This window comes from Mastigoproctus giganteus, chromosome 4, assembly GCF_048544385.1.
Source record: "Mastigoproctus giganteus isolate SK-2022 chromosome 4, ASM4854438v1, whole genome shotgun sequence".
Taxonomy (NCBI): Eukaryota; Metazoa; Arthropoda; class Arachnida; order Uropygi; family Thelyphonidae; genus Mastigoproctus; species Mastigoproctus giganteus.
Window position 1 is genome coordinate 92,184,652 of NC_143578.1, and position 280,544 is coordinate 92,465,195.

At 37.7% G+C, this 280,544-nt stretch overlaps 1 protein-coding gene across 3 annotated transcripts; it reads right to left on the reverse strand.

Annotated features, from left to right (window-relative positions):
* Nucleotides 1-2,791: 2,791 nt before the first annotated feature.
* On the reverse strand, nt 2,792-224,931 carry LOC150086912 (protein FAM107B-like). Of its 3 annotated transcripts, none has more exons than XM_090372807.1 (5): nt 224,856-224,931; nt 90,448-90,511; nt 35,200-35,404; nt 24,092-24,245; nt 2,792-4,703 (listed from the first exon to the last, which is right to left on the reverse strand). In XM_090372807.1, exons 1-5 carry the CDS (start codon nt 224,904-224,906, stop codon nt 4,590-4,592), a joined length of 588 nt encoding a protein of 195 aa, XP_090228933.1. In that variant the 5' UTR covers nt 224,907-224,931; the 3' UTR covers nt 2,792-4,589. The 3 variants fall into 3 exon arrangements, with proteins under 3 accessions (XP_090228933.1, XP_090228932.1, XP_090228934.1); XM_090372806.1 differs by lacking the exon at nt 224,856-224,931 and adding an exon at nt 186,664-187,258; XM_090372808.1 differs by lacking the exons at nt 90,448-90,511; nt 224,856-224,931 and adding an exon at nt 44,959-45,123.
* Nucleotides 224,932-280,544: the final 55,613 nt, after the last annotated feature.

Below are 280,544 nucleotides of genomic sequence, written 5' to 3' on the forward strand. Positions count from 1 at the left end.
ACTTCAAAAACATTCAGAGAATCATCCACACCCAAACAGTGTAAGATCACACAATAGTGTACCATGATACATCACTCCATTACACAGCTTTCTCATATTCCAGAAACCAAGTATGATGAGTTGTGCACCACGCAAGTTGATACTGTGCATTTTCTGCTGTGATGTTTACCTTTGTATGTTACATTTCTACCATAAAATCAAGTTCTATGCAGTTCCCTGTGTATTTTCCTTGTAATAATATCAGTTTCTGCAGCTTCTCTGAACTCCTAGTTGACAGTATTCAATGAGGAATGATTGAATCTACATACATCTCTGAGAGCACCCTCCAGTCTCTTTCCATCAATTTTTGCAATATATTCAAACATTTTCTGGCTCTAGTAGTATAGGACATATTTGGTAATTCCATCAGCCACTTGATCTAGAATGTTATAGTTTTTCTGCAGTGGCACAAAACTACTGTGACATTCTAGAATAACTCTGATTGGAAGTCTGAGCTCATTTGTCTCAACCCATCTAATATATTTCACTGATTGTGTCTACTTCTAGCACTAAGTAGCTTTTATATTTATTGCTGATATGCTGACAGCAGGTATGGTTCATTTTTCCCAAGTCCTGTACAGAATATCCTTAGTAATATAGATGTTGATGGCAACCTATACACAAAGTAAAATTTGTTATATGGAAATAGCCATTCATTTCAAAATAAAACAAACACACCATTAATACTTAAGATACATAAAAAATTAAAGAATTAGCAATTATTAATTCATTCAATAAATAGCAGCAATAGGTTTACAATATAAATGGGGAGGAGAATAGATAAAAAGCATTCTTCAGAAGAGAGAAAGCTAACCACAGTTGTAAGTGAAGAAATCTAAACTTCTATTTCAGTCAGTTTTAAAATAAGGATAAGACTTTCGTTGCTAGCTTAGTTTTATTTATTTATTTATTTTGTATATTTATTCTTGATTAACATATACACAATGGGCTTCAATGTTCCAAGAATGAAAATACATCCTACTTATAAGAAAATATGCACTGAAGATACAATCAAACACTGTTAATAAAAATTTACACCCAAATGATAAGAATGTAATTAGCAATTTTAGTTTATGGGTAAGAGTTTAGATACCAACCTTATATTGGAAAGGCAACGTACTCTGCATTGGTACAGTAATGATTAAAAGTGTCCCCAAGGGGGAATGAGAACAGCACAAGAATATTTGGAAACAAGTAGTAATTTTCAAAAATTCTAAAGGATGTGATGTGCTTAGATATAATTGTTTGAGATGGTAATATTAAATACTTGTCAAATTGTCTGAAAAACTGAAATAGATAGGTTAATCATATTAGTATAAGGGTAAATCAAAAAGTAAAATGCAATTTTATTATTATTTTTTTTTATTAAATCAAGAAAAGGAAAATATGAAAAAAATTTAGTAATATTTTTAAGCCCGCAAACTTCTTAATACCATCCAACAAAAATGTTTTCAGTTGTTCGTGAAGCCCTTTCTGTACTACTTCTTTGACTTTTCAAAATTAATGATATGTAATGCTTCCTTCCTCTTCCTCCCGAGAGCTAAAAAGGTGATGGTATGAAGGGGTGAGGTCTGGACAATACAGCAGATGAATGAGACAGAGCAATATCATGCTGCAGAACACCTTTTGACAGTAAACACGAATTGCACCATTATTATTCCAGAATAGGTCCATTCAAATTCTAAAACAAAGTCAACATGATTCTGCAAGAAGAGGGCACACTTGAATTTTCAGGTTGTTGAGATTACACATTTCCATTCCATGCTTTGTTGCTTGCTTTCAAGTTTGTAGTAATGAACCCATGTTTCACCTCCCATTACAATATAAATGGGGAAGAGAATAGATAAAAGGCATTCTTTAGAAGATAAAAAGCTAACCTGTTGTCAATGAAGGAATCTAAACTTCTATTTCAGTCAGTTCCAAAATATGGATAAGACTTTCATTGCTAGCCCCTTCTGCTGTTGTAGAAATGCATCTCCTTCATCACAATATCCCATAAAAATTGCAGCCAAAGCTCAAAACACTTCTGTTTATGCTCATCAATGAGAACTTTGCAGACCTACCTCAAACTTTGTGAAAATTCAAAGTATCCAATATGATGCCTAACCTTCTGACAACAACAGAAACAGTAATCTATCTGTTTTTTTGAATAAGAGCATTAACTAACTTGATCAGCACCATTCACTGCTGAAATTGTCAGACACCTTGAAGATTTATATTAGCTCCATTTGTTTTGTCATTATTAAGCCTTTCCACCTTTTTTTGATTAATACACTTTCCTCCATATTGTGCTAACATTCTTCTCTGAATCTGGGAGGGTTTGACTCCCTCTTAACACAATCAAACACTTTCACAATCAGGCAATAAATTTTTGCTATTAAATGTAATTTAATAGCAGAACCAACACGATTACAGCTGTATAAAATAGATAGAGTACAGGCAACTGGCAACAAAGGTACCTTTTGTACCTTTCAGTGAAATAAACTGCTTCTTAATAATCAAAATAAAAATTACAAACTAAAATTGTCACAGTTTCACAAAAGTGTGTTTAAAGAATTTTACTGTATTACAACTTGTTTCTTGATCCTGTTAGTATGAAGAAAAGGAAGTCATAGAAAAAAGGTTGAGAACTGTGGTAAGTATTAGAGGTAATGTGGAAGGACAAAGCTAGCCTAGAAATTAAATATGAAGTAAGTTTCACATGGTAAAAGCAGGTGACGATGGCTATCTGAAAACAAGATATGACATCTAGTTGATTTCTTTCACAGTTTATTTTTCAAATAAACTTACACTATTAATAAAGTTATTACAGTAGATGACGTAAATACAGTCACCCTCAGAGAAATTAATCCAGAAGTGAAACTGGTTATTTCATGATATTGACCAAAGCATTAAATAGTACTCTAGTTATGTACACACAAATTATTAAAATTATGACAACAGTGAGCAAAATATTAATTATGAACACAGATTACTAAATGATTTACATGATGAAAAACTAATGTGTTTAAAGCATTTTACATCTCAGAAATCACGAAGAAGCAACTTGGTTCTCACTAGAATAAAATATGAATAGTGAAACAATTTCATCGAGGTTTGGTTAATGCTCTTTCAGCGGCATACTGCATCTCGTTTGGTCAAGGAATGATCTTAGACTTTGCCTTAAGGAGTCAGGCATAAAACATGTCTATTGAAAATAAGCTATAGAATAGCTGTATTCTGGTAGTATCAAAATGCAATTTAATTTTTGATTTTATGTAATAGATATAGTCATCTTGTATATTTCTATATTCATATATTTATAATGTATTCTTCACATTGCAAAAGGCACACTGTCCTCCTCTCCAGTGGTGCAGACATTTAAGTATACAACTCATCCATAAAAAATAAAAAAAAATTATGAAGATTACACTAATCAAGCTACGGGAAATTAGTATCTACAAAGAGTAATATATAAAGAAAGGATTTTTAAACTGTCATCATTAAAAGATATTTACAACTTTTTGCCAAACATACAGATCTACTGTTAATTGAAAATGCAGAGAATATATACCAAGGTATAAAAAAGCACACCTGGCAGTCTGGTACTTGTGAATAAGTTTAGATATTAGTATTTAAAGCTTGTAATAGAAGTCAACATTTTACTTGATATTAAAATGATGTACAATGAAGAATAATTTTTATTCAAAAATATAATTTTCATGTCTCATTCTATAATAATTTCAGAAACCTGAGAACAGAAGCAACCTCACAACTAGCAAGGTTGCTAAATGGTACCCAGTTACCACCACTATATAAAGAATTTTACAATAGTTAATTAAAACAATTATCATAACAAAATATCATGAAAAGTAAGCATTGATGCTTGTTTACATGCTGACAAAGCTTGTCATAAAACGTGACCAGTTAAACAATAGATGAATGGCATTGTCTAGTTTTTAAAAAATATAACCAGGCCTGCAAAAATTTACTTTAGAATATAATTTAGAAATTAAATTATGTAAGAGATGCTTAGTGATATGATAGTCATGATTTAATTTATAAAATCAACAAATTTACCATTGAAATCTTTTCAAAGTATGTATATTTTATCAGTTTATCATAAAAAATAACTACAGTTTATTCTTAACTAAAGTTTAAACACAGCAAATCTCATTTTATTTGAAATCTTTAACTTATTTGACAGAAATTCATATGGAAAACAACTAAATGCTACATCTGTACTCTCTCTGTATATATTAACAAATAAATTGAGGAAACAAATGCCATTCAGTATATTTTGCCCCCTCTAAAACACACACAAACACACACCCACCCACCCAATCCCTGTGGAAGTCAGTAATTTTTATATTTATGCAACTGACATTCCATGTGTAAGTTGCAATGATGTTCATTTGCTATCACAGTCTTAAGTTATGACTTGCAATTAAGGCAGTGCTATTTGGAGTTATTTCCAACATTTATTCCACTGTTGCTTCTTCATTTTCTTGTTAACAGGATTTACAATGATGATTTCTAAGCATTATGTACATTTGGTGGTCCCAACACTGCTATGATTTTGAATCCACCGGCATTGTCTGTTGTGCACATACTTTAGCATGGACACGTAAAAATTCTGGTTTACTAGCTTCTTCCTGTATTTTTGCTGCTTCCTTTTCTTCTTGCTATAAAATATAAAATTGACATGTTACACATTTAATAAATTAAAAAATAATATGCATTTGCTGATATAAAGCAAATTTCAAAACTAGAGTTACAAAGAAACCAAATAAAAGCTAAAAACCAAACCCAAGAAACTGATGATGTACTTCATTCAGATTAAATTTTTTCATGAAGATTTGACCTACTGTAAGATTTCAGACTACACATAAGATTAATCATTGAAAAACAAAGGAAGACTGTATTTGGTATGGTAGAATGAGATTTAACAAGATTATAATGGTAAGAATTAGAAGAAATGCAAGATGTTACATTAAGTCAGCTTTATCTTTAGATATGGATTCCACAGAACCATCAGTATGTAACAGAGGTGGAAATGTGGATAAACAAAAGTTGCAGATAATAATTTTGTCAAGAAACCAGAAATTGAAACTATCACTGGGCATGATGCAAATTTCCTACTGCTGGACTTCTTAAAATATAATTGATTTTTATCAATAACTTGCTAACAACTGATGTAAGCTTTAGGATAGAAAGAAAATTAAGCACAAGCAAATGTAACATACTTTATTGTTATACTGAACAGCCTCAGTACAGTTTCTAGAAACCCATGATTTAGATAAGCCTTTCTCAAACTGTTGTGTGGATTGCAGGAAGGGAGATGTAAAAACACTCCTGGGGGAGAGGTACAAATGTCTGAAATTTCTAACTATTTAAAAACTGCAAGAACAATTTTAAACTGAGGGGGGTGGTCTGAAGAAAATTAAGCTAAAAGGGGATTCTTATTTCACTACAGTTTTGAGAAACACTAGTTTAGATAAGGATGTGAGTTTGTGAAATGTGAAAAAGGATTTCATCATAATTATTTCAGTGACACAATCTGAGGTAGTGTTAGAATCAGAGGTTAAAAAAAAAAAACCCCAAGATTAAAAGTTTTACAGCTCGTCCCATTTTGCATTGCTAGTTGTCCTCTAGATGCCATGCAACAGCAAAGCAACTAGAGAACAACTAATGTTAACTATGTACGTTAAAGGGTTATTTGATATGACAAGATTAAGAATTTCGGTAGGAATACTAGATACATTCCTGCTAGCACCCTTCCTCAAAAAAAATAAAAAATAAATAATAATAGAAAGTTATTTTAATATATTTTATACTGATCAATGAATAGATAAAAAAATATAATTTGGAATTAATAAACCACAACTATATTCTAATAGTTTACAACAAAAAAGCAGAATGTTTTTTATTTTGTTTCTTACAATTTATAGCTGAAATCAAATTTTAGATTAAACTGTATATGGGCTGGTAACTTTTCAGTAAAGTTTATAGTAAAGTAAAAATGGGAATTATTTGCTTTTTTAATTTTTAAAATTTGAAAACTATTAAATTTCCAGATGCACCATCCTGTAAGTGAATAAATGTCATATATGCAGCAAGGTACAGTCCACCCCTTAAAACATGGAATGGCTTCAGCAGTATGCTTCCCCCACAAATACACACTACTCAAAGATATACCATACACACAGCTGGCAGAGCAGAGGCAGCAAGAATATTTGCTAGCTGGATGCATCCTCCTTGAAATATAAGGAATGTTGAATCTCAACACAGTACCTATGACAACTTCTGAAGACATGGCTCATACTGCTTCACAAAGAAATGGAGAAAGGTCAAACATGGTTTTTGATCACTTCTGGTCTCCTTTACACAAAGTAGTGTTATTTCATCAAGAAAAGATTATCTACTGCCTAGGAATTCCTAGTGTTAGAGGCTCAGCTATTCCTTTGCAGGGTGTGGACAAACTAACACTTGTTTATGTTGTTTCACATCTGGTTACCTCTGGTATACTAAGCTGTTGTTGTGGTTTTTAGGAGCATTAGCAACTAAGGCCATATTGCTCCGGGATATGCGGTGGTCATTCCCTGACCTTTCCGCATCTTCCGTATTTGGTGGTGACTGGCTCGAACCCCGGTCTAATAAAGAAGCATATGATACGCACTACTGCTCCTTCCCACCTGGCTACGGAGGCGCCCAGTATACTAAGCATTCATGTGAAATACTTGTATATAACCTGTTGTTAGATCACACTGCTTTCTTTTAACATTCACAAGACTGATTCAAATAAGTAAGGTGCACAAAAAAATAATAAACTGAATGAATTTCAACAAGACTCAAGCTTTTAAATTATCATTTAAAGAATTGTCAAGGAATAAATATTTAGCAAAAGTGTGTAGCGACATTATGGCTCGCATAATAATGTTATTTTCTCATAATCTGGAAGTGCTTAGGCACCCGAACTCCTTAATGCTAGCTTCTCTTATGTTTGTAAATAAATAGTCTCTTATGTTTGTATCTGTAATGTTCATTACAGACACAAACATAAGAGAAGCTATCTGTTATTCTCTTAAGTATAATGGGCATTCCACAATAAGATGTTTTACTATGAGGCAAATATGCCCAATCTGTAATCTGGAAGGTACGACTTTAGCATTAGTATTAGTAGAGGCATATGATGCAAGAAAGCAAGCTTATTCAGCATCAGCCAAAAAAAAAAAAAAAAAACCCACACCCCTCCCATTTCACCCCTCCGTTCGTTCGAAATACCTGTCCAGTTGAGCTTTAAATTTGTTTAGGCTATCAACTTCAACAACAAGTGATGGAAGTCGGTTCCACCAACCAACCACCCGCTGGCCAAAGGCAAATTTCCGCACATCTATCCGACATCCGTCCTTCCTCAATTTGAATTTATGCCCTCTGAGGTGATTATTCTGAGAAAGATGAAGAATCCCATTGGCATTGAGCATGCTCAAACCATTCAAAGCCTTATACACCTCTATCAGATCACCTCGCCGGTGCCTAGTCTCCAAACTCTGTAATTTGCAAAACTTAAGCCTTTCTTCGTAAGAGCAACCCTTTGTTCCATTCACTAATCTTGTTGCCCTTCTCTGTACCCGTTCCAGCAGCTCTACATCCTTCTTGAAATGAGGCCTCCAGACCTGTATACAGTACTCAAGATGTGGCCTAACCATTGCCTTATACAAGGGAATAATCACCTCCTTATCCCTGCTAGAAAAATTCCTGTATATCATTGACAAGACACCATGAGCTACTCTTGCAGCTCGTCTGCACTGCTCAGAGAACTTCATATCTGCCTGCACAATTACCCCCAGGTCCTTTTCATTCTCCACCACTGTCAGTGTAGTACCGCAGAGTTGATACGTTGCTCTGGGGTTACTGTTTCCCATATGTAGTACTTTACATTTGTCAATGTTAAACTTCATTTGCCACCTCTCAGCCCATCTGTTCAACCTTTCCAGATCCTGTTGCAGCAGCATAGCATCAGTAGTGTCCTTAACAACCCTGCCAACCTTTGTATCATCTGCAAACTTGGACATTAAACTTGATATCCCATCATCAATATCATTCATAAACACCGAAAACAACAACGGACCCAACACTGAACCCTGAGGAACTCCACTAATAACATTAGTCCACGTTGAGCAGTGTCCATTGATTACCACTCTCTGTCTTCTGCCACTCAACCATCCCCTTATCCATAGCAGCAATTTGCCTCCAATGCCACACTGCTCCAATTTGTGCAGCAGTCTTCCATGTGCAACAGTATCAAAAGCCTTTCTAAGATCCAAATATATAATATCAAAGTTATTCCCTGCATCCAGTTCTTTTGTGACTACATCATAGTATCCAATCAAATTGGTCAGGCAAAACCTGCCCTTAACAAAACCATGCTGCGTCTGAGCTATAACTGAATTCTTGTCTAGATGATCCTGAAGTGCTTCTTTAACCAGTGCCTCCATTAATTTACCTGGAACAGAAGTTAAACTAACAGGTCTATAATTACTTGTGTCAGCCTTTGATCCTCCTTTGTGAATTGGGGTTACATTTACACATCTCCAGTCTATGGGTACCTCCCCTGAGTCCAAAGAAGCTCTCATAATTATGGCTAGGGGTTTGCTTACTTCCTTTGCTGCCTCCTTTAATATAACTGGATAGATCCCATCCACCCCAGGTGCCTTTTTTATGTTTATCCTCAACAATCTCTCCTCCACTTTCCTCTCAGTTATTACAAAATCATCCAGCTCACTGCCAATGTTTACTTTACCTACATCATTCTCCTTCCTGAATAACTCCTCATGCGTGAATGTAGATGCAAAATACTCGTTTAGATTGTTAGCCACCTGAGCAGGATCCTCAACTGTTGAACCATCAATATCCAGTGGACCAATCTGATTCATCCCTTTCCTTCTTGAGTTTAAATATGTAAAGAACTCTTTTCTGTTTTTCTTTGCATCCTTTACCAAGGATTTTTTGTAGTCTGCCTTTGCCTGCCTAATCTCCTTTGTGACTTGGTTACAGACCACCTTATCTATCATAGGCTTCCATATCACCCATTAATTTGTATGTATCCCATGCATTTTTCTTCTCTGCCACATGTCTCATTAGTTCATCTGACAACCATTTAGGCCTAAACCTTGAACAATATTTCTTAGTTGGTATGTAAAGTCTGGTAGCCTCCAAGATTAGTTCCTTGAATGCTTCCCATTTTGAGTTTGCTGTTGGTAACATCATCAGTTGGTCCCACTGTATAGAATTTAAATACTGTCTCGGACCATCATAGTCGCCTTTACGAAAACAAAAACCCTTCCCTTTACCTCTGATGGTAGTTACCTCCTTGAGTAAATCCCACTTCAACACACTGTGATCACTGCCACCTAGTGGTTCATTTATCTGCAGATTCTTAATGCATGAAGAATCACTACTGATAATCAGATCAAGAGTATTGCTCCCTCTTGTTGCCTCACGAACATGCTGATGTAGAAAACAATCATCCAATAAATCCACAAAAGCCTTGCTAGTGTGCGAGTGTCCTTAACTTCCAGTCAATATCCCACAAATTCCAGTCAATATCTGGGAAATTAAAATCCCCCATTATAAGACTCTCTGATTTACTGGCCCACTCTATTTCCCTGTACAATATCTTATTATACTCATCAGAGTCATTAGGCCTAAAGCACACTCCTACTCTCAATTTTGATTTCCCTATGCTTATGTCACACCAAACTGACTCGACACTGCCCTGTCCATCGATGTCGACTGGCTTCACTTCCTTGGACTTTATGTGTTTCTTAACTAATAGCATAACCCCTCCTCCCCTCCTGTCCTGTCTATCCTTTCTATACACATTGTATTCCCCAAATTCCAGTTCCGCATTACTTATATCTGTGTGACACCACGTCTCTGATATCCCAACAATATCTGCCTTTGATGTTTTGAGCAATACCTCAAATTCATCAAATTTATTTACCAAACTTCTAGCATTGGTGTACACGCAGGTATACATGCACCTGTTTCTATTCTTAGCTACCCTAACACAACCCATGTGTTTACTTGTACCGCAATGACTCCCAGCAGTCTCTGAAATATCCTGCATCTTGTTTTTCAGGCTTCTGCTCATTTCAATAGAAGCAGTGCAAGAATCACTTCCACCTCTGCCAGTGGCTACTGTTAATCTATTAGTCCTTGTATCCCCCCCAACTAGCAGTTTTCCGACCCACCTAACACTGCCTCGACAGCATCAGCAAATATTCTTGCACCCTTTCTATTTAAGTGTATCCCATCCCCGTAGAAGCAATCTCTCCTGTTAACAAGTACAGTCCAGGCTGAAAAAAATTCTACCCCTTGAGCCTTGCACAATCCCTCCAGGGCCGAATTGATCGACAAGGCTCTCATCATATACTCCCTCCTATCATGTCTGGGCAGAATTGCAGACACTTTCAAATTCAACCCTAATTCACGGCTTTTTTTCAACAGTGACCTGTACTTGCTAAGTAATTCCGCCGGTCTCCTACTCTTAATATCATTAGTGCCAACGTGTACAACTATATCACCTTTTGTGCCCTTAAAAGATGATATCCGCTCTACAACGTCATCAACCTTTGCCCCTGGCAGACATACCCTGGTCCTATTCCACCTATCCTTTTTACAAAGCATGTTCCCCGTTTCCCTGACAATAGTCACCAACAACTACTAGTTCCTGTGGGACCAGCGCATTCTGCCTAGGGGGCTGCCTCTGTGTTGCCTGATGACCAAGTGCAAGCTCTGGCGTTGATGTTGGCGGCTGAGAGCTTGATGGGCCCCTCAAGCTATTTCCTTCGAGGGCATCCACCCTGTCCTTCAAGCTCTCATAAAGGCCCATAACAACGCTGAGTTGTCGCCTGATTTCCTTGCACTCCTTACATCGTGCACACACAAAGACATCCCCCTTGGCAGTATCATGTCCCGCACCCGACTGCTCCGCAAACATCAAGCAAACAGTGCATTTTAAAAGACTGTGATTCAGAGGGCAACTGCCCCCCCTCAGTTCTCCCCTGAACCACAGCACTCCCACTAGCTTGAGCCTTTTGCTTTGCTGCTCTGGTCAGAGTCATGATTCTGATTTAATTCAATAAAATTTCAAAACAAAAATTAAATCCTTAAGTTATATCCCAAAACAGTTATGTTATATTTTTTTTCTCGTTATCTAGTGTTTTCTACGAGTTCCCTTTATACAACTTCCGTATCACGTGTACCACTATAGTTATGTATTAATTATTTGTTACGATTAAGTCGTATATATATATATATATATATATATATATATATATATATATATATATAGAGTTAAAAATACAATTTAATTGACAATAAAGTTTATCAAGATTAATAGATTTACTGATTAATTGACAATATTATATTATGCACTATACTACACTAAGCTTATGCTATTGTGTAAAAATGGCGGGAATTCTCGAACGGTACTTCTACGGACTCGTAAGTATTGATTAGCTTCCAAATCTCGCTATCTCAATTTAGAATAAACTAAGGATCCTGACTAGGTCTATAATCTACTTATAGAAGATAATTTGATATAACAATTGGTTAATAAATCGACTAAATTTGGTTAAAAAAAAAGACCTCTCGTTCAATTTGTAACACGTGGATTTGATACCGTTACCGATACTAAGTAATACCTACAAAATCTCTGTCTAAGTTAAACTTTAAACTAAGTATCGTAACTAGGAATATAAAGCTACTCTAGAAAATAAGTTAATGTGACAATTTAAGCTAATAAATCAGAAAATAAATCAGGAAAAACTTCTCTGTTCCAAGAGCTTCAAGGAGCTTCTTCTTCCTTCCTTCCTACTCCCTATTAGACTTGACAGTCCCTGCTTGTTATCATTCTTAATCTGGAACAATTTATTGCTTTTGTGCTCCTGCCAAATGAATAACCATTTTTTTTTTTTTTACTGGTAGAGCTGGAGCTCTGGTGATATACGACTGATATTTTGGATAGCAAAGTCTACTTATTCGTTTTCTGCGATTCTAATATGCCCAGGTATCCAACAGAAGATTTATTTCTGCTTGTTTACATGAAATTGCACAACTATTTGAATCTTTTGCAGTAAGGAATGACTGGAAAGGAATTTACAGTGAAGAGTATATACTGCACTTAAAACATTACAGATAATGTAATGTTTTAAGTGCACTGATTCTGTAATGTTTTAATAACTTAAAACATTACAGAATCAGTACAGATAATGGCTTGATGGTATAATGACTGTTTTATATTCTCTAAAGCTACCAAGATGGTTGTTGTTATTTGATTTTTAGGAGCATTAGCAACTAAGGCCATATTGCTCCGGGAATATGTGGTGGTCATTCCCTGACCTTTCCGCATCCTCCGTATTTGGTGGTGACAGGCTCGAACCCCGGTCTAATCAAGAAGCATGTGTTACGCACTGCTGCTCCTTCCCATCTGGCTACGGAGGCGCCCCACCAAGATGGCATACAAATCTGCAAAGTAAGTACTGCACTTCAGAGGGAGCTGATTGGAGTTGTTCAGTAAAACTGCAGCTGCACTTACTATGTTGGCAGTCTTGGAACCATCAGTGCATATTTGGGTGAAACTGAAAAAAAAAATCATGAGTGAGCTGCATGGATTTGCTTAATGCTGAAAAGCTTGGAAGAGCAGCATTCTTTCTCCATTGTTGGAAATGGTTATCAGCTTGTACCAAGGATATTTTCCATGGTGGAGTAGCCATTCTGACATCTGGAATGATTTTATTCAAGCCTAGTCCAACATGCATTTAAGCTCTAACTTAATGCCACTCTGTTTATTCTACAATGGGCTATTTTGATATAGGTTATCCACTTTGGTGTGAACAGGTGATGCAGGATACTGCCAATTTTATCCACATAGCAGAGAATGTCAACAAAGTTGTAGTATATGTTTGTGTGCTTCTATATAAAGATTCTGAACTGGTGATGCACAAAACCCCCCAGTAAAATTTGGAGCATTGTGTTTGGGTAAGGCATATATAGAGACCCACAGTGCAGTGATGTAACAATCTACACCCCACGACATAGCAGAAATTACCAAAAGTAGATTTAATTTCTCAACATGCTTGATATGTTCCAGAAAATTTAGTTTTTTTTTTATCTAGTATTAGAGCAAGAAGTCGAATATTAATAACAGATGAGAAAACAAGTTGCAAGTCTGGATTCAAGTGCAAGTTATGTTTATACTGAAAACAGATAGCAATATATATATTTTTTTGCATTGAATCAGCAGCTATGTTATTCCAATGAACAAGCCTGATAATGGTGCTTTGACACTATTAGTCATGTTTCAAGAATGGTATGAGATGGCAAGATGATCAACATTCAGGTATGCTCCAACTGTATCAGGAATACATTTAGTTATTGGATTGATCCTAATGGAAAAGACTGTGTTGTTGCTGTTTTTGGTTTTTAGGAGCATTAGCAACTAAGGCCATATTGCTCCGTTAATATGCAGTGGTCATTTCTTGACCTTTCCACATCCTCCGTATTTGGTGGTCACTGGCTTGAACCCCAGTCTAATCAAGAAGTGTGTGCTACGCACTGCTGCTCCTGCCCACCTGGCTACAGAGGTGCCAAAAGACTGTCGTACTAAGCATAGAAAGTTGGAGAACTACTTGCACACGTGTTTGGGAGAGAGACGCAGCAAAGCATACCTGAAAAGAGCAATTCCTTAAGAAGTTAAGGACAAATTTTATAAGGCCAGATTCATGGAGATCATAAAGAATCCCATATTGCCAAGTTATGTCAAAAGCTTTTTAAATATAGAGATATATTAGTAAATGCTCATTCCTAAGAAATGCACTTCATATATTTGCCTCAGCTTTGATCATGAGATTGACTTGTTGACCTCGCTCCTCAAAAGCTGTGTTGATTTGGACTTATTTTTTTGAGCCTAAAAGAATCATGTCAATCCAATTATTCTTTCCAAGTTTTTCCTAAAAACTTGTTAGCACAGTAAATCAGTAATTTTTTTTTTTTTTGGATTGGTATGGACCTTCCTGGCTTCAGAAGAGCTAACACAATAACACTAGCTATAAGCGAGTGGTGGGGTAGTCCTCAAAAGACTATTAAACAATTGTAAAAGTGTAGTTAGAGAATCTTCACTCATATGATCAATCGTGGAATAATAAACCCCATGGCCTGCAGCACTATTTCTTGATCATGCAAACTCCAGGGGCTCACATCTGGTGAGTATGGGCTTGGCACACCCAGGGTCCCAAGCTGGATATCATCATTCTTCTATTTCTTGGTGCGCTCTCTCTCTCTCTCTCTCTCTGTGTAATTCAGAAATTTTTTTTTTTTTTTTGACTGGTGCAGCATAAGCCTCAGGCTTCCTTGCACCACCATACAGCTAATAATAATAATAAAAAATGCACTATGTTAATTTGATCATAAGAGATACATTAAATAGAATATTTGCATGTAATATTAAAATTCAAATTATATTCTTTCTGTATTTATGCTGAAATGCATTCAGCAGTTTCAAATGTTTGAAATGGTGGGAAGCATTTCAAACATTTCACCTAGAGAATTGGCAATTTCGAGAGGATCAAGGATTTCTTTCCCATTTAGATGTAGTATTGGAGTGTATTTAAAATTAATTCTTCATGTTATTCCAAACTGTTACAATGTCTGTAGATCTGTTTGTGATGTAAGCACATCAGGTCCATGCTTCTTTTTCATTCATTTGTCTTACATGATGAGCTTTAGTTCTTTCTTTCTTAAACTGTTTCAGATTAGCGATTAAGTTTTTGTAAAAAAAAAAAAAAAAAAAATTCCAGTATATATTCTTTTTTTTGCATTGCAATTGGCTTCCTTCCATTATATTTTGGCTGGCTGGACGAAGTGCTGGATGAAGGTATTCCGCACCCCCAGGCAGAATGATTTTTTGACACCCTTTACTAAGGATATTATTTTTTTGCTTCATTGTTCTCCTGTTTTTGGTTCTCTGGGCAAGGTCCCTGCTTGCCCATACCTTAATCCAGCATTGCGGATGGTTGGTTGTTTAAGGGTTCTTTTTTTTTTTTTTTTTTGGCACATTGACCATAGTGCACCAGTCAAGTCATATGAGTTGAGTGTGTGGACCTTAGTCATTTCAATTTTCTTGTATATATCTTGGTACATTGTAATTAAAGATATTCATGTTATTGTTTATATAGTGTTCATAACACAAAGATTAATTGCCTCTATAAAATTGAAGATAAGATTGGTAATGTTATCTCCATCACTGAGGAGGTCTGCAAGAGCATCACACTTTGGCATTTGGGTTTTGATAGATAATTCACGTATACAATTCTGCAGCTGCCATTACCTGTTTCAATATCAGTGGTCAATGGTGTGAGATGTGATAGCATGCATATTTAAATGTGCCACTTTTTGGCATTTCATCCAGTTAGCTTTATTAAATTTCCAGACTGTTCTTAGTTCAGTTTGAGAAGGAGAGTTTATACAGAGTCCACATATCACTGGAAAGTGGTCATTATTATAAGGGTTAACAGTAAATGTCCAGTCTAAGAGTGAAAATAAATTTGGAGAGCATATTGATAAAGTCAACTGCAGAAGATAACCTACAGAAGTGATGTGCATGCATGCGTGCATACATGCCATCGTTTAACAATTTTAAATTATGCTTTACAAGAAATTTTTCAATTGTCCTCATGTCAAGAAGGAACTTCATATGGATGATATGTGCAGATACCAACCTCTTTCTAGTGCTCTGGATGATTCCAATCAGCTAAAATACAGAAATGGGTTGGTTGTTGTTTTTTGGGAGCATTAGCAACTAAGGCCATATTGCTCCGGGATATGCGGTGGTCATTCCCTGACCAGAAAGGGGTTGGTAACTGAGCAATGAGATCGTCAAAATGAGCAACACTGTATGACTGACTGGATGGCAAGGTACAAAGAAACTACTGTTATTGCTATTCTAACCACAATATGAGCTGCAGCTGCTTCTAAGGGTGTGCAGGAGTAGTTCTGAAGTTTACTATTACTGATACTCCTCCATGAGCTATATTAGTGGTCAAAGTACTGGGAGTGCTGTGGCTCAGAGGAGAGCTGAAGGGGTGATTCTCCTATGAATCATGGCATAACGAAACATGCAACTTGTGCAATGCCTGCGGATCTACCTGGAACAGGACATGGAGCCAAGGGGAAATGACTGTGTGTGTTCAGCACAAAGACTATGAGGAAATTAGGTATGAGCTCAGTGTTCTTGGACATTTGATAGATTGAAGAAGAGGGATACCCTTAAAGGAATTAAAATGAGGGCCCATAAAGCTCTCAGCTGACCAACTCAACTCAGAGCCCTCACTTGTGCATCAGGCAATAGAGTGGCAATCCCAAAAGCAAAATAAGCTGGTCCCACAGGAGATAGTCATTGTCAGTGACTATATTTGTCAAGAAAACAGGATGTGTGAAATAGGACCAGGGTGTCTGCCAGGAGCAAAAGTAGATGATGCTGTAGAGCAGATAAGCTTTTAAGAGCACAAAAGGTTATATTGTTGTACAACGTGAGAATGATATTAAGAATAGGAGATCTGAGGACTCACAACAAGTACAGCACAATGTTGGGAAAAAGTTGCAAAGAGACTGCTTTTACAGGGATGAGATATGCTTACATAGAAGAGGTGAAAGAATATTTGACAATGCTATAGAGGTAGCATTAAGTGGTCAGAAAACTGATAGCATGTTGGGGGGGATACACAGACTAATATATTAGCTGCAGCTTGCAGGCAGAAGTGAACCTGTACTGCTTTTATTGGAACATGCAGCAGCCTGGAAAGCAAAGTCTCGGGGATTTCAAGTCCTGCTGTGCTGCAGCATGGAACAGGTGCATATACTTGCCTCTATACTAATGCTAGGAGCATAGTAAATAAATTTGTTGAAGTACCAATAAAGTCATCAAATGCAGACATTGTGAGGATATCAAAGACATGGTGTCACCCAGACATAAGAGATGTAAAATTTGAATATGGGAAGTACAATGTGTACAGAGAGGACATGGGGGGGGGTAAGGTTATGCTCTTATTTAAGCACATTAAATCTAAAGCAGTGTATCCAGTTGACATGGATGGCAATATGCAACATTGAGTCAGTTTGGTGTGATATAAGCACTGGGAAAACAAAAATGAGAGTAGGTGTGTGTTATAGGCCTATTGGCTGTGATGAGAATAACAAATGGCTATACAGAGAAACAGAGTAGGCCAGTAAATCAGAATGTCTTATAATGGGGAATTTTAACTTTCCAGATATTGACTGAAACTTGTGGGTTGGTTGCTCAAACACTAGCAAGACTTTTGTGAATTTATTGGATGACTGTTTTCTATTGCTGCATTTTAGAGAAGCAATAAGAGGACACAATACTCTTGATCTGTGTATTGGTAGCAATTCTTCATGCATTAAGAATCTGCAGGTAAAAGACCCTCTGGGTGGCAGCAATCACAGTGTGCTGATGTGGAATTTACTTAAAGATATAAGTATTGTCACATGTAAAGGGAATGGTTTTTTCAAGGGTGACTACAGTGGTCTCAGAGAGTTTTTAAATTCTATTTAAAACCATCTGATGTTACCAACAGCAAATTCTAAATGAGAATCATCATTTGGGAATGTAACTGTAGAAGCTACTAGGCTTTTCATACCAATTAAGAAATACTGCTCGGCTTTAGTCCTAAATGGGTATCAGCTAAACTGATGAGACTGATGGCAGAGAAGAAAAAGGCTTGGAATGCATATAAATTATCAGGCAACACAGAAGCTTATAAACTAGTCTGTAATCAAGCCACAAAGGAGGTTAGGCAAGCTAAGGAAGATTATGAGAAGTCTCCAGCAAAGATTTCTTTACTTATATTAACAACAGAAGGAAGAGATTGAATCACATTGGTTCACTTGATATTGATGGTTTAATTGTTAATCTTGCTCAGGTTGCTGACAAACTGAATAGGCATTTTGTATCTACATTCATGCATGAGCAGATCTTTAGGAAGGGGAATGGCAAAAGTTCAAAATCTATTAGAGCTAAATGATTCTGTGATAGCTGAGAGGAAAGTGGAAGAGAAATTATTGAAGCTTATCATAAAAGTGCCTGCAGTGGATGGGATCCACTGCAGGCACTAATATAATAAGGAATTATAATAAGGAAGGCAGCAAAGGAGGTAAGTAATAATTATGAGAATATGAGCAGTGTATCCAACTGCCATTCATGTCAACTGGATACACTGCTTTAGATTTAATGTGCTTCTTAAATAAGAGCATAACATATTATGGGAGTATTTTTGGATTCAGGAGAGGTCTCTGTGGGCTGGATATGTCTAAATGTATCCCCAATTCACAAAAGCAGATCAAAAGGTGGTATGAGTGATTAGACCTGTTAGCTAAACTTCTGTTCCAGGGAAAATAATGGAGTCACTGGTTAAAGAAGTAATGCATGACCATCTAGATGGGAATACAATTATACTGCAGTCATAGCATGGACGTTTACATTTAACATTGGCAAATGCTGGGTAATGTATACAGGTAGCAGTAATTCCAGATTAATGTACCAACTGTGTACCAACTAGTGGAAAATGAAAAAGACCCAGGAGTAATTGTGCAGTCAGATATGAAGTTCTCTGATCAATGCAGACAGGCTTCTAGTACAGCTTATGAAGTTTTGCCAATGATATACATAAACTTTATTATTAGGAATAAGGAAGAAGTGATTATCCCACTGTATAAGGTAGTGATTAGGCCACATCTTAAGTGCTGCATACAGGCCTGGAGGCCTCATTTTAAGAAGGATGTAGATCTGTTGGAACAGGTGAAAAGAAGAGCAAAAAAGATTGGTGGAGGGAATGAGAGGGTGGTCTTACCAAGACAGGCCTCAGTTCTGCAAACTGAAGCATCTCCAGATGCTTCAGTTTGAAGATCTCAGTTTAGATTGAGTAAGCTCGCTCAATGCAGATGGACATTCTTCTTCAGACTACACACATGATAGGGCACAAATTCAAACTGAGGAAGGATGGTTGCATGACAGATATGTGGAGGTTTCCTTCAGCTAGCTGGTGATTGATCATTGGAACAAACTTCTGCTGTTGCTGGGGAAGTTTGAATAAATTCAAGGAAGACCTAAACAAATTACTGGAGGGGGTGGACAGGCAACACTTTTTTTTTTTTTTTTTTTTTTGCTGATGCTATATAAGCTTGCTTTCTTATATTATATGCTACTACTACTGATAATAAAAACTGGTCTGCCAGTGTCTATATCATCCTCTGCATGAATTTCAAGAACTGGAGCAGTGGAGCACATTCACAAGTTTTTTTAATTAGTATTTTTAGTATCATACTTATGGGTTTTTGCTTATTGCCTCTTAGAGTTTTTGTTTTGTTCTAATGGTGGCATACTTTAGTTTTTTGGACATATTATTAATGGAGTATTTAAAGGATGAGTTGCATGCTATTGGGTAGATGGTTCTTTTAATGAAGAGAGGAATGATCTTGCCCAGTCAGCTATTGAAATGTTTGGGGGAACCAAGCAATTGCCCCCCCAAATTAAAAATATTCTAAATTTATATAGAATGCTTTTTTATGTATTTTTGAAATTTCTTTTCTCTCTGCCATTGGATACATTCCATTATGGCATATGATTTCCTAGACAGTTTGGGCAGCACTGTTTCAATAGTGCAGCCTGTATGGACATCTTTCAAACCACAGCAGGTGGTTACATCTCTGTAGACTGCTTACAAGTGGCCAAATTTTTGGCACTTAAAGCACAGGACTGGGTTGGGAATGTAATGTCAAAATTTGAAACTTAAATTGTATTTTGAATATCCAGCCATATACTTCTGCATTTGTATCTAAATATAAGAATAATTGTTTGAGTAGGATGAAATATTCCACCTTTCTTGATAATTATTCTTTTAGCATGTTTTACGTTTTAATTGCTTAGTTACTGAATGATTTCTTCTCGGATACATTAAGTAGATCCCACTCTGCTATTACCCTTTTAGAAGAGTTCAAGGTGACATGTGGGGTAACCTTTGTAGGAATTCCAATTTTCCAAATTGTTGATATTTTTAACAATCTTTCTGACACACTAAAAAAAAGCAAAAGTTGTGGCTTCTGCAGGATAGGCTATGGTTCTCTTTTTTCAACATTCAAGGAATGGTTTACCAGCATGTTGTGCCACATCATACGACTGTCATGGGACCTTACTACAGAACTGTACTGCACACTTTGTGGGATCACATTTGCTGCAAATGACCATAGGTGGGTGGATGCTGCATCACAAGAATGCAAGACCTCACACTGCTCATACTGTCAGAGTACTAAACCAGCATTAAATGTGTTCCTCATCCCCACTATAGCCCTGACCTTGCACCCTGCAATTTTATCATTTTTTTTTTTATTTCCAAAGTTAAAGAAAGAGCTATGAGGAAAACATTTCCAGTTGTCAGAAGAAGTTGTAAAGACATTGGAAGCAATTCTCAAGCACATGTCAAAAACTGCTTCTGCCATGTTTTTGAAGAATTGCAAAAATTCTAGAGCAAGTACATTTCATCAAATGGGGAATGCTTTGAAAAGGACCATCAAAATATGGAGGATTAATAAAGGTATGTTGTGAAAAAAAAAGTTATGATCATTCTTTATTAAACAGCCCTTGTAAAATAAAAATGAATTCTGGGGTGTATTCTATGTCAAAAAATAAGAGAATAGAAAAGAAGATAAAACATATACCTGATTATGAATATTTACAAAGTCATGGCTGTTTGAATTTAAAAATAGAAAAAAACCTATGGAGGTCTGAATGTGACAAAATAAAATATGTACTTAAATGAGCATTATACTAGACTTATATCTGCTTATTCTGTTTTGTTTTTTTTTTAATGCATTATTATTAATGAAATAAAATGAATCCAAAAATGGAGTTTGACTTTTTTTTTTTGACACAACTTTTTATCTAACTAACACAGAGAGAGAGAGAGAGAGAGAGAGAGAGAGAGAGAGAGAGAGAGAGAGAGAGAGAGAGACTCAAAAATACACATCATAACTTCAGGAATGAGTTCCTCATATGTAGACAAAAATATTTTATATCAACATAGTTCCAGAAATGCTTGGTTTGAGAGTTTTGAAGGTCTGTCTGACACTTAACTGTTCACATCACCTTATAGTAATTGTTCAAAATGTCCACCTTCTGCCTGAATACAGACCTCAACATCGATGTCTCATGGACTCACAAAGATGATGCCAAATTCCTGGCATGTTTCGTATTGTTTCACAACCTGCCATATAATTCGATTGCGGAGAGTTTCCACATCAGCTACCAGAGTCGAATACACCAATGACTTGAAATGGCCCAACAAGAAGAAATCTAGTGGGTTTAAATCAGGTGAGCATGGAGGCCAGGCAGCTGGTCCACCTCTACCTATCCACCAACAAGGAAACCTTCGGTTCAGGTAATTGCAGGCTAGGTGGCTGAACTGTGCGGGAGCGCTATTGTGCATGAAGTGTGCTTGTGGGAGATAAGACATTCCAGTTAATAACTCGGGAACCAAGCATTTCTGGAACTATATTGATATAAAATATTTTTATTGGCTACATATGAGGAACTCATTCCTGAAGTTATGCCATGTATTTTTGAGACACCCTGTGTGTGTGTGTGTGTGTGTGTGTGTGTGTGTGTGTGTGTGTGTGTGTGTGTGTGTGTGTGTGTGTGTGTATTTTTTTTTTTTTTTAATGAAACCCCAAGCAGGAGAGGTATTAGAACCTATGGTTCTTAATACTATGTATGGGCTGAAGGTTGAGAAGATGAAAGAATATACTTGTTGATATTAGACTTGAATTTCTGTAGTTTGTAATTTTCAGGAAATACATATGAAGGGAAGTTGTTCCAGAAAACAGAAGTTGAATGAATAAATGAGGAAGAAGAAAAGTTGGTTCTGTGAGTTTCAAGCTGGACAGTAAAAGGATGTTGATTGGTTGTCGCAAGTGTTCGGGCTGCTTTGGAAGAGAATGGGAATTATAGAAGCCAATTCAGAAGAAAAGTGTCCATGGAAGTATCTATAGAAAAGGCATGCAGCTGAACAAGAATGTCTATGAGACACAGAGACTCTGACAAATATCATGGTTTTGGATGTTTTAATTTCTGCACTTAAAACTTGAATTTTTTATATTCAAATTTTGTATAAAGTTTAAACTCAACCAGTTTCATTAAACATGCGTTTTCATTTTGACTGTAAAGATTACGTGTGCTGTCACACACACAATCATAAATTTATGTTCCACCTATATAATACACAGTGTTCAAAGAAAGTGCATCACCCCTTAAAACTGTAATTGTTGTCCGAATAATGAAAGTATATCGCAATATTTTTTACAGGTTGAATCAGATAAGATTGACACATGTAGGTGATGACGTAATATTGCATTAGCTGTTATTTTCAGCTATATAAGCACGCTCTGCAAGAGTTGCAGTCATTCCTTGCTTACTTGTGTCAGGATGGCGAGTAACGTGCAGTTGACGCCATGAAGAAAGAGTGCTATTGTTGCTTTACTTGAGGAAGGATGTTATTCCCATCATATTACTCATAGAGTGTCTTGTAATCAGTCGACAGTGAGTAGATTTCTTTCCAAACTCAAGAATACTGGTTCTTCTGATAGGAAAAAAAGAACTGGATGCAAACAAGTCTCTACACCAAAACAGGACCGTATTTTGAAGCGCTCATGCCCCAAAAACCATAAAGTTTCTTCGTCTGAGCTGAAAAGAGAATGGTAAGAACATACAGGAGTGGTAGCAAGTGCAGTAACAGTCAGAAGATGCTTCTTCAAAAATGAACTTTTAGCCCGCCGTTCTAAGAAGAAGCCCCTCACACAAAAAAATGAAAAAGGCCCGATTAATTTGTTGTAAGGAGCATGTCAAATGGACCACTAAGCAGTGGAAATCAGTTATTTTCTCAAATGAGAAGAAATGCAACCTGCATGGCTCTGATGGGAGACAAATGATTCGCTGTAGACTTGGTGAAGAATACCATCCAGACTATATGAAGTCTACAGTGAAATTCCCCACCAGCCAAATGATATGGGGTGCATTTCGTATCGCGAGTAGGTCACCTGCAGTTTATAAAAGGTTCCGTAAATGCCAATGGATACCTGGCTATATTGGAAGGCAAATTGCTGCCAACTATTAGAGACCATTTCAACCTGCCAAGTAACTGCATCTTTCAGGACGACTCTGCTCCTTGTCATTGGGCGAAACGTGTGAGTAGGCACTTCTGTAGTTACTTTAACTTCATTTCTGCATTAGATGTTTGATAATGTGTTTACATTTGTTACAGGTGAAAAAATGGTTAGAAGAACGGTCCATTATAACTCTTAGCTGGCCAGGAAACAGCCCAGACCTGAATCCTATAAGAACTGTTGGCATAGTGTGGAATCTGCAGTTGCCAGAAAGCAACCAAAGACCCTTCTTGAACTTCGGGAAGCCATAATTCGTGTTTGGAACCATGAACTATCAGTTGATTATCTTCAGAAATTGATCTTGTAAATGCCTCGACAGTATACTGCTGTCATTGGGGCCAGAGGCCGTTCAACTAAAGATTAGTTTGCACCTGGTGAACTTTTCATTTTGTTTTCCATTTAAAATGATAAACAGAAGCAAATTGAGGGCTTTGATAACATTTCATCCATAATTGTCATGTTTACCAAAACATGTTGTATAAAGGTTGCAAATGCTCATTTTGGAATATTTTGAGAGCACCTGTAAAATATTATTTAACTTTGCCTTAACTATTAATAAATATCTTTTGTTTATATTTCTGTTTGTGATGCTAGTCATTAATGTAACATACCATTGCGAAAAAGGGTTAGAAATGTGAAATTCCTAGGTGATGCACTTTCTTTGAACACCGGTGTATAGAAAATTTACCTATTTTGTATTAATCAGTTCAATAACAGAATGCATTCAATTTTTTCATGATTAAAAGTTTTTCATAATTAATAAGAAAATTCCACTAACTTGTTTTAGCTTGTTAGCCTGCTCTTCCAATTTCTTTTCTAAAGCACTCCGTTTATTCAACCTCTCTTCCTCCAACTCCTTCTTCTTTTGGTCCTCTTTAAATTTATCCATAACTTTCTTAAGCTCTGTCTTTTGTCCCAGCACATTCTTGCCTCTGTATAAAAACCAAATTATACTGATTATCCTACACAAAATGCAAAAGATGGCTTTGAGTTTTAAAATAAGGGTAGTTTGAAATTAAAATCTACTAGAAAAGTAATCTGAGTGGCCTTTATTCAACCTGGCAAGTTGACAGGTCAAACAGCATACTGTCCATTCATCACTGACGTGCAAGAATTTGATGACAAAAAAGAAATAATCTATATAATGTATGGTTACTTAACTAAAGTTTAGTTTAAGTTTCCAAATTGAATAGTTTAAATAGCATTTGACTGTTTTTTCTTTACACATGACTAAGTAATTAATCTAATTACATTAAATTTAAAAAAAAATAAATACTATCATATAATACATGCTAATTTAATCAATGGTTAGTTTACCATTGGTTTGAATGATATTATAGCATTTTGTCTTGGCTATATTTCTTTACATACTGTATTCAATTCAGTTATTCACAATGTCACAATTACAGAAGGGAATAAACTGTATGCATATTATTACTCCGCTTTGCATTTCAATATTACAAAACAGCCAATGAAAAATAAGCACTTTGTGTTAGGTAGTGGCTTACATTGTTTTTTCAAATTTTCTTGTTAATCATTTTTTTTCTCTTATACCATGTTAAAAATAAGATTAAATCTCTGTAGAACATGTGCTGGTAATGGAAAATCAGCAATGTGCAAAAGGAGAGGAAAAAATAAATAAATAAAATAGAGCAGCCTTGATGTTCCAGCACTAGGAGTACTGTGTGGTTAACCCATGACCTGCCTTAAATAAAACAAACCACATCACATGGTGTCTGACAGATGCCTTTTCCTTATAAGAATTTCATTTTTAGCTTTTTTTTTTTTTAAATTGAAAAAGGCATTTTAATTTGGATTTATAAAATTTATCCCACTTTTTGTTGTTTGAAATTTATAACTCTATGCATTTTTTCCACTCATATATTATACTTCCCCAAGCACTTCATCCAGTAAACTCCCTTAAAACACACACACACACTGAGCAAAGAGAACCAAATGTAACTTGCCACTTGTGCAGGTATACTATTCATAATTTATATTCTAAGCACCCTGAAAGATCAGGAAGACCAATTACAATTGCTGACAAGTGGCATTTGATAACTCTGCTGATTCGGAAAACAAAGTGCATTCACTTATGTAGTATCTGTCAGACACCAAACAATTAACCTCTTGTAAATCTAGTAAATTTAAACAAAAACAGAAAATACTGCATAATTGGAGAATATTGGCGAGAATAGTACATGAAAGGATTTAGTTTTATTCCGGGAGGGAGGGAGTACTGTGGCACATACTATGCAAGCATCCTAAGGTTAAAAGGCCATCCACAAAGTGAGCAGGCAGAGAGGAAACTGCATCCACCCAACAAGTAACAGCAAATGTGGAAAAATTCTTCAACCTGTGTCATAAATGATTATGAAATAAAACATCAAAGCTATGTACAGAAAGAGTTGAATAGCTTAAAGCTATGTACAAAAAAGACAATGCCCTAAAATTAGCCATATCTACTTCATTTACAGCACTATCTCACACACATTGTGGATATATATCTCGTCACTGGATTGTTCAAGCATTCATAGTGCCTACTTATCCAACGAGGAGACCCCAATCAGGGTCAAACCATGATTTGAATATCCCTTGGAGGAATGCTTTTTATTTAGAGTACTGCAATAGCAAAGCCAATAGCATTGTGGAGAAGTCCTCCACAATGAGATTGATGCACTAAGTAGCAAACCTAGAGCTATGTATAGAAAAAGAGGCTATGTCCAAAATGTACATTTCTTACCATTCCCTTATCTTTGAAAAGTATATTCCAGTATAGCAAGCTTACAGCTCTTTCACATTGTCAAACCTAATTTAATAAATTGAACAATATTTTTCACCTAACACTCCTTTGTTAACTTAAAATATTTAAATAAATAAGTAAATTTTAAGCAACTATATATTCTATATCATTAATCATTAAATTATTTCAATTTTATAAGAAAATCAAAACACCATAAGACATTTTTTCTGTGGAACCATCAGTACCTCTTTCTCATCCATATGTTTCTCATGGTAGCAAGAAGATAAAATTTAATGTCAAAGTATAACTAACACTTTCAGTTATACTTTGACATTGTTGATTTTGGTCCTTTCTTCTCCCCAATTTTTCTACATGTGGTGAGCAGTTACACATGAAGAAAAGATAAAAAATAGCCAGTTGTGTTAAGGGCTACTTAACTGAATTGTTAATTTAGAATCTTTATTATAGTTAAGAACACAGTTAACTCAAGATTAGACAAAAAAAAAAAAAAATTACAACCTTCAGGATATGACACAGCATGTGATAAGGACAGTAGATACACCAACCTATTCCTGTAGATCACAAGTCTTTCATAACTGTTTTCTAGTACTTATTATTCTAATCATGTAGTTAACTGAATTCTTAATGCTAATAGAATTATTCTACCCACTGAAAAAGATAGCAAAGAAACTACTGCCCCAAGTTGCTCTCTATATTTAGAAAAAAAGATTAGAAATTAATAAATAGCCCTATAGTCATGTTTGTCCCCCCCATTTTAAATTGTGATCCAAAATAAAAATGCCAAAATACTTTAGTACCATGTGTGGATTTGAAGGCTGAGAACACAGAAGATACTTCATATTGTACTTGAATTTCTGTAGATAATGTTGAGAAAATACATATGAAAGACATTTTCAAAGAAAAACAGTAGAAGAGGATAAGTGACAATGAGGAAAAGTTAGGATAGTGAGTAGCTGAAAAAAAAAAAAAAAAAAAAAAACTGTAAATGAATTTTCTCAATTTGAAGCTTTACTATTTCATTGTTCTCTGGAAATGAAGAATTATTTAAAAAGATTATTATTTTCATTGTTATCAGCCACTTCTCTGTGGTACATCAAATCTTGGCCTACTTTTGTGACTGTCTTCAAGTGTGAAGATTATCCTGACAAGTGGAAAACAAGTAAAAGCCACTTGTTACCACTTGTCTGTACAAGTTAAAGAAATTTATATTCTGATTGCGCATAGATTAGTAGTGGTTATGATCTTATTCAACTTCTTTATTTTAAAATATTAATTATTGTAAAGCCAAAGTATGGTATACATGCTATATACTAGAAGATGATGGCATGGAAGAGAGATGCAAATTAACACCAGAAAAGGTTCAATGAAATTTCAGGTTGTGCGAGATCATTTTAGTAATAACAAAATGACTAGAAATTAAACCAGCAGGAATTGTGAACATTAAAATCGCCAACAAAGTTACTTGAACATCAGGAAAGTTAAATGGAGAAAGCTGAATTCCAAAGAAAGTCAAAATGTTTTGAGCAATTTGTAAAACAGAGGCAACAAATGAATTTGATATAATGGGAATAAAGAAATTGTAAGCAAAGAAGATCCAAAAAGGAAATTTCAGATTGCAAAGTCACTGACAAAGGAATATCTGAATGAGTGTACAAATGCATACTGCCTTTAAAATGGAAGCCATCATAGTGCAAATAAGATAAATAGTCGTTAAAAATTTTGGGGGATTTAATTCTTTTTGCAACTAAATTTTCTCCATTAGTTTGGTTATTATGATGCATATAAAGTAAAAATTTGTAGGGAACATTATGAATTTATGAAATTTTTATATTATTATTCTTCATATTATTAGTAGTAGTAGTGGCATATTATGCAAGAAAGCAGGCTTATAAAGCAGTGGCAAAAAAAAAAAAAAAACTCGCATCACCTGTGCATCCCCCTCCAATAATTTATCTAGTTCTTTGAATTTATTCAAAACTACCCAGTTCCACAACAATAGATGGAAATTTGTTCCAACAATCAACCACCTGCTGGCTGAAGGCAAACCTCTGCATACCTGCCATGAAACCATCCTTCCTCAATTTGAATTTATGCCCCCCTTATATGTATAGTCTGAGCCAGAGTAAGAATGCTATCAGCATTCAGCTTACTCAATCCATTAAAAGCCTTAAACACCTCAATCAGATCACCTTGCAGGTGCCTAGTCTCCAGATGCTGCAATTTCCAGAACTGAAGCCTGGTTGGTAAGACCATCCTTTCATTACCTTCACCAATCTCATTGCTGTTCTCTGTGCCCATTCCAGCAGATTTATGTCCTTCCTAAAATGAGGCCTCCAGACCTGTATACAGTACTCGAGATATGGCCTAACCATTGCATTATACTGTACAATGGGATAATCAACTTATCCCTGCTAGCATAAGTTCCTATAAATATAGACCCATGGTTCTCAATTAGGGGTACTCCATTTTGGATGCAACACCTGAGGTACCAAGGGTCATCACATCCAAAATGGTAGATTTTTATGTGCTTACTTTTTAGTGAAATATTTATCAGCTAATTGCAAAATTTTACTGATTTTACCATGTATTTATTTCTGATGCCCTATTGTTTTGAGAAAAACAAATCAAAGACAAACTGTCCAACCTATCATAGTGCCAAAGTGGTCGTTATTTCTCCATAAATCACTTGTCACTTCGTGTATATGTTTGTCTAGTTTAGCCCTTAGCAGTTTTTGCTATCCTAAGTGTAACTTCTTTAGAGAAAAGAAAATCTTGAGAAAGAGGAGAGTGTAATCATGACCATCCGTCAAGTCTGTCTACAAGGAAATCAACTCCAGTTAAGAACCAAAAAAAATAAATAAATAAAATAAAACAATTAAGACAATATCAAAACGAATATTTGAAATAGGTTATTATTGTGGTGAGCAGAATTGTTATTAATAGCCATGTGATGCAAGGAAGCCTGCTGGTGCAGCATAAGGCTTATGCTGCACCAGCCAAAAAAAAAAAATTTCTGAATTACCCTGTGTGTGTGTGTGTGTGAGTGAGAGAGAGAGAGAGAGAGAGAGAGAGAGAGAGAGAGAGAGAGAGAGAGACAGAGAGAGATGATATCCAGCTCAGAACCCTGGGTGTACCAAGCCCATACTCACCAGATGTGAGCCCCTGGGGTTATGTGAAGAGAAACTCAGCAATAACTGTACAAAACCTTCACTGTTGACGAGACATTTTGAAAGAAATCAATAAGACTTGAACAGAAAATTCATTGCTTATTTTGACGAGAAAAAGTATTACATAAAACAGAATTTGTTGGTGAAATCTGTTTGTGAGTTTAAAAAATAATTATTAGAAGCCTCACTGAAAGTGAGTAGTGCATTGCCTTTCAAGAGGCCCACAATATTGGTGAAATTTTGATAATGCCATGCACTACTCACCTGTGCTAGACAATAATCAGACCCAATGAATCAGCAAAAATAAAACAGGTGCCACTCTCTAATGACTGTAAAAAGAAGAATTTTATTTTTGCTCATCTGATCTCAAATTCATTCGTAGATTTAAGCTGTCACCTTATTTTACTTTGCAACTGTTAGTATTTATTTGATACCTGTATAATGGTGAGCATAAAGACATTCTTATCTGTGACAATTTAAAAACCACTACAACAGGAGTTGATATTTTTTAAAAAATTGACAGCTTTTTCGTGCTCATGAACTCAACTAGATGTATACTGATGGTGCAAGGCTATGCAGGGTCCCATTTCAGGTGTTATTATTATTATTAATAGCCATATGGTGCAAGGAAGCCTGGAGCTTATGCTGCACCAGCAGAAAAAAAAAAATCTGAATTACCCAGAGAGAGAGAGAGAGAGAGAGAGAGAGTCAGAAGGGAATCAAGAAGGAGAAGAATGATGACATGAGAGTCAAGGCAGTAGCACGCTCTTCCTGTTCAAGTAGTCACTGTGTACTTCATAGAGAAAATTTAGTTGTGAAAAACATTCCTGCAAAACTGAAAGATATTTTTAAGACACTAACAGAAATCATCAATTATGGGAAATCTAGTGGTTTAAATATAAGGCTTTTCTGGCAGATTTGCAACGAAATATGCAGTGACTGCGACTGCTTACTTTTTTACACTGAAGCACATCGGCTGAATCGAAATGGAGTGCTGATGAGATTTTGAGTTATGCTCCAAAATTGTGATGTTTCTTACTGATCATAAAGCTGAAGTCACAAGAAAAACAACTGTAAATAAACTGCAGACATTTATCGACTTTATGTCTAGTGATTATAATTCAGAAGGGGTTGCATACTCTGCCAATATATCTGACAAACTGAACACACTGATTATATCACTTCAAGTTAAAAACATGACACTTTTCATGGCTAATGACAAATTCTCTGCATTCAAAGATAAATTTATTCTTTAGAGAAAGAGCTGAAGCAGGACAATATGATACCTTCTATACTTTTACTACATGTCTTATTGAAAAAAATCTCTGCAGAATTAGACTTACAGAAAGCAATAACTGACCACCTCACAGCTATCGATCTCTTTTGAAGAATATTCTCCCATCAATACAGACACTGAAAATTATAGGTGGATAGCTAACCCATTCTTGAAAAACCAAAACTTCTCTGTCCCATTGACAAAACAAAAACTGATAGATATATCTTGTAGCACATCACTCCAAGAAAATTTTAGTATTCCACTGTCTTTGTTCTGGGCTAGTTTGTTGAATTCTTTCCCTAATATAGCAGACAAAGCAGTTCATAAACTTTACAAACTGCTTTGTCTGCTATATTAGGGAAAGAATCCAACTTTGTATACTTTACCATTTGTGACTACTTTATGTGAATGTGGATCTGCCAAATACTGTGACACAAAATCAAAAAACAAAACACTTGATGCTTCAGCAGACACTTCTGAAGACATTGCATGTACACCAATGCTAGGAATTTGATTAATAAATTTGATGAATTTGAGGTATTGCTCAGAACATAGAAGGCAGATATTGTTGGGTATCAGAGATGTGGTGTCACACAGATATAAGGAATGCAGAGCTGGAATTTGGGGAGTACAATGTGTACAGGAAGGATAGACAAGATAGGAAGGGAGGAGGGGTTATACTATCAGGTTTGACACCTAATTTCAGCAAAATTGCTGAAAATCTGTCGCAGCATGTCTCATTAGATTCACTGGGCAAGTTTATTTTTTAATTTGGAGTCTTAATAATACAGTACTTACATTTTTTTTTTAAATTTAAAATTTTAAGAGTAGCAATTATTTTTTGGTTCCACTAAAATACAGTATGCATATGAAGGAAAAAAAAAAAAAAAAAAAAAAAAAAATCAAAACTCCCCTTTCTTAGCATTCCATGGCTGCACTAATCTTAGGAGAGTGCATGAGGACCTTGCCAAATTTCCAGGGTATACCTCACCAAAAAAATTGAGAACCACTGTCATAGACAAAGCTCTGTGAGCTGTCCAGGCAGCCTGTCTGCATTTTTTGGAAAATGCTTCATATCTCTGACTGCACAATTACTTCCAGATCTTTTTCATTTTCCTACTACCCTGAGTGTAATTCCACTCTCAGGGTAGTTGGAAAATGAAAAAGAATTACACTCAGGGTAGTAGAAAATGCTACACCCTCCTGAGCGTAGTATTACAATGTTGGTACATTAATCTAGGGCTACTGCTATCCACATGCAATACCTTACATTTGCCAATATTCAACTTCAGTTGCCATTTCTCAGCCCATCCACCTAATTTTTTTAGATGTTGTTGCAGTTGCTTACCCTGATTACTGCCATTAACCACTCTACAAACCTTTGTATCATCTGCAAACACAGACATTAAGCTGACATATCTTACTCAATAATGGTATCATCAATAGCAGTAATACAGTACATACTTCTTCTGTACCACCCTTTACATAAATATGCTCTAACTTCCATATCACATCTATCTGTGAACAAATGAGAAGTTACAACACATCACATACATTCCAAAATTGCACAGGATAAAAAATAAATAAGAGAATTCCTAGTTTTTTTTTTTAAAGAATTTTAGAGGGCATAAGTATAATTACATTATTCTGCAGATTTCAGTTATTTTGTTATTTTTTAGTATGATTTCAGCCCTAATCACATAGTGAACCAAATTCTATTTCCGACCTCTGGGATAAAAAAAAAAAAAAAAAAAACTATCACAATGCAAGATTTTCTAAACACACACTACATTTAACAAAAATTCCAAATTAATAAATCAGTTAGTAGCCCTTTAACACCGATCACGTTTTAAATCTAATCAGTTCAGTATGCTATGTTTACATAAATATGCGCTTTCACTCCTATATCAGAATAAACAAAAGTAAAATTTTCAGAATGGTCTGTACTTGTTAACAGGAGAGACTGCTTCTACAGTGATGGGATACACTTAAATAGAAAGGATGCAAGAATATTTGCTGATGCTATCGAGGCAGTGTTAGGTGGGTCGGAAAACTGCTAGCTTGGGGGGATACAAGGACTAATAGATTAACAGTAGCCACTGGCAGAGGTGAAAGTGATTCTTGCACTGCTTCTATTGGAATGAGCAGCAGCCTGGAAAACAAGATGCAGGGTATTTCAGAGATTGCTGGGAGTCATTGCTGTACAAGTAAACACATGGGTTGTATTAGGGTAGCTAAGAATAGGAACGGGTGCATGTATACTAGCATGTACACCAATGCTAGGAATTTGATTAATAAATTTGAGGTATTGCTCAGAACATCGAAGGCAGATATTGTTGGGTATCAGAGATGTGGTGTCACACAGATAAAGGAATGCAGAGCTGGAATTTGGGGAGTACAATGTGTACAGGAAGGATAGACAAGATAGGAAGGGAGGAGGGGTTATACTATTAGTTAAACACATAAAATCCAAGGAAATGAAGCCAGTCGACATCGCTGGATAGTGCAGTGTCGAGTCAGTTTGGTGTGACATAAGCATTGGGAGATCAAAATTGAGAGTAGGAGTGTGTTATAGGCCTAATGACTCTGATGAGTATAATAAGGAACTTTACAGGGAAATAGATTGGGCCAGTAAATCGAAGAGTCTTATAATGGGGGATTTTAATTTCCCACATATTGACTGGAATTTGTGGGTTGGTCACTCACACACTAGCAAGGCTTTTGTGGATTTATTGGATGATTGTTTTCTACATCAGCATGTTTGGGAGGCAACGAGGGAGTAATACTCTTGATCTGACTATCAGTAGTGATTCTTCATGCATTAAGAATCTGCAGATAAAGGAACCACTAGGTGGCAGTGATTACAGTGTGCTAAAGTGGGATTTACTCAGAGGTGACTACCATCAGGGGTAAAGGGAAGGGTTTTTGCTTTCGTAAAGGTGACTACAGTGGTCTGAGACAGTATTTAAGTTCTATATGGTGGGACCAACTGATGATGTTACCAACAGCAAATTCAAAATGGGAAGCATTCAAAGGAATTATCTTGGAAGTTACTAGGCTTTACATACCAACTAAGAAATACTGTTCAAGGTTTAGGCCTAAATGGATGTCAGATGAACTAATGAGACATGTGGCAGAGAAGAAAAATGCATGGGATACATATAAATTAATGGGCGACATGGAAGTCTATGATAGATATAGAACGGTCTGTAACCAAGTCACAAAGAAGATTAGGCAGATTATGAGAAATCCTTGGCAAAGGATGCAAAGAAAAACAACAAAGAGTTCTTTACCTATGTGTAAACTCTAGAAGGAAAGGGATCAATCAGATTGGTCCACTGGACATTGATGGTTCAAATGTTGATGATCCTGTTCAGGTGGCTAACAAACTAAATGAGTATTGTGCATCTACATTCACCCATGAGGAGTTATTCAGGGAGGGGAATGCCAGAGGTGAGTTAAACTCTGACAGTGAGCTGGATGATTTGGTAATAACTGAGAGGAAAGTGGAGGAGAAATTGTTGAAGATAAACATAAAAAAGGCACCCGGTGTGGTGGGATCTATCCAGTTATATTAAAGGAGGCAGCAGAGGAAGTAAGCAAACCCTTAGCCATAATTATGAGAGCTTCTTTGGACTCAGGGGAGGTATCCGCGGACTGGAGACGTGCAAATGCGACCCCAATTCACAAAGGAGGATCAAAGGGCAACACAAGTAATTATAGACCTGTTAGTTTAAGTTATGTTCCAGGAAAATTAATGGAAAGTTTAGCAGATGGGCAGAGAGGTGGCAAATGAAGTTTAACATTGACAAATGAAAAGTACTACATATGGGAAGTAGCAACCCCAGAGTGACGAACCAACTCTGTGGTACTGCACTGACAGCGGTAGAGAACGAAAAGGACCTGGGGGTAATTGTGCAGGCAGATACGAAGTTCTCTGAGCAGTGCAGACGAGCTGCAAGAGTAGCTCATGGTGTCTTGTCAATGATATACAGGAATTTTTCTAGCAGGGATAAGGTGGTGATTATCCCCTTATATAAGGCAATGGTCAGGCCACACCTTGAGTACTGTATACAGGTCTGGAGGCCTCATTTTAAAAGGATGTAGAGTTGTTGGAACGAGTACAGAGAAGGGCAACAAGATTAGTGAATGGAACAAAGGGTTGCTCTTACGAAGAAAGGCTTAAATTTTGCAAATTACAGTGTCTGGAGACTAGGCACCTGCGAGGTGATCTGATTGAAGTGTATAAAGCCTTGAATGGTTTGAGCATGCTCAATGCTGATGGAACTCTTCCTCTTGCTTCAAATAATCATTTGAGAGGGCATAAATTCAAATTGAGGAAAGACAAATGTAGGATAGATGTGCGGAAGTTTGCCTTTAGCCAGCGGGTGGTTGGTTGGCAGAACAGACTTCCATCCTTTGTTGTGGAAGTTGATAGCCGAAATAAATTTTAGGCTGAGCTGGACAGGTACTTGGAACGAATGGAGGGGTGAAATGAAAGTGTGTTTTTTTTTTTTTTGGCTGATGCTGCATAAGCATCAGCCATCTTGCATCATAATCCTCTACTAATGCTAATGCTAAAATATCTTGGCTTTGGCATATCTCTCAAAGTATTAATTCTGTTGTATTATTAAACAAAATTTTGATAACATACTATTTCATCTTTAAATTCTACCTACACTTTATTATTAAATATAAGCTCCCTATGTAGGTTCTGTCTCTCTGTTGACTCAAGGCAGGGATTTCCAAGCTTTTTGGGCAATATTAGGCCATCCTCTGAATACTGAGTACCATTTGATGATCCAGAAGAATTTGGACGGTGTGTCTGGAGACAATGATTATTTTCCGACTCAGAGTCACTATAATCAGGATCAGGAATCATGTCTAGGGATAAAAAAAAAAAAGATAATTAAGACAATTCTATTAATTTTATTTATTTACTAAAATTCTCAAAATACTTTTAAGACACCTAAAAAAAAAAAAAAAAAAAAAAAAAAATTGGCAATATACGTACAAACATATTTGAATATGTTTCAAGATTTACACCAAAAAATTACTGAGAAGGCTCAGGGGGGGATCAGAGATTATTTGATATGATTGTTAAAGAGTTGGGTGAAGCCCTTGCAGAAATCTTCCTAGGAGGTCTAGAATTTGTTCATCTGATATGCATACAGTAATATCCAAAGTTCTATGCTATGCCATGTTTTCATGCTTATGCATAATACCAGAATGTGGTCTTAGCAAATCACTGAAACTAAAGAAATCTAATGACTAATGGGATAACATGTAAGTTAGTGCAAAAGCATCATTTTTACATAGCTATCTACTAAAGTAGTTAAATTAATTAATTAAATTGGCATCGTTTTAGTTATATCTCATATTGTGAATGCCTTCACACTTTCAAAGCTTGTTGGCTTCTCTTCGGTGGATGGGCAGGTACCCTGGTGTTGCAATAGTGACAAACCAGTTATGAAGTATAACTTCACAATATGAGAGATGCCCGATGGTGTTCAGTGATATAGACTATAAAATATTTAAGGGCAAAGGCCTCATGCTACGAGGTAGAATGACTAACATATTGGTTAGTGCAAAAGCATCATTTTAACGTAGCCATCTACTAAAGTAGTTAAATTAATTAATTAAATTGGCATCGTTTTGGTTATATCTCATATTGTGAATGCCTTTGCCCTTAAATATTTTATAATCTATATCACTGCACACCATCAGGCATCTCTCATTTTGTGAAGTTATACTTCATAATTGGGTTGGGTGTCACTATTGCAACACCAGGGTACCTGCCCATCCACTGAAGAGAAGCCAACAAGCTTTGAAACAGTGCCGTCTGGGTGGTGATATCCGCTGAGAATAAATAACAGTAGTCTTCTCCACTGGTGAAGTGTTATTTATTCAAGGTAGTACAATACCATGGCAACTCGTTGTGAAATGCTTTTGCACTAACCTACATGTTAGTCATTCTACTTCGTAGCACGAGGCCTTTGCCCTTAAATATTTTATAGTCTGATGGGATAACTTAATATCTTAGACCTCGCAACCGAGTTACTCTTCGTTGTTAAATCTCAAATATGTATGTAGGACAAGTTATCACGTGCGAAACATCTTTTGTAACGATCTAAGAAGACAACTGTGTCTCATATAGTCTAGAGCTTTCTAAAGTGTGTGTCACTTCATGTCCCAAAGTATGTTGCCAAATTTTGGAATATATCAAGCACTGTTTTCTTTCTGATTTCCTTCTAGTCCATATGCTGAGGTAAGCGATTGATTAAAATCGCAATTATCGATTACTAATACACTAAATTGATGAATTATTTGATCATAGGCTTTTTATCCTGTGGCTGATGACCTCTGGACATGTTCTTTGTCTTTGAAGGATATTAACTGATATAACTGATTTCAAGTGGCTTTAGTCAAGCTTGTGCTCAGTACCACACACATCTGTTTCTTACTCTTAGCTACATGGAAGTTGCATACCATTTCACTTACCAATAATTTAAAGATTATAAAAACAAATAAAGGGCAAGGCATCTTATAATTATGAAATATTGAGTGAGGTGTTGAATTACTTTTGGCACATACAGTGTGCCAAGTTAAAAAAAAGTTTGGAAAGTATTTACATAATCAAAGTGACAGAACTTCTATTGGTATATGTTTACCAGGTGGCCAAAATTAAAATGTACAACTAATTACAAAAAAAAAAAAAAAAAAAACAAGTGAATTGAAAAAGAAAAAAAAAAAAAAAAAAAAAAAAAATTACTGCATCAAAACCAGATTTCCTTTACACTACTGCTTATTTGAAATACCACAAATGACTATAATCTCTTAACAGATAACTAATATGATCAGAGCTGAGTGATTGAGTCACTGAAGATCACAGCTTGACATTCATAAGAATGTTACACAAACTGTTATTGAAGTAACTGAGGCAGCAGCACAAGAGTCATCACACAACAAATGCATACATCTAAAACAATGACACAAACATCAATGAGTAAAATTTTAGGGAGTGTGTTACTAATACAAAAATACATCTAACAAATCCAAATATATGCATCACTTCTGTATTATAATTTTTATCATTTTATAAGATTAACAGTGATGAAATGTTCTGTAATTTGATGGAGGAACATTCAAGGTATTTTGGGACATTTACTTCTTTGGTCAATATGCCAGTTCATATGACTTTGTGTATCTGTACAAGTGTGTGTGTTAACAGAATTTGCTTGTTATATATGCTGAAAAACATAATTATCCTACAAACATATCTTGTTAACTGATACTAATGATATTTCTTGTCAGTAGTAACATAAATCATCTACACAGCCAATACATGCCTTCATTGCAATAACATGAATACCTAGAAAATACTAATACACAAAATGGTGTTCCATCTTATCAGACCCATTAAGAACTTGCTCAAGACATTTGCCAATGTCTTCTCACATATTCCATGTGTAAGGAGACATGGAATGAGTGTTTTTTGAAAAGTTACTTTTTTTAAAATGACTGCAGTAACTTTTTTTGTTCTTTTGGTAACTAACTAGTAAGCTCTTAAGTGCAAGTTTATCAGTTACAAGAGAGCAGAATATGGGAATGGTTATAAAATTAAAATACAAAAAATGAATGATTACTCTTATGAGGTATGATAATTTCAAGGGTGTGAACTTATCTATTCAATTCTTTCACCCCCCCCTCCACACACAATGCTCATGTTTTCATTTCTACTAGAATTAGCAGCTTTATTTACCATTGCCATCCAACCTCCTCCTTGAGGATTTGCACAAATAATGTAACAGTTTTTATTATTACATTTTTTTACAACAGAACAAAGCCTGTTGCATAACACTGGTGATGCCCTCTTTCCCATAATGTATTTGTAACATTTTATGCCCCTTTCTATGCATAATTTATGAATGGCCCCTAAATGCTCTCCAAAATCATCCAAGGTGCCCAATGTTGAATGTATTCTGCAAATGTATTAGTAAGTTTTCCCAAATTTTTTCTGTGTTCTCCATCTGATTCAAAATGGAATGAAGGGGTCACCTCGCAATTCATATATTATGTTTCTTTATATGCAAAATTTTGATCCTCCATTCAATATATATAGCATTTTTATTTATTATTCAAAAATTTATTAGTTTAAAGAATGCATTTTTTGTTCTTTTTAATTCTAGTCAGTGCAAGCCAATTTCTACTACAGGAAGTTTGGTTTTAGATAAGGCATTTCCTCAAGCTTACGTAGCATCATACGTCATAACCTGCATATCAGCAATTTATAGTACATCTTTATGCTGTCCTTAGATGGTGAAGTCTGTCTTCTGAAATGCACATTATTCTGGTTCTGAACCTAATACATACATAAATAAATTTGTCATTCAGATTCATGTGAATGTTGTTAACACATACACACAATTCTGAATATACCACTTTTATGTTGTATTTGTTTGACTTAGAAAGTCCTAAAAATGCATGTGCAACTTTAATAATTATGCTATATGAAGAGGAATAAAAGTTAAAGATACCGAATAATTAATCAGTCCACAATATCCAATACTGTATAATATACAAAATTTTCAGTGGATATCACCACCCAGACGATTGTTTCAAAGCTAGTGGGCTTCATCAGTGGGCGGGCAGGTACCCTGGTAATACAAAACATACCATCACAGTTGAAGTTATTTCCACAATATGAGAGATGCCAAATGGTGTAGGTAATAATAATGTATTAGAAAACAAAATGCACAAGACATAATTTCTTATGGGTTTAGGTAATTAACTATACAATATCTGTGTAGATACACCATAGTTTGCCCATAAATTTGAACCACGTATGTATTGTAAAGGCATCGTTTTAATTGTATCTCATGTTGTGGGTGCCTTCAATATACAAAATGGTACACTTCCTCTGAAGAGGAACTGCTACTTTATGGTAAATGGGTAAATATAATATTAAAATTAACCAGTGCTTACATGCAGGGGAGAATTGAAACAGCTGGCAGCAAGGTAAAATCATATATACATTTTTGTGCTTTTGACAGTCATTTGAACTCTATTCAATCAAGTTCACTTGAATCGTAATAGAAAAAAGATGTAGACACATTTTAATAAATTTTTGTGAACAGAATAGAGTGCAAAATTACAAAAAAAAAAAAAAAAAAAAAAAAACACACAAGAAACAAACACTTTTAGGGGTCAAAATGGCCACTGCAAGACTAACAATAATCTAATCTTAACTCAGTAACTGAGTGGGGCATTTTTCAAACTCAGTTTTATTCTATATTTTTTAAAACTTGTTCTAAAGCCACACCCTATCCACCCAGCAACAACTCTATAGAAAAGAATAAAAATGACCAGGGCAAACTAGCATCTGCTAATAGGTTAAGCTTACATGTCAGTTAAACTAAGACATATCCAACTACTCACTGAAATTTGATAATATTTACAATATATAAATAAATTATGAATGTTACAAAATGCATCTTTTTTTCCCTTCAAATTTCCTACTGTTATTTAATCATCAACCCAGATGGGTAAATTATGTAATGTAATACTCTGCAGATAGCATTAAGTTGGATTGTCTCACTAAAAGAACAATATCATATATAACCAAGGCTGTAGTGGAGGGTGTACCCTATGGATTTTTGTTAGGTGAATAATATATACCTTCTGATTTTTGAAAGACTTGAACAAACAAATATTATCAAAATATTTATTGAAAATTAAAAAATAAATTTATTAGAATTTGATTCTTAGACAATACTTATAGTTTTATTATTTTTAATAAAAAAGTAAATATGCCATATACACACACACACACACACCGTATACCCTATGGAATTCGATTAATAAGCCTGATATGCACAGTATACTTTGCTTTTTGTAACATTCATAGAGTATACCTTCTACTAACGTTACAACTATAGCACTAGATAACTTTTTTCAGGAAAAAGGGCATAACTGGTCATCCCCTGATATTCAAGACACACACACACACACACACACATGAACTGTTTCCTCATATTCACAAATATATTTCAGGTGAGCAATATTTGTAAAAATATGTCCTTAAACAGGAATAGGAAAAAGGGCAAAACTTACAATAAAAACCATAAAAGGTGCCTATCACAGCTTTTTGATATTTTAGCCCATTTATATATGGGAGAATACTTAAGCCATGCCAGGTGACCTATAACAGCTACTATTCCCAGCATTATGGAAATGAAAGGCAGCCTAACCTTATAAGTCCCAAAATATATATGCCTGGAAGCCTCATTTTAGGAAGGATATTGATCTGTTGGAGTGAATGAATGCAGAAAACAGCAACAAGATTTAGCATTAGTGAGAGGAGAATAAAAGGGTAGTCTTACCAAGACATTTTACCTAGAGTTCTGAAATTGCAGTCTGAAAATTACTCACCTGCAAAGAGATCTGAATGAGATGTTTAAGGCTTTGAACGGATTGAGTAAGATAATGTTCGTGGCATCCTTACTTTAGCTTAGGTAACACGAGGGGCACAAATTTAAACTGATAGACAACATATGTGCAAAAATTTTCTTTCAGTCAGAGGGTATTTTATTGTTGGAACAAACTATGTAAGTGGTGTGGAAATGGGTCGTTTGAATAAATTTAAAGGATCAGATAAATTATTAGAGGGGTATGGACAACTAATGTGGGAAGGTGTTTTTTTTGTTTTTTTTGTTTTTTTTTTGCTAATGTGTAAACTTGCTTCCTTGCATTATTTACCAATAATAAGTGTTGTGAGATTTCAGAAGAGACAGTATTTTGAAATTGAAAAGATTAAGTTTTTGTTTAACTTCACTCTGCAGGGCAGTCTGTCATTTTAGCCTTTTAGGCTGACAGTTTGATTGGCATGCCATTACTTTGCACATTAATCAAACATGCATCTATCACTTAGAGCAATACTGAAGCAAATATAACTACAAACCACAAGCTGCCGGTGAGAAAACATTAGCAGCACAATCGACAACCCATACAATTAACAATCCATATGGAGCACTAGATCCTTTCCAGATTCTCTGGAAAGGGTTTAAATAAACTGCAAACCATGTCAACAACTTTTTTCCTGCCTATATGCCAAACAACTGAATTCAGCTGTACAAAAATCTGTCTACTGATTATTTTGATGTGTAATAACACTGTTTGATATTCTTTTTAGCAGAATCAACCTGTGTAATCACTTTGAAGTTCAATCTCATCAGTTACATGTTTGTTATCAATATAATATCATTTAGTGAAATTTGCCTTAGGAATCACCAGCATTTTTTTTTGTTGTAAGCTAAAGCGTCCTCAATAGCAGCTCTTAGTCTACGTGATAAATTGCCATTCATTTGGAAAGGTCTGGATTTGATTTTCATTGACAACTGGAAGAATTAAGTTCTCTTGAACTGTACACTAATCAACACACAGATTATGAAATATCAAAAGACAACCTTAGAAATTCCCAACTGTCAATGGGAATCAAACCCAGATTTCCAGTCCAAACAAACGGCATGTGGCAACTTCCACAGGACTCTTTAGATTACAACAACAAAAATAGGCTGTAGTTAGCCAATCTCAGGCAGAGGGAGTAGGGTTCCCCCCCCATGAATCATTCCAGATTTCTCAGCCTGAATAACATGGAAATTAGATCGGATACAAGTCAAGCTCTAGTGCTGTTAAAATAATAATTTGAACCTAAAGAAAGAAAGAATTCAGTTTTCAGATTTTAGTGATCTGTAGAGATTAAGATATCTATCCTCCTACATCCTTGGCTAAAACTAAAAATCAAAAGCTGTAATCATTCACATATCATAATTTTAATAAGTTACTGAAGTAATATGATACCCATTGATACTTCAGTAGAAATCTGTAAAAATTCTTAAGAGAGATAGAGAGAAAGAGACCAGTTTCACATATAAATTGAAAGAGCATACTGCTTCACTGACATTTCATTACGTAATATTTTTAAAATGATATTAGTATCAAAGTGATGAATAGCCTCATTCAGAAAATGAGCAAACTAAAAAAAAAACCAACTTTCAATATGGTCAAAATTATAATCTTGCTATTTTTAGTTTATATTTTTTTACCACCCATAGATTTCTAGTAGGCTACTGATGTGATTTCTTAATCTTTTTAATTCATGCAATGTCATACCAACACCACTTGCACTGAAGGAGTCACGAACTTCTGGATATACAAGGCCCTGTTCAAGTTCAGGATGTTTCTCAGACTTCCATTGTGTGTGGAAATTTGGTAACCCTAATAATTACAGTTGACTAAGATAAGAATATTTTATAACGAATTCTTTAAATTCCAGTGAAACAAACAAAAGATATTTCAAAAGTGTGCGCACGAGATTGAAACCACTTACAAGATAAGCAGTTTTTTCTGACAACATATCTTCTTTGAAGCAGGTGCTTTCGAATTTCTGGATTTGTCAACTACAAGCCAAAAGATAAATGACAGAATATATAACAGAATAAAGGATTTTATCTGCCGAGGCCAAAACTCATCGGGAACCAAATAGCACCGGCGTCCGAAATAACCGAGGGTCATAGCATTTCAGTAACCTCTAACAATGCCAACGGATGGATTTAAAGGCCCGTTTTGCTGGTTTTGTATAAGATGCTAGCGAGGCACCCGTAACGTGAAGTCGTCCTTGAAGGGCTACGGAAAATAGAACTGTCTAATGCGGCCTGCGTGGTTTGATTCATGACTCTAAAAAATTTGTTTAATATGATTTCCAGAAACTTATTAGGCCAATCTATGTCTCAATTTTTCTTTTTAAAACGTGTATTATTATTAGCCATATAGCGTAAGGAAGCCTGAGGCTTATGCTGCACCAGCAAAAAAAAAAAAAAAAATTTCCAAGTTACCCTGAGAGAGAGAAGTAGAAAGGAATCACCAAGAAAGAGAAGAATGATGATATCCAGATCAGGACCCTGGGTGTGCCAAGCCCATACTCACCAGATGTGGGTCCCTGGAGTTTATGTCAAGAGACATCATTTACTTACGTATCGTCAGATAATCTCCAGTCTCTTTTAAGCAATTAGCAAAATTAGTAATTACTGGCATCTGGGATGCACGAGTGATATATATATATATATTTTTTTTTTTTTTGAGGGATCGATTAATTCTCTCCTTCCGCCAGCAAATCCTTCATACAAATTCTGTGACTAGCTAGTTATCGTGATTCTGGCTGAAGAATACTCAGCTATTTTCTACTGCACGTTTTCAAACAAGTATCGAGTTCAAATAAACAAAAACAAATGAGTAAAGTGTCAATTCAAATAAATTCTTAACGTCCACACCTGTTCCCGAATTGGACACGAACAAAGTTTCGTGTCCAATTTCGGTCATTAACAAAAGTTTTCCAGAATGCTTTTCAAATGTCAATCTTCGTAATTAATCGTAGCATCAGAATGTCAGAAGCAATGAGCAGTGGTGTATAATGTTGGCCAAACATTTTATAAAAAATATTTCTTTTTTGTTTTGTCGTCAAATATTAGTGTTCCGGTTGTAATGTTTTCAAATCCAGTGTAACACCATACGACAAACTCCTTACTCCAGCACTACTGAAAACAAATACCCTTCTAGCCTACTTGCTGTACAGGGGGTGAACCTTGTGTTAATAAACTGATAGTAAATTAAAAAAAAAAAAATTAAAACAAAAATTATTCGTATTATTTAATATTCTTTTTCTGGACTAGCAAACAAACAAAAAAAAAAGAAGTTATTCCAGCTATCTTGCGATACATATCTGAAGTTTATTGACAAAGACAAAAGTGACACTTGGTGATTATGTATCGAGGTTTGATATACATACAAGTGGCGCCGCTGAGATCACAATGCCAAGGTACAAAGATTTCATTTCTGTGCCAATTCCCTTATTTTTAAAGTAGAAAAATCTGATAAAAAAAAAAGTAATTTCTCTCTACATATACAGCTGTTTTCTGGATTAGTCGCAATTCTCTCTGTTCCCTTATTGCTACGCCTCTCTATACAAAATGCCTAAATATAAATTTGAAAAGGATTTTTTATTTCCCTTGAACATTACTTAACTGAACGCATGTATCATAGTAGATATTACGTCACGTAAAATATTTGATGGAACTTCAGGGCGTTTTACAATTCATTTTTTTTTTTTTTAATATCATAACGTTACTTACGACCACGTTTACCCTAACAAATTTATATTACAGCACAATGTCGTATAATAAATACATCGAAGTCTTCTAAAGATGACTTACAAACAACATGTAGAACGGCGGCACATTTTCCAATTTCTAACAACCACCTCGAATCTTCTTCTTTCTTATTAACAAATTTAATCTTGATTATTATCTTACATTTATACCCGTTTATAAAAACAACGAAAACAGGGTATATACAATGAAATTATAACAAAAAAAGGCACATACCTGAATCGATAGCACAAAGTGAAAGACACTGTGAATAATGTTCTTGCGGTATATTCATCACAGCTGCGTCATATTCATATACATTGCTTGGCAACGCCTACCTTTTCTTAAAACACCAATACCAATGTCTTTGTTTACTAGGAAAGTCTCACACACGCATTGAATTATTTTTTTTTTTTTAAACACCACACGACTAGCGGACAAATTTGTAAACAACCACCGACTCCGAGGCAGTATCGCTGCAATATAATAGCGAGGCGTCACGAGCGCGTGCTGCGGAGACAACCAACTCTCCACGAAAGTGCAACTTCCTACTATCCCATGAGTCAGCAACACTCCCCCACCCCATCAACTTCCGACGCGGTGTAATATCGAATGGCGTGGAGAAGTCCAGTTTTAATGGCGCCATAAATTTGTGTTCGTCATAAACTTTACTTGTTTGTTACTATGGCAACAAAACCGGAGGAATCAATGTTAAAAAATTAACTAACTGGTAGAACTATTATCTTATCTTTAATCACTCTGGTAAATCTCCGAGTTTCTTTTGAATTTGTAATTACACTGGGTGTCAAAGATTTCGACGATGTTGCTCAGTGTAAGAAAACTGCAGTTTAACTTTATTAGTGCCTTGTAGACTTTTCTACTTAACATTTTTAGCAGAATGTTGCCATCTGGATTCGGTATTGCGATGATATTTATGAAGTCGTAACTAACATGCACTATTAATTTATTAACTACTGTATTTACGTTAGCATAACTTGTTATCATAAGTTATGCTAGTGTACAGACCATAAATTTTCGCTTATTATGAAATGCTTCGCCCACATAAAATTAGCATAATACAGTACTGTACTCTGTCACACTAGAACTTTTAAAATAGTTCTGATTAATAGAACTAATAACTTTAAAAAAAAGGAAGAAACTGCGACCAAGACAATCTCGCAGTGACGTAACTAGTGGGGATAATCCTTTTCCCATCGCTTTAAATTTGAAGGGAGTCGTTGTTTAATAAAAAATAACTTGAAAAATGTGAGACAAACAAATGTTATGTCAAATAAAATACTTTTTAGATAATGTGCACATGAACGCAAATTTAAGTACTAAATTCTCGATATAAAATGTACCGATATTTGAGATGGCAAATCCCCCCCACCCCCATACTGATACTCTAATCATGCCTATTCCTGATTAGAATATCAGTATGCATATGGTCGCCAACAAATAAAGAAAAGCCTTAGTATAATTAAATTTAGATTTCATTTTAAAAATATTAGTACAAGTGCCTATTATCTAAATAAATTACTATGAAACCCTAGAGATTATTCCCATAAGAATAGAAAATATTTTAAATGGTTATATTACAGATTATGGGTACACCTCCGGAGGAAGTGGCTTCTTTTGCTTGCATCCGTCCCGAATTACTGGTAAACTAACAACCTTTTTGCACTAGGCAAAAAAGAAAATCTATTAAAAACCCACACTTCTTTTGCTGGAATCCGTCCCGAATTTGGCCATGCCCGCAACGCTGTGGGCATACCCATAATCTGGATTCAGCCTTTTAATTTTTTTTTTTTTTTTGCTAATGCAGCAAAAGCCTGGTTACCATATAATATACCATAAGCCAATATTAATATTCATACTTATAATTTAAGTGGCATTATAATTAAATAAATTAAACAGTATTAAATTATAATATTAATTAATAGCTTAATTCATTGTTTAGTAGTGAAATTTAGTTATTTAATAATATTTTAATATTATTAAAAATAAAAGATACATTTCTGATATTTAGCCATAGATGCCAAAAATCCTATTTACTCCTTTGTGTTTTGTAATAATATAAATGGTGTCCTTTGACAGCATAATTTTCCTACATATTTTGAGTTCGTTCCAATTATGTCAGTAATAGGTATAAAATTAAACTTAGCACAAACATTCACAATCACGAGGGGGGGGGGCGTAAGAGTGTTACGTAACAGGTTTTTAATTAAATATGAATAATGCGATTTGAATTGGAATATTGCGTTACGTAATAATGAAGAGGAGGAGGAATCACAGATTAACAGCTGTTGTTACAGGGAGGGGTTAAAAATTTTTTTAAATTCGTGTTACGTAATTTGTGATAGCCCTTTGGTGTTATTATTGAGACACGTGCAGGTTGCTAAAATAGCACGTGGTTAAACAGCCTAGCATTAATTTCAACGGACGTGACAAAATGGGTTTTAATTTCGCATGGCTGCTGCTTACTCATAGTCCGTGAAGTGTATTACAGGCTCATGCTAATATGGAGACTGTCCATCACATGCAGAGACGTAACTAGAAATTTTGTTTCCCCCACCCATCATTTACGAGATGTTCGAATGTTCTTTTTTTTTCTTTTATTTTTTTAAGCATACGGAATACCAACCCCTGCTGTGGCAGACCAGTACTGTCTGGCCACTGTAATTATATGCTATTCTGATGAAGTTCCACTAGCAGATCTAGCAGGTTATTACCTTCACCTCACTGATCAATTTGGTGTCAATCAAACTCCGTGGTGCACATCTTTCGTTTGTTTCTACCGATCCTGATTGGCAGCTATTGTTAATTAAATTGAATGATTTTTATTGTTGTTTTAGCCGAACACAATCCCATGCTGACTTAATATTAATATTTGGATTTTTTGTTTCTCCACACAGTTACATTTTTCAGTGACTCTCAATTTAAATGGAAAATTTTTACGAAACGCTCATTAATAAAATATTAATTGTTGTTAGCCATGTGGTTCAAGGAAGCCTGAGGCTTTTGCTACACTAGCCAAAAAAAAAAAAAAAATAAAATAATAAAATAAATTGAGTTACCCTAAGAGAGAGAGAGAGAGAGAGAGAGAGAGTGTCAAAAGTAGAAGAGAATCGCCAAGAAAGAGAAGAATTATGATATCCAGCTCAGGACACTGGGTGTGCTAAGCCCCATACTCACCAGATGTGAGCCCCTGGGTTATATGAAACTTCCAGTTACGTTGCAAACTTGCCCTTGTATCTCATTGATGTTTATACGCAAGAATAATATTAACCTTCGATGTAAACCAAATATCAAACGTATAAGGCCGTGATGGCTAACATTTTCCAGCCAGCTTGGCAAAAATAGTTTTCGTTTGTAAGAGGAATATAGACTATAATTAGCAAATAGGTTTTTTTTTTTTTTTTTTTTATATATATTATAAAATGGCATAACGATACTTGAAAATTTATGAGAACTTTTTTGTTGCATAATTTTTCGCACAATTATACTCACGATTTACCCAGCTAGATAACTGACAGACTACAAAACAAATTTGTCTTCGAATAAAAAAAAAAGGCCAATTTTTCTATAATAAAAAATATTTACGCGTAGCCACGTGCCATAATGTTTTTCTATAAGCTCCACTCGTGCCATCTGTTATACAAATAACGTTGTTACCTTAGATTTTATGTGCAGATATGAACTGAAAAGATAAGAAATAATTTATCACCTTATTTACACTAATGATAAGGCGTGATCGCAAACTGCATATTTTCACGTCACCTGTATGGCATACAATATTCGAATTTATTTACTGCAAATGGGATAACCAACTGAGACACCAGAACCAGTGTTTGGCTTCCTAATCAAGCTTTCTTCAAGATGCAGCGCCATATGTAACGTGTGTGTAGACTGTACGTTCAGAGGCTGATATACATTTTGTGCAGGCTGAAAAACCAAGAATAACCAAAAGAAAAAAGATACTGCCTAGTCCCCTCGCCTGAGATTGCATAACTCAGCCTCGACTTAACTCTTTAGAATTACTCCAGTCTATCCCAACTGCTTCGTGACATGATTGGACGGTTTGCTGTCAATAAAAATTATACATTAATTGTTATATTTTCTTTCGTTTGTTTCTATTTATCGCAACTGTCCAATATCAATCTGAAGTCTTCTAAGACAGTATATATAGGTTTCGCTTAAGTTTAGTTTGGGTACTTACCCCATCTGTATACAAATGTTTAATACGCAGCTTCAAATCTTTTAGTTTTTAAAGAAATACTGATCTAAAATATATCGGAACTAAACTGAAAATTGATTCAAAATAATAATCTGCAATACAACTTCAATTTAAAATTTGATTGAGCAGCTTTTGTAATTTTCTTTATTTTCTTTAGAAAATATCTGTTACATCCAAACAAGGTTATTAAAAATACACACGTACAATAGTTACTTCGTATAGATTCATTGCAGAAACTTATGTTCACAGAACTCCTCTGACTGCGTGGTTGTCCCAGAGTATAAACAGAACTTTTTTTTTTCATTTTTTTTGGAAATTAAACTTATAAACGTATAAAATAATAATGATAAAACTTAATTAGAAAATACGGTACATTTAAATGTCCAGTATTTGGTCAATTTGTTGACCGGACAATAAGCTTAAATTCTGGATTGTCCAGGTAAAAACTGGACACTTGCCAACCCTTGTTGCAGTTCAGTTGAGTCAAAAGCATAAAAAAAATAAATAAAATAAATCAAAATTTGCTAACTTGCGTAATCAACAGTCTTTTGACAATCAATTAGCAGTGGTCTTGCTGAGATATCATTATGGATGTTTTGACATGGTAGCCTGGGACGGGTTACATGTAGGCGCCAGCTTTCAGGAGCATAAAAAACAGACCTATTCATGTTGGGATGGGGGGGGGGAAGCTACAAAACGAACACCTTAGAGAGAAGATATTTTTGAACAATTTGGTTTAGTTTTACTGATGCATCAGCAACTAAAGCTATACCACGCCAAGACCACTTTTGAACAATTGTAAACATGTTTATCCTAAACTGCAGAGGCTATTTTATGTAGGTATTTTATCTTCAATTCATCGTTATTTATATATAGCCATCGATCTGATATTTCAGGTACAGAGCCCTGCAGTAAAGCAAGTTGTATGGGAAAGCAGCTCTGCGAGACTTTTTCAAATGGCTCAAAAACGACACACTGTATGTATTATTTCCTTCTTACATAATGTAACCATAAATGTTCTCAATAACGTGAACTTTTATAGACGGAAAAAATAAAACCCCATCAGTGAAATCCAAGGACAACGTCATACTACGCGGGACAAAAGGAACCCGTCAAGGCCGAACGAATATGTAATAAGGTCGCTCTCTTCAAAATAGAGAACATCGGTAGCTGTTACAAAGGCAATAATTGAACGGTGCTTCGTCCTTGGAAGAATGATGGCGGCCTCCATCAAGAAACCGATAACACTGGCACCAATCTTCAGACTTTTTTAGATCGCTCCGTAACAGCACAAATAATAAAATAAAAATGACAGAAGGTACAGCTTTAACTGGGTATGCAAATATCAATATCCCTACGTGGAGCAGTATTTCAAAACAGTTTCGCCGCCGGGTGTTTCTTTAGGAGTCTGCAACGCACTTTTCGAATTTTTTAAAATAACCTATTTTAGCGAACTACTCGGCCATGCAACTAAATCAATAATTAACTGTCAGCTATTAACAGGTAAAAGATAGATAGATAGGAATAAATAATAAACAAGAAGTTAGAAGTAAAAACTAACGAAGCCTACTTTCCACTCTTTTTCGACAACGGTGAGTAAAAGAGGCTGTTTCAGTTTAGATTCAGGATGGCAGATAGAAATGAAAATATTCAGAGAAGGCTGTTATGCTCACCAGTGGCCTTGCGAATCAAGGAGCCCCCCAAAAAATATAAAATTTTAAAAATGTTAATAATAATAAGAGAAATAACATTTAAAAACAAAATATGCAAATATTATTTAACCGAAAATGTCACATATTAAGAAAACTGCATAAACTAAAATCGTAAATTAAAATACAGTAAATTAATATAAGAAAGAGACTACAATATAACTGTCAAAACTGACAGTCCGGATATTTACAGGGCAGCACTGGATTAATGATGTGCTTGAATTTATGAGGCTTACAGAAACTGTAAGATCAAACTCTGATCCGAGGACCAGTATGACGCGGGTTCCTCGACCAGACTTGAGGTTTGATCGAGAAATATCTGGTGCATGAATTCCTAATGGATTGGCAGGGAATATAAATCACTGGTGATCACACAGTATTCTTTGTCTGTACGCGCGATCCTGACCAGACTTCAGATCAACATCCAGATCCTCCACACGATACATCTGTTGTGAAAGAAAACGGTGGCGTACGTGAAGAGGTAACAGCTGCCTAGATGAGACACTGGGATTCTCCAGGTATAGCTATCTAAGGAAGAGAGGGAGAGAGGAGACTAGTCCAGCCAAAAGTTTAATTGTTAATTGGAGTTGCTTATCGTCAATAAGCCATGGGAGCTTCGGTATGTTGATAGTGTTCGCCATGGCTGTGGTCCGGAGCTGAGGCGTAACTTGAGCCTGTTGAAAAGTCCATTTAAGAAGAGGCGAACACTGGTTTCATTATTATTATTAATAGCCCTATGGTGCAGTATAAGCCTGAGGCTTATACTGCACCAGTCAAAAAAAAAAAAAAAAAAATTCCCGAGTTACCCTGAGAGAGAGAGAGAGAGAGGAAGGAATCACCAAGAAAGAGAAGAATGATGATATCCAGCTCAGGACCCTGGGTTTGCCAAGCCCATACTCACCAGATGTGAGCCCCTAGGGTTATGGAGGAGACTGTCCATGCCTCTATTTCTGCTGCAGTACAGTGCTGGGGAGGGAGTAGACAATGGTTTCAATATACCTGACCATGATAGATCTGTCGGTTACATACTAATAGTGCTGTTTTATAGAGTCGCTTAAGTCAGGCAACTTTTGTGAGAAGCTTGTCTATGTGATGATTAAAACGAATTTGGTTCAAACATGATCTCTTGGTTGATGTGACTGGGTGGGTTGGGAATCCTTTCCAGTGGTAGGACTGGATGATTGTTGAGTTCTGTTTTTGTGAGCAGTTTATGGTTTTTGACTTCTGTGGATTGATGTGCAGGCCAAATTTCTTTAGATAGGTGGACATTGATGACCGCAAAGCACTGACTTGCATAACTTGATGGGGGTTTGACTGACTCTGACTGGTGTGAGGATCTTTAAATCATCGACATGTCCTGGGTAACTAGTGGTGCAATGTAGGTGTTGTAGAGGAGAACCAGATAGACCTTGTCGAAGTCAAACCGAGATTTCTTTAGAGTACTGGATGTTACCGTGCGCATTTTAACTATACAATTATGAAGTAATTGAATAATTATGAAGTAATTATGAAGTAAGTCAGAAAAGCCAGAGTATCGCCCCCATTTGGTAGCGGTTTTCTAGCAGCTTGAATAGAGGTGAAACGTTCACAGCATCAAATTCCGATTCGATGTCCAGGTAGGTGATTTCCAGTTTCTTCTGTTTTCCAATGCTGTGAAGATTCTTGGTTGTATCTTGACTGTTGCTGAGTGAAACTCGGGTTTAAGTCGGGTACATTAGTTGCCAAGTTGGCTACTGTTGATCTATTTGGGTGTGCATAATGTATTTGGAGAGGTTTGTTTGTTTAATTAATCGTTAAAGACTGTAAAGCATTAGTATATCGTGTCTGTGCATTGCGTGTATTCTGTGGTCGATTTACTCTATGTTGGACAAAAAAAAAAAAAAAAAATCAGAGAAAAAAAAACAAAACCATGCAACCATCACTTGAAACCGACTAATTCATAAAAGCCCATAAAAGTTCCTCGCGTCATTGACAAAATTCGAACCCAAACCTCTCCCGCCCGGTGTGTATGGAGGATGGTGATCATTTCCAATTACTATCCGAGAGGGTGATTTACTGTATAAAAAAAAAAAAAAAAATACTGCTATGGATCCTCACCGGATAGTATCTGTCTGGTGAGGACTCACAGCAATAATAATTTATACATCAATTTCAGAAGGGTTGACAAGTTAGATTGGCCTGTGGTGTTTCACTAGTAGTGGAATACGTACTTTTAGAACTGGTCTAATAAGGCACAGTATTCTTTCCACTGATGTGGGATTGAGAACACTGAATTAAAGAATCACCATAGGGTTTGTAAGATGTATTGACAAAGGCTCTTCAATAGGATATCATCAGATCCTGCTTTTTTATAATTATTCTATTTTTAATCTGTTTAACTTTTATTTTTATTAATTTTTTTAAATCCTATTTTTTAATTATTTTTCCTTATTTTAATTTTTTTCCAGCCTTTTGGGGAAGGATTGCTGGTGCCTCTGGCGTGGGCTACGGGATTGTGAGCACTCATAGGTTTGAGTACTTCACCTATGAGTGCAGAGTCTCTTTCGTCCTGTATTATTGGTAGGACAGTACTGTATGGTCGTGGCCCGCTTCCTCGTAGCGCGGAGTACTGGGAAGCAGCTTTGCTGATGATCGTGGCTTTCCAGTAGCGAAGTGGCCAGAAACAACACAAACTGCACGAACATAGCACTACACTCATTTCTGGCCATTTTTTTACAGTTATTTATCATCACAGTATACCACGACGGAGCTGAACGTTTAGGGTTGCCCTATCTAAGACTCAACACACATCAGGTCCTACCGTTGCTGTGTACACAGTACTCGCTGAAATTGAGTTTATTTCAGTAATCATTTGGTCTTTTGATAATGTTATAGTCATCAGTGGCACAATGGTTACTAAGTTTCGGAAGACAGGGCAACACAAAATCCTGTGGCAAAATCAAAGCTAGCACTGTAGATCTAGCTGCAATGGAAATCCAGAGGGAATATCTTTATATGAAGTTTTACCGATGCGAATGGCCCTGTGGGGGTCTGATTTAATCGCTTTGGACCTCAGACGGTTAAAAATCTGCACAAGCTTTCGAGTAAAGATCGCAAGTACAGTACTCTATCCACAGCATCCTGAAATCCTGAAAACGCTGAAGATAAGAGTACTTGGAGTCTTTATTTATTTGAAGAGTTAAACAATACTTGTACACAATCCGATACAGTATAATTCTGTTGTCAAAAATTACCGAAAATATCCAGGCTGTCAAGAATGCTTGTAAAGTCTCTTGATGAGGTGATGTTCTCGAGAAGAACTGCACACGTGTCAATTCGACTGTTCTTAGAATTTAAAAGAGCAAAGTGAAAATCCTACATCGGCTGTTGCCAAAAGCGGTCCGCCCTTAGTGTTTTTACCCCCCCCCCAACTTGCGTATCTACCCTTGGTTGTTGCATGCAACTCAGGAAGGTTCTTGTATGCAGTTCTGTACTCTCCTCAAAACAAAGGAAATTGAGAATATAATTGTATGGTAAACGAAGTCACATTCAAACTAAATATGCGTGCGAATCGTAACAACTGTTATTTGGTTAATAGAATTACCAGAGATTGTATTATGGTTCTGATGGACAAAGGAAAGGCAAAAAATGAAAGTTACTTAAAATATAAATCGATTATGTTTGAACATGCTAATGTTCACAATGATACACCACTGATTTTACTTCAGAAAAATGTTAATTTTCTAAAGATTACTGTGTGGGTGGGATCCTTCTGTAATCATGCTTTACAATTCCAGTAAGACAGTTAAGGGGCAAAGTTATCTTGAAATGCTAATCAAGAAACCATTTCTAATTACTCGTAGACAGTGGCATAACTAGGATTTTTGTGCTTATGCCCAAAATATCAGAAATATACTTTTGCTTTTAATTTTCTATTAAATTATTTAATAATAAAAGTGGAATTAAGTTGAATTATTAAAAGTAATAAATAACTTCAGTTAATTCTGAGTCTTTAGACTCGGCATATAGGTGAGCCAAAATATGGTAATATATAGTTAGGTTAGTGAGTACAAGAGGGAATTATGGAAGATTATAGTTGAGACGTGCGCAACTAAGTTGCATTGAGTAAAGATACAATGTGTTCAATAAATGTGTGTAGGCGGATACAGCTTTATCGTTTAGGATATGTGATCACAAATAACTGTGGCATTCGGAGTCGAATGTAATACGTATTGGTAATCATGTAGAGAGAGAGAGAGAGATAGAGAACTTGGAGTTTATGAACATATTGTAAATATTCATCCGTGTAGTGATAAGGATGGGGGCAACGACTTAGATCTTAAAGTCGACTGCGTAATCGCGTCATTCGACAGTGGCATACGCTAAAAATGGAGAGATAACGCATAGGCAGCATATCATGAATAATAATGGACAAGAAGAGAATCTTGTGGAATGCCAGAAGATACAGGGAAGGGGAAAAATGATTCTCCGACCGTGACCCTCCAAAATCGATCATAGAGAAACTGATCGATGAGCAGCTATGGAGGAAAAAAACTGCCGTATGCGTTAGGTTTTGCGAAAGCAAAACAGTGGACGGCATCGAAAATTTGAGACATGTCTAAAAATAAAGTCTATTTGATAACTTCTTATCTATTTGATTTTATAAAGTAAGCAAATACTGTGATTCCGCTCATAGAACTCTGGGGAAAGAAACCTATTTGTGACTGTTGATGTGGGCCGAGGTGTTTACGTTGCTTTCTTCCCTGTGACGCTTGTCGTTTGATCGAATGGATTCCATTCGCTGAACTGAGCAACACATCCCGATGTTTAAGACAGACTGCCTAATACATTTTCCTTACAATTATTAGTTGGCAGCAATACTTTATAGTAATATATGCCCTCACGGGTAACATAGTTGGTAGAATCGCCTTACTCCCCACATCGGGTGGAAAAGACATGGGTTCTGGTCCCGTCAATGATGTGAGGAATTTTTTTTTATTGGCCTTTTCCACAACGTGACTGAGTTAGCCGGTCTCAGGCGAGGGCAGCATGGTTTTTACTCCCGGAAAATCGGGTTTTTCAACCAGTAAACAGAAAATCAACCACAAATCACACGCAGTATATACGAAGCAATATGGCCTTAGTCACTGATGCTTCTAAAACACTACTACCTACCTAGTAATATACAGGATGTCTCAAAAATACACGGCATAACTTCAGGAATGAGTTCCTCATATGTAGACAATAAAAATATTTTATATCAACATAGTTTCAGAAATGCTTGGTTTCCGAGTTTTGAAGGTCTGTCTATGGCACTTAACTGTTCACATCACCTTATAGTAATTGTTCAAAATGTCCACCTTCTGCCTGAATACAGGCCACACATCGACGTCTCATGGACTCACGAAGACGATGCCAAATTCCTGGCATGTTTCGTATTGTCTCACACCCTGCCACAATTCGATTGCAAAGAGTTTCCACATCAGCTACCGGAGTCGAATACACCAATAACTTTAAATGGCCCCACAAGAAGAAATCTAGTGGGTTTAAATCAGTTGAGCGTGGAGGCCAGGCAGTTGGTCCACCCCCTCTACTTCAAGAATCGTAGATCTTGGTCGTCCTCTGTCGGCAGCACGAGGTGTAAAGGCCCCATGTTCACAAAGACGGCGATGGATACCTTTAAACGTTTTCCTGTCTGGACATCTTCGTTCTGGAAACCTTTCGTGGTACAAATGACGAGCCTCCAGAGCATTGCCGTCCGCCAAACCGTACATAAGGTGCATATCCACTTGCTCCTGAGCTGAATACATAGTCGGGATGGAAAATCACCAGATTCTGTCAGTGCCTTGTGATGAAGGAAATCACCTGCGGGAGGTAAGACATTCCCCTTAATACCTCGGGAACCAAGCATTTCCCGAACTACGTTGATATAAAATATTTTTATTGTCTACATATGAGGAACTCATTCCTGAAGTTATGCCGTGTATTTTTGAGACACCTTGTATAGTGATATGGTTAAATCCCAATTACCTGTAAGACTATATTTAAGAAGTACATCCTCATTCCTTTTCTTTGATAAAGGATGTTGATAATGAGCACTGCATGTGGGTTTTCTTCGGCTCAGGTACGAATGTTTCGAAAGATAAAATTTCAGTTCCTTGTAATGAAACTGAATTTTTCTTTACAATTCATCTGTAACCAGAATATGGCTGAGGATGATGGCGACGTTTTATCAGTGACTAACTTACGTGGTCGCGTAAATTGAGGGGGGGGGGGGGTCTATATTCAAAACTCGCCAAGTCAATTTCTTTTGTAATAGAGGACTTGACGAATTTTGAATCTCAACCAGTGTTGTACTTCTAGCTTTTGCACCTAAACTGAAATTTTACTGGACTTAAATTTTGCAGCTTCTTCAAGTAACATTTGATAGATTTTAACCAAAGATTCATGTGGCGCTCATGACTCAATTACAAAAGAAACGGACTTGGCGAGTTTTGTATCTAGACCCATCAATTAGCCACTGACAAAGGTTTTTGCCTTTATTCATATCTTGTGGCAATGATTCTTGTACAGGCCTACTGTGAAATTTTCATGTAATGTCCTCCACAAACAGTACTTGCAGATGAGACAACCTGACAACCTTTTGGTACTTGCGGTAGGAGATACTTGAACAGAACAAACTACAACAACTGTAGTTCGTCGAAATCTCCTTCCACCTCCTAATGCTTTCGGCATACTTGTTTCTTTTAAGTCTCTTCAGAGCAAAATTTTTACGGTCTGGTACTCGTCCAGTTGGAAATTTTTCAGCGTATCTACGAATAGCATTTGCAACAGAATTGTTATAAACTTCACCATATAAAATAATTAGCAGTTAACAACAAGGTCGTCGTGGGATGTGAAATTAAGTAACGGACATGCTGGCATTATAGTACGTACTGCGCCACACTGCTTGCTCACAACTGAGTACAGTAATTGATATGATTCACATAGTAGGACAACACTATTAGTGTCGGTATTGGCATCTATGTTTTGTACTGTTTAAAATGCTTGTTTCACAGTCATATTTTATGATATACTTCTTAAACGTAAAATTGGTAGTTTACGATTTATATTTAATATTTTTGAAATAAAGAACTTTTCAGACTTGTGTTTAGAACTTTTTTCCATTCGTATTTAGCTGAAGAATACGTGTCCACATTTATTGGTGCAGTTTTGTAACACGCTGTACATTCCATTATCAACACAAGGAAATTGAAGTGTAATCAGCGAATGTACTTGCATACCAGCAGAGTTCAAGAATTTTTTTTAAGAAATTAATATTAAATAGGTTGTATTTCTGAGCTCTGACTGATTTCAACTGAAAGTTTTCTTTTAATCGAAAATTTGTGATCTGTTGAGTTATGGAACAATTCAAAGATGTTTTCTCACGATAGCTAAAGCTCATTTTATTAAAGGAGCTAACATTTAAAATAAAGTTAAAACTATCCTCTAAAAAGAAATAAGATGGGTAACAATAAGTAATGACGAAGATAAGTTTTAATTTCACAAGAAACTATTTTAAAGTTTACATTTCCCTCCTGAGGCTGCTATAATGCAAAATACATTGTCTTGTACTGGTAATGCACTCAATCAACAAGTACAATGTAATTAGAACTATTTTTCCCTCTTATGCATGAATCTTTTTTTTTTTTTCTTGACAGCAATATGTAGAAACGGACTGTCAAAGACAATATACCTTTAAAATGAATTTGGTGCAAGAAATGTTTGATAGCAAACACAATTATAACTTGGGTAGTTTTCACACTAAAGTGGTTAGGGTTTTTTTTTATATATACAAATTTTAAAGTCTTTATCAGTTAAATAAGCAAAGTAACATCGTTCGAAAAAAATAAAAAATCTCAATATAGCTTTATATCGTTATCATGGAATAAAAAAGAAACAAGGAGTACTGCAGTGAGCATGATTGTACCCATGTAAAAAATGTCTCGATTTTCCCAATCTGAGGAAGTAAAAGAAACAAGGGTAATTAAATGGAAAAAAAAAAAAAAAAGTTGCGGGGTGAAACAGCCTCCTCTTTTTTGTGATTATACACATTTGTTGACAATGTGGCATACTTATGAATTTTTAGGTCAGTATTAGCTATAAAAATTTTGCCCACTTCCTGCACATTTTGCAATAAATAGGCTAATAATAGAACAGTCCGCATTAACGAGTGTTTAGTTTACCCGTGGTATCTGTAATATCGTTTAGTTCGGATTGTCGAAGCGCTATTTCACATCATTACTGTTTTACTCATGAATTTACTGAACACTGAAGATGCTTAAAAATTCGACTTGATGAGGTCAATGACTTATAAAGCGACCTTGAAGAGATAGTTTACCCTATTTCGATACAATATTTACTCGCTCATTTTTTCATCGCGACCTCCCTTTGCGTTCAGGCTGATCGTACACTCGACACAACCATTTATTGTTCATTAGGGACAACTCCATTAGTGTGTCGACGTGCAGCTGATCCATTACATAAGACTTAAAAGACGAAACGAAAGATAAGGAGCCCACATATGACATTAGCTCCACTTACAGAAGTTAGCTGCTCCAGAATGCTTTTATTAATAAAAGCATTCCCATTTTTCTTATATGATTAAGTTCTGTCTACTGGGTGGCTGCAGTAAAAGTGGCCTTTGTCTCAACTCACGAGAACTGGACGCTCTTCGACTACAAAATGAGAAGTGAAATTCGAGTAAAACGAAATGTTCATTTCTAGGGCACTATACTATTTTAGAAAAAGTTTAAATATATAATTATCTGTAAATATGCTTAGATTAGAATACTTGTATCTGAATTTGTGACAGAAGAAAAAAAAAGGACTAAAATATTTAAAAATATATTAATTATAATAATCAGTTTCATTGGTCATTAATAATACAATGTAGAAGTCAGAAGAATTAGCAATAGAATTATTTTTCAGCCTGCGTGCTTCAAATATGCTAAAACAAATAACTTTCGCATAATACAAGAAAAACTATTAAATTAATAAAATTAGTGAGTAGATTTTTATCGAGATTCTAACGAGTACTTGGTTTCTGCATAATTTTCTGCACAACTAAACTTATGCTTTTCACCACTAGGTGTAGCCATGAAACAATTTGACTTCAAATAAATAAAAATATACATTTTTTTTTATTTGAGGATAAATATTTATAAGTTCCAGTATATTCGGTATATTTTCTTGTGCGTGCTGCTCTTTACATTGGTTCGCCATCGCCGTTCTAGATAGAACAAATAAAGACCATTAGGTAAAATTAATTAAGGAAAAGAATTTGGAAAATCGGGACGAGTTCGATTAATTCTTTCCTCACATACAGATTTAATTTTTATTTTCCCAGTTATGGAGTTTGCTATAATATTTAAAATACAATTAAAATAGGTGTCTAACACATTACTGTAGGCAATATATTATATGACTGGTAATGAGGTTACACAAAATAAATTTCTATATTAATTATATTCTTCTGAGTTTATCTCCAATCTTAGACGCCTGCCATCTACAGATCGATGTTGGAGAGTTATTATAATTATTATTATTGGCCATATGGCGCAAGGAAGCCTGGGGCTTATGGTGCACCAGCCAAAAAAAAAAAAAAAAATCCCGAGTTACCCTGAGAGAGAGAGAGAGGGAGTCAAAAGTAGAAGGGAATCACCAAGAAAAGAGAAGAAGATATCCAGCTCAGGACTCTGGGTGTGTCAAGCCCATACTCACCAGATATGAGCCCCTGGGGTTAATTGATCGTGGTTCGAGTCTGCTAAATACACTTAAAGAGTATTCACTTACATGAGTACTCTTTAGGAGTATTTAGCAGACACGTAGCTTGAACTGCGCTGGTTAATAGTAATCGTTGTAGTTGTGAACTTCTTTCATACTATTTGGCCTCTTGAAGTATTAAAAGAATCTTTATTATACAGTAGCTTGTTGCAAAATCGGTCTTTAGCTAACATGCAACAGTGCTTGAGCGGAACCAGAAATACTCTATTGCAATCAGAGCATTTTATTTACGAGCAATTTAACATTTCTGCATATAGTCAAGGGTTTCTTGGATATTTGCCCTTGCATATTACACCGAATATTTTGTTCAATTCCACTGTATGTAATCAGACCTATAATCTTGACACTATACTTTAGCATAACGTGAACGAACAAGTGTTCTATATTTGAACTACTGATTCTCCTCTACAAATTAACCTCTTAACGTTATTTCTTAATAGTCTGCACGTAAAAAAAATTGTCGAAATGAAATTGCTGGTAATACCAACATTACAAGAAGACACAGTTCATTTCAATTGGCCATTTACAAACGTCTATCCAGCGATAACGTAAGTTGTAATATGTCCCCAAGCGTGTCTAAACATGTTGAACAATTATTCGTCAGCAGTTCAGAAGTTTAATTTTCATAATAATGACACGTTGAAGTGAGGCTGTATGTAACACGGATAGAACGAAATTTGAATATCATTTAATGATTTAGGAAAAGTTTGACTGTATGCACCTGACCTACTCAAAGTATATCTTCAGTAAATTATGTTCCAAAAGAAATGGAATTTTTTGAAACACAATTTACGGGATTTCACCAAAGAAATACCGAGAAAGTTTTCTTCTGACAAAACGTAACCTCTCAAATAATGTAAAATTGTTGCAGTCCTCAAGGCTGCATTCCATTCTTCGAGTAGCTCGAATTTTACATTATTTGAGAGGTTATGTTTTGTCAAAATACCAGCGCGATTGATATTTCTTAAAATGAGTAAAAATGGCTCGAGGGCTCTTTTGTTGGTAGGATTACCAACCTTACAGTGGAAGTGAAAAATATCTTTAATTGTGGGGAGCATTTCACTGAAAATGAAAAGTGAGAGGATTCCGACCTCATTTATATTTAACTAGTTTACTTTCCTGATGATCTTCGTATTCTACTCAAAAGACATCTTGCTGATCATTAAACAGTGGTAGTAATACATATAATTTTACCATATTTATTTATTTTTTTTTTGTTTTAGTTATTCAAGCAGGAAATCATTTCGGGATCTGACATTACGACAAAAAACATCGTTTTTCACAATTTTCGCGTGTCTTGTAGTCTGCACGATGCCAGCAAAAAAATGCTTTATGGGTACAGTACTAGCCTAAGCTATTTATTCACATCTCTCCCTGCCCCACCAGTACAGGCTCTTTAAATAAGGCAGCTGTTCCACACAACGGGCTACAAACACTACTGAAGTAACAGCTGGGCGATGGTCTCGTGCCACCTGGCCTTCCGCCTGTAACCCCAATTTGGTCTATCAGTAAAAGCTGGGATGCTACATATAACAATCCCCTGTAAAGAATGAAGAGTCAACCTCCCGGAAGTGGGAAACCAAATGCACAATGTACCCGAAAACGGCAATACGTGGGAGGATTGACAGTGGTGAAACTGCCATACCGCCAAGTTCACTAAGTGTGTGTGTGGGGGGGGGGGAAATAATTGGTTTGATATGGCTATTAGAACCTTCGAGAATCTCCCAGAGGGTTTCAGAATTTATAGTTTTGCTTCTGAGGACTGGTCAATTGTTTTGGATTTTGTAACAAGGCAACTAAGGCGTCAGTATATAATATCTATAAATTGGATATTATATACTGATATTCTATGGCCATTTCTGTCTGTTTTGCGATATGAAAACAAGTTGTTGGGAGGGGAAAAAAAAAATGTGCAAACCGCACCCAACCTTGCGGACTCTACACAAACGCCTTTACCACACAGTGCGGTATAAGGTATAAGGTATGTTAGTGTCTAACGGCTCCTGGGATTTCTCCCATCTCCGCGGGTGTGCATTGTATCGGGGCCAGCGATTTGAAGTGTGTGGGGGTCATGTGCTGTATATTGTGTTGTGCCCTTTGTTCCTCCGGTCTATTAGCCGCCGAGCCCCTAGTGGGACCCGACGTTACCACACCATGCCACGGGGAGGCTGACCGGGTGTACCACTGTAGCTAGAGTACTCTGGCGGGTCCTGCCACCTACTTTCCTGGGATTTCAGTGGCTAGGACCAGATTTGAGAATGAAATGATCGCTGTTTCTTGAGCAACGGTTGTAATTTTAATAGAGCGTAGGGTTGTTCGCTGATAACTTGTTCTAGGGCCAAATAGGTCGGGCAGTAATTTTGATGTTTTTAGATTTAGACCTGTGGGGAATGCGTGTGTGTGTATATATAAATATATGTATATACACACACACGCACACATATATATATATATATATATATATATATATATATAAACTAAATAAAAAAAAAAAAAAAAACCTTGTGCAAGAGAAAAGTAAGGGAGGAAGGCAGAAGACTGGAGGGTAGGAAACAGAAGAAAGGGGCCAATAGGGAAGATCGCCCCTGATGACAGTGTGGCATGCCCAGTGCCTCACCAGAGAGAGGAGTGAAAAAAAAATCATTCTGTAAGAGAAAAATAGGGGGGGGGGGGGGAGTAAAAGAACGGATGGCAGGAAACAGAAGAAAGAAGCCGAAAAAAAAAAATAAATAAAAAAAAAATTAAATAAATAAATAAAAAATGAGAGAGAGATATACTCCGCAAGTTCAGGGTAGGTACAGCTAGCACGGCCAGTTAGTTGGAGCCGACAACTTGCTGGAAATCCAGCAGTGTGAGTGCTGCTATGGTGGATGGATCATGTTCAGTAAGGTCTAGAGGCGCCTCCGTAGCCAGGTGGGAAGGAGCAGCAGTGCGTAGCACACGCTTCTTGATTAGACCGGGGTTCGAGCCCGTCACCACCAAATATGGAGAATGCGGAAAGGTCATGGAATGACCACCGTATATCCCGGAGCAATATGGCCTTAGTTGCTAATGCTCCTAAAAACCAAATAACAAACAGCAACAAACAGTAAGGTCTAGTTCAGGTGCCGTCATTGGGGCTCCATTTGGTGAGTCTGTGCCGCATCCAGACTGAAGGCTGGTCCAGTAGTCCATCAGAACGAACAGTGGGGATGGTCAAAACCGGGAGTCCAAGATTGATGGTCAAGTCCAGGGATCGATGCTAGGCCTCTTCTTGATGAAATGTGTCACATCTGGTCGAGAGAAGTTTGTCCAGAAATCAATGATGAGGAATTTGTCAAGGTATGTGCGGACCCTGTCTTTTATTGCACTGCTGGTCAAGTCTTGTGCAAGTTGGCCCAAGGCGTTAGCATCCATGGCTCAATGATGCGTAGCAACAATTGGCAGTCATGGTTGTTATGACCTATTGATTCGGATACTAAGGTGGTGGTAGCGCTTTCTGCCTGGTAAATAAGTCCATTGCAAATTGAGTCAGAGCTCGGTAAGTTTCTTCATTCTGTAGGGTGAGGTGTTCTTGATTTTGGTAGTTGAAGCGCAGTTTTGTTATTAGGATCCTCCTGAAGTCCTCGTAGATTTCACAGCTGTGGGCAAGGTGCTCCCACGTCTGATCCTCTCCACAGTGGCAGCGGGGTGAGTCTGAAATTCTGAAGTCATGTAGTTTTTTCTGGAAGGAGCCATGTCCAGTGAGGAGGTACACAGTGCGGTAATGACATTTGTTGCTAGCACAGTGATTATAACCATTACGCTAACTACGAAGGCAGTGGGAGGAGGATTTCAGTTAATTCGGCTTCGCTTATTGACTACTGTACTTTGATTTGCTACACTGTTTTGGATTCAGCATTGAAAACACATTTAGAAGCCAGAATGAAGAAATACAAAAAGAGCTGAAACAAAATCCCATCAAGGTACCAACAACAAGGAATATTCTTTAAACGGATCCATGTTTGTCATTAAATACACTCCTGGCCAAAAATTTTAAAACCTGCTGCAATTAGCGTCAACACTGTACGCTTTCTGGGGCTTCTTAGTCGATCTGGTCATGGGGAAGAAAAGTGGCTTTTACGATTTTCAAAAATATGTTATTGTTAAGAGCACTTTTAGCAGAAGCCACAATTAAGAAAACAAAGGAAATCACTGGTGCGTCGAAAGCAGCCATCTGAAAAGTATACAATAAGTGAAAGACTAAAGAGGAATGCAGCTCTAAAAGAAAGTCCGTACTCCAAGAACGGGACCGCAGGATTTTAAAATGAATTATACATCGGACGAGAAGATCCACTGTGCAGCAAATCACTGAGAAAAAAAAAAAAAAAAAAAAAAAATCAATTTAGGCAAAGAAAACCCATTTCCAACTGAACTATGCGGCGGAAGTTCAAGAATCTAAGATATGGTAGTTGTGCCTATAGGAAAGTCACTTTCTGTTAAAAAAAAAAAAAAAAAAATCGAAAGATTCTGCTGGAGTAGTGCAGCCAAACCCAAGCCTGGACTGTGGAAAAAGATCGTGCGGTGTGACGAGTCTCGATTTGCACTTGGTAGAGTGGCATGAACCTCATGAATACATGCATCTCATGTCTACCACTCAAGCGGCTGGAGGTGGCATAACAGTATGGGTATGTTCTATTGGTGCTGACTACATTCACTCATGCCGTTAGAAGGTCGTGTTACCACCACCAATGAATATCTTTCTGTCCTATCGGACCAACTTCATCCTGTAATGTTTCATTTTTATTTAGATTTGGGTGGGTTCTTTCAAGACAACACAACTATCCACCATGAAAAGTTGTATTTCAGTGGTTCTAGGAACATTCCCAAGATTTCCAGCATCTAATCTGGTAGTCTAATTCTCCAGATCTGAATCCAATTAAGAATGACTGGGATAAGTTGGAAAGGGCAGTCCTCTATCGACCATAATACAGCAGTTGACGAATGGAAAAGTAGTCAAATCTAGGAGTTGAATCTCTCTCAAACACCTAGTGAAATCCTTTCCAAGGCTGGTACGCGCTGTAATTAGAGCAAAAGGTGGCCTTACTAGATGTTGAATAGAGATTTCTAATTATTTGGCCAGTAAGTGTATAATCTGATTTTGTTAAGAGTGAATGCAAGTGTATCTGAATGTATCCACATTCAACTGTCGATTATTAGGAATACCTTACTGGATTAATTACCGCTGTATTTAATTAACGTCTTTTCTCAACTTTTCGACATTGTGTCAATCACAGAGGCTAAAGTTCAATGTTCCTCATTACTATCACTGTGACTAATCTGTGTATCATAACTTAAATGCTTACCCTGATACAGTAATACAAGCTGATCAAAGAAAAAAGTAGCAGTTTTTTCTAATTTCAGAAAAAATTTTGTTACTGCCCATCAACAATTTAAATCACATCCTAAAATATTTCAGGGATAATGTTTCATAAAATAATTAAACCTAAAGAAGTGTCGTGCTAACATTACTAACAAGGAGTTACATACATAAGTTCAAAGAATAGTTTGTTGGTTATCAGCGCTTTCTGCTGTTCAATGGGCAATGACCTGAAGCTCGACGGTTTCCAAGTTTCCTTGTTTATAATTTTATGCCGCTGGCTAGAAAGATGACAGTTAATCACCAGTACCACCGCCACTGAATAGGCAACTCTTTGTACACCAACTCCTTTTAACAGCACGTTTCACCAGTTACCTGTAACATTACCCGAAGTACTAGCATTGTGCAGGTTAGAAGCAGTGACCTTCAATGTAGGGAGAGAACAAATTGGAAAAACCATGATGGAACGAAAATTTGGTAAACGTTCTTTAAAAAAAAAAAAAAAAAGAACGTTGTCAACGCAACCGACTCCCTCAAAGAATTGGTCTTTTCTTAATTTAATGTCTTTATTGTCTATCATCAGTTGACTGGGCAGTACAAAAAGAACGTGGCCGAATTTAATGCAAAGGTTTCAATTTCTAAACCTAAGTGCATCTTAGGTTTAGAAATTGCTCGCATTCCATATTAATGCGAGCAAGTCATGTTCGCATTAATATGGAATAAATATTTCATAGTAAAACCAACAAAGTAATTTAAGAGAAAATTCTGTGTTTAAGTGTATGTTCCTCTTTTCCTAGGGTCTTAGAAATTTGCTACTTTTATCTGAGTATGTACAGGAAACCGCATATTGCGATCATAGCAGTTTAATGGCACGACATTTATAGCTTTCAAAGGGGGCGTGGAAATAGAACTCACTTCCCAGAAAGAGATTAAAGTGCGATACCGTAGTAGAAAATACTGCATTCCACAACTTTAACTCGCAGACCAAAGGAGTTGCACAACTGCTATAACACAGAGGTCCGGAACTAATAATTGACACTTAAATATTGAAAGCAAAAACTCCAATGAGATAGGAGTTGATTAATGCATTTTAGCACTCTTAACCCACATATGCAGATAGGATCTTATTAAATTTGAAGTCATTTATCAAAGTGGCCAAGTATACACCATATTGCAAACTGCAATTCATAACACTCTGGTTAAATGCATTTATAAACATCAGGTCACCACTCAAGCCTCGAATTCCAAGGACTGAAAATTTAATTTTTTGAAATTAGAATTAGATAAGTGGTTTTTTTTTCTCTCTCTCTCTCCAGAGTGTAAATAAATATCTAGAAATTTGTTAATTGTTGAAAAGGAGATCGTACTCACCAGAGCAAAGAATATAAGTTTTTTTTTTTTTTTTTTTTTTTCAGGTTTTACAATAAGAACAGCATTAATGAAGGGGAATTATTTTCTTTTACTGATATGCTTGTCCAGTAAGAAGGAACGCCCACATAATTATTATTTTAGGTGTGCTCTTCAGACCTGTATACATATTTCAAATGTAGCCTAATCGTCGTCTTGTATAGAGGGGGGTAATGACGTCCTCCCTACTAGCAAAGGCCCTATAAATCTCGGAAAGGGCACCATATGCCTTCCTAGCCGTCTGTTTACACTGCATGGAAAATTTCATGCCAAGATTGATCATAACACTAAAATCTTTTTTGTTTAAATCACTTTTAGTTCCTCTCCCTCTGGATTAAATCTGACTCCACAATTTCTGTTCCCCAATGCATTAGATGTGGACCCAATATTGAACCCCGAGGGATTCCACTCTTTACATGCCACAATTCGGTCTGAAAACTGACCATTTATTACAATTCTATCTTGTATATTTTAGCCAGCTTACTTCTTCCAGTAAGCAAGCCCGCTTCAAACACTATTAAAAGCTTTACTTATTTAACTTTACTAAAGTCTAGATATCTAATGTCAAAATTATTACCTGCATCCCACTAGTTAATGACTACATAATAGTAAATTTACCATACTGGTCTGGCATGGTTTGCCCTTAGCGAGCCCATACTGGGATTTATTCAAGATATTACTCTTGTCCAGATAGTCCTGAATCGCATCCTTAACTACAGATTTCACGATCTTCCATCAGAAATCAAACTCACTGATCTATGGTTTCCTAATGCCTCTTTAGTACCATCTTTGTGGAATGAGACGATATTTGGCACTTCTCCAGTCCAAGGCGAATCTTTTCAGAGTCTAATGAAGCTCTTATTAACATTCCCAAAAGGTTTCATGCACTCACATGCAACCTTTTTAATTAAGACTGAATATACATTATCCTCCCCTGAGTCATACGATCCTTTAAACTTGGCAGCTTTTCTAACAAACGATTCTGCGATCATTTATTTTACAGCAATCTGACTCCTTGACATTCTCCAAAAAGTTTGCTCTTACTTTCAAGTGTAAATACCGTTGAGAAGCATCTGTTTAACTTAGCTGTCATTTCTGCTGAGTTTCTGTGTACAATAAGTTAAGGGATCTCTAATCAGTCCTATTACAGATTCCTTAACCAGTTGCAGTAGATCTATAATAGGGATGATTATCAAATATTCCGCAGAAAAATTGATACTAATCCACTGGAAAAGCCTGGTCTTGATCCTCATATTCTCCTTATTCATATTCCCCCCGTGATTATTGCGTTTTATGAAATTACAAAAAAAAAAAAAAATTAAATATCCACTCTTAGAGAATATTATTACTAACGTTATGATTAGAAGTGTACACTTCTGCTGTTTGAACGAAGTTACAAAATTACCCTTTTGCGATGATCCTGTAAATATACAGTTGTAATTACCTATCCTGGAATTTCTAAGCTTTAAGTTGCTAGTTGTAAAAAGTATGAATACTTAATATTGATTGTAGCCTACATATACACTCCGTTTCTAATTTTAAGTCCATGCAACGTTGATGGAATTCTCTTTTGTACGAAATAAACAGAGGTCATAATGAGAGCGCTAGTCAAGAGGATTAAACAAGTCATGCCTCTCTGTATAAATTCTTTTTATAATTAGGCCTATGAAGTTAGCAATTAAATGATAAGAATCTTCAGATAATACTAACCGTATTGCTGTGAATTAATGAGAATTCCGTAGATTCGAATAGCCCATTGACTAAGGACATTATTTTCTTCAATTAGAGACTAATTTTGTTGAACTGCATTCCTGATAATTTTCTCAATTATTCTTAACTTCTTATTCAATTCGTTACGAACTTAAAGGGAAGATATTGCGTGTTGACAGAAAGACGACCCATTATGTTATTACAAAGAAGATTCTATCCAGGTTGGAGAAATTTAAGGCCAGCATTTCACAGGTGAGTAATAACTGGTTTTCAGCTTCGGCAGCGAGAAGTCAAGGACAGATAAACCTTCATCTGTAATGCGAGGTGCATGAATCGGGTTTCTGGAGCATGTTCATGGTCTTTCGGGATGGCTGCAATGCTCGAGGCAATTAAGTCTCCCACTAGCAATTAAGGTTCCAGGTTCCACCTGACTGTACAAGCAGCTTGCATCAACGTATGTTCATTTATTTATTATTATTTTTTTAAAATTTAAACCCTAAAACATGGATATCCAATTTCCAGAATGATGTTAGCGGTTCATATTTCAAAAGGTAAGTCTAAGTAAAAAAAAAAAAACTTTGACGTAAGTCGAAGTCAAAACTTTTAATCTGTACGAGATGCGATCATTTGGACATTTAAAAAAAATGAACAATAAAATGTGTAGCGTTAAGTTGAAAAGTGGAGCTTTTTTTTTTTTTAATTTGAGTTAATTATTCTCAGGCGAGGGTTACATAGCTCTTCAACCCCCCTCCCCCACTCTAAAATACCTTCGTTTTTCATCCAGCAAAAACAGCGAAAGAGACCATGGGATACACGCAATTTAAACGCAGGGCCAGATTTGAGCATAAGAAGTGAGAGTGAAGGGGACTCGCTATTCGATGGAGTAGGGATCTTTTCTTTTTTGCGAAGGTAAAAACGAACAAGTTCATATTTTAGAAATTTTTCAGATGCTGCAAGCCTTGTCTAACTCCATCCCTGTTTAAAGACACTATATACTTGACAGACACCCTCATGATCTTAATATTCTAAACCACAAACTCAACTCCCCCACCTGCGATCAGTTAATTACAGTTCTCATTGAAGAGATCGTTTAGAATTCCGATAAGGTTCGAGCTCAAACTAAATTTAAGCTTCTGTAAATGAAAGTACAGTACAAAACCTGTTGTGAATGAGTAACCCTCGGGTTTCTTAGAGGGGTATCTTTTAGACAGAAATTGGGAAGAGTTGGGTTGCTTTTGATATTAAAACGAAAAAGTATCTGTGCCACGAGGCATCAATGCATTCTGTCTGTAAATTGCACGTATTCTATAGAGTTTTTTGCTTGTTTTTGCTGGATGAAAACCCGACTTTCTACTAGAAAAAGCTATGCAACCCTTGCCCGAGACCAGCTAATTTGTCCACGATGTGCACATTGTGGGAGGAAGCCTACAATAGTCGCTCCTAGACGGAACTGGAACCCAGACTTCTTCCACATAGCGTGGAAAGACTACGCTACCTGCTAGGGCGTGGAAAGGATGTATGAGACAACGTACACTAACCAAACGTCATGTATTGTTTACTGGAAAACAGCAGTACTGTAAACGCAGGGCCAGATAACGGATAATAATTATCCGTTAACTATGCACATAGTGTTGTTCAGCATGGCCCATTAAAAAAAAAAAAACAACAACAACAAAAAAAAAAAAAACAACAACAACAAAAAAAAAAAAAACAACAACAACAAAAAAAAAAAAAACACTAAAGAAAAACTAGTTATCATTTGGCATCAGTTTATACAGATGCCTTGTACAGTAAGTCGCCAAAATCGCACGCATTTGTAAATTACTTTCGAAGTGCCCAACTTTGCATAGTGAACCACCCAAGCCGCGGAGTAAACGACCTGCGTGAGATTCTTCTCTTCAAACTTTCGAATGGCTACTAAGGACGAAACGCACTACGTACGATGTAGGAGTGCACGGGTCCAGCATCTAACCCACAAACGCATTTCCCGCTGGCACGCGTCGTTTCTTTCCCCACCAAAAGGTGAGAGCGAAGCCACGAGCTTACCATTCCCCCTCTTCTCCCCTCACTCTATTACCTTCCAAAGTCTTGCCCGCACGTGTTAGCACAATGGAGAAAAGCCGGCTGCTGCACAGAACGAAGGGAAGGAAAACATCGGGGGAACGAACTCATCTCTCCAAGATCTGAGAGAGAGAGAGAGAGAGAGAGAGAGAGAGAGAGAGCAACCAGCTGTGGCGGAGAGCAATGATAATACGGGAGTTGAAGACTCCTGCATTTTAATCCAGGGTTGGCAGTCTACCTGGTAAGTGGATTTTCAAGGTCAGTGCTGCGTACGCAACTTTGTTTTACTACTGCAAACGGCAGTTGACGTTGATGCATTTTCTGTAACCATGGCAACTCCGGATCACCAAGGACAGGACTGCTTCCATGCCAATAGCATAACAACCAATCTGAAGGAGGTGACTTCAAAACATTTGTGACCTTTAATACTGCAGGCGTTGGCATAATGCCAGCTTCAGGTCACACGAATCGAAAACCACACTTTCAAGTGCAGTAATGCAGCAACCTAAGTCATACAGTGTTATAGAGGATAAGTTTTCTTTGAAGCACAGAAAAAAAAAAAGTAATCTAAAATTTTAATATCACTTACACACCCAGAGTATAAAATTCTGTGCCTGAATTAAAGTCACGCGCTTAGAGTTCAGAAAGACACGAATTAATACTGATATATTTGCAATTTATTTTTATAAAAACATGCATTATTCCTCACTTTTTAATAGCCACAAGCATTTGTCCATCTTCTTCAGACGAAAACGGTTTATGGAATTCGCCGAGAATTATGGGTTGATTTTTCGAAAAACTAGCTTTCAGTATTGTCACTTGTTCTTAACAAGCGCACATCCATATTGAGGCACTGTTTACAGAGTAAACAATTCGCAATCGAGTACTAAAACACAGCTTTTCTAAAATACCGAAATGACATCTTAGTTTGGACAAATAAATATGTCACCTTTCACTTTTGCATCAGATAGTCTTGAAAAAAAGACTGTATATGCTTCAGGATCCAATGATTTAACAAATTGTTTGATCAGTCCCAGCTGTATGGAGTAATGGAAACAACACTTCGTTTCTTGAAACGAATTGTTTACTACATTTTGTAAGCCAGACTGCACGGCAATTCTAGCAGACCATTTTGCTAGAATTAAACTTACAGTAAGTACTGCCCTGCTGCTCCAGAGGCAGAAGAAAGTGATGGAACTTAGTAAAACCCCAGAATTTTTAAATCCTCACAGATATCTCATTTATACTTGTCATAAGAGTATTTTATCTTCTTTAACTTATGTTCACATTTCCCAGCCTTCTTTAACATGAAGAGAGTGTCATATGAATCGATGGGTATGTACATCGATTCATGTACAGTACGGGTATGTATAGTGTAAAAACGTGCATATGCGTTGTGTATTTTTCTCGGTGTGAAAATCTCAGTTGGGATCCAGTATATTACACACTCTTTTGAACGAGATGTTAGGAGCTCTGCACTGGATTTGGTCAGACTCGAGTCCTTCACTTCTTGCTGATTAGGGAAATATCGCGCTTGACCTGAACGAGATTCATCAACCAATCCTGAAGACTCTTCTCTGGAAGGTGGATTGGGAATATCCAGGTCTTCACATTGTATGGCACCGTAGCATTACCAATTTTGAGGATTGTATCTTGCAATACCCGATTTGCAAACATTTTAAACTTTGATATATAAGCATATCAAAATATGCCCTTGTCATGATGGTTTGTGAACTCGCTCCATATTCGAAGAAGTACCACGAAGCCATCCCTCTAATATTGACCCGCAAATACCACAACAGAGGTGAGGTATCCACAACTTGTCTTGATCACCCACAAGGCATTCCAAAATGGACTTTATATGGCTACAAAACTTGATGTCACCGACGATACTATACTTCACCTACTTCGAACTTTTATAAAATCCATAAACACAGCAGAATCAGTCTGGAGACACCCTTCGTTTGATAGCCATAACAAGAAACGATAAAATCTACAATCGCAGCCAAAGCATTAACACTAGAGAAAATCCAACAACGCTTAGATTTAGCAAACAAAATACTTTTTTATACATATTAGTTATTTAAACTTTTTTTATTTTTATTTTTGCTTTAAACCTTCCGTTCATTAGTGTTTTTGAGCAGATACGAATCAAAAGCAGTCAAATAACTCGTTCGTCCACCTACCTCATACCAAACTCATGCATTTTAAACGCTTGTTGTCAACTGCAGCAAAACAGGGTACATGTAAAAGATAACCGTGAAGCCACGCTTACACACAGACTTAATTAGGGGTAGTTCTCATTAATCTTAAATCTGCAGCGAGGTAGTTTCCAACGCTAGCTTTCCTCGAACAGCGAAGATACTTCCCGATTCTTTCGACTTGGAAAATTATGTACACAGGTATTAACGTGGCTGATATTTTTATCTCCCTTATGCAATGGGGGTTCGGTGCTCACCGAAGGACGAACTTTTCCTCAATTACAAGGCGAGCATTTCATACACAAGCTTTCTAGTTTTTTTGATGCCCTTTATCTTTTCATCTCCTCCACTGTGATAGGCAAGTAAACAAGTAGTAAAATACAGGCCCCAGGCAAAATACGTGATCGCTATCGCCTTCGCTTTGCCTACTATAAAGAAAATTTCCACACTCTCCTCAATAGTAAAGATTAAGTGAATACAATGAAAGCTCTGTCTTCCGTGTTTGAAAACACCATTGGTCATACACGCAAGTTTTTTTTTTTTTTTTAATCCACTTTATTTCCTATATGGGGATTTACATTTATTGAACGATTGTAACTTAATCCCAGTCAATAGAAAAAGTGCGTTATTATATATACCGACGGATCCTAGTTGGGTTTTCTCGGGTCAAAGGGTATCATGTCTGTAAACTGAACATGTTCTAAGCTTTTTTTTTTTTTTTTTTTCCCTTCTTTTTCTTCTCTTGGCAGAATGAAAAACCAGAGGCCAATTCTTACACCCACTAAGACCATGCAACTGAATTCACCGAAAAATAAATTTCAGTATTTCGACTGGGTTTGGACTAGAACCATTTCAAACAGGTAGTGACATTCCACTTACTCTACAGTCAACTTGGTTGCATCTTCAGCTAAATAGTTACTGATTAACAAACCACTCCCAAAATATTCAGATTCTTAACTTTTTAAGAAAGCAGAGGCCTGCTGCGGTAATCAACAGATTCTTGTGAAGGCAAATGTACGATGAAAAGCATGCTTGACATAGACCACAGCAAATTCAAGATGAAAGAAAGGTTACAAGAAATATCATTAATCAACAGCTGTGCGCTCACTACTAGCAGACTTACCGCGCCCTAAAATCCTGGTTTTATAGATTGCATTCGATAGATTAAAAGAACGTTAATAAATAGTTCGTAGAATCCAGAAAAGTTGACTTAACTTACTTTACTTCTGCTCATGTCATTCTACAATTCCTGTTCTTATGAGCTTGTATAAGTCTTTAAAAGTAATTCCAAATTAGTCTTTTGATGTAACGATCTTTGTTAAACACGCTTTTTAAAGAGGAAGTGATGGAGGAATTTAGCCTGCCGACCCCAGGGAACTAGATCTTAAAAGGTACATGAGATTCAAATCAGTTGCTAAGGCTGACATACTTAATGCTAACAACCATGAATACGGAAGCGACTTTCACTTGAATTAGCTCCTTGGTAGTTTTGTAACAGATTTGTTACTCGATGGTTGCCTACAAACAAGTAGGAAATTATTCAGATACTTGAAACCATTTATAATTCATATGCCATAACAGGTATTTCCTTAATCGTGTTCTTGGATAAACTGTCTTCTCCACAGAATAGATCCATCATGTACGCTGGTTAAATTACCCACAATAATTAGGAAAAACCAATTTTTGAATGAACAATTTATGCCAATTCCTTGATCACATGCAACACTACTCACAACTGATCAAAGTCAGTATGCTTATAGTATAATGAGGATGGAGAGTACAATAACTGTTCAGGTAATCAATAACTACGTGTTATTTAATATTTCCAATAAATACATTATTAAAGGCCTAAAATCGTAAAACACTATGGAGCTACAAACTGGAAAACTTTGAGTTAAAATAATACGTAAATGCTGACAGATGCTGTATTTCCTTCTTTAGTAACACGAAAGAATTTCACAGCGGTGGGAAGATCTTAGCTACGTCGTCCCATTAAACTAATTAAGATGTTCAAACTTGGGTTGGATGGCATACATACAGTGGTGAAAATCTTTCGCTTCACCACAAAAGGCGGTACCAGCAGTTGGAAATTTTTGAACATTGCGTTTAGTTTCCCATTTTAAAGATTTAGTTTTTAATTTTATGGCACGGATAAGTGTCAAAATACAATGACCTGGAGGGGTTTTTTTGCAGGGGTACAGAGTTTTTAGCAGAATTCTTCTGTATTTTTATTAAAGAAATGAAAAATTAAGTCGTTGTTAGAAGCAATTCCTATATGATTTGTATTGTAAATCCTCTTCTTGGAATGTCATATCACCGAAATTGAGGGCTAATCATAAGAAATTACACCAATGACCTTCATCTGTTAGAAAGAAACATTTCTCTGACTGGAATTGTAGCTAATTCGCACTGTCGGTAGAAAGTCTACGGAAACACTCGTGTATAAGTTGGACAAATCAATACCCATTTTCTCCCTCAACCTCACTGCACTTCTACAATCTTCTTGCCTCCTCTCACCCCCAGATCTAATAGCACTGACCTGGGAAATTCGATATGCTCACGAGTACGATGTATATTCTAAAGGTCAGTTCCTGATTCACGTCTGTCATTTGAATTTGGATATTAAAGTAGCTGACATCACCATTCATAGGCATTGATTACAAGTACCCAGTACAAGAAGTACTTCAATTATATCACAGAAAAGATCTTGAGCATCGGGAAATGTATTGTAAATCATTCTAGCAATAACCGATTACTCATAAATAAAATTTTAATCAAAAACTTAAAGGAACAAAGAGTGATCTATACATGAAATTATAAAATAGTAAAACTAGTTAAGAACTGATAAAAATAAATTAAACAAAAGCGCTAAAATTCATAAATAAGAAGCTTGCAAAGCCTGTTATCGACTTCAATTCAAGCCTGATCAAGGTATATTGAGCCGAAAGTAAGCTTCAACCAGAAACAGAACTGTTTTCTGAAAGACATGTGGGGAAAAAAAGTGAGATGAGTCAACATTGCAAAATTTATGCAATAATTTAAAGACTGAAGGGGTGTTACATAAATCAGCTGCATTTAAACATTTATGGCAAGTTTCCCAAGTGCAGTGAGAGACAAAACACCTCTTAAGAGAAATGAGATTATATGTCAAATAAGTGAAGTATTTATGTCATTACTGCTAAGGGCTGTAACAGGAAACCTAGACAATGAAGATTGAACTAGCTTTAGTGTAGTAACAAATAGGTAAGATTCGGCTGAAACTCGGAGCGAAGTTCAATTGTCAAGTGAAAGTTCAATTGGATTTTTCGGATTACTCTCATGGTATCTCTGAGGTACTTGTGAGGCTCAATTATCGATTAACAGTAAAAGGCGAGAGTTAGGATTAAATTTGAAAGTGTCTTGAATTCTGTCCATACATAATAGGAAGAAGTAATGATGAGAGTCTTGTCAATCAATCCGGCCATGAACAGATTCCTGCTGCACTCATGGGATAGAATTTTTCTCAAAATGGTGTGTCCTTGTTAACAGGAGAGACTATTTTTACAAGGATGAGATAAACAGAAGGGATGCAAGAACATTTGCTGATGCTATCGAGGCATCGGGAAATATTAGGTGGGTTGGAAGACTAGATGGTCTCCACCCAGAGATAGGGGATGTGGAATTTCTTCCTCTTCTCATTAAGAATGCTGTTTGTTAGGTTAGGAATCACCCTCTCATCTTCTTGGTCTTCCTCTACTTCGTTTGCAGATGCGTCTCCAGTTCTTTACTATTTTTGCTCACCTTTCGTTATCCTATTTATATGTTCTCCCCATTTTTATTTTGTTACGTATCCAATGAAGATAGGTTGCATTTTACATTGTTTTCTGATTTCCACATTTTTAACTTTATCTCTTAGTGTTTCATTAGGTTTTGTGTTTTTATTTATTAGGTTTTCATTTATTTATTTTTTTCTTTTTTTGTCGTTGTACTTATTGTCTCAATGGAATTCCTGAACAAACTGTTAAAGCAATAGCAGCACTCTACCAAGATTATTTTGCCTACTCATCAACGGTGAAAAACCAGACAAATTTCCTATCACCACTGGAGTTCTTCTATAGGGAGGTACTTTATAATAACCCCAGGTTATATTTCCATGCTAACAAGGGATGAATTCGGTATCATCCTAGAAGATTCTACGGGTCAGTTTCCCTTATGTGATCGCTAATTGAGATGGCTAGGACACCAACTCAGGCATCCTCCAACAGCCCACTTCATTCCGCTTGCTCTCAACAAACGGCAGTAGGAAACGAGGGAGACCCAAAATTCAGTTCTGGCAGTACATCAGCAAAACCCTTAATTATCTGCACAATTATCTCCTACTGACATTTTCAAAATAACACAAACAGAGAGACTTGGCTCTCACTTTTAATAGACTTTTCTTATAAATCAGATGATTTTTTACTCCAGAATTGCTTGTTTACTTGCACATTTTTCTTTTTTTAATTTATGTTTATAAATATATTGTTTCCCTATTTACACTGTATTTTTTAAATCAACTATGATGACCCGTCATCTCGGGTGCATAGATTATTGCAGGCCTTATTATAATTTTATATATAGTAATTTAGCATTCCGATTGATGTTTGGATTCTTCTAAATTATATTATTTGGACGAATAATGGAACAAGGGTCGAAAGCGAGTATGCCACTCGCTTTCGATCCTCGTTCTCCTACTTCTGCGGGAGTTATTCCTGAACTATTCATCTTATTCCTAGGTAGTTAAATTTCATTATTTGTTCTATCATTTTCCCTTCTAATTCTGATTTACACCTGACAAATTCTTTTGCTATTGTAAGGCTCTTTGTTTTCCCTATGAATATTTCCATATTATATTCTTTTGGTTTTTTATTAAGATGATGTAGCATTCTTACAAATTGTTTTCATTTTCTGCCATTAGTACTGCATCATCTGCACAGTAGATTTTTATTCTTCTCGTAATTCTTTTATTTACCAAATAAAATCACTATTAAACTATTAAATCACTAATAATAGTGATTTATATTTACCAAATATAAATCACTATTATAATAAAATAATATAAAAATATCAGAAGTCAATTTTTTGAAGGTGTGGGGAGGAATTTTAACTAATTGTTTTATACAGTCTAAAATCTAAAAAGGCTTCCAAAGAATTCCAGACTCTCTAGGCAAAAATTTCTGATTAAATCACTGATGAAAGAAAATTCTGTTAATGTTTCTTTGATCTCATCAGTGACTTATTCAATTATTTTTATTTTACGCAGTGGAATGTTTCATCTTTCATTATCCGTTGACTATTAAAGCAAGCTGGAAACTATAAAATAGATTCGTGTAAATATATTTAAAAGTTGCTGTAGATTCCTATAAAAAAAAATAAAAGCCATTAAACTTACAAGTAAATTTTGATATGTTAAAGACTTTTTTTTTTGAAAAATAACATTCTAAAACACGTTTTTAATTGACAAGGATTAACCTTGACCAGTGATACATTAAAACATGACGTCCTTTGTAGTTTTTTTGGATTTAATATTGCTTCCATGAGTATTAATTACTATTTTTTTTTTAAGATTTCGATTAGACGTTATCGAGTTAGTGAGGTAGCATTAATCACGTTGCACCTTTCTGGAATAGAGTGAGTATTTATCAATTTCTGTAACTGGAAAGTGAATGTTAATTTGCCTTGTAATTCCACGTGAAAAGAAACGTTTGCCTTTCACAAGTATTTCGAAATACTTTATTGCATAAATTATTTATGCAAACATTAGTAGGGGAAGCACAACCACTATCTCACACAGGTTAATTTCCTAACCCCATTCAGATCCTAACACGAAGCCCTGCATCTCCTCTTAACAAATCTTATACGATTATACTCTTTTAATGAGGCTCTAATCTAAGCAAAGTTGCAGCCACTTATAGAAGCTCAAAGAAACGCATCTGAAGGTACGACAATATATATTTAACCGTTACATATTTACTAATGTGTAACTGGAAACGAGCACGTGGCATTTCAGTTGCACCACTGTTGTGTCTCAATATCACTCCAGGTGTAATTGCAACATTCCTTTCCTGACACCGATTTCCAGTTGGTCTTGTGATCGTGACGTCACTGCCCTGCCGAAGGGCAGTTTTTTTTTGCGCCGACTATTAAAGGAGTTCTTGTTGACATAGTACAGTCGAAGTTGTCCTAGAACTGGAGAAACGCAAATAAAAAACAGATAACCCTTTACGTGTAATCAAAGGAACTGTACTTGAGAATGTACTATAATCGACTTTCAAATATTCAAACTACATTTAGCATTAAATGAACAAACGAACGTTACTGTAAGTTATTTAAATAAAGGAATTTCCTAAAATGTAAGACAAGTTATTTTCTGCAGAGATAGCTAAGCACTTTATTTCTCTTTTGTTTCCATCGAAATATGAATACTTAGACATCATAAATGGGCATTTGGTGAAGTCAATAGACTTGTATGACCAAAATTGAATTTTGTCAGTATTTTTATTGCGGTCCTGCAGTACCAATTTCAACTAAATTTAGTTTGTACTAATTAAAATAAGAACAAGTGAGTAAAATTTCGTACTGTTTAGGTTTTGACAAACAGTATAAAAGGCAGTGAGAGTAGAGAATTAATGACTGATAGAAACATCCTTTCAACTGTCCAACTAATTGGACAACAGTTGCCACAGGAACATTTTTTCCACTTGAAAGCCTCGAGATCATAAGCCAATATTAATTCTGCTAAGAAATGTCTCTTGTCTAAATGCTGAAAGATAAATTGCATCACAGCGAGTATTGTCAGAAGTAGACAGCTATTTTAGCTTTTGTCTGGAATGCTACTGGCATGAGGCTTCCACCGCTTTAATAGCCACCATGACAGTGATTTTTCTCATTGCAAGAATGCTGTTAAATGCTGTATGATGCAAGTGCTGCAAGATTGCTAAACCACGCATAAGTAATAGTGATATACATGAGCATAAGTTGCTCATATTCTACTACTACAGTCTCGCTTCATTATTTAAATTGAATTTTAGTAAAAAAAAGAAAAGGCAAAGATTTATGCTTATTCTTACGAATCCATTTCTTAGGTGAATAAAATAAGCTCTAGGTAAGATGAGTGTCTTCAGTTGAAGAGAATATCTGAGGCATCAAGGTGTCTATACTCGTACGAACAAAATCTTGCTGATCAGTTACAGGGCAGTGGCGTGCGACTACCAGGCCCCCCAAAATATTCTAAACACATAACATTCTAGAACATAACTAATTCAAAACTTCTTTAAAAAAATAAGCTTATTCAAAAATAAACATAAGAGAACAAGAAGAAAAGGAATGGCTAGATTTCTTTTCAACTTGAACAGGCTTCATTGCAGGGTTCTTCTTATTGTTTTTGCCTACAGTAATTCCAACGTCTTTTTATAAAAGTTTTATTGTATATTACGTTCGAAGACTGGCCTAGTTTTCACAGTTCTTGGTTTCTTGTCGTTTATGCGTATTATTTTATTCAAAATGCATCGAAGACATGAATAAGTAGACACGCAAGCAGCTTTCGTGTTAATGTTTTTCTGAGAGGAAAAAACATTACAATTACAAGAAAAAATTTAATCTACATCTAAAAAAGTCAATGTAGAAGGCACAGAATTCCATTATTAAAAAACAAAATTCTAAAACTGGCCACGTTTCTTGATTTGCGTTATCCCATATTGATCAAGAAACCCATTGATAATTCAGTAGTTGTGCAGTTCCCATCCCATCGATGTCTTACAGAATATAATATTCTATAGGGCGTCTACGGGATCTGAGAGGCAGAATTCTGAATTATCAACAGACTTCTTGACCAAGATAGTATAATGCAGATCAAGAGATGTTTGCATTATGAAACGAACTAAAATTTGAATATCACGCAATCTCAGTGTATTCCCTCACTTAAAATCTGATGTTAATCAAAGATTTTAGGCGAGGGAATAAAAAAAAAACACGAAATCTAGAGACTGAAAATTTCCAGCATATTTTCCAGTTGATTTCAAAAGACATCCAAGAATTTAACATCCTGAAGAGAAAAAAAGAATAAAATCAGAAAAAATATTCTAAGAACCTCTCCAGAAACTTATCTGGAAAATGAAGAACCCCCTCAATACGATAAGGGAAATTCTTATTTCACCTTTCCTTAAAAAGGTTTCGGTCACGAATTGGGAAAAATACGACAATATCCTGAAGTCGGCTATTTCATAAAAAAAAGAATTTTCAGCGCATCATCGCAATTCTTCAACAGCTGTGACAAAACCACTGAATGTGCCAGTTTGAGGGATACGAATGGGGAAAATTTAGCTCTGCTTCTTGCGTATTTACGATACTTGTTTGGTGACGACTGAGATTTCTTATTCAGCGAATCAACAGGTGAGGCGGGGGAAGTGACAGAGAAAAAGGTTTTTCTGTGTGGAAAACAAAGTTTTATGGATGAGCTCCATGGGTATTTTTCCATTGATGGGACCACTTGCCCTAGTAGACACGAAGAAGGGGGCTAGTAGCCAAAGTATATCAAATCGCTCCATACGTGACTTTAACATACGTCATCTTCAAACAAGCATTGGAATACGATATATCAAATTTGGAAAAAAATTGTCCTTTTCAGAAATCACACGAAAAGTATATGACGGTACCCATTCTTGAGGGATACAAGTATAGAAAGATAGTGAACAGTTGAGCAGAATGCTACATCCTTCCGTTGTATAGCAAAGCAAACGCATTATTCAAAGTTAACTGCTGGAAACATCTTACTATGGAAGTGGACAGGATAAAGATGTCCTTCAGTCAAATCTAATTGGCAATCAGACTCCAAATATGTTGTCTCAAGAAATTGCGGTCGCCTTTTCCGAACTTAAAAGACAGACAGGAAAACAACTGCTCTACCAATTACCATTAGATGATATCGCACAGAATGGCACTCTGCAAGCAGCTCCCTCATCCAGTCTATCACCTCACAACTAGGCGCCTCCGTAGCCAGGTGGGCAGGAGCAGCAGTGGCACACGCTTCTTGATTAGACCAGGTTCGAGCCCGTGATTACCAAATACGGAGGATGCGGAAAGGTCAGGGAATGATCACCGCATATATCCGGAGCAATATGGCCTTAGTTGCTAATGCTCCTAAAACCCAAATAACAAACAAACAAACCTCACAACTGAAGTCAACACATACTATAGTGTACGGAAGGAAGCAATGGATCTTACAGCATTGGTTGAGGGTTATGTGAACCAATGAATGGCACTAAACGTTCCATCGGAGGTAGGACTGACAACACACGCAGGCGTGGTGTATGTCAAAGGAATTTCGTGAAGACTGCTACTTAGTACAGTGAGGTTTGCCTTCATGTGGTTTGGTTCTTTCGTAACTGGAGTTTCAGTAGAAATTCAGTATTGACCCAAAGTTTGATAAAAAAAACCACTTGCAATTCTTCATTACTTTATGGATATAAAAAAAAATTGAATGATCTCACTTTACCTCCAAGATTGGCAAACAGATATCTTAATAATTAGTAAGAGTTGTGAAATGCTCTTATATTGTCTCAGAGAAACAGTTTCTTTAGAAACAAATTAGATCCGTGATACGTTGTCTTTTAAGAAAAGCTGTATTTAAGTGTTCCCGTTCACTTCCCTCTTTAGAATGGCATTCTTTGTATAACGCCATAGAAGCTAAGCGGCAATCAAGATTTCTTAAGGGTGCCACTTCTACAACTATCTCCAATGTCCGCGAATCAAATTTCTCATTAAAGCCTGTTGTTCGCTTGGTATGTGTTTTTTTTTTTTGTTTGTTTTTTTTGTGTTACAAAAAGCCGTTTGTGTTGTTACGTGTAGCTTTTTCTTAATTAAAAAACTACTTTAGATGTAACAATAAGACTAGTTAATATTTATTTTAATGGTAAACAAACAAAAAAATCGCGAAACAGTTTTCAGGATTGGGTTTGAGTCGTACTGAAAGAGGTAATAAAATATGGTGTCGAAGATAAAAAAAATAATAATGCGCATGAATGTAACAAACAGTCTGATAAACGAAACTAACTGCGCAATTTCTTAATTGATAGCCTACATACCAATGGACAACCGCACACAAGCACCAAGCAATTACAAAAGATTGATCTCCCAGCAAATAAAATTAAAAGTGCTTCAAATAAAACAAGTTAATGTCGATATTTCATTTTTGGGTCAAGGAAATCTGATTTACCAAGTCCAAGACTTTCCTCCTCCTCCTTTAATGCAAGAAAATTCCTCAATAAATTTGGTTTTTGCATTGATTTCTCACAACATAATTCTGATAGTTAAGTTCCACTGAAAAAGAATTGAAGCCCACAAGAGCTGTATACCGATTGATTAATTCATTTGGGTGATGACATCGGAAGGAATATTTCAACTTTTGCTGCTGAGTACGATCTCAAAGTGCAAGCATAAATCGATTGGGAGGCGCAGTTATTTTGAATGAACATAAACCCAACCCTGTTGTGAGGTGTGTGTATTTGAAGGGTATGCCGACATGCTTCGAAGTTTCATAGCTCGGCTTGAGAAATTCGTCTTCCTCAGACTAAAATGAATACTCTTTATTGCGTTCATAACTTCTCTGTGGGAGTACAGACAAACAGCTTGCTTTATTTAAGAATAGCAAATTCAAGAATAGAACGTTAAGTTCTATTCTTGAATTTGGGTTTGAGTCGTATTGAAGTATCAGTACGCATGCTGAGGTGTTTTCAGTGGCAATTTGGCTATTGTGAAATGGTTTTGTTTCAGAATTTAAGCTACAAAGTACAATAGCGTTTTTGTTTTCGAAAGGCGACCATGCAATTTCCTTCTTCCGGTATTTTAATAATATTATCAAACCAAAAGTTCTTCAAATGTGAAGAAATTGGTGAACAGTTAAATAAGATAAACTGCTGGATAGATAAAATGATTCAACAAACAGACAAAGTCAACGGGAACAAAGGTTAAGAAGATTCGATTTCTAGTAAGTGTAGGCAGAAAACTTGGCAGAAAACGTGGTATTAAAATGCTACATTTTCTTATAACACCAGTTAACTCTTCTCACGTAAAACTTACACCAATTTCCTCACATCAATGATGGGATTCGAACTCGGATCATCCAAACAAGTGATGAACAGACCCTCAGAGATAGCAGCGCAAAGGAGACCCCCACCCCATTCCCAAATAATTAATTGCAGGTATCGGAGAGAAGACTGCATTCTTCAATACAAAACCAGATCATATTTGAGAACATTCAGATTTTCAATTGGAATTTCTTTCGCCTCTTCCATAAACAGAATCTGTGTCCACTACGTAGGGGGTTCGGATTAAAGATAAGCACAAAACAGTGGCTACCATATTTTAGCACTAACAAAGACTGTCCTTAACTCTGTTGCCCACTTGATAGTTAACAAACGTAATCCACCCAAAATCTAAACAGGAACTGCTCGTTAGCCCTTTTTGATTGAAAAAATGAAGTTATTGTATGAAGAATGCATACGATCTCTATATCTTTCACTTCTCTATTGGGGGAGAGCGCCCGGGATAATTTTGTGAAGGTGTTGACCTACTGCCTCACTTAGGCCTCCTTTAGAGCTGGTGCTATAACGTTACCGTTGAATTGGCTGCCCTCAATACCCAGCCAGAACCCACAATAAGCAGGGTTGGGATGCTGACATTCACCGATTTCTATCCAACCATGCGTTGTTCTCGTGCGAGTCATATGAAAGCGTACGTTTTTTGTGTGCGCGTTTATGAGCAATTGAAAAAGAAAAAACTTGTTTCAAATCTGATGCACTTTTTTTTTTTTTTTTTTTTGACTCTTAAAAATGAGATCCCCAATGGGTATACAGCAAAACCTAAAATGCAGTAAAGAAAATAAAATAAATTTGTTCATTAACCTAAAAACGAACTGAAGGATTACATTTTCGGAAAGGTAGCACCAAGTTTAAAAAAACCCAAGAGGGTTAAAATCCCATCCCCCGCCACCTTGCACATAGTAATGAAATCAAAGATTTACTAATATATAACGTAATGAAAATCTTAAGGGAGTAAAAACTATTTTTTCTTTCGTTTCTTTATTCCAGGTTCCAAGGTAACAAACTGGAAAACATCGAAATCGAATTCTTTGCAGAAAAATCTATCATTGATAGAGCAGTGCTCAACTCGTTATGGCGTGACCTTTGGCATGTGTTGCGCACACTTTCCAGAATTTAACGAGGAATTGAATCAATCTAGAAACAGTAATTAGATAGTATTGTGGGATTATGAAACTGCTATTGAGTTTGCCGTGCGATTCCCACAATCAGACAGGTGCAAGGAATCCCCATGCGAAAAATATACAGCAAACTCAACTTGGAATTAAAATATTTAACCCTTTCATCGATACATGGCTCAAGTTAAAACAGATAGACGTGGTTGTGTTGTTTAAGGTTAACACCAAAGCAAGTAAGGGCTCTGAGTCGTTTGATTCCACCGTTATGTGATGGTCTCTCTCTACCAGGGGCGCCAATTGAATTTCCAGGAGAAAAACCAGCCACTTCCACCTTAGACAGTCTAATTACAACCACGATAAGGAGAGAAAAAATAAATAAATAAAGCCTTAAAAGCAAATTCCTCAGCTCTGTTACAGAAACTACCTATGACCTTTTACAAACGAGCGATGAAAAGCGGCGTCGTTCAGACGTCATGGGAGAACGATAATAAATGTCTTGGAAAGTGTATTCAGCGGAAAGGGTTCATCTGAGCGAAGGCGAAAGCAGTCTGCTGTTGGAACTCTCGAACCAGAAGAAATACCTTAAGCCGAAATAAATTTAAAGATACATTGGCGGGTCCAAATAACACCACCCGCGGAGTCTGCAGTTTAATATCGAACTTATTACGCAGAAAACAGATGACGACGTTGACCTTGAAACAGCCGGATCGAAGTCAATAACACGTGACAGGAAAAGGATACAAAGAGAACTCTCAGAAGATATCTCACTCGAGATAAGTCCGCAATCGTTTTCCTGATGCTGTTGTCGGCCGTGTGCCACGAACAAAGCACTTACTGTTCAGAAAGGGAAGAAACCCCTCGGAGTGTTATCGGAATTCCTGTTTGCGCGAGACAGTTCAGTGTTCGGTGATCAAGGTTCGGTTGTAATCAGCGCGCGCCTTCATTTGCACAAACAGGTAGGAGTTGGGCTGTGCTTGTTGTTCTTCAGATTGCTCCGTTTGTTTACCAGATAGCGAGCTAGCTTTTGTTGAGACGCGGTCCGTTGTTTGATCTTGAGAAACGTTGTTAATTTGACCCGAATGGAGTAATTCCGGTGGAATTAAATGCCACAGTTTACAAAGTTCGAGCGTAAATGAATTTTGTCTGCGCACACAGGTTCCGAGTTCTGCGTGTTACTTCATGTCCGAGTCAACGAGTACACGAAATAGTTTCAAGAACTCGCACCGAACGTCAGCAAGAGCACGGGACTGTCGGTGTTTAATTTAATGGACGTTTGTTTTACAGCGTGGCTAAACAATGAGTTACACTCTAGGACCTTCTACCTGTTTCTCATTGTCTGAACCTTTTCATTCTGTGACTCCTCTTTCTTCCACAACCCTCTATACTCTTATAAGGGTCCTTATAACTGCGAGGATCCTCTATATTCTTATGAGGGTCCTCGCAGTTATAATCACTGTCCTCTCCAAAGCGGGTGGAGAAGGCCCGGGTTCAAATCCCATTAATGTCGTGAGGAACTTTTATGGCCTATTTTTCACTCTCGTGGATGAGTTACTCTTTTCAGGTGAGGATAGCAAAGTTTTCCCTCCCGCAAATTGGGTTTTATTTCGTCCAGAAAAACAGGCAAATAAACCAGAGAACACACGCAATTTATGGACATATCACACGCGTGGATTGAGGTTGTTCTTGGTTAACCCTAATATGATAGTTTTATATTCTTGGGAGTCCCCTTTTCTGCCTACCAAAGTTAAAAAAACTTAACTGTACCAAAATTTTATTTTGTGGCAATTGCAAATTTACGTAGCCTTCAATTTGAGACTGACTGCTGAAAGGTAACGAGGGTTCTGTTGGAGTGTCTTGTACAGATCAACGATTGGTATCGAGGACCTTCCCGGAACAAGAGGTTACTTGTTATCCCGGGTCGGCTGGTAAAAAATTAAATGTCCCCCTCCCTCCACAAAATGATGTTGTAGACATTGGCGTCGACAGAGGGAAGGATTAATCTGCACGAGCTCAAATCTTATAAGGTAGACCAGGGTCTTAGTGGAGCTACGTTGATTCCAGTAAAATGGTCAGTGGATCAGAGCAGCTCAAATGAGTTTAGGACCGTGATTCGGCCTGTATTATGTAAAGTGCTGGATATTCTTCAAGTATATTTTTCTGTCTATTCTGAACGATTAAAAAAAAAAAAAAATCTGAGCATAACTGCCGGGCAAATTGCCTCTGATTTTTATAAATTACAGTATTTACGCTGTGAGACTGAAGAGATATGTGTAAACACAGAACACGAGAGCCAGGTTGATCAGACAGGTAAAGGTGGGGAACACTAGGAAAAATATTTCAGAATTTGGAGTTAAAGATAAATGATGCGAAGAATAGGACTTTTGTTTTTTTCCCAGCATCAGCCAAAAAAACACAAAATAATATAACAAAATAGATTATTCTTCAGCAGAGATAAATTATTATATAAGAAGGGTTCCCCCAAATCAAATAATAAAAGTCACATTACACCACATAACACTATGAGTAAAATGCAATAAAATTTTAAAGATTTCTGGCTGAAAACCAATAAACAGAAGAATTAGGCAAGAATTCTGAAATTGGAAACTAACTGTTCATGGTAATACTCCTCTAAAACAAGGATGAACAGGCCTTCAGCGCCTTATACACGTACACCTCAATTATATCTCCCTTTAGATGTTTGGCTGTCAAACTTTACAGTCCTCACTTAGGCTGAAATGTTCTTCATATACTCGTATGCATCGATTTGCTCTCATCGCTAATCTGGTCTCCCTTCTTTGAACCCTCTCCAGAGAAGTGTTTTTTTAGGCGCGGTCTGTACCTAAATACGATATTCCAAGACGATAATCATCGTCTACAGAGAAAAAAAATGACATCCTACTTACTAGGGACCTAAATGTTACAGACTGGGCACCATGTGCCTTCATATTCGCCTACTTACACTGCATGGAAAAATTAAGTCAGGTTGAATCGCAACACCCAAGCCTTATCTTGAACCACTTTTAGCTCCTCTTCCTCTAGCTTATACGTGACTCGAATTTTGTTCTCCAAATGCATAACATTATGTTAAGAAGCATTAAACTACAGATGCCATTTTGCGGACCATATATGCAACCGATCCAAATCTTTTTGAAGCGACGTAGCCTGATTAGAATTAACTACCCTTTACACTTCCAAAATCATCGCCAAACTTGGACAACTTACGTTGGACATTCTTGTTAATATCATTTATGAAAATTAGAAAGTGTATTTCTGTCTACCCGTATAAGTACGCAAAAGAACTTTTCAGAGAACAAAAAACACGGCTTTAAACAGAACGCATATAAAAAGGTGTCAAGGGGATTTTAAAGTTTATAAAAATAATTCTTGCCACATTTGGGGAAATCAGTAATCCTGCATGATGTCTGAAGATATTAAAAACACGTGCTCAGGATTTGATAAAAAACTTTTAGTATCATATCTTGTACTGTGCACGAGAATACAGCGTATTCTGTAAAAACTTTACAGGTAAACAATTCTTAAGTTTCGTCCCATGCAAATTTACAACGTTCTGCTTTATTATGCACCACAAAACAAAACACCACATTTCGGAAAGGCTTCGAAATTATAAACCGCATGCGGAACATCATGCGGTTCATATGTTTGATGCCTTTCCGAAAAGCGTCTTTTTTGTAAAAGAAATTTAAAAATATATCGGATGAACTTTGTGAAAGATATTTTTTTGAAAACGGGAAAGTAGGGTGGTATTTGATCTTTGGTCGCAGAAACTTGCAAAACAATACAAAAGTTCTTACAATTACGCAGGCTAGACTGTACTGTGTGCATTACGTGTTATATGAGGGTAAAAAAAAAATAACTCTAAAATCTTAATAACTCCAAATGTCTTCTGGGAAAAAATACTACTCGAACAGGGGAAAGTGTTCAAATATGGTCTGAAAAATTATCGCCATTATGTCCTTAACATTAAGTAACATATTACTAACTACAGTAGTTCCGTTCAGCAATGTTTTCTCTTTTTAAATTAAAAACTCCGGTAAGCATTTATAGATCTAGTCACATGCTGTGGTAATGTGCCCGTAATAGATAAACTGGGCGACACAACACCGCTTGGGATAAAAAAAAAACCTCAATTTCTGGATAAAGTAAAAAAATAACTCCAACACGAGACCGACTAACTCGGCCAATGAAAAAAAAAGTCCATAGAAGTTCCATTCGTCTATAATTGATTCGAACCAGGATAATGGATTCGATTCCAGGCTTTTCTACGTGGTACAGAAGAACAGCGAGATCAGTAATTGTTGCACTACTATGGAAGTTCTGCATAATACTGATTAATACTGTTTCGGCTACTTTAAAATAGGTTTCATTTTAAACAGCAAATCCCAAATATCTTTTCAAAAAGCAAAAAACGCATCAAAAACACACACACATTAGCACAAAACATGCCTGCAACTCAACTAAATTGTACATCAGTAAATAAATTAAGAAATTTGGAGATTACTTGCCCTTTGACTGTTTTTCCAGTTAATGCAGCCCACTGTTTAGAAGTTTTACGGAGTTGTCAGAATCGAGTGCTCTTCGTATCGATAACCTTTCGTTCATTCGTATTGACAGAGCGATCACATGCGCGAAAGCTGCACAATTTCAAGCCGAATTAAGCAGTTCCGATAGTTGATTAATTAAGGACTTCGCTCCGCTTCGCTTGGCCTAAGAAATCGCTGAGGAAACTGGCGAGCAGCGCACTTCGAAACTTCTCCGCAATTCGTCATCAAATCCCAGCCTTTAACTCCGGCAGCTGCTGACGCGCCACGCACGGCTGCCGCACGAGTCAAACAATGAGTGGTGGAACAGCTGTTGTGCGGCCATGGCTTCAGTCATTCTTCGTTTACCGCGGGTTGTGCCGAAACGGGGGTTAAACTTGATTTTGGAGTGAGCCGCGTATTCACGTGACCTTTCGCGTTCATATTACGTTTACGCGCGAAGAAGAAAAAAGTGCTCTTTCGACTTACCTGGACGATGGTTGATCCCCTTCTGCTGTCCGCCGAGTGCATGCACATGGAGTTCGCGTGTGGCCTGCAACGAGAGATAAGAGTTCGCGTTAGGAAGACATCTTGGTTAAGTCCACTATTGAGTGACGTGGGAGGGACAGGTTGTTAGTGCCGGCCTTTCTGTAGTGGACAGATTCGGAAATGCCAGACATTTATTTACATTAAAGTTTAACACCCCATCCTCCAATAACCTTTATTTCTCTGAATTGGATCTTCAAGTATTTTAATCAAAAACACTGACTTATTTTTAAAAAATATAAAAAGTAGAAACATGCAGCTTTAATTTCCCATTATATATTAAATTGTTCTTAATGATGATATAAATGGTTCTAAGAAATTTGAAAAAGCCTAATATATGTGACCCATGAACTAGCACAAAAAAGTAATAAATAAAAATTATCATAAAATCGAAAACAATAGTTTTAAATTAACTATATTCGAAGAATTATCGTAATTATACCATGTTATGTTCCACAAAACAAATCATTCTCCTTTAATAATGCAACGCTGATCGAATATCATGACAAAACTTAACCTTATTAAAGCAGGCTTAAGTTTTAACCCACTTTTAGGAACGAAAACTTGGCCCCTCTACCTCCAAACTGTCACCATAACGATTAATAACCAACAAAGAAAAAGGAATATTTCATCCCGGGAACTTTATGGCAGTAATGACAATTAATCAACAATATTTGGTGCCATGAGAGTAATTGCCACCAGAGGGCATGTGTTCATTTCGGTTAGAAGGCGTTTCTGGTAATGGACGTATTAATTAAGCGATCAGTCCTTTAACGGAACATTCGCATTTTTTAATGAGTTACTGAACAGCTTTAGTTGAAATAAGAATATGGGAACGATGCTGTACTTTGTTCCCCATTAGATATCAAATAAACATTTATTTTCCACGAAAGAGTTAGTCTACATTTTATCGCTTAAACCTTTAAACCAAAATATATCAACTTCATATTATCAGTAAAGCGATAAACGATTGTAATACGCTGATTGAGTATTTTTCTTTACAAAAAAAGAAAATGTACTGAAAGGAGTTTCCTGGCAATATTTCAAATGACATTTTGATTTTAACATAGAGGCAAAGTTGCACTGATGCTTTCATATATTATTACAGTATTTCACAGTTGAAAGAGCACCGATGAGAAACAGCCTGTTTATCTTAATAGATGCGATTTCCTTTTTATTCTTGGAAGAAAAGCATTAAAATGATTGACTGGAATAATACAGCAATAAAAATTTGAAATGTAGTTATATAAAATGTTTCCATGTGGGCTTTAGTAATATTAGTAAGCTGTTTGCCGTCCTCGAACGAAATAATTGAAGATTTTAAATTGGAAACAAATCAATGGGATTGAAACAATATAACAGCGTATTCTCTTCGATTTAAGGGAGTTTATTAAGAAAAAAATTCAGGAAATTGTTCCATTTGATGACGTTTATTGTAGAATAAGTCAATATATGATAGATGCATTTTCAATCAGCTCCTTTATAACGTTCAGTACGTATTTATAAACTGCGATCATCTGAGAAGTTCGTTAACTCGTGATCGCAGCGCTGTTGCCAAAGCTTTTTAATTAAAAGACCAATAGCTTATTTATTCGAGAAGCACGCGCCAAATGTTTTCCCAACCCGCTCTTTACTAAGAAGTTTACTGAGATCGTGACTAATTACAGCCGGTAAATGTTCTCTAAGAGCGAGAAAGTTTTACGCAAATGAAAGAATCCACGTGTGTCAAACAAAACTCGTAACAAATATTTGTGATGTTCGTGAGTGTAGTTATTTTTGAACATTTATGATTCAAGTACCTTAAAGTTGCACGAATAAATCGAACTGGAAAGTTCTGGGAAAGTCATTTTAAGTGGAATTAGATTAGTTCTTAGAAACCCCTCTAATGATAAGTTGGAATCAATTTCTTATTTTCGCAAACTTGGACCTAAAGACGAGTGAAATCGGTGATTAATTTTTCCCCATCGTAAACAAAACTAAATTACTGGATGGAGTTAAATAAGGAGGATAAATAATTTAAGTCTTATTTTCTTAATTCGGGGAAAGAGGGAGTAACAGATTTTATTTATTTACTTTTAAATTCCCTTTTTTTTGTTTACTTTATTAAAGTGAGGATTAGGTTGAATGTAAGTGCATCATTAAGTTTATTCCAAGAAAATGGGATTATCTTTATCGCGAAGAACTTCAAATTTTGATTGTAATAGTGAGGTGGGTGGACGTTTCAAGACTGTACGTGTGTATACTGTAACAAGTATCAACACCAGCGTTTATCTGTCCACAAAGAATTCCAAAAATGATTTTATTTACTTATTTTTGGAAAATAACGTCATATTTCTCTGGAATTTTACAGCATATAACAACCGTTATTACATACAATCATGCGCAAAAATTAAAGAAATACTACATTCTCACAAGTCTTATTTACCACCTGTCAAGATTTCAATAAAAGTTTCTGGACATGGATTAATAAATTAACGCATGATCTGTATTATTTCTGTACAGAAAAAAGAATGAACGCGCATGTCATGAAAGAATGATCAATTGATTAAAATCATACAGGTCTCGTACTATAAATAAAGGGTTAACGTAAGGAACAAGGCCGCCGTACCCTAGTGGTCAGGCGCGCGGGTGCATAAGTACACGTGCCTTGAGTGACCGGGGTTCAAGCCCGTGACTACTGAATACGGTGCTGTTTCTTGTATTCTGTCTATCTTGTGAACTCCTCTGATCATTTGGTCGTCCCGGAGAATAAACAGAAAATTTATTTTATTTATAAACAGTTGGCAACATCCCCTCCCCACTCTCGCACAGAGCTCTCACACTGCCAACAACGTATTCAGAATGTCAATGGAGCAATAAATCCTAATCTTTTTTGAAAGAAGGTTTAACTGTTACGTCACAGTTTTTCAGAAATATTGAAATAAAAAATGCTTATTACAAAAAATAATCGATGTGCAAAAAACAATTTACAGTTGTAGCTAATTTCTGACTTAGTGAAACCATTCCCAAGCACCTTATAGCACATCAAGATTTTTCTAGATTAGTCACAATTCTTTCTGCCTTATCGTCTTTTTTTTTTTATGTACATTTTCTTCCTCCTTTTGCCCTCAAGCTTTATATTAAAAACAATTCGGTTATGTTGAAAATCACAATACTGTGATTCATTTGTGAAAACTGCCGCCATTTCAAGAATGGCAGGTGCTCAGTGGACAGATAACAAGGCGTTCAATTTATAATTCCATCCTTCCACTGCATTGTCCCTTTGGTGGAGTCTGGGGCGACAAATATCTCTACAGAAACAGTTGTGTTCTCAAGCCACTGGTTAAACAATCGTAGAATTCTTGTAGTCTGGGATGAGTAGGAATGGCTTCCTGAATGAAGAGTCAACCATAATCCGAATCTTCTGTCAAGACACACATTCAGTCCGACGGCACTCGTTCACTTCAATTCCTGAATCTTCCGAACAAACATTAATTAAAGTTCCCATCTTCAGTACTCAAACAGACGAAAACACTTTTCAAAGGGAGCCTTCGCTTCTTCGAAATTCACGGAGACTCTTGGGCGATCCGGCTCTGATATTGAGTTTTTTTTTTTTTTTTATATAATTATTATAAAAGAAGACTGTTCCCGCCAGTTTTCCTGGAAACTCCCACCATCTATCACAATACTGCACAGGTAATTTCTAGTATAATATATACTACCACTACTTGGTTATCATTCCTGGAAAATGGCTGAGAACGGATGATATCAAATACAGCATCAATCGTCTGCCAGCGTACTGATAACATCATACGCAGCATCACTGCAATATCCCCCAAATTGAAAGGGTAGTCAGTTCATTCGTTCGTATGTCAATGTTGATATGTTTGTTCATACGTCATGATCAGCTATTTCACACTGAAGCTGATCATGAGTCTGCAGGTCTTTATTACAGGTAAGTCTCACGAAGAAATATTTAACTGTTTCACCTCACCACAGAAAGTAGATTTTGCAATCACTACAAAAAAATCACAGTCAGGATAAGTCAAGGACTTTGAAACCACAACAACATACACAGCTGATGTAACCATCACATATCAGTTTTGAAGCTGTAATCAAGAATAGCACTGCTCAGGCAATGGAACGCAGTCTGAGTGGAATGTAGACTTGCTTAGAGCAAATCTATATGGATTTTGTTCTCTACTAAGAAATACGCAGCTCGGTAGCACACCAGTCCGAACCAACATCTTTAAGAAGCAAAGCAACGATTCACTATTCAACAGTAGCAATCAGAAGCTGCTGGCTCGCTGTGGCGGTCTAATCATCCATAGGAGCCCCCATTTCTCCGACACGAGCCCAGCCACCCAGAGACGACAGTGTGTGTGCTTCAAGGGCGGTGGATCGCAAATTCAAACTCAAGTCTGGTCCCTGAGTTCTGCCCCTACTTCAACATCGAGATCGATTTCACAGTTGGCACATGAGTTTATATAGGTCACATACTAGTGTACGAGACGTTCCTCGGTACAGACAATTTCTGATCTTCTGTCTAAATTGCCACAAGGCAGCGTCCGCTCTGGTATTGGAGTTAAGTATTAGCTCGAACAGGCTTTGGTGTTTCTCTTCTTGTTCTTCAACGGCAAAACACTACAGATGTCCCATCTGTTTCTTCAGCTGTACAGCCAATGTCCGCATGAAGTGTATAAATTTGAGAAAATTGTTTAGAGCACCTTCTGAATGTGCTGCCCATTAAAAACAATGAATAAGTAAAAATAAGTCAACTTTAAGAGCTTCTGTTTCTGTTGATTCATTTTCTTGTTCTATATGTTTTGTGTAGCAATGAAAAGATCCGGTTTGCAAACGTATTCCAATGTCCTCAATACTGTTAAATAATAATAACAACAAATAAAACAGACATGAGCAGCGCAAACATCAACACATATACGTAAGTTAACTGTATAATCAAGTAAATACTCTCATTAAACGTTTATACCGTATTAAGTACTAGAAATAAGTAGGTTAAGCGTAAGAAAATCACTTAGGGCGTGGAAGGGCTGCAGAGGCTGTCCATGGAGTTCAAAACTGTCAATCAGGCATATTTATGGAAAGAAAATTCGCAACGTTTCGAAATGCAATCCGTTTCAGAGGATTCTGTTTAAAATGTTATTCCAATTAAGAAGTTTATACCATTTTATCGGTGAAATACATGAAATGCGAACAGAAGTCTGTAAGATAAACACTAATTTTCGTGATTGAGCAACCTTCGAATATTATATTAACAACCACTTTTAATATTTGGCTTCTCTTGCTCTAATGAGCTAGTTCTTACGGTACTCCAATTCGTAGGGTTTGTTCTATATTATTTCTGAACTCAAGGGAAAGAAATCTTGCTCTTTCCACTGGAAATCGGCTAGCCAGTCCCGATTGAAAAAGCCTTCAACTATTCCTCAGGTTTTCGAAGGAATTGAAACCTGGACAGCTGTAGTCATGTTTCGAAATTACTGTACTGTCAAGAAGGATACTGATCTATCTAATCGATTTCTATTTGACCTTTAACCAGGATGTTATGCAACGATGTCACGATTAAATACTTCGCTTCACGCTGGCCAGCAACAAGAAACTTGAAAGTATCTCGAACCCACCTCCTATTTCACTTTCTAAATAGCTGTCTCTGTGGACTCCTTTCTACTTTCGAGCAGTGAAATAACTTCCGGGATAGAGAAAAACCATTGCTTAAAAATGAACGTGATCGATACTTTCATCTTCTATATTTAATGTTGGTTAGACGCCTTGCGTTCTATCAATACGTCTTCCGACGTTTTCTTCTGATATGCGCCTCACTTCCAGAGTACTCGGGCTTTTCCAGAAATATTTGCTGGGTATTAGTGAGTGGCTATTCAGAAACTTTCCATTAATAGTTCTTGTCCTTATTTAAGTGCGTGTATTGATACCAAATATGGATCGGCTGTAGCCTCTGCTCTGGCCATCGCCACAGAAAGTTTAAAAGGCATTACTATATTTTATGTATTTCTATCTACGTCTGTAAAGGTTACATTCAAACCTTCGAAAAAATTGCATTGCGGCAAGAAAAAGAAAAAAGCCTCCAATTTATTAAACGACGGGATGTTCATACATCACTTGCACTGTTCCTGCACTACCAATATTTCGTTTAGTTCATTCCTTGGCGTGTTCGACACGACATATGAGAGGCAGTTCAGTAAACAAAAGATTCTGAAAAAGGAAAGGGGATATAGGCAACCCTTCGTTTGGAAATTCTATATAAGAATTCTTTTTATTGACAAAAATTTGCCTTTCCAATTCCACCAATTCTGAAGAGTTTTTCTCTATAAAGTCTCCGCAAGAAAGGAATTCATTGCACACAGAAAAGGATTTAAATATAAAAGCAAACAAATCTCCTCGCTGCCAACACGTTTCGTTTCAATTCCTGAAATTCAAACAGCCAGTGCCAGTCCCCGATTATTTGCATGGGCCCTGTTGTAACATTTCTTTATTAGCCCTCCATTGCGATCTATAAGACTCCCGAGCTGATGGACCCTAAATAGGTGCACCACAGGAGGAACGTCTCTGGTTCCTCCTGTAATTGCTCGGACAAAATCAGTCAGGCGACATCGCAACTCCCTTTCCTTTCGTTGTCGCAAATGTCCTTCTGTCAATCGGTATACATTGTGCAGACACGTGACAAGGGGATATTTCTATTATTCGAACACTTGGAATGGTGGGGGTGTTCGTAACAAACTTCCGTCTCTGTGTATATAGCGACATTTGCATACGATCGCTTTGTTTAAACCAATATGGATCCGCAGCAGAATCGTCGTCATTCAAATCCGTAGAAACAACAACTGAAAAAGTGACGTGGTTTTCCTGGTAAGGCAGGAAACAAGTTCCTTCAAGACGAAGTCAGTCTTGCGATCTAGAATTCGTGTAATACAAACTCCACATCATAGACTTCTGTTTATAAGTTAGTATTAGTAAACCAGGCTTATCTGACATCAGACTTTAGTGGGGAGAAGGGAGCCTCCTAGTTTCATGCCGATGTCTGCTCAACTGTTTCTTGAATGTGTGCAACTCTCTACTTCTGTGATCAGGAGTTGTTCGCTGAAAATATTCTTGTTTAGTCTACAACTACCTTTCCCTTTTTTTATTGCATATCCTCTAGTTTGCTACTTGCAAAAAAACAAAGATATATCCATTAATCCTTTCTAAGTCTTAATACCGCGATGGAGTTCCTCCCCACTCCCATACGCAAACTTTACAATTCACAGTCTCTCTCTCTCTCTCTCTCTCTCTCTCTCTCTAGAAATGTTTATTTATACCAAAACTAACATTGTTTTGCAATTCGCTGCTCCTTTTCCAGCAGTTCTATATCCTTGTTGAAACGGGATTTTCAAACCCATATATAAAATTCTCGATGTATTCCAACCAAGGCGTTATACAATGAAATAATTCCTCTGTCCCTATCCTACTAGCAAATTCCTGCACTTCATAAAACGCCACGATCTATCCTGGTAGCCTGTCTGCACTCTTGAGGAAACTTCCTGTCGTATTGTAGAACTACACCTCACGGCCGTTTTTGGACCATCGGAAGTCCCTGGAACCTTTAGGGGGGAGGGGAGAAGAGAGCCCTCGTTTTTGCAATTAAGATTTGTAACTTTGTAAAGAGCTCACTCCAATAAAATTTCCAATTAAGAATTATTAATATTATTTATAATAATCATAACAGCAGACATTAAAACTTGGATATATACATTATTTACTTTCCGCCCCCTCCCCAAAAACTGGGGGTTCTAAGCACGAGCCGTGTAGGCCCATATGGTTCTGTAGAAATTCATTTTCATTAACAAGATTCTTACTTTTGGAGTAATAAAATAACCAAGGATTTCAATTTCTCGAATGCAGAACCCTACATTTCCCAATTTTGTTTGAGTTCATCTGCCAGAAATATCACACAATAACAAATTGACCTATTCCATAGTTAATATGTGCAAATCAACGGCTGTATAAATACCCGGAATGTGTCACCGTGTATGTTCGTACCATAATGCACATACTCTGACTTAAATCTTGTCACGTTTCCTCTTATGCGCATTGCTACAGAGGAGGAACGATTCATTACAGGTCTTGCACGATTTCATTTCAAGCATTCAATGCTAGATATCACTTTGCCCCCGTGCACGTCTATTAATATATCGGACGTAACTCCAGTGGCATGTTAACTACTGAATCTGCATTCTATTTCCAAACTCTTCCACTTCCCTGTTTCAATATTAAGCTTCAGTAGCGTTGTGTTGCATCAAAATTCAGGTCATAAAAAAGTTCATCTGAATGAGAGAACTTATTTCTAGCAATCAAAATGTGTTGAACAGCCACGAACCAAACCTATGACACGACATCGTTTTAGTTCAGAATGAATACAAGACAAAAAGAACCGGCTTTTGAATTCTTGAATACCTTCGGACTATTTTTTTTTTTATAATCATACTGAAGCTGTCTTAAAGACTTTTTTGGTCCCATAATATTTTACTCATTCAGTAAATTTTTAAATATGGAGTTTCTTTATAAACTTTGTTTTATTGTCACGGAAATTGCATTAAAGTGGCCATGTTAACGAAGCTTTAGAATTTCTTTGTAAAATAACAAGAAATTATAAAGCTTCATTAACATGGCCACTTTAATGCAATTTCCATGACAGACATTAATATAAATTTTAATTCACAAGTAGTACAATGCCGAGGCATCTCATTATGAAGGTGGAACTTGTACAAACCATAGTTTTCCTTTCTAATTTTTGTACTAATATTACTCTTTGCCATTACAAATAGTAATGTTAATAATCCATTACTTTAATAAATTATTAAAGTAATGGAAGATTGGAACCTTTAATTTGTGTATTAAGCTGATTTAATGAATTGTCGGTATCCCTAAGGGGTTTTATTCTTCAAGGACAAGTTTTGGTTACCGAATTAGTAGCTTGCATCTTCTTTCGTTAGATGTTATAGAAATTACAACGGATGGTTTTGTAATTAAATTGGTCTCCATCCAACTATAAATGATAGAAAATTTTGCAATCAATAATGTGGGGATTTTAATCTTTTTGAAAAAAACAAACTTAATTTTGAGGTCTCTTCAGAACTGGTTTGATTGTCATAAATGAAACCATCCGTTATCTTAAGAGGAGATGGCTTTATAGACGGATATAAAAAGTTCACACGTGATTTTACAACGGAAAGTGTCCACTTCGTGCATGTTATATGCATACATCCTGCGCAAATAATCTTTAAATTAGGAAGTAACATTAAGAGCGTGAATCATACGTCTGGTAATTTTGCAGGGCCTCGTAATGACTACTTTCCGATTGACTCTTAGTTCCAGCCAGCCAACTCCATCCCCTTTGCCATTCCACGTTTCTCAAAGAAGTCAGTGGCAACATTTTTTTATCCCCTCAATGTCAGACCGAGCCTACCGACATCTCTTCTAGGAAGATTCCATTTTCCTGACGGTTTCCGTTAAAAGCTACTTGGGTGAGGGTAGACATATTGTACGTTAATAATGACAGCAAATTCAATTAATCCGAACGACTGTCGTCTATAATTTTGTGACCAGTTAATTGACTAACGAGGGTCCGGAGGAAGTAGCTTCCAACAGGGAGGAAGACCCTTTACTTTCAGACCTTTTCCAACTAGGCTTAATTGCTCTGTTAGACATCCAGCTTTCTGTCTTAACTATTACTACAGTAACGGACAATAAAAAGAGAAAATTATCGAAACTGCGTTCACCTAATTTCGCAAATGAACTGCATATAATTTGTGTCAACGGGGCTACGTGTTTTCTGAGCCATTCGTAGGTAAACAAAAATAGAAAAACCTGATACCACTGCGTCCTTGTCCTGGCCTTTTAAAAATAACCAGGTTTCATGTAATTATTTCGTTACTTTCAATCAATTACTAAGAGGATAACTGCATTCCCAGTTACCATTTTGTTTTTTTCGCTTATTTCGGTAGAAGAAATAATTTTTAATTGTTTAGAGCAACATTTCTCAACCTCTTTTGTGGGTGCATTGGCTATTCTGAGAACAAGCACCAGTTTACGTAGTACTAGATGTGATTATTTATCATGCAATATCCTACGTCACAAATGTTTTCAAGAGGTTTCTCCTTATTTTCATTTCATTATGAATTTGCATATGCTAATTCCAAATATGGTCTTGGATTTACATATATCACTTGCCCAGAAATGAAAGAAAAGTAAATATGCAATAATATTATATCAGATTTATTAACAGTGTTTAACTTGTGTACACAAAGTATTAATCCTTGCTACGAGTAAAGATGTCCAAATATCACAAATTAAAAAGCAGAAAACCTTCCTTTCACGTCTCACTTGTTCATAGTCCACACCGATCTAGGTGTGGTGTTCGACCCAAACCTCCTTTCAGTCATCATGCAAGACATCATGTAGACGGGGAAATGAAGGTTTTCAGCGGCCCCCTCCATCATCAAATCAGTGAGTACTGGTTCCTGAAATGGGCTTTCCACTGGCTCAAGTTAATCAGAGTCATGGCCAACACTATCAATATTCCGAGGCTACCACGGTTTATTGTAGAGAGGCAACTCCTAATAACAGATGAACTTCTGGCTGGTCTCGTCTCATCTCCGGTCAGTTCGGCGGCTGTTCCCCCTCTTCAAGCATGCCTTCACCTGTCCGCCAGATTTTTTCCACATCAGATGCCATCGCGCTCCTAGAATCTGGACGTCGATCTGAAGAAATTTGCTCAGGATTCCGTAAACAAGCAGAGAATGTTCCATGATCGTCGGACGAGACCACCACAGTCTTCTGCTACGACCTAGTAATCTGCATCTTCGGCTGATATCCACCCTAGATCTAACCCGACTGGAGGTTCCTCAAGCCTGATTAATTCGGGCACATCTTAATGTTTTCTGTAAACATTTGGAGTATGTTTTGACAGACGTAACACGTTAATTTATATATGTAAGAGGGGGTTACCGAAAAGTAAGGCAGCAGATTTTTCTTTTCTTAATAATGGTTGGTTTGTTATTTGGTTTTTAGGAGCATTAGCAACTAAGGCCATATTGCTCCAGGGGGGTATGCAGTGGTCATTCCCTGATCTTTCCGCATTCTCCGTATTTGGTGTCACGGGCTCGAACCCCAGTCTAATCAAAAAGAGTGTGCTACGCACTGCGGCTTCTGCCCACCTGGCTACGGAGGCGCCATTAATAACGGTGGAAGGAAATGAGATGAAACGCGGTGGACAGATAGACTCGTTAATAATGTTCAAAAAGACTGCCAGTGCAGTGTTGCGGTACTGTCGCCTGACAGCAGATACCAGTTGCAAAATGGCGGCTACCATGAGAGTTTGGTCCAAAACAGGTATTCATAAAGTTATTCGCTTTTTGCAAGCAAAAGGGTTTTCACCAAGCGACATTCACCGTGAACTGGTTGCTATGTATGGCGAAAAGGTGATGACCAAGAAGCAGGTGTGTTTTTGGTGCAATGAATTTAAAGCAGGCCATGTTGACATTGAAGATCAACATCATGGCCAAAGTGTTTTGGGATCGCCAAGGCGTTCTGTTGGTGGATTTCTTGCCTAAGGGAGGAACTATCAATGCACAACTTTACTGTGCAACGTTGGAAAAACTGAAAGCCAACATTCGACGCAAACGACTAGAACTCCTAACAAGCGGCGTGATTTTTTTTTGCACGACAACGCAACTCCACACACTGCCCACACCACGCGTGAGTGGTGCGCCGTAATCGTTGGGAAACTATCACATCTTCCCTAAAGTCTGAAAGACTCAGACTTCCATTTGTTCGGCCCTCTGAAAAAACACCTTTCAGGAAAGCATTTCACCACGGATGAGGAAGTTCATCAGGCTGTGCGATGTTAGTTACTGCGTGTGGGCACGGACTTCTTCAGCACTGGTATTGATAAACTGATCCATCGTTGGGACAAGTGCATCAATAAAACTGGAGACTGTGGAGAAGTAATCATGTTCACTTATTTCTTGGTGTATGATTTCAACTTCGTATTATTAAACATCATCGAGAGACAAAATGTACCTTACTTTTCGGGAAACCCCTCGTATATTTACGATTATAGCAATAGAGGCATGTGATTCAAGAAAGCAAGCGTATGAGCTTATGTAGCATCAGCCAAAAAAAAAAAAATTCACACAACCATTTCCTCTAAATGGTTGTCCAGTTCCTCCTTGAATTTATTTAAGCTATCCACTTCCACAACGACAGATGGAAGTTTGTTCCAGCAATTAACCACCCGCTGGCTAAAGACAAATTTCCGCACATCTATTCTACAACTGTCTTCTTCAATTTGAATTTATGTCCCCTTAGGCTCGTAATCTGAGCAAGTGGAAGAATCCCATCAGAATTCAGCGCGCTCAACCCATTCAAGGCCTTATACACCTCAATCAGATCACCGCGCAGGTGCCTAGTCTCCAGCCGCTGCAATTTGCAGAACTTAAGCCTCTCTTGGTAAGAGGATCCCTTCATTCCCCTCACCAATCTTGTTGCCCTTCTCTGTACACTATCAAGTAAATCTACATCCTTCCTAAAATGAGACCTCCAGACCTGTACGCAGTACTCAAGGCTGGGCCTGAACATTGTCTTATACAAGGGGATAATCACCTCTTTTTCCCTGCTAGCAAAATTCCTATGTATCATTGACAAAACCCCATGATCTGCTCTTGCAGCCTGTCTGATTTGATCAGAAACTTCATATCTGACTGCACAATTACTCCCAGGTCTTTTTCGTTTTCTACCACCCTAAGTGTAGAACCACACAATTGGTACGTTCCTCTGGGGTTACTTCTACCCATATGCAGTACTTTGCTTCCTGCTATTAACAACTCTGCCAACCTTTGTATCATATGCAAACTTCGACATTAAGCCTGATATACCTTCATCAATATCATTGATAAATATACAAAACAACAGTGGACCCAACACCGACCCCTGGGGAACTCCACTAATAACATTAGTCCACGAAGAGCAGCACCCATTGATTACCACCCTCTGTCTTCTCCCACTTAACCATCCTTTTATCCATTGTAGCAACTTACCCTTAATACCATTTTGCTCCAATTTGTACAGCAGTCTTCCATGGCCAACAGTACCAAAAGCTTTCCTGAAATCCAAGAATATGATATCAAAATTATTTTTGGCATCCAGTTCCTTTGTAATCACATCGTAGTAAAAAACGAAATTTGTCAGACAAAACTTTCCCTTAACAAATCCGTGCTGTGTCTGAATTATTGCTGCAGTCTTTTTCACCCTTAAAGATTTCCCTGTATTTATTGTGAAGCCCTGGTCAAAGTGTCACGATGGGATATTGTAATAAGAAAATTAAGTTTATATCATTTTCTACACGCCACAACAAAGTTGCCTATTCTTCTTTTGCACAAAATATGATTAAGTTATATTTAATTTAAGCTGGGGCCATTTAGGGAGTCACGGAGTCACTTCCTTTCTTCCTTTTCCTGAATGGGAGTAAATTAGAGCAAATACTTTTTCCAACAAATTATGGTTTAGAAACTATTTGTGTTGTATGTATACTGTATAATGGCTCTTTAATTCGAGATAAATTAAAACTATGTTCGAGCTTAATTTTCAATTAGTTTCAATCACGTGATCGTTATATCGCCCCTTCTATAAATACAATTGTATATCTTCGTTAGGCTCTTGTAACTCTGTTCGACAACTGCCTGGGGAATCCAGGGAGTTATCGAACAGAGCTACACGAGTCTAATCTACTGGTTTTTAAATGAAGTCTAATAATTGTGTCATACTGAACAACTGTCATAGAAGTTAGTGCAATTTGTATACACAGTAAACCAACCAAAGTTGTCCAAATGGCATTAGTACATAACATATCATATTGTGAATTCCTTCTTATGATACCTCGAATAAGTAACGCTTCCCCGGTCGAAACGGCTATTTTACTTATTCTCAGTGGGTACCACCACCTAGATGGCCGTTTAGGTGGTGGTACCCACTGATAATTCTATGCACAGTAAGCCAATCGAAGTTGCAAGTGCAACTTCGATTGGTTTACTGTGCATAGAAATTATGCTTATTGCGCTAACTTATATGATAAAGTCTTCTATCAAGTTATCATTTCTAAGTATTATAAAGGACAGATGATACAAGGAAACAAAAAAAAGAAAAAAATGTTTTATCCCCCATAACTTCCCGTCACAAAATAACTTTATCCAATTCCACTTGGAACTTTATTAGGCCATCGATCTCTACCACTATTGCGGGCAATTCATTCCAGTGATTACAACACTGCCTGAAGTAAAATGTCACGAGATGCAGCATTCTGTTACTCCCAATTTTTCTATTCGTACCCGTTGTTCTCTTACGTACCTCCCTCGTCCATTTTACAGAATCCCTTCAGCACCTTATACACATCTCTCAGATATCCCTCCCCACGCAATCCAAGCTGTCTAGTTGCCAAACTGTACAGTCCGCACATGGACATTGATTAGCAGTCCCTTACGAATCTGGTTGCCTTTCTTTGAATCCTCTCTATAAGTTTTTTTTTTTTTTTTTTTTTTTTCAAGTTTGACCTTGAGTCCAGACAAGAGCACAACATTCTAAAAGCGGTTTCATCATCGTCTTACACAGAGGGATGATGAAATCCTTTTCCCACTTGAGAAAGTCCTATATATCATAGACAGGACTCTGTACCTTTCTAGTCGCCTGTTTACACTGCGGGGAAAATTTCGTGTTCGATCGAATCGTAACCACTAAGTCATCTTCGTCCTGGACCACTTTTAACTCCACTCCGCGTAGCTTGTAACTCTACATTTCCGTTTCCCAGGTGCAAAACCTTACATTCAGAAACATTGAACTTCACTTGTCATGTAGGAAGTCCAATACTCTGTAGAACAGAGGCAACGAGTTGCAGTGGCCGTGTATTTGCTGCCGGAACTTACCATTACTTCATGAATGAACTGAGGCCGGGAACTGTTAATACTATCACGATCTTAGGTTTAGATTAAAATTGCAGCTTAGAACTTGCATTAAGATAGTGAACGTACGTTTACCCCAAAGAACAGCATCAAATATTTAGTGAGGAGAGCGAGATAACGTTTACTTAGTCAATGCTTTTATAATAATCTATGCTACAAGTGGTTGGCCGATTTCAAACCAAATGGATTTACCACGATCATCTCAAGTTTGTAGTCGACTTGCTTGTAGCCTTGCTTACAGAATATTTCATGTGCGCTCTTAAAGGGTATTAATCTCGGCAATTAACTCTTTATGGAAAGTGCCGAACCTTCCACTTTTCAACCAATTTACATTAAGAGGGTTTCATGACTAAGTACAAAAATAACGCCACTGGGGTCAGTTCGCTGTTTATATTGCGGTCCAAATAAATAACGATTACTCCACTTAGCAGAAACTGAAGCAGAATATTAATTAGGCAAAAATAAGTTGATGAAATGAAATGCGTTCACGCCTTCTACTTTACGACACGCTTCGGAATTTTGTTTTAATTCGAATGAAATAAATTAAGAAGTGAAAACGAAATGTAGTTTCAGATCTAATACGATTTCAATGGGCCTCGTGGTAATAAGTAGAGATAGACTGATTGAAAAAAGATGAATTCAGGGATAGTTTATGTATTCTCCACCTTCCATATTCAGCACACTAAATTCATAAACGAATCAGGGTTATTGAAAATTTAATTATACGCCTTGAAGGAAATACTAACGCTATATTAAAACTTGATTTTGCAGTTGTAAGAGCAAAAGTTTTGTACTGTCTGCAATGTCCTATCTTCAGTACTACGTACAGAATACACATTAACAACAAAGTGAAGTCGCACGAATTCGTATAGCATGAGAACAGCTACCTGGAAAGGACACATTCGAAAATTGGGAGACAATCGGCATTGGCCCTCTTCCAGGACTTAGGAATGTGGAAGGCCAGCTGAGAAGCCAAGAGAGAGAGAGAGAGAGAGAGAGAGACGCCAAGGTAGAACAAATGCGTCCTGTTCCTAGATGGGGTTAGCCAGTACAGTTGGGCGTGGAACCAAAGTCAGAGTAAGATCCCATGCCTGGAAGTGGCGTCAGCATACCACTTTGTGCAGGTACTACATTATTAGCTGTAATTCATCTGTCAGGGAGTCCAATTGCTGAAGGGCAGCGGCAGCCTTCTCTGCTTAAACAGGTTTTTGGAGTATCTGAGTAGAGATTTGAATCTGTTTGGTGGAAATAAGATCATTGAAAAACACGAGAGACGGGGAATTGCTGTCTACTAGTAGGTTTAAGTGTCAAGTCCAAATAGCTGTTACAGTCTCTCATCAGGTGTAACGAGTCTTCCTTGTCGCTGCAGAGGCACTGGTTGTCTTGCGTCAAAGTTCCTAAAAAATACACTGCATTCACTGTTCCCACACAGAGATGCCCAAACTTGACTTTGGCTACTGGAAATTTTAAAATTCTTCTTTAAGTTACTTGACTTCACAAATATATATTCCAAAAATGTATCAGATTCAGGATTCTTACTCAAAATGTAAGTTATTAAAATGCTGGAAAAGGTACAGAAAGAAGGACTCTTAGGCTATTTGAGAGCAATCTGTTGCAGCGTAACGAACTGATTGGTTAAAGAACTATCATTCTTCATACCATGTCACGAATTTCGTTATTTAAAGGGTGGCTGGAATCTAACGCTATTTTTATTGTTGCGTAATAAGGAAACATTTTATCCTTCATTAAATTTAATGAAAGATTGGTTATTTCAATTCGCCTTCAAATTACAGTTGATCTCGATTGTTCAGTGTAACTGGAAAAAATTAGCCTGGACAATCCGTAAAATGAAAGAACAACTCGTAATTGTGAACAGCGTAAGTTTATTTACACACATGCAAACTGTATTTGTATTGAACTTTTACTGCAACGTGGGAAAATTTAACATAGAACTCAATACCAACATAATTTTGAAAAAGGAAAACAATGAGTTCGCATCTTCCCTTGGATGGCCTTCCTGCAAATGGTACCATGGAAATTTCAAGCATCCCTTTGTCAGTGAAAATGGAGTTGTGTCAGTGAGTTCCCCTTGCTGACAAGATGCGTCTTTTTCGTACTGACCAATGGTAGTACAAAAGAAGATGTCTGCACGCATTACTAGTTCAATAGAACAACGCACTGTTCAGTCTCTCCAAGGAAGGTGTGAACGGGGATGAAATTCATTACAAGCTTCGAGCAAAGTACGGGGAATTAGCTCATTACGGTCTTTGACTGCTGCTCATCATTCAAGAAGGATCATGAACTTTTGGAGAAGGGAAGCGCACAAAGCAAAGCTAGCAACTGCAATTAATGCTGTGACAATCGCTCACTTTTATTCTTCTTTTATGCCTCGCGTAAACTCAACGGCATAAAAGAAGAATAAAAGAGAGCGAATTAGCTATGAAATTCAACATCGGCGTTGACACTAATTATAACCACCCGAGATTCGACAAAGGTAATGCACCATGAATGTTCAAACAGCTGTCGCCGCAACAAAAGGCGAAGCGAGTTCACATTTCAACGGATTTGAATGAACAGTTTCGGACGGAGGGGGGGAATGACTTTTGAATCGTTTCGTACCCACCAATCACACATACGCTTCTCATTTCATACAAAAAAAAAGCATAAACGGCTGTTCACCTGTGGCTACTCTGACTGCGGATACACGGATTGAATTAGGGCGAGACCCTCTTCTCTATTCTCCTTGCAGATTCATTTGTCGCTCTGTGACATTGACTGTCAATCGCAAGATTTCTTCCAAAGTGGAATACAAAAGCTCCCACAACTCTGGAACGATTGTATTCTGAGAGAGAGAGAGAGAGGGAGAGGGAGAGGGCCTGGCAAAGCTGCCGCAATTTTATTTTGTCGTTTAAACTAAGATTTTAAAAGATGATAACAAGATCCGGGTCAAATGGAATGTCACCTTCCAACCATCGCATAAACAAGCATTCTTTTCCGTCGAAATTTGCAAACCTCTTCGTACAATAATTTTCAAAAACAATTCTTTATTTCTCAACTCATTCTGTCTATTCTTTCATTGAGGGTGCTAAGATTTTACCACTTTCCAGAGAAGATAACAGAAATTATGGCAACTCGGAACTAAACCCACAGCCAAATGATATTGGCATCAAAGGATAACAGCTATTTAACCAATCGGATTCGTGTCGTTTGAGGTGGCAACTGTGGCTACAAATAAACAAAGGTTTTGTGGGAATGAGGGGGGATAAACAAAGCGTAATTTTAATTTTCTTTTTTTCAAAAAGTTACTCACGTCCTTGGCACGCAACTTCAGCTCTTCTCCGGGGGCGACGTCTTGGCTGCCACTTACAGCGTTCTGCCGTTTGTTCGGGCAGATGAAGCCTTATCAAAGACAATAAGACGGGGGTCATCTAAGTTGGCATTAACGAGGTTGGCGATAGACAGCAGACCACGATGCTGTCTACAAAGCGCTAAAACGACTGTCTTTAATCGGTCGCCCGCTGGGCAATTTCGGTAGTTCACGTGAGACAAAAATGGCGAAAGCAGCTCACTATTAAACGTTGCAATAAATAAATAAATGTTCACTACCACAGTGGAGTAGCTTGGACTTCAGTGGATTGGTGCTTCAAAGAAAAGACAATTTGGGCTGATTTTGCAGGATTAATAAGTAGTCCAAATTGATGGAGATAGGATCTCCAAGTCGTGTAACTTTCAATTGAAATCTCGCGATAAAAATAAAAAACTGCAAAATAAATTTTGTTGGTGGCGGACATTTTTTTTTCTTTTATGCTTAAATATGCAGTTATATAACCCGTATTGTTCCATTAACTCCGAATTACAGTTTATATATACATCATACATGTATAATCTGTGTACAAAAGGATGTATACAATGTACCCTTCACAACAGGAATGGCAGGGGCTTCACATTGGCTGGTGGACAAAGGCCTTGAGGACGGAGCCCACATCGAGATTCGGGTTCATCCCTCAGGGACAACAATAATAAGTTTCAGTTAAATTATTCACAATATATTCATAAAGATATTATACAGTATTTTTGACATTATTTACAATATTATACAGTATTTTTGACATTATTTACAATATTATACAGACATCATTTTTAAATTTATTATACTGCCCACATTACTGTGCAGTTTACCTGGTTGAGTTTAGACCATCAAGGATCTGCCTCCGGTATTTGCGATCCTTGGTAAATTTGTAGAGATCGCTGTCGATTGCTTGGACTGTGATAAGCATCTGCATGGGGAAGAAAATGGTCGCTAAGGGCTAGTCTATTAGGATGGGCTATAAGTGTGGGAGCTGACTTCAGTCTGGGTTGAGGAATTCTCCAGCTGCACAGTTCCCATATGTTTAGCTCCGAGATTATTCCAGTGGTCATTTTGGCAGTTAGGGTGAGGCGTCTTTCCATTATAAGATTTGGCATTCGAGCAAAGTTTAGTGCGGTTGCCATCGCGGTTGTTCTTTGCTGGGGTGGACGATGATGTTTATGTGTGATCCAACAAAGGAGCCAGTATTCGGAGGAGTACACGCGCTTGATATTCGTGGGGGGTGCAGATGCCCATATTTCTGAGGCGAATAACAGAACGGAATATACAGAGGTGTATACGTACCGCCGAGTCACATCCAGATCTTTAACGTGGAGTAGTTGCTGTTTGGTAGTCCACCGCATTTTGCAGAATTTTGCTATGAGCTTGTCAATGTGAGGTTTGAAGGTCAGTTTGCAATCGAAGACGACTCCCAAGTCCGTATGTATATTTACTACTGGAAGGAGAATGCCATCCACAGAAGCTTGAACTTCAGTGGGTTGGTGCTTCAAAGAAAAGGCAATTTGGGCTGATTTTGCAGAATTAACAAGTAGTCCAAATTGACGGAGAAAGGATCCCAAGTCGTGTAACTTTCGATTGATCTTTTCACTGATGTTTGAGATATGTTCGCCAGGATTAATCTGTATGTGTTAATCTCTTAATATCAGCATAGTAGATTATGTCTTCTCTTTGTTGCACAAAAGAAATAATGACTGCAGTAAATGCTCCAGAGAGGACTCCGCCTTGGGGAACTCCCACAGTGATTTTTCTTGAGATTATATCTTGATCCGCTGTAAGAAGAATTATTCTGTCAGAAAGCAGGGTTGTGATAAACCACAATATGTCACCTTTTATATGGAAGTAATTTTCTAGGAGGTGAACGAGCGAAGGAATGCTAACCGAGTCGAAGGCAGCTTCCAGGTCGACGTACATGACGGCAAGTTCTGCTTTAGCTTCTAGTGCTCTGAGAACGGTGCTGGTTATGGATGCTAAATTGGTGACGGTGGATCTTCTCGGAATGGCATAGTGAATTTGTGAGGCATTATTTGATTGGTAATGGTTGAAAGTAAAGTCTTCTCCATAAGTTTCAAGAGGATGGAAGAGCGAGAGATTGGCCTGAACTGTTTAACGAGGGATGGAGATTGGCATTTAGGATGCGGCCTCACAGCATATCTGTTTCAGAGAGGGGGAAAGTAGTGCTGCGTTGAGACACGGTTAAAAATTCAGAGTAGTGTATCGATGATAAACGTGCTGAGACACTTGATCGCGAATTGTGGCACAAGGTCAGAGCCTGCGGTTGAGGTGCGTGGCAATCCATTTATAGCAGCTATAAGCTGCTTCCTGGTGGCGAGCATATCCGTTGGGACGTTGTTGACAGGTAAGTTGCCTGGATACGTCGCGGCCACATTGTTCGAGAACCGTTCAAGGTCCAGTGTTTAGGAATTCCTGTGTGCTGAGAGTCATAAAATGGTTTGCCTTTTCGTAGGGTTGCTTTTAGATGTTTTTTAATTGCAGATGATTTCTGGCGGTTGAACACTGCCCTTGCTCTGGAGAAGGCAATCCGATCACAACGCTTGACTCTTTCCATCTGTTATGCAGATTTTGCTTTTCTTGAAAGGTTTTGTTCAATGCAGGTGTCCACCAAGAGTGATGCAAACAGTCTTTGTCGCTCCGTAACTGGCAATGATTCGGATCCATCTGGTCATGAGGTCCACAGCCAGCTGGAGATCGCAATTATTGAGAACTTCCCAAGGGATGGAGGATGCGGCTTCAAGACATCGTGGTGGATCAATGAATTTGGAGGTTATCTCTTTTCTTTTTAGTTCCTTGGATATCGAAGTTAGGTGCGGCTAAGTGCAGGAGTATGGCAATGGGTTCGTGATCGAATTGAACGAGATTGTGAGGACTGTCTTCGAGGTCGCATGGTGCTGAGGAGAATACCAAATCTAAGAGATTGGATCCTCTCGTGGGGGTGGAAGTTGAGAAGGCTGATACCCAGTGAATACATATTGCTAAGGAGTGTCCTACTAAGACGTGCGAGTGTAGGTGGAAGTTCCACTAAATCAACCTAACATCAACTTAAATTTACATATAAAAAAAAGAGTAAATTGCAGCCATTATTCTATCCTGCAATCCACTGCCTCCTCAACGATTCAAGTTGACCATAATCTTCTACGTTGGTCCAGTTCAGGTTGGCAGATCGACGCATTTAGCAGTCAGGGGCTTGAACCCCGGTCTACTCAAAGGACGTTTGCTACTACACTCCCGCTCCTGACCACTCGGCTACGGAGGCCTTACACTTACCTTACCTGTAAGTGCCAGTATATTAAAAGAGAGAGTTGGTCGAAAAACCTGCACTATTAAGATTAAATTTAAGAAAGTAAAATTTACACGTCGTTTAGAAATAACATTTTATTTTTGTTACCTGCAGGAATAATCAAAGTGTGTGTATCTGGTCCAAGGGCACACCTTAGAGATGGCTGCAGAGTTCCGGTTCCCCCAAAGAACTCCTGGAACGCGTTTCTGTATTGGGTTGAATTCTGAGACCGCTTGTCTTACAAAGAAGCGAGCGAGTTTTGGAAGAGGTATCTTTTCGATAGTTAAAGGGAAAATTATGGAAACTCAAAAGTTAAAGCGCTGCTTAAACTCAATTTCAAGTTTTCGGAATCCCTAAGAATTACAGCGACTGTCCTTTTGAATTCAAGACAAATATTTCCGCCATGTTTTCTGTTCAATGTCTTTTAAATTAAGCTCAAAGTAATCACTAACGTTGCCTCCTCATGGTCAAGTTTTACGCAGCATGTTCGACATTCATTAACCATATCAAATCATGTCCTTCCGGTGAATGGCAGTTCCGCCACTGTTTGCGGTCTGTTTTCGGTTTTAGCTTCCCATTTTACGCATGAGTGGTGCGGCCACGCTCGGGGTTAACCACAAAGAACACGACATGTAATGTTATATCGTTCTGTGATGGTTGAAGCTACCAGTTAGTGGCGCGTGAAAAGTAACCACTTCGCAGTTTGTACACACACACACACATAGCAGGCATGTGTGTACTTATGTCATCCCCGGATGATCAAGGTTTTCTCCCCCGTCCCCCTTCTCTATCCCGGAACAGAGAAGTAATGCATGTTATCAACGTAGTTTTGACAATTATAGAAATATAATTGTCAAAATCTTCAGAGCTTTTCGTAAACGTTCTTTTTGAAACTCGGCAGTACATAAACGTGGAAGTTCTTCTAACCATATTTCGAACTGTTAAAACGGAACAAAAGAAAAATTCCATATTTATTTTCCCCTCGATATACAGTACAAACATATGTATTTGCCTAGTCACCTAGACCAGTGGTCGCGGACCACTGGTGGTCCTCGAGAGAATTTTGATGGTCCGCAGAGTAATATATTTGCAATTTTCGTGTTTATTAAAAATGTTTCATTATATTCTGATTCTATTTTTTTGCAATTTTCGCCTTATTACGTTGCATGTTTATAAAAGGCCCAGTGCAATATCCGGTATTAGCGATGCTTTTATTGTAAAAAAATATAGAAAGCTATTTCTATTTCTTATCGATGGCCTAGCCTGGGCACTTCGCTGTTCTTAGGTAAGTGAGCAGTGATATTTTTATTTTAACTGTGCACAGTGTGATATTTAATGGCATCAAAGAGCTTGAGTTTGATAACTATCTTATTTCTTGTTTGGTTTTAGATTCAAATAAAATAACCCCAATGAGTGAGAAAAATATGCGCTTCTTAGGTTCGAAATATGCGCTTCTTAGGTAATACATCGCGTTGTCATGAGTTGGTTAATGAATCAGAGCCTCCGCAGCCATCGCAAGGCATCATCAGGAAGGACATTAGAACTGGAGGCGGAGAGAAGAAAAAGTTCAAAGTTTCAAGAAAATGATGCGGACTACTTGAAGTTTAGATTTATTCAAGAACCTGGAAGTGAACTGGATCCACAGCCGCTTTGTATTATGTTCTGAGCGTTTATCCAATGATGCCATAAAACCTTCGAAACTCGGCAGGCACTTGCAGTCAAAACACCCAGATTTAGCTAAAAAGCCAGATGAGTAGTTCCAAAGGATGCGTGAAAATTTGCAAAAGCAAAAAAGCTCATTGACAACAAAGATCGTTGAAGATAAGTCCTTAGTAAAATCTTCTTATTTGATAGCACTTCAAATCGCGAGATGTAAAAAGCCATTACGATTGGAGAAGAATTAATTAAGCCTCGCTTGTTGCAAGCCTGTGAAGAGGTTTTGGGGAAACACGCTGTCCAGAAAATGAAAGGAATTCCCATGTCCGCTAACACTGTGAACCGCAGAATTGAAGACATGGCCGAAGATATTGAAAATCAAGTGATTGCACTTGTGAAAAAAATCAATATTTTATTCAATTCAACTTGAAGAATCAACAGACATAACTAACAAGACAGTTCTTTGGTTTGTGAGGTTTGATTGCCAAGGAAAATTAAAGGAAGAACTCCTCTGTTCGCTAATCTTGTCGGGTAGAACAACAGGCTCCGAAATTTTCAATGCACTTAATGGTTATTTCCTGAAACACAGTATTGACTGGAAGAAATGTGTTGGGATATGCACAGACTGTGCCGCAAGCATGACTCGACATCGTTCGGGAGTTGTTGCAACAGTGAAAGACATTGGACACCCAGACATCTTGTTTACTTAGAGTATTATACATCGTGAGCAACTTGTGGCGAAAAGATTCTCCAGAACTGCACGAAATACTCTGATGTAAACGGGACTGCTTCAAACAAAAGAAGCACTTCCTCTCGACGTATACCCATAATCTGGAGTATAGTATGTGTATTGTTCGTGTGGTGTCAGGCCTGTTAGCTACCAGTGTCAACAAACATCTGGGCTCTGCTGCCTGGTACAGGAAGGAGAGCGAGAGGAAGACCACGAAAAAGATGGATGGATGACGTAGAAAAGGACTTAAAGACCATGAGAATAAGAAGCTAGAAAAGTTTGACTTCTGGAAGCGCTTATTGGTAGAACATCATTGAGAAGGCCAAGACCAACCCTGGGTTTATAACGCTAGAAGAAGAGGAAGAAGAACACAATATGGTATAAATTTTAGTACACCATTGAATGCCTGCATTATCCGGGAATTTAACCTTCCACTTCTGTTGATAGTACTAGATAGTCTTCTCTTTTTTTTTTCCTTGATACACACACGGCTATATTCACGCAAATTCCTTTATAACGCGATTTATTAAGCGAATAAAAATAAAAGCTGACAGAACTATTTGATCTCGCTTATGGAACTTGCGTAGCGTACAATGAGTAAGTGCTGAGTCAGTTAATTTGTTTTGGTGCGCCATTTTTTCCAACGAAAAAAAAAAAGGGTTACTATTTATTTTAACCAATTTTAAACGGTTTAGAAGTTTTTAATCCATTTCAGTGAGAGTGGGAAAGTCAAGCCAACGCTATACGGGCTTCTGTGCCGAAGAAAAGCGCGAAAAAGTGTTTATTGAGAAGTTAAACTACACGCATTAAAGAACGGTTGGGTTTTAGAGGGGTCGATGAAGGAGTGCGCGGCCTGCAGGCACATTCAAAAGAGCTGTCAAATGAGCCGTTCGATGCAGACGCAGCAAAAAAAAGCGGGAGGCACGGAAAATGCTGCAGAAATAATATCGCCAACCCTTAAGCGGTCAAAGAAATTGCAGCGCGGAATGACTGCAACCGCGAATGCGGTTGCGCATTCACTGGGGATTAGAAAGTCCTCACTGGCTGCACTGCACTCGACGAAAGTAAACCAGACACTATTTATATCTTTAACGATTAATCATTTATATTTATTAATAAGTTCATTAATTCTGTACCCGCACTTTAATTTTGTTTCTTCTCCCCCCAAAGTGAACGCATTCCCATTTAATACATTTTAAATCTATAGAAATTTAGAACTCTTTTTACGCAAATTTTGATACAAAAATTGGAGGCTTAAATGGTGGAATCCAATGTTTAGTCTCCAGAGCCAAGTTCCGGTCAACCCTCCACCATCTCTTCCATCATGCACTATGACTGTGTCTTTTGAGGTTATGATGAACATCGTGGCGAGATCAAAACTTCTTGACATTTCGAGGGTACAGCTCTAAAACGGTGTTCGCAGGCCGGCCGCTAGTTAGTACACCGGACCGAACCACTAGGTTCGGTTCGGTGTACTAAGAGGTTCTCTAGGAGGCTTCCGGATCAGCTAGTGTATAATCTTGCTACCTCTACTCTGCCAGATAGTGACTGGAGGGAGTCCGAGTAGTGTGAATGTGGGGAGCATTGTCGAGGCCACGTTATGTCAAGGATCTGGGTATATTCTTACCACGTGTACGCCATTAATAATAATAATATTATTATTATTATTATTATTAATAATAATAATAATATCCAAAAATTTCATTACTTCATACAGCATGTCCCACTCACTTTTTCTTACTATTGAATACACCATGAATTGTCAAACTAATAGAGCAAGCTTATCTGCGAAAAGATCTAAACCTCCCAAGCACTTCCTAATTCATTTCACAAATATATGTGGTCTCAATTCTAATCTCAACGATGTCCATTTCCACTTGCAGCCTTCCAAACCCCATGTACTTTTTCTGACAGAATCTCAGTTATCGGTTGATTCAACTACTGCTCATCTCAGTTGCCCAAACTATTCGCTGTATGATTCCTTTCGCCTCAAAGGTGGTACTGGTGCATATGTCCGTTCCTCTTTTTTTTTTTTTTTTTTGTTGGCGCATCGACTTTTGTGGCTATATATTGCACCTCCCAAGGTTTTTAAATAAATAAATAAATTTTCTGTTTATACGCCGGGACGACCAAACAGTCAGAGGATATTCTGATGCTTGCTGAGGACTCCAGAGCACAATTAGAGAACTCCGCAAATAGAGCAGTCACTATCCTGCAAGACTGAGCTGACAACAACAAACTCACAATTTCTCCAACCAAGACATGTTCAGTCCTACTCAGGGGGAACCTAGATATTAGGAGGCCTCCCCAAATCAAAGTCCAGGGGAAAACCGTCAAACTCGCAACGGAATTAAAACATTTGGGAGTCATGCTCGATAGGAATCTATCCTTCACACCACATCTGACATACATCAGGAATAAAATCAGAAACTATTCTGCACTCTTTGCAAGAGTCACCCGTAAGGACTGGGGCTTGAGGAAAAGGACCCTCGCCCTCTTCTATACGACAGTATTCCTGCCAGCCATTTCATATGCCTCCGGAGTCTGGTACCACAAAGCGACCACCGCGGTCAACAGGAGAAAACTCGAGACGATACAAAGATATACCCTGCTAACGATCTCCAGAGCCTGCAGGACGGTGAGTACTCACACGCTGCAGGTCCTTATGGGTGCCCTCCCCCTGGACCTGGAGATCGTTCGTCGCGGTATCCTACACCACCTCAGCAAAGGAAAAACGTCCACCTGCCTGAACTACACGATTGATTTAGCCAATGACCCTAAAATGGAAAAGAAGCGACTCACACTTCATCTCCAACAGACCTGGCAAACCCGCTGGGAAAATTCAATCAAAGGTGAAATCACCCGGAAATTCGTGCCGACAATTCAGACGGTATATCCAAAATATCCCCACTGCCTGTCTCCAGGACTCCTGGTCACATACCTACTCACCGGACACGGTGCATTCAGACACAAGTTGTCAGGCTTCCGACTCAGTGACACTCCTCTCTGCCACTGTGGCCAAACAGAAACATGGGAACACCTCATGTATCACTGTCACCTGTCTCAAGATCTACGCTGCCGGCTCATCACTGAAATTCGATTCACACTGCAAAACCAGGAACACCTCATCCTAGAAGAAGAAGACAGCTACAAAGCGCTAACAAAATTCGCTCAGGGCCTCTTCAGCAGAAGACGGACCTTCCCCCAGCCGCAACCACTGCAATGAAGAGAATGCAAGTACCCATCAAAGCTGCCCATAATCTGAAAAACAATGACACCACTAAGGACCACCAGAACAAATCAAACCCGCAGGGATCCGACTTCATAACAGAAGGAACAAAATGAAATCGCAAATGCACATCCAAGCTGACTGGACTAAATAACCTCGGATGGGATCTTAACCAATGAATGGCTACAAAATAAACTGGACTTTGTAAACCTCGGATGGGACAATGTCCCAAAAATGGCATTCCACCGACTGAAGAAACTGCAGAGCCTCTCTGCACACTAGCCTTATTGGCGATCTGACCTGGCGCCCTTGCCTGGTCCACTTTTCATCCCTTTCCCTGGCCGGGGGGGGGGGGGGAGGTGATGGTCCCTCTGTCTCCTTCCCTCCTTGCCACCCACACTTTCCCTTCTGGTGGGGCATGGGCATGCCCCACCAAATCTTGGAGTCACCCTCCCTATCGACTCCATTCTTCTGTCTGTCGCCCCCCCAGCCTTCAGTCTCCCTCCCACTCTACCTGCACGCAAGCGAAAGCCCCACACATCCAAACTTAATTACAGCCAAATTTGATTCGCCCACAATTTTCGGCCTCACAATTCTAGCACAACCACCACGCGATAACCTCTGAAAAATTTTTTTTTTTTTTTTTTTTTACTTAGTTATTTTTATTTTTTATTTATTTATTTATTATTATTATTTTATTATTTTCATTTTATTTTATTTTACTTTATTTTATTTATTTATTTTTTTTTTTTTTTTTTAGGTCCTAGCCACTGAAATCTCAGGAAACTAGGTGGCAGGACCTGCCAGAGTAAATAAATAATAAATTTTCTGTTTATACTCCGGGACGACCAAACGGTCAGAGGAGTTCACAAGATAGACAGAATACAAGAAACAGCACCGTATTCAGTAGTCACGGGCTTGAACCCCGGTCACTCAAGGCACGTGTACTTATGCACCCGCGCGCCTGACCACTAGGCTACGGCGGCCTACTGGTACTTATTTAAAATATTGGTGTACCTGGTCTGCCTCCACGGGGCAAAGTGTGGGCAACGTCTGGCCTCAGCAGAGGCCTGGCGGCTAAATGGCCAGAAGAACAACGGTACACAACACTAATCATGTACAATATCCACACACTTTTAAATCTCTGGCCTTTACAGCATACTGTATCACACGACAATGTAAACTACGCGGAGATGGGGGGACCCCTGGTGCCGTTTGACCCCAAACACACTTTACATTTCACAGTCAGAGGAGTTAACAAGATAGACAGAATACAAGAAACAGCACCGTATTCAGCAGTCACGGGCTTGAACCCCGGTCACTCTAGGCACGTGTACTTATGCACCCGCGCGCCTGACCACTAGGCTACGGTAGACGGTTTTGCATTTTCTACTCTGATCCAAGCCCGAGGCGGGATGCGGACCCGCTACCTTTGGGTTGCCAGGCAGGGATTTTACTCACCCGGCTGGCTTAGAATCTCTCTTTTCAATCTTCTCTACCTCGTTTTTTCTCACAAAACAACCCTTCTAAGTACACAGTCGAAGTGAGTGGTCCTTTAGGCACCTCATATCACAACTTGGTGATTGTCTCTTCTCCAATGGAACCTTTATCTCATGGCTATTCCCAACCTCGTGTTGTTTGGCATTACAAGAATGCAAAATGGGATGACAGAGATTTCTTTTCTTCTTTTCCTTGGTCGGATTACTGTTTCGAAACTTCTGAAGTCAAACGTTTGCTCAGATCGTGTCAGCAAAATTATTCTTGTAGGACTGGAATCCTTTATTCCACACTCCACTTTAAAATCTGTTGCTTTATCTAAACCTTGGTTTTCCAATAAATGTGCTAAGGCTGTACAAGAGAAGAATGTCGCATATCGTAATTGGCTGATTTCCAATTCTTTTTCTGCCTACACCAAAGGTCGAAACAACTGTAAAGCAGTTATTAATCAGTCCAAACTAGATTTTGAACAGGATAAGATTAGAAAACTTGCTTCTTGCCCTAATGGTAGCCGAGCATTCTGGTCTCTTGCCAAAGCTATTGGCTGCAACTTTTGCCCATCTCTGTTTCCACTTCTGTCAAAACCAGACGGTTCTGTTCTCACATCAGCCGAAGATAAAGCTGACCAGCTAGCATCCTATTTTTCTTGCAACTCATGTATTGATGATCTTGGTAAAACACCTCCCACCATTCCCAACACGCTCCATTCAATGCCTGTGGTCTTCCGTCAAAAGGATGTGAGAAAGATTCTGACGAATCTTGATGCTAAGAAAGCTCCAGGTCCTGATGGTATTTCTCCACTTGTTCTCAAAACCTGTGCTTCTGAATTTACTCCTGTTCTTTGCCAACTTTTTTCATTTTCTTATTCCAAAAGGTGTTTTTCCTTCTGCTTGGAAATTTGCTCATATCCAGCCAGTTCCTAAAAAGGGTGACAAATCTCTTCCATCCAATTATCGTCCCATTGCAATTACTTCTACTCTTTCTAAAGTAATGGAGAAATCAAATAACTTCCAACTCTTAAACTATCTAGAAACCTTCCGTCTGATCAACGATCGCCAGTATGGATTCCTTCAGTGTTGATCCACTGGTGATATTCTGGCTTATGTTACCCATATATGGACAAATTGAATGGAAACGTTTGGTGAAACAAGCGGTTGCTGTTGACATCTCAAAGGCTTTTGATCGTGTTTGGCATAAAGGTCTTCTAAACAAGCTTCCATCTTATAGTTTGCCAATTGGGTTTTGTAATTGGTTATCTAGTTTTCTCTCTGATCGCTCACTGAGGGTGAGATGGTAGATGGCTCTCTGTCTTCTAACTTCTCTACTAATGCCAGTGTCCCCCAAGGTCCAGTTCTTTCGCCCACTCTTTTCCTCTTGTATATTAATGACCTTCTTCCATTGACCGGAAATCCTATCCATAGTTTTGCCGATGATAGCGCATTGCATTCCACTTTCCATTTTGAGAAACCTTATCCTGCTCAATCAGCTTCAACTTCTCGAAAATCTGCTACCAATTCCTTAAATGCCGATTTTCAGGAAATTCTCCAGTGGGGCAAAGACAACTTAGTTGATTTCAATTCTAAAACTCAGTCTTGTCTTATATCTCGCAAAAAGGATTCTTCTGCTCCTATGCTTATCTTTAGTTGTTGTTATTTGGTTTTTATGAGCATTAGCAACTAAGGCCATATTGCTCCGGGGATATGCGGTGGTCAATTCCCTGACCTTTCCGCATCCTCCGTATTTGGTGGCTCACGGTCTCGAACCTTATCTTTAGTGACACTCAAATTTCTAGGCAAAATGATATATCTCTTTTGGGGATTACCCTGACTTCTAATCTCTCTTGGCACAAGCACATTACAAATATTGCTTCCTCTGCATCTAAAAAACTTGGTTTTCTCTTTCGCTCTCGGCGTTACTTTTCTCCCAAACAGCTGCTCACTCTGTATAAATCGCAAATCCGCCCTGCCATGGAATATTGTTCCCACATCTGGGGTGGTGCCCCCAAAACCTCACTCAGGCTTCTTGATTCCATTCGGAAGAGGGCAGTTAGGTTAATTAATGATTCATCTCTAACAGAGTCTCTCCACTCGCTTTCTCATAGGCGTACTGTTTCTGCTGCATGCCTCTTCTACAGATACTTCCATGGGCACTGTTCTTCTGAAAGGGCTTCTATAATTCGCGCTCTCTCTTTCAAAACAGTCCGAACACGTGCTGCCACCAGCCAACATCCATTTACTGTCCAACTTCAAAATGACAGAACCAACTTTTCATCTTCCTCATTTATTCATTCAACTGCCGTTTTCTGGAACAACCTTCCTTCATACGTATTTCCTGAAAATTACAATCTACAGAAGTTCAAGTCCAATGTCAACAAATCTTTCGTCTTCTCAACCATCCAAGCAAGGTGCTAAGTACTATAGGTTCTAATACCTCTTGTGTTTGGGGTTTTCATAAAAGAAAAAGAGATTTTCGGTAACATATCTATGGTGTAAACTGAGAACTACGAAGGATTTACACGTAAGATGGAGAGAAGCGGTTCGTTTACACACACACACACACACACACACGTTAATAAAAATGTCTCTGTTAGCACTACAACAGTAGGACAAAACTTCCTAGTTTAGTAACTTTTTTTTACTACCCTCTTTGCCAAGAGTAAAACAACGAGTATAAAAGAATTTGACGCATGCGCACACAAGACAATACGTGCTGGACTACTTTAGCCGATAAACACTCGATTGGATGTTAATGCCCCGATTTTTCCCTCGCAGTTAGCGAGAGATGCGGAGTCAGTTTATAACAGTGTTTAGAATACTTAAACGGAACCGTGACAAGATTTTTAGACGCCTGGATACAAATAAGTTGACCTCCATTACCCGAATATGGTTCCAGTCAGGGTTCATCTCATAATTTCCAGAAAGGGGACTAAAACAGTGTTCCGGGCAATTATTTTGATCATAAGGGGAAGCCGCTATATCCACTTTAGCTATCTGGGACCGCCTCTGGTCCCAGTATTATTCATTTATGTCCCCAGGAGCTTAAAAGTGGTTTCAGACATTAGTTGGGGATATTCGTACAGAATGGAATATTAGCCAATGACAAAAAGTAAACGAAGGGTCACATCCGGAGAAAATCTTTGTTACTCGCACAATATTTGGACACTGCGTGTGCGCAAACAGAAAATGGACTGAGATTGAAGTAATTATAAGTTAATGGAGCAGAAATAAACGGTTAAAAGGGTGTTTTGCAATAAGGTGTGCCCTGAAAAGTATAATGGGTCTATGAAACTGGACGAAAGATGTTTCAATGTAATCGACAAATACCCATTTAATAACTTTTGGAGAAGGAATTTAACTGATCGATTAATTCCTTTCAAGGCCCCACTGGGTGCTCGGCACCCCTCGGCCTGTGCGTTCGAATGGAAAGACCCAACAACCGACTACCGAGGTGGACTCGTGATCGGTGCAAAACAAAGCGTTGCGTAAGTTACTGGAAGCTGATTACGTGGCTATCACGTGGAACCACCCACGATGGCGTGGCCAGGAATTATGGACGGGGCGGAGGTCAGGGTGCCCGTACAAAGCGCCGTAATGCCCTGGTGATGCGGAACTGAATTCGTACAAGTGTAATACCGATGGGCAATTATTACCGAGCAGGAGGAAGAATACTAATAAAAAACGACTGTGGGAGCAACAAAAGTGTCTGCGTTTCTTTGCGCTGTTCGTTCCATTTACGGAATTCCAAACGGGAATTGACGAACCAAAGGCCAGACACGGCAATGACTCCCACGAAGGGATTAGTCACCTCTTCGGGATTTCTTTTGTTCCAAGGAGCCTCGTTTCTCAGAAGAAAGTCCCCTTTTGTCGAAGCAACGTTCGCCGCGCTTATTGCTTTCTCACGTGCCAGTTCCGAGTGCGAGGGACCCGGCAATACTCACACGTTCGTAAATAAAAGCGGAATAATTACGTCACCTGACCGCGTGACTCCCTTTCTCGCGCGGCAGGCTTGGGGGGGATGGCGCGTTCCTTGACCTTACTTCTCCCCGCTGTAGGGGACACCAGTTCCGCAGGTACCGGACGTAATGGGGTAAGCGAAGTGCTACGCCGTCAATTAAGGGCGCATTCCTCGAGTGTGTTAACATTCCAGGCACGCCCCGTCTGCCAAGCATGCATAGCCCTCGCGAGGTGCGTCTTCTCTGCCCTTACCCAGGCAACAAACAGACCGCCGAGTAATTACGACAGCGAATCTTGTGGGTGGCGCTGCTCTTTGTAGCCCCAAACAGCGTTTCTTGACCTTTTTTTTCCCGTCGAGACAAACGCGCACAACACACCGCATATTGTAATCGAGAGAACTTAAATTCGGGCAAATCCTTCAGCTGTTTGAGACACACCACTTGAAAACAGAAGTTGTAAACTAGTTTTGTTTAAAAATAATCACCGGGAAATGTTTTCCCTTTTCACTCTATCAAGAGATGCATTCACACTCAGCATCTGTTAATAGAGAAAGTACAGGTTTCATTTAAGCAGCAGGAGTCTGCGATTTAACAATTTCAACCTTGTATTGTAGAAATTTCGCAAGGTCTTATTGTCTTCTGTCTTTCAGCGTGAAAGCTGATAACACGAGTTAATTGCCGTTTCCAAAGAACCACCACGCGAGGTGGTCGCAGGTGTTTTGAGAAACTGCACGAATACGAGTATTAATTATATTAATAGTTCGGGTCAAGTCCTTGATGTTTTAATCAGTTAAATGCGTGTCAGGTGGCTGCGCGCGTTAAAAGGGAGCTCAACCCTGCATCCGAACTGTTACTGCCTTCGCACGACATGCGAAAAAAGGCTGATGGGAATTTAAGCTTCAAAAGTGTCTTTGTTATGCCTTCTCCTAGAAAGGAATCTTCGCTTTATCCAGGATCATCCCCCCCCCACACCAATGTTTCAGATATTCTTTGGGTACTCGTCAGAAAGTGGACTGGAAGAAAACTTCATTCTAAGTTTGCCATAAACAACTAGTTGCCCCATTTCTTTAAACAAAAGAAATAATTAAGTTCTCTTTTATACTCGGGGACAGCTACACAGGATCAGAGGGGCTGCTTACGCTGCAAAAAAAAAAAGTCCAAAATGTTTACCAGTCAGACCTAATTGTTGAACGTTAAAAATGAATTCACAAGAGTGTTGTGTTGCTTTATAAGAATTATTGAGGATATTTAATGTTCTCTACTGGGTCTTGACCTTCCTTTGGTCCTTCGTCTCATTCTAAAGCTTTTCAACAAAATCGGCATACATAAAGGAGTGGCCCCGAGGATTGGTAGGAGACAATGCCACCGATACTTCCCAGAGAGGAGAAATTCTACCATTTGTGTTTGCAGATGGTGAAATTTCAGGGCAAACCTTTATGACATCAGTAAATGAGATCTCTGTCGTGAGCATTTGGTACTAAGAGGGCAGTGAAGAGCAGTCCAGATAGAGCTCCTTCCTGTGGTAGTCCATTGTTCATTTGCTTTGCATAGGTTTGATTGCCGAGTTTAAGGCGAACTGTGTAAAGTGACGTCGGAAAGGCAAACAAATCGTCCACTATTTTGAAGAAATTGTTCAGCAGATCAAGAATGGTGTTTACATTAACGCTGTAAAATGTTGCTTGGGTGCTGGCATACACCGCAGCTAATTCTGATTTAGCTTGGAATGCATTTAAAGCCAGTCAGACTGCAAGATAATTGGTTACCGTGGATCTGTTCTGTTAGACTGAGTATAGTGGACCTGCCTTGGCATCTGCCCACGGAGACGTTTGGTTACTGACGGGAGGATGGTCTTCTCCAAGATTTTTCGGATTGCGAATGCAGTGAAGATAGGTCTCTAATGATTGGTGAATTGCACTCAGTGTTTGGTAGAGGGATTTCTTTTATACACCGAAGCCTTCCTCTTTCCTTTAGTTGTGACATGGGTACAACCAAGTCTCAGCTGATGAAAAATAGATAAAAGTTTAAGTCACGTGTCTTGTATAATAATGTAAGGTAACGAAGAATCACAGGTTGTAAACATTAGTTGGATCCACTTGCCTTCTTTGACTTGCCGCAAAAAAAAAAAAAAAAGTCAGCCACAGTGTCAAGCTATTATACAATGACCGCGATCAGAGTCATATGGAAGGCTGTTGCGATTTATGAGCAAGGTTTGAGGGGACAAAATCGATCTTCGCAAGGGGTGGAAAAGCGGATAGCTATGGCTGCGCTTACGATCATCTCTTACTTTCGTGATTTCAATATTCATCGCACGAGCCACTAGAATTCTAGAAGTAACACATGTGGCGATTTTTTTTCTTTTAATAATAACTAGGCAGTGCTAAAACGTTCCAACACGAAGAAGTTTAACGCCCTCAGAAAGTAAGAATATCCTCCTCACCTTTAAAACTATCATCAAATAGCGAAATAAAAAAAAATTAAAAAACTTCAGAAACTCTCCAACTCCGCATTATTATTTTCTCGATATTTCTACAAATAACCCTACGATGATGTCACGAGTTTAAAACCCTCGGCAAAACACTGATCCGAAGTTGTTTCAACTTCTACAAGTTCCACCAATAAAACTGCAAAGCGAGTTGCGGACAGCTTTGACGTTTAGGGCCATTGGATGAAAGGCCAGCCGCAAAGGTCTTTATAAATATGGAAATCGTTGTAAACAGAACTCCACCAATTTAATGATAAATAAAGTCGCTGTCCACAGCACACTGAAAACAATTATTCTCGTTTAATTTCCAATTTTAATTCCTGTTGAATTTCCAATTATTCGCGACCAATTACTCTTTGTTCGCGTTATAAATGACCCCTCGCGCACTCCGCGTTCTACTAAAATTGCCGCAGAAAGTCGACTTACCGATATCCGTAAGTACCCCGATTTATTATAAATCCGTCATCGTAATGTGCATTTTGAAATCTGCGGAGCGGACCCAAGCACACACCGTCGCGAATCAAAATAGTGACGGGAGTTTGGCAACGTTCCCGACCTCCGAAGCAATTCAATCACGAAGTGCAACCGCTGATATCCGGTGTGCGGCACGAAACTTGACGAGGGAAAGAATGCGTTCCTTTGGCAGCCGCCGCAAAAGTGCCGAACAAAACGGACATTTTAATTTGGAACGAGGCAGTTGCCGACGTCCACTGAATATTCACGCGGATTACGGCCTGCGAGAAGACTTAATTACGATTCTGCCGCTGTATTAATCCATCGGTTGCTCGTGAACGCATTTTAGAACTTTGATCGTATTGCGGATGGAAGGGGAGGTCCACGAGAAGATTTCTCCACCAGCTTATTGGCGATTCAGAAGAAATGCGGTGATATGTGACCAGCATTTACGAAGTGGATTCAAAGCACGCACGTTCCACAACTTGTGCCACGCAGTGTTGAGATTCATTCAACCGACGACAGTGATCGGCGAAATAGGAAGCCAACAGCGGCAAAGAGATGTACGGAGTATCATCGCTGCCCTCTCAAGAAGCGCTTAGACGCGCCTCAAGGGTGAAGGCACTTGTAAGTGGTTGCTATGGTTACTGCAACGCGTCAAACTCGTGTCCTAAGAGACAGCTGCTCCGATTTGGACGACGCCAGTCACAGATCCGCTTAGCATCAACATACCTTCTTCGGGCCAAGTTTTCCAAATACCACCCGGGCCTCTCTGCGTGTCTTACAATATGCAGAACATAAATTGGAGCCAATGCCACGGACAACACATCGCACGAGGAATTTATCTATTGAAGGCCGATTCCATCCCTCCCCTCCCCACATGAGAAGTATTGCCAGGGCGAGAACAACATCAGGTCAAATGCGATGGTACAAATAATAGATGCGTTTGAGTTGGCCGTGGTGTTACTGATGCCAATACGATGACATTCTTGTATCTTGTGAACTCTTTCGACCATATGTGGCTCTGCCACAAGAGTACAAACAGAAAATTTGATTTATTTATTTCGTGGGAAGTAAGACTTTTTATCACACTGGTGGACCATATTCAAACCAGATGCACAAAATTGCAATGAATGCAGAAGAAACTGTTTATTTCTATACTCTGGATTGCTGATGAAGCCAATGTATTTTTATGCGAGATATATTGTTGAAGCATCGTCAATCAACGTGGTTTAATTAGATATTAGAGCTGCAATGGCTCAATACGTTCATTATATCAATTAGTTAAGAACAGGAGGAATTACCTCAGTGATGTCTTGTCGAACACTTCTGTGCTGATACTCTCCATCTTTGAATCAACTATACAAATAGATTACATGTCTTCCACACCCTCGTAGACAAAATCAATGATGCAATGCACCACGAAATCGGAGGCTAGCGGACCCCAAAATACATCGAATCACCAACCCTAATCTTTGAGTGAGAGAATACATGTTCGTATTTTAGAAACAAAATAAATGCTTTGAAACCAAATAAATAATGAATCCATACTTAACACTTTGAAAACCAATATTAAAACAAGAAACATTAAGATCTTTTAGTTCCTTAATGATTCAGAAGATTCTTAATGATTTATGTTTTAATATTTGTTTTCAAAGTGTTAAAAGTATGGATTCATTATTTATTTGGTTTCAAAGCATTTAAATACGAACATGTTGTATTCTCTCACTCAAAGATTAGGGTTGGTGATTCGAAGTATTTTGGGGTCCGCTAGCCTCCGATTTCGTGGTGCATTGCATCATTGATTTTGTCTACGAGGGTGTGGAATACATGTAATCTATTTGTATAGTTAATTCAAAGATGGAGTATCAGCACAGAAGTGTTCGACAAGACATCAGACTTAATAACTCCTTTTCTTAGCTAATTAATTATAAGATATTTAATTTCAAAGTCATGCATGTTGTGACGTACCCTGCTAGCCAAAAAGGCGATCCAGGGCCAGAGTAAAGTAAAATGAATAAATACAGTAATAATACAGTATTTCTGAATATTTGCTTAGGGAACAAGCGGTTACAGGGGTTGTATAAGACTGCAGAGTCTTGCAGAAGAAATGTCCGCTGACTTCAAGATAGAAAACCCACGCTGCTGAGAGACTGAAGGATGCAGCGCTCGCTCAAAGAGTTGAGTCAGACCTGAGGGAATGCGGCTGACCACATCTCTCTCTCACTCTGGATTGGAGCTCTGCTACAAATCGATGCTCGGCTTGTTTATAATCCTCAAGAGACACCAGAAGGAGTTCTTCCACGGTCAGTTCTAGTACGCTGTCTGGTTCTTCTTCGTCTTTTGTCAAAGCATGAAACGTGAAGAGTCCGAAATTGCAGCCAACGTCTTCGACAACCGAGGAAAGAACACAATTGGGCGTACAATTGTTGGAGTCACAATGAGCACAAAATTAAAGACAACGGCGCACTTATTAATCCATCCATCCCTCTCTCAAATCTATGTAATAATATTTGCTTATGCCCCCCGTCCGAAACGCTCTTTGAACTGAAATAACTCAAAGACTAAACAACCTTTTGACCTGATTCTTTTGCAATAAGTTTATTTATCAGTAAAATCAAGAGAAAAAAAATTCCAAAAAAATTTGACCGATTTTCAAATCCCGAAAATTGATTTAGTTCCAAGTGAAATCAACTTGCCGTTTACTTTGAATGGAAGACAATTTCTTAGCTTTTATCTTCACAACAACAAATCTCATGGTCAGACTTTCAAAGTTGGCGCTGTTGCTCATGGACAACTTTACATAGCAAGTTCCAGGTCCTGATAATTTGTGTAATAATTGGACACTTTTAGACTATGAATGAACTGCAAATAAAAACAAATTACGGAGTATGGTTGACCCCATCGATGCTAGTATTAAATAGGTTAACGGAAAAACAATGAAATATTGTGGTCGGGCGACAGCTGTCAAAGAATGCCACTTTGTAAGCTCCGACTTCCGAAATACCGCAGCGAGATAAATCTCCGATTACAAGTATTAGGTGGCACTCGAACCTCGAGATCGGAATTAACTGGGCAATTAATAACGTCCTCTTCAAGTGTGGAAGCGTAAATTGCGACCAATAGAAGAAAGCAATTGGTTCAGGCAGAGGTCACTAACTGCATAAATGTGTCCATGCTGCACCGATAACCCTCTCCGTAGGTAGCCTGGCGCCCGTTCACAGAGAACCCTTTGTTACATCTTATCACGTGCTTCGGCTGAAACCGTTCCACGAGGATCACAATCCCCCTCCTCCTCACCCCCTTCCCATACGAGCAGGCCCACTCGGGGACGATGGCTCCGAGAATTATGGTGCTACTTAGCCTGTCCTGAAGAGCGGCTCCACATAAAGATCCCGTCTCGATTTTCCTTCTTCGACTGAAGTATCCACTTCCTATTTCATTGTTTATTACTTTACGCCAGGAAGCTCGAGAGCCTCCTCCATCCTTTAAATGGAGAAACAGTGTATCCAATGTAACCACTTCAGCTGTGCCTTGAGGCACAATGCCTACACATAACGGACAGCATCCGGGATTTAAAAATAGCTCCCTTTGTGGTCAGCATCTTATCGGAATCAGTTTCTTGCTTGAAACTGCGAAAGATAAACAAACAGTCTTACACTTTTCAATTAAAAGACATCAGTCTTATTCTTTGATGTCTCTTATAATTAAACTTGGATATATTTTTTCCTATAATTATAATCACATACACACACCATTCACTGGATAGTATCTAAGAAAACCAGTCATCTTTTCAACGCCGGTAGAACGCTTCATTTAAGGAAGGGATTGAAATCATCGCACAACAACCGGCACAAATAGTAAAAAAAAAAAAAAAAGGTAAAGTGCAGCCATTATCAACCCACTGCAGGATGGAAGCCTCCTCAACAATTCATGCTGAGGAAAAGGGACCATAATCTGCCATGCTTGTCCAGTGCGGTTTGGCAGATCGACCGTATTCAGCAGTCAGGGACTTGAACCTCGGTCTATTCAAAGAGTGTGTGCTACTGCACTCCCGCTCCTGACCACTCGGCTACGGAGGCCTTCCACAAATAGTGGTGAGTGTTAACTACATTGAACTCGGCAGTCAACTTTAAGAATGAATCTAACACCATTCTTTTCTTTATTGGCAGACTTTCCTAGAATTATTGATCAAACACATACATGGCTTGAAGTAGATCGGCATGCCATCCAAAATCTTACAAGAGGGTTCCGCTGAGCCAGACAATCCATGGCAGCTCACACCTCGCCAGAAAAGCTATGGTTGACTGATTCTATGCCATGGAACCATCTGTTCCATGGCATAGAATCAGTCAAAACTCCTGTTCCGCAACTTTATTTGTGCATTTCCTAAACTTTTCTGTTTGTAAGGGAGAACAATAATGGTAAAAATTTTAGAGAAAAAACACAATGTTTTTCTGTGGGTGTGGGTAGATGTGTGAAAAGTTTACACTACCTCAAAGATTCCAAAGCTCAGCGGCCCTTGACCAAATAGTCAAGAAATAAGTTTATGGCCAATAAGTGGGTTGTAGAACTTAAGTCACCTTGTAAACGATTTGGAACCAAGTAACCATCAACAAAATGTGTGCCACTGGACTACATATTCTTATTTCGCATTAATAAAGCGTAAAGTATCCATTTTAAAGATTGGCGAGAGGAAAATCCACAACCATTTCGCAACTACTACTCCAAATTATTTATACGAATGCAGGAGTAGAAGGGAACAGACACGGTTACACGATTTATGTAATGGATAACGCGCAGCAGTTTTCTTTCTAATTACATAAATTGCAATGAATGCATTAAGTCGACCTTCAAAAGGTCATTTCAGGAATACGTTGAAGCTATCATTGTCGAAGTTTCTAATTTCCAGTTCCGCCGGTTGCAATGAGAAAGAATGGGGTGGGTGGGGGGAAATCTTCCTTCGCCCGTTCTACAATTTGCTAACAAAGAATCTATTTTGTCCGAGCGTAGGTCAAACGTCAAGTTTTCGTATTAGACTAGAAACCGGAAATGACGTCAAAACTCCTGTTCCGCAACTTTATTTGTGCATTTCCTAAATACGTCTTCCTGAAATATTACGGCGTATCCGAAGGTCATTACGAGAAAAATGGCATTGTGATAAATGACAGCTCACGCTGCAACCAGGATGGATGAGTTCAACTGGGATCGAGTTATATCGCCGCATTTCATCCGCTTGTATTCATTTTCGGAATTCGATACGCTTCTCGAAACAGCCGAGGCAGGTTCCGACACTAAACGTGACCATTTTACGCCGTTTACTAGTGGAGGAGAGCGATCCCCGGAAGTGTGGAAACTTTCAACGTGCAATTGGTTGAACTCGAATGATAAAACTTAATACAAATTCTAGAGATGTCACGCGTGTCAACAGACTCTTGCATGAAGCAGAATTTTGTCAGCGAAAGCTCTAAAGTCCAACTATTCTTCCTGCTAGGATTATTCCATCTTTACTTGCAGAAGAATCTGCATCTGGAACTGTTTTCGAGCTAATTTTTGGGTTTAAGGATTTTCATAATTCTCCGCCTTGGGCTTCTAGATTTAAATCAGCATTAGTTCATTTTGGATGAGCAGTGAAGATTTATAAAATTTATATGGATCAGGAACATTGGATAAGCTAATTACCATAGTCCGCCATTTTTAAATACTCCTTAAAGAGAATGCAAACAACACGAAATGAGCTGTTCTAGCTGTGGTTGCAAAAAAGGTCTGAAAATAAGTTCAGATCGAAAATATTAAAAAGAAAACTTCATGGGGACGTTTAAGCGAACTTGCAGCAGTTAATTAGAAAATTTCACGAACTCGTCCTGAAGATAACGAAGTGAGGATGAAAGAATTATCTATTAACGAATCGGTCAACTCTCTTCCATGCAGCCTGAGAGTAGATAATTATCCGAATGTCGTTGTGAAGAGTGTTAAGTGTTGTTAACTTTGTCGAAAGCTAACTCTTGTTTGAATTTTTCATCCAGCTATCGTAGATTGTATGAATATAAATTACTTTTCTTTTTTCAGTTTATTTCAAGACAAAAATAAAGAAATAAGACTGTTTTTCGTTACTAATTTTTATGGTAGTATCGTACTAGGCGATTGCAGTCTGTAGGCCATAAGATTTATTGCACAAAAGTTGGAAATGGGCATCTCTATAAACTCTTTACACTAAGAGAAGAAAAAGTCCAGACTTTGGAACTTTTCAATTAAAGAATAGCAGAAAAAAAAAAAAAGAAAGATTGCGGTATAGTAGCAAGTTGAGACTTGTCGCAACATGTTCCATAACTCCTGAATCTTCAGTTTATTTGCAGTCAGTCAGAAGTAAAGAGTGCTGAGTGGGTGTATTGTGTTTCCTCCTATTTTAAATGAGTGTTGTTGTAGTAGGGTTCTAGGAGCATCAGCGACTAAGGCCATTTTGCTCCTTGTATATTGTCTGTAAGTTGCGTGTTTTCTGAGGTTCGATTTTCTATTTGCTGGACGAAAAACCACGATACCCTCGCCTGAGACCGGCTACGCCATGGAACCAACGGCTAACTCAGCCAAATTATGAAAAAGCCCCATAGAACTTCCCGTCATCGACGGGACATCTGGTCTTTTCCACGCGGTGTTTAAATGAGCGATTTTACCGAGCAGCGAATTTGAATCAAATTTCATTTGAAATCACGAAAAACTGCAATAGGTAACCCACGAAATACTAAAAACAAATTCCGGAGAAAATGATCCTCGCTCTGGTCACCTTTCACCTTCAGAAACTTACGATTCAATCGCCCGTGTTCGCGATCTAATCAGGAGTGGTCGACGTTCAACTACCCGCGATGTTGATTTGCAATTCTTAAATATTATCGGGGATGCTTCCAGAAAGTCGCAGAAACGTTGCAATCGGTATATACACGTATAGCGTCAAGGAAACCGCTTCGAAAGAGATCCATCCGAAAAATTGGCAAGCTTCATCTTTTCCCAGATATAAGATCATTTTCCGAAAATTTTGATAACTCATCGCATAAATAACAACTACATTACAACCTTTGAACTCGTTAGAACTTTTCTTTTCACGTTTAAATCGGATTCCTCCACCCACTTCCGGTTATCTCATATCTGTTGGCAATATTACCGATTCTTGGTCTCCTAGAAATGTTTTAATTAGTGATCAATCGTACATATGGAAAAATGCTGCTTAAATCTCCTTAAAACAATAAGGTTTCTCTCACATCAGGAAAACCATTTACCTCAATGAGAAATTATGGGAGTGAAGTTGAAAAGAATGTAATTAATGATGTTGAAATTTCACATGTTTATTTAATAAAAAAACTTTCGAGCCTACAGGCCAGTAAAGCTCCTGGAGTTGATGGAATATACCCTATAATCTTAAGGGAGGCGACAAGTGAGTGCATTGAACCAATGAGGCTAATTATGAGAGCATAACTGGATTCGGCAATGATTCCGTTGGATTGGAAAAGTGCCAATGTATCTCCAATGTATAAGGGCGGTTCTAAGAGAAAAGTGGGAAATTACCGGCCGGTTAGTCTAACTTCAGTAGTAGGGAAAATGGAGACAATGATCAAAGTTGGAATTAATGATCATTTAGATAGAAAAGGAATTCTGAAGGATACTCAGCATGGTTTTGTAAAGGGAAAAAATCATGTTTAACTAATCTGGTTAGCTGTTTTGACAGGGTCACTCAAGAGCTGGACTTCGGAAATAATTTCGATATTGTTTATTTAGATTTCAGCAAAGCATTTGACTCAGTCCCACATGAGTGGTTACTTTATAAGCTGGAAGAGGTTGGAATCACGGAAAATCCTTAGATAGATAGCTGGATGGCTTCAGGGCAGGAGGCAGAGAATTATGATAAATGGTTTTTCCTCAGATTGGGTTGATGTGAGAAGTGGGGTTTCCCAAGGATCAGTGTTAGGACCACTGTTGTTTTTGATTTTCATAAATGACATCGATGAAGGGATAGAGGGCTTGAGATCTAAATTTGCAGATGATGTAAAGATTGGTAGAGTAGTTAATGATCGCCGCCAAGCAGAGCTTCTTCAGAATGACCTAGATAGACCTTAGGGATGGTCAGAAAAATGGCAGCTATGCTTTAATCCAGCAAAGTGCACCTGGGGAACAACCCCAAAGTAATCCCAAAATAACTTATACAATTGGCGGAATTGAACTAAAGCCGGTAATGGAGGAAAGGGACTTGGGCGTTATGATACGGTCAGACATGAAGTTCTCCGAGCATTGTAGACAGGTTGCAAGGAAGGTCCATGGTGCCCTATCGATGACGTATCGAACAATTGTTGGTAGAGATAAGGACGTCATAATCCCATTGTATAAGGCTATTGTTAGACCACACTTGGAATACTGTGTTCAGGTACAGAGACCGCACCTAAAGAAAGACATTGTGTTTCTTAAAAGGGTCCAAAGACGGATACCTCGCCTGGTGAGATCGGCAAAAGGGCGTCCATATGAGGAAAGACTTCGAAAATGTGGGTTGCAGAGCTTGAAAACTAGGCATCTTAGAGGAGACTTGATTGGGGCGTTTAAGGGTCTGGAGAGGCATAAGCAAAATGATTGAGGATGAAATTTTCACAGTTATAAATGATTCTACAACTAGGGGCCATAATTTCAAGTTACGGAGGGGAAGATATTTAGACTGGATTGCAGGAAGTTTTATTTTAGCCAGCGAGTTATAATTACTGGAATAAGTTACCTACGTGGGTGGTAGAGGCTGACAGTTTTGGGGAAATTCAAAGGTCAGCTGAATAATTACCTACGGGAGGAAGGAAACGCTTAGGTTGTCAATTTCCTTTTCTCTTATTATTATTGTTTTATTCTTATTTTATTTTTTTGTTATTTTTTATTATTATTATTTTTTATTTTATTTATTATTATTTATTTTTTGGCTGGTTCAAGCATAAGCCATAGGCTTCCTTGCACCATGTGGCCATTGCTAATACAACTTGTACATCAACACCATCCGTATGGCCTGTGATTGATTGGTAGTCACGGAACGTTTCTGGAAGACCATAAGTTTGACGCACTAAATGCAAAGTTGATGACTGACTGACATACACACACGAGATAAGCGAAAGTGGTTGAAGGCATTACGAGAGACATCGAGAAAAGTTCGTGGCCTGAGTATGAAGAGTTCATTTGAGAATTCTGATAACATGTTACTTCGACATAGTCCCCTTTGGAGTCATCAGATTCCATGTGGAAGTTGACATTACCGGAAAAGATTATGATAACACTATGCTCATAAATCATTCGACTACAATTTACACCAAATCGATGAATAACAGAATACTTTATTTAAATGAGTTTAATATACGAGGTGGGGACATGTGTGGACATGTGTATATGTAAAGGGCGGCTCCTAGAACGTTTGTTCAACTCCGCCTCGTATCTCTGTGAAGAACAGTATCACTACAAATGGGCCAGATATGTGTGTGACGTCGGTTTGTGTGTATTATGTGTGTGTTTTGTTGTTCTGTTCTGGCCGCTAGGCTACCCAGAAGCATCAGTCACCTGGACAGATGATTCTGGGTACTCGTCCACACCACGGGAAGGTGGGCCAGTCCATGTAAAGCACGTACTGTCTCAAGAGAGACTCTGGCCCACCTAATGTTGTCAGAAGGTAGGCCAGGATCCTCTGGGGGCCCATTCCAGAGGAAAAAAAAAAAAAAAAGGATCACCCGTGGTGCTGGATTTGGAACCAAAATTATTAAAATAAAACATTTATGTAACTAAATAATAAAATAAATAAAATAAAATAAAAAAATAAAAATAAATAAAATTAAAAAAAAAAAAAAAAGAAAGAAAAGGAAGAAAGCACTTAATTTTGTCTGCAGGCCGAGGAAAATTTCATTTCTTGAGAATTTGAGTTTATGTATTATAAGGAGATCTAACCAGCTATTCATCAGCAGGACCGTTGTGCTGCATTCTGTTGAGATCTGTCGACACTGAACGCCTTCGAAGAAATACGCCTTGAGCGAAAGCCTGAAGAATCTGAAATGACTCCGAGCTTTGAAGCAGAGACGACTCCTGTCCTGATTGAAAATTAGTAAGTGCTTGAAGAGGAAGTCTGAGATCGTCATACAGGGAGCAATGAAACAAGATGTGATCCCAACTCTCTGGCGATCCACACGAACAGAGGTCTGTTTGTGATAAATTGAACCTAATAAAACTCTGGTTCATCGATCCATGTCCTGTCAACAGGTACGACGTGAATATGTCCATGCAGAACCACAATCGAACACGTTTATCAAGGAGAAATGAAACTTGTGGTATAAATTTTCTCGTTGTTGCACCAATGGGAGCTGTATCCCATCGAGACTGCCAAATGTTTACTAACTCGTTCCACAGTCTCCTTCTTTCTCTTTTAGCATCTTCTTGAAGGTTGATGGTTATTCCAAGAAATTCGGTCTCAATCTGCCTTTTCAGTCTGTATAAGTAACTTGCATAAGTAACTTATTACCTCTATAAGTAACTTGCAAGTCTAAAGGTAATGTTCCGGCTAGTACTTGCAGAGCTTGCGTCGAGACTGTCCTGCATGCCTTAACTAAACACCGCAAAATGGTTCTCTGCAATGAGGCGAGTTTTGTAATGAAGTGTTTGAGCCGTGCCCTGTGAAACCATGCACCGGCAGCATACGTGATTAGAGGGAGGAAAACTGCATTGTAATAAATCCTTAAAGTTTTTCTGGAGAGCCCCCATTCAACACGGGACACCCTAACAATTGCACCAGTAAATCTACGTATTTTAGATGATAAGTTTGTCAAATGAGGAATAAAATTGAGACTGGAATCAATTACCACTCCTAGAACCTTGTACTCTTTAACTATGGGGAGACGAATGTTGTTGATCTTGACCAACGGAGGACGAGTGATATCCAACTTTGATCCAAGAATCATCATCTTTGTTTTTGACAAGCTGATTTTAAGCTTATTGGCCACAGTCCAATCGTAGAGATCCCGGAGAACAAAATTTGCGGTATTTTCCAGATCGGCCCTAGAGTTACCATTTACCAAGATGGTGAGATCGTCTGCATACGCTATTATTTTGACGTTACCGAAAGATCGGGAGAGCCACTGCTGCAGCACCATGTTCCATGTAAAAGGACCCAAAATAGAACCTTGTGGGCACCCTCTAGATACTGATCTTGATACTTGGCTATGTTTAGCCTTGACTATTATGGTTCTATTGGCAAAATAATTGCGGATTAAAAGGTAAAGGTGGTTGGAGCACCTAGCCGATCGCAGACGCTCCAGGACGCTCTCCCACCAAAGGGAGTCAAAGGCACCCTCGAAGTCGATGAAAACGGCCAGGGTATATTTATGTACCGAGTTTTGAACTGAAGAGACAAAGTCCACAAGAGCATCCTCGCAGGAACGTCCGGGACAGAACCCATATTGACTTCTTGAAAGCAGATCCTGTTCTACCAGTAGGGTATTCAATCTAATGGCCATTAGTCGCTCTAGCAATTTACCCAAGTTAGCCAGCAGAGCGATCGGCCTGTACGATCTAGCCGCTCCAGGAGGCTTATCCGGCTTTCTGATCAACTTAACTAGAGCGACCTTCCAAATTTCCGGAAAAGTTTCTTCCTGAAGGCATCTGTTGAATAAGTTTAGAAGAACGTAAGGTTTTAATTTCAAGACTCTGATGATAAAAACGTTTTCTATAAGATCTAGTCCTGGGCACTTCTGAACATTAACTTTATGGGAGACAGCCTGCAGTTCATCCAACGTAAAAAGGTTCGGTGGTTGTTGAGGACACATACAATTCATTGTCTGATCGGATTTTAGAGTGAATAGGTAAGTCTGAGGTAGGATCATCCAACGGAAAAAGAGCATCTAAGATTGCATTTGTAGAATCATGCCAGTTCAGTGTTTCCACGGAGTCTGCCACAATTGAGCCAAATATGTTAGAACTAGAGGTTTTTCCTCTTACAATCTTGTATAGAAGACCCCAAGGGTTAGCATTTCCAGAGGTGTGAACGAAATTCATCCACGTTTCACGCTTTCGAGAGGCAATGGCCTTCACGTAGCTTTTCCTCAATGAAGAATACTGCTGGTAAAAACGATTAACGTCGGCTTGGGGCCAGTCTCTATGCCTTTGGTAGTACCTACGGGCTCGATGAACTTCCCTTCTTAACTGCGATAACTCCTGCGTCCACCATGAGCACGTCTTCTGGTTAACCCTCTTTTTCCTAGAAGACTTATATGACGCTTTTATTATAGCATTTTGAATATAATTCACTTGATGAGAAATAGGTGAGGTTTCAAAAGAAGCAAGTTTCTGTTCGTCAAGGTCCAGAAGAATGGAAGAGTCAAAAGCATTCCAGTCAATGTTTCTGATGGAAATAAAGTTCCCGGACTGGTGTAATAACAAGAACATGAAGTGAAAGAGCTTAAAAACTGTTTTACTTTCAATAAAAGTATTATCGCCACCTGATTGAATGCGCTTATTACACACTTTCTGAAAAAGAGTCAACGAAGGCATCCAAAGAGATGATCCATTTCGGCGGTTACTTTTTTCCTTATGCCTTTAACATCCTGAAATGTTTTCTTTGAGGGCAGTTTGCACCCCGGCAAAGATAAGTCCACTGGTGCTAAATCGCAAGAGTAGGGGAATGGTTGATCTGTACAACGTCATGTTTTCTCAGAAATATCTTCAGAAAAAGTGCGCAATGGGCCAAAACATTGTAGTGCAACAATAACCAGTTGCCTTACGAAATTGCGGTCTCACCCTGGAAATCCGCTTCCATAGCCGTTGAAGCACTTGTACGTAGAAAGCAGAATTGACCCTTTCCCCTTCAAGTACAAATTTCTTGTTAATCACACCCTGATTGTCGAAAAACATGATTAGCATCGTCTTAATCCTGGACTTCTGTGAGCAAAACGTTTTGGGCCTTGGTGATAATTTTTAAGCCCAGTACATGCTGTGACGCTTCGTCTCTGGGTCGTACTGAAACACGCAACACCCATCGCCTGGTGACAGTACAGCCGAGGAAATTAGGATTGTTTTGACAAGTCTGCATGATGACATTATGTTGTACTTATCCATGAGGCACAAATTCTGCACAGACCCTCTTTTAATCTTCATGCAGAATTTGACGAATCGTCTCTTTATTCATATCCAAATGACCAGCCGTCATTCTGAAGGTCAAACGACGATCTCTTGCCACAATTTACAGAACATTTGCAACTCTGTTGTCATTTCGAGAGGTTGACGGACGCCAACTTCTTGGGTCATCGCGAACATCCTCACATCCGTCTTTGAACTGCGTATACCATTCAGATACAGTGGTACGACTTAACATTCCATTGCCATAAACACTATTTAACATTTTACGCGTTTCTGTTGCAGATTTTCCCAGTTTAAAATCAAAATTGATGTTTGTTCGATGCTCCATTGAAAAACTAGTTATTTGCAATCGGTCAGTTTACTAGACAATCTCTGTACCACCATCTGTTGGAGAAAGTTTGAATTACAGCAAACCACTTCCAATTATTTTAAAAAAAATCATCGAACGTGACCAAAATAGCAGCAGTCCAGGAACTTTATTGCCACACCTCGTATATACTTAGAATAATATAAAATGAAATCCGATATGCCAAAAACAATAAAACTGAGTTAAAAGCGATAAAATAATAAAATACAATTTCTAATTATATTATTTTAATGTTATATCACTTATAATTAAAATATACAATATTTTAAGCCTACATTTATTGCATGTTTTTATTTCCATGCACTATTCTATCCTTCATCAGGTTGGCTTACGTTGAGCAGTTATTTTTAAGAGTGATCATGTTCTCAACTCCCGAGGTCTCTGAGGAATTACTTCGGCTCATAAGCTTGTTGTATACTCACATATTTAGCGCTTAGCTGAAACTTTAAATTTATATTAATATTTTTATTCAGTTATTTATTAAAAATTAAACTCGTTACCATATAATTATTACTTAATTAAAATAAATAAAGAAAGAATTGTCCCTTCGGATGGATGACCAGCTTTCGTATGCAATATTGTATCAAAAGGATTTTCTCTTGTGGGGGAATGTTAGGGATTCCGGTGTGTGTTTGTGCGCTGGAAAAATTGAATCGAAATCTTCCCGTTGCACAAATAAAAAAAAACAAAACAAGGCAACATTCACAAATTTCTTTAGAATCCATCAAAATGACAGCCATCGCGTAACCCTTCGGTCAAGAAAGTGGAAGGCGTGCACGCTTCAGTGACGGATCGAAAGAATGCAGCGTCACGCACAGCCAACTTGTCGCGTGCCAACCTGTGTTTTTGTCTTGTTTGCTGTGTTGCTGCAATGCTGTTTATCCATTTCAGCATTTCATCAACATGTCTCACGAATAAAACTGATTGTGTACTGAATTCATAAGGACTGCGCAATCTCAAAAATAAACTTTTACTGCACCGATTAAGAAGTGTATGAATTACCGTATTTTTCGGACCATAAGACACTATTTCCTCACCCTCTGTTTCTGATTTGTATTTTTCCCTTCAGTTTACCTTCAGATGTTCATTTATTCATTCCTATTTTGTGACACACACACACACACACACACACACTGCTGCCGCTGTAGTAGGGTTTCAGGATCATCAGCGATTTCTGTTTGCTGGACGAAAAACTCGAGTTTCCCCGGAGGAAAAAAACATACTACCCTCGCCCTAGATCGACTAACTCAGCCACGTTGCGAAAAAGGACCAGAAAGAATTCCTCACATCAAAGACAGGATTCGAACTCGGGTATCCATCCGGTGTGGAGAGGATGGCCATCCTACCAACTGAGATACCCACGAGAGCATCTAATAAGCACTAGTGGATTTGTGTTTCAACTATATACAACAATCTTTTCTCATATTCGTCTTCTAAAACATGGGTGTGTTTCATAGTCTGCAAAATACGATCTATTTTTAATGCAGCGTAGGAGATGACAAATATTAAATGTTGTACTAGATTCTTGAGAGAATGCCTAACAGGTTTCCATTTGTCAACGACTGTCTGTTGTTTTGAAGTGGAGCCAACGAAGATTGTTTTGCTCAGTTTTACTTCTCGATTGACAAAGATATCCGGAAATTTATTTCCACACCCCAGCTAATTAAAATTCAGTCATAATTAAACTTTAATTAACGGAGATAATCAGATGCCTTTGGGCAGTACTTTTAGGGCAAGGAAACTTAGAAACCTGTTGGGGAACAACGATTTGATTTTTAATGGCGCATTGGCAGCTAAGACCATAATGCGCCAAGTCAAGGGGGAAACAACGACATTGTAGAACGAATTAAGAGTGCGAGGCGTATTCTACAGTATAACAACTTGGATTTAAACCAATTATTTTTTATACATTTGATAGCATCTTAATTGAGAACGATTATGTTTGCAGAGGCTGAAGGCATCTTCAAAACACATACTGGGAAATTAATAAAGACATCACTGAAGGAGATCGGGAAGGAAAATAAGAGTGGCAGTAAACCAAGTGGGGAAATAAAAAAAAAAAAAAAAGTGATTTTAGTGGTTACCTGAGAACAACTTGATCCACCCATGTGAATTATATCCATAAATTTCTTGCGTTCTCTGGTCGGTTTGCCTGCTTTGATAGACGAAAAACCCAGGCTTTCGGTGGGAAGAGGAAAGCTTACTATCCTCACCTCAGATTGATTAGCTCAGCTATGGAATAACGAATAACAATAGTAACGGACAAGATGGAAACGGATCACTCGAGAAGAAGACAACGGAGGAGTTCTGGGGCAACATATGGAGCAGTGAAGTAACACAAAGCAATCGATCCCCTGGAAAAAAACTAGAACGGAAGAAAACCAAGGACGTACAAGAGATGAGAGAACGGGAGAAAGTAGCACAACAGTCGCTGAGAAAGTCCCAGAACTGACTAACTCCAGGATTAGATAACTACTGGTACAAGAAGCTCACTTGCGCATACAAGCACCTAGCAAAGCAGTTCACCAGAATGATAGCTCACCCAGAGACAATTCCAGAGTTTCTTACTCAAGGAATCGCATATCTGAAGGCTAAAGACTAAGATACAAGAAACCCGGCGAAGTACAGGCCGATCACCTCTCTCCCAAAGATGCACAAGATCCCGACCAGCTGCATAACCAAGATGATATCAGACCACATGGAGAGCCAGAATATCATGGGCGAACAGCAGAAAGGATGTAAGCGGATGAGCAAAGGAAGTAAGGAGCAATTAACCGTTGATGCCACAGTTGTAGAGCAAGCTTACAAGAAGCGCTGCAACCTGTACACGGCCTACATCGATTACCGCAAGGTCTTCTACTCCATGCCTTATAGCTGACTAATAGAGACGCTGAAAATCTACAAAGTCAATCCAACAGTGACAAACTTCCTAGAAGCAGCCATAGCAAAATGGAGTATCACCATCAAGGTCAAGAATATCACAACCAGACTGATCACCATCAGGGGAGGAATCTTTCAGGGAGATGCCCTGAGCCCACTGTGGTTCACACTCAACTCGCTATCCACCATGCTCAACAGTTGTGTATGGATATAACAAGATCTTGATCAGTTGCCTTTCTTATCTGATGTAAATGGATGACATCAAGAACACATACAAGGAACTCCAGAAATTCGCAATTCCGAACACCTGGATGATAGTCAAAGAGTAACACCAGACAACAACCTGCTTGCCCTCGTGGATAGTACAGTTGATAGGATCTCCGTCCTCCCCGAGACAGGGAGAAAAGACTCGAATTCGAGTATAGTCGATGACAGGGGCAATTTTTATTGGCTTTTTTCGCAACTTTGCTGAATTAGTCGGTCTCATGGTTTTTTCTTCCCGAAAACTCGGGTTTTTCGTCCAGCAAACAGAAAATCTATCTCAGAACACACCCAATTTACAGACAAGTATGCACGGAGCAATATGGCCTAAGTCGCTGATGCTCCTGGAACCCACATTAGGGAAAAATAATATAACATCAATAACAATAATAAAAAATCTTGAAGTTTTCTCCCGTTATTGACGAGATTCGAACCAGGGTCTGAATGTTCTGTAAATGCGTCAACGTGGAAGCATGAACGTATGGAACAACTGATGAATTAGCTTTGGGATTTCGCAAAGGGCAATAGTTAATCTGGATGCTATGTGACAAATAATGATTTTTTTTTCTTTCTCATTTATTATTATTTTTTAACACTTTTTTTTGCTGGTAGGTGGCACTCTTCTCTCGGAAAGCGATACAAGACAAATCTTCGCGATTGTGTCTGATTACAAATAATACCAAGACTTTACGAACCAAGCAATTATTTGCAATCAAGATTTATTTCCATAATTTAATGAAACCATTATTGGAGTACTGTATACACATAGTTGCAAAAGAAATGTGATGGAATAATAAATACCCAGGGTAACTCAGAAATAATAAGTACTCAGGGTAACTCAGAAATGTCTTTTAGCTAGTGTAGCATAAGCCTCAAGCTTCCTTGTACTATATGGCTAATAATAAGAAATCAAACGCACGTTCGTCAAGTAGCACGTGCTATAGTGGCGCCATCTCTTGCCCAAATTGTGAACTACTGAATATTGCCTTATGAAATATTCAGAATAGAATAAATTTGGAGCCGACAGGGTACTGTTGGTTTGTTGTTAAAAATTTGCGCATTTAATATTTATGTTTTTCGTAATTCAATGAGGATTGTTCAGTTGAAATGGCTTTAGAAGACGAATATGGCTATAGCGCACGGGTAAAAATTTAGGCACGTCAGTCCGAGTTAATGTTGACATGGGAATCTATGAAGTACAACAACAAATACCCAGGGTAATCGAAAAAATACAGCTACCGTTGACTTTTCCTGAAGAAATCTGGAGCGACATGTTTTCATTTCCGGCGAATAAGAATACATCCTTTTCACACCGAAACGATTGGACTATTTCAAAAATATATCGATGGCCAGTCAGTCTAGGAAATCACTCCACCCTCAATCACATTGGTATGGTTTCCGCACGTCTTTTTTTACCGATATTTCTATGGACACTGTTCTGAATTGCCTCCTAGGTTTTTCCCTCTCCATTTATTTCCGCAGCTTCTATTTTTCGAGAAATGTGTTCCTTATACGTGGAAATTTCTGCCTGCGGAAATTAAACACCAATGTCAAGTTTTTCTGGCTTCCAAATAGTCAATTTACTGTATACGAGCATCGAGTTTCAATAATTTTTAAATTTTTGAAATTCTGATAAAAAAATAAAACAAATAATTAAATAAAAATAAACTGCCGAATGGTCACGTTGCATAATTACACGGGCTTTGAGTGACCACTGTTCAAGCTTTCGTGATTACTAAATACGCTGCTGTTCTTATATTCTATATTGTGAACTGGTCCCAGAGGGTACACAGAAAATTTATTTATTTATTTTTTTATTTCACTTCAATAAAGCAGTATTTTCGGAATATAAACGGTAGAGCCACCTGTCTTGGAAGTGAATAGAGGGTAGTTGGAATTTAAATTAAAAATAAGAGAATTTTTTTATTCGATAATTTAATTGCTTTTAAGCTCTAATTACAATGATTAATTATAATCAATTTTAGCCTTAAAATGCTCGTGAGATTTTTTCCCCCCTCGTTTGTGTCGCCTAAAACGTTCTAGACAGTTATTCCATTTGAATCTTGTGTTTATGGCACAGAAACTGCCATCAAATACCGGAAATGACGAAATATTTGTCACTTTACCAAGTTCTGTTTAACTGGAAGTGTATTGTGCACGCGTTGAGCTGTATATTTATTTCGTAGGTTAATGAATATGGACAAAGCGAACGCACAGATTTGTTGCTGATGTCGAGGTGAAGATAATTTGCCAATGCTTAAGCCGCTATCCGAATTCAACAAACAATCATTACGCAGTTGGCAAACTTTCGAAACACGTAGTAACAAATTTGGACTTATCTTCGCTGTTCAGATCAGCTGGTAAATGTCTTTAAGGGCGTTTCCTCAATTTGCAATAACAAATAAGGCACTTGAAAAAGGCTTATTAAGCAACATTGTTTTCTCTTTTTTTGATATTTCGTAATCTAAGATAACCTTTTCACATCTATAAGGTAAGGTTACTTTTCGTAACCGTATTTCGAAACAAAATTAAGTGTTCTTTCAGCAGATAGCCTCACCTCATGTCATTATCGTATTACGTTCGGTTAGGCTTAAAGTTATTTCCACTTTATGAAAATAATCCTCTACGCAGTGGCGTATCCAGGTATCGTCGTAAGGGGGGCATGACAACTAGGTACAGGTAACGTCGTAAGGGGGGGGGCATGGTAACCAGGCTTTTGAGATTTTTTTAGAACGCCTCCTGCGTTCTGTTTCTTTAATTTCAAATTTTTGGTTAATGGGGGCATATGCCACCTTGCCCACCCCTGAATACGCCCCTGCATCTACGTACGCGCTTTAAACTCTCGGAAATATAATTTAAAAGACCTTTAATATACCACTACGTATTTGTTTTACTATCTTTTCAATTTATTATCCTTTTCTTTAGTTTGTTCTATCACCCTTTCCCCTTAATATCCCTCTATACTTTATACACCCCGTTACTGTAGTAACGTTCTCTGGCAATTGTCAGTCTTTGAGACAACAGCTTCCTTCGAAACCAGGGGCGTTCCTAGGATATGCGGCACTCGGGTGGCAACTGAAATTTGGCACCTCCTTTAAAAATTTCTTCGTACATGTATTTCAGGTGCCCCTTGAACGTTGGTGCCCGGGTGCAGTGCACACTTGCACCCTCGGGACGGCAGCCCCTGCTCGAAGCACTAAGGTACACAATTCAACCGGCTGCTGCATTAATTCTCAACACGATCAGAAGCAGCAAGAGACGGTGGGGGTAGGGATTTTCTTTACAAATATGCATATAGGCCAATGACTGGATATTGCGTATCCAATGAGAAATTGAGGTTGACACAAAACTGAATAAGAAAACATTTGTCAAAACATTATTTTTTACAGACATATATAAGGGGAAAATCTGATAAAATGTTTAACTTTCTTCTTTCATTAAATTACCAACTTGTAATTTCAAACTATCAACGTATTCACTGTCTTCCATTCTTTTAAAATTCTCTTAATCTCTACAATCCAACTTTAATCTGACTACAATTAAAAATAGAGTAAATAAACTCTCTGTTTATACGCCTGGCAAACCACACGGTCAGAGGAGCATTTAGTCACAATACAGAAGAATGGACATCCAATTTAGCAGTCACACGAGCTTGAACTACAGTTTCTCAAAGCACGTGTACTTCTGCACCCTCGAGCTGACCACTCTGCTACCCTTGTATACTCAAAAAATTCGCCTCCACTTTGTATTATCAGTCAGTGAATAAACTTTCCTCCTAATGCTGCTCAACTCAATCTACAATTTGATCCTATAACACTAATAATGCCTATCATTCAAGCTTTTATGACTTCCATTTTAGAACACTTAATTCTCAGGGAACGCAGTTACCATCATTACAATCAGTATATTTCCGACTTCAAATCCAATCACTAACTGCATAACATCTATCAAATCTCTAATCGTACTTTCTGAATAGAATGCTTTCTAAATAAGTATGACTAAATTTTTACTAAAACTTGTACAGTTAAATCTAAGTTTAATTTATAATCCTCTCATTGAATATTCGTCTACAATTATATATCAGTTCGGTGACAGTCGCGCTAGCCTACATTTTGTCTAAGGCACCGTTTCTCAAAACCTGAAGAATCTGTGTGGACCCCCAAGAGGTCCGCACAGACCCTTCAGGGGTCCGTAATTAATGTCAGAAATTTGTCGACATCCATCCATTTTTGTTCTTAATGCTTAAGTTGACAGTCAATAAATGCAACGGTACGCAACTTCCTTTGTTTCGGACCAAAAAAAAGTGTGTCCAGAGCTCACCCACCGAGTAGTACGAAGTACACGAAGAAAAGATGTAAACTGTTTAATATTTTACTCAATAATTGCATTTTAATGAAAGAAAATCGGGATGAAAACAGTGCCGAGGTATGGGACGTTTGTTGCGCAGAACAAGCGACACTCCAGTCCTCGTACCACATCATTGACAGCATCAGTTTAAGCGGAAGGCATCGGCTGCCGAGTAAGCGTGCTCAATTCTCATGGAAGCAGTCGTGTCTCTGCCCGCATAACGTACATGAAAAAAAAGGTTCCGTTATAAAAGCACACGGAGTGGCAGTTGTCCTTATTACAACTCCCATTATCTTTAATGTCCCATCTGTGTTTACTTAGCAACGGCACGAGCTTTTCCTGCAACTAGTTTCCCCGCAAGCGAGCTTCGTTTCTGATTTTATGATCCAATTAATGGCGAAACTTCCAGCTACTGACCGCAGTTGTCGGTTGCAATTAAGGTCGATGGACAAAATATTCTCTCCATCTTGTGAGCTACTCTGAGTCGTGCTGGAGTATAATAGAAAGTTTAAAATTTAACTTCTTGCGTAACTGAGTCAGCCCACTCTGTCCATTGACAGTCGGAAAAAATGCAAGCATAGTGAGTGCATATTGATGGGTTGAAAGTTGGTTGGATGGACAGAAGAAGCTTCGTCGATCTTAAACCTTCGAAAATTATACTTTTCAATTAAATTCGGATGAAACGACACAGGCTGCCTAATGTAGTACCGACAGGAAGAATTGGAGATAAGAGACCACCAGTAAGACCCAAAAGAGAATGGCTCCAATGCCTAAAGGAAAACACAGGCTTTCAGAGTTATCAACAAATGATGCAAGATTCAAGAGATCGACAACAATGGAGGACGAGATCTAAATAGGGACTCAACCCGTGCCAAACGGAAGAGTAGAACGATGAAGTACATAAGGAAGCAAAGTTTCTACAGGGAGCAGAAGTAAAGAGAAATTCAAAAGAAAAGTTAGCCTGGTGAGTTTGAATTTCAGCAATGCGTGGATTGTGGGTATTGTGCACGTGTTAATGTAATTTGGTTTGGAAGAAAGAGGAGGAATTACAGATGTCAATTCGGAGATGTCAATTAGTGTCCATGGAAACATCTGTCGGCAACGACTGTGGAATAGGAATTGTGAAATAAGAGAAGAGAATTGGAGAAGGCTTTCTTTTGGATAGAGTCCAGGGATTTTTGGTCATTTTTCAAAATTTACTATCTCCTCAGATGTGGAAACAGTATTCGATGGTGAATTTCAGATTTGTGCGGAGTTAACGGATGGTCAGAAACAAAACTGGAGGAAATGAAGATTGTTGCCAACGTATATACCTGCATGAGCTACTTCATGTGGGGAGAGGGATGGGATATCTATAGGTTCTTGTAAGGCCTAGGAAACAGGCGATTTACCTTCGTGTATTCCTTGAGTGGGAGGGGAGTAAGTTATCATGTATGTGAGATTAAGGGAAGAAAACGTCTTTTGCAGTACCTGATGGTGGTGGCGACAATCAACAAAAATGTTAGACTAAGCGGAATTTTACCAGCAGAGGAGAGTGGGGAGGTCGACTTTAGTTGGTGTACTTCTAAATTTGGATTCCATCGAGTATTACTTTTTTCCCCATTTATTTGGACTGCACTAGACTTAACACACTAGTTCCGGCTTAGTTGAAGGGGCTCACTCTGGTTTCATTCGTATTAGTTGGGCCAACATCATTTTCTCTAAATATTATTCGCTCCAGGCAGGATTCAAAACCAAATTATAATTTCAACAACGCAGGAGGCTTGTCTCTTACATCCGTATATTGTGCATCTGTCTGTAATAGAAATGTGTATGGGGGGGGGTCGATTTATATGTTGCGCGGGATTAAAGCCTAGAATAATTCACGGGTCCTACTCTTCAGCGATATTGGCTAATTGTAGCCCCATCTCAACGGAATTTCTAGCTTTTTTTTTTTCATGTAGACCGTTCCAGCCCTCAAGGACAAACCCGCTGCGTGTTTGTGGTGATAATGTCGTCACAAACACTCGGCGGTACAACGCTTCACTTGTATCGTAGTGCGTACTTCATGATTCGCCACTTAGCCCAGAAGTCCAAAGAAAACTGTCCATCTTTGGTTACCTTCCTGAGCACATGGAGCCGGGCCAATTTTATTACATACTAATCTCAAATTATAGGAGAAAACCTCATACCTTATTAGTAGGACTGTTAATCTCTCAACACTCAATCGCGAATGATTATGATATGAACTTACCCCTCGTCCATAGTCATAAATAAATCAAAGCCTTGTAATAAGGTATGAGGGTTTTCTCCTATAATTTAAGATTATAACAATAGGACTTATTGGGCTTCAAAGTCCCTTTTGATTTGAATTATTACATACTAAGGAAAGTGAAAACGTATTTTATGCGTTGGTCTGACGATAATGGCACATGGGTCTGCGAGCAGAATGTTGTACAAAATGTTTAAAGTCCAATTCCAATATAGTTCAGGATAAAGTGAAAATCCGAATGCAAGCTCCACTTCCGGAATTAAAATTCCACACAAGATTGCAAAGTTCCAGGAGAGAAATATACCAAAATACAAGTCCAGGATAGGGTTTTTACAGCAAATACAGCAAACGAGGAATCTTCACTCGGTATATTTTCCCCTGTTTCCACTAAAAATTTCTAACATGGCCGTTCTGTTTCATTCCTTCATTACCTGACGTGTCATAATCTTATGGAAACACAACACATTCCCCAAGGTAGGAGGAGGACCCACCTCATATTACTTTCCGCTGATTTTTAAAGGCGTTCCCAAATGTATACATAAGCGCCTATTGTCTTTATGCCCGTCTGTCCGTTCGCACGAATAACTCTATTCTCAGTGGATGGATTTACTAATTTCGTTAAAATCAGTCCAATAGAAATTCGGCAATTCTTTCTTTGTCCGTCCGTCTGCAGTTAATAAGTTTACTTCCAGTGGATAGAGTTTCATGAAATTTTAAACCCGTCTCTTCAAGGAGCCTTCCCAAGTTTCATATAAAATCAGACCATTAAAACTTCGGCAGTAATTATTTTTTCATACATATCATATAGGCTATCCTTATAGTGTAGCTGAAGCACTGGATTTTGTTTTTGGCCATACGCTGTTGGGGGGAATGAATGGGCAATATGGCGGATACGCAGAAACGAAATGTTCTCGATTTGTAGGTAGTAAAAGGCATTGCTGTTTGAGAATCTGTTTTTGTTATCAGTTTTCTAAATCAAATTATTTGCTTATTAATCGCAGCAGAAACGTGAAATATGTGTTATCTTTCAGTAGTTATTAAAATCCAGGAAGAAATAAACTGCATTGCGAAAGAGTTAATAGCATACTACGATCTGAGGTACTTGTTGCCAATTGCTTTTATTAAATTACAGAACCTGAAATACGTGTTGCAAATATTACTTTGGAAGGCGTGTGCAGTGTAGTGAAAACTATTTTATATATATATATATACACACAACAAGGTTTCCCCGTAGTCGAGTGGTCAAATACGAGGGTACAAAGGTGCACGCGCTTTGAGTAACTACTAAATAACACTACATATATCAACTAACTTGTTTGTTAGGCTAATGTTTTCTGTACTTTTTTCCGTGTAACTTTTTTTACCATCAGCTAAATGCAGTCTTCGTTTCATAACTTGATTATGGTTTCCTCCTGCATACAGGAGAAATACCTTTACATCCTCTTTCATACGTCAGGTTGAAAGAATTGCGGCAATCCCCAGTAATCTGGCTGTGACGGGTACTTATTTTATGGCTGTTACTGTTCATTCGAGCAATAAACATTATGTTTATGTTTTCATTCTTCGAGTTATGGAAACAAGTTTAAAAGAACGAACGGATGTTTTAAATGTGGGAAAGCGTACACGAAACGTGACTGGCCTTCCTGCGTTCACTTTTGCGGGATGGTAGCCAACGTTAGTTGTAATTGAGGTATGTTGAGTTCCGATGGACTAAATCAGCGCAGAACTATGTTATTAATAATGATTTTTTGGAACTAGAAGGCTTCAAGAGTCGAAGTTTGAAGCTACGAGTAGGTTCATGGTTGAAGTCACTTTTCGTGAGATCAAAAAAAAAAAAAAATGGAGACCAATGCTCATAAGATACATTCTAAAACAAACACACGCGTGTCCTTTGGAGCCTAATGGTTAATTTTCCTCTCCAATGATCGCTATTGATGGGATGTAAATGCGCGTGCAACCGAAACACTCGATTATGTTAGAAATTCATCACTGGTAAAGAGGAATCTCTTGAACATTATCTATGAAACTGCAATCAGTTTTTCGAGAAAATTCAGGCTCGAGGATCTAAATTGCGGCAAGCATTTAGTTTTCTTAAAATCCTTTTCATCAGACAAACGTTCTGACATGGCGTCTTTTCCACAAGTTTGAACGTTGAGTTTAATATTTTTTTCGCTTTCAGACACAATTAGTTCAAGTGGCTATGTGGGAGAAGGAACGAAGGGCAGAAAGCCATTAAAACCGTTTTCCTCCCCCCCCCCCTTTCATACGGGAAAGTGTAGTTCTAGCAAATGTAATTGTGGACCGAACAAATTGATTGGGAGCAGAGCAAGAAAGGAGTTTCCTCTACACAAAACTCTGTGGGAGTTGACATGATCTCTGTGACCCACGAACACCTCTCTCTCTGCTAGGCGCCCGGAGATGCATGCTGAATGAGTTCTGTTCTGCTTCACCGGCAGTTTTTATTTTCCATCTGTGCTTGGCGCTCTCCCACGTTCGGTAAAGCTTTTTTAATGCCCCTCAGAAACTTTTTCCCATCACAATGAAAGGTATCGCTCACGCCATCTGTCAGTATACAACGCGCAGATCCCTGACGTACAATAGATCTCCTTCGCACAGAGAGAAAGAAGTCTCCAATGCCTTTCCACTGACAGAAAGCCCAAAATGGGCGAAGGAGGTTAATATATAGGAACACCCCCTTCGAAGGGGGTGTTTCTATATATTAAACAAGTCTGACAATTGTGAATTGAAGAGACAAGCTGCGGACAGGGTTACGAGGCCGTAGAATTTATTTTGCTTCTTTCTCCGTCTGACTTCGCCTTGTTTCTCTCATCGGAAATAATTCGATACGAATTCAAAATGCACGGAGAGAGAGATTCGCAGCTGTAATTCAATTACATACACCGAATATTCGTCAACAATCTATAATGAACGCGTATTGACCCAGCTACGATATTGTAGATGGGTCAATACGATTCCATTGTAGACAAATCTGCAGCGTAGAGAATGAATCTTGCTGCTACAATTTACGACCAAGCAGGTTTGCTTTTTTCCTGACCAAGAAACCCCCCCCCCCACTTCTAATTACGGAAATCATCAAAGAACATCGTCTTCGGGCTTGCCCACATACACCAGTTCTACTTGTCCAACGACTTGTCAAATAAAAGCGAACAAGGCTGGCGTTTTATCTCCACCAGAAATCGTGAGGAAAGTGGAACAAGTCAGTTGGCATTTTGTAATGGGAAAAGATTCGTCTCGAAAACTGGCAACTGTTTCCCATTGGCAGTTTTAGAACTTTTGTTCGACCTCCAATAGGCGAGCAATTACTCTCTCACGGAAGGTCGGATGGGATGATTTTGAAGTGACCACTAGTCGGAGATCCTCAGCAACCATCCTTTGTTATTATCATTTTTTTTTTTTATAACCACTTGGTAAACTTGTTCTTTTAAAAATCAAAGAAACAAAAAATATCTTAAGAAGAACCATGACACGAAACAACCCCAATAAAACCCGTTAATGTAAGGAGAACAGTCCACCAACAAACTGTCAACTGCTTCCTACTCGGACAGGAACCAGTTCGGAAAATGGTGGGGGAACGAGAGTTGCTGATAATATCTCGGCATCACCGAGGGTCTGGTTAAGTTGCTTCGCCCCCTTCTCCCCAACAAGATTATTCCAAAAGCACAATTATTTTTGCTTCTAATTTTTTGTACATTTCGTAAGTGGCGTGAACCCCTACATATCGGAGAACGACAAGACGTCGATAATACTCGCCTTTCACTTATCAACGAAAACTACCGCATTCACAATCAGCGTTTGAACTGAGCCGTAAGCAAAGTACCGTTCCGATTAAATATTTTTACTCTTTCAAATAAAGCTCAGAACGTTCTGGGTTGTTAAGCTTTCAAAAGTAGTTCTACATATCAAGACGAAGAACCGGCTTATAAGAGTTGAATGTAGTGGATAATTTTCTGACAAAAAGTACAAAGTGGGCCATATTAACCGAGAGATAATTTACCAAAATAATAAATTGTCTGTTTATACTCAGGGACGACCAGATGGTCAGAGGAGTTCACAAGATACATAGAATACAAGAAACAGCACAGTATTCAGCAGTCACGGGCTTGAACAACTACGAGTACATGTCATGAATGACTCTTAATATAGCACTAAAGTAATATGAGCATGAAGCTGACTTAGGTATAAACTGTACAATTATTTCTCGGTTATTTGTGCAAATTTTGTAAATTATTTATCACAGTTTTTTGATAAAGTCCAACCTGTATTAACCAACCTTTAAATTTTCCTCCAGTCTACCATGTAACTGGAACCCAGATCTCTCCAAACGAGTGACAATTGACAAAACCACTATACTGTCACAGAGGTCACTGCTAACGTTAACCAATCTCCATACCACTAGTCGAAATAAAATCAATAACAACCAACTTATAAGAAATATCCTTCTGAAATCAGAAAACTCAATGAAAACAACTCAGTTAACGTACTCAGTGCGTTACATTTCAGATGTAAATAGGTGTGCTCCCCGTGGTATCTTCCCACTTAAAACACTGAGGAGGATATTTGAGAAAAAGACACCCGAACGACACTCAGTACATGGGAGCTAGTTTCTATCTCTTTCACATGGGACATTTACCCAAGGTTCACCACGTTATTCGCAATAGCTTTTCAATCATATATGAACCTCAACCTTGATTTTATGATTATATCGAAAGATCCAGATAGTTCCGGAGGTAAGTAAGCTTGAAAACAGTCGCATTCATTTCCTGAGTCCTACGGCAGACTCAGCTTATTCTTGAATCCCTAAATCAGTTCACCACTGCATAACTAATAGAAATTAATAAGAACATTCTGATCTGTCTAGATGGAACGTAAGTGACGAAAGGCAACCCACTTTGGTCAAGGTCTCATGTGGGAAGTGAATCTTACCTTTAATCCACATTTTTACCTAGTGAAAACCACCAAGACCCCTCTGCCTTTAAAGAGCTGACTGATATTCGAAATTCTGAACTTGTTAAGAGATACATTCTAAAATTCTTGCGTCTTATACCCCAATATACTTCTAATATTATTAGTAGTAGTGGCATGTGATGCAAGAAAGCAAATGTATGAGCTTATGCAGCATCAGCCAAAAAAAAAAAAAAAAAAAGAAAATTACAAAACAATCCCCTCTAAATATTTGTCCAGTTCCTCCTTAAATTTATTCAACCTATCACCCGCTGGCTAAAGGCAAATTTCCGCACATCTATTCTACATCTGTCTTTTCTTAATTTGAATTTATGCCCCCTTAGGTTCGTAATCTGAACAAGTGGAAGGATCCCATCAGAATTCAGCGTGCTCAACCCATTCAAGGCCTTATATACCTCAATCAGATCACCGCGCAGGTGCCTAGTCTCCAGCCACTGCAATTTGCAGAACTTAAGCCTCTCTTGGTAAGAGGATCCCTTCATTCCCCTCACCAATCTTGTTGCCCTTCTCTGTACATGCTCAAGCAAATCTACATCCTTCCTAAAATGAGGCCTCCAGACCTGTACGCAGTACTCAAGGCGTGGCCTGACCATTGCCTTATACAGAGGGATAATCACCTCCTTTTCCCTGCTAGCAAAATTCCTATATATCATAGACAAAACCCCATGACCTGCCCTGGCAGCCTGTCTGCATTGCTCAGAAAACTTCATATCTGACTGCACAATTACTCCCAGGTCTTTTTCATTTTCTACCACCTTAAGTGTAGTACCACACAGTTGGTACGTTTCTCTGGGGTTACTTCTACCCATATGCAGTACTTTGTATTTGTCAAGGTTAAACTTTAGTTACCACTTCTCAGCCCATTTGCCCATCTTGTCTAGATCCTGTTGCAGTAGCACACTGCCATTACTGTCATTAACAACCCTGCCAACCTTTGTATCATCTGCAAACTTCGACATTAAGCTTGATATACCTTCATCAATATCATTGATAAATATACAAAACAACAGTGGACCCAACACCGAACCCTGTGGGACTCCACTAGGGTTCGGTGTTGGGCCTTTTTGTTTGGTATTTTTGCTACTCCGACAAATCACTTCCTCCATTGCAACTGAATTCGGCTTCTTAAATGGTTGAACAGATTATCCAACAATCCCTTCCACCACCTCGATTAATAAATATTGAGAATTCTATTAAAAACACCACAAAGACAGGTTCCATCCCCATGTTTTTTTTAATGGACTGGATAACAGAAGGGCAGTCTTCGCTGGGGTTGCATTACAAGAAAATCGTTTTTGGGTTTGGAATTACCTTTTGGAACACGCTTAAGAACAGCTGAGTTCTGAACTTAATGAGGACCATCACTATATATATATATTTTTTTTTTTAATTGCATAAATGTATTTATTATAACAAATTTTAAGGAATTTTAAGACTTATTCTAAAGCAAAAAGAATTAAGGCAAATTCAAGTCTGAGAAGCGCATGGCGTGTTATTTGTTAATTCAGAAACAAAATGCACTCAAATATTTCCCACGCAAATATTCGAAATTAAGCTTTAACACCCGCCCCCCCTCCACCTTTTTTTTTTTTTTTTTTTAAATCAATGGACCACACAGTCAGCTATCAACATTTTCAAACGGATGAAAAAAAAAAAGAAAAAAAGAAACAAAAAGCGTTTTGTTTCTGTTTTCAGAGACAACGCATGTGTCAAACACTCCAAATGCAAAAGTGCATTCTTCTTCCAAACAGCATCAGCTAGAGAAGTTTGCCCACTCATATCGGACCTTTTAACTTGAGTCAAAATGCGAACTTCGGAAAATCATCGAAGACCTAATAAACGTGCCACTGCTACAACACAGGAGTGATCTGAAATTTCAAGAAGCAGCGCCATTCAGAGATGCACTCAGACCACAAAGCATCCGTGCCGGGTTTGTTCTGATGTCGATTTGTTTCAGATGATTTCATCGTGCAAAAAAGGAAAAAAAAACAATACCTGGAAAATGTTTCAATCAGTTCGCGTTACTGATGGAACTGAAACTCAAGAAATGGGTGTTCCGCCAGGAAGAGGCACTATCTTCAGGAAACTTGTGGATAACCCTCACAGACTAAACCGAATGAATTATAGGTAGCTTAAGGTGAATGGTTTACTTTGTCCCCGACACAGACTGCAAACAGGAAACAGAATAATGAAAGATCACATAAAAGAAACCAATTAATTACTAGCAAGAAATACACTGGTTGCCTTAAGCTTTTCAAAGAGTAAAGCCTAAAGTATTTAACCAACAATTTGAAATAACAGAAGTGCAGTGTAATAGAAAAAGAGCTCTCTGTTTTGGCTAACTGCTGAAAATTTAAAAATTCAGAGGTCGAAATAGCGATCTTCAATTGGACCCAAATCGGTGTGCAAATTTAATGAGACCAAGTCAACCACCGCGATGGGGAAAGGGGACAGGGAATGATTAGTACGGATCTAGCCCGAGGAGGATATAACTGTACCAGTCATCTGGTCCAGGTTTAAGAATCAATGCGCATTTAATGCAGTTTTGTGTTTTTGAGCGAGAAGTCAAAATGTATGTAATGTACTTTCTCCTTAATGGAGTGCCTCACCAGGAGGGGATTCCAAACTACTTCAGGCAGGATCAGTTTAGGGACGAGTTGTATTTACTCTTGTCCCATCTCGTGCACAAAGTGTAAAGTGTTGAGGGTCAAGAGGCACCGGAGGCCTCCTCCATCATCGCGTTACTATCGCGAAGACATAGATACAGCCTCTGCATAGGTCAGAGGTGAAAAGTGAAGTGTTGTTCTTCTGGCCACTTAACCGCGTGGTCCCTAGTTGCCCGTCCATTATGAAGAGTGGATGGGCAACTGTGGCCAGGCTGTAGAGCTTGTTCTCTGGCTGGCTCTGCCATTGAGTTGCCCGAGTCCTCCACGGCGGGTCAGAGAGAGAGAGAAAAAAAAACCATGAAATTGAGCACGGAAAATGAGTACAAGAAAGGAGAGAGCAGAGATTAAAGTGAAAAGGAGATTTAGGAGAAGGCATCCTCCAAGCAGCCAGTGGAGCAGATACTTCCCCAGGCGAGAGGGGTGAGGAAAAGGCATTTCGTGCACAGATGATTAGCTCGTAAACGAATATTAACCAGGGTTTGTCGAGGCCGTGGAATGCAGAACTGCAGGAAGGCCAAAAACAAAAACAGTGGAGAATGCTCACCTGTATAATTCCGGAAGGCATAACCGAACGTGCGAGTTCTCACAGGTAGAATACGTGAACCACAGCGACAACCTGTAGGTAAAGCGGCCGTCACGTTTATGACGACCACCCGTTGATAAGCGCAAGAATCTATCATTAAGATGAATGTGTGCAGTGACCGTGTTTGCCAAATTGAGCAGATGCGCAAGGAACCAGTTACAAGGAGTTATCGTCGGGATGCAGTTACCTGGAAGAATAACATTACGAGCAATAACATGCTGCAGCTCCACCTATTAACCGGATCAGTAAATTCGAGCACGTCGGACATGGAGCGGTTGGTTGGTTGGTAATGACTTCATGACCACTGCACCGTGAACACAAGAGGTGACCTATTTTGTAAACATCTAGCAGGTGGGCACGCGATTTTGCAAATAAAAGGACATTCTGCCCCCTATCTGAAGTGTTGTGCCCTTTTCAATTCCTTTCACTCCCACATCCCTAATATCTGACCCGCTTTGAGTAGTGACCAGACAGGTCACAAGAGGCTAGACGAATCAGGAGATTAATTGGTCTGTGACTCGGAGTGTGGGAGGGGTGTCATCCTTGATAGAGAGACTCTGCTGCGTTTCGATTATCGATCCCGGCCAATTACTTTACACAACCGTCTAATACGTATAACGTTATTTTCTGGAAGATTCAGGTGCCAGCTGCCTGTAATCGTTTTTGGTACGAGTAAAACCGATTCAAACCTCTTTTCCATAAAGTGAACATTTTAATACTTTGCATTAATCTCTAATAATTCGATGCTATGACGATACCAAGTTGCCTCAGTATTGCACTCAATAAGAAATGTAGTGGTGTAATAATGTACTCTTCTGAGAACTGTTACTGGTAGCAACAATACAGAGGCAACTCGTGCGAAAGGCTCATAAGAAAATCAATTCCAAGTATTATGATTATATTAATGAAACAAGTTTTCGCTTTTCTGTCTTTTAGCAGTTCTTTTTGTATTCATTTATTACGAATAAAGATAAATTAAAATTGCTCGTTCTTTCTGTATCAAACATTTTTTCTTCAAGTTGTGTTAACGCGCTAAATGTTTTGCGACTCTTCCAAAATTTCCCCCATCCACAAAAAAAAAAAAAAAACACTTTCAAGAGTCTCTTTTGTAATTCTGTGTGTAAAAAGGACACTGTTTCTATTTTGGGTAGCTCCGCGGAATAATACAAGATCAAGCGTTAAGGGGAAATAAAATAACGCCATTTTTTCATTTTATTTATATATACAGAAAATTTTTTGAAAAGTTCGCGTTGCATGGTAAAAATGCACAATTCACTGTGGAGAGTTTAACAATGAATAAAATGAAAACTAATTGAAGACAACAAACTCCATCAAGATCTTTAGTTACTGTTTGTCGGATCTTTTTTATAAATGAAAAATTCTATACATAAAAAAAATTCCACCAAAAAGTTCCTTTCTTTTATACAGAACTCGAGCCCAGGACTTTTCCAAGTAATATTGAATAACGATCGTAACCACAGCGCTAGCAACGAGGGCGTATTCATGTTTTGCGTTCGAAGCGTAAGTTGCCAGAAACTGCTCTGTCCATTGGTCATTGAGCGCTGTCGTATTAATTACAGCAAGAACCTAGATGCAACTTCTTGCCTGTTGGCTTTAAACTTTTTTAAAATTAAGAACTTTCAACGCAGTCGTACCGTGGGAATTGAGAATGGATTCTCGCAATGATACAATAAAACGAAAACATTTTGGCTCGTTTTCGCAGTCAAAAACAAACCTTGAGCGAATGAGAAGGTCTACAAGCTTATAAAACACCAACAACGGTTGGTCTGGTTTTTCAAGAAATCTTGGCTAAGTCGCTGGCCTATTTCAGAGCACCGTTGTCGCACGATGGTACACGCCAGTACTTGAAGGATTTCGAGCGATCAACAAATCGAAGCAAGGTCGCAACCGCACTGCATGCTGGAAGGTCACTGTCAGAACCTGAACTACGACTAATAGATCAAACCGGCTGCTCATCGCGCGCAGAAGGAAAAGCCATTTTTAAACCTATGCCCGTGGTGACAAAGCAACGCATGCGCATTGTAATAAACTGTAGTTCATTTATTCAGCAGTTGGCGTTTTATAAGACACGCGTGGTTTTATTAACGCAGCACACGCTGCTGTTTATTACGCAACTGTAGAAATACGTAAAATATGAAGACACTAATGATGGCTCATCCGGTTTTTCAAGAGTGCTATTTTTAAAGTACTGTTGGCGCAGTAGGCAGCGAAGGCGCACGATTTATTGCAGACTACGTATGACCAAATGAAAACGGTCAGTAGGACGCAATCATCAACCCCCTACCTTCCCCCAGAAGATGTTATTCATTCTGTTTTCGCTATTCTAATTTCGAGATGCAGCAAATAAGAAAACAGCTCATAGAATTCGTTGGGAGTTATGTTTTCAGGTTGATTTTGAGTTTGAAATGTGGACGTTGAAGTTTAATTTCTTTTAACAGAGAAATCAATTTGGAGTAGAGGCCCACACAGGCAATCAGAAATGGCTCGGTTCAATGATCAAAGCCTTTCACGTACATACAGCATCAATGTCTGTAGGTTTTTGGTTTCGTTACCTTCTACATAAGAGAGCGCCGTATTTGTTTACCGTTTTCTTTGCAGTGTAAAAAAGTACCACAACGTAAACTTTTAAAAGAAAGAAGAAACAATTGAATTTTGCCCCTCTTGTACCGTTGGTCCCTCTGCACGACAAACTAAAAATAATACCCGTTTATACCGCATCATCGCAAACGGATGAATCAGAAGAGAAGCGTGCAAATGACACTCCAGAAGAAATGTGTGGTGCGAATACAGCCAGGGGGCCAGCTTTTTGAGCGCGAGATGTCAAAGTAGAGTTTTCGATTTTAAATGCGAATCAATACGTATAATAAAAGTGGTAATTTGGACTGTACTAATTTGGGTTGCCTGTTCCTACTCAACAATTTAATGATACAGTTCCGAACTTCATTCAGAATGGTTTCACAATCACTTAGTACGAAAACATTAAAATATTTCATTTCCAAGTAGGGAACTACTTCTTGGCACTGAGGAACTAATTAGAATTAGTTCATGGGACAGTTGAACAAAAACAGACAGTGCCCTTCATACGTCTCACAGACGAACCTGACAAACGAGAGAGAGAGAGAGATAAAATTGAACCTTTTTTGGGCAGAGGCCACTATAAAATGTGGGAAACCGAGCGACCTACATCCCGACATCGGAAGTCCTTCGTTCCGGTGCTAACCTGACTGATTACATTTCGTCATCGAGCAGATCGCGACACAAAATAACGGCCCACGTACTCTTTCGGTGGAGGACGTAGCGGAGAAAAGTGGTCCGGTGACCAGTTAGATTTCAGAGGATTGGAGTAACATCTTACCTCCTGAATAGCAAATGGGGAAATGCACTGCTGACCGCTGCTTTTCTTATCCTTCTTTCGCTTGAGGGGAGGGGGGGGCAAGAAACGTTATAACCTACTTTCTCAAGTAGGTTTTGATCGTCCATTCTCAAGAAATGGAATTCATTGCCATTCTTAGGGAAGAATATCCAAAAATCTCAAAAATTAGTAGTGGTGTACATTGGTTATCTCAGCAAGATTAATTGCAGTTTATCAGAGTGGAACCAACTGCCCCGATGATGGTTTATAAAGGCGTTTAACGGAAGGGACTAAATTGAGATATAAATAGCTTCCTCTCCTGAAAAGATGAAATGGCCCTCCCACCCCACTCCAAGGAAATATATGGGTGGCACGATATACACACTGTACAATGTTTATCGTTGATTTAAGCAACACAAACCGCGGATTATTTTTATCCATACGACGTCATCTTTAAGTAGGAAGCAGCTACTTATATACACAGAAGATTGCGACACTGACGTCCCCTCGAAGCCAGAACAGTTTATTCTGTACAGAAATATTAGCGAGTTTGTTCATTTTGTTGACTGTACAGAAAAAATAACTTTCATTCACCGTAGCATCAGTGTATTTGGGGCGTACATTTTTTTCAGCGTCAATTAAGCACACATGTTAATTTTTAAAGTTGTTTTTGTGTTCTGTAAACCAGATTCAATAACAGAAAGTGGCAGAATACGACACAGTTTATAGCGCTGTGCATGACTGGTTTGAACGAAAATTTTAAAGTTCGCAAATTAAACCAGTCTGCACAGAAAGGGCAAAGAAATCTTAAGAAACCTGCATGTTATTGAGCAGATTATCGAAGATTTTGCATCCAATTACGTAACAGCATCTCAGCAACTCTACCATGAGTCATGTATCCTCAAGTTAGTAGGTTTTATCCTTCATACAGGCAGCACGTCCACCGGTAAGAAGAAAAACTCGTTTTGTCCAAGTCAAGGCAATCCGACTGTTGCTTTATTCATCTTTCATCACATTATATCACTTCGTTGCACCTTGCCGATATTTTCGCCCATGGGTGCCACATACAGAAATTTCGAAATGCAAAGTAAAGGTCCCACTCGTCGTGATCTTAAAGTCTCCAAATTATTCCTTCTTCCCCTGATTTCGCGTGGTGTGGCATCGCTACCCAAAAACCTGATTATGTCGAGGGAAGGGTTGTCGAACGCACATTCAAGAACTAGTCCTAGACCGGTTGCTAGACAAGTTTGCTGAGGGAAAAGGGAAAATTAAAAGACAAGATATTTCGAAATCACAGCAGAGTAGCTGTTTACCTATCTGCAATGGTTTTTAGCTCACTTTAGTTTTCACTAGATTCGTAATTGTTCCTCCATCCTTAAATGCATATTTATTGTACTTTTTTTTTCGCAGCCTTTTTTATTTTTATGCTGTTAAGTTGTCAGCATTCATTTCTGTAGATGAGAAATTTATAAATATCGAGGGGGACAGTATAAGGATACAGTGAGTTTTGCCCTAGCAGATTAACTGCACGTTTAGGGGAATAACTGTTACGTAATAAAACAAAGTACATACATACTGGAACTTAGGAAAGTTTAATATTGCTTTTTCTCTAAAAATTGGATCAAATTATGGCTTAAAATTCTGTAACGGATATCCTAAGAATGGTACTCAAGTGGGCAACAGGTCATATAGATCTGCACGTAGCTTTTACACCTTTTTGCGAAAGGTATTTTCATGGACATTGAACATTTTATACTTTACAGCGATAATATTTTTATCCGCTATCGCATCGAGGAACACCAGTAGGTAAACCCAGTGTCGAAGAGAAAGAGCTCAACCAAAGAGAATGTAGACAGTGGCCTACAGTCCAAAGAGGAAACACCAGGTGTCCTCTTCGGCTCATATTGCCGCTTGCGTGTGCCACAGTGAGAAAGAGTGATGTTCATTTTCTTTTAATCATTTTGGTATCCACTATTTGGGTCAGAGGAAAGGTTCTCATTTCTGTGGGAATAATGTGAAGAATGCTGAACTTATTTCGATATCCGTCCACCAACGAAGGTTCTCGAAGGGCTGGCTAATAAGAGAGCGAAACGATTTAGGACACTTCATTGGTTGTTGTCGGCATCCATCAATTAATCATCGCTGTTTATCTCCCTTCGGGGGCCAGATGAAATCCCAACAGGAAGTGACGTCACCGAAGTTAATTACCGACTTCCGAGCCGAACCGTAGTCACAAGCTGATACCTTCTGTCGGGAACGCTGTAATTTAAATCGGCTCCTACAAGTGTGGCCGTTTCTATGGTAACGGACTGATTAGAAACTAGTCACGCGAGACTTTCTCATCCGCCTTTTTTCGCACGAGCCGGTAGCCAGCCGGACCACTTTTACACCATCCTACTCAGGTGGACGTTAACCTTCCCCGCGCAGCAAGTATACTTAGACGTCGTCTAATGAAACGCCCGTAGTGCGTGCCACGAAGGCAGACTGATGTGCAGGTGATGGCAGTGAACAGACAGGTGCACTTTTCGAGGAACCCTCATTCGTATATGCTCTTGATTAATATTTTCGCGATAGGCCTTCTTCCTGTAGCAAGAGTGTCCAATTCAGCAACACTTATTTACTATAAGACTTAATTTCTCAAGAGAAATAAGACGCTTTATTGGCATACTTTTTCACATATTTGCAACGGGTCCTCAGTTAAATATGCTGATGACAAAATTCTTCTTAGTCTTTGTTTTGACGCTCTTTAAACAATTCATCTGAGAGTAGCTTTTAGCTTGAATCCTGGTTTTCTTGCTGCCTGTAATGTAGCTCGTTGCTTGTACTTAAATCTACCAAGTCCCTTCCTGACCGTCGCTGAATTCAGTTGCGATAAAGATCATATTAATAATGAATAGTAAGTCGCTGTACCTTCTGTTGAAAGTTAGAACATTCACCTTTTTTTAATTATTCCCAAAAAACTGTCTTCAGTTCAATCCCGTATCACTGTGGACCCTGCTGTTGTATTTTCATCAGTATCATTTAGGTGAACATAACTGATCCTCGTACAGTTTTCATATGGACCGGGTTTATAGAACGACCTGGGTGTCAATTTGCAAATTAATGGTTCAATCGCTTTTATTCAATAGACACGCTCTCATTTATACGCGAGGCGATTGGTAAGTTGGTGTGTAAAATAGTGATCGCCCCTCTGTACGTATTAGAGATTTAATATAACTCAACAAATAATTTAGTAAACATTTCAAAAGCCTGAACTCCAAAAAGGAAGTCATAAAAACGTTCGAAATTAACTGTAGGAGTGACAACACCGTAAATAATGCAAGAAATGGATAACCTTTAAGGTGGGCTTTGACAACTCGCAGAAACACTGATTTAATTGATCATAGTACTTTCGCAGACTGAAGAGCCACTATTAAACATAGTTAACGTTTTGCGCATGTCATATGGAAGAGATGAGGATATTTTAAACAATATCTCAGGCGTGACGAAGCTTGCATCAAGATGGGTTCTGAAAAAGTTTTGAATGCTGGCCACAGGCGATAAAGATCAAGCGATAATCATGCATATGTTTAGTGATAATAATCTCGATTTTATTAATCGACTGTGGATGAAATACAGATCCGCCAGTTTGAGCCAGAAGCAAAACAAAAGTAGCGGGGACTCCTTCGAGGAAGTTTCCAACAGCTAAATCAGATGGAAATGTACTGGCTTCTGGGATAATGGTGGACTTCCTTGAAAAGGGCACAGCAATAGTCTAACCAAATTAAAACTGTGAAAAATAAGTCAAAAAACTTACCGTGCTTATTACTGGAGTTCGTTTCATCACGATAATATTTATTCACAGGTTACACACTGCAACCATTACGATTACTGACTGACTTTGAATGGGTTCCCTGTCCTTACATTTATTCTCGAAAGCTGTAGGGTAGGGTTTTTAGGAACATCAGCGACTAATGCCATATTGCTCCGTGTATTTGACTGTAAATTGCGAGTGTTCTGAGGTCGATTTTCTGTTCTGATGGAATTATTTTTTTTGAAAAACCAGAGTTTCCGGGAGAAAAAACCATGCTACCCTCGCCTGAAAACAAACAACTCAGCCACATTGTGAAAAAGCCCCATAAAAATTCTTCCCGTCGTCAACGGGACTCAGGTCTTTTCCATCCGGTGTGGGAAGGACGGCGATCCTACCAACCGTGCTACTCACGAAGGCTTTAGATTTAGCACCCTCACACCTTTCCTTGAACAGATCAATAAAAAATTGTCCGAAAGCAATGAAATTTGAAAACGATAATGTTATTAGTACGACCGAAGTCTGTTGATGATTTGATGGTTCAATCGCTTTTATTCAATAGACACGAGGCGATTGGTAAGTTCGTGTGTAAAATAGTTGATCATTGATGATTGATCAAACAGATTTATTTTTCTACATAATCAAAACATTTCTGATAAACATTACATTATGTGTAAAAATAAATTGCAACATTTTGCCTTTTATGTATATACACTGGTGTTCAAAGAAAGTGCATCATCCCTTAAAATTGTAATTGTCGTCCGAATAACGTAAGTAAGTAAATGGCAATATTTCTTACAGATTGCATCAGGTAAGATTGACACGAGCAGTTGATGACGTAATATTGCATCACCTGTTACTTTCAGGTATATAAGCACGCTCTGCAAGAGTTGCAGTCACATTCCTTGCGTGTATCAGGATGGCGAGTTACGTGCAGTTGACGCCACGAAGAAAGGGTGCTTTGTTCTTGCTTTACGTGAGGAAGGATGTTCTTCCCATCATATTGCTTATAGAGTGTCTTGTAATCAGTCGACAGTGAGTAGATTTCTTTCCAAACTCAAGAATACTGGTTCTGCTGATAGGAAAAAAGGAACTGGACGCAAACGAGTCTCTACGCAAAAATATACAGGAGTGGTAGCAAACGCAGTAACAGTCAGAAGACGCCTCTTCAAAAATGGCCTTGTAGCCCGTTGTCCTAAGAATAATCCCCTCCTCACACAAAAAATGAAAAAGGCCCGATTAATTTGGTGTAAGGAGCATGTCAAATGGACCCCCGAGCAGTGGAAGTCAACTGATAGTTCCTGGATGAGGAAAAATTCAACCTGCATGGTTCTGATGGGAGACAAACGATTCGCCTTAGATGTGAAGAATACCATCCAGGCTGTATGGTGTCTACAGTGAAATTCTCTACCAGCCAAATGATATGGGGATGCATTTCGTATCACCTACAGTTTATAAAAGGTTCCGTAAATGCCAATGGGCACTAGGCTATATTGGAAGGCAAATTGCCGCCGACCATTAGAGACCATTTCAACCTGCCGAGTAACTGCGTCTTCCAGGATGACTCTGCTCCTTGTCATCGGGCGAAAAGTGTAAGTAGGCACTTCTGTAGTTACTTTATCTTAATTTCTGCCTTAGAGGTTCAACAGTAATGTGTTTACATTTGTTACAGGTGAAAAAATGGTTGGAAGAACGGTCCATTACAGCTCTTAGCTGGCCAGGAAACAGCCCTGCCCTGAATCCTATGTTGGCATCGTGTGAAATCAGCAGTTGCCAGAAAGAAACCAAAGATCCTTCGTGAACTTCAGGAAGAAATAATTGGTGTTTGGAACCACGAACTATCAGTTGATTATCTTCAGAAATTGATCTTGTTAATGCCTCGACGGTGTGCTGTTGTCATCAGGGTCAGAGGCGGTTAAACTAAATATTAGTTTGCACCTGGTGAACTTTTCATTTTGTTTTCCATTTAAAATGAAAAACTGAAGCAAATCAAAGGCTTCTGATAACATTTCAGCCATAATTGTCGTGTTTACCAAAACTGTTGTATAAAGGTTTCAAATGTTCATTTTGGAATATATTTTGAGAGCACCTGTCAAATATTACTTAGCTTTGCCTTAACTATTAATAAATATCTTTTGTTTATATTTCTATTTGTGATGCTAGTCATTAATGTAACACCATCGCGGAAAAGGGTTAGAAATGTGAAATTCATAGGTGATGCACTTTCTTTGAACACCAGTGTATTTTAAGCAATGCATTGATAATTATAACTGCTTTATTTTTCGTTTAATGATATCTTAATTACTTATTCGTCAAAAATTATCAATAAATACTAAATATCACTGTTACACATATCGAACTAATGCGAAAATTTGTGTAATACGCAACACCAGTAGTATAATTTTGTTGTCAGAGTAACCAAATCGAAAATCCTAGTTATACGCTCGAAAAATTTAAAACATAACATAAACAGATATTAAAGCGTAAATATTTCTATCTGGAACATTCGTGAATCCCATTAGATCCAATATTATAAAAAATTGCAATATTTTGATATTTTCCACGAAGTTTCTTTATATATATAGATCACTTCTAGCGTAATACACCCGATGACGTTTATGATAAACTCTGCTAGAGTTTATTCACCTTTGAAACACATGCACTGTTCTTTCCTGTCATGTTTATGCAATATTCATAACGATGATGCTTCTGTTTGCCTTCATCTGTGTCACGAAGAGAACATGACGTAACTTGACATAACCCAATTGTATTCTTAGTATTACAGGTATAGAAAGTACAAATCTGTCATGACTGTTTGAGCAAATTACGTCAATTCAAAGTTCGACGAAGTCCCTGCCGAGATAAAAAGCTTCCACGAATGTCGTATTGCGAGACAGACGGAAGAAGCAACGTCCTTCTTCCTTTTAGTTTTATCGCACATTAGAATCATAGGCCATTTTGCTCCAATATGTCTGTACAAGTGGGTATTCACGGGCCGAATTGCAGGTTGTGCGTGCTGCAAAACTGATTGATTTGATTAATCAGTTCTTGAAAGTAACTTAAGAGTTCCACTATATCTTTTCTAGCATCATTACTTCTTAAATTAAGCACGCTAATTAACAGTGCTGTCATATCCACAAATGGGGACAGATAGTAGTCATCTTGTACTCCAGTACCAGCTTAAATTTTTCGTTCTATTAACTGAGAAATGTGAAAGCGCTGACGGAATCAGTTTATCTAAACTCTCAATTAAAATCCAATTATCTGCAAAAGAAAAGAAATCTGGTTTATAGGTTTGACGTCACAGTATCCAGAAGGGAAATATATGCTGGCCTGCGGGGCCAAATGATTGCATTTAAAGTCGCGTTTCCTGTAATACCGCGTGTTCTAATTGCATGGGCGCCATATCTCCTGAAACTGTGACGCAGTTCGTCACCTTCCTCTTGCAGTTTTCTGTCATGGTAACAACTTCCACGATTACGCGGTAACCACGCAAGAAGTGTTGTGCTCCGAGTTAGAGCGAAGGAAGAGAGTAATGAGACAATGGAATTAATTGCATCCTTTGATCCAAAGTGATGCAACACAACATTGCGTAATTTTAGGATATCGCTAAAGATTTGATTTATAAATGGCTTTTGCAATATCCAGAATTATTACTAATAGTTCTTGCGATATATGTAATAATAATTTAAAAGAAAATCCAATTTCAACAATCTATAGTTGAATATGACATTAAAGAGTAGTCCAGTCTGCGAATCGTTTTGTTGAATTCTTTCAGTCATTTAAGGATGCAAACTTTTTTTAGCAAGAAATAGTTTGTTTATTTTGTGGGCTCATTTCCTCCTATAGTTTCAATTAATTCACAACTAACAAGGAAGTCTTGCTCGATATTTTAGTTAATTCGTTTTTCCTGCAAGACCAGTACACGCTCAGAAACAAGTCATTCATCTTAACAGCCTGATTTAAAATAGTTCAGAGTCGAAAAAAAAATTTTTAGATAGATCAAAACTTCCTTATAATACAATTGATTAGAGAGATAAGCTAGCCTGGAAGTGTACTACAAGGGTTTAGTCTAATAAGGGTGTTTACTAGAAACAGGTTGAACGCCTAGGGAGAAGCAACATTAATCTTGTTAACATATAGAGCCTTAGCTATATTTGCATCTGGCTGAGTGTGTACATTTAACTCAAACCAGATATCGTATTAAGCCCACTTTAACCTTACTAGACCAAAACCTTTTATTTAGAGCCTCGAACAGAGGATTTACACGAAAATGCGACATGGTGACAGAACTAGTCCATGTTTCCGAAGTGTATTACACCATTAATCTCTTAATGATGCAGTTTTATATAAATTATTACCATATTATGCCCTCTAGCAATTTTCAGCCAATAAAGATCAGCAACACTGAGCACATTTTACTGATAACGTGGAACTAATATATACACAATTTCCAGTTTTTCCCTTCTCCCCAACCAACAAGAGAATCTACAAACGTTGAACGTCACGCACAAAGACTTCTTAAATACGCAAATCTACCGATGCATTTTTTTGCCCTTTGATAATAAGCAGCTAAATCAGGTCAGCGAGTACGCAGTTATCTGCATTGAGTTGGGAACAAACGGTGCCAACCATTGTTACCGAGAGAAAATCCTCGGTAGACATGAAAACACCACGAGTGGTTTAGTTCTGCAGGAATAGAAGATAATAGTGTTCTTTTGTAGCATCTTCAATAAAAACTCTGACTCGCTGTTACCTCACAACCCCGATTCAGTGGCACGGGTAACGCCCACAGAATGTCGATGGTGACAATGTGGAAAACAAGTGAACCGTCCGCATTCGACCTCGAAAACCTCCCACAAACGGGATTTTAAAAAACCTTAGTGGTAACTAAGGTTTTTATTTAACGTTTCCTGGAAAGTTTTGGCAAATTAGAGAACTATTAAACCAATCTGCTGCGGGCTTTGCCGCTCAGGTGTTGTTAAGCAACGGCCATCAAATTCAGCGGGATGAGTGAATTCCGGACGTTTTTATTATTATTCGATACGAGATCGTGAAAACAATGAGGGGAGTCGCTGGTGTGTGGGCGGACGGAGGAAATAAGTCGGGTTATATTTCTACACGCAATGAAAATACAGCGTATCACTGTATCATAAACGCGTGACTTTTTTAGCACTCCACTTTAAAAAACAAAAGTTCGTTACGAAATAGCAAAAAGAGATCTCTTTTGACTTTTAGGGAAAAACTTGGATGTGGTACCAACCAGAACAATTTAGCCAGAGATTTCAGAAAATTGCGCTCCTCGCTTCCTGAGCGTGCCTCTTAGGGAGATGAACTCACAGGTTCCAGCTGTATTTAAAACTTGTGGAGGAGGGAGTAGGGTTTACCCCTCCAGTTATTCCGGCTTTTCAGTTGCACAACATGCAAAATGGCTCATGAATACTTGTACATGCATAATACACAATGGCGCAATATGATTTAACTAAACTCATTGATGCGCCTAAAATCTTACAATAAAACTTTTGGATGATTTGCGTTTGTAATCAATATTTGGTAGTTCCCTTATTAAAGACCAACAGAAGATTGATAACATCACTGGAATCCACCTTCCTTCATCAAGTTTCTATTAATATCTTTGCTAAATATCTCGGTCCTCTCCAAAATCAAGATTTTCGGTGGGGAATAAAAAGTCTAAATTATATTGAAAAAATGCATTTGTTATTGTATCATCTGTTACCCAATTGGTTTCCAATATATCATCGATTTGCTTATAATCGGCAGCGTTTTATTTACAAGAATTTTTTTTCTAAACTGATCCCCACGTACGAGTAATCTTATTCTTATTTTCTTTCAAGATATGAAAAACCACTGTGGTCGAAATGCTCTCTAATTTACCATCCCAAGAAAATTTAAACCAAAAATAAAACAGTCTGAGAAACCGATCTTTAACATCATAAAATGAACCTGTAGCCAGAATATCTCTCGCATGGAGGAAGGGGAAGAAGCAACCATATTTTATACAGCTCGATTGCATACACAATTTACAAAACATTGGAAGGGGTCCAACTTTACTCCAAACAATTTAAAGGAACTCGATTTTCGTAGTTTTCTATGCAAGCTACACTTACAATAGGAATTGATGGGTACAATTTATATTTTACAACACAAATTGTAACGATAAAAAAAAATTTAACTTAATTTCCGCCAATTGATAAATAGTCGCCATTTTTGTGGCTGATATTCAACAACCAACCAATTTACATCGGTCCATTAATATTGAAATAATCGTGATAGATTTCCCTTCCTCAGAAACTAAAGTAATCAACCAACCTTTCTCTTGACTGAAAAAAGGTGGGTTGATTTTATCTCACAATCGAGAGAAATACTGAGCTTCGAGCTACTTGGATACAGGCTACACGAATACATCTTACAACCTACAGCCAAATAACTCCTCTTGGAGATCACTGTTTGCAAAGGCTCTCATGCATACTCCTTTCAAACTGCCATATCTTGGATAAACCTAAATCCAATGTGCTTGTTCAACTTTAATTGAATAAGCAAGTGAGGCTGATTTGATTCAAATGGTTTAAACTTCTGGATTTACGAGTTGGCTCCTATATCGACATATATACAGAAATCAGCGTTAAATTTATAATAATAATCGCTAATTACTAAAGAAGGAAAATTGACGCTGAACATATTCTGCATTTTAAAGCAGAAATATTATTTTTACTTGGAATATTGAGGCAAAGTAATTACTAGAAGGAAGTGCATCTATTGAAAAAGGTTCGCAGATACATTGTCTAATTAATTTTATTCAGGATTTTCTCTTACTAGTTTAACGTTGTACAGAACATCTGATCAGATTTTCTTTCCATAAAATGAAACGCAGACGTTTGGAAGATTCGAAGTAATGGATGACTATTGGCCAGACAGTTACAAACTGAAAAGGTTAGGCGGAGAAAAAAAAAAAAGCTTGAAGAACGGTAATTTGTTATTATCCATATAGTTTATCCTTCTTATATATCCGTTCTTGCGACCTACAAGGTTAAACTGGGAGATGGTCACCACAGGTCTGTTTTCCTCACTCCGTCCCAAACGAGGGCCGCCCGACTTTGGGCTGAAAGTGACAAGTGGATGTGAGAGTTCTACGTTCAGTCCAGATGATAAGCACCTCAAGAATCAGTTCCAAGATTGAATCTCGACTCATCTTCAATAGAAGGTTGGACCATTGGTTTTGGTTCCAAAGACAGGGTACTGACAGCACCGCGGCACTTTCAGACTGGTTTGGAAGAAAGTAAAGAAATGACAATTCAAATTGAGATAAAATCAACCCACCTTTTTTCAGTCAAGAGAAAGGTTGGTTGGTTGCATTAATATTCCGTCCCTTTGATATAACAAGACTTAACAAGCTTTTTTTTTACTGATCAATATCATATTTTACAAGGATACAGCTTCTCTTTGAAACTGATTTCTCTTCATATATAACTGTTTTCCTCCACTTTGATCTGCAGATCACTAGATGTTCTAAAAATTCCCAATATGCATTGGGAAACGTTCAAATACTGCCTATTTTATTCTGCTGAAATCTTGTTCACAAATTATCAGCTTCTATAAAATGCTATTTATCTAGCAAGGTTTTCGCAATCATAAGAGGAAGCCGCCGATGTTATTCTGACCAGTAGGTCTTACTCAAGGGCAGATCCATTCTTCATATTTGAGGAGGGCAACAGCATAGGAAAATTGTTTACAATTGGGATTGGGCAGTGAATTGATGCTGTCTGTTTGCGGCACTTTCAGACTGGTTTGGAAGAAAGTAAAGAAATGACAATTCAAAAGAACAGCGCCCATGGAAGTTTCTACAGAAAATGCCTGCATCAGAAACAGGCCCTCTAGATAGAGTGGGGCGACTTTGTAAGAGATGGATCATTAATTAACTTTGCTATCCTCCTTTGAATGAGAGTCAAGAAGATTCATTCAAAAGAGGATACTAGGGACACCACCTTAGATGTGGGAACCATATTCCATGGTATTATGGATTTGAAATAAGTAACGCTGAGAGCAAAAAAAAATTTCTTTTATGAGAGATAGTGCTGAGTTTTAAAAGGATTGAAATTAACTAAGTTATTTTTGCCCCATTGGAGAATTACCTGGAGATCAGCATTTAAGGAATTGGCAGTAAATATTCGAGAAATGTAAGCTGTTTGTGCAAGGCAAGCTTTCTAAAACTGGAAGACGGAATGTAGTGTTTTATCATCAGCAGAACTACGAATAGGATTTGGAATCAGCGGAAGTAGGTCATTAATTTACAAGAGAAAAAAAGAGGTAGAAAGAACTGAACCTTGGGGGAAACCACAATTAGTGAAAAAAGACAGAATGCCATTGTCCCTAGATGGGTAACATAAGCCAACGTATCACCAGTGGATGGACATGAAATCCATATTGGTGATCATTGATCAGATGGAAGCTCTCGAAATAGTAAAGAAGTTGATGATTAAAGAATGTCTCCATTACTTTGAAAAGAGCAGAAGTAATTGCAATGGGACGAAAAGAGAATGGGAAGGATTTGTCACCCCTTTTTTTTATGAACTAGCGGGATATGAGGAATTTCCAAGCTGAAGAAAAAACACCAGTGAAATAAGAGAGCGTAAAAAGGAGAGAGGGAATAAGAGTAAGCTCAGGAACACAGGTTTTGAGAACAAGTGGAGAAATTCCAACAGGAACTGAAGGCATCAAGATTGTTCAGAATTCTTTTTATACCCTTTTGACGGAAGACCACAGAAGGTATTGAATGAAGTGTACTGGAAATGGTAGGAAGTATTCTTGTTTATACTCCAGCACGACCACCGGGTCAGTGGAGTTTACAATAAATCAATCAATGCAAATGTTAAATCGTATTTAGCAGTCACGGGCTTGAACTCGGGTCCACTCAAAGAGCCTGTGCTACTGCACTCGCGCTCCTGACCACCCGGCTAAATCAGGCCTAGTGGTTTACCAAGACCATCAAATACAAGAGTTAGAAGAAAAGTAGGATGCTAGCATGTCGGCTTAATTGAGACCAATGCATTATCTATTCTATGCAGTTTAAATCCTGTTACACGCAAACACAGATGAAAGAATAAGGCAATCACTATAAGCGTTTACAAATGTAAATAAATTCGTTTGTTTGCTTTTCCGAAACTGCTAAAATCACTAGGTTATACGTATACCTCTGTAAAATCCGGCACCACTCGATTCCCTGAGGATGCTAGATTTTAACGACTTTACTGTATTTTTATATGGTTGGTCCTTGAGGCTGTCACAGACATTTTCTCAGGTATGAGAGAATGTCTGTGACAGACTGAGTTGCTACTCGGGAGTCTAAAATGATAATGGAACTGATATTCAGGTGATACTCAAATCAAGTGGATCGACTTTCCACGAAGTGCGGTTGTTCTCTCACAGCCAAGTCCCCTGATTGACCTTCATGATAGCAGAACTGATAGTAACCCTGGGTATAACCCCCCCACCCATGTGCAAGTCCTGAAATACGACATGTGGTATATTGGAGGTGACCACCCAGGTGCGAACCAACGTAAGCAGGGGTCGAGGTATGGCATCCTACGCAACACGGAGGAATGTCGCCCTCTGTGTTACCAGGCAATACTAGGTGATAGAAGAGCCTCATCAACCGGTGAAATACCACCAATTTGCTTACTGGAGGCTTGAAGTGGTGGAATCCATGTTTAGTATCCAGAGAAAAGCACCGGCAAACCCCCAACCCTTCTCTTCCATCATTCAGTATGATTGATTTCTTTTGAGGTTATGATGGACATAATGATGAGATCAAATCTTCCTTACATTTCGAGGATACAGTTCTAAAGCAGTAGAATGTGCTTAGTGTCAAACGGCACCAGGGGTTCCCCCATCTCCGCGTAGTATACATTGAGTATGAAACAGAACACTGTCAATGCCAGTGGTTTAACGGTGTATGGATTTTGTACTGTACCGTTGTTCCTCTGGTCATTTGACCGCTAGGCTCTAATGGGACCCAACTTTGGCCCACTCCGCCCAGTGGAGGCAGGCCAGGTACACCAGTATTATAGTTATTTACTCTGGCAGGTCCTGCCACCTAATTTCCTGAGATTTCAGTGGCAAGGACATTTAAAAAAAAAAAAAAAAAACCCGTAGGGGAATGCTGAAGTTGGAAAAGCCAAAAACTGGTGATTGCGGTTAATTTGACATGTTTAAATTTAGACGTGGCTAAAGTAGTGTTCGCAGGCAGGCCGGCCGCTAGGTAGTCGACGGGATCGAACCTACTGGTAACTCTAGTAGGCTTCCGGATCAGTTAGTAGATCTTGCTGCCTCTATTCTGTCAGATAGTGAATGGAGAGAGTCCAAGTAATGCATGCTGGAAGTGTCGAGGCCACTTTATGTCAAGGAGCTGGGCATATTCTTACCATGTGCGCGCCATATCCAAATATTTCATTGCTTCATACAGCATGCTTCCCCCCCCCCAGCTTTTCTTGCTATTGAATCCGCTACGAATTGTCAAACTAATAGGGCAAACTTATCTGCGAAAAGATCTAAACCTCCCAAACACTTTCTCGTTCATTTCACAAATATACGTGGTCTCAGTTCTAATCTCAACTATGTCCATTTCCACTTGCAGTCTGCCAAACCCCATGTACTTTTTGACAGAATCCCAGTTACTGGGTGAATCAACCACTGCTCATCTCAGTGTGCGAATTATTCGCTGTATGATTTCTTTCTCTTCAAAAGTGGTGTTTGTCACGTGTCCTCTGACAGGAAATATCAGAGCGTAGTAATTTGGAATCTCCTCTTTTCGATCTCCTCTGGCTTAAAATCTCTCTACCACATTCTATCAAATTCACCTGTTGTCTCTATCATTATTTTAATCCACTAATCACTTGGAATTCTTTGCCTTCGTCTCTTTGAAATTTTACTTTTTCCAATCCAACTTTCCTAACAGTGAGGTAATTTTCTTTGGTGATTTTAATGGTCATAATTCCAGCTTGTCGAGATGCTGAGGTTTTTGCAATTACTAATGATCTCACACAAATTGTTCAGTTTACCTACCAGACAATTCTAACCACACAGCAAACACGCTTGATCTCTTTCTCTCAAACAACCCTTCTAAGTACGCTGTCCAGGTGACTGGTCCTCTGAGCACAACTTGGTTATGGTTTCTTCTTCAATGAAGCCTTTCTCTCGTGGCCATTCTCCACCTCTTGTTGTTTGGTATTACAAGAATGCAAAATGTAATGATCTGCACGATTTCTTCTTTTCCTTGGTCAGATTACTGTTTCAAATCTTCTATTGTCAAAGTTTTCTCAGATCGTGTCCGTGAAATTATTCTTGTAGAGATTAAATCCTTTATGCCACACTCCCCCTCAAAATGTACTTTTTCTAAACCTTGGTTTTCTAATAAATGTGCTAAGCTGTTCATGATAAGAATGTTGCATATCGCAATTGCCTTATATCTAAATCTTCAGATTCATTTTCTGCCCACAACAAATCTCACAATAATTGTAAAGCAGTTATTAATCAGTCCAAACTAGATTTCAAACAGGCTAAGAGTAAAAAAACTTGCTTCTTGTCCAACTGGTAGTCGAGTATCTAGACTCTTACCAAAGCCATTGCCCACAACTTTTTCTCGCCTCTGAACCCATCTGTCTAAACCAGATGGTTCTATTGGCATTTCAGCAAAGATAAAGCTGACCTGCTAGCAGCCTACTTTTAAGTCGTGATGATCTTCGTAAACTACCTCCTACCATTCCCAGTACACTCCATTCAATGCCTGCTGTGGTCTTCTGTCAAAAGGATGTCAGAATTTAAGCCTTGATGCCAAGAGAGCACCAGGTGCTGATGGTATTTCCCCACTTGTTTTGAAAACCTGTGCCACTGAGCCTACTCCTGTACTGTGTCGCCTTTTTTCTACTTTCTTATTCCACAGGTGTTTTCCCTTTTGCTTGGAAATTTGCTCATATCCAGCAAGTTCCTAAAAAGGGGTGATAAATCCCTTCCATCCAATTATCGTCTCATTGCATTTAATTCTACTTTTTCTAATGTAATGGAAACTCTATTAACCGACTCAATCTATCTAGAAACCTTCCATATGATCAATGATCGCCAATATGTATTCTGTCAGTGTTGATCCACTCGTGATATACTGACTTATGTTACCCATCTATAAACAAATTCAATGGAAACGTTTGGTGAAACCCAAGCAGTTGCTTTTGATATTTCAAAAGGCTTTTGATCGTGTTTGGCATAAAGGCCTTCTTAATATGCTCCACCTTATGGTTTATCAACTGTGTTTTGTAATCGGGTATCCACTTTTCTCTCTCAATGCGGGTGTTTGTAGATGGCTATCTTTAACTTCTGCACTAATGCAGGTGTTCCCCAAGGTTCAGTTCTTTCTCACCTATTTTCCTGTTGCACGTTAATGACCTTCCATTGACCGGAAATTATATCCACAGTTTTGCTGCTAACAGCACATTGCATTCTACATTCCAGTTTGAGAAGCCTTGTCTTGCACAAACAGGTTAAACTTCTCGAATATCCACAAATAACCTTAATGCTGATCTCCAGGTAATTCTCCAGTGGGGCAAGGATAATTTAGTAGATTTCAATCCTAAAATGAAGTCCTGTATTGTATCTAGCAAAAAAGATTCTTCCGCTCCTATACTTATCTTCGATGACACTCAGATTTCTAGAGAAGAGCACATATGTCTGTTAGGGAATATCCGCACTTCTAATCTCTCAGCATTTTTTTTTTTTTTTTTTTTTTTTTGCTGGTGCAGCATAAGCCATAGGCTTTCTTCCACCATGCGGCCGTTACTAATACTAATACACACATCACAAATGTTGCTTCCTCTGTATCTAAGATAACTTTGTTTTCTCTTTCGCTCTCGGCGTTACTTTTCTTCCAAACAGCCGTTCATTCCGCACAAATCGCAAATCCGCCCTGCCATGGAATATTGTTCCCACATCTGGGGCGGTGCCCCCAAAACCTCTCAGGCTTCAAGACACCATTTAAAAGAGGGCATTTGGGTTAGTTAGAGGGTAGCAGGATTAATGACCCATCTCTAACAGAGTCTCTCCACTCGCTGTCTCATAGACGTACTGTTTCTGCTGCATGTCTCTTCTACAGATACTTCCATGGGGACTGTTCTTCTGAATTAGCTTCTGAAATTCCCGCTCTCTGTTCCAAAGCAGTCCGAACACATTCTGCAAGTAGTCAGCATCCTTTTACTGTCCAACTTCAAACTCACAGAACCAACTTTTCATCTTCCTGGAACAACCTTCCTTCATACATATTTCCTGGAAATTACAGTCTACAGAAGTTCAAGTCCAATATCAACAAATATCTTCTTTCATCTTCTCAACCTCCAACTCAAGAACGGTACTAAGTACTATAAAACCCCAAACACGAGAAATACTATAGTACCGCTCGTATTTGGGGTTTTCATAAAAAAAATAAAATAAAATATGGTGGCGCTTAGCTATGGTGTGCTATAGAGCCATGGCACTACCACAATGGAATAGAACAAAAGTAACCGCATTTTTGGTTTTTTATTGATTGTGTTTAGATCTTCAGACTCTTAATATAACATTTCATCATTTATAACCGACGTTATAAATAATTAAATGTGGTATAACGTAGTCGTCGCACTCTAAAACTAGCTCTCGTTGGTTACAAATAGTAAATAACCAAAGCATGCCATAGCGGGGCCCTGGTACTCTTGTCCAAGACCAAAAGGTACCACAGCAAGACTGGCTGCCTCCAGTTTCCAGTCTGGCGTGCTTCTTTATAATGAACGGGATACTTAAAAAAATGTTTTCCTCTCATTGTGGAAAAGTGATGTTATAATGAAAAAAAAAAAGTATTGTATTTATTTTGGCACTGTCAGTTGAAATGGTGACCGCCACTGTGTATACATGAATGCAATCAGCAATCAGGAATGCCATAAAAGAAAACGCCTACCTGAAATGCAGGACATAAGAGAAAGCACTACTAACCGCAAAACGAGAGATGACATGAACCTGCTCCAGACAATGACCCTCATTCGATGACTCAGAATGCGAGACTGTCTCAACTTACTTTCTACAGACAAGGTAGAACTGGTTTTAGAAGCCGAGGTCTGCCAACCTTGAATAATAACGATAGCGAGGGTCAAAGTTTAGCGTCAGCAACCGTTAAATGTGGCCATTAATTGCAAACAATATCTGATAGGAGACTGAGGATACACCCAATGCAGTTCTTTTCAACGTTATCCATTTGATCCAAACAACTAGCTTGAGGTATGATCAACACAGTCGTGAATATTCAGTAGCAGAGCTAGACAGAGGAGCGCTTAGGTTTGAGATGGAGCATAGTTGGCTTAAAACTATTTTTCGTCAGAGTATACTGGAAATATGCACAGTTTTGGGAATGAACCAAATCATTGTTTCCCCAGTTACAGTAATAATAACACTAATGGCATACAGACTGTTGTGAAGTGGCACAAAGAAACAGTAATAATAATAATAAATAAAATAAGTAGCATTTATCCATATAAGCGCCAAAAAGAGTACAGTAGTATAATAACATTACTTTTCCTAGTTTTAATATAGTTAGGGAAGAACATTACGTGGTTGCTTTCCATTAAGATTATTACTATATTTAATCCCGTTGTATAGGGCAATGGTCAGGCCACGCCTTGGGTACTGCGTACTGGGGTCTGGAGGCCTCATTTTAGGAAGGATGTAGAATTGCTTGCGCGTCTACTGAGAAGGGCAACAAGGTTGGTGAGGAGAACGAAGGGGTTCTTTTACCAAGAAAGGCGTAAGTTCTGCAAATTGCAGCAGCTGGAGACTAGGCACCTGCGAGGTGATCTGATTAAGGTGTACAAGGCTTTGAACAGGCTCAATGCTGACAGGATACTTCCGCTTGCTCAGATTAAAACTTGAGGGGGGCATAGATTCAAAGTGAGGAAAGACAGTTATAGAATAGATGTGCGGAAGTTTGCTTTTAGCCAGCGGGTTAATTGCTGGAACAAAACTTCCATCTGTCGTTGTGGAAGTTGATAGCTTAAATAAATTCAAGAAGGACTGTACAAACTTTTAGAGTGAATGGATGTGTAAAATTGTTTTTTTTGGCTGATGCTACATAAGATCATACGCTTGCTTTCTTGCATCACATGCCTCCATTACTACTACTCTTATATCAAAATTAATAATATAGTTTATTAAGCTGTTCGCAACTACTATGCATTAAGGTAACGTTTCAGGTGTCTTACCGATAACCATCTGGTTTTGGGCCATCATACCGTGCTGCTGACAGACTCCTCTTGTAGATGCTCACAGAAATGCATGCACATCAGATTTACATCGTCCGTTTATTACTAAAATTATTATTACTACTCCTTTTATCTTTCCCTCTTCTATTTGCTTATGGTTCCCCAAGTCCAGTTCTTCAATATTTATTAAGGAACGGGAAGGAAGTAATTATGATTATTATTTAAAAAGATAAGTGTACTTTAATATTAAACACTACATTAAACGTAGGTGTTCATAACATTTAATTCATTATGCTAATTACAACTATTTTTAAAATAAAGTAATTTTCTGATTTATAATGGCAAATGCCATTTCGATATTATAAATCACAATAGATTCATCAGCATTGCACAAAAAGGGTACAAGAAATACTTCACAACTCTTAGAATTAAAAGTCTCGTAAAAGTTGAGCAGAAATAAAACTTGGCAAAACCCTGTTTGGATCTAACCAAACATATACATTTATTGTTCTCCAACATGTATTGGGCCATCACACACCACTGGAAGTAACGCTTAACCCAGAGGTTGCTCGCATGTCAAGTACATTTTATATTGTACTTTTAATGGTAGTGGCATGATAAATAAATCAATGAATCTTCTGCTTATACTCAGCGACTACATAAGTTGGGAGTTCACAAGACAGAGAGAATACAAGAACGTTACTGTATTCAGTAGCCACGCAGGCTTGAACCACGGAATTTCAAAATGATTGTATTCTGTACCCTCGGCTGGCCCTGATAAGCCAGTTTTTTTTTGTTTTTTTTTTTTTCCATATACCATCCCCTCTAATAATTTATTTAGAATTCTTAAATATATTCAAACTACCCACCTACAGAACACCAGATGGAAGTTTGTTCCAACAATCAATTACTCTCCGGCTGAAAGCTAAATTTACAGGTTATTATTTACATATTATTAATTATTATTAATAACCTAATTCAGGTTAATTCTTACCTTCTACATACGGGTGAACTAGTGTTTAAGTACTGTAATGTATGCGCTTACAAATAAATTAACAAAGCAGTAATGTCAGAGTGCAACAACTGATATGCCAAATCAATTTCGGCAGTTTTCGTAAAATTTTAGCATTTGGGCAACGACGTTTTGGTTACTGAAAAATATCGTGAGGAGAAAATTCGAAACTATTGGCTTTCTTTTTTTTTTTTTTTTTAGTTTGGTATGTGGGCACAAAATTAAAAATTCCAGGCTCATGATCTAATGTCGAAAGGCCCATGCATTAAACCCAATAGACCTAGGATCTTGCGTTATGCTGGTACTCAAGGAACAAGAACACAGCAGTATTAACCAACGGTGCGTTTATCCCTAAAGTAACGTACTTTTCTTGAATTAACGAATAACCATCTCAGATACCACCAATATTATGTTTGATCTAACGAAAGATTTCTTCTTTCGTTAAGCGTGGTAATTTCGGCTAACGCTTCCAAGTTCCGGAGCAGATACGGGGAGCTAACTGAGTTGATTACTTCAAAAGCAGGTTCTTCTATTCTGATTCAGCATCATATGTAAATACTGTACAACCCTTTCATATGGTGTTACCACTCTTCAAGGTCGTATTTCGCTTGTTTTCCCAAATGCTGCTGCCTTCTAGCCTAAAAACGAGGCAGCTGAATTCGCCTTATTTTTGAGCCGGGCCTTGCAGGACATCTTGAGAAGCCGGGCCTTGCAGGACATCTTCATCAATCCCGATACCTCATGCAATTATTCTAAAATACCGATGATAAATATCAGTTGTTCAACTAAAATAAAGAACATGCAGCCAACTTGTCTCTGAGGACAAATTTCTTCGCTTTTTTAATTAAAGCAATCAAGCACAAGTGAAGACTGGCTACCTGCGGTTGGCCTATTATGTCTGCTCGTGCATCATGCACCGTGTCCATTGGCGTATAACATTTAGGAGTGAAATTGGGTGGTGTATAGAGGTGAGTTAAGGGCCCCAAAAGGGAACCATTGTCTGGTTCCTGCTGGTGGCTAATTAATAATAAAATTAAATGTCTGCGTTTTGCTATAATCGGGTGGCAGTCGTTCATAACGTAAGTGGTCTCATTCTATTACTTCTGTCCTTGAAGTTATTCGCTTATTTCTCATGAAGTATTGCGCCACAACCAACCCTGAGCTGCCGTTAACCTCTCTTTGTGATCTTTAGACCTATTAAATTTTGATTTCGCCGAACAAAGCAGGGTGGGGGTAGGGGTTATCCTGTTACGGCTGCGTTCTATTATTATCTTTCCTATTATGAAAACCGAGTAATGGCAATCATGAACTGAATATAATTCCCAGAAGGCTTTGTTATGACGTAGACTGGGCAACCAGAAGGCAGAATATTAATGAAGTTCGTGTTTCTATATCGAATAAAAATCTATATTTCGAAAATTATTTTATAACACAATAATCATTAAACAAGCAGTCTTTTTATTATTATTATTATTATTTAAACCGTGGCAAACGAAATTTACTATTAAACTGATCCTTAGATTTCGTAAGAATAATGTTTCTTAGTTTCCTACTTCTAATGACTCTGCTTTTTAAAGGAAATCGAAATACGCAACCCCTCGGTCCCCCTTCCACCACCGGTCTTCGGAGGATTATTCCCAAATATCACCCCACTCACCCGTCCTTAAAAACGAAAAGGAAACAAGTGAGGTCTTTAGAGAATCTTAATTTAGCTTTTCATACATTTATATCTCCTATTACACACGCTGAAGGACCTTTTGTGTGAAGATCATTAGATTATTAAGATACCCTTGAAGCTCCGTGAATACGAAGCAGACAGGAAATGGTACTTTTTGTGCAGCCTTTATCTTTTAATAGCGTATCCAAACGTGGGATTAAGCAATTATATTGGCTTTTATTTCAGCCATTATGTAGAAACATTCTTAGACGAAATCTATTTTGCATATAATCTTCAGACTGTTACTGCTCTTATTTTGTCGTGATATCAGTGAGTGAAACGATTTGCCAGCTTCTGCTTGATACGACTTCTGTCATTTGTGTTTGTCCGTTTGATGTAATTCACGCAAGCGTGAAGAGAGTTGTTTTTTGAGCCATCATTAGATACGGGTCTTTCTTGAACCGTTGTGTTCTTTGTACGGAAAGGCTTTCCTGGTGACCTCACACGAACTTGTTCCGATTTCAGTCGCACTGAGATTTACTGGATTTCTATTCGTAACCTGAAAATTAAAGAAGAGATCCCCTAGGTGTGCGAAAGTACCTGTGACAACCACGTCTTAGCTGTGGCGGCCTCGTATTTTTCCTCTAGTCGTAAGGCAGCCATTTTGTGTTGTCGTGTTTCCCCTCTACAACCTGAGGGCAGTGGAGGAAGCCGTAATTTAAGGAGACAAGCGCCTGTGGCCATGCAGTAGTGTCGCTAAATGAAAATAGGTTGAATACAGCATATTTCCGTCTTTCTTTTTTTTGGCACGAACCCACAACGATCAGCCAATCAGTTAGAAATCGAATACAGCTGGCACTTCGGAAATGATTTTCCTTTTCGTCCTGTTCTGACCTGGACTATGTGCTAATTAATCTGATCCGAATTTAAATAACTGGAGATTGCAAAAAACTCTTTCCGTGAAGTAAAGCAGCCATTTGCAAATGAAAATTTTAATATATTCGCAGTAGAAATCCAGTTTTGCGAATGAAATTATTTTTGTATATCTTCAGTTTCTTTTTTATTGTCATTGTACTGATCAATTGGTATAAGCCTCCGTTAGCTCAGTGGTTTTGCCGTTTGTAATCTTTGGAGAAGCTTGGATTCTTAACCGTAGTTAACAGGAAAATTCTTTGAGTTTCAATGAGGATTTTTCATCCTGATAAATGAAATGTACTCTTGGCATGATTGTAGTTAATCCTATGCTGGTTGGTTGGGTTTAGGATCATCCGCGACTAAGGCCATGTTGCTCCGTTTATATTGTTTATTAAATGCGTGTATTCTGAGGTCGATTTTCTGTCTTCTGGGCAAAAAAACCCGAGTTTCCTGGAGAAACAAAAATCATGCTGCCCTCGCTTGAGACCAACTAACTAACCCTATGCAGATCAGACGTAAAACCGAAGATCGATTAGTTGGTCTATAAATTTTTATGATTTTGCCAAAAAGTTATAAGAGTATTTACTGATGGCGTTAATAATCCATGTCTACCATTTAAGATGTTTGACACCAACTCTTTTTTTTTTTCACAACATATCATGCTCCTTATACAACCTAACAACATTTGTCGTTTCATCATAAGCAGCGAATCTTTTAAAAATTTATATTATTTTAAGTGGGTAGATGCGGACGATTTTGGTTTTCTGATAGGTGATAGTAGTCTTGTATTGGACCCCAGGCCTCAAATTGTGAAATATAATATAAAATAGAAAAAATATATATATGAAAAAATAGGATTCGATATGATGTACAATAGATGAGAATCACATGGCTGATATTGGTAAATTGTTTGAATGATTCGCTGTCAGGAGGGTGGAAGAGAGGCAAAAGCACGGATGAAAATATTAAGAATATAGTTTTAATAATGCACTTTTATTTTTATCTTCAGTGAAACAATAATATATTTCTTAAGTTCTGTGTTATACTCGTAATCCACTGTAGAGCAGAACCGGGATTCAGTCTTTCCATTACTCTTTCAATCAATTACATCTTTGTTAATATCATAACAAAACTCACTTTGGAGAATCTGTTTCTCTTCTTGTAAAACCAGTCGTATGGAACTGGTGCTGATATTTATGAGAAAGTGAATTATCAACACAATTACACCACGATAATAAAACTGGTTTATTTTTAAGGAATCTCTGGTTTACATGCATCGACCCAGAAGAGAAGAAGAACAAGAATACAATATATAACTGCCTATAGACATTTCAGCAGGTACTGACGTCATACCCAATATGCCAATTGTCACTGAGTTGACATAAATATTTAAGGAATTGCATGTAAAAACGATTAACAGGTGCTCGAATAATCCAACCTAAATATTTGCAACAATCTCTATCGTTATTTCTGCTTATTATCCGATTTAACGTAAACGACGTCGTTTATATTTTTTATGGATAAAACCCATTTCATTTTCAAAGAAAAATAAACGACGCCATTTACAACACGAAATTAAATAATCGGAAAATATAAATAACAGTAGCGATATTGAAGTATTTGAGTTGGATTATTTGGACACCAGTTATGATCGTTTTTACACGTACAGTTTATAGTGTCTAAATATTTGTATCAACAGAGTAACCAATTGGCTTATTTGGTACAATGTCGGTACGTGCTTGAATGGTACACACGCAGTTACATATTGTAATTTCCTTCTTTGTCTCTTATGAAGTACCACTGCGCGTGAACACGCAATCTGCCAAGTTACATAACGTAATGCAAAAAAGGAGCTTCATTATCGTGGTGTAATTGTGTGGATAATTCATTTCCTTATGGTAGAAATAATCCAGGAAGAGGAGGGCTTGTTAAAAGCATCATTGTATTCATTATTTAAAACTCTTTCCGAATTTAGATCGATTCGTTCTCTCACACTAGTGAATTGAAACAGAAAAGTACATTAAGTCTGTAAATGGTATTGAATATTAGTAAACTAGGTGTGTGTGTGCGCGCGCGTTTACTTTTTGTCTATTGTTCACAAAGGCTTGGTTCGTTGTTTCTTTATTAAAAACAGTCTCCAGGGGTCAACTGCACGTGCAATTGTGTTACTTTATTTATAGCAAACTACAGAACTAAGAAAATATCTGTAGTCTTCAATGAGGAGTTATGGCAAAACTTTCACGTTGCCAACAGCTGCACTCATCGCAGGGAATAGACAAAGTCGCAGATTTCTTAAATAGAAAGTAGTTTCATCATCAAAACGTAGCGGGTCTCAAGTTTTATGGAATAAACCCCACTCCCTCAGGTTTATAATTAGATTTAGAGACGACAACTATAATGCTGGGCTAGTAAGGTTTCTTCAGTATACACCATGTTTAACCACAGTAATACTATTCGAAGAATACATCGAGTAGAGAATCTCATCATTAAAAGTTTAAGTCGATCATCAAGTTAAAGTATCTCCTTAACAGTGCTTGATATAAGAGCATTCTTTAGTTGGGAACTGTAGCGAACTATTTCAACATTTGTGTAAGGACGAACATTCCTTAAAACTCACTCATTTTCTTTATTACTGAAATGAATTGTGTAAATGACGATTGTGCTTATCTGCAGTCATATGTTAAATGGATCTCCCTCCGATTCCGAGCGTAAACTGTCACGCTGAGAGACCCCAATTTGTGCCTCACATCCGTTCTCCGGCAGTTTCAATGTCGTAGCTATTTCCTTGATAACACATGCAGAGAGAGAGAGAGAGAGAGAGAGATGCTAAAATGTTTGCTTCTAACACAGATTTGGATTCTGCGCGTTTTTCAACCCGTCATTTACACCCAAATATTCCACTTTTTTTCACATATAATAATGATTTAAATGGAGGGGCGTTAAATTATTTGTGTACGTCAAAACTAAATCATAATTCTATTTTAAATCGAATACTTGTTTACCTTTTTATCTTTCGGAGGCCGTCGCCGATGTTTCCTGTTTGGACCGGGCGGTTGCTTTTTTTCGACACCATTCTCTTCGTTGTGCGCTACCGTATTGCCCATTGTTTAAGTTTCCTTCGTGGTATACGATATATTCCAATATGCAACAGAAAGCAGATGGACTGGCTACGAAACTATACCAATTCACATCCTCGCTGGAAGAAAGTCCTGTTTTTGTCTTCCTTTGCGTGCAGCTAAGTAGCACCTATCACTGGCGAGACCGCTCCGCACGTGGGGATACAACCGAATGTCCTTAAGCGTTAGGGCAGTCGCTTTCCTCGTCTGTCCCCTCGAAGATTTCCTCGAATTGTACGCCCGGGGAATAGCAATCACCTATTGGCTCGTCCGCCCCAACTTTCTGTTTTCACCGGTCGCTAACTGTGCAGTTACCATGGAAACGGAAAGGTAAGTTAGAGGCCGAGACAAAGCCTGACTGACCTTCAGACGGCCATCGGACTTTTGAAGTCACTGGTCACTCCTCACTCGCATCGCGCACCCTACTAGACCACACAGACCAACACTAAGCCGAGCACTGATAGCATCCGTGCCGAGCCGATGGTCCTCAACGCGCGGCCAGGTGTTAGATAAAGTTAGGAGGAGGCAATAGAGACTGGTTCGTGACGTAGCTGCTCACATGACCACTGACTGCATTTGTCAGACGGTTGGCGTAACTCCAGGCTCTGCACAACACTCAACCAACGATCCGAAACGAAGTCTGAGGTCGTGCAACTGTTTACTGCATTCACAGGCCACAATACCTTTGACCCCTCTTTAATGTTCGTAATCTTCTTTTGACGTATTGTTGGAGTGCATGCGACATGCATACCCGAAAACGGCCGAGATTTGTCAAATATCTACAGTCTTCGCTGCTAACACCGTGTATTTAATTAAAGAACTTTCAATTGAGATACAAAAAGTATTCAAATGCAATTAACGCATTTTCAGACATAGTCCAGCTTATCCAATATTTACTGGATGCAGAGAACAATCCTTACTGCCTGAACAAAGCGATATCATTGCTTTTGAAACTATTGTTGACCACCATCCAGATTTCCGTCCACTAATGAGCAACCAAATTAATTACGAGTGGAGACTGGAAATGTAGCGTTACCGTGACGCAGCAGGGTGCCTAATTTTCCATCGTCATCAACACAGACAATATAATTTTTTAATTTTCCAGCCTTTTCATATGCGAAGTGGGGGAAAGCCACGAATGCCATCTGACCGCATGAGCAATCACTGACAGCCCCAGTTATTAAAGCATCGAATTTAATTATTCACAGCGCAGCCAACGTGATTTTTGAAGCCCACTTTCTTCTTACCCCATTTTCTGGTTCAGTCGATTCCTATGGATTGCTGTGTCTTCCGCAAAGGTGATGGTAATTCACATTTAATACTTTGAAGCAGAATTATTTTAAAATGTTTTTGCATTTATATAAATCAAAAGCGTAATAAGTTGCAGACTTAATGTGCTATTGAACGTTAAGATTCTACAATGAACGACTTCCACCAACAGGCAAATTTGTAAAAGGCTTTTCTATTTATTTGGCTTGTCTAGTACATGGGAACAGCAGAACCATCAGTACAATGGACACATTGCATCCCATTCCCGCAACAAATTTATAATTTGGATAAATTTATAAATCCAGTTTATTAGACAACTAAACGCCACGTACAGCTTGTGGTTAGGAGGAATTTAAATAAAAATACAAATGACTATTTTTAAAATATTTGTTTTATTTAATGGTTGGTTGAACCTTTAAATTTTTTTCCCATATGGCGGGATGCAATGTAAGTCAGAATGTTGCTAATATCACGAATAATGAATGACTTTGTAGTGGATTAAAATTACGGTAGCAAACTAGCATTCCGAATCGCACGCATGGTGTGTTATACTAATGAAAATCTTCGGCTTATTCTACCAATAGCAAACACTCAGAACTCTTGAAGAGATCTTAACTGCCGAAGACTCAAACTTATCCACTTTCTGTATATATATATTCGAGATAACGTGTCCAACAACTTAACAGTTATGTAGAAAATGTCGACCAATAAAAACCTGCTATTTAGGATTCAGACTGCGTTGCATAACAGGATGGTCTGATTCGATGTGATATCGTTTGAGCCGCAAAAACTTCTTTTTATCAAAAGCAGGGTGTCCAATTTAAGCTCTTGTTAATATTTTAAGATTAAAGGAAAACTAATTTCGATATTACAGTCAGGGAAATCGGAAATCTCGATCACCATACTAGAAGTATCGATGGGACCATTTTTAGCAACATCCTGAAGTTTCTTTATATAAAGATGATGGCCTTAAGTACTTTGTTACATCAAAAGATTCGAGAAATATCTCAGAAGTTGACACAGATCTTGATTTCCTGAAGTTTATTGAATTAGACCAGCAGAAAATCGCCCAGATTTCCTTCACACCTTCAAAAACCAAATATGATCGGACGATATACAATTATACATAAATGGAACAACTACTGTTAAAATTGATACCAACCCAGGATTTACCTCGAACCAGGGACTGATGTACAAATAAGGCTTTGTTAAGATATAAACGAAAACGTATGTTGCGATGTGGGTTAATGCAGTAGCATTAGCATAAGTAGAGGCAGATGATGGTTCCATCGATACTTCTGATATTCTTCTGTTCGTATAGTAGGTACAATGGTGATAGAAATTTCCGATTTCCTGGACTGTAAAATCGAAATTAGTTTTCCTTTAATCTTAAAATATTATCAACAAACAAAAAAAAAAAAAAAAAAAAATTACCATTTCACCCATCCATTAACTGCAAAAGTTTGTCTAGTTCTGCCTGGAATTTAAGTTGTCAACTTCCACAACGACAGATGGAAGTTTGTTCCAGAAATCAGTCACCCGCTGGCTAAAGGCAAATTTCGGCACATCTGTTCTACAACTGGCTTTCCTCAATTTAAATTCGTGTCCCCTCAGGTGCGTAATCTGAGCTAGAGGAAGAATCCCATCAGTATTGAGCTTGCTCAAACAATTCAAGGCCTTAAACACCTCAATCAGATCATCTCTCAGGTGATTAGTCTCCAGACGCTGCAATTTGCAGAACTTAAGCCCTTCTCTGTACTCGTTCCAGCAGCTATACATCCTTCCTAAAATGACGCCTTCAGACCTGTATGCTGTACTCAAGGTGTGGCCTGACCATTGCCTTATACAAGGGGATAATCATCTCCTTATCCCTGCTAGCAAAATTTCTGTATATCATTGACAAGATCCCGTGAGCTATTCTTTCTGCCTGTCTGCACTACTCAGAACACTTCATATCTGACTGCACAATTACTCCCAGGTCTTTTTCATTCTCCACTACCCTGAGTGTAGTACTGCATAGTTGGTGCGTTACTCTGGAGTTACTGCTACCCATATGGAGTACTAGGAATTTATCAATGTTAAATTTCAGTTGCCACGTCTCAGCCCATCTGCTTAACTTTTCTAGATCCTGTTGCAGTAGCGTACTGTCATCAACAACCCTGCCAGCCTTCGTATCATCTACAAACATGGACATTAACCCTGATATACCTTCATCAATATCATTGACAGAGGAATATAAGGCCCTGACCAAATATGCGGAAGAACTGTTCACCAGACGCAGAACCCTAAACGCAATCCATAGAGAACACTAACTACAACTTTCTGAGCCAACGCCTAGGGTTTTGACAGTGACAAAACTAAACGATAAAGCCACACCGAGCACATACCACCTACTTACACCTAAAGGAACAAACCTGGACGGGTCGACGACCCATGCTTGAATAAAACCCTGACGAGACGCAGACTAAATGACAGACAACCTTGCACAACCATGAGGAACGGGTCGCTCAAACTGTGACCACAACGCCATGTACCGACAACAATCTGACTCTGCTCAACTGAAACAATCACCGGACAGGACCTGATCCCAAGAGCAACAGATACAAATGACAGAAAAATCACCTGAAATGACTGTAATCACCTTAGGAGCGAAAAACACCACATTAAACAACACCATTAAACAGGACCTACTCTACTGAGAGGAAACTACAAGCCATATTGTGACCTACCTGGATTGGATATTTCTTTGATCATGACAGTAGCTCCGCTGCCGCATAGCCGGCTGGCGATCTGGACTGGGCACCTTGCTTGACCCACTTTGTTTCCCTATCCTGGCAGGGGGGAGGGGAAGGCACGGCCCGTTCCAGAAGACATGGTTGAAGCTGTTCCAAGAAGACCCGTTCCGGCAAGCCGGCATCAGCGCGCAGGCACATTCCCTTTCATCCAGAAGATGGGACAGCAGAAGACGAAGAAATAAATATCATAAAGGGGGGGGGGATGTAGTATGACAAAGGATACTACTCAACCATGTCTTTATCCAGTGCTGCTCAAAGTAGTCCACAAAGAGAAAAAGTTTTCAGTCAAACAGCAACAGTAAAGTTATCCAAAAACAAGATCAGCAAGGCAGGAACAAGTCTAGATGTAAATCAGTTAATCTGGAGTGGTATCAGAAGTCACTGGTTGATGACAGTAATTACTATCAAAGGAAAGATTAAATTGGGAGAGTCTTAATAAGGGATGAGCCAGAGAAACGCAACAATTTCATTCTGACAATGAATACAGCCGTTAACCTAGGATATTGTAATGGTATGACCATTACTGCTGCCAAGTCCAGGACCGTTGCCCATAACAAAAGTTCGTGATCACTTTGACATCAGTTTATCTGCGTAGCATTTGAATCTATTTGTGACTAATATTTAATTTAGTAATTAAATAATAATACTTAAATGATGCCAATTATGTACTACTTTAGTAGGCTGCTGGAGCACAAACGGACATGATTAGGCATTGTAGAAAAAATAAAAATGGGAAATAGCATGCATTGTAAATACATAGCAAGAGCTGCTCGATAAAAAACAAGAGAATGTTTGGATGAATTTTTTTCCATTCATTTTGAGAAAAAATAAACGAAGGAGAATATTCGATAGAAAATATAAAATCTAACGATTTTTAAGAACTGTGGCCCTGCTGCACTATCCTTACTCTACTGAAAAATCAAAAATCAGGTGCGTATCAGACGAAGGATCGATATTAAATTTACTCTGACGTAAATAAGATAACTGAAGCAAAAAATTTGTTTGTGGGATTTTCCTAATATTTACGCAAAAATTACGGCAATTTTTAAATGGCCGAAATTCATGCTCATTTATGTAATACACGCTGGATAATTAGCAAAAAGAGAACCGTTGTAATAAATAACAAAACATTCAGTGCTGTACATAACCAGTACTGAATTTGTAACGCACATCTTAATTACAGCAATAAGGAATGAACGAAAATCTTCAAAATTATTTCTCAGAAATGTATGTAATTCATAGAAGTCGTTTATGAAGTGGAAAAGGAGCAAATGCAATTAGAATCAGCTATTTTCTGTTGCACTGTCCTCTCCCTCAAGGAAGCATTCCATGAAGATGGGTAACACGAAACCAAAGGACTCTTTGGATGACGGACACAGGTTTAACTTCTACTTTACTCTTTGTATTACTTTTCTATTTTTGTTGTTGAAATCTGCAAGTATTCAAAGTGATCTTAAATAAAGTTATTTTAGGACTTCGAAAATATTTTTTCCATAATCGTTTGATTTTACGTTTTCAGTCAACATTTGAATTTTAAGAAATAGTTGTGGAATTCTTATATACATTTATATTCTAATATACATTTATTTTCCTGAAAACGATCAATAATTGACATTCCCCATTTTAAATAAATTATGTACAAAGTGCAATTTTGTCCTTTAGTGTTCGTATCGAGTGACTTTTACCACAAAATTCCTTGGGTTGCGTAACATTAACCAAATAATTTATTTGTGTGAAATAGCATTAAAGTTGCTTTGAGAAAAAAAGTTAAACCAAACATTACTTCTGTTCATGAAACAGTGTTTAGATTAAAGTATAAAATCGAAAAGAATAAAAAAGAATAGAATAATAATACAGTAGTAACAAAATTCTAAAGGCGACACAGAAGAAGCGACATCAAAGTGACGTAACCAAATTTTGTTACTGGTGGTGATACTGAATTCCATCCTATTCTCCAAGCTACAATTCAGACTGTTTATGCACGGTGTTGACGACGCCATTAAGGCGAAAGTGTGTCTCATCAGACGATAAAATGGTACGTGGCAAATTTCCTTCATTTTACAAGTACGGTAGGGAAGACGTAGCTGCGTTTTACAAATGTCACGAGACAATTCGTGAACTCGTGGATGATGTTACGGTACGTGATGCAGCACGTGCTACACAGCTGTAAGGAGGGTTGACTGTGGTAACGTAAGGAAGATCAACTGTCAGGAAAATCAATCTGGGTATCATAACAAAGTTTCGGGTTGTTTCACATCAGCGCTTTAACTACAGACAAGGAGCTTGTTTCAAATAGTTTGTCGTCTTTCGTATATTGAACACGAAACGTAGTGTTTCAGCTAAGAGTTTTAAAAATTGCTTAGAAAATTGATTCGTCGACAGTTTCTTAACGTGGTGCGTGCATAGCGACCTGTTAACATAAAATGTAACCTCACTCTCCTAACTGGATTAACCAATCTCCATACCTTTCTGACAGCATCTCAGCTTTAATAAGTGAATTGCAATAACAAAACCACTGATGGTGAAAAACTTACATTTCTGGTGGAGAAACGATTCTTCACTTATCAGGTGAAGTAATGTTGCTCTAATTTTCATCCCCTTTTTTTCAGCCTTTTTTCTCGTTAGCCGGGGAAGAAGAATCAAATTTCAGAAGAAGGTTGAGGAATGCGAACATTCTCGATTTTTTAAAATTCTTTTTATACTTCGATAAAGCCCGATGGTAGCTAGAAGAGATTTTACAAGTTCGTTGTAAATGTTTTGGCAGTATATGTGGTGTTGATATATTAGCAATATGCATCCTTACGTCCAACTATGCAATCAACTCTAAAGTCGAAGCTTCCACTGCATTTCTGGTCATCTAGTAATACTGGAAAGAGCAGTTTCCAATTGCAGTTCGGTTTTCAAAGGGGAGAAATCTTTGGGATTTTCATGGTACTGCATGAAAATCGCGAGAAAATAGCAATCGTCACAAAGTGTGACGAAACTTGTGTTTGTCAAGTCTGTGCCTTCTGAAGAAGGTTCATTCTTGCAGTTCCTGGAATTTTTTTCCACGTTAGAGTGCAAAGGAAAGGGAAGAATTCTTTAATATCGTTTAGGCCACAAAAGAGTGCAAGCAGTTGTCTCATCTGGAGATATCCCTTAAATGATCTCATTTTCGAGCAAAACTTGGCAAATAATCTATAATCGCCTTATCTACTCACCAGTGTGAACTACCAGTAACTAACTCTATGAAATGGGTTCGTTTCCGTGGTCGTGAACTGCAAACCTAATGTGTATAAAATCCACAGCTACTGTTCTAGAGAGAACAGACTACCTCCCAGGAAGAGATTCAAGTGGAGCGAAAATAAACTGCCTAAAATCGCTTAAAAAAAATCTGCCTCATCTTTCAGAAACTCATTACTCGGTACAGCGAACAAGACTTAAATAATCCAGTGGACTGCCCTCATACCGGCAACAAGGCGAATGCTGCTACAAACAGGTCTCAAGCGGAAAGCCCGTGTGGAATGCTATCCAATCTAATTGAGTTGGCAGTACTATATTAAAAAGCAGTCTAAACTTCATATGCATAGTTAATTAGACTGCCACGACGCCCTTTAGGAGGGAAAAAATAAAAATAAATCAGTATAGTTATATCCAACATTCTAAGATGACTCTATAATCGGTTAAGATGCGAAAATTCTTACAGTTAAGTCACAGACTGTAGGTTGCCAAGTTGTTCTTCCGGAGATTACAGAACAGCAGCATGTTTAAGTTAGATATGAGAAGCGGAAATTGGAACGCCTTACTTCGAGAACTAGGGATTACAAGAAATCAAATGGATACTTTCAGCGGAGAGTTGCAGAAAATATAGATATCTGCTGTATTTCCAGAAAGAATACTGATGTTGCCATGTTCGATGAAAGATTTCCACTTCCCGATCAAATAACGAATGCTGGTCTCATTTTTCTGTCTTTCTTTATTTGTCTTAAAATTATAATAATATTCTTGTTATTTCAAACATGATTAATTACGTAAAATATATACAATACAAAGATTTGCACCTCACCCCCCCAAGGCAAGAGGGCTTACAAGGGTGAGAAAACCCATTTAGTAGTTATTGCTTATTGAATTTTCATTCTAAGATTTTTTACTTTAAGCATAGAGCAGATTATGAAAACCTAACCACATTAGAGATTTTTCAGGACTAATCAGAGCATGGAAGAAAGTAATCTTATTTTTTGAATCTTGTTTTTGGGTCTGAACTCAGTGAAAAGGGTCTGAACTCAATGAGTTGTTTTTTTTTCATTCAATTTTCATTTATACTCGTTTGTTTCAGAGTGTAATTTGCTGCTGCTTGGTTATCCAAATAATATTGAGTGTTACAGGCAATATCTTCCACAAATTGATCTTGAGGTATGATTTTTGAAGAAAACGGAAAGAATTAAAAATAACAGTAAAATGAGAGGGAGGGAGGGAATACATGCCTCTTAGGTTACATCTGTCAAAGTTTTAAAGTATATCTTGTCCTTGAATGCGAGCTGTAGGAATCTGTGCTTTGTTTTCTTAAAAAGGCGAAACTTTGTCCGGATGTATGAAATTAAGTTTTTAATCAAAGTAATAAGATCGAAGTCGATTTAGAAGTGCTGTATATGCATAGGAGAAGTCTTAAAAAAAAAAAAAAAAAAAAGACATTCAACTGACTGCCAGATTGCCTACCATAGACAAGTTGGTATGGACCTTTCTGATGTTGCTTAATGGAGAGCAAGAATTTACGAGTGCCCACTTGAGTGATTTAGAGAAGAAAGAATGAGGTTTTTTTTTTTATCTAGTCTTTAGAAATCCTGAGGAGATTGAGATTGGTGAGAGATTCTAGTGATAGTTTTGTAACTAGGAATAGGAAGTGTTCGCTGTAAGTCAGAAAGAAAGGACTAAACAAAATACCTACTTAAAATTATCCGTACGGTAGACATCTAGAAGGAATAACCGCTGGATACTATTAGCACGTATTGTGAGTTAAATGAAGCGGATTGATGACCTAACCATTTTTTTTTTTTTTTTTTTTGTCAAATGTTACAAAGGCCAAATTATCAGCAATCCTCTTACGCAAGGTGTTTCATTTGGAATTTCTATGACAATGAAAATTCTGTTACCACTTGGAATAAACAAGGAAAAAAAGGAAATCAGTGACTCCTCTTTTAGCCTATTGAATTCTTTAAGTAAACTAGAATAACTCACTTTTGATCACCATTGGATTCTTTTAAAAAATTGTTTTTTTTTTTTTTTTTTTTTTCTCGCGATGTCCCAGATAAAGCAGGGTTCCAGCAAGGTTTTGGAGAAATTTCCGACTGCAGTTAATTTGGACATGCATCAGACTGCAATAGATGCTAGTCTATTTACTAGCTTAGCCGAGAAAATTGTATACATTTTGCATTACGAGAATTTAGTATTAGATTGATGCGCGAAGAGGAGAGAGAACAATGACCGATGATCCCCACAGTATCATTGCTAAAGAACTTATGGTAGTAGTAAGAACTGACAGACGGAAATTAGTTTTATAGCTAAGCAATAGAGGCTTGAAGCACCTGAGTTGAAACCGAAGGGACGGAAAGGTGGGCGATAGGCAACAAAGTACATTGTTCCAGGATGCAGATAATTGAAAAAAATGTAATTATTAAACTGGAAGCATACCTCGTAAGACAGTCCAACCCACCTCTTGCACAGATTAGAATTTAGAATTGTTGAATTCTGGATGGAATAGGTCTCTTAATCAAAGCCAACCAAGTTTCCGACAAACAAACCACATCAGGAAAGGTATCCAAAAAATTATTCAATGAAGATCGTGCAACTTATTGACTAGGATATGCACATTCTGATAGTTATAGTTTATTTGATTTCGTAGGCCTAATGATCGACTTCCAGCTACTATTTCGAAGATACATAAACAGCATTTTTTTTGTGTCAAAGCGACTAAGGCTATGAAGCACCCTATCAATAAAACTGATATACACAGTATATATTTTGTTTCGGTTTGCCTGCTTGCTTATTTTGATGAAAATCAAGTTTTGAGGGAGGAAAAATTAAATCCTCGACCACGATCTGAAAATGCCCATAAATTCTTAGGCATTAACACTGAATTCGAACCCATGCCTTTTCCACACAGCTTGCAAGGGCAGCGATCATAGCGAGCACTGTATTACGGGAAGGTATAAAGAGTGGTTTATTAAAGTGTCTCCAATAACAACGGCTATTATGTCCAGTGGAATGCGGCGGAAGGGCTTTCCTATACGCTAGTCACGCCGCTGATTGCATCAGTTCCTGGCTTTTGTTGACACTTTAAAGAGCCAACAAAATCATTGTAAGGTCAGAACCTGCTAGTTACGCATCCTTTTGTTCGTGGCAAATGTAGAGACGTTTAAATTTCGGCTCTCAACAACTCCCCCGCTCCCAGCACGTTTGTGCGTGTAATATGGCTTTTGAGTTGTCTTTACATTACTGACTTCCAACTAATAAAGTTAGGTTTATTCATATTGGTGTCAATTACAGTACGTATGCGAAACATAATTTTATATGAAGGATAATACTGCATATGCATACTGTTTGAACGCCGCAATAGCCTAGGTTACAGTAGTACACGCGCTTTAAAACATCGTTCTAAATATACGCTGATGTTCTTGTTTTCTCACGATAATTCTAACGATCAAAGAAGGCTTCAATGTGGGATTCAGCAGTTCACCTGTCCACAAAACTGCCTCTTTGTACTTCGTTTCTCTTTGATTGCGAGTCTTTAAAAAAAATTAACAAACCAGCTTTATTGCCTATTGAATATCTTTAACACTCTCTCCCTCGGTTCTACTCCTGGTCTAGGAAAGTAAGGTTTTATTTATTTAAGTGTACCCCCTCCACTAAAGAAGTTTTACTACAAGTGTGAAACTTCATTCTGAATCCAATGACATTCGTTGATCAGTCACAATCCAGCCAAAATAATGTCTCATTTACCAGCAACTTAACTGATTCGCTCACCTACCAGACTTATCTGAAAAGGGGTAGTCTCAATAGAAGAATGTAAGCCTTAATTCACAAACAATGCAGATACAGAACCTTCACTTTTTTCCAGATTGCCATCAGATTCCATTGTTTAGCACACCAGAGCAGTTCCTCTTGTGCCACTCCGTGGATAATCTCTTCGTGGACATTGTCCACATGGTACTGTTGTTACTTTACAAGCCGGTGGTGTTGTTGCTATTTTTACCAAAGCCACAAAGCTTTATAATAATTAATCACTCATCAAGCCTCGTTCCTGTTTATGATGCTGAAACTGCGCCCACCAAATTTTTGTCAATATTCATTTTCCTGCGGCATTTGATGAAGCCTAATCTGAGTAAGTGAATTATTTTAAAAGTCTTGTTCCTTGTACAATTTGTGCGAAATTTAATCTTCTTCCCAATTTAGAATTCAGCCATTGTAAATAGCTTTGTCACTTGGGAGTTCCCCCAGATCAGCCTTACAAATGAAGATCTTTCCCCGCAATGCCTTGATAGTACGTTCCATTCAATCGGGGTGTTCACTCGCTCCCACGAGAATTGTCTTTTGATTCGAATCATGATTTACAGCCTCTCTCAATATTCGACGGTACATTTCTGTTGCACAAAACATCTCCTGACATAACCTGAACCTCAAATTCAGCTTCGAAGAGAGTCAATTTTCAACAAGATAAAAGCAGAGGATTGGAGCCTATATGCAAACAATGCTCAGCAAAGGACGGACACCACATACAAGAGTAACAGCTTTTCCCGAACTAATTTGACCCAAGTGACTTATTCCTAAGATTTAGAGTCAGATAGTCACCTTCAGTCTGCCAGAGACATACCGCGAGTCTCCTGAGGTGCTTGTAAAAATTACTATTTTCAGAGACGAAAATATCAGTGCAATTAATTAGCCTGGACGGTAAGAAATAGTTGCAACACGCTTCCAGTAAACAATTTTCGTTCTTAACGATATAAATATTAATGAATGGCCAATTTGCGAAAATAAAAATAGAAATTCTTTGGAAAACATATTCGCGATACTGTTTTGACTTTTCGACCTCAAAGTGAGCTTTGTCCCTTAAAAGGGTGCGTTCGACTTTTATACATCAAATTGGACCTTGTTCTCCGAAAGGGTGCGCCCAAACTCTGCTCTCTGCTTTTGTTATCAGGGAACTTGAAGGTGAAGCGGACAAATCTGTTACACGCGCAATTCTGTTCTAAATATCATCTTAATTTATTTCGTAAATATTTATGATATTTACTGTTACAGTACTCGATTTAACGGACCGGACAAATAATAATACAGTAATGTACATATTAATCTCGAACATATATATATATTTTTTTTTTAGGTTATACAAAACTTCAGTGTTATTATTAATTAACTTAATAATAATTACCTATTTCAATTATTGTTTTGATAATCATCTACTTTTATTTTTATAATGAAATTCAGAAAATTGTTTATTCTTTCTGAAAACGTGTTCAAATAGCTGTTTTCCCAGATAAGAACAGGCGGTGACTTGCGATCTGAACGTGACTCGGACACTCAGGTCTACCGACTCGCTTTGTTTCGGTCTCAGTCTGCCTCAACCTATCGAGCGGTCAAGTTGTATACAGTGTTTCTGGATTGTGATTTCTCAATTGTGACTTTATTTATTAAATAATTTTTTCAATCCTTACAATTTAAAATGGCATCAAGAGATAGCGGAGTTAAAAGAAAGCGTGTGAACTTAAATGTGGCACAGAAATTAGAGCTGATTGAGAAATTAGAACAAGGAGTCTCATTAGCACGTGCTTGTGAAATTTAAGGAGTAAAAAAACACAAAAAAAAAAAAAACTGTTTCTGATATCCGTAAATCAAAGGCCAAATTGCAACATAATTTTATATTGTACAGTACTGTATATTGTATTAAAACTTTTTTACATTAAGAACAATAAAAAAGGCCCCCAGGTTACATTAAATTTAACCGATCCCTTCTCCCCTATTAGTCCATTAAATCGTGGATTTACTGTACTTGATAACTCTTTCTCGTTTTTCTTCTCTGAATATTTTAATGCTGTATCAGGCTGATTATAAACTTGCTTCCTGAATAAATATGTTGCTATCAATTAGGTATTTCAAAAGAAAATATTCATCATTAAGTGCTTTAGTCTATTTATAATTGGAATGCTGCTTAATATCATTTTCAATGATATTCTCTTTCTTCAATCCTGGAATGGGTACATGACATGATCCATTCAATAAATAACGCCGAACTTCATCGTCCAACAAGTTGGTATCCATTTCATGAGCTTCCTAAAGTTGTACAGAAAGTCCTCCTCCAAAAGTTTGCTTACAATTCTTTCTCAGCCATTTCACATATTTTGTATACACCATATATTTTTAAATAAGTTAGGTTTTTTCATTCATCAACAGAGATCAATCTTACAGCCAATGACATTCGATGCCATTGGCTGTAAATGGTCATGAATAATTTTTTGTTTATATTCCTGGAAGGTCACATAAGGTCAGAAGGGTATACCGCACATAATAGTCATGTCAGTTTGAATCACAGCTGCTCAAAACTGTGCACCTCTGTGCCCTCGCCCATGATCACCATACTATCACGAACAAAAGTACATAGTCAATATTAGACCAATATAGCCTTAAAAAAAAAAAAAAAGCCTGCTCATATGGCCTTTTTACTCAGATAAGTTCTCCCGCAAATCGATCCATGCTGATTGGCATCCAAATTCCCTTTGCTTTGCGTTATGTTGAAATTGGTTTCATTTAAAAGCTGACTTTCCGTATTCATATTGAAACCCTACACAAAATAATAGGCTGAGCTGGAAGCCCTCGTGGATAGCACAGTTAGTGTAATCACCGTCCTCCTACACCGGATGGAAAATGGAAAAGACCAGAGTTCAAATCCCGTCAATGACGTGAGGAATTTTTATGATGCTTTTTCACAACGTGGCCGAGTTCGTCGGTCTCAGGAGAGGGCACAGTATTTTCCCTCAGGAACTTTGGTGTTTCGTCCAGCAAGCAGCAAATCGACACAGAACACACGCACTTACAGATATTATATACAGCGCAATATGGCCGGCCTATTTGTTGATGCGCCTACAACAACAGCTTAGGGAATGCCCGGGCTCCCCCGGCATATTAGAGACTTGAATATCATATGTGAATATGCTAAAAATAATCAAATATACTGCGTTAATTGTATAGTTTTAAATAAATAAATTTTTTTGTTTATACTCTGGGAAGACCACATAGGGTTGGAAATTTACAGGAGTGGATTGGCAAACTAACGCGTGGAAGCGTTCAATATATCGTAAAAGGCCAGCTACCCTCCATCAATGCGAGTACAAAAAAAAAAACAAATTGAAGCAGCTTGCATCAACTCAGCCGAAATCTGCACATTTCTGGAAGTTTAGAACTACAGATTTACAGTAACGAAGATTTTCCTGTATTGTGTGGATTTACATGGATGCTTTATGTGTAACAGTACTGTGCTTTAAAACTGACCACTCGATAATGGTTGAACTGACTCTTCATTTCAATCAATCAACACTGTAGGGTCATTTTTTGGTAGATGAATACTAGGATGCACAACCAACACCCCCGTTCCTTCTTTCCCGCGAATAGAAACTAGCTCTTTCATTGCTAATTCTCTGGCCATGAAACACTTGTGAAAAACAACAAAATGTCTCATTACCACCACCACCTTGAAAATGCTATCTGAGGAATATCTGACCAAAACAACGACGAGCTTTATTATTGGAGGATCTTCCCTCCCAGAGCGACTTAATCTTCGAGCATGTGGACAATCCGCAACGATTGAAATTTTCCGATTGGCATACTCTGAGCAAATGCTTTTTCAATCACAACCAAATGTTGAAGTCCTCCCTGATACGAGTGGTTTCATCACTCATTTCGAGAGGGGTCTGTTCGAATCTCGTAACAGACTGGAGGAATTATTAAACGCCTTTTCAACTGGGAATGCAGTTAACTGATCTGAGTTGGTCTCATAAGGTTTTTCAGTCCATAAATATCAAAATCAGGCTGTATTGAACTACCTCAGTACAGCCTGAGTGGCAAAGCACCAAAATTCCCAAAGACGTGTTGTAGATGATCTTAATTACTTTTTTGCGTAGCAAAATTTTAGGGGGGGGGTTAATACTAGCCTTACCCGAATAAGCCCCTTCCCCTTTCATTATTTGACAATTCCTAGATTTCGCTTTCACACATGTGAGAGATGCTTCAGTGCCGGCCATCTGTTATAATAATGTGCGTGTTTGTGTCTTATCTTGTTATGTAAACCATGATTCAACTCTTACAAGTTATTAATCTGTAAAGAAATGTTTGAAATTGTGTTAACCTGTCGCCTTTTAGATGAGAGCGCACTGCAATTGTGCATTGTCATTATTAAACTGATAAATCTTTTAAGTAATTTCAGTAACTGTTTGAAACATTTACGTACACGAGTTGGTAAGAGATTCGGTTGTATACACAGCTTAAATTTGGACTTTTTCTGTCTTGGAATTTTCAAATAAAGAGTAATGCTCCATAAGAAGTACGAATTATTTTACTTGAATTTGAACAGCTTGCATAATTCGGTACTTAAGAGTCTACCACCAGTGTGAGATAGTGGTACTCTGTGCTCCCTTTTATTTGCAGGGGCAACTCTGTCTGTAAACCACGGATGGAGTTCACTTGATATAACCTTATCGTACTAAGGAAATTCTCGTTGTAAGCTGTCTACCAATTTTCAGATTTATGACCAGCATATTATATATTTAAATCCACGACAGGAGTGCATGGACAGTCCATTATAACAGTTTCATATAAAAGGGTCTCGGAGAATAATATGAACAGAAATCAACGAGGTATTGGTGACTCAAAAAGTATCGAAACAATTTGTTGCCCAGGTTAAGAACAGCCATTATCCTCACTTTAAATTTATAAGTTTGAATTTTATTTGTCACGAATAAAAACTTTTGCATCGCAAAGCTATTACCAGTTTTAGTTGAAAACCTAACAATGTAGCAAATGCAAAAGGGTGATTTTATGCTTAATTAAAATAAATAAAATAGTATGTTCATTGCAAATTAATGTGTGATTAAGACCACATCTGTTGAGATAAATGAAGACTTCAGGTATTACGACTGAAACATCTGATTTTTACCCTTTTAAAATTGTTTTATTATGTTATAAAAACACACACACATCAACAAGAAGAAACTGCACAAGGGAATCAGTTCCAGATTTGGGTAGTCTGGAGATCTTTATGCACATAAATGTTAAAATCTAAAAAGCCTTTATCCTTGACAAACATTACGTTGGCCCAAGAGTCCTCCCCCAACCCCGACTTTCAGGCCATCGTGCAACTGACCGGGTAAATCTGACATTACAGGAGGCTAATATCTTTTGTATAGATTCAAACGAGTGTCTGTATCTTAAAGTACAAAAGATCAAAGATCGCTTCTTTATCTTGCAATTTTATGATCAAAGTTGCGCCTCTTCCTATTTACTCTGTAAGAGGGCACATTTCATTGCAATTACGAGGCGTCATCGATTGAGAAATAAGACTGTTTGAAACCATTGCAATTACGAGGCGTCATCGATTGAGAAATAAGACTGTTTGAAACCATGGCAATTGCAGCAGTAATGATCTTTTCGCTAATTACATCCGTGGATAATGTAAAGCATCTGCAATTTCATTAACGCGGTTGTGTAATGTTCCAATCAGCTTTGGGTAATTACTGTCGTCATAACAACTGGAATAAAAATTGAATTTCTCTAGCTTAGAGACCCGACTGGAATTGGTAGCTGTTTGGGGAATAAAAATGGAGCATTGAGCCACTCCACAAATGTCAATCGCGCAAGATCAGAAAACGAAAACGCCCGTGAATCTCGGTATTGTGAGAAACTCGCTTCAAATCTTGGTGCCATTTGTGCGCTACGTTTCATACACGACCAGAATAACAATCCTCAAAAAACCAGTTCTTTGTCACGTGAATCAAATCCGCCACACCGTTACGTGGTGTCCTCCAACTAGTCACGGTCACGGGCCTCAAAGGATGCACAGTGAATATGTTTGGACGGTTTTTTCAGGATTTATTCGCTTTCCGCGACCTTTTTAAGTTACGTCAGCATCTAAAGCACGTCTCATAACAACACGCGGTGTAATGGATGGAACAAATATCTCACAGCAACCTTGCCACATTGTGTTACATTCACGGAGAGAAGCAAAAACAGCGAGTATTTCTGAATCTTGTCCTAGATTTTACACTTAGGGCTCGTTTATGCACGTTGGCATCCAGAACTAGTCATGCCTTTTAAAGAGTTTGCGTCATCGACGAAAAGGATTAAGTTATGGGGATCTGGCCAATCTCATTTACCACATAAAACTTTCCACACGATAAAGCATCTTTCGCGATATTTCACTTACGCTTTCAAGTTTAAATTTCAGATATGCTTGTTCGTACCTCCGGAACGCACATATTCGTGGTTGTAGAATTTACGATATTATTATTAAATTTTTCGAAAATAAAAATACTTTACTTTTCCACTTGAAGAAAACATTCACTTTGCCTCATTGCTACTTACAGAAACCCTGCTACAAAAAGTTTTCCTTACTGTAACGTGCCTTCCGAGACATTAACAGCCACGACAGCACTCTCCAATTTGAAAAGCGTCTACGTTTGATTCACATCGCGAGACCGATTTTCCTAAGGGGGGAGTTTCTAAGGGCTTTCGGAGTGGTAACCGAGTTAGTCGTTCTCCTGCAAAAGTGGAGGGTTTCCCCTCCTGGAAAAACGGGAAGTTTACAGATAATATACGCTGCCTAAATGCTTTCATTGCGCCTGTGCCTGTTGAAAGTATTCTGCCCCACCCCAACAAGTATTTCAGGGGTGGGTTGTTTGTACCATGTTCTTGTTTATACTTCGGCACGACCAACAGGTCAGAGGAGTTTACAATGAATCAGGAATACAATCGTTAATCGTATTTAGCAGTCATGCAGACTTGAACCACGGTCCACGCAAAGAGAATATCTAATCATCGATGGGATTAGAAGCATCCGACTCGAAAAGAACCCCCTTTTTTTTTTTTTACTATTCAAGATGTCGTTCGTTATCATGATGGCAACAACACGCGAAATTGTAGAAACTGATTTCAGTCACTCCTGAAATTGATTTTAGTGAAGTAAGGACTGCCAGAAATAAATTAATCTTCCAGTAATAATTAATGGCCGTTCTCTATTTGTGAAGATACTGCTGTATACAAAAACCTGCGTAACTTTTATGTAATCAGTAACCGTGCCCTTAGATAAGCAGCGCAACTACAAATTCTGAACCCTCATACTATTTAAAGAGGATGACAAACCAAACAGCAGGAGCCCATCCATTAAAGCCCCACCCGGGGGGGCGGACTTAACAGTGTTTCGCCTTAGTTTCGCCCCTGCTTAAGGGATGTAAAATGGTTGTGTAAAAAGTAAGGACTGCTGTATTTCGAGCTAGTTAATGACAGAGACTACTAGGATTGGTTAAACCATGAATCACGAGCCGTTTTCGACATTTAGAAAAATATGGGCTGGCACAGTTGTTGCTTCAAAATAACGAACAACAGAATGCTTAACGATTTTCATAGCCGCCAGTGACATCTTGTAAGAAATTGGTGCACATCGTTTCTATCTTTCATGCATACTCCCACACAGAGTTATGCATCATTAGAAAAATACCAATAATTGCGATGAAGAATTCCGCAGTTTATAAAGAACTAGGAAGCAGACTAAAAGCACTCAACACCCTTATGCTACTAATTAGCTTTTCCAGGAGCTTTTGTCCATTATCTTTTACTTTTCTCTACTGTCTACTAATGCCTGTTATTCAAAAGTTTGCGAAATAGTTTCCTAATATGCTACCTTTCCTTATCATACTAAATAGGTAAAAATAAGCTATTAATCGGGATTTTGAAGTGGCTAGACTTGAGAAGTATATCGTTATTGCCTACATAATTTTATTTAATAGTTAAATAAGCCTAAAAATGAGACTTCTCAAACCGAAGATCTTCTTTATTGCTCTCAAGATTTGCTAAAATTGGCACTTATGCGCTGTCGGCACAGAAAAAAAAAGATAAAATATACCTTAAAATATTACAAGCTGGCGGATCTACTGTCCTCTTCATAACCTTTTAACACAACACTTCTCACCATTCCAATTAAAATAGTCCCGAATAAGATTTCTTACAAGAAGTTGTTTTCTTGCCATTTATAATAACTCATGGGCAAACGAATGACATCTGCAAACCCACTATAATGTCGTATAGTGAACCGCGATTTGGTTTACTCTGAATAAGAAACTTATCTGCTCTCTGAAGAGGAGGCAATGACCAAAAAGCAATCGTAAAATTGGTAAAACGCTCTTATAGAAAAAAGGGAAGAGCGTAACCAGCGAGTAAAGTTAGCCCCCGATCAGAACTTTGATTTTAGTACCAAAAACCTGATCGATAATTATGAGATCATCCTTAGATTCAGGGGAGGTCCCTGTAGACTGGAAATGAGCGAATATGTCGCCAGTCCATAAAGGAGGGTCAAAAGGCGACCCGAGTAATTACAGAGTTGTTAGTTTAACTTCTGTTCAGGGGAATATAGAGTCACTGGTTAAAGAATCACTGGAGGATCATCTAGATAAGCCTGCAGTAACAATTCAGACAGAACATGAGTTGGTTAAGGGCAAATCTTCCCTTACTAATTTGACTGGATATTACCATGTGGTCACAAAGGAACTGGATGCAAAAAATAATTTTGATACCAAATTCTGGAATTTCAGGAAAGCTTTTGATACTGTTGCACATAAAAGACTGCTGTACAAAATGGAGCAATGTGGCGTTAAGGGCAAGTTACTGCTATGGATAAAGGGATTGTTAAGTGAAAGAAGACAGAGTGGTTATCAATGGGCACTGCTCTTCGTGGATTAATGCTATTAGGGGAGTTCTCCAGGGTTCAGTTCTGGGTCCGTCGTTGTTTTCAATATTTATTAATGATATTGACGAAGATATATCAGACTTAATGTCTATGTTTGCCGATGATACAAAGGTTGGCAGGGTGAGCTACTGCAACAAGATGTAGGAAAATTAGGTCGATGGGCTAAGAAATGGCAGCTGAAGTTTAACATTGACAAATGCAAGGTATCGCACATGAGTAGCAGTAACCCCAGAGTGACTTATCAACTGTGTGGTATTACACCCAGGACAGTGGAGAATGAAAAAGACCTGGGGTAATTGTGCAGTCAGGCAAATTCTCTGAGCAGTGCAGACATGCTGCCAGGCCAGCTCATGGAGTTTTGTCAATGATATACAAAAACTTTGCTAGCAGGGATAAAGAGGTGATTATCGCTTTCTATAAGGCCATGGTTACTCCCCATCTTGAGTATTGTATACAATTCTGGAACCCTCTTTAGGAAGGATGTAGCTCTGCTGGAATGGGTGCGAGAAGGGCAACCAGATTGGTGAAGGGAACAAAAGGGCTAGAAAGGCTTCGGTTCTGCGATTTGCAGCGTCTCGAGACCAGGTACCTGCGGGGAGATCTGATTGAGATGTTGAAAGCCTTGAATGGATTGAGTAAGCTGAATATTAATGGTATTCTTCCACTCGCGGAGACTACACACATGAGGGAGCATAAATTCAAGTTGAGAAAGGATGGTTGCAAGACAGATGTGCGGAAGTTTGTTTTCAGCCAGTGGGTGGCTCATTGTTGGAACAGGCTTCCATCTGTTGTTGTGAAAGTGGATTTGTTGAATAAATTCAAGGGAAAACTAGACATTCTTGTAGGGTACCAATGGTGAACTGTGTTTTTAAAAGTTTTTTAGCTGATGCTGTATAAGCTTCTTATACAGCATCATGAATCACTGGATTTTTTTTTTTTTTTTTTGTACCACGTATGGATTGAGAAAAAGACAAACTGGTAATGCGGAACTTAAATCATTTTAGACGTAATTTTCAAAAAGTGTAAAAGATGATTACCATTAACTTTCACACTTAAGGATGATAATCGATTTGTTAAAAATGTGAACGAATTTTAAAGTCAATTCTAAAGAAAAATTATCGTCGTTAAATATGCGAATATTTAATGAAATAATTTTTTTTCTTTTTATATTCCTGAAGGCCAGCATATGGTCAACACAGAGAATGCAAGAACATTACCGTATTTAGCGATCACATGAACTTGAACCACAGTCAACTAAAAAGGCACGTGCCACTCGGCTATGTCAGGCCAATGTAATCACTACCGAACAATTTTCTGAGGGACTGCTTATTTTATGATGGAGTTGATGAAGGATTTCTACAAGAGTAACAGGTGTTCATCGGCAATTATTAGAAGCAAAGAGGAAACCTAGATTTGTTTTTTCTTCGAATAAGGTAAACATCGGAGTCACGGTTTAGCCATCGGAGAAATTAAAGAATTTTTCGATTTACCCGCATGTACGCTTGTATTAAAACGCTGCACTGAAAACTCATTTCTGTTTATTCATTTTAAAATGTTCACGAGTTACAGCCTCGTGACCTGTTCAACCATTTCCTTACCTAAACGGCGAGAAAGAAACCTCGTGTAAAGATTTCTATTTTTAGTTATTGAACTCTAAAAACATATTGACCTTCCCACATTTGACTAGTTTTGCTCCAAATGCACAACTGCTAAACGATTCGGCTAAGGTGGTTCGTATGGGAGTATATAGAGTAAAACAAAGCAAATATTCCAACGCAGACATTGGTGACATATATACGGATTTTATACTGCAATGTCTAATTAACACACCACACGACCTAGTGTCTTCTTCGTTAATTGCCGGTAGAGAACGCAATTAGTCCCCATCACATCCGCGGAAGGTTGGAAATTGCATTTTTATCCGATATGGTACAATGACCACGAACTGCATGAGCGATTATGCTTTCAGTTCCGTTTTTCTTATGAGCAAAGGAAAACAATTTTTAACACGTGTCAACTAGGTGACGCACCAGCAGTATAAAGGACTGGCTGAAGATACTATGAAGTACAGTACCCGGAAAGGTGATTAGCGGCTGGTTATTAACCTTTGTTTGTTTTTTTTAATTAAGTTACTCATCGGGGGTGTGGAATAGATACAGAGAGAGAGAGACTCCTTGGTTAAAAGCTACCCAGTCTGACAAAGAAACAATCATGCATTATTCTTCCTGATCACTTCGATTATTTTTCTCTATGAAAAGTTCTCTCCTTTCTCTATAGTAAAATGCATGAAAACTTCAAGTGCAGTGGCACGATAAAGATTAATTTAATTCACACACGAGTTATTCGACTAAAATTATTACTTTTATCTCGAATTTCAATTGGGACGTAAGCTAGTAAGGAAAATATGCAGTAAGCTAGTTGCATTTACGTTAGAAGAGTGGCAACCATTTGCTTTTCCGACATTGGAGATTTGCATTCTAAGAGTAATGAAGGGCGGTTTCTAATCAGTTTAATCAGCAGGCGTGATCTGTTTTATTGTTTATAAAGTTACCAAAATCTGCTTTCCACAAAAAAAAAAAAAAAAAAAAAAAGATTCAAGTATTAAAGGATTCAAATGATCCATCTTTGTCCACCAATTCAGAAACCCTCATGTCAGAGATTGAACTCAAATATCATAAGCAAGTCCGAGTTAGATGAATGCACATCAGAAACAACTTACGGAGAGTTTCAGTTCCATGAAGAGTAAACTCAGTTATAAGTACGTTAGGACAAAACTATGTAAACAACTGAAATGATTACTGCTAATTTCACATTTCTATGTGACATTGAACACAACACACTTCATGCTTCAACTGTGAGTTAGTTATATACAAATGTTAAACTTTGTCCACTGTTCTTCTCCAGCCGCTAATTAAACATTTAGATTTATATCTCCTAAATAGGAGATACATACACCTTCTATGACAAGAGATATCTCCTAAATATACTATACAGCGCTTAAGTCATATTCTATGCATAAGATATTCATTAAGTGCATAACTTCGAGATGGAGCATTCCCAGAATTGCATCCGAGTAACAACTAAAACTCAGTTCCAAAACAAAAGCCTGAAACATACAATGTTTCCTGCAGATGCAACCACACTAACCAAGATGTATGGTATGTACAGTACGTAAACTGTAAACCCTAATTTAAGGCCCTGATCGATATACAACTAACTGAAATAAATATAGTTATGTTTCAGATATGGTATAATATGAACTTTTAATAGGTCATTGACGATTACAAGGTGTCATGACGGTTAAAATGAAGTAATGCCAAGTGATTCAGTTCACTTCTTGAAGAAAATTACTGCTGAAATTTGTTCATTCATTATTCACATGACCATTTATGACAAGGAAAGTCCATCATACGATGCTGTTAAGCTAAGATGGAAATAATTCTTTTCTTGAAATCTGAAGGGTGAGCTCCTCACAAACCGGTTATTGTCAAACCCGAATTTGCCAGACTCAGAGCCATCATTTTTTTTTTTTTTAACTTCGCTTCCCATCCTTTAAATCTGCAGTATATTGAAGATGTTTCATTAATAGCGATGTAGTATTTCTATGGAAAAGACTTTTCTTTCCGATGCTGTTGTTGGTTTAACGGAACTATACTATCCCAGTGTATGTACAAGTGCGTCTGTTCAGGACTAGGTTTGCGTGTTCTGCGGTTAAAAAACCCTAATAACTCGTAGGAAAATCCTACTTTCCACTCTAGTGATCGATTGCAGAGCCTTCAAAAATTTCAGTTTCCAACGGGATTCGAACACAGGCACCTTCAAACGCGAGAAAAATAGTGAAATCAATATACTGTCATCGCAAATGGGACGTATCTCAACGGCCCAGGTAGTGGGCTGTTGAGATAAGTGAGCATCTTTGACAGGAGATTTTGCAAAGAACAAGTGTGGCAGTTCAACTTTCTACAATCTCTTTTAGTCGGCCAGGATGGTGGGATAGAACTTCTTGCCCCCATATTCCTGCTGCAAAACTTAAGCAGCATTGTGATTGATCGCATGATGTAAATCTGGAGTCTCAGCAGAAAATTTTTAATGACGGTTAAACCTGTTTTCGATAGAGAGAAACAGAATAATAAATGACGCCTTGAAGCATGCTATTATTTATTGCATATTTAATTAAATGCGAGTATTCATGCATATTCAATTTATTTGCTTAATTCAAGAAGGGAAGGAAGAATTGACGTCCCTCGCTCTTCCCTGAGAAAGTTCCATACTTAATAAACAGGATTTTCACTGCTTCAAATGAAATGGCTTTTGGCCAGCCACCTTCCAAATTTCAGGAGGCAAGTTCAGACAGCAATGCATATCATAAATTATTTCTTCCTAACTTAAAGGAGCCACATACCAGATACTGTTCTTGGAATTGGAGATGGGCTGCTGTTATTTCACAATGCTTAATGTCATTTCGCATACATTTTCAGTACAAACTTTCAATTAGCAGAAAACTTCTGGATAAAAAAAAAAAAAAGTAGAAGTTATGCATTGAAACCTTTGCAGTCGCTGTGACATACATTTCTGTATTGTCGACCTATTTTCTGGACGAAAGAGGATTTACATTTTGAATATACAGATTTGAGTTTAAAAATGAATTTAATTTGCGAAGTTTAACTTCAGATTCCCGTTATTTACAATACAATTGAAATTAAAGAGATAAACCTGTTTTTTTGAATAAATTCTTCAAAATTTAGAATCCACGTAATAAATGTATTATTTTTTTTCTCAACCAAAAAAAAAAAAAGTTTATTTTCTGGATTTGTTCTAAATTTCTCATAATACAAATGTGCCACTAATTGATTCCTTTCTTGGACTAAGAAATCATCTGACGAAATGAATGGAAACAGTTTATTTAGCAAAATTTTTGGAGAAGTACGGACGAGAATTCAAGATTAATTAAATAGGTGTTCTTTGATACTGTTCAAATTTAATTGTGACTGCAGTTTCAATTTATTTTCTGTAACAAAAAAGTTTGTGTTGAAAATGCACGCATTTTGAGTTTGACCATAAAGATAACCATTTTATTCGAAATAACATTCGCTTTTTATTCACTATTTGGTATATTTGCATATCCCTTTGCACTAACTTGTGATAATAAATACAACTGCTATAGGAGAACAGACTTTGACGTAAGCAGGTTCCGGGTGGGGATCGACGAGTCCTAATTTGTTTTCTAAAGCCTCTCTCACAGGAATCAGGGATTTGAATGCTTTACTGAAAGATGTGGAGCATGGTATGACCGTATGTATCTGCAGATTTATGCATATTCAGACCACTGCCGCGATATGAATTTGGTTCACGTTCTCTCCAGATGAGAAAACCCTGAGAAAGTTTCATGGCTGCAATTTTGACTCGCCTATAATGAGAGCATTGTTTCTTTGGTCTTAGCTCCAACATAGCCTTGATTACGTGGTCAGACAGGCTCTTCAGTAGGAAGGAGCGAGTTAAACAAAAGCTGAGTTGTCTTGCATAATTTCCTTTCCTGAAGTCTTGTGTATATATTTTGACTGATGAGAGAGAGATATTTCTGACTGTTCTCTCTTCTCTTGTCCGATTAGCACTTACAAAAACAAAAGACAAAAAAAAAAAGGTGATATTACAGTGAGTCGCCAAAGTTGACAGAATGTTACGAAAAAGTGCTTTACTATGAAATAAAAATCTTAAACGTCGTAATACTGTATTTTATAGCACTTGTTGCGTGGAGTAGAAGAGTTTCAAATTTATCTTTCTTATAGTAGCATTGGAAACTCTCAACTTAGAGTTAATATAATTTGGAAGACGCTACGTGATGATTAATACAAACGTGATCCATAGATAAATTTTCAAAATGAACCACCACGTGAATAATGCAGAAGTAGTTTATTAATCAAGTGCTTGGACCTGATTCATAAACTAATTATGAAGGTGACTTTTCACGATCCTAGCATATGAGTTGGATCCTTGCCAGATCCTATCATCACACCTACAACTAGATTGAGCAGCGGATAAGATAGTTGCTCAATCTGGCTTGTCTAACTAACACTGCGGTTTTAAGTTAGCCTCTTTTGATTAGTTAGCTTGTCTAACTAAGAGCAGGGTGGCTTGACAATCTCGTAGGTCTGATGATGGGATCCGTCAAGGATCCAACACATATGCACGGCTCGTGAAACGTCACCTTCGTAATAAGTTTAGGAATTAGGTCCACTTGATTAATAAACTTATTTATTGCGTGTTCCTCACAAATATTTCAGTACAGTGATTTCGCCTCTGGTCACTAGTTTGGAGAGATCTGAGTTCGATTCCCGCTATGACTGCTGGATTTCTAAAGTTCTCTTTACTCGAGGCTGTAATTAGCAGATCTTAAGCGGAGATAGCAGGGATTTTTCCACCGAGTTATTCCAAGTTTTTCAGCCTGCATAACATTCAAATAGTCTGTGAACACACACACAATATACCAGTATAAAGGCGTAATATTATCTAAGTCGCTGATGCGCCTAAAATCCAACAACAGCGAGAACAAAACACTTTCTAACCAGTGAAGCTTTCCCTCTATTTGTCCTTCCATGCTGCTACAGTGCCCTCGCGACTATCACAGTAGTTAAATTTGCCGTCCTTCCACACTATCTGGAAAGGGTTATGGGTTTGAATCCCGTCCCGAAAGGAAGAGGAACTTTTATATATATATATATTTTTTTTTTTTTTTACAACCTGGTCAATTTAAGTAGGTCTTGTGCATTGCATGGTTGTATCTTTGAGAAATTTGGGTTTCTATTCAGCAAGTACACAACATTCCTGATTACAGACACTATGCACTGAAACGTCTTAGTCTCTTAGCACACATACTATACGATTTATCTCCACTACTTTGCAGATTGGGCTTGTTTTGCTCAGGAAAGTAGCACCACTCTACACGGAGGATCACCTCTTTCTGGATATTGCCAGATCTCTACAAACAAATAGTCCTCCAGCACCCTGCCTCGTATAACTGGCAAAATATACCGCAAACACCTGGATCTGAAGTTGCGCTTATTCTGGCCAACCAACTATCGTGCATCGCATTATCTGCTTGGAAACTGTTAAAGAAATTAGGATCACGTCTAGAATTAAATGGTGGTATAAAACAAATACTGAAGAAGTCTTTCTCAACGAACAAAAAGAATACCCGAAGAGTTGAAATGATGATTTCCTAGAATATAAGAAAAATAGCAAAGATTTCACAAGTGTAACCCCATCAATTGTGAACAAAATTAAATAATGTAATGCAACGGGATTAAAGCCCTCGTGAGTAGCACAGTTGGTAGGATCACCATCCTCCCCAACACCGGGTGGAAAAGACCAGAGTTAGATTCCCGTCTACGGGAGGAATTTTTATGGGCCTTTTTCACAACGTGACTGAGTTAGTTGATTTCAGGTTTTTCTCCAGAAAATTCGGGTTGGTTTTTCTTCAATTTACAGACAGTATATAAACTCGTGAATTACTTTGTTTTCGAGGTGTTTTTCTTTCATTAATTCCCTAATTTTTTATGCCAGGTAAAGCAAGCATGATTCGCCCATTTTAATAATGAAACAACGTACTGTTACGAACACAATCCAAATAAATTCAATTATTGTTTAGGGTTTAATGAAAATAATTCTTTCATTTGTTCATTGGCATCTATGCCAACAATCGCATTTTGTCACTCAAAGGAACTGTATCAGATTAATTTAACCTAAAGGAGTACAAGATCGTAGAGTTTTCAGCAATTAAGTATTGGAAAAACAAATTTGCCAGAGATAAGAGAATCTGTTATCAAAAAAAAAAAAAAAAAGAACATAATGGGACCAATGAAGAAATTAAGCCAAAGTAAGTATTTTCTTCGGAGTAACTAGTGATATTGAATCCTGTGATCGTAATGGTTTTTGCTGTACTAAATTGAGTTTATTTAGTTTAACAAGAATACTTTTAGTAGTTAAATTGCAAGAGGTTTCACCTTTCTTTACCATCAACGTTTAGCATTTCACTACCCAAATAAAGCTGTAGTTTACCAACATATTTCTGCCATTGTTCCTTATAGGAGCTTGCTTCTGCTTAGATGCAAACTTCTCAACAGAATTTGACGAAGATGGAGACAGCGAAGAAATAGATTGCATCTAAGATACGGAAAAGTGAAATATTCCGTTAAGGATCCCATAAAACTTTAAAATATTTTCGTTGTGACTGCAGAAGTCAACCGTATTGGAAGTTCATAGAATCTGTCAGAAATTACAGAAAATCGTATAGAGTTCACAAAGAAGAAAAGTGAAAAAATCTTATTTAACGAGGAGGAAATACCAGGGATGTTCATCCTGTCACAGCGGACAGAAGTCTAATGCTAGCTATGGATATCGCTCAGTCTCATATCATTGAATAAGTAATGGGGAAAGTCATTTGCATATAGATTTTATAAATCTATTTACGGCAATAATTGTTAGGAGACTTTAAGTGACAGTTTGACGTCGCAATCAAAAGAGATTAGAATAAAAAAGGAACAGATATTTCTAATATGTTTTAACTGCAATTTCAAAAAGATTGAAAATTGCACATCTTTGTTAATATTCAAATTCCATAGCTTTTCTTGCGTTTTCGTAAAATTTCCTAGATTAGTCACCTTAGCTAGGAGTAAAAGCATTTGTCTTAGAACAGTGATGAAATCACTATACCGCCACGTTCGAACCTACAGGGACGGATTGGGTCAGGAGGAATCATGACTCCCAACTGCTGGTATAGTATGGTTGTTAAAAAGCAAGGGTATATACCACTATACCATGTTAGTAGAACACAAAAGAGCCGAAGTTGTAGTTACGCTACTGCCTAAACAGCTGCAGTATTTCACTGCAGGTACTGTAGAATCAAATAAGAACAATTTACTGTTACTTTTGCGTTTATTTTCACTGCGAAGTAAAATCAGGCTGATTGCTATCTGCGGATTTAATCCCGAAGAAATCTTGCTAACTAAAGGTATTAAAATAAATTTTGTTACTGGCCATCACAACTGAACTCACGTCCAGCAAGCTAAAACAAATACACTACAGGATTCAGAGCGGTTCAACTGCCACAACTGATGGTCCTCATTAATAAGTTAGACAACGTCATAAATTCTTACATCCAAGAAATCGGCGAAGAAATTTATCTATCTACAGTGGCGGACAAAAAAAAACTGCATCACTTGTGAATTTTGCAAATAAATGTGTTTTTCGCTGCATTGTGGGTTGCAGAAATGTTCGAAAGGCATTTGTTAGATGGAATATATATCTCTGTGAATGAAATCCAATAAAGACTCCACCTGGTATACCTAATTGCCATAAATATCTCCCCAAAGGGTAAAATGCGTAATTAATGGAAATATGAGAAATCGTGCAAATGGCAATCATGGCAACCAAACATACATTTTATTGCATTTTCGTGTACAAACTGATATGACAAGTTAACGTAATACTATTATTTACCGTAAAACAGCAAATTAAGTCTTCAATATTTTGTTGTTCCTCCTCGAGCTGCAATTACAGCCTTGCAACGAACTGGCATAGAGTTAATGAACTTCTGGATATGCGGTTGCCCAATTTCGTGGTACCACACCCTTACAATGCTCTTCTGCAGCTGAACCTTACTTGTTGGCTTCTTTTGAGAAATTTTAGACAACATCATGTGCCAGCAATTTTCAATAGGGTTCAAATGTAGACCGTTACTGGGCCAGTCCAACACTGTAATGCCTGCATTTCTGAGGTATGGCTGCACCTTAAGGGATAAAAATATTGGTGTAAGTATGTTTTTAGCCTTGACACAAGACAAACTCAACATTAAATCTAAATAGCATAAAATTTACCAATATTGCTATGTGGCAAGGTGCTGACTCCTGTTGAAAAATGCAGTTTTAGACGTCTGTGTGGCGATCCCTAATAACGGGTTTCAGGCACTCGTTCAAGATAGCAGCGCAGGTTTCTGCATTCACAGTTCCTTTAGTAAACTTAATTCGCCCCACCTCTTTGCTTGTTATGTATCCCCAGACTATCTGGGGATGCATAACATCGCGGGGAACTTTACAGTCGGTGTTATGCAGTCAGGATTGTATGCCTCCGATTTTCGTTTTCTGACATATCGCTTCCCATCCGAGCCATGCAAGTTGAATTTCGATTCGTCAGAAAAGGTCCCATTGCTTTGTTGTCCACGAGACATGCGCAAATCGCTTCTTCCTCATTTTTTGGGTCAATAAAGGCTTCTTCTTGGGCCGATAGGCATGCAGACAACATTCCGAAAGCCATCTTTGGACAGTTCGTGCACTTGTTTCAACACCAGCAGCCATGTGGGGAACTAGCATGGCGATTACGAAGGCATAGCCGTTTCAAATATCGATCTTGGGAAGGAGTTGTCACTCTCTTACGGCCTGATCCAGGTCTTCTTTTCACATCACCGGTTTCACGCTTTAATTTCAGCACCCAGGATACTGTTGACTGGTGGCAGCCTATTTTATCAGCAATAGCATGAGTATAAAGCCCTTCTTGGGACAGAGCAACAGCTACACTTTTTTTTGTGTCAACTGAACATATGCAGCTATGCTTACACCTCTGCAAAACAGAATACTAATGAGCGTGTATACCCTTCCAACGCAGTATTTATAGAAACGGCTAATGCAATATCTTGCAATTACTGTCTAATGCAATAGAAGCGTTATCTGATGCAATTTTGTGCATTACCTGACGCACCTGTGCTTTAAGACAAACAAATAGACTAATCAAACAATATCTTATACGTTTCACTACAAATGTTACTTTTTTTTTTTTAAGGTGATGCAGTTTTTTTGTCCGCCACTGTATATATAGAGAAAAAATTCTAAATAAAAAAACAGATATATACAACCCCAAATTTAAAATCCTTCAAATAAAGATGTCACCAGTAGTAGGGTATTAAAAATAATACGCGCATATCAGAATAAATTCTTTGGCCAGACATTTCGTAGATAGTGTTTTTCACTTTTTTCATTCTGGAGACTGGCACTGTTCACTGAATTCTCTGAAATAAGGTGTTATGACGTGCGTGCCGTGGTGTCATGTATACTTATATTTATCAACTGCTTATTGTCTTCGTTATATTTGAAAACTGATTACAGATGCAAGAGTTGAAATCGAATCCTAGCAGAAGTTGAATGCTATGCAGGTGAAGTCTTCCACTATACCATGTTTGGAGAACACAAAAATCACACACAAAGGTGCCGTCGCAAACAAACTTAGGCCACAAAGTACACTCCCCTAACAAATAGTTTGGAAGAAAAATATTCACAGAAGCTTTCTTCATCTGAAATATTCTATGCAAAATACTTAAAAATTCACAGATTTTAAAGGCATATCGCAGAAACTCAGCAAACACAGGGAATACATGCACAAGAAGCTAACAGTAATTAAAAGGAAGAAAAGAAGCAATTTAATTGGAGGTGGTAGATTATTCTTGACCCCATGTTTGCTATTATAGATGTATATAATTTTTTTTTTAACATTCTCTGGAAACTACTGTTGCTCTGAACTTTATGTACTGTCACTGAGGGAGAGTGAGGAACATAACTATTGCTGTCGCAAATATCTGACTAGAACTGCAAAGTGCTGCCGATGCTGAATGGTAGCGAGTATAGACTTCTACCAGTAATGGAGAATCGTGTTGTTACCTTGGCTGTAAATGACTGAAGATTTCCTTACGTTACCATCACTGTTGGGGGAATGTCAATGTAGGAGAAGATCGCTGAATGATGATGTCACTGTTGGAAATGATTCAGTCACACTCTCATCGCTGCCGTTGGTTTCTGATGAATGGACGACTTGGGACCATTTCAAGAGAGTCCATGTTTAATAAACTCTTCTTTCACCTAAATGCATGGAATTAGCTGAGAAAAGCAGAAACCACAAAGCCCTTTTCCATTCCTGCCCCTACAAGTTCTTCCATGATTTGGTTTCTTTTCTAAGGAGTTCTTCCATTATTTGCCTTATTATATGGGCAGGACTGGGAATAGTTTAGAGACAAGGAAGCAGACAAACGTTTTCCAGTACTGCTCTTCGCAAGTTCTTCCATGATTGAGTTCCCTTTCCAGGGAGCAGTTCCATTATTATCTTTATTATTTGAAGGATTTGGAATAATTTGTGCATAACTTAATTGGAATTTTAAGGATAAATTGTGCGGGCGACATTTTTAAGAATAGCTTCCAATGAAAGTTGTTTGTAATTATTTTGTGATTTTATAATTGGACCAAAACTTAGGAAGAAATGAAGGTACTGCTATATGTGAAGGCACTGGAAAATTAACTGACAATTGTTTTAGAAATATTAAACTGTATTTTAATCGTGTCGAGCCTGTGAATCCAGAAGCAAAAATAAATTTGCAAGTTGATTGGGTCACATATAGGTAATTTTGATCATCAGGAATCATTTAAGCATCCTTGGGGGACCTTTATACATGCGCTGCTCATCATGCTATTTTGGTTGCCTGTAGTAGCAGCAGGAGCTTACCACGCTCGATAAGGACCCAAAATCAGTAATTGAAAATCCTGGCAGAAAAGACTATATGTGGTACTTGTAAAATAGTGCAAAACTTTGTCATTTTTGTCCGAGGGACAAGAAACATACGTGCCCCTGTATTCTGACATCAACAGAGAAGTACTGTAGTTATTTTTGCGTCGGGGGAAACAGCATGAACGTGCCACCCAAATAAATTCAGTACTTGTCGTGAAAAGTGTTATATTAGGGCCACCCGAAAAGTAATTAATCCGCCCATGTATATTAATGTCAGTAAATTGCATGTGTTATCCGGTGGATTTGCCCGTGTTTTGCTGGACGGACAACACGAATTTCCAGGAGAAAAACCTTACTATCCACGCCTAACACTAACTAAACCAGCCACGGAATGAAAAAAAAAAAAAAAAAGCACGTAAAATTTCCTCACGTCATTAATGAACCCGGATCTCTTCCACCGCTGTCAGGAGGACGGTGGTTACAACCACTGTGCTAACTGCGCAGATTGTGATTGTTGTTTTTAAGTGAACTTGAAATAATATCCAAGTTCACGTTGTTTGATTTCTTCGTTATTTGACTTATAATCTGATGAACAAACATCGCACGCGTACAAGAATCGCAACGAGACTGGGTAGCTGCCCTGCACAATGAACTTTCCAGTGTTAAACCTGCATGAAGCAGCGTTGGCAAACTATTTCCAGCGACCATATTTACTGAAATTAAGTGTTGTGAAAAGTTTTACGAAGCTTCGAGATGAAGAATTCACTTCTGAGGTCAACGATTCGATGTTTTTCAACGAATTGTTTCAGCGGTAGTTTCGTCGTATTGCTGAGGACACATACTTCTCCAATCACAATTGGTAAATAAATAAAAATAATGTTTATACTCCGGGACAACCACACGGTGAGAGGAGTTCACAAGATAGAGAGAATACAAGGAACAGGACAGTATTTAGTAATCACGGACTTAAAGCCCGGTCACTCAAACAAAGCACGTGCAGTTATGCACCCTCGCGCCTGCCGCCCATGGCATAAGTGTTCGCAAGTAGAGCAGCGTGATGTAAATCACATTCAGTGCGTTAGTATTTTTTTTTTTTTTTTTTTTTACGCCCAGCAGTAGTCTGTCAACACACGTTGATTGCGGAAATCTTGGTAGCGATTTTCCATTGATTTGATGTCTTGATGGAATCGTTACTCACCGTGCCAACCTTTTCTGAAAAAAAATGCAAGAAATGAAGTTGTTTGATTGAGCGTTTCTGGACACCATCACTGTGCGGGCGACATTTGTGAAAAATTTAAATGCAAGCTTTCAAATGGCTCGTAAAAAGTTTCCACAAAGCCATTTGAAAAACTGCCATGTTTTTAATTCTAATACGCACAGGCATTTTTAAAAAATATGGCTAATAATAATAATGTTTTCATGCTGCCGAAGCCTTGATTTGAGACCCACAAAGATTCCCTCTTAAATAGAATGGCAAGTTCATTTACCTATAGTAATTTTTTCCCCAACCAACCAGTAACAATTAAAAAAAAAAAAGAAAAAAGTACATGCTAAAATTGTAGATATCAAGGGTAATGTTTCTCCCCTAAGAGGGCGTATTTTACAAAAAAAAAAAAACAAAGCCATCAGGAAACACTGGATTAAATACCGTAATGGTTTGGACGCATGTTAAGAGACCAGTCGTTTCATATTTATACGAAAGATGGCGCCACATCACATCAGTCTAGTTAAAATAATTGCTGAAGTAGCGACAATAATTTTGTTTTTACTGTTATATGACAGGAAATCATATTTTAAGCTCTTCATGGCACTGTTTCTTTCTTTCTTTTTTTTTTAATTACCTCTTGCACTGACTGCACCTTTTCCCACTTTTATATGACTCCCCTTTCATAAATGAAGGGCAGCCAAGCATTACTTTTATAACTGACCGGCACTTCCGTATTTTAAAAATACTTTCATTACTAGAATTATATGAACATTTGGAGAAATTACTGTGGAAATATTCAATAAAGTTAAACCGACCTGAACTTTTTTTTTTTTTTTTTTTTTTTTACAATTGACGTCACAATGTGTGCCAAAGAATAAAGCCCAATTTACAAAAAAACAAGTTAATGTATTTCAGATGCGACTTATTTGTTAAATTGATTGAATTTATTTTTTCCGTGTTTAATAGAAGTGAATACACATAGTTAAGTCTAAGCCTCGAATTATAAAAGCTATAGTTATTATACATGTCGCGCATAGCCTGAGCAAACTAGCTTTGCTGGTTAGTGCACCAATACCATTTTGAGAAGGTACTTTACTACGAGTTTCCTTGGTATTACACTACACTAAATAAAAAGGCACTGCTCCAATATTGCTTTTCATTTAAAGTGCATGTCACTACCCAAAAGGTTTTCGACTCTGATTGGAGTCTCATCGGTGGGTAAGGCATGGTAAATACTTAACACCCAATCACGAAATACGTATGAGAATTTTGCATTGTAGAAACAATGTTGTTGCTTCTACTGTAATTAATGTAATAAGCAAATAGTAAAAATGTTTGATTTATGCATCATGATTTGCTATCGATAGTAAACTGATTGAAAAAAAATGCGCAAACCAAGAATATTTCGTTTTTGTACCTCTGCCATAATGCAATTCATTTCATTCCTCCAATCAGCGCAATGGCAGCAAGCAAATTATCAAGAGCTGCAGCTACATACGGTATATGGAAAGCTCATGTGACTGATATGTAAGAAAAAGAAAAAAAAAAGATAATTGGCGGATTGCTATTAGTCCCGTTGTAATGAAACTTGGGATGGCTCGACAAATAGTTGTAGAAAATCCAAATATGAAATTTAATGAATATCCACCCCGTGAGATTGGAGTGTTTACGTAAGGACGGGGCAGAACGGCATGTTTCTGTAACAACCGATGCTGTAATGGTTACATTTCAAGACAGGGGCTCGCATCTGGTGAGTGTGGGCTTGGCGCACCCAGGGTCCTGAGCTGGATATCATCATTCTTCTCTTTCTTGGTGATTTCCTTTTGACTCTCTCAAAATGAGATGAAACTCATTCTCTCTCTCCCTCCCTCCCTCTCTCTCAGGGTAACTCGGGAATTTTTTTTTTGGCAGCATAAACCTCAGGCTTCCTTGCACCATATATTTATTCTGTAGGTTCAGAGCATGTATGGCCAGTGGGCTAGAAGGGTGTAGAAATATTTCATTATTTACAGCATATAAATGTTATGTAAATTATAAAATAATGATATTAAATACATTAGACATGTATAGGGAAAGACGTAACACTTCTGAATTTAGGCACATCGCTCATATTATTTTAAATTCGATTTGCAGTCCATTATTATTTGATATTAAATCGATACTATTCGTATTCTAAACATTACTCATTTTCTTATGCCGCTTTTTTCTTCCATTTCCATTCCAAGTGAGTTGGTTTCCCGTTGCCAACATGCATGAGCCAAGTAAGGGATTGCTGGTTCAAACCCTAAACGCTTACACACACACACACACACACACACACTGCACAGCCCATTGTGAAGTGTGACACACGCAGAAAATTCAGCTGTCCTTACCTTAATATGCGAAGTCTTCTGGCTTGTGTTTTTCTGAGAATAAACAGAAACTCATTTTATTCCATTCTCGTATTACATTGAACAAAATAATATATAGAAGAGGTACAGCGTATTTTTAGAAATCAGGAGGAAATCTCGATTACATACTTTTAAAATATTTGTAAAAGTATGTAATCAAGTACGTGCAGTATACCGATGCACACGAAAAACCAGAACAGCATACAGGTGCGTTCTGGCAGTCATGTTATGAAATATTTGCAGTGGTATTGACCCCCTAATGCTTTATCAAGTAAAACGCACGCAAAGAAAACTGGAAAATTTGGCATGGAACAAGTTTGAATTAATTTCAGTTTAACCACAATAGGCACATGGTCACGACATGCAATAAAATTGCAATGAACATATAAGAATTTTGTCAGTGATCAGCAAAAAACGATCACTTTAGCAGGTTTTCACATCTAATAACGATAGTAAACAGGTTAAATGCTGAAAGAAAAAAGTAGCCTATGACCTCATTCTGCTCAATGTATGTTCCGCCTATTGGCGACCCGGACGTATCCTTAATAAGTACAAGTGGAACAATGACATGACAATGTCATAGATTTCACTTGAAGAGGACCCCAACAGCTAGCCGAAAGCGGATGGGCGTATCCAGTGACCCGATATAACAGGGAGAGTGTCACCTACAAGCTTTGTGCTACAACTATTTACAAACAATTTGTAGACGATTATTCAACTGGCCTGAGTGCTACAACAAAATTCGTTTGAAGCTTCAAATAGGATTATCCATCTCATCCGGATCTCACACACACGCACTAATTTTAAACTGGTATTTTTGAGTCTCGATAACCAGCACTCTTCAAGTTTCTGGATGAAAAACAAGATGTCTTAGCAATTCATTTTGTCGCTCTGGTGATAATGGAGCAGTGAATTTCATTCCCTCCCAATTCAATTTTAGGAAGGATAACAGTGGTAACTGACTGAAAAATCAATGAGCGCAATTTTATTTCACGAACTGTGTTTTCTACCAGGTCCACAATACAGTATTAGTCTTGGTGTACGTCAGTTTTGCGGAGTGGAACACAAATTTTTTTCAGTTTCTCACCAGATTTCAATATTCCTTCCCATAAATTATAGAATATATTAAACGCTTCTATTTTTTTTTATCATGGATGTTTAATTGCTAATTTATCATCTTTAGTACACGCGCTATTATTAATTTTTTTTTTTTCCTTCTTCAGATTCAGATGTTCGTTAGAATGTTAATAATTCTGATTCCTCGAACTATCTGTGAAAATTTTACACCACGAAATTAAAAACAAGGAATCTGACTTTTAAAAGAAAGCGCAAAATGTTTATTTTGGTGTTAGATCTGTCGAACAAGACAAATTAAGGACCCCAATAACGCCTACCATCCGTGTTTATAAAATCCATTTGTTTGAAGTCTATGGTGAGGTGTGAATCTAGAGACCTAAAATTATAAGTTACAGCAGTACCACTTCGTTACAGTGCTGCAAGCACGGAATTGAAAGAAAACAATAGTAACACTGCTGCACGAATCATCAACTCTCCATGAGATCTAGTAGTTTATTTAATCACTTTTCCACTTATCACCCGACATAGCTCAGCGATACCGCAATCATCAACACTATTTCTGATTATTTTAGTGGCTGTAACGGTTGTTTGAGCAACACGATTATTCGTAACCACAAGTTTTTTTTCTTAGTAGTGCATATTTCACTCTTTATATAAGCACTCAATCATTGATATCCAATTGTTGCAATGACATCAAGATTCAAAAAAAAAAAAAATCGAAAATAAAATGAACGACTTCGATTTGAAGCTGAGTTACTGATATGATCTTATAGAAATATTCACTACACAATTTTTTTTTTTTAAATTTCGGTTATACTTGCCTGTATTTTCGGTAATGCTTGCATGTCGTAAAGATGTTGAACAATCGCCATCTTGATAGATTTTTTCTAAATCTGAAACAAAAAAAAAAAAAAAAAAAAAAGAAAAAAAAAACATTAAAAACTTTTAAAGATATTATAAATTTGTCAAAATATTAATAAAGAAACATCGTTGTGAATACTTTATTGATAAACAATTATTAAAGGCCATTGAACATGTAGCCGTTAGAGAATTCAAATATAAGGGAATTCAATAGAACTACGTTTGGCAAAATCCAATAAAGTTATCTCTCGTCCTCCCCCTTGAGGGTTTTAAGCGAATCAACGACGTAGGCTATATTGCGCCGTATATATATTATACCTGTAAATTGTGTATGTTCTGTGGTTCATTTGCCTATTTGCTGGACGAAAACCAGAGCCTCTTCTGGGACCACTAATTTAGCCACGTTATGGGAAAGGCCCATAAAAATTCCTAGGCTCAATGACGGGATTCGAATTCAGGTCTTTTCTATCCCCTGTGGAAAAGATTCTACTAACTAACGATTCTACTAACTGTGCTACATGCGAGGGCTCAATGTGAAGTTAACAGAGAACACTCCGTTATCTTCACTCATAGTCGGCAAACCTGGTGGGTGTGCAATCAACGAGTCTTCTTCCAATTTCATTCAATTCCCCTAACCATATGTAATCGTGAACCACAAGCGCGAATTCTATTTTATAATATTTCGGAAAGGAAAAAATATTTCTAAAAAAAAAAAAAAAGGACAGCTCTATGCTAGTGACCAGAGGATAAAAACACTATTGTTGCAGTCAATCAAAATACTGTCACATTGTTTACCAATACAGTCTTCGTGCATATCAATCAATCAGTTCGAGGGAGGGGCGGATTTTTCAGTTTCTCCGCATTCCTTCACATAAGTAAAGATTATATTAAACACTTTTGCTTATTGTTCCAAAATTTAAAATTTCATAACTGATAATTTTATTTTTCTTAATAGTTTAGGTTCCCTAGATGAGACTACATTAATTATTCTCTTAAAAATTAAATTTGTAATGTGTTTTGTGAAAGGCGTAACGCGAACTTAACACCAATTCAAAATCAAATAAAATAAAAGAAACACTTTAACCCACGTTTGTTTATGCAATTACTGTCATTATGAACTAAATTAAATACAAAAGTAAGTTTATATACTAGTATTGCAACTCCTAGTATAGTTTAATGAAGTGACACTATTTAGCTGCCCTCATCGGTAGCACACGTGGTACTCTGGTTCTAATCCCATTGAAGAATTCCATTCTAATCCCATTGGGGGAATTCGAATCCGGGAAAAGACCCGAGTTCGAATCCCTCAATGATGTGAGGGAATTTTTTTGTGGGCTTTTTCACAACGTAGCCGAGATAATCGTCTTAGCATAGTTTTTCCTCCCGGAACTTCTGTTTTTTCGCCCAGCAAACAGGCCACAGAACGCATGCAATTTCCAGGCATATTATATACTGTACAAGATGGCCTAAGTTGCTGATGCGCCGAAAACCCTACAAAAACTAACTGACTATTTAGCTACGTTTGGGATTCTATAATTAAGCCAAACTAAATGCTATTTTTTTTTTTAATGAACAGAAAGTTATGGGCATTGCAAAATTAGTATTCTTAGGGAGATACTGAATAATATATCAATTTTACTAAATACATAAATAAAATAATACATACTAGGGGCCCCTGCTCGTCAATCCCTGCGCACCCTTTTCTACGTAAAATGTAGAGATATGATGGAGTAAGTCAAATATTTTCTGCGTAAAAAGACACACCGAAACACACTGATGGTCTTCCTCCCCTTTTTTACTTCCATCCTTCAGCTATCTCCCTCACTCATGCTTTTTTTTTTTATTTTGTTCTCCGTCAGGAAGCTCAGGCGACCCCTGATGGAGAGCAACCAGAGTACTGTGGACAACCTGGCTCACCTCCCAGTGGTGGTAGTGGCAGGCAACGTGGAGTCCCACTAGGTGCCTGCGGCCAAAAAGCCAGCACCCAAGACTAAACTACACATGAAACACAACACTTCTGGTTTTTACAGAGGTTCTGTATTCATCACAAGAGTACTGATGGCACAGATGTGAGAAGCCACGGGTGGCACCTTACCCAAACACTATGCCACTATAATCGATATCTAATCAGGAAGTGACCAATGCAATTATTTACCTGTGCATTTGTAGTGACGTAATTGCCAGGCCCACTTGTACCAAGTGGCCCGCATCCCTCTTCTCCCATTGGCTACCCCACTATGCGGCATTCTCAAGGTGGAATAAATATCACTATGTAATTATTTACCTGCATTTACATAGATCTCTTAGGAAAAGGCCTTTTGCTTCGGGTTCCATAATCCAAGAGGAAAACTGTTGCATCCCAAAGAGCAGGACTAAACTATTTACAAACTGTACAAATATCTAAATTATTTACAAAATACTAAACTATTTACATATACATGTATACAAATTATATCGGTTCCCTTCTTCAGCAAATGATGTCGTGCGTTGTCATGCATTACAAAGTGAAGCACGTGCACGAGGTTGGTGAACGTTATGAAGGCAGTTGATTTTCAATGGAAGACAACAATGTAATTATTTACCTGCGCATTTGTACTGACGTAATTGCCCCGCCCTCTTCTCTCATTGGCTGGAATAAATATCACTAGGAGGAAAACTTCTAATATATATATATATATATATAATAATATAATATATAAAAGATTGTATTAAAGAGTAAAAACAGAAAACATCAGAGAGTTAAATAAACTGGATATGGCAAATGCACCGAAGCGCGCAAAGCAGCAGCAACGGATGCAAATGTAAATATATGTATATTTTAATTAATATGATAAATAAAAGTAAAGATGGCAGTTCGAAACTCCGGAAAGCTTAAAAAATTACATGAAAACGTTAAAAGAAAGTTACGATAGCCTACATCAGATAAAGGCGGGAAAAATTTACTAAACACAGAACTCCGAAACGGGGAATAAAATATGAAATATTAATAAATAATGAAATCTGATGTCAGCAAAATAAATATTGATGCTAAATCAGGTATTTCATCGGGGGACTACACCTGACATAGCATCAACGGACTGCGTTTCCATACTTGCCCATAGTTATGCAAGAGAAAATTTATAAATTTATTAATTTATTAATTATTAATTAATTATTTTATATATATATATATATATATATATATATATATATATTAATAGTTATATTAGTGATAAAAGGAAAGCAAGAAATAAAGAAAAGCAAGAAAGTTAAAAGACAATAACTAATATTTATGGGTTAATGCAGTTGCAAGCAATCATGCAATACACCCACAATGTCTATAGAATATCATTAGAAAAAGTAAATCAATCCAATAATAAGAATACCATCAAGGACTTAAGAAAACGCAAAAAAAAAAAAAAAAACGACAAGAAGTTCTGTTTCTGTGATGATCAATATATGCTAAGTAATTTAAATCTAAACCAAATATAAACCAGTATAGGCCGAATATAAATCGAATATAAATAAATCGAATGAAGATAATTAATTAAGAAAAATTTTGAAATATTAGAATCAAAAGGTAAGAAATATAAGTAAAATATAAATGTAAGCATATATTAATCATCGTTGACCCGACAGAGAACGTAATTTAAGGATTAAAACAAGATTAAATATATAATACATACTACATTTGACCGTATCTAGGACATAATGTAATAGTCGTCAAAATAATATGTGGTGCCCCCTATGTGATGGATACGGTAAAAATAAATAAATAATTAAATTAAATTAACGCAAAGAGAAACATGCAGATAGTAAGAAGAAAAACTAAAGGAGTAGGAAAAATAGAACCTGAACTCCACAAAGGCGAAAAATAGTGGTATAGATAAGAAATAGTTTCTCCTACGTCCTCGGATTGCCCTAATAATTTCGGAGAAATAAAAATAAAGAGTGTAGGACAGCTTAAAGGCATTACAAGATATAAGTTGTGGCTCGGGTATGCCCGGGATCGCAAACCCGTTCCTATAGTAGGACCCTGAGCTGAATTTGCATGTTATCTCAGCGTGAATTTAAGTAAATTTAAATGAATTTAACTATATGTATTAAAAAAAAAAAAAAAATGATACACTGTAATTTGCAAGCCGGTGGGTACAAGTTTTCTACGCCGTAAGACACCAAGAATGCAAAGTGTATCCTATTTACATATATACATGGCACTAAATATAACGATTTTATTGAAAATTATATTGAAACGATAGGTTCAGAAAACAGATTTTTGAAATTAATTATGCTAATTGCTTTCCTGAAGTGATATTTCAGGTAAGCGATAGGGAAATTATTATTAATCAACTTGCCGTACAACGCTGTTAAGCCTGTTGAACAATTTTTATTACTATTGCAGATATAAGCAATCCTTAAACATTGCGATAAAATTATATTAGCATGCACTGATTTTGATACATTTGATTTCCAGTTTGTAAGGCTGACTACGTTAAAATTAAATGCATCTCTTTTATTATATACGTTTACGTCTCTTTTATTATTATGTAATATTTCTATATGAAGATCCAAGTAATTTGCTATAGTATCGGAACTATTAGTTTTTTCCAACACAAGCTCCCTGGATATAATCCACTGTAATCCTGGACAAAATTATATCCAGTGGATTATATCCAGGGAGCTTGTGTTGGAAAAAACTAATAGTTCCGATACTATAGCAAATTACTTGGATCTTCATATAGAAATATTACATAATAATAAAAGAGACGTAAACGTATATAATAAAAGAGATGCATTTAATTTTAACGTAGTCAGCCTTACAAACTGGAAATCAAATGTATCAAAATCAGTGCATGCTAATATAATTTTATCGCAATGTTTAAGGATTGCTTATATCTGCAATAGTAATAAAAATTGTTCAACAGGCTTAACAGCGTTGTACGGCAAGTTGATTAATAATAATTTCCCTATCGCTTACCTGAAATATCACTTCAGGAAAGCAATTAGCATAATTAATTTCAAAAATTTGTTTTCTGAACCTATCGTTTCAATATAATTTTCAATAAAATCGTTATATTTAGTGCCATGTATATATGTAAATAGGATACACTTTGCATTCTTGGTGTCTTACGGCGTAGAAAACTTGTACCCACCGGCTTGCAAATTACAGTGTATCATTTTTTTTTTTTTTTTTTTTTAATACATATAGTTAAATTCATTTAAATTTACTTAAATTCACACTGAGATAACATGCAAATTCAGCTCAGGGTCCTACTATAGGAACGGGTTTGCGATCCCGGGCATACCCGAGCCACAACTTATATCTTGTAATGCCTTTAAGCTGTCCTACACTCTTTATTTTTATTTCTCCGAAATTATTAGGGCAATCCGAGGACGTAGGAGAAACTATTTCTTATCTATACCACTATTTTTCGCCTTTGTGGAGTTCAGGTTCTATTTTTCCTACTCCTTTAGTTTTTCTTCTTACTATCTGCATGTTTCTCTTTGCGTTAATTTAATTTAATTATTTATTTATTTTTACCGTATCCATCACATAGGGGGCACCACATATTATTTTGACGACTATTACATTATGTCCTAGATACGGTCAAATGTAGTATGTATTATATATTTAATCTTGTTTTAATCCTTAAATTACGTTCTCTGTCGGGTCAACGATGATTAATATATGCTTACATTTATATTTTACTTATATTTCTTACCTTTGATTCTAATATTTCAAAATTTTTCTTAATTAATTATCTTCATTCGATTTATTTATATTCGATTTATATTCGGCCTATACTGGTTTATATTTGGTTTAGATTTAAATTACTTAGCATATATTGATCATCACAGAAACAGAGAACTTCTTGTCGTTTTTTGCCTTCATTCTGGGTGGTTGGCCCCAGTTGAAGTCATCTAGATTGTCGGTAAAAAGCGATAATAATAATTTTTTTTTTTTTTTTTTTTTTTTTGCGTTTTCTTAAGTCCTTGATGGTATTCTTATTATTGGATTGATTTACTTTTTCTAATGATATTCTATATATATATATATATATATATATATATATATATATATATATATATACACACACACACACACACACTGGCCTTTCCCAGATAGTAGGCAAAGAGTAATCGTAACCACTATGGTAGCAGCGAAGGACTCTCTCTCTCAAATACAATAGTACGTTTGGTGAGCTCTCTCAGAACAATCGTGAATCAAAAACCATAAATGTGTATGCCAATAGACAAGTGAGACACACCTGAACTGATAGCGAATTCAGCGAAAATTATAAAACAATGGATCCAATGTGCGTGATTCAAGTACTGTCAACTGGTGGCAAGGATTCCATGGTCTGGATCCAATTTGATTTGCCGACAATCGCTTTCTCAACGGTACGATTGTCCGACGCCAATTGTTTGAAGGATGCGATTTACTGACAGTTATCTTTTCCAACGTCAGCGTTTCCTCAGTTGTATATCTTATATCCTTTTTGCTTATTTTATGGATTTACTTGGTTTCTGTGCTTAAATTGTCATGTGTTTCTATAAACACGCCATTGTTTCAAGTTCATTAAAACTAGGTACATTCAATTGTATTACATACCATTTTAAATACCTAATAGTGCACAATCAATCAAGCTTTCCCATTTTCATTCATGCATAGTTTTTATTGGAAGCATACTTTACGTTGTTTCCAATAATAGGCTGTTTGGTGCGAAGACTACTCGCCAAAACCGATAGCGCATTCGGCGAATGACGCAAACAAAAAAAAAAAAAAAAAAAATGCTATTCCTCACCCTCCAAATAATATTAGTTCTTCCTTAAATTTATTCAAAAACTTATTCCACAACAACAGACTGAAGTTTGTTCCAACAATCAACCACCCGCTGGCTGAAGGCGAACTTCCGCACATCTATCCTACAACCAAGCTATTTGAATTATACTTCCCCCCCCCCTCGTGTATGTAGTCTGAGAAAGAAAGAAAATACCATAAGCATTGAGCTTGTTCAACCCGTGCAAAGCCTTAACCACATCTAGTCCCTAGACTTTGCAATTTGCAGAACTAAAGCCTTTCTTGGTAAGGGGCACCCTTTTGCTCTCCTTACTGACCTTGTCGCTCTTCTCTGTACTCGTACAAACAGATCCACATCCTTCCTGAAATGCGTCTGCTAGATCTGTATGTAGTACTCAAAATGCAGCCTAACCATTGCCTTCTACAATGGAATAATCACCTCCTTATCCCTGTTAGCAAAATATTCAAGACAGTTAACGGGTTTTTAATTTAAAATCCCTGTAAAACAGGTTTTTTAAATTAAAAACCCGTTAACTGTCTTGAAGCCTGTCTAAACTACTCAAGAGACTTTCATATCAGACCGTCCAATTACCCTGAGTGAACTACCACAGGTGATATGTTAATCTGAGATTACTGCTACCCATGTGCAGTATCTTGCATTTATTAATTGTTAAACTTCAATTGTATTTTTCACAACCAAACCGCCTAATTTTTCTAGATCTTGTTGCTGTAGCATACTTTGATTACTGTACTGTGCAAGGCTTCGCAAACTTAAACATTAATCATGCGTTCATCTGCAAACTTAAACATTAATTCTGATATACCTTCACAATATCATTAATAAATATGAAAAACAACAATAGGCCCAGCAATGAACCCTGGGGAACTCCACTGATAACATTATTCCACGAAAAGCAGTGTCCATTAATGACAACTTTGTCCTCTCCCACACAACTATTCTTTATACATAGCAGTAACAAACGCTTTCCTGAAATCCCAGTATGTGATATCAAAATTATTTTTTGCATCCAGTTCCTGTTGTTACGTCACAGTATCCAATCAATTGGTCAGATAAGATAGTCCTTTAGCAAATCCTGAGACCTCATGTCTCAGGTTCGTGTACTTCCTAATTTTTTCCTCACGGGTTTTCTGGACATTGCTAGTGTTGGGCACCGCTATGTCAATCAGGTAGGCAGCCTTTTTCTTCTTGTCTACAAGGGTTATGTCCGGTCTGTTGTGAAGGATGGTCTTATCCGTTATTATGGCGCGGTCCCAGTACAGCTTGTGGGTTAGGGTCTCTAGTACTGCATGGCAATCGTACTTGTAGTAGGGTACACTTTCTTTGGTAAACTGGTATTTCCTCGCTATCTTCTGATGTATTATCCTGGCTACCAGGCCTCCGTAGCCGAGTGGGCAGGAGCGGGAGTGCAGTAGCACACGCTCTTTGAGTAGACCGGGGTTCAAGCCCCTGACTGCTGAATACGGTCGATCTGCCAACCCGCACTGGACCAGCGTGGCAGATTATGGTCCATTTTCCCTCAGCATGAATTGTTGAGGAGGCTTCCATCCTGCAGTGGGTTGTAATGGCTGCACTTTACTTCTTTAAAAAAGACTCCCTTATTTTTCCTTGGAACAGAAGTTGAGATAACAGGTCTGTACTTACTCATGTTACTCTTTGATCCTCTCTTTGTGAATTGAGGGTATATACTTGTACATCTCCCTTCTACAGCGATTTCTCCTTAATCTAAAGATGCTTTCATAATTATGAATGAAGGTTTACTTATTTCCTTTGCTGCCTCCGTTAATATAATTGTATAAATCCTATCGACCCGCTGTAGCTTTTTTATTTTTAGCTTCAACAATTTCTCTTCCACTTTCCTCTCAGCTATCACAATCATTCAGCTCCCTGTTGTTTATATTTATTATGGGCTTCTGTATCACCTGATAAGTTCATCTGAGATCCATTTAGGTCTAAGCCTCGAACGTTATTTCTTATTCGGTATGAAAAGCCTATTAGCTTCTACGATTACTTCCATGAATGCTTACCATTTAGAATTTTCTGTTGGTAACATCAGGGTGTCCCATTGTATAGAATTGAAAAAAACTGTCTGAGAACACTGTAGTTGCCTTTACGAAAGCAAAACCCTTTATCGTCGACAGTAGTTATATCTGAAACTAAATTCCACATCAGTACCCTGTGATCACTGCAACCCAATGGGAAATATACATTGCGGTAACGCAAAAACCCTGGAGAAATGGGTGCTTATTTGAGGAAATAATACAGTGTATGATGGATTTTTATATGGAAAGAGTGTATAGCGTTTTTAAATTCAAATGTTTTAAAATCTCTAGATTTGGCAATGAAGCATGAGTATGTTTCTTTCTCTCTCTCTCTCTCTCTCTCTCTCTCTCTCTCTCTCTCTCTCATTTGCATGCTTTCAAAAGATCGGTTTCTCTGCTTATAGCTAAAAAGCCTTTTACTTCATCTTCATGCTTGTTTGAAAAGGTCTCAGTCAGACCAGTATCGGTGGGGTAAGCAACATATGTATTGTCTGTGAGTAGAAATAGGGAAAAGTTAGGCAAGTATAGAATACATTAATGACCATCGCTAGATACAGTCTCACCGGTTCAAGGTTTGTTCTTCAAACATTGAAATGATGTACAATGGAAATGGGCCCAACAAAAACCATTGGAATGAACGATGGGAAAAGAGAGATAGCCACCAAATAACTATCAACTCTCACCAGGAGAACAATGGACAAATGAGCATTAGGTACCAGGTAGTACGATTAGGTATTATGATTATTAAGAAATGAGTTTCGTTTTAATGAACTAGGACAGTGGTGTGTAAATAGAACGAAATTCAATTTTCCAGCACAAAGAACAAAATGCATAAAGATAAGCAAACGAGAAGTGAAACGTGCAATCGAGGAAACACTTTCGAGCAATTGTGTTGGGAAACCGCATTTGTCCGTCAGGTGAATCGTCGGAAAATCAAATCAATCTGGCAAAATTGCTGTCGGGACTGTGACTATTGCAAATGAGCTTGGTCCATTCATGATCTTGAGAATATTTTTTTGGAGTTTTTTTTTTTTTTTAAATTCTCTGATATTAGTCAGCAACATCAACAGTTGGCTGATGTTACTGACAGCTGTGGATCATTTTTTTTATTATTTATTAATTAAAGCCGTCCCGGCCAACTAATGGCAATCCCGCTGTCAGTTACACATAATTTACCAGTACTGTACTCTAATATCCTCCCTCCTGTTTGCAAGTATAGAATACATTAATGACCATCGCTAGATACAGTCGCTAGTACAGGGAGGGAAAAACTGCCATGACAAAAAAAGATAGATATAAAAAAAAAAAAGTGAGAATAATCAAATCGCATTAAAAATAAATATACATAATTAAAATCAGACAAAGTCCAAACTTCACCGCAAACTTCATCTGTTCCGAGTCTGTTGGACAGCCAGCAGCACAAGAAGCTGCCGAGAACAGAAATGCCAGCACAAGGAGCTGGAGTTGCAGCGGATATAACAGACTCATGCATTCACCAAAGCAAAGCCTTTCGGAACGATTCCACAGAAATTCAGGTAATTCGGCACAACGCCATTCCGCATTATCAATCCAAGGATTCCAAATGCAGAAGAGTCTTCTGCATAAGAAATATTGCAGTTGTAAAGACTTTCTACTGTCTAGAAGTTCTCCTGTTTATCACTAGAATCGTCTCGCAGCCCTGTGCCATAAGATTAAAATTACTCACCCACGATACCATTTCAATTCGTAGATTGCTGTACTCCTCACAGTTGTATATATGTTCCCATGATTCGCTTTCGCCACAATGGCAACTAGATATTTCAGTGATTCCTAAATCGTGCAACTTTGCATTAATCGAACCATGACAAGTCAATAAGACCATAGTTTGTAAGTTTGGTACTAACCATTTGAACTTTATCGAGGCTGCATTTGGAAAAAAAAAAAAAAAAAAGTGTAATCCGTCCTTTATCACAAACACTCCCGTCGGTCTTTTACCAGAGCATCCCAGATTCTTGTCTTTTCCTTCCTGGGATCTGCCAAGATGTCCACCTCTATATTCAGAAAAGAACAGGAAATGTCACGGCGGACGAAGTAAGCCAACGCACAATACACCAAATGCAGATAAATAGGTAATTATTCCAGTCACAACCTGCAAAGCTGGGATCGACACAGTTCTGTATGCCAGTCTACGCGGTAGCACACTGATATCGTCGCCGTCCTCCCCACAATGGGTGGAAAAGGCCCGGGTTCGAATCGCGTTGATGATGCGAGGAACTTTAATGGTCTTTTTTTCACTCCTTGGCTGAGTTACTCAGTCTCAGGCGTAGATAGAAAGGTTTTTCGTCCAGTAAAACAGACAAATCGACCATAGAACATATGCAATTAACAGACATAACATACACAGCACGGCAGATTAATTTAATTATTCGGGTGGCCTAAAAATAATAGTTCGGTAGTTCTGCATTCCATACACATCCTAAGGAGCATTACTCTTTGAATAGCACTGAACTTTACCTCAGGGATTCACATTTGGTAAGTATGGGCTTGGCACACCCAGGGTCCTTGAGTTGGATATCATCCTTTTTTTTTTGGTGATTCCTCCCTCCCTCTCTCAGAGTAATTCAGAATTTTTTTTTGCTGGTGTAACATAAGCCTTAGACTTCCTTGCACCATATGATGATGATGATAATAATAAATACAGTACTGTTCTCCTTACATGCTCAAACCAAATTGGTGCACCATACGTTACCATGGGGATAAATACACATTCATACAGCAAGTGCAGCGCCTTACCTTTTATTTCACAGCCAACCCTAGTGATTCGAGTAATCATTCCAATAAATTTCCTGTGAATCAAGTTTACATATCAATATTTTTGTTTTCCTTTGTTGAGGGCGTCTTACTGTGCCAATGGCACGGTATAAAATATGATTCGCCGAATATTCGGAAAACGTTTCCCTCCACCGTAATTACAATAAAATGACTGCTTCCTCCATTAGCAGTAACTTTATTGTAATTACGGGATGGTCTGTAGGAAGTATGATGAATTAATTTCTGGCTGTTTCTTAAATCATCGCGAAATCAATGCTAAAGTGTGTTCAAGCTGTGCTGAGGGAAGAAGAGGGCTATCATGTTATTATGCAAATGGTCATAATTCAACGGCCATCGAGCATTTATCCGCTTTGATGACTTTTTTTTTTTTTTTTTAAATCACGCCATGTTTATATTAGTCACAGTTACTCAAAGTAGATTAGAGAGCCAACAACTTAAAAATTTCTGCTTTAGAGTAATGGTAGTGAATCATTTCTAATATTTTGTTAATGGAACTGTTTATTGGAGGCTCATCCAATTTAAATAAGAGCTGTACTGTGACGTGAAAAACGTTGTCACAACTAGACGAATCAGAATCTACCATTTCTTTAACAACCAATGCAGCAGGAGGAGGAATAATTTGGAACTAAGCAGTTTACCCACTAACTCGGAAATCTGTACCTTCAAATAAATAAATAAAAATAAATTTTCTGTTTATACTCCGGAACGACCAAACGGTCAGAGGAGTTTACAAGATAGACAGAATACAAGAAACAGCACCATATTCAGCATTCACGGGCTTGCACCCAGGTCACTCAAGGCACGTGTTCTTATGCACCGGCGTGCCTTACCACTCGTCTACGGCGGCCTTAATACACTGTGGTATTTCGTTCTCTAATTCTACATCCAAGAAAATTTCATTGGGATTCGAGTCACGGATAAAGAAATTTATTGTTAAGACTACTTAACTTGTTTTGTTATTGGGTTTTTACGAGCATTAGCAACTAAGGCCATATTGCTCCGGGGATATGGGTGGTCATTCCCTGACCTTTCCGCATCCTCCGTATTTGGTGGTCACGGGCTCGAACCCCGGTCTAATCAAGAAGCGTGTGCTACACACTGCTGCTCCTGCCCACCTGGCTACGGAGGCAGCCACTACTTAATTTAAGGAGAGAGAAAATTAGAACTCATTGTTCCTGAAGAGCGGAAGCAAGTTAGAAATATTTACCTATTCTCACTACTATCACACAGCTGTAGTATAGTTGAAGATAGTTTTAAATATTTTCAAAAGTGTACGTTCTTTTACTTCTTCCCACACCACTAACTTAGGAAGACGGCGGGTAGTCGCAGCAAAAGTATGACTTCGTATACAAACTGTTCTGGTGCTACTAAAAATGTCTCTTTCTTCTGGGTTGATTTAAGTGCGTGCTGATATGCCATCTGTGTTTGTGAAAAACACTGGTGGGATTAATGTCATTATTTGTGTAGATCTTTATAAATAAAATATGTTTATACTCTGGGACGGCCACATAGAGTCAGTAGTTTATAAGAGAGAGTAAAAGAACGTCACCGTATTTAGCAATCACGGAAGCTTGAACCACTTTCATCTAAAATGAATGTACTAGTACCCTTGCATTTGACCACTCGGCTAGTGAGGCCTTACGGAAAGATTTTTTCCCCTTGAGTGTGGACAGTTTATTTAATGTTAACGTGTAGTGTGTGCCTATAGAGAGGAAAAAGGTAAGGAAGTTGCGCCATCCTCTTACTTCAGAAGAGGAATACCCTGGTATCGGGTTTCTGGACTTTGGGACCGAAAGAAAATTAGGTGACACGTGAAAACCAGATGTGGAACAATCAGAAAATGGAGGAATGTACGCGAGAACCACTCCAAACACTAAACAGAGATCACCTCGAGCTAATTAAAAGGAGTAGATAAATTTTCCGCATCTTTGTTCTTTAAAATTTATGCCCGCACCAGTTTTCTTTTTAGTTCCACTGAAAATTTCAGGCAATGATCTGGTCGATTGCTGACCAGATTATTGCCCGAAATTTAAAGATGCCAACAAGTGTTGAACTGGAAAGTTTTTCTTCAAATTTCAGAAAGTTTAAGTTATTTTAAACATAAAAAAAAAAAAAAAATAAAAATAAAATGTAAAAATTCGGAACAAATTCCGGCAATAATTCAAACTTGAATACTAAAGTTTAACTTATTACAATAAATTAGTATTTAATTATAGAAACTAGTTAAAGCAAGAGTAAGATTGTCTATTTTGTAAACCGAACCTTATTTCTTCACCGAATATTAGTCATAAATATTTAACAAAACTAAAATCGGACGTAAATCAAACAGCATAAAAGGAAAACAAAGAATTTGTTCAGGAACAAATGTATTAATGCAAGTTCATATGTTTATACTAACGACATTATGCATGTTAGTAATGAAATAAAAAAAAAAAAAAAAAAAAAACAGCAACATTAGAGAACTACTAATTTAGAAATGTTAAAATTAGTTTTAATTCATAAAATGAACATCGGAAAGTGAGGTGTGTTCTTGGCTTGAATAGCTTTCCTGCATTTTTTTAAATCCTTATTTTATTCATTTTGTTTTCATTTTTATAAAAATGTGGTATTTCGTTATTTAATTCGACCTCCGATTTTAATTATATTTCTTTTCTTTTTTTTTTTAGATTTTATCATCTATCTTGTATTCTGACTACTAGCATTGCTTTCGAATTGGCTAATGCTTGGGCTCTTATATAGTGTTTGAAGTGTCATTAATTTTTCTGAGAATTATATACTCGAACATAACGCCCTCTTTCTTACTTCTATTACAGTAATACGATAATGGATAATCGCGGGTGCTTGTGTTCGTTGTATTTGGATAATTCTTATCGAAGCGTTGTTTTAATACTTCTCTAGAACAAGAGGTAGGCCTTATTTATGTCCGTAATATATTATGTTTCTAATAAACTCAAAGTAGATTACATAAATATCTTATTGATTAGTAACACTGCATAGGTAACTGCAAATGAGTATTAATTTGAGTTCATATGTAGGTTGTGGGAATGCTACCTAATGTCCAATTTATAGCAATGTAAAAAACTTTTAGGTACTTTTGTTTGGAGATATTCCTACTACTTTAAGCTATTTTAGCAATTCGCTAGCCCATTTTCATTAAAAATTGCCGACAGTGGGTTATTTCCTTAAAATCCATATTCTGGCGAATTGTACAAATCGGAATGAATTTATCTTATGTAATAATGTTGCTTTAAAAAACCAACTGAAAGTTATTTTGAATTCCGTTGAAACTAAATGACTTCTTGTTGAAGAAACTAACGATAAAATATTAAATCTCAATATCAAACCAAAGTTGAAAGCAGGAAGCTGAAATATGCACAGTTCTTACAACATGAGCAATGAAACGAAAACAAAGAAATACAATAATGAATAAACGTAAGTTAGAAAAATGAACTTACTTGAGATGTTAAGAACTTGTAGGAGCAAAGAAAAATATTTGCAAAAGAAATATTGCACGCTGAGCCAGACTTCTTAAAGCAAGAATAATGCTGAACTCCTTGATAGTATTATAAAAAAGAAACATTAAAAAAGGAGGGCAAATTCTTTCCAGTACGCTAGTTTCTCAGAAATACGAGGTTAGTGAGGCAATAATTAACGACCATCCGTGAACGTTCAAATGAAATTGGTAGTGTTATTAAAATGACACCTGAAAACTTAAATTTCTTTCCTTCAGCATAATTTATTTCATCAGATATGAAACAAAACAGTAATTCTTCCAGTAAAATTATACTTACAAGTTTAACACAATATAAGTTTAATAGTGAATATAATTTCATTGCCAAATGTTTAAAACATTGAGTATTCAGCCCGGTTTTTTTTTTGTTTTTTTTTCCCTTTATTTATTTTTTTCTATATGAGTTAGTGAGTTGAAACCGGAATAGTTATATTGTAAGGGATTCACAGACCATATTTATTGGGTCAATAAACTGATTTAATAATAATAATAAATTCCGCATTCAATTTCACTGTATCATAATATACATCAAACCCACGTATTTCATATGAAGCAGACAAACTGATCCTAAGTACAGTACAGTACAGTACACGTACTGTACTTTTGTTTTGAAATGCTCCTAATATGACCTCAAATTAAAATTCTGCTTATCAAATAAAGTTAATATTTTATGTAAACCAGACTAACGCTATATCTAAATAAAAAAAAAAAAAAAAATAGGCTTTTTAGTAAATACAGCAATTGTGTTTTGATTTGTCTTCTTTTACCAGAAGGGATCCTGAAAATTCAGCCGAAGGCCAATAAAATACCAGCAATATTTCAGTACTATATGAAAAGCAAGTAAACATGCCAAACGAAACGAGAAAGATTTCTTGAAGCGCTAAATATATTGAACTCCTTGGCAGCACTTTTGAAAAACGAAAGCGTTTAAATTAAAAGAGCGAATTCTTTACATTATGAATGGATTGTGGAAATGTTTGACCGAGTACCCACATGAATAATACTGTAATTTCCCTGTCTGTTAGTTATATCATAAATTGATAATCCCGACAGACACGCCGTGGTCCACCTTTCCTTATTACAAAACATTTTCTCCATTTCCCTGATAATGGAATCGCCCAATAAAACATAATAATGGAATCACCCAATAACTCTTGAATCGGCATGCACTGGACTATTCTATTCTATTTTGAGGTCTTAATCGGTGGTACATAACTTGACAGATCGCTAGATACTTGTTAGACGAAGTTCTTATTATTTATTTATTTGGTTTCTCGTGAATTTTAGACTTTAAAAGTCGTTTTTTTTTCTAGTTGTGGCCATTCGGAATTTTTCATTGATATATCTTTATACGTGAGAAGCTCTAAGATAAAATCGTGAATATTCATGAACGGCTTTAAATGTTTTTAAGGCTCGTTAATGTATATTCACAATGCGTTTGCTGTATTCACTGTCTTTCAGTCCGCATGTAATAACTCGGCTCCTAGTGGATATATTTTCATGAAATTTTATATCTGAGACTGCTATAAAGATGTCAAACCATTTTAAGTTTCATTACAATCGGACCAATAGAAACCCGACAATTGTTATTTATTTGTCCATCCATCTACACGTAATAACTCTACTCTCAGTGAATGAATGGGTTTTCACGAAAGTTTAAATTCAGCCTCCCCAAATTTCATTAAAATAAGACCAGTAGAAATCCGGTAATTATTTCATAGATGTGTCAACATAGGTAAAACATATAAATATAAAAGTACTTATAACTGAAGCATTGGATATTTATTTTTGTCATGGTTGGAAGAATGAATAGGCAATGCGGAGGATGCTCAGAAAGAAAAATGTCGTTGAAAAGGATCGTATAAAAGCGTTTTTTTTTTTTTTTTTTTTTTTTTAAATTTAGAAAGACAATATTGTACTGGATTAAGTAAAATAAATTTTCATATCGCCGAGGACTATTTTAGGGTAGTTATATATTAATATGCAAACATCACACGATGCCATTGCATCTTGAAAATGTAACGAAACATAATTTGTAATATTCCCCCCACCATTGTAAAATTATGACCAAGTAGTCCTAAATTTGTGCAGAGGCAACTGCCTACGCATCAGATGAAAAACCAAATAAATTCTCACATTCCACGAAATATAGCCAAGCCGAGAGACGGCGGTAGCGCAGCAGCATATACGCATCTGTCATAATTTTGTAATTCTGTGACTGCGCCCCTGCCCCTAATCTAATAAATAACCGGATGTTATCAGGAGTAGTCAAGCCTTCAAAGCTTCATTTATAATCTTATTTCCTCATTTACTATAATCTTTATCTGTTAAATAAAGTTTTCAAATACAATGAAAATTTACTTTTCATCAGGTGATTTCAAAATCGCTATCAATAACTTATTTTAACTATATTTAACGTTCCAAAAATACCTAAAATAGGTATCACTGAATATTTTTATAGTAAACTAAATAATGTAAAATCGTGTAGCAAACATTGATAAAAGTGAAAGAAAGAATAAGAAGAAACAGATTATCGAAAATTTAATTCTCGAGTAGAACATAATTATAAGTAGGTGGAAAGGTTTCAGATTATTATTGATGATTCAGGAAGTTGAAGAATATTTCTAAGCCATTGGCCTGCATTTAAATCCGACAAAAGCAGCTCAGATGACGTTCACTAATAAGAATAAAAACAAAACAAACGCAGGGAATCACTGTAAGAGATTAAATTGCCACAGAATGGCGTGCGTCTGGTGTGTGTGTGTGTATGTATATATATATATATATATATATATATATATATATATATATATATATATATTTTTTTTTTTTTTAATTTAGAAAGACAATATTGTACTGGATTACATAAAATAAAAAAAAAATAAAAAAAAACTTTTCATATCACTGAGAACTATTTTAGGGTGGTTATATATTAATATGCAAACATCACAAGCAGCGGTGTATTGGGGCAGGAACGCACCGGAACGACGTTCCGGTACTTTTTTCTAAATGTCATAATTAGTTGTTGTTTTGGTTTTTAGGAGCATTAGCAACTAAGGCCATATTGCTCCGGGAATATGCAGTGGTCATTCCCTGACTTTTCCGCATCCTCCGTATTTGGTGGTGACGGGCAGGAACCCCGGTCTAATCAAGAAGCGTGTGCTACGCACTGCTGCTCCTTCCCACCTGGCTACGGAGGCGCCCAAATGTCATAATAGAAAATCATTAAATTTATACACCTAATATTATGAAACAGTGACATAATCAAAGGGGAGGGAGAAATATCTATTTTACCCATTGCTACTAAAAATATATATTAATCGTAATCTTTAAAATTAATAGATTTCTTTAAAAAATTATTTAAAAACAAAAATATAAATTTCGCTATAAGAAACGTTCAAGTTTCATTAAGTACAATGTGTTAGATAAAGATCCAACGAATGAGATATACTGTGATACGTGCGAACGCTGCATTTTGATTCGCCACGAGCTGAACGCTAGAACGGGTTGTTCTATGAACCGTGAGTCTGAAGTCTGCTTCAGTTACTGTGCAGTCGACGTGGCGTTATCATATAGTCTTCTGGAGAACGAGCGTTCCGGTACTATTTTTTTTTTTTTTTTTTAGCAATACACCACTGATCACAAAATGCCATTACATCTTGAAAATATAATGAAGCATATAACCTGTAATCCCCTCCCAAGGCACGACGGTATAATTTTCCAGACCCACTTTTCAAAGGCAAAACATAAGCTACAATTTGGGTGTGACACAGGAGTATATGGAGATCAGAAATTCGTTGCTTGCAACTCAAATGAATACAATGATGCATTAGTCCAACACCATTGTACACCTGCATGATATGGCCTTCATCGCCTTACACTCACATCAGAAAATGTCCCAGTCTTGAATACTGGCTATTACTGTGGTTTAAATACTTCAGGAAAACCACATACTATTAAGATAAATTCTGTCAACTAACTTGAACACCGCACTTGGATGCAGCTGTCTTAGCGAGGAACATCCAAAATTTTGTCTAGACGAATTTCCGGACCTATTGACACCCCTGACTGTACCCAATTTACGTGTCATAGTTTGAGCGTGATTTGTTTCCTGAATGAAAAATATTTTGTTCAATTTTTATTTGTAAGTGGTTCTTAAATACGGTGCTGTTTTCTTGTATTCTCTCTCTCTCTCTCTCTCTCTCTCTCTCTCTCTCTTCCCCCCCCCCCCGTGAACTCCTCTGACCGTGTGGTCCTAGTATAAATTATTTGTTCATTGTCTTTTCATCACCAAATGTTTTTATATAGTATGTCTAGCGGTGAAATTATATTTAGTTAATAATTAAAAAAGACGCTAGCATATTTGGATGCAAGACTTGTACTTTTTTAATTTTTTGCTTTACAGGTTCCACCCCTCTTATTCCCTTTTCATGCATAATCTACTCATGATTAAGTTGCATTATTATTTACTATTAATTTAAGTATGATGTTTAGCAACTAATTAATACAACTTTCTACCAAGAGAGCAAAAAAGGATCTATTCTGGCCTTAAAGTGGACTTACTCTTAAACAACCATTTCTTGAAGTAGAAGATTCAGTCTTTCGTTTCTGTAGCTCCGCCAATTAATTTCCACGAATCTTGTTTTAAACAAGATTCGTTATTAAGTATTTTGGTCACCCAGTATGACACTCTAAATTTGCATGTTATTATTAGGTTTGCTTTTTATGCTTGCATAAAAAATTAATTTCTTTCGACTGCTCGAGTGAACAAGTAGGAGACTGCATGAAGATCACTTAGGCGCCAGTAGTGTGTAACGATTGATACTGGACCAACTGAAGATATTGGCGATAACAGAATCCGTTTCATTTTCATGTTTCTTTAGATCTTTGGACAGATAGTAGAAATCCTTTCCGTGTTCCTACTAGCGCGTGCAGTGAGAGGGGAGGGGGAAGCAGGATTTCTTTGAAGCAGGCACACTACTCTTCTTTCGAAAGATTTCTATCTGTTGATGTGACGAGTGTAATGACGCTCCATCGTAGAACCAGACAGGCAAAACGAACAAACTTATCAATTTTTGACTTTTCTGTGAGTGTTAAAAGTTAGTTCAGTACGATGTAACATCTCGGGATGTATTTACCTGCACCTAATTAGAGGACAGGTCGTCGTAGCAAGAAAGGGGATTAGAATCTTCCCCCAGTAAAGTTGAAAAAGTAATAAGCACTAGCGGCACGAGGAAGAGATTTTCTCAGTAGCCTTTGCAATTTCGATCAATATAAGCTTTTTATATTGAGAGGTGCATCACTTCTCAGACTGCCACCAGCGACTGTCCATTTGCCAAACTGAATTTCAACTTTATGTTCTTCTCCACCCACTCTTTTGTTCCCACCAGTTTTACTCGTACAGTTAATTCCAGAACATTTTTCACCCTCTGACAGTATACAGCAAAATAAAGTAGTTTAGTGATATTTCTGAATTCATGTAAGGAACTGTTTTATGACCAAGAAAGATTCTTCGCAAATTGAAGAATACGCTTTGTGTGTGTTCGTCTACTTATGTAATATGCTAGTGAAGAAAGTTAATCTTTTTCTGTTCCTTAATATTCAATAACGGAAATCGTTACTTGTGAAATTGATTGGTTTAATACAGTAATTATTCGGCTTATATCGATCTGAACATCATTAGCCAGTTGAAAATACTATTTCCATTTCCATGTATTTTTGAAAAAAAATTCAAAAATTTATTTCATATAGCATTCTAACTACATTTCATTTCCAGTGTAGACAGAATTATCCACATTATATATTAAAATACGTTAATATTGAAAATGAATACCATATTAGCGTGCACATGGACAAGAACCATGGTCAACTCAAACGCATGTACCACTGCATGACGCGCTGACTATTCGACTAAGTGATAACTTTGTTACATTTTCAGTCGTGTTAGCAAGTAGTACTAACATAAAAAAATAAATAAATAAAAAAAAGCCTTTTATGTATCAACTGAAAGCATTTCGTTTCGGCGCATCCGCCATATTGCCCATTCATTCCTATAAGTACTTCAACTAAAATATATAGATAGCCTTTATGATAGGTATAAAAAAAAAATAATAAAATACTTGATGGATTTCTAGTGGTCGGATGTTAACGAAATCTGGGTTGACTTGATAAATGTTTCTAAAATGCCGAAATATAAAAGTTCTTGAAAATCTATCCACTGGAAATCGCGTTTTCTTACAGATGGACAAAGAAATAATAATTGCCGCGATTTTAATGAAATTTGAGTCTGTTAAGTCTCTCTAACAGAGCTAAATATAACATTTGATGAAATTCTATCCACTTGGAGTCTAGCTATTACATGTGGGCCGGTAAAGACAATAGGCGTTTTACGTTCTCACTCGCCTAAAAATGGAAATTATTCAATTTAGGGGCGCCTCCGTAGCCAGGAGCAGCAGTGTAGCACACGCTTCTTGATTAGGCCAGGGTTCGAGCTCGTGCCATCAAATACTGAACTGTCAGGGAATGACCACCGCATATCCCCGGAGCAATATGGCCTTAGTTGCTAATGCTCCTAAAAACCAAATAACAACAATATTCAATTTAGTAAATTGTGAATATATGCAATAAAAGAATATACAAAAAATGTTGTGCCGTAATATCAATTTTAAATACATGCCAAGAACTGTATCAGGGAGGAATAGCAATGAAAGTACTTTCAGAGAAAAATGCTTTTGCATTGGAGGATTAAAAAAAAAAAAAAAAAAAAAAAAAAAAAAATATACTTATATATAGATATTTTTTTTAAGGAAGAATTATAACGAGATAGATGCAGTCTTTATCAGTTTACATGATATTTCGATTTTAATGATGGAGGGCGTAGAAATTCCGTAAATTTCTCGCATGTAAAAATCAAGTTCCGTTTCGTTGTCTTAAATTATTTTAGAACAAGGAGATTAAACTCTTTGGAAAAATACATAAATAAGAAGTAGAGAGCACATGGAGTGTGAGTGATGTACAGTATTTGACTAAAACTGATCTCTCCAGACGAGTGAAGAGTAACGAAGCCACTATACTCTCAGAGAGGTATCGAAGTGGGGAACATTAATATTAGTTATATAGGGCAAGGAAACCATAGGCTTTTGTTGCACTAGCCTAGTGGATTTCAACCGGGGTGCCACGTAATTTGGGCATAAGTTACTTATGCCCAAATTACTAAGTTATTCATAAATTATTTATTTATTTTTATTTCTATATTAATTTCATTATAAAAAAGGTGTACGGTATCTTTTTAATTTTTGTGGTGATCTATAATTAATGTTTATTTAGTACCTCTTTATAAAGAATAAAATTATTATATAAGTATATATATAGTTTGTATTATGAATTGTAACTTTGTTTATATAGGTATATTATTGTAATAACTATCATATAACATTTTTTATATTACTCAGAAAGAGAGAGAATCGGATCTAACAGGCAGAAAATTACTTAGGGGTGCCACAAAATAAAATTACTTATTTAAAAACGACCGTTATTAAAAAAAAAAAAAAAGGGTCGAAAATCACTGCACTACCTAAAAATAAAAAACGAAACAAATAAAATAATAAAAATAAATATCAAAAATATAAAGAAAGATGTAGATAAGAAAATGGACTAATTATGTGATTACCGCCTCACGTAGGTAACTAACTAGTTGACCTTGAATTTCTCCAAGCAATCGACTCAACTACCTGCAGGGGTAATTTGTTCCAGTAATCAACAACAACCTGGCTAAAAGAAAGTTTCATACAAACCTTTTACCCTGTAATTTGAATTCACGCTCCCTAGTTCTGAGATCATTTACAACAGTGAATTCGCCTTTATTCATTTTGCTCTCTCCTCGAGAGCTTTATAGATCTCAATCAGGTACCATCAGAGCCATCTAGTTGTTACGTTCTGTAACCCACATAGTCGAAGTCCTCCCTCATATGGTCGCCCTTTTGCAGATCTCAACAGTGCGGGTTGCCCGTCTTTGAACCCTTGAAGAAGCTCAATATATATTGAGCACAGTATTCTGAGTGCGATTTTACAATTGCACTTACACAGCGGGATTATAATCTCCCTATCTCTATAGGACATTGTTCAATGAATCACCGATAGGATACCATGGGCTTTCCTGACCGCCTTGTCTAAATTTCTCACAGAACTTCATATCCGCCTGTATTATAACTCCCAGATCTCTTTCTTCCTCTATAATTTTTAATTCCTTCCTCTCAAATAAGTTATTTTGGGCTTGCTATCACCAAGTGTAAGACCTTGCGTTTTGCTGAATTAAAACATATGTCACGTTTCTAACGATCCTTAAACCTTGTTCAACTTATCCTGTAGGAGCACCTATCTTTAACCACTTAGTACCGATCATTAATCACTCTTCCAATCTTTACATCATCTGCATTTGACATAATTGGAGCGGTATGGCATTAAGGGCAAGTTTCGGCAATGGTTAACGGGATGGTTGAGTGAGAGACGGCAGATAGTGGTAATAAATGGACACTGTTCTGCGTGGACTACTGTTATTAGTAGAATTCGCCAGGGTTCGGTGCTGGGCCCATTGTTGTTTTGTGTATTTTTCAGTGATATCGATGAAGGAATATCAGGCTTAATGGCCAAGTTTGCAGATGAAACAAAGGTTGGCAGGGTTGTCAATAATACTAAAGACAGTATGCTACTGTAACAGGATCTAGAAAAGTTAGGCAGATGGGTTGAGAAGTGGCAACTGAGTTTTACCATTGACAAATGCAGAAGTACTGCATATGAGTAGCAGTAATCCAAAAGAAACGTACCAACTGTGTGGTAGGTACTACACTCAGGGAGGTGGAGAGTGAAAAAGAACTGTGGGTAATTGTGCAGTCAGATATGAAGTTCTCTGAGCAGTGCAGTGGGGCTGCCAGAGCAGGTCATGGAGTTTTGTCAATGATATATAGGAATTTTGCTAGCAGAGGCAAGGAGGTGATTATCCCTTTGTATAAGGCAATGGAAGCTGCGTACAGGTCTGGAGGCTTCATTTTAGGACGGATGTAGAGTTGCTAGAACTAGTACAGAGAGGGGACAACAACATTGGTGAGATGAACAAAAGGGGTGCTCCTACCTAGAGAGGCTTAAGTTCTGCAAGTTGCAGCATCTGGAGACTAGCCACTTGCGAGGTGATCTGATTGAGGTGTATAAGGCCTTGAATGGTTTGAGCAGGCTGAATGCTGATAGGATACTACAGATACTTTACAAATAAGGCCGCCGTAGCCTAGTGGTCAGGCGCGCGGGTGCGTACGTACACGTGCCTTGAGTGAACGGGGTTCAAGCTCGTGACTACTGAATACGGTGCTGTTTCTTGTATTCTATCTATCTTGTGAACTCCTCTGACTGTTTGGTCGTCCCGGAGTATAAACAGAAAATTTATTTATACTTCCGCTTGCTCAGATTACAAACCTGAGGTGCATAAACTGAAATTGCGGAAAGACAGTTGTAGAATAGATGTGCGGAAGTTTGCCTTTAGCCAGCCGGTAGTTGAATGATGTTAGACTTCCATCTCTTGTGAAAGTTGATAGCTTAAATAAATTTAAGGCTGAAGTAGACAAATATTTGGAGTAACAGGATGGGTGAAATGGGAAGGGTTTTTTTTTTTTTTTTTTTTGGCTGATGCTATATAAGCTTGCTTTCTTGCATCACATGCCCCAACTAATGCTATTAAAGCCCGCAATCTCCCTCGTCTATGTAGTTTATGAAAATCAGAAACAACAGTTGTCCAAAAACAATTGTCTGACATTACTCCAATCTGAAGACTATCCATTAATCCCAACCCTCTGCCTCCTGTCATCCCTATATGTTCCAGTTTATACAAGTATCCTCTCATGTAGGACTCAATCAAATGCTTTGCTGAAATCCAAACAGCCTCCATTGCAGTATACCTTATCATGCAGTTGACGAGCTGTATGACTATTTGCAGAAAAACCCCTTGATCTGTGGAATTGAATCCATTGTTTATGTGCGTCAGGAAGTCGTTTTTTTTTTTTTTTTTTTATGAAGAGATTAACCTCATATTCAATTAAACGTACATTATTCTAGCTATATCCACTTTACTGTTGGTTCAGCTGGAAAAAAAAAAAAACACCTTTCTCTCTCAGCATTCTAAAATAATGTCTAACTAATAACCAGCTCACACAAGCGCTGTATGACAGTCACATAGCTGTAATATGCAAGAACAGATCGCGCTAAGTTTACTAAATAAGCTATAACACTAAAACAGATTTTTTTTTGTAGCATATATATATATACAGAATTTTAAATAATTTTGGATTGTTGTAGGATGTAGAGTTTCTAGAACCAGTACAGAGAAGTACAGGATTCCACAATTTCTTGTAATTTATCCGCTCTGTTTTGGCACTTGCTTCATTATGCGAATATTTTCACAGTCTATAAGTAAAGAAAATATAACTGGAACCGAAAATACTTACTGATATACGCGTTTCAATGAAAGGAAAGACTACCATGAGCACAGTTTTAAGGAATGATGATTAGGTTAAAAACGTAATTTTTACATGTTTTATTTTTAATTTTGTATAAAAAAAAAAGACTCGAACAAAAATTTACTCTGTTATTTTGGTTTTTAGGAGCATTAGCAACTAAGGCCATATTGCTCCGGGATATGCGGTGGTCATTCCCTGACCTTTCCGCATCCTCCGTATTTGGTGGTCACTGGCTCGAACCCCGGTCTAATCAAGAAGCGTGTGCTACCACTGCTGCTCCTTCTCACCTGGCTACGGAGACGCCTATTTACTCTGCAGCACGAAATTACTCCAGTGACTGGTGCTCATTAATTAACTTGTGTTAATACGTGACGTTAGTTATCCTGTCACGTGGAAGTAGAATGGAATTTTTAATTTTTCTACTGTAAATTTTGTAACTTGAACTCCAATGGACATATCCAATGACGCAGGAGATGGAAACGATTTCTTCCGCCACATAGGTAGTCAAAATGTGAAAAATTGCTTTCCCCTTCCATCTTCGAGCTCTTATTTCTCTTTACCTATGGAAGTGTTCAGAATACTGAAAGCTGTTTTGGGGTAATTCACCCTGTGATGTCATTGTGGTGGTACTAGTTAGTGCTTTGGTCTATATATTTGTGAATCACGAAGTAGAGTACACCTGCTCGCGGTTTCCTTTTATTCGAAAGGCAAAAATTAGGAATGGAATTCTCAGCACCTTTTTGTGAATAGGATTGGAGTGAAGGATTACAAGCAAAATCGAAATTAAAAAAAAAAAAAAAAAACTTAACTGCAGCATTATAGGGTGAACGTTTTCCCCCCTGCTCAGTATTAACATTATCACTCGAAACGCTAGGGATTAAGTCTGAGAAGAAAGCATTCTTTTATGTTTGTGTAGCAGCGCGACGATTCTTAGCTTAGCGGATGTGGGACAATGGAAGTACTACCTTGCACGTGACTTATTAACGATTAGGAAATCTGGTTGCGTACAGGGAACGGACAGATTACTGTTTAGCTGACCGTTACGGTAACTTGAACGGTGTAAACTTCCGTCTTCTAGTATTCCGCAAGAAGAAAACGTATATGGCATGTTTCCGATAAGGCGTTTCCGTTAATATGAACGCCAAAGTTTGTTGTGTAACACTTTCTTCTTCCTACGCTCTGCTTCATTTTCTTCTAGTTTGTAGCCAGGTGGATCTGCAGTTTGTTGTTGACTTAGAATGACAAAGAAAAAAAAAGAAAAAAAAAAAAAACATTAACGGTGGAAAATGATGCAAGGAAAAAGCTTAAACAGCATTTCTGTTTTTCTTAGCCGAGGACGTTAACATTCTGTTAATGCATAAGGCACATAGAACTTTATAACCTAAGATAATTTTCTTTTCAATTTTTCAAACTAAAAAGGCATGCCACGAGATTGCTAGCTATAGTTGTTTAAGCTGGCCACAGACGCTCAAACATACAGCCATGTCAATTCGTGTGTGGGTAATTTCGTTGAAGTTTTCGTAGCTTGAATGAAATATTAGTCATTTCTGAATTCACAACTACAGTTTTCACATTTGCGGTCGAATTTTAGTTCTCAGAACAAATGTGGTCAGTGGTCCCAACCTGGATAACCACTTTCAAATTCGACACTTCCTAATTGAAAACACAGGTTTAAATCTTCCCATGGATATGTCACTTAGCACTGAAATTTGCGGTGGTTGGAAAGTAAGAATGGAGATAAAAAGAAACTATAATAAATCGATATAAGTGATATATCGGCTGCTCGGTATGTATCGATATACACAGAATCCAGCGTTCTTGACCGACCTGCATTGTCACTTAATTGCTTCAGCAAGTGTGTACCTTAACTGGCAAGGTGTAAAGTTTGATGGTTTGGAAGTGTGCGAAACCCCTTACAACAGTGGTTTTAAGGTTATTTTTAATCCCCTTTTAAGCGAAAAAAAAAGGTCTGCAACGCCATTACTGTGGTCATAAATTTATTTTCAGAACTGTCGAAGGCAGGCGGTCAGCCTGCTTTTGATCGATCTACTCCTATTTAACCAGCTGATAAATGGTACCATAAATTGCCCTCACCTCGTCTCTAAAATTAACTTCAGTTCACCGAAAAGAGCTTTCAGAAACCATCCACTGCTTAAACCATCATATGCAAGAACTAATTATGGATATTACAACTACTACAACAGGAGTGCAAGATCAATTAACAAAGCAAACTTCGAGATATTTGATACCCCTGGATAATTCAAGAGGAAACTGAAATCTCTAACTGCACCATTTACCTGAACCTTTAAATTGTTTTTTTTCTTCATTCATGTACTTTTGTCGTTTTTTACCTGATGAAATTTGTATTCCACGTGTCTGCTTTGGAGCTGTGTAACTATTTTGTTGCTGCACACTAAGGCATGTTTTCTTGCTGTTTTGTCGCTATTTAAATAAATAAATCTTTTTTCATGTTGCAAATTAAACTGTCATTGGGTTGTCAGTTATTACTGGCCGCCTCCTACCGATGTCGTACCAAATAGCACCGGGACGCCATCTGGTGGGGGAAGATGCTTATTTGTAGTGTTGGCACTGAGGTAACACGTGGCAGTTGCCTTTTAAATTTGAGAGATCAGTTTTTTTTTGTAAACTAAGTTTTTACTCTGCCTATTTTTAATGGCGGATTTAGGTTGTCGGCCATTTTTTTCAGAGGTCCTTTACTAATGCACTATATACTCAGGGTTGTAGAGCATTTTAATATGAATAGGATATTTTAAAAAAATAAAATGAGCGATAGAAATAAGTGGATTTAAACACAAACAATAATTACAGCAAGTGAAACTAGATTAAGTTTGCGTTGTTAATCTACGCTATTTTGATGAACATCTGACTGCCCTCTCTCAGATATGAACGTTATCGCGTTGAGCTGATTGTCGAAAACAGACGAATCGCAATACGTTAGTTGCGTCGATAGTGTGCGCGTACGATGGGCCACAAAGATGCCGATGGCCGACAAGAAAGCACAACGTGTTGCTATTTCCGCCAAACGTCTGAACTAGTTTGATATGGGGAGGCGCATATTTGCAGTTAACAGCGACTTACGACAAGACATGCTCACACTGTTTCACTCCAGAATCATAGAGATCTACCACAGAATGATGCCATAAAGAATTCCCACCACCCAAAAATTCAGGATGTCGTTTTTAGCTTGCAAGTGCCCTTTGGGATTCAGTAGGGTTGATGTTTGTCGCTTGCTTCTTCATGCAGTAAGTAACAGCTCCGATGCCATTAAAAACAGTATTTCAATAGCATGGTTCATTATTTTCAACCCAAAGATGCCATGCTTGTTGTCAAATCCATCTATGTTGACGTGCAGCAAAATTATTCCACTGTGAATTTCCTATTTCTTTTCTTGCGAATACTGTATGCATTTTAGGAAGAAAGTTGCTGCACTCTGAGCATTAGTGTGCGGCAACTTGCTTCCTAAAATGCATACAGTATTCGCAAGAAAAGATCTAGGAAAGTGACAGTGGAATAATTTTGCTGCACGTCAACATACGACCGATTTGACAACGACAAGCGTGGCATCTTTGGGTTGAAAATAGTGAACCACACTATTTAAATTCGAAATATTGTTTTAATTGCATTGGACCTGTCGCTCATATTTGTAGGTATGTGCTGTGTCTGTAGAAGTGCATGTTGTGCGTACTGAAACACCCGGAATAACAAGTCGGAGCTATCATGCTGCATCCTCATGACATTTGCTAACTACAGCCTCGATTGAAAAGAACTTCAGAAATTTCCTGCAGTCATCATTGACAGAATTTGAACCCAGAATTCTCCCAAACGATTGACAGATGGCGATATATTGTGCCGACTAAGCCGCCACGAAGGACCCATCCTCGTCTGAATTTGGTCCCAGGTGATTATCACTTGTTATGGACCATGAAGGAGTACCTCGAAGGGCAAAGATTCAGGACATGTTGAACGGAAGTGTGATGTTCTGATCTTGCTGAATAGTCAGTGTACGTTTATATATGCTAAATCAGTGCCTTCCTGCTGCAATGGCAAAACTGTGGGAGGGTCCAAGGATAATATCTTGAAAGAGTAATAAAAGTTTGATCCTCTTGTATGTATGCATGCATTTTTGTTTAAAAAGTTACAAGTCGAGATTAATCTGGGTAAGACTTTAGTTTACAGTAATCCCTAGCCCTGCCCAACGATCAGTTTTTGCGATTCCCATCACCTTTCTGTTTTCCTCCATCCCTTTCTGATGAGGTGTCTGATAAACCAGCATCTTCATCACACAGTATTTCAAAATTGCCTAGTGTTGACTTGTCTGGTATTTTATTCCATCTTGCAATTTCATCGCCAACGAGGTGCATTTCTGTCTTTTGCACGAGCACCACTGCGATTCCCATCACCTTTCTGTTTTCCTCCATCCCTTTCTGATGAGGGATGGAGGAAAACAGATCAGTTTTTGCTTTAATTCCTCCCGAAGTCGCGTAAAAACCTAAACATTTTTCACTGAATAAAAATGAACGTCGATTAAAAACATGAGCCCCCCCCCCCTTCTAATTATAACTATTGGCTGAACTCCAGATTATGGGTACATCTTGTGGCCAAATTCGGAGGGATTCAAGCAAAAGAAGTGAGTTTTTTTGATACTCATTTTTGGCTAGTGAAAAAAAAAAAGGTTATGTTAGTTAACGCCTGTAATTCAGGACGGATTCAAGCAAAAGAAGCCATTTCTTCTGGAAGTATACCCATAATCTGGATTATAACCCAACTATTTTTTTCAGTTCACGCAACCTTCTGTTCGTCACATAGCGTTACACGAAGGGTACTAAATTCCAGCCTAATCTTGAATCACCTTCGTACACGTGTAAGTGTATCATCGATTTGGTTTCTGATTACTGCCAAGAACTTCGTCCATTGTGATGTACAAATATAACTATACATGCGTTTGAATATACTATGATTCAAGTTCATATGGCTGCTAAATATGATGCTGCGTTACATTCCGTCTTATAAACTTCTCTGAACCATGTGATCGTTCCGGAATACAGATAGAAAATTTTTTAGTTAAGGTGTGCGAGTTTACAAGTATACCACTTCACTTTTTTTTTACATTTGCGTATTATGATTGTATATAATTTATTTCTTTACGGACGATTTGCATGTCGTATAGTCTGAAATCTTGTTCTTTCTGCCATTTTGTACGGCGAATTCTTACAAATGGAGAATCTGACAGGTTTGTGCCTACATCTAGATAATTGGCAATAGTCTTATTAGCAACAGAATCAGGGAACGTTGTTACAGCAAGATTTAGACACGCTAAACAACTTCGCAATTAAGCTTTAAAACAAGTAAATGAAGGTTTTGCAACTAGTCACAGTAAATAAAGTTAAATTACTTCGGGGAGGAGGGGAGAAGCAATAGTACAATTAATAGTAACTTCGGGCAGGCAATAGTAAAGTTAACACTGGAAGATGAAAAGGACCTAGGAGTGGTAATACAATCCGACTTCAAATTTTCTTCCTCGTGTAGCAAAGCTACTAGAACAGTTCATGGATACTGGTCAGTAATATACAGGAATTTTGTTAGTAAAGGAAATAAAAAAGATTTTATTCCACTATACAAGTTAGTGGCTAAACCATATCTTGAATACTGTATATAGGTGTGGAGATAACGCAGGAAAGATAAACTTGTCAGAAGTATACAAAAGGAGGGCAACAAGAGATGTAAAGAAGTTCTTGCTGCAAGGGACTAATTCCGTGAATTACACAGATTGTAAACGGTGACTAAACCACCAGGTCCGCTACCAAAGGGAGTTGGGGGAGAGAATGAAGAATCAAAGGAACCGATGGTTGCTTTCTTTAGAGCACGGAAGTACGAGCGTTCGAAAATTACGAAGAGAGAACAGAATTTGTAGTTCCGCCTATGTTTGCAAACTATCCATCTATGGTCAGATATTCGAGTTTCGAAGGCTTCAAAATAAGATGAATAAACAATGATTGCAGCATGTTCTCTCTTTTTATGATGGTTAAACAATTACATTCAAATTTTAAAAAAATTAGTTTTAGACCGGATTTTAAAAGAAAAGCGTGCACTCAAAGGGTAGCAACCATTCAAAGAAGTTACCACTTGGTCTTATAAGGCTAAATGGTAACTTACTCTACATAGTTAGAGAGCTTATGTATATTCTACAGGGAATTAAATATGTATTTGGAAATATATACAATATCAAACGGAGCCATTCAATTTAATTCCAGTTAACTTAAGGGCTCATTATAGCAGAACTATTATTTTAAATCAATATACAAAGTACGGAAACTTCTACAGTCTGAAAGCATGAATATGTATTTTAGTTTGCATTGAATACGGAGCTACAAAACTCAGAAGAGAATTTCGTTTTATCCAATAACTGTAAAACCACTATTGTCTCTCCACTTTCCCGATTTTCGTAAAAAGCCAATAATCCAAATACACCTTAAATTCCGTTATATATATTTTAAGATAATCAATTTCTTATGAAAAATAAGGTAATCTTTATGCAAAGAGTAAGTGCGGAAGGCTTTGCTTACCTGTCGGCTTTATGAACTACGCTTGAATCGTGACACCTACAGAGATTACCTAACTATTTAATCGAAGGAGAAATTCCGTCAGCTGCACACGACACACTGCGATCGATTATCGGTATGGCGCAATTTTGTGAATGGCGTACGTTCCGATAAAAGAAAAAAAGGGTTAAAAAATGTGGAATGGAATGGATCAAATCCTCGTTCCCGTCCGCTCGCGCATGCTCATTGTGACTTTACAGCGCGCTCCTTCTTCTGCCAGAGGGGACATTGAACTAGAAATCGCAATTTCTTCCTTCATGGCTGCCGAATTACGGAGTGGGTCAGCGGTGGTTAATTTGAAGGAGGCTGCGGTATTGCCGTGAGGAGAAGCTAGCCTTGTTGAACGTGTGAAAGTGGGACAGAGTACTTGGACCGTAACTACATAAAATCGTTGTAGGTATTTCACTCTCTCTCTCTCTGTGTTTCGCGTGTGAGTTATGTTTGTTTAGGGAAGGTTATGGGGTGAGGTAAAGATAATTACATTAATGCCTACATTAAAATGTAAGGTCGATATTAGCTTTGACCACCATTCAGGCCGTACGGAATGCATGATTAATGGAGGAATCAAGTCATTAAACTTAGATATCACCTTCTTCCCCTTTATAAACGTTCCCCCACAATAAGGAAATAAGCTTAGATATCGCCCTCATCCACAGAGGAAGGAAATGTGACTGCTTGTGCTGTAGAATATTTTTCATCTTGAACTATAGAATTCTGTGTCCACTAGCCAGGGTCACCTTTACAACTTGGGAAAGTTTGCGGTCCCAGTGTGATGGGAGGGAAGCTAACTGTATTGCGATCTGTTGGTGGTTTTTCAGTGCACCGTTACGTGCCTCTCATATGGCTTCTGGGATACTTTCTCCAGGACTTTCGTGACGGAACTCTTTGACCAGCGGTGTTCATTATAGTGTTTTAATGCTCAAATGGACTTCCTGGTTGACGAACACTGCGGGACGTGACCGAACTGAAAGTTTTGATCAGTTGAGTAGCGGAAGGATTTAACTTTCAGTTCGTGACTGAAGGGAAGTTCTCACATAACGAAAGGAGTATTTTTATAATGAGTTCGGATCTTCTGCTATTCCGACAACACACTTCTTTTGGCAGATTACTCAACCCAAGCCCCTCCCCCCTTCTCGAACAGAGTTAAGCTTTATTGCATCGCTAATAAACATGCACCATTTCACAAAGATATCAATCTCTCTGTGTTATGCTAGGACAGGACGCTTAATTCTTCAAAAGATTAGAGGATTTTGACCGCAACAGTCTGATTAGATTAATGGTTTTTTTTATTTTTTGCTTTTAAGAATGGAAGCTTTTTTTAACGTCCATTAATTTGGTACATTCTTTATTTACTACTTATCGATTTAAGACCAATGTTTGAAATTATTAATAATAATAATTCAGTTTATTTATATATCTATAGGATGTCTTACGTTGTTATCAGAAAGTACTAAATAACAAAATAAAAATCAGTTATGAATCAAAATTTTGACGCTTTAGCAGTATGTAACAGAAAAACCATTCTTCGAATTCAGTTTTTTCATGTCTTTTGTTAATGCTGGGTTATTGAACGAACACTTGGAGACTGAACATGGCATTTTTCAAACATTTATACTATTTGAAGCGTAAATTCCGATGTCAGTGTATTTAACTTTTTTTTTTTTTTTTTGTCGCGATCCGTTTTATGAAAACGGATCAACGATCATTATTATCAGATAGAACACAGGGGACTTGCAAAGCATTCATTGTGGCTAAATGCAGTGGTTGACCAGTCCATCGTGAGTGAAATTCTATCAGGTTTCCACCTTTTAATCTTTAGCAATAATTTCTCAAAATATTATATTTACTCAAAAATTTGCAAGTAAAAAATAATAACAGTTTTTATTCGTTGATTTTCTATCTGTTGCAATCAGCGTTGTGTTTTCCTGATTCATAATGAGGTTTACTGAAATATTTGCTTTACAATACGACGAGTTTTTTGTTTCTTGAATCTGAATTCCATCGTTACTTAATTTTCTCTTTCTGTACCTATATTCAACTGCGCAGTTTTCACTCCTTGCTTTATTTCACCCAAAATGCTCTGGATTATATTTTCTTATGCGTTCATCCTTTACTCTTTTTTTTTATATTTTGTCATTTATAGGTTCTGATTTCTTCATTAAATAGCAATATACAAATATAAAATACCCTACCAAAGTATGTGGACATCCCTTTCATTGTAGTGAAAGAGATGTGCCCGAAGCAGAAACAGATTCAGACGTGTGCAGAGATTAAAAACAAGCGGCATTAACGAGCGAAGCACTTAAGTTAAAGAGTTACAATGGCCAGATGCCGCCGTATCAACGATTTGTCATTACGTGCGACGGCCATACGTTTGAACCTAAAAGTCAACCTTTCCCGACATAGTGAAAAATTGGAAGAATAAGGGTAATATAGGTGTGCGTAAACGGTCAAGTAGGCCACAGGAAATCGTCGACACCTGGAGAAATTGTAAAAGCAACCCGAGTGACGTCATTGGATAACGGCAGATTGGAGCTTTGGACGTTCACTGGAGCATCTGTAAGTACCTCCACGGTCCATGGGGAGCTGCACAGCGTGAGTTTTCATGGCACAGCTGCTTCCCACTTTATACCAATGAATGCAAGGTGTTTTTCAGTGGTGCCTGATTCTTCGTTCTTGGATCATGGCTTACTGGAAACGGGAACCATGACAGTGATGAATTTCGCTACACAGCCTTCATATTAGATTGTAGTGGATGTGGAAAATGCCTGGAGATGTCATCTACTGCCGTGTATTGCGTCTACTGTGAACTTCGGAGGCGGCGGGGTATTATTGGGCTACTTTCTTGCGACTCAGACTGTTGGTTGTAGTGGCAGAAACCATCAATAGCAACATCTTTTACAGTTCTATGACCACTAGCGTAGCTATCCTTTTTCGGGCCCGGAGGCAAAGAAAATTTTCGGGCCCCTACTTAATTAATGAAAATTGCAAAAACAGGAGACAGCCAAAGACGCCGGGCCCGGAGGCAATTGCCTTGCCTGCCTACATGGTAGCTACGCCACTGTCTGTGACGTTTACACTCTAGTAGTTCTATGGCAATGGGCTCTTCTTACTTCTGCACCATAATATTTCATTCTACACAGAGAGCAGTGTAAAAACCTTTTGCTGTTTGAGAAAAACTAAATTCAGCATGTCGCTTGATCGCATTGTTCCAAATACTCCTCCTATTTTTGCTATTACAGGATGAGAAAGACCCTCTAATACGACAGGATACAGAACTGAATCCGATCGAAAATCTTTGGGTTGACTGGAATTTCCGATTAGGGAGGCCATTACGTCCCTCTTCTATAGCTGAATGGCTATTGTAGTGGTGGTGCGTGTGTAAGCGTAACTTTGTTTCTTTAACACACATACCACCAGGACGGATCCGTGATATTTTTCGCCCGTGTGCAAAAAAATCCGCGCCTCCAACCCCCAATTGTCCAAAAAAATTTTGAATACTTACTTCATGTTTGTGTCTAAGGAAGAACATGAAAATTACATTTTTACTACAAATGCATGTATTTAAATTATTTATTAAATTACTTGAAAATTAACACCGTATAAATATTACAATATATCTATTACTAACGATAAGAAAAATCACAGTACACCTACAATGTATACTACGCGGAGATGTGGGAAAACCCCTGGTGCCGTCTGACCCTAAACATACTTTACCAACTGAGCTGAGCTGAGCTGTTTGGCCGTATAAGAAATTGTTAAAAATGCCTCTTCAGTCGGTGCTGTGGTTAGTCGATCTCAGACGGAAAGAGTACGATTTTCTCTCGTGAGTTATTCAGCATGTAAATCGACCCATGAATGAACGTGCGCTGCCACAAGCACGCACATACTTCTTACAGACATAATACGCACAAAGCACAACATTAGATTATAATGTGCTATACAGGGTGTTTCAGTTAAACGTTTCAGAACTTCTAAGAGGGGTAGGGTACATCCTGACAACTCGAAATCATATAGCAATGTGGGGTCGGATATGCTTTCCTGAAGCGGTGTTGTACACAGAAGCACCATAAAGAAAAGAGACCGTAAGTGAGAAATCGTTTTAATAATACATGAAAAGAAGCAAAAGGTACATGGATTAAAGTAAGTGTTCGAAGTTTCTTCCACGGGCTACAATGCACGCCTCACATCTCCGACGCATGGACATCCGAACATTCTGGAATACTCCAGGCGAATTTCGAATTTCTTGAACAAGAACGCCAAGTTAGTAGGATGGATGATTACACGAACGCAGAGTTAGCCGATATGCATTTGGCGTACGGGGCTGCAAATTGTAGTGGGCCAGCCGCACAGCGTTTGTACGCGGAACGATATCCGACGAGGCGTATTCCCAGTCATAATTTCTTTGCAAGACTGCACCAGAGGTTAGCTGAGAGAGGTTCATTTGAAAGAGCTGACAGGGACAGGGTAAGAACAGCACGGACTCCAGCCGTCGAACAGAATGTGCTGCAGCATGTACAGGGGTCCAAGAACGAGTACACGAACTCTAGCAAACGCAGTCGGGGTTTCCCATTGCAGCGTCTGGAGGATTCTCCGAGAAAAAGACATGCATCCGTTTCACGTGCAGCGTGTCCAGACACAGCAACCGGAGGATTATGCACCTCGTATTGCTTTCGCACAGTGGTACCTTGGAAAATGTGCTACAAATCCCCTTTTTCCTGCTGAAGTGTTGTTTTCCGATGTGGCATCCTTCACAAGGGAAGGAATTTTCAACACGCATAACGACCATATCTGGGCGGTCGAGAACCCGCATGCAATACGACGTCGTGCAGCACAGATTCGATTTTCGGTCAATGTATGGGCCGGTATTATGGGAGATCATCTCATCGGACCTTACCTGTTACCGTGTCGTCTAACCGGACCTATCTACTTGATCTTTCTGCAGCAAGTATTGCCACAACTTTTGAGAGATGAACAGATTTCTGCATCCACGCAACAGACAATGTGGTTCCAACACGATGGAGCCCCTGCCCATTATAGCGGAGATGTTCGTAACTACCTGGATGTCACATTTGGTCAACAGTGGATCGGACGTGGTGGCCCCGTGCGTTGGCCTGCTCGGTCACCCGACCTATCATGTCTTGATTTTTATTTCTGGGGTCATATGAAATCGCTAGTTTATGACACCCCTGTTGACAATGCTGAGGAGCTGGTTGCAAGAATCGCAGTAGCTGCCGAAGAAATTCGAAATTCGCCTGGAGTATTCCAGAATGTTCGGATGTTCATGCGTCGGAGATGTGAGGCGTGCATTGTAGTCCGTGGAAGAAACTTCGAACACTTACTTTAATCCATGTACATTTTGCTTCTTTTCATGTATTATTAAAACGATTTCTCACTTACGGTCTCTTTTCTTTATGGTGCTTCTGTGTACAACACCGCTTCAGGAAAGCATTTCCGACCCCACATTGCTATATGATTTCGAGTTGTCAGGATGTACCCTACCCCTCTTAGAAGTTCTGAAACGTTTAACTGAAACACCCTGTATAAATAATAATAACACAACAACCGCGTTTCTCGACCAGCGTGCTTTTGATTAAAACAAAGGCTATATTTGGAGACTTGGAGCAATGCATGTCGAAGTATGGGTTTCTTCTTGCTTGATAAGACCAGATGTCATATTATAAAAACGGATAATGTATTTTTCTACCCAGAGAAATCCTGGTTAAAAAAGAATACAACTCGCGTTTATTTATTTATTTTTGAACTTCAACTTCTTTAGGCGCACACCCCAGGCAGTTTTCACATGGGAATAACTTGCGTCTGTGAATTGACGAAAATGCGACACGAAATGCAGTACGTAGCACGACTCATGACACAGTCAGTACCCCCTACAGCGCGGCCACGGTGTACCTCGCATGCATGTGGCGTTTACGTAAAAAAAATTTCGACAAAAAAAAATTATAATTCAACATGCCGAAGACTAAAGTGCCGACGTGAGCGTTGTAAGGCGTGTAGAGCACGTATACGTGCAATGCGACCTACTCCATTGAGTAAAAAGGAGAGATCTGTAAAAACTTTGCAATAAACTTGTAAAACAATTATAAAATATTAAACCACTGTAACATTGAAATAATAAACGATTCTAAAGAAGTGTCACTTAATTTCTGCTATGTGCACTCGGCGCGCGCACACTTTTTTTTTTTTTTTTTTTTTCCTGATATTTCACTACTCAAAAAAAAAAAAAAAAAAAAAAAAAAAGTAATTTTTTATATATTTTTTGGAAGGCTTCATCTTTTCTTTCCGGATAACTATTTTTCACCACACTTTTTTTTTTTTTTTTTTTTTTTTTTAATTCGGAACATTTTAAATTACTAACCGTATTACACGGTCTCAACGGTTAGCAGAATTACCTAACTGCCACGTGAAAAAAAGTCACGGGACAGTGTCTATTCATATCACGGAAAGCGGTATAATACAGTAAATTGTAGTCGGTAACTTAATCTGATATAAATTCTGTGGGAAGTGTCTTGAGTAATTTCCATTTGAATTGCTAAGCAGGTAATGAGGATACTTTAGATTCATACTGTAATTGCCCGTTTCCTGGTATCCCAGATCCGTTATCTACTTGGGATATTATTAAATTCTTCATTTTCACACTAACATCACTTCATTAATATATTATCCAGTCACACGTAACAAGATGCATATTTTATGAACAGCTAGGCTGTTGGAGTAGTAGCACCGAAGATACAAACGGTGCTCTAGATTTCTTTGCTGGCGTAATGGTTTCACCCTTCTAGTTTACTTGACAGCGCCAGATCGGGGTGGTTGTGAATGCCAAAGGAGGAAACCAGATCAGAGGTGGGTATTAAATGTCGTAACCGAGGGTCGTTGATTTGTCTGTATAGTTAAGTTTTCAGGAAGCAAGTAAAACTGCATCATTTTCCCCTTCAGTTTCCCAGAAGAAAAATGTAGCGTTCCATTCAGCGACCACTCACGAAGCATGTAATGGGCCTCTTAAGGAAACTGAGGTGGAATCTGTAAGTTAACTACACTTCGTTTGATGCTGCTATTTTTGATTCAGTTATTTTTCCCTTCTTAAAGCAAGCAGTTGAACCGTGTTCTACACGCACATTTTTTGGTTAAATTTATACCGTTCATGTCTTCGACAATCATTTCCTACCAAAGCATGGGTAATAACAAACAACATAGAATGATTACGTAATCTGCCTAAAAACTTACTTTGTCTTTTCTTACTTCTTGTTGCAGTGAAGCGAACTTAATTAAGTTCTCAAAATAAATATAGTTTTGGAAGAAGGCTTGTTGTTTTTGTCCTTTGTGTCCTGAAGTGTTTGTTAAAACATACAAATGATTTTTAAGGATAACAGCAGCCGGAGGTATTTTTAATTCCCCGGGCAGTGACACATTTTAGCTTCCTCGTATCACATATTTTGGTAAATATTTATGCTGATTTATTTACGCCTTTCAACACGTTATATAAATCTGAAACAAAAAATTAAAGAGAAAAAAATAAATGCCATTCGGATGTTCACAACTATAATTAAATTACACGGGTATAATTAACCGTTATATTAAAAATATAAATATAGGCCCTCCCCCCACTTATGTAAGGGTTCCCTTCCGAAAACCTGTCTGTAAGTCGAAATTTTACGTAACTCGGAAACCACCCAAAATCTGTATGTAAACATAATTCTACGATTTAAAAAGTCACTTTATTTTATAGGATTTTTATATTACATTTATATACTCATAAAGTATGCATTAGAACATTATTTAAAAAGCAAAACCAAGCATATATACATACAATTTATTTCCGTGTGTATGTGTGTGTAAGGGCGGTATATATGACAATGATATTTAAGAAGGATCGGGTTGAAGAGAGAGCTATCACGTCTTCAAAATCAGACTCCTCTTCCTTCTCTAAAATAGCTGAAGAAGTGGAAGGCCCGTAGAAGTATGGTGCTGAAGATGGATATGGCACCTTTCCGCGCGGAGATTTTTTTTTTTTTTTTTTTTTTTTTTAATTCTGTACGTAAAGTCTGATTTTCGTAAGTCGGGGAGCGCCTGTTTTTAAAACAATGCATGCAGTATTGAAGTAGATTTTACAATATCAGTGAAGATTTTGTATTATATTGAAGAGTTAAACTAAGATAGCTTAAAACGTATCTTACTCCCAAAAGTCACATCCTAACAACAAATAAAAATAAAAGGGTAAAAATAAGATTATCCTTTAATTTTACCCTTTACTGTACTGGAAAGCTCGTCACTTAGCCGCCTTAACCGAGTGGTCCGGCGAGAGGATGCATAAGTACACGTGCCTTGAGTGACCTGGGTTCAAGCCCGTGACTTCTAAATGCGGTGCTCTTTCTTGTATTCTCTCTATTTTGTGAACTCCTCTGACCGTCCCGGTGGTCGTGTGGTCGTCCCGGAGTGTAAACAGAATATTTATTTACTTAAAATGTAACAGGGAGAGTAATACTTTCATTGTTTTTTAACATACTTTTTGACTTTTAGGTTTTAAATCAGATAAATGAATGGCTCTCTTATTAATTCCCTGTTTACAATACTTACTTTCATATTAAACTAGTCAATTAATTTAATCTTTCCTGCAGTATTGCTGATTGCAAATAATAATTTTCCCAATGTTCCTTAGTAAAAAGTAATGCGACATCATTAGTGGTTACCTTTTAATATAGCAGGTAATTTCATACAGTATGAGGCGCATTAACATATATGTATAAAGCGCGTTATTGTCTTTGTAGTGTCCGTCCGCCCGCATGTAATAACTCCCGACTCAGAGTGAAGGGATTTTTATGAAATTTTATATTTGGCTCTTTTACGAGTAGACAAATTTGCTGAACTTTCCTAAATTTTATTAATATGGGACCAAATAGAAATCCGACAATCATTGGTTTCCCTCCCCCCGTTTTTTTTTCTCCATACATATCACATACCTGCAGCTGAAGGACTGGATATTATGTTTGTTGCCGCGCGCTTAGTGGAGGAATAAATCGGTAATATGGCGCATGCGCTTAACCGAGAACATTTCGATATTCTCGGTTCCCGCATAAAAATCGTTGCTTTTGGGTTTTTTTTTTTTTTTTTTTTTATATATATATATATATATCAGTTTACTAAATACAAAAATCATGACATTACTATTTGCTTATAATATTAATCACAGCAGAAACGGGAAATACGTGCTATAGTTGTTATTATCAACGCTATAGTAATACATATGATAATTATTATCAACGTTATATATACAGTGGCGGACAAAAAAACTGCATCACCTTAAAAAAAGTAACATTTGTAGTGAAACGTATAAGATATTGTTTGATTACAGTGATTTTGTTTGTCGCAAAGCGAAGGTATTGCATCATATAACGCTTCTATTGAATCAGACAGTAATTGAAAGGTATTGCATCAGCCATTTCTATAAATACAGTGTTGGAAGGGTATACACGCTCATTAGTATCCTGTTTTGCGGAGGAGTAAGCATGACTCCATATGTTCAGTTGACACCAAGAAAAAAAGTGTAGCTGTTGCTCTGTCCCAGGAAGGGCTTTGTACGCGTGCTATCGCTGATAAAATAGGCTGCCACCAGTCAACATATTCCGGGTGCTGAAATTAAAGCGTGAAACCGGTGATGTAAAGAGAAGACCTGGATCAAGAGAGTGACTACGCCTTCCCAGATCGATATTTGAAACGGCCATGCCTTCGTAATCGCAATGCTAGTGCTCCTGATCTAAAACTGGACTTTGAGATTGCCTCTGGTGTTGAAACAAGTGCACGAACTATCCAAAGACGGCGAGGGCGGTGGCGCTTTGTATCCTTGTACATTTCTGGTTTTTTACTGCTCTAATATTTTCTTTAAATAAACAGTAATATTAGCGAGTCTAGGTTAAAGAAATACGTGGATTTGTTATAGGAAGCTGTTGGTTTTCTGGTTTGAATATGTTTAGTCAAGAATTGGTAAATATATCACCCCAGGGACTCACATCTGGTGAGTATGGGCTTGGCACACCCAGAGTCCTGAGCTGGATATCATCATTCTTCTCTCTCTCTCTCTCTCTCTCTCTCTCTGACACACACACAGGGTAACTCGGGAATTTTTTTTTTGGCTGGTGCAGCATAAGCCTCAGGCTTCCTTGAACCATATGTCTAATAATATAGAATATAGATACAATTTTAGGTCGCGGCATTTGAACATTCCCAGAGCGTAACTGCCTTTAATGGCTTCCTATGCTTTGCATGGGTTTGAAATTCTGGGAAATTCAAAATTCTGGGACTGTTTCTCACTGACAGTCTTATCTTAGATCACAGCATTCAAACCTCTAGCTCGGGATTAAATTTGTAGAGGTGGTTAGTATTTAAATTATTGATAGTATTCCAGCCCCACGATTTTAAGTCAGGTAGCCGTTAACATTAGTGTACATTAGTCGTGAAAGAACTGTCGTGTCATCTCTTAAATTGGTCATAAATGTAAACTGTAAAGGAAAATTCAATAAGCTTTACGTAGCATAAGCTGTACTACCGTTTACTTTGCTCATAAAGTTTACGGTTTCGGATTTTAATCATGGATGAAAGGATAATGGCTAAGGGTTTAGAAGGCCCAAAGGACAAAGGTGAGATTAGGGAAAGGCAATTGGATGATAAGTTAAGGGACAGAGATAGATGTATGGGTTTAGTTGAAGATATGGAAACACAGGAAAATACAGTAGTCATGAAAACAAAGGACAATAAAATATTGTTGGGTGGAAAAGAGAGTGATTTTGATGACAATGGGACATTGGTGAATGAGTTTTGCTTTCTCACAGCAGGGAATAATCAAGACATAGTGAAGGGAGGTAACGATTGCTTGTGTGAAGGATCTTCGAATGACAAGGCTGTTCTAGATATAGTCTGTTCATGCAAATTGAATAATCTTGAAGAAATTAGTGGAGTTATAAATAGAGTAAGAGATATGACTGGATTTGGGGATGAGGAAGTTATGGAGAGGATGAATATAGTGAAATCTACATGTCTGTGAGGAGTCATGGAAAATAACAGATGCAATAACCGCTGGAATAATGCAAAGAAGTTCTGGAAAGGGTAAGCCGAAGAACGTTAAGAATAAAATCGATAGAACATTAACTAGACTAGATACTCAGGAGGAAAGCAGAAGTGAAGATTTGCAGGTGACTGGTGACTTGGGAATGGTTACTCCATTTTCTTCCAGAAATCGATCTTCCGGCTGTTTTACAGCAGTTAGGCTTCGAAATAGGTCTAATAGAGCGGATGACAGTTCAAGGGGTGCTTGCAGCTGCACGGCTACATGGTCATGCAGTAGATTCCCTTAGCCTAGGAAAAGTGCAAAAGGTAAACGTGTGCAACGTTCCAAAGTAAGTACCAGTTTGAAAAATACTATGCACAATGTTCAGAAGGATCTTGACTTAGCCAAGGCAAATAGGAATTTGGAGAAGTTGATGAAATGCACACCACCTGTTTCCCTTGGTCTGTTTCCATGCGATGGAACACGGAGTATGCTAGATCAAGGCGATTTTTACCTGGATCGTGCGAAGGAACCTGTAGATTTAGCTGAGAAAATATCTTTTAAAACATTTAGTGAGCTTTCTCTCTGCCTGCGCAAGAACCTGGAGGAAAAAGGTGTGGGCATGAGGATTGTAAATGGGGTACTTTTAAGATGGCGCGCGCTTGAAAGTGCTCTACATGACGTTGGCATTTTTCAACAGGACTCAGCACCTTGCCACACAGCATATTGGTAAGTTTTGTGCTATTTAGATTTAATGATGAGTTTGTCTTCTTGTCTTACAAGCCTTAAACATGCTTACACCAGTGCTTTCCCTCGTTTTTCTCCCATAAGGTGGATTCATACCTCAGAATTGCTGGCATTACAGTGTTGGACTGGCCCGGCAACAGCCAGATTTGAACCCTATTGAAAATTGCTGGTACATAATGTCATCTAAAATTGCTCAGAAGAAGTCAACAAGTAAGATTCAGCTGCAGGAGAGCATTGTAAGGGTGTGGTACCACGAAGTGGGGCAACCGTATATCCAGAAGTTGATTAACTCTATGCCAGCTCGTTACAAGGCTGTAATTGCATCTCGAGGAGGAACAACAAAATATTGAGGACTTATTTTGCTGATTTATGGTAAATAATACTATTACGTTAACTTGTCATATCAGTTTGTACACGTAAATGCAATAAAATGTGTTTGGTTGTCATAATTTCCATTTGCATGATTTCTCATATTTCCATTAATTACACATTTTCCTCTTTGTGAAGATATTTATGGCAATTAGGTATATCAGGTCGAGTCTTCTTATTGGATTTCATTCACAGAGATATATATCCCATCTAACAAATACATTTCGAACATTTCTGCAACCTACAATGCAGCGCAAAACATTATTTGCAAAATTCACAAGTGATGCAGTTTTTTTTTTGTCTGCCACTGTATATAGTTATTATTATAAACTCTTTCAACTGCTATTAAAATCCAGGAAGGTATAAGTAAACCGCATTACGAAAGCTTTGAAAGCATATTACGATTGTTGAATTAATTAAATCACGGAGGCCCAAATACGTGTTGCTCTGCAAGCTACAAATTTGTATGTTGATTACGAATTATAAAACGTGGAGTTAGGTGAAAACAATTAAGCTTTGTATTATTAGTTATCAGTTAGTAATTAATTGGTAACAAGATAATTACCCGTTTTTCGCTTCTATTAACCACAAAAAAAAGAAGAAGAAAAAATTCAGTTAATTTAAGAAATAAAACTGGAATTATCCTGAAATGTAACGCACTGTTGACATTAAGTCACAAGCGAATTGCTACTATGCCACTAGTTTAGGCATTGTAAGTTGAACTTTCAGTTGTCATGCGTACAGTTTTTTTAAAAATCTTATTTCGTTAAACAGTAAAAATATACCATTAATAAGCCCAAATTAGGAACAAAATTTACATGGGAAAAATTATTTAAAAGATGAAACGGCAAAGTCATTTATACAAAAAGAAACCAAAAAAAACCCCGACCATCTTTAAGTATACACTTAACAGCAATCTGATCTGCACTTCAGTCTGATTTCTGAATTTCTCCATTACTAAACGTTGTTCACAGCATATAAAATGGTTCAGGTGCTTTTTAAGCTTGTTTTAATGCTAATTTTTAAAAATGACTAATAAAGGGAAAAGTCATAGTTCAAGTGGTGTTAAGGCCACTACAAAGATTAAAAAAAAAAAAAAAAAAAAAAATACACAACACTTAAGGGCGGAATGTCGAAGAAATTATAATGCATATTATATGTACACTGTATTATAATTATATTATGTATTATAATAATCTGATTATCCGCCCAAAAAATTCATGTCGGATCTTCTGTGAGGAACGTAATCTTCTGTTATAAAAAATAGATTTCGTTTTATACTCCGAGAAAGCCACATAGGGTCAGAAGGGATTAAAAGATAGAGAAAAAAAATTGCCATATTTAGTAGTACCGCGTGGATTTGAATAACTTGAGCGGATAGCAGTGTACAGTACTGCCAATCTGGCTACTCAAGTAGGGTTCTGGCTAGGAACGTAACGTACTTTAAGTCCGAGAACCACCTGTACATTCCTAAGCAAAGGTTAGACAGGTGTGTGTGTGTGTTATGCCAAGGCAACTAAGGTCATAAGTATCATTTTTGTAACTGCGTTGTCGAATTAGTCAGTCTCACACAATTGTACAGTTTGAGAGAAACATTTAATACACTCACTAAGTGCGAGATTACTGTCGATTAATATTTGGACATTAGTTTGGACAGACTACTGTCCGAATATTAAAAGAAATGTGAGAATAAATGTTAGATTGGCGCTCTGCATTATCAGCTGTTGTAGAGACAGAACAAAATCCGGGAATGAATTATAATAATTCATTCCGGATATTCATCGTGTGTATGCTCTGCTTGTTCACTGTCTCTATTCTTCCCCATCAGCTATTGCCTAAAGGGAATGGCTTTGCAGATTTTTAGTCACTTCTGCTGCGGGCCTGAAAGTCTTTTATTTTATCCTCTGGCTACGATACGAAACTAGGTTAATTAGATGAAAGTTCTAAACTTCACCTTCTGATTAACGCTTCGTGATGTGGTTTTATCTGTCACCGTGTTCACTTCCTCAATGTCCGAAGTTAGCTTTCACTTCCGTATTGGCACATTAAAAATGCTTTCCTCTGTGAACTTTTTCAATAATAAAAGAAAAATCCTGTTCTATAAATATGCGTCACTGCACACTTGTAGGTGCATTGTCAACATTTTCCGTCATGCCGTGGGGGCATACAAGCGAAATACGTGAATTGACAGGTATATACGAGGAATCAGTGTTAAACATAATTCCAAAAGGATTGGCATGCGACTTCATTCTCTGTCAGGTCGTTGTTGCCATGCTGAACACGGTAGTTTCTCAAACTTTGTCTCGATATTAGAGTGAATTTAATATTAAAGTTACAAAGAAAAGCTTGGCGTATGATCTGTGATCCAACACCGCTCCGTGACCAAGACATTGGAAAATCGTTGAAGATGAGTCAGTGCCACCGTACTATCACTCAAGTTTTGGTGAACTGCCGGTAGTGACAAGAGCGTTATATCCAAGAATATGCTGACACAAGTTGCAAGTTTGGCATGTTGTCTGCCAGTTGCAAAGTGGCTTTAAGATACTTGCTGTTTGTGTGAACTTTTTTGTGAGCTGCGTAATGAAATCTTTTAAGACGGAGCAACGGTTTGTTATACGCCATTGTGTTCGACGTAGGATGAGTGCACAGACATTGTGAGAGGAATGTCAGAGATATACGGTAACAAGTGTTTAAAGAAAACCATAATTTGCAAGTGGCACAGGCGGCCATAATTTGCAAGTGGCACATTAAAGAAGATCGAGAATCTGTAGCTGAAGACTTTTGGCCTAGACTGCTAAGGACTGTCACAATTCCAGAGAAAATTGCAAAGGCCCAGGAGATTTGAGATGAATACAGGAGACTCATACCATCAGCTAAGCAGCAGATGGTGAATCTTATACGTTAGTGCACATGCGATTATTAAAGAGCACTTTAAAATATCGCGAAACTCAGCTCATTGGATTCTACACCATTCGATACATGATCAGAGGCAAAAAATAAATAAATTTTCTGTTTATACTCCGGGACGACCAAACAGTCAGAGGAGTTAACAAGATAGACAGAATACAAGAAACAGTACCGTATTCAGCAGTCACGGCTTGAATCCCGGTCACTCAACCGTGTGTAGAGAAATGCTGACACAGTTTGACAGACACAGTGAAGAATATCTTAGTCGTGTGATTACGCAGTGAGACATGGATCAGTCATGATCCAGAAACATCTTAGAAAACAGTCCGTACTTACAGCAGTAACTTGAGCCCTCTTTGCAACTACCAGGCATGTCAGAACTTGCAACTCTATCTGTGTATTGTTGGACACATACCATCTTGCCATCTAACGGCAGTTCGCTGAAAACTTGAGTGGTTGTACGGCAGCACTGCCATTCCGTGAATTTAATGATCAGCCTGGTCATTATTAATTTTTATCTTTTATATACGGATGTATGTATCTCTCTCTCTCCCTCTCTCTCTTAACTTCTACTATGACACTGGACTTGGGCTGGCAGAATTTTTGATGAACAAACCGGCAAAAGAAAATTTTTATTTTGATATACATATATTCATATAAAATTTGTACATAATCATTTTTATTAATCACATGCTTGGTAACTGCGGTGACAAGTAGATCAGTCAAGCTCGGGGAAAAAAGAAAACAAAACACACCCTTCGATCCCTTAAGAAGTGGCGGCGGTAGTTCAGAGCACAGAGTTGTCTATATTGGAAAATAGGAAAAACTTTGCTTGACATCGTAAAATATGTTCTGCTATTTATGGGTACTTCCCCCCCCCCCTTTTTTTTTGGAAAGTTCGAATAATTGATTCGATGGTTCTGAAAGTTTTTTTCGCAGGTTGACAGGTTCTGTAACACCTGTCGGATATGATATTAACAAAAACTGGTTATTTTTAATATTATAAGCTTTATTGGAGTTAGGTAATGTTAGTTCTAGCCAATGTTTGGTTGGATGAACACAAATGAAATACTGAAATAGTGCGTACAATTTTTTTCTTTTGGAGAAAAGTGAACATTCAAGCACGTCAACCTGCATAGATTAAAATCTATTTTTAATCTCTAAAGGAATTATGGATAATTCTCAGACGTTTTGTGGTACTTCCTTTACTACTTCTTCTTCAGTGATTGAATTGTTGTCTTTATTATATCGAGTGATTCACACTCGCTCCTTATTACAAATTGTTGTCCTTATTACACCGTCAGCTTCACACTTCAGTGCGTGTAAATAGACGGTATAATAAGGACAACAATTCGATCACCGAAGAAGCAATACAAGTAGTAAATTAAAGACAGAGTTTACCCTACCGTTGAAATGCTTAAATTTCCACTTTTACCATTTCGATTTACCTGCGCACCATGCCACTAAATGAACAACTTATTTGATTTTTTTTTTATTTTACTCTCCTTTTCGGTCAGTCCCTTCAGTTTTTATTATTATTATTATTATTATTTCATTGTTTCAGTATTTTCGTCTTTGTGGTAGCACAGTGGTCATAATCTTCCCCACACCAGGTGGAAAAAGCCCGGGTTCGTATTTCATGACGCAAGGAACTTTTATGTGTGTTTTTTTCTCTTTCCATGGCCGTTTTCAGGCGAGGATTGCAAGCTTTCACCTAGTAAACTAGTTTCTTGTCCAGCAAAAACAGGCAAACCGACCAGAGAACACACGCAGTTTATAGACATGCACGCTGGTAAATAAGGTAAATTCTCGGTTGGGCCCTAATATGATAGTTTCTTTTTTTTTTTTGTTTGTTTCAATAGCTTTTTTTAATTTTATTATTACATTTATAGGCTCGTATTGTTATATTACTTGTTAATCATTCAGAAAACAAATGACGATATCCTAATTTCGGTAAGGTTATGTATATAACCTCTGTTTGACTTAGGCTTTATTACACCTGCCTCAGAGGTTTTATTAAGCAGGCTGACTAGTGTAAGTGAATATTAAACATCACTATAATCTCCTCTCCCACTGTGACACCATACAGCATTGTACAGAAACAAACGTAATACACAGGTCAACAGTTCAGCCGCCGGATATCTCTAGTAAGTAAAAATAGTTATTTTTTTTTTTATTATTATTAAAAATGTTTTGTTTCTTCCTTAAATGACCATTAACTGGCTACCAGGTCGCGATATCGTAGTGTGAATATAACAGTCTGTTGAATGCAGAATTAGTTCTTTTCATTCTGCATTCAGCAGAATGTTACATATGATGTAACTATTTCATGACCTTTTCATGTGATAACTCGTATGGCTTCCGAGTTAGTTGGTCTCGAACGGAAGTTTAGTTTTTCATCGCCCAACTGCTTATTGAATGCACGTAAGTTACAGAGATAAGTTACTGACTCCCTCCCATCGCCTTAGTTACCTCGCTTTAGTTACTTTAGTTGCCGGAAAACAACCTAACTTAATAACGCGATAAGTTACACATGACTAGTATTTAAAGGCGCTGTTAGAAGAACACGATGAAACATCAAGAGTGTAACGCATGTCCTAAAGGGCTCACAACCGACACGTGACAGCTTATTCTATTCTCTGAAGTTTTATCAAGAGGAAGGAAGAGGTGGCAATATAAGCTTAGATTTGACTGTATCGTATACCTCTGTATCTGTGCGCTTTTCATTCAGGGCTTTTATCGGAACTGATGTTTTATAAAAACAAAAATAAACCTATGTACCTTTTCATATTCATTATCTATTAGGGCAATACAGTTTTTAATGGATTCCAAAATCTTTAATAATTCATGTTTCAGTTTCTGTCATTTCTTTGTTTGCAATGTCTCATAGCGGAGACTACTGCATTAGATTTTTCTTTAATTGGTTACCCCACCAAAAAATTCTGTTCAATTGTACATGTTTCGCTCACGTTTTCTTGTTCCCGTAAATAGGTTAGCTTTAATTGCGAAATTTAGTTCGATGTTGATTTTGGTGCCATTTTCGCATATCTTTGTTTCAATCACAGAAAAATAAATGAGGCTACTTTGATTTATTTTGTTGCCAAAGACATATCGCATTTTGTAGTATCTAGAGGACCTTTGAACATGCTGTGACATTTCAGAGTTTGTTGTATTCTCTAAATAATATTCGATATCTGCTTGCTTATCACGTTTTATTCTTTGGAGAAGCAAATACTTTTCAACAAGGCAATATGAACAAACAAAAGATAATCCTATTCTTCGGACTTGTCAGCGAGTATTCTTATCACAGGAAAATATCAGAAATCGCGTGAATTGCTTCTTGCAAAAATAGTCAATAAAAACACTGATATTTCCAACGTACGCTTATCTGTTCCCCGCATTGGGATGCCTTGGAAAAGGAAGTCCACTTATGAAGATGCAGAGACTCGGTGTACGTTTCCTGTATTCATCTCAATATATGTTATCGGCTTGGCCATAACATTCAATTAAGTGAAAAAACTAATGCACTCACCTGGAAACAGTCCACCTGCAAATCCGTATTGAGATGCCACCTAAAGAGAGTTTGCAGAGTTCTCATAACCCACAGCAACCACCTGATGCTCTATCCCCTGCAGGTGTGTCTTAGTTGTCACGTGACGTTCTCTTGAAGTGCCCGCCTAAACTTGTGGCCTAGCTGCAACCATTCCCTCCTGCCACTATAGTACGCATCGGACTTGCAGTATTTTACCGTCTAGTTTGGCGCGGGTCGTTCACGTAGCCATCTCACCGTGAATTCGTGCAGTGCCTTCCTCCCGCCTGATGGGGAGATTCTGGACAGGGTCGGATGGAATTTTTAATTAATCACTCTCTTAATAAATCTCTCGTTTGGACTCGCTTCCGGAAATAGACTGTGTCATCATCCTTAGGTGGCCTCCGTCCCAGCAATGGAAAGGGCTACGGTTCAGAGAAGTTTGGGGAGCATTTCCGGTGGGAACTGTCAGGATTGATAGTTGCGCCTCACGTTCTAACAAATCACCTCAGTACGTACGTATTTATTTCTTCGCACGAGACGCGGTAGGGGGAAGCAAAGTGGCCATGACGGATTGACATCTCCATAAAACCCAGCAAGCCACTGGACTCTCGGAACGTGAATTAAACGGTAGATTAGAAATTGAAGGAAAGAGTTCTCTAACGAGACGTCACAGGTCGTGCTTTTGGGGTTTCTATCAACAAATATCGTGCATGTGTAATCTATGAATGCACTTCACACAGACTCACAAGAACATTTAGCATTCAAGCATGCGTGCAGTAATTCATTGTCTTTTTCTAATTGGCAACTTTTTTCAAATGTAATGGGTTATCCACATCACCATTTGTCATGGACTGCCATTTTGGGCTTTCTCGAAAAGACTAATGATAAAGTTAGGGAACACCATCTGATTTTTTTTTTTTCCTTGTGTTGTATTATCGAAACAAAATGGAGCATTATTTTTAGTTTTAAAAATAACTTTTTTTCCGTTTCGTTAACTTTTTATTTCTTAATTTTTGATTCTTCGAGCACATACCATGATGTGAAAAAAAAAAATAATAATAATAACCCCCCCCCCCCCTGACAATATGCCTGTTATCATAAGATAAGGCCTCGCTTAACAGTGTTTTAAAGTTACGTTGTTCCTGTGAATGCCAGGGGCGAATAAATTTTAATATGGTGAAATCCATACCCATCCATTTAACGTTTCATGTGGTGCATATTAATTCAAGAAAAATTACTGTATACTAAATGTACTTTTAAATATATTTGTAAAGACTTCCAGTGCAGCAAAATTTCTGTCCAATATTACATAAGCAGAATTCCAAAACATCAACGGCATCGGTAGCGCAGTCCACAGCATCTCTCTTATCCTGGGGAGGAGGTCTTAATTCGTTTCTCGTCATCAGCCGAAGTTTTAAAATAGAATGGGGGGTCAGGGAAACGGACTACTTTAAAAACCTGTTTTCTGGCGGTGGGGAGGATTGCGTCACCCGACATACTCTTGTCCACATTATACCATTTAGTAACCATAGAACAATGGGGGTGGTGCACAACGTGCTTTCACTGTCAACACATTTTACAAAAATAACGATAGTTACTAGGCCACTCGACTTTATTTTGCGTTCACTTTAAGCTTAAACGTCAAGATCATTTACCATCTGTTCACGCCATGAAAACATGGGTACGTAATTTTGAAGAAACTGGTTCTGCTCGAAAAAAAAAAGGAAGCATCCGGATGGAATAAGAAGCGCCCGCATATCGTAAAACATTGGACTCGACTGCACGTCGACATGCACTGTCATTGAACTTATCCAATAGAAGTGAACGACGAATATTGTACCAGGACTTAAAATTCCATTCTTATAAGGTACAGATACTGCAAGAATTAAAATCTCGTGACCTTCTTACCTGTAAAAATTTTTGTCAAGAAATGCTAACTCAAATGAATCATGACGAAGACTTTATTCATTATCTGTGGATGTGTGATAAAGCTCGCTTTCATCTGAACAGTTTTTTGATTAAACAAAACTTTCGTTATTGGTCGGCAGAAAACCCTCGTCGGTACCACCAGTTGCTGAAGATTCCAGAAAATAAATTTGAAAAATATTGTGAAATTATCAACGCTTTGAATGACGACTTTTCACGAAGATTTGGCGACTTCCGAAAAATTGAGACAAGTTTGACAATAGTGTGCGACCCATTTTCAATAGAAATTGATAGTGCACCGAGTGAACTACAGCTTCAGATCATAGATCTAATGTGTGATACCGATTTAAGGGAATTGCACCGTCGTGAGGAAATCTGTAAATTTTACAATACTCTTAATTCGGACAAATTCGACGAACTTAAAGATTTTGCCCGAAAAATGTTGATTATTTTTGGATCAACCTACATATGTGAACAAACATTTTCCATCGTGAATCTAAATAAAAATTCTTTACGATCAAGCATCACCGATGAACATTTACAAGCAGTTTTAACAATCTCAACTACAAAATTAACACCCGAAATTAAAAAAAAATTAAAAGATGTAAAACAGCTCCATTCATCTCATTAAATTCTTGGTTGTTAGAGAATAATTTTTTTTATGTTATATTTCTTCATGAAAACAAATAATATATATCTAAAAATAGTATTTTACGTGCGGCCCGCCTTCTTTTTGAATTCCTAATGTGGCCCTTCAGCCAAAAAGTTTTCCCAGGCTTGGTATAAACGTACCTACTAGGTGGTAGCACCTAGCGGTGTAATACATGGGTCCCCGGTATTCGAGTATTCATTATCAGAATCCCTGCAGTTACGAGGATTTGAAAATTAAAGAATTAAAGCTTTTTCCCTTGAGAAAATTGACCAAGCACTTGAATATCTTTTGTGAGAATGGTCTTCTTTTATAATAAAAAAACATGTCTAATAAAGTAATTTTCCCATTTTTCAGTTCCTTTATCCATTTTTTTACTATGTACAAGTACATAATAACCATTACTATTACGTCGCATTTTAGGGCAAAAGCCTCAAGTTGCGTAGTGAGTTAACATGCTTAAAGTTAGTGCAAATGCATCAGATCTGCTCGCAGCTAACTATTAAATAGTTATCTAACCTAACCATTACTATATAATATCGGTTTAGATACACCATATCTACTCATACTTCACAACGAGCTGCCCATGTATTGCACTACCTCGAATAAGAAACGCTTCACTTGCGATACCAGGGTACCTGACCACCCACCGATGAAAGCCAATTAGCTTTGAAACGGTACCGTCTGGGTGGTGGCACCCACCGATGAAAGCCAATTAGCTTTGAAACGGTACCGTCTGGGTGGTGGCACCCACCGAGAATAAGCAACAATAATCTTCTCTATGAGTGAAGCGTTACTTATTCGAGGTAGTGCAATACATGGGCAACTCGTGAAAGATGAGCACAATATGAGATACAGATAAAATGATGCCTTTCACACTACTAGTTTTTCTTTAAGAGTTATCTGTGGTATTATATAGATATAGAACCTTAAACTTACAATATGCCTGGTTTTATTTATTTAAATAATAAACATAACGAAAATTTTGTCCCCGTTTTAAGTGTAATTTTCTGGAACCAGTTATCTTCGGATAACGAGGATCCCCTGTAGTTACGATACTGCTTTGAGTGTAATTCTCTAGCAGCAGAATCGCGTTCTAGAAGATCAGTTCGAACACTGTATTCAACTTCTATATATTTTCGATCAATTTTGACTGGTTTAATTCTATGGCTCTAATTCTTACAATCCTTCAACCTAACCATTAAAAGACATGAAACAACTCGAACTACTTGTATTTATAGAAACCCTACTCATTCTGGAAAGTTCCTACATTAGAGCTCTCATCGCCTGTGTAGCGTAAAAAATTGTTCTACAAACACAAGTATACGTTGCAGTGAAATATTGTACATCTTAAGGACGATTTAAAACGCGAACTACAATATAATTAGTACAGTGTTCCGTGCGAGATCTTACCCCCCCCCACATCCGTGATAAGTGAAGTTATAAGCATCGTCAAAAATCAGATCCTATGCACAACAAAAAAAGAAACACCACTACAACCTTACTGTAAAATAGCCCTACTGTAACGTAGTTCCAAAAACAAAATTGAGGACATTTTTTAATACATATAAAAAATTTATTTATTTTTTCTAGTTATTCAAAAATCCTAGTAAACTCAACTATGAAATAAATTACTTTTTTATAACAGTGAAATATGGTCAGTCTGACCTATTAAATACACGTGCATATTATGAAAAATAGTTTTAAACGGAGGAGGAAAAACCGAACTTTCCATTCATTTGATATATAATGCGCACACAGCAAAGTTAGATAATGCAATTCTCCTAATAAAAGAAAATAATGAATATAAGCTGTGGAAATCAGAACTTAGCGATAAGGTTCCCTCCCTCTTGCCCTTTGCCTCTTTCACCCTCACATCCCACTCCTGATAGCCCTTCCAAAAGCACGTGACAGCTCTATAGCATATAAACCACCATTTTATTTTTCTCCCGTAAATGGAAATTGAAAATGAGTTAATTCTCGAAAAGAAGTTTTTTTTTTTTTTTGATGTAAGTTACTCAAAAAGAAACTCTTATTTTTAATATTTAATATCTTTAATATAAACTCACCTACCAGAAATTATCGGGCTATAATTAATGACACTAATAGAATTATCATAAAGGCCCATAGATGGCAGCACTTGCAACATTACTTTTGATGCACATGATCGACCGATT

Excerpts from the sequence above, each read along its gene's own strand:
- LOC150086912 (XM_090372806.1), bottom strand. The coding sequence starts at position 186,765 with ATGGGCAATACGGTAGCGCACAACGAAGAGAATGGTGTCGAAAAAAAG. Across the intron at positions 90,512-186,663 it reads GGCCTCCGAAAGATAAAAAG|GCCACACGCGAACTCCATGT; the intron begins GTAAACAAGTAT and ends CTCTCGTTGCAG. Across the intron at positions 4,704-24,091 it reads AGGCTAACAAGCTAAAACAA|CAAGAAGAAAAGGAAGCAGC; the intron begins GTTAGTGGAATT and ends TATATTTTATAG.